The sequence below is a fragment of the Bos mutus genome, chromosome X (genome assembly GCF_027580195.1).
Source record: "Bos mutus isolate GX-2022 chromosome X, NWIPB_WYAK_1.1, whole genome shotgun sequence".
Lineage (NCBI taxonomy): Eukaryota > Metazoa > Chordata > Mammalia > Artiodactyla > Bovidae > Bos > Bos mutus.
This window is the reverse complement of record NC_091646.1, coordinates 50,078,762-50,367,119: the sequence shown is the minus strand read 5'-3', so window position 1 is coordinate 50,367,119 and position 288,358 is coordinate 50,078,762. Positions and strand designations below refer to the sequence as shown.

The 288,358-nt window shown below is 40.3% G+C and overlaps 4 protein-coding genes and 3 non-coding genes across 16 annotated transcripts; 3 read left to right on the top strand and 4 right to left on the bottom strand.

Annotated features, from left to right (window-relative positions):
• Positions 1–49,333: 49,333 nt before the first annotated feature.
• SYTL4 (synaptotagmin like 4) lies at positions 49,334–148,234 on the bottom strand. Of its 8 annotated transcripts, XM_070366432.1 has the most exons (20): positions 147,685–148,234; positions 146,997–147,192; positions 146,323–146,429; positions 118,093–118,288; positions 84,796–84,967; positions 84,339–84,554; positions 84,093–84,202; positions 83,753–83,855; positions 74,114–74,215; positions 73,564–73,639; positions 72,832–72,922; positions 72,616–72,719; positions 68,193–68,285; positions 66,379–66,557; positions 65,983–66,085; positions 65,304–65,465; positions 56,438–56,546; positions 54,472–54,571; positions 53,246–53,454; positions 49,334–50,988 (listed from the first exon to the last, which is right to left on the bottom strand). In XM_070366432.1, exons 5-20 carry the CDS (start codon positions 84,903–84,905, stop codon positions 50,840–50,842), a joined length of 2,016 nt encoding a protein of 671 aa, XP_070222533.1. In that variant the 5' UTR covers positions 84,906–84,967; positions 118,093–118,288; positions 146,323–146,429; positions 146,997–147,192; positions 147,685–148,234; the 3' UTR covers positions 49,334–50,839. The 8 variants fall into 8 exon arrangements, with proteins under 8 accessions (XP_070222533.1, XP_070222534.1, XP_070222535.1 ...); XM_070366433.1 differs by lacking the exon at positions 146,997–147,192; XM_070366434.1 differs by lacking the exons at positions 146,323–146,429; positions 146,997–147,192 and adding an exon at positions 88,908–89,005.
• An 81-nt stretch (positions 148,235–148,315) lies between these two features.
• Positions 148,316–182,662, top strand: CSTF2 (cleavage stimulation factor subunit 2). Its single transcript, XM_005901010.3, has 14 exons — positions 148,316–148,488; positions 149,618–149,696; positions 150,233–150,402; positions 151,085–151,221; positions 151,988–152,107; positions 152,201–152,338; positions 156,423–156,546; positions 164,934–164,996; positions 168,518–168,659; positions 169,439–169,614; positions 169,898–170,175; positions 176,846–176,956; positions 177,679–177,803; positions 179,856–182,662. The coding sequence occupies exons 1-13, from the start codon at positions 148,431–148,433 to the stop codon at positions 177,799–177,801; spliced, it is 1,719 nt and encodes a 572-aa protein (XP_005901072.1). The 5' UTR covers positions 148,316–148,430; the 3' UTR covers positions 177,802–177,803; positions 179,856–182,662.
• Positions 182,663–182,923: 261 nt separating this feature from the next.
• On the bottom strand, positions 182,924–219,156 carry NOX1 (NADPH oxidase 1). Of its 3 annotated transcripts, XM_005901012.2 has the most exons (13): positions 219,094–219,156; positions 215,594–215,689; positions 207,698–207,808; positions 207,148–207,232; positions 206,665–206,810; positions 206,380–206,561; positions 206,159–206,291; positions 189,805–189,894; positions 188,537–188,772; positions 188,157–188,319; positions 187,588–187,734; positions 187,275–187,399; positions 182,924–183,310 (listed from the first exon to the last, which is right to left on the bottom strand). In XM_005901012.2, the coding sequence occupies exons 1-13, from the start codon at positions 219,136–219,138 to the stop codon at positions 183,184–183,186; spliced, it is 1,686 nt and encodes a 561-aa protein (XP_005901074.1). In that variant the 5' UTR covers positions 219,139–219,156; the 3' UTR covers positions 182,924–183,183. The 3 variants fall into 3 exon arrangements, with proteins under 3 accessions (XP_005901074.1, XP_005901076.1, XP_005901075.1); XM_005901014.2 differs by lacking the exon at positions 187,588–187,734 and having other exon boundaries at positions 219,094–219,138; XM_005901013.2 differs by lacking the exon at positions 207,698–207,808 and having other exon boundaries at positions 219,094–219,138.
• TRNAE-UUC (transfer RNA glutamic acid (anticodon UUC)) lies at positions 215,842–215,914 on the bottom strand. Its single transcript has one exon. It is a non-coding gene; the product is annotated as a tRNA-Glu (tRNA).
• A 4,846-nt stretch (positions 219,157–224,002) lies between the features above and the next one.
• TRNAW-CCA (transfer RNA tryptophan (anticodon CCA)) lies at positions 224,003–224,074 on the top strand. Its single transcript has one exon. It is a non-coding gene; the product is annotated as a tRNA-Trp (tRNA).
• A 15,404-nt stretch (positions 224,075–239,478) lies between these two features.
• Positions 239,479–239,551, top strand: TRNAE-UUC (transfer RNA glutamic acid (anticodon UUC)). The gene has a single exon. It is a non-coding gene; the product is annotated as a tRNA-Glu (tRNA).
• A 33,095-nt stretch (positions 239,552–272,646) lies between these two features.
• Positions 272,647–287,915, bottom strand: XKRX (XK related X-linked). The gene is made up of 3 exons (XM_005901015.2): positions 286,008–287,915; positions 281,352–281,620; positions 272,647–275,262 (listed from the first exon to the last, which is right to left on the bottom strand). Exons 1-3 carry the CDS (start codon positions 286,340–286,342, stop codon positions 274,517–274,519), a joined length of 1,350 nt encoding a protein of 449 aa, XP_005901077.1. The 5' UTR covers positions 286,343–287,915; the 3' UTR covers positions 272,647–274,516.
• Positions 287,916–288,358: the final 443 nt, after the last annotated feature.

Sequence of the window (288,358 nt, the reverse complement as noted above, 5' to 3'; positions counted from 1 at the left end):
TTAGGGATAGTACAGGGAGGGAGGAGGGAGGAGGGTCCAGGATGGGGAACACGTGTATACCTGTGGCGAATTCATGTTGATATATGGCAAAACTAATACAATATTGTAAAGTTAAAAAACAAAATAAAATTAAAAAAAAAAGAAATGGCTTACTTCCAATATATGGACTCAGAGAGACACAATGTGCTATCAGCACCCTGTCTGAAACCTTTAGAACCATTCTCATAGTTTTCGCTGAAACAGAGAAGTCACTGGTCATCAGTAAATGCCACATTGTTTCCCAAAGAACAAACAACAGAGAATACCCCAGATGTCACGTTTCCAGGGCCATGCTTTCTCTGGCACACATGTAGATGTGTATAGTCATAAGTGTACACATTATTTCCCCCGCCCCCTTCTCTCCCTATGGTAAGTCAGCCAGAAGCAACCATGCAGTGAGGCAGCCTCCTCTTCCTCCCCAGCTTTTATCTGGAAGATGGGGTGCAAAGCCTGGGTCCATGCCAACAGGAAGGATGAAGGGTTGGGGTAGCGGGGGCAGGCATTCTAGCAAGTGGAGAGGAGAGGAAGCAGGCACGGGGAGCTCACACAAAAAAAGCATTACTTCAACCCCCTAAAGAGCCCCATCTGGGAATCAGCATAAACACAGCTCTCCATGTTAATGTGGATCCATCCAGGGGCAGCTGATTGCCCCAAGAAAAGTAATCTTCCACCCTCAGGGTTCTCTTGAGCTGAGCTAACTAGTCTGTGTTCTCCAGCACAAGTCACATTTCCCCAACTGAGCTGGGACAGGGATTTTGTTGTCACATCCACGTCAACCTTCATCTTGTATACCTCTCTTTTTAGGGTAAGCAAATGGGTTGACACAGAGAGAGAGTCTTCTGGCCCTCGCCCAACAAAATCCTTTCATATTCTTAGGCCTCCAGGCTGTCTTCTCAAAGACATTCATTCTGAGAGCAAGCATTTCTCTCATTAATCATGTGCTTTCACCTTGAGGTGTCTTGGATGAGCACATGCAAGTACCCAGACTAAGCCCCGCAGAGAGTTGGCCTTTCCAAAGCTTTCTGACATGCTCAAGAAAGACACCTGAGACCCTCAGCATGAATGTTTCCTCCCAGAGGGCATGGGAATAGGAACAATCCCTGAGCATCACTGTGATCCTTTGGTACTTCCAGAAGATGACCAAGGTATATCAGTCCTTGCAATGTGTTTGTGTCTGTTCACTCTATATTCTATAAGGTAATGAATTAGTGACTACTAAAACATTGCTACCAGGGGAAATAAAAGGTTAAGTTCCTGTGAGCCTCTGATCACAACATTTTCATCAACCAATATATAAACTTGTTTTATACCTGTTTCTGTCTAAAGTTACAATTTAATCCAATTAGAAGCCCAGAATTTACTAAAACAATTTACATTAACAAAATGATAAAGCCTTCCAACAAAAGACTCTAGAATCTGTCCATGTCTAAATCAATGGACATTCCCATTAGTGTCTCCAGAAGTTCCTTCACTGTTGAGGCCTTAGTAACCTTTACCTACACCCCCTGGCATTTTTGGACCATCCATGACAGCTATAAGTTTCCCACAGGCCACTGATGCAAGAAACTACCCTTCTAGACCTTGTACTACAAACAACTAGAGAGGCAACTGTAGGTCACATACTGGGCCATCCTCAAAATAGAGGTCCTCAGAGACCCTGAGCCTGCTACACTCCATACCCAGTTGCCCAGCATGCCTTGTGTCATGGAACCAGCAACCCAAAACCTCAGCATGGTTACTGAGGCCTTCCTGATACAAGAGAGTTTTCTGGCATATACTTCTTGCAAGAGGGCATGGTCTACTGTCCTTAGTCCCTTGCCAGATGAGATAGTGGAGAAGTCATCCCTCTCTCAGACGTCTTGGCTACCTGAGGAGCCCCTTTAATCAACTGAGTGGACAATATTGGGTGTTTGTACACTACATATGTTCTTGTCTCCATCATCCCCTGGAGGGATGGAAAACAGTCATACAAATTATGGTGACAATACCCATGATAAAGAATGGGACCAATGGGTCAGCACAATTGGCCAAACTTCATTTTATTACTGGATGCCCTGGATAACAAATGGGCCCATCTGCACATTTTTATAAACTCTTGGGCCACTGCCTAAGAGTGTCCCCTTTGAGGTAAAGAACTCTGGGAATCACTTGCCTTGCACACACCTAAAATATAAGTCGAGATGTGATGAACTGAATCCTATTATCTCAAAATGGGTATCTTGAAACCCTAACCTGCAATGTGACTGTATTTGGAGATATGGCCTTTAAAGAGTAATTAAGAATAAATGAGGTCTTTTTATTTTATTTAGTATAAGTTTATTTATTTTAATTGAAGGCTAATTACTTTACAATATTGTATTGGTTTTGCCATACATCGACATGAATCCACCACGGGTGTACATGTGTTCCCCATCCTGAACCTTCCGCCCACCCTCCCTCCCCAGCCGATCCCTCTGGGTCATCCCAGTGCACCAGCCTCGAGCATCCTGTATCATGCATCGAACCTGGACTGGTGATTCGTTTCACATATGATAACATGCATGTTTCAATGCCATTCTCCCAAATCATCCCACCCTCGCCCTCTCCCACAGAGTCCAAAAGACTGTCCTATACATCTGTGTCTCTTTTGCTGTCTTGAACAGCGTGGAGATTCCTTAAAAAACTGGAAATAGAACTGCCATACGACCCAGCAATCCCGCTGCTAGGCATACACACCGAGGAAACCAGAATTGAAAGAGACATGTGTACCCCAATAGTCATCGCAGCACTGTTTATAATAGCGAGGACATGGAAGCAACCTAGATGTCCATTAGCAGATGAATGGATAAGAAAGCTGTGGTACATATACACAATGGAGTATTACTTAGCCATTAAATGTCTTTTTAAATGAGGTCTTATTAAAGATTAAATCTTTAATAAAGATTAAATAAGATTAAATGAGTAATTAAGATTAAAAGCATGGAGCTGTAATCCAACAGCAGAGTATCCTTATAAGAAGAGGAGACACCACAGAGCTTTCACTCCCTCCCCACACTAAACAAAGAAAACACCATGTGAGCACAGTAAGAAGACAGTCGTCTGCCAAGGACAAAGGTATAAATTCTTTTAGCAAATTTTAGATTTCCAACTGGATTAAAGTGTGGGCCATTCAAATTCTTTCCTCCCTCTGTATTCAAGTTTTCAGATTTCTTTCTCTCTCATCCATTTTGCTTCTTTGTCACTGGATGTACTTTGTGTGTGTGAATGGGGAGGTGTCTTCTCTACTCTGCTCATATTTATGCATTTCTTCTTCAGAAAGCCTCAGCTCAGGTTCATTAGGACTAGGGACCTCCCCTATGACAATGGTTGCTTAATAAGTTTTAAGGACTCTGGTTTAAGTTGGGTTTGATTTCATCTCATCACTGTGTCACAAAAGTGCCATGGTCATTTTGCCCTATAACTAGGATGATTAGGATTTTTACTGCAAAAGAGACAAAGGTAACAGAGTGGCACAGCAGAACATCGCTGGGCCCTCAAGCCAGACAGGGCTGGACTGAAACCATATTCTGCTATGTTGCTGCCACATTGGTTGCATGGAAATCCTTCATTTTGTCTTTTCTTTCTGTACAAAGTTGTTCAGAATCTTTTTTTGAGCAGTGCAAGTTTACAGCTTTGGATTTTGTCTCCATTTAATCATGAGTGGTCCAGACCTTCTGGGTGGTTATGGGGAAAGGTTCAGAGACCCAGTGACTCACCTCTTGGGTAGCCCAGGAAAGGAGGACATTTCTGCAGGGCAATGTAGGACACATGAGGGTAGCATTCTGGAACAGACTAAATCAGAAGGGTCGGTGGCAAGAGGGTTTTGCAGTATTAAGTGGGTGAGGTAGCCCCTGATTCCTGAGCAAGATGTGATTAGGTTCTTTGAATGACTCTGCTGGCAGAAAAGGAAACACTATTAAGGGGGAATATGCAGGAATGCATCAGGTGCATTCAATAAGGAGGGTTTCTGAGAGGACCCTATCTGGTGGAGCAGAGTGAGGAAAGAAACTTGGAATTAGGCCATTCAAGATCCTCTCAATTTTACCACATGTTAACTCAGCACAAGCTATTAATTTTAGCCCTCACTCCACAACTGACTGCTCCCTGCACAAGCACACACACTCACACACACATGAATGGTACATATGGCTGAGGAGAACTCAGTCCCTGGACATGGATGGGTGGATCCTTGGTCATGAGTTCCCCACCCTCTGTGATTTGAGTGCTGTTAGCTACCACAGTAACATAGGCACTGAAACAAGGGGACTCCATCTCAACCGGATGTCCCCTTCTCTACCACCAATTCCTCTAGGGACTGGCCAGCAGGCAGGGTGCATGGGCAGAGGTTTAAAAGCTCAGGCCAATGTCTACCCGAGCCGTCTTCTTCTAAAATGTATATTCATTCACTGCCCTCCCAGTACCTGGCAGCCTGGCAACCCCTGCTTGTCAATTAAAGAAGTCCAGAATGATTTCAGGAACATCAGAGGAGAGGTTAGATGTCAAAGTTGAATGTCCAGTTGGGATTGTTGTCATCACCCTTGAAGAGCTGGAATCTGGTGAGCAATATGGGCACAGGGACTTGCCACTCATCTGGACACGGTAGCTCTGAACTGGAAAACACTGGAGACTGCTGGAGAGCTAGTGGAAGAAAGAGGAGGGGGTGAGTGAGCTAACCATGAGATGGGGCTGGGAGCCTGTTATTCTGCAAATAGCCGCCTCTCACATGAGACCATTGTGCGCAAGGGAGACAGGGAAGGTGGGACTCGATCAGGGAACCTGAACGTCAGAGCAGTGAAAAGAGCAGCTGCCCAGCAGCTTGACTCCAGAAGCACACTGCGAACCAATCCCTTGGCTTCTAAGAGCGCTAGGTCTGAGGTGCTTCTGGCTGCTTGCGAGGGAGCAGGAAGCCTAGCACACAACTGGTTCTGCCCATCCTGATGGCATTGCCTGTTTAGCAAATCCTGCAGATGCCAGGAGCCATTCAAAATGATGTCCAATCCTGCCTCCTCCTGTGGCTTGGGCACCACCCAGCCCTCTGCTCATTCTGGCCCCTATAGTCATTCCTGGGTCAGCTCCAGAGGAGCTGGAGCACTGGGCTATGGGTTGGTGGTGTGGAGCACCCCTCCCTGCACCTACCCTCTGTAAAAACACAAAATCTTCTTTTCTCTTGAAAGAGCTTATGCCCAAGAGTTCGCTTTGTGTAGTGAAAGGATAATTTGACTGCCCAGCTTGAATTCTGAAAGATTTGGACACCTTTGACGGATCGGGAGATAGATGACTGGGGATCACTTCCAGACCCTTGGGCTTCCAGTGAACTGGAGTGCCTCCCCTCTCCTTGGGAAGGGATGGAAGAGGTTCAGCCAATGCGTTTTTTGATAGGACTCTTGAGCCTCATTAGGACAGAAATTGGGCTCCAGTAGTACCCCACTCCCATTGCAAAAGGAGGCAAAGATGAAGTGAAGGTTCTTGGCTGACATCATAGAAGGGGAAAAGAAGGTAAAGGTCAGTGTATCAGATCTTCAGGGCAATTAACTCCTGGAGAGCAGGCCACTCTAATGCTCTAGCATTCTGGCCCCAACATGTAGAGAAAAAAACAAAACCTCACATTTTTATTGTTGTTGTTGTTCTTTGGTCACCAAGTGGTGTCACACTCTTTTGCAGTCCCATGGACTGTAATCTTCCTGGCTTCTCTGTCAATGGGATTTCCCAAGCAGACTACTGGAGTGGCTTCTCATTTCCTTCTCTGGGATCTTTCTGACTCTGGGATCAAACCGGAGTCTCTTGTGTCTCCTGCACTGGCAGGTGGATTCTTTACCATGGGAGTAAATGATTTCTTTACCATGAGAGTACTCTTAATGGATTAAAATCTGCTTGTTTGGAATATATTGGATTGGCCAAAAAGATTTTTCAGGTTTTTCTGTAAGATGGTAAGGATAATCTGAACGAACTCTGACCAACCCAATATTTAAACCAATTGGTGTGTAAAAACTGAGTTTGGTACTGCCTGACTTTTCAGCTAATGGGTTACAGCCTGCTGTGAATAAGTAAAGTGAGGCCATCTATGGTTCCTTTATATTGTGGTGTCTGTGTGGGAAAATGAATGTGTGAGCCTCTTCAAGTGTGAGTGTGTTAATAGGAATATAAATTTGTGACTAAGGAAATATTTGTGCATGTTCATATGTATGAGTGAACAAGTGACCATATCAATGGATATTACCATGTTGGGGTGTGTGTGTGTATGTAAATTTAAGCTTGATTATTTGTCTGATATTTTGGGGAGGGCATGTTGCACAGGTTTCAGGATCTTAGTTCCCTGACCAGATATTGAACATGGGGCCACAGCAGGGAGAATGTCGAGTCCTAACCACTGGACTGTCAGGAAATTCCCCTTCTAATATTTTAAATGCACATCTGACTCTTAAACAACAGGAGTTTAAACAGGTCTACTATTAAACAGATTTGTTCAATAGCAAATACTGCAGTACTACATGACAGATTATTTGAATCCATGTATGCAAAACCCAGATTGACAGAAACATCATATTGTGAGAGCAGATTATATGTCAAACATATTCAAATACACATGAATGGACAGCACGTCCAACCTCTGCATCACTCCACACTCAACTATATTAGTATATTTGAATGAATTTGTGTGAGTGAATGTGAGAATGTCTCAGTGAGTGTGATCACATTCCTACCTCTGAGCATATTAATGTGTATGTGAGTGTCTATGAGTGTATGGATGTTGGTATGATTTAATTTGTTGTCACATTCAGGTGAATGTGTGAGCAGTAATTATGAGTGAATGGGTGTTGGAGCATGTTTGTGCAAGTTAATGTGACCTTGGACATGTATATAATCACATTTATTTGTGTGAGTGATCATGGGAGCCTATTTAAACATATGAGTTTGTATGTTGAAATGAATGGAAGTTTTCATATGGATGAGTGAATGTGTGACCATGGTCATGAATGTTAGCATATTCACATGTGTGAGAGTGAATGTGCATGTTTGTGAGCATGTGAAATTGATGTATATTTCTGTGAGTTATTGTCCAAGTGTGTGTGTGTATACTAGAACATCTTTTCATGTATAAATGTGTGAACTTCATGGTAAATGTGAGCATATTCATCTGTAAGAATATGATTATGATGCTGTTTGTGAGTGTCTCGTACCTGGGGAATTGTATATGATGGGATTATATGAGAATGTGTGTGAGTGAACGTGTGAGCTTGTTTGAGGAAATGTATATGTAAGGACATTTTCATGAGTGAGTGTGTAACTGTTCATTAGTATAAGCTTGATAATGTGTGATTTCATTTTTGTAAAGATGATATGAGTATGTGCTTGTGAGTTTATATAAGTGCCGGTGTGTGTGAAAGTATGAGCTTAGTGATGCCTGTGAGAAAATTTGTGTTCACATATATACGTGAAAATGTTGCTGTTTGTGAGCATATTAATATGCACATAAAGGGGCATCTGAGTATATTGTTGTCAGCATATCTGAATTTGTAAGCATGTTCATGTGTTAGTGGCATGTGAGCATTTTGTGTGAGGGAATGTGTACGATTGTATATGAGTGTCTATGAAGGTGTTAGCTGCTCAGTCATTTCAGACACTTTGTGACCCCATGGACTCTTGCCTGCCAGGATCTACTGTTCATGGATTTCTCTGGATTAGAATACTGAAGTGGGTAGTCATTCCCTTCTCCAGGGGATATTCCCAAGCCAGAAACCAAAGCCAGGTCTCCTGAATTGATTCTCCTGAAAGATTCTTTGTCATCTGAGTGACAAGAGAAGCCTGACTGTGTCTATACACATGAATAGATTGGTGAATATGTTTTAAGTCTGTGAATATGCTTCAATATTAGAGAATTTGGGTCTGTTGTGCATGTATGTGAACATTTCTTATATCTCAGTGAATCTGTGAATGTGTTCCTGTAAAGAATATTCTGTGAATTTGAGTGACTAGTGACCACACAAGTATATGCAAACATGTTAATGTTTGTGTTTCTTACAGTTTTGTTTACCTGTGATTGATATCTAGTCTCATAGCATTGTAGTCAGAAAAGATGTTTGATACAATTTCAATATATTAAATTTTATAAGGCTTGATTTGTGACCCAAGATGTGGTCTATCCTGGAGAATGATAGACCAGGAGAATGTTCCGTGTGCACTTGAGAAGAAAGTGTATTCTTCTGCATTTTGATGGAATGCCTGGAACATAAAAGTTAGGTCCATCTTCTCTAATGTGTCACTGAAGGCTTGTGTTTCCTTATTAATTTTCTGTTTTGATGATCTGTCCATTGGTGTAAGTGGGGTGTTAAAATCCCCTACTATTATTGTGTTACTGTCACTTTCCCCTTTTATGTCTGTTAGTGTTTGCATATGTATTGAGGAGCTTCTGTGTTGGGTGCATAAATATTTACAATTTATTATGTCTTCTTCACGGTTTTGAAAGGTTGCTGCTACTATGAGCCATGAACAACGCCAGGATTCTTGGCCTCCTGAGGAGAGGAATTCAATCCAGGGCCAGTGACGAGGCTTGATTGCTCAGAGCTTTTGTGTAATAAAGTTTTATTAAAGTATAAAAGAGATAGAGAAAGCTTTTGACATAGACATCAGAAGGGGGCAGAAAGAGTGCCACCTTGCTAGTTTTTAGCAAGGAGGTACATACCTATTAGCAAGCTGCTAATTAGAGAAAATAAATGCCTCAAAATTGAGAGAGTGGCTCCAGGCCTCTCAGCCACAACATTCATTTTGAGATAGCTTTGGCATAAGGTGAGTCATCCTGGGCCATAAAACAATTGACACGAATCTTGAAGAAAGACAGATTTCAAGCAAATACATAGTTTTATAAACATAGCTTAAGAGAATATTTCCATGAGTAAAACCTGCTGGTTTGTTGAGCCATTATTGGTTCTAAGTCTTAGGCAGAACTGACTTGAAGAAAGGTAGATTCTAAGGTAAATACAGAGTTCATTAACATAGCTTACAGAAAATATATCCATAAGAAAAATGCATTGGTTAGCTCAAGGTCTGAGAAAAGTTAAGTTTAGGTGGAACCCGGTGTCGTCATGGCAACACAGAATTTTAAAAGAAACCTCCTTTTAATTTTGTATAGAGAAGGGGAAAAAATGTCTGAAATTTGTTGTTTGTTTCCTCCTGCTGCTTGAGAGAGAAAAAAAAAAGTCTGACATTTGCAGTCTATTTCCTCCACTTGGGGACCCCTAGCCTTCCTGCCTGTTACCTTCTCAGGTTGATGCCTTGATCATTAGGGAATGTCCTTTATCTCTTGTAATATTTTATATTTTAAGGTCTATTCTGTCTGATATGAGAATTGCCACTCTGGTTTTCTTTTGATTTATATTTGCATTGGAATAGCTTTTTCCACTCTCTCACTTTCAGTCTGTATGTGTCTTTAGGTCTGAAGTGCATCTCTCGTAGACAGCATATATATGGGTCTTGTTTCTGTATTCCTCAGCCAGTCTTTGTCTTTTGGTTGGAGCACATAATCCATTTATATTTAAAATAATTATTGATATATATGTTCCTACTGGCATTTTCTTAATTGTTTTCCATTTATTTTTGCAGATATTTCCCTTCTCTTGTGTTTCATGCCTATAGAAGTCCCTTTAACATTTGTTGTAAAATTGGTTTGGTAGTGCTAAATTCTCTTAACTTCTGCTTTTCTGTAAAGCTTTGTATTTCTCCATCAATTTTGAATAACATCCTTGCTGGGTAGACTAATATTGGTTGTAGATTTTTTTCCTTTCAGTATTTCAAATATATCCTGCCATTCCCTCCTGGCCTGCAGAGTTTCTGCTGAAAGATCACCTGTTAATCATATGGGTTTTCACTTGTGTGTTACTTGTTGCTTTTCCCTTGCTGCTTTTAATATTCTTTCTTTGTGTTTAATCTTTGTTTAGTTTGATTAGTATGTGTCTCGGTGTATTTCTCTTTTGATTTATCTTGAATGAGAGCATTGGCTTTCTTCCGAATTAACTATTTCCTATCCCAACCTGGGAAAGTATTCGACTATAATCTCTTTAAAAATTTTCTCAGACCCTTTCTTTTTCTCTTCTTTGTGTATTAAGTCCCTTCACTCAGGTCCAACTCTGTGCAACCCCATGGACTGTAGCACACCAGGCTCCTCTGTCCATGAGATTCTCCAGGCCAGAATACTGGAGTGAGTTGCCATTCCCTTCTCCAGGGGATCTTCCTGACCCAGGGATTGAACTAGTGTCCCTTATGTCTCCAGCATTGACAGCTGGGTTCTTTACCACTAGAGGAACCTTGGAAGCCATTCCTCTTTGGGACCCCTATAATTCTAATATCACTGCATTTAATATTGTCCAAAAGGACTCTGAGACTATCCTCTATTCTTTCCATTCTTTTTCCTTTATTCTGATCTTCAGCAGTTATTTCAACCATGCATCTCCCAGCCTACTTAACCATTTTCTGCCTCAGTTATTGTTATTGTTTCCTTCTGGAGTATTTTTAATTTCAGCAGTTGTGTTGTTCATCTCTGTTCATTTTTATTTCTTCTAGGTCTTTGTTCAGTTCAGTTCAGTTTAGTTGCTCACTCGTGTCTGACACTTTACAACTCCATGTACTGCAACATGCCAGACTTCCCTGTCCATCACCAACTCCGGGAACTTGCTCAAACTCATGTCCATTGAGTCAGTGATGCCATCCAACCATCTCATCCTCTGTTGTCCTCTGATCCTCCTGCCCTCAATCTTTCCCAGTATCAGGGTCTTTTCCAATGAGTCCGTTCTTCACATCAGATGGCTAAAGTACTGGAGCTTCAGCATCAGTCCTTCCAATGAATATTCAGAACTGATTTCCTTTAGGATGGACTGGTTGGATCTCCTTGCAGTCCAAGGGACTCTCAAGAGTCTTCTCCAACACCACAGTTCAAAAGCATCAATCCTTTGGTGTTCAGCTTTCTTTATGGTCCAACTCTCACATCTATACATGACTACTGGAAAAGCCATAGCTTTGACTAGATGGACCTTTGCTGGCAAAGTAATGTCTCTGCTTTTTAATATGCTGCCTAGGTTGGTCATAGCTTTTCTTCCAAGCAGCAAGCATCTTTTAGTTTCAGGGCTGCAGTCACCATCTGCAGTGACTTTGGAGCCCCAGAAAATAAAGTCTGTCACTGTTTGCACTGTTTCCCCATCGTTTGCCATGAAGTGCTGGAACCAGATGCCATGATCTTCATTTTTTCAATGTTGAGTTTTAAGCCAGATTTTTAACTCTCCTCTTTCACTTTCATCAAGAGGCTCTTTAGTTCCTCTTTCCTTTCTGCCATAGAGTGGTGTCATCTGCATATCTGAGGTTACTGATATTTCTCCCAGCAATCTTGATTCCAGCTTGTCCTTCATCTAGCCCAGAATTTCATATGATGTACTCTGCATAGAAGTTAAATAAGCAGGGTGACAATATACAGCCTTGTTGTTCTCCTTTCCCAATTTGGAACCAGTTCATTGTTCCATGTCCAGTTCTAACTGTTGCTTCCTGACCTGCATACAGGCTTCTCAGGAGGCAGGTCAGGTGGTCTGGTTTTCCCATCTCTTTAAGAATTTTACACAGTTTGTTGTGATCCACAAAGTCAAAGGCTTTGGCACAGTCAATGAAACAGAAGTAGATGTTTTTCAGGAACTCTCTTGCTTTTTCTATGATCCAACATTTGTTGGCAATTTGATCTCTGGTTTCTCTGCCTTTTCTAAATCTAGCTTGAACATCTTGAATTTCTCGGTTCACATACTATTGAAGAATCTGGAGAATTCTTGAGCTTGGATAATTTTGAGCATTACTTTGCTAGTGTGTAAGATGAATGCAATTGTGCAGTGGTTTGAACATTCTTTGGCATTGCCTTTTTTGGGGATTGGAATGAAAACTGACCTTTTCCAGTCCTATGGCCACTGCTGAGTTTTCCAAATTTGCTGGCATATTGAGTGCAGCACTTTTACAGCATCATCTTTCAGGATTTGAAATAGCTCAGCTGGACTGTTTACAGTAGCTAAGATATGGAAGCAACCTAGATGCCCATTGGCAGACGAATGGATAAGAAAGTCGTGGTATGTATACAAAATGGAATATTACTCAGCTATTAAAAAGAATGCATTTGAGTCAGTTCTAATGAGGTGGATGAAACTGGAGCCTATTATACAGAGTGAAGTAAGTCAGAAAGAAAAAAAAAAAAACAAAAAACCAGTACAGTATATTAACGCATATATATGGAATTTAGAAAGCTGGTAATGACGACCCTATATGTGAGACAGCAAAAGAGACACAGATGTAAAGAACAGAATTTTGTTTTTTTTTTTAATATAAATTTATTTATTTTAATTGGAGGCTAATTACTTTACAATATTGTATTGGTTTTGCCATACATCAACATGAATCCGCCACGGGTGTACATGTGTTCCCCATCCTGAACCCCCACCCCCCACCTCCCTCCCCGTACCATCCCTCTGGGTCATTCCAGTGCACCAGCCCCAAGCATCCTGTATCATGCATCGAACCTGGACTGGTGATTCATTTCATATATGATATTTTACATGTTTCAATGCCATTCTCCCAAATCATCCCACCCTCTCCCTCTCCCACAGAGTCCAAAAGACTGAAGAACAGAATTTTGGACTCTGTGGGAGAAGGCGAGGGTGTGACGATTTGAGAGAATAGCACTGAAATGTGCATACTACCATATGTGAAATAGATGACCAGTCCAAGTTTGATCCATGAAACAGCACTCAAAGCTGGTGCACTGGGACAACTGAGAGAGATGGGATGGGGAGGGAAGTGGGAGGGGGGTTCAGGATAGAAGGACACATGTACACCCATGGCTGATTCATGTCAACGTATGGCAAAAACCACCACAACACTGTAAAGTAATGAGCCTCCAATTAAAATAAATTAATTAATTAAAAAAAGAAATAGTTCAGCTGGAATTCCATCACCTCCACTAGCTTTCTTCGTAGTGATGCTTACTAAGGCCCACTTGACTTCACATTCCAGGATATCTGGCTCTAGGTGAGTGATCACACCATCGTGGTTATCTGGGTCATGAAGAGCTTTTTTGTACAGTTCTTCTGTGTGTTCTTGCCACCTCTTCTTAATATTGAGAGGGTAACAGGAGGAAGGCCAGGGGTCTCCAAACAGAGGAAATAGCCTGCAAGTGTCAGACATTTTTATCTCTCTTAAGGGGCAGGAGGAAACAAACTAGTGATATTTTTTCCTTCTCTATACAAATTTAAAAGGAGGTTTCTCTTAAAATACTGCGTTGCCATAATGACACCTGATCTCACCTGAAGTTAACTATTCTCAAACCTAGAGATAACCAATGCCTTTTTCTTATGGAAATGTTTGTCTTAAGCTATGCTAATGTACTATGCATTTACCCCCAAACTCTGTCTTCAAGTTGGTTCCACCTCTTGGCTCAGAACCTACTTGACAAACCAGTATGTTATACTCAGATATTGTTCCCCTAATCTATGTAAATGAAACTATTTGTATGGTGATCTGCACTTCTTCAAGATTCAAGTTAATCATTTTATGGCCCAGGATAAACCATTTGGTGCCAAGATTATCCCAAAATGCATCTTATGGGTGAGGGGCCTGGTGCCATTCTGAGTTTTAAGACATTCCTTTCTTTCATTAACAGACTGCTAGTGACTATATAACATCCAGCTGAAGACTAGCAGGGGGGTACTATTCTGCCCCCTTCTGATGCCTATGTCAGAAGCTTTCTCTGTCTCCTTTATACTTTTTAATAAAACTTTATTACACAAAAGCTCTGAGCGATCAAGCCTCGTCTCTGGCTCCGGATTGAACTCTTCTCCTCTGGGGGCCAAGAATCCCGGTGTCTTTGCATGATTCAACAACAACCTTTCAATATCTTCTGTTTCTGTTAGATCCATACCATTTCTGTCCTTTATTGTGCCCATCTTTGCATGAAATGTTTCCTTGGTATCTCTAAATTTCTTGACGAGATCTCAAGTCTTTCACATTCTATTGGTTTCCTCTATTTCTTTGCAATAGAGGAAGGCTTTCTTATCTCTCCTTGCTATTCTTTGGAATTCTGCATTCAGATGGGTATACCTTTCCTTTTCTCCTTTGCTTTTCACTTCTCTTCTTTTCTCCGCTATTTGTAAGGGCTCCTCAGACAACCATTTTGCCTTTTTGCATTTCTTTTTCTTGGGGCGGCTCTTGATCACTGTACAATGTCACGAACCTCCATCCATAGTTCTTCAGGCACTCTGTCTATTAGATCTAATCCCTTGTATCTATTTGTCACTTCTACTGTTAAATGTGTTGATTCTTGCATTTTCTCCATTCTGTTTTCAAGCTTTTCAGATCATCTTTACTATCATTACTCTGAATTATTTTTCAGGTAGTTTGCTTATTTCCTATTTGGTCTTGATATTTTCTACCTTGGTTCTTCATTTTCACAATATTGCTCTGCCTTTTTTTTTCTTTTTCTTTCTTTCTTTTCTTTTTTTTTTGTAACTTACTGTGTTTGACGCCTCCTTTTCCCAGACTATAGGGTCATGTTCCTTCTTCCTTTTGGTTTATGCCCTCATTGCATAAGTTTGGTTGAGTGGTTTCTGTAGGCTTTGTGATTGGAGTAACTTATTCCTACATTCTGGTGGGAAGAGGTGAATCTTTTTTTCTTTCTTGATGGGCAGGGTTATGTGAGGTGGTATATTTTAGGGTGTTTGTGACAATCCTGTCTGCTGATGACTGAGTTTTGTTTTTGTCTTTCTCTTTACTTTGATGAGGCATCCTGCACTGGGTGCTGCCACCAGTTGGGTGATGCCAGGTCCTATACACAGGTGGAGGCATTCATGGGAGTTCTCACAAATTAATACACCCTGATGATAGAAGTTCTCTGGCAGTCTAGGGTCCTGGACTCAGTGCTCCCACTCTAAAATCTCAGGTCTGATCTCTGGCCAGGGAACTGAGATTCCACAAGTAATTTGTTATGGCATTAAAGGGGGTTAAAATAAACACGCAAAACAAAAAGCTAAACATAACAAGAAACAAAAGGTGAACCCAGACAAATGGTAAATACAAAATCAAATAAAAAATCAAATAGACTAATAACAAAAACAATGGTACACAGCACACACACACATACACACAAACTGAACCACAGATGGACAAAGAAAACAAAGTACAAAAGAGTGACCTGGCCAGCAAAGTAAACCAAAGGTGATACTGACCAATTAAAAACAAAAATAACTTAAACACAAACTGGAAAACAAAACTGAAACAGAATGCCAACTGGGGAATAAAGCAAAAACCAAAACAAACAAACATGCTGAAAAAAAAAAAAAGGAAGAAAAGAAAACAAAAAATAGAAAAGCAGTTTTGTGTGTGTGTGTGTGTGTGTTAGTTGCTCAGTCATGTCCAACTCTTTGCAATCCCATGGACTGTAGCCCACCAGTCTCCTCTGTCCATAGAATTCTCCAGGCAAGAATATTGGAGGCTGTTGCCATTTCTTTCTCCATGGTATCTTCCTGATCCAGGGATTGAACCCAGGTCTCCTGCATTGCAGGTAGATTCTTTACCATCTGAGCCACCAGGAAACCCCAAGCAGTTATATAAAAGTATATAAAATTATATATTATATATATATTAATAAATTATATATTATATATGTTTAAATTATAATTACATATATTAATTATATATATATTAAATATATATATATATATATATAAAGAGTAGAGACTGAGCTATCAAGACAAACATTGGACTAAGATCTGGTCCAAACACATAATTCTCTTAACTTAGTGAAATTGTTTTCCCAGATTTCTCACACGATAGTCACTTCTTTTCAGAGTTCCTCTTACACCTGACATCTTAATATGATCCCCTTCTTTCTCTCCTGCCCACAAATGTACAACCACAGGAAATTCCTCTATGAACTAGTACTCAAGAAAAATTTTCAAAAGATGACTTCAAATCCAGAAGCAATAAGGGAAAACCATGGGAATACTTGATTTCATTAAAAATTGCATGAGAAAACATCCCAAAAGCAAATTAAACAGAAATTTACAAATTTGGAAAAACACAACTAATGTCACTGGCAAAGTTCATCTATTTGTAGTAGAAACGTTTATTGTTGTTCAGTCCCTCAGTCATGTCCAAATATTTGTGACCCCATAGACTGTAGCATGCCAAGCTTCCCTATCCTTCACTAGCTCCTGGAGGCTCTTCAAACTCACGTCCATTAGTTGGTGATGACATCCAACCATCTCATACTGTGTTGTCTCCTCCTCCTGCCTTCAATCTTTCCCAGCATTGGGGTCTTTTCCAATGAGTCAGCACTATGTATCAGGTGGCCAAAGTATTGGAGCTTCAGCTTCAGCATCAGTCCTTCCAATGAATAGTCAGGGTTGATTTCCTTCAGGACTGATTGGTTTGTTGTCCTTACTGTCCAAGGGACTCTTAAAAGTTGCCAGCACTACCATTTGAAAGCATCGATTCTTTGGCTCTCAGCCTTCTGTATGGTCCAACTTTCACATCCATATGTGACTAATGGAAAAAGCATAGCTTGGACCATATGGACCTTTGTCAACAAAATGATGGCTCTGTTTTTTAATACACTGTTTAGGTTTGTCATAGCTTTTCTTCCAAGGAGCAAGCTACTTTTAATTTCATTGCTGCAGTCACCATCTGCAGTGATTTTGGAGCCCAAGAAAATAAAGCCTGTCACTGTTACCATTATCCCCATCTGTTTGCCATGCAGTAATAGGACAGGGAAGTCTGGCATGCTGTAGTCCATGGGGTCTCAGAGTTGCACATGACTGAATGACTCAAATTAACTAAACACAGCTCAGATATAGAAGCACAGAGAGTTCAGGCATCTTGCCTAGGATGACACAGATCACAAGTGGAAGCACAGAGAGGTTAGGAGGTGGCCTAAGATCACACAGCTCAGAAGTAGAAGCATAGAGAGGTTAGGCAACTTGCCTAAGATCACAGACCTCCAAAATGGAAGCACAGAGAGGTCAACTTGCCTAAAATCACATAGCTCAGAAGTGTAAGCATAGAGAGGTTATACAACTTGTGTAAGATCACAGAGCTCAGAACTGGAAGTACAGAGAGGTTAGGCAACTTGCCTAAGATCACACAGTTCAGACATGGAAGCTCAGAGTTTTTACACAACTTGCCTAAGATAAAACAACAAAGATGTGGAAGTTCAGAGAGGTCAGGCGGCTTGCCTAAGATCACACAGCTCAGAAGTGGAAGCACAGAGAGGATAGGCAACTTGCCTAAGATCACACATCTGATATATGGAAGTACAGGGATGTTATGCAACTTGCCTAAGATTACACAACTCAGATATGGAAGTACAGAGAGGTTCATCAACTTACAATCACAGAATTCAGAAGTGGAAGCAAAGAGATATCAGGCAACTTGCCTAAGATCACACAGCTTAGATGTGGAAGCACAGAGAGTTTAGGTAACTTGCCTAACATCATGTAGTACAGAAGTCAAAACACAGAGAGGTAAGGCAACTTACCTAAGTTCACACAGCTCAAAGATGGAAGCACAGAGATGTCAGGCAGTTTACCTAAGATCACACAGCTCATATATGGAAGCACAGAAATGTTATGAAACTTGCCTAAGATTACACAGCTCATAAATGGAAGCACAGACAGATTACACAACCTGCCTAAGATCTCACAGCTCAGATATGAAAGCACAGAAAGGTCATGAACCTTTGATAAGATACACAGATCAGAAGCAGAAGCACAGAGAGGTCAGGCCACTTGTCTAACATTACACAGATCAGAAGTGGAAGCACAGAGATGTTGCAAAATTTGCCTAAGATCACACAGATCACATATGGAATCAGAGAGGGTATGCAACTTGCCTAAGGTTACACAACTGATATATGGAAGCACAGACAGGTTATGAAACTTCCCTAAGTTCACACAACTCACATGTGGAAGCACGGAGAGGTTTGGCAACTTGCTTAAGATCACACAGCTCAGATGTGGAAGAACAGAGAGGTTAGGTAACATGCCTAAGATCACACAGCTCAGATATGGAAGCACAGAGAGGTCAGGCAACTTGCTTAAAATCACACAGCTCAAATATGGAGGCAAAGAGAGGTCAGGCAGCTTACCTAAGATCACACAGCTCACAGGTGGAAGCACAGAGAGGTCAGGCAACTTGACAAAATCACACAGTTCACTAGTGGAAGCACAGAGAGATTGGGAAACTTGTGAAATGTCACACAGCTCAGATATGAAAGTACAGGGAGTTCAGGCAACTTGCTTAGTTCCCACAGCACTGAAGTGTAAGCACAGAGAAGTTAGGAAACTTGCCTAAAATCACACAGCTCAGAGGTGGAAGCACTGAGAGGTCAGGCTACTTGCCTAAGATCAAACAGCTCAGAAGTTAAAGCAAGGAGATGTCAGGCAACTTGCCTACGGTCACACAGCTCAGAATTTGAAGCACAGAGAGATTACCCAACTTGCCTAAGAACACAGAGCACAGAAGTGGAAACAGAAAATTTAGACAACTTGCTTAAGATCACACAGCTCAGAGGTGGAAGCACTGAGAGGTCAGGCAACTTGCCTAAGATCACACAGCTCATTAGTGCAAGCACAGAGAAGTCAGTAAACTTACCAAAGATCACACCTCAGAAGTGGAAGCACAGAGTGGTTAGGCAAGTTACCTAAGATCACACAGCTCAGATATGGAAACAAAGACATCAGGCAACTTGCCTAAGATCAAAGAGCTTCTGTGGAAGCACAGAGAGTTTAGATAACTTGCCTAAAATTACACAGTTCACAAGAGGAAGCACAGAGATGTTAGGCAGCTTACATAATCACACAGCTCAGAAGTGGAAGCACAGAGGTCAGACATCCTGCCTAAGATCACACAGCTCACATACGGAAGCACAGAGAGTGTTGGCAACTTGCCTAAAATCACACAGCTCAAATATGGAAGCATGGGGAGGTCAGGCAGCTTGCCTAAGATCAGACATCTCAGATATGGAAGCACTGAGAGGTTAGGCAACTTGCCTAAGATCTCACAGCTCAGATTTGGAGGCACAGAGAGGTCAGACTTCTTGACTAAGATCACACAGTTCCTAAGTGGAAACACAGAGAGGTTAGGCAACTTGCTAAAGTTACACAGCTCATGTATGAAAGCACAGAGAGGTCAGGCAACTTGCCTAGATCCCATAGTGCAGAAGTGGAAGAAGAGAGAGAGGTCAGATAGCTTGCCTAAGATCAAACAGCCCAGAAATGGAAGGACATAGAGGTCAGGGCAACTTGCTTAGATCACACAGCTCTTATGGAAGCAAAGACAGGTCAGGGAACTTGCCTAATATTACACAGTCAGAAAGATAAGCACGGAGATGTTAGGGGACTTGACTAATGTCACAGAGCTTGGATATGGAAGAACAGAGAGGTCAGGCAATTTACCAAATATCACACAGCTCAAAAGTGAAAGCACAGAGATTTCAAGCAACTTGCCTAAGATCACACAGCTTGAAGTGGAAGCATAGAGAGACTGGCAACTTGCCTAAGATCTCACAGCTCAGAAGTTTAGGCACAGAGCAGATATGTGACATTCCTAAGATGGGTGCAATCTCAGAAATGACAGAATGATCTCTGTTCATTTCCATGGCAATCCACTTGATATCACAGTAATCCAAGTCTATGCCCCATCCACTAATGCTGAAGAAGCTGAGGTTGAACAGTTAATGATGACCTAAAGACCTTCTAGAACTAACAGCAAAAAAAAACAAAAAAACAAACGTGTTTTTTCCATCACAGCAGACTGGAATGCAAAAGGAGGAAGTCAAGAGATACCTGGTGTAACAGGCAACTTTGGCCATGGAGTACAAAGTGAAGCAGGGCAAAGCCTGACAAAGTTTTGTCAAGAGAATGCACTGGTCATAGCAAACACCCTCTTCGAGGCCCCCAAGACCTGACTCTACACACAGACATCACCAGATGGTCAGTACTGAAATCAGATTGATTATATTCTTTGTAGCTGAAGATGGAAGCTCTATACAGTCACCAAAAAAAAAAAAAAAAAGCCCAGGATGTGACTGTTGCTCAGATCATGAACTGCTTATTGCCAAATTCAGACTAAAGTTGAGAAAGCAGGGGAAACCACTAAAGCATTTAAGTATGACCTAAATCAAATCCCTTACGATCATACACTGGAAGTGACCAATAGATTCCAAGCATTAGATCTGATAGAGTACCTAAAGAACTATGGACAGAGGTTTGTGACATTGTACAGCAGATGGTCATCAAGACATCCCCCAAAAAATGAAATGCAAAAAGGCAAAATGGTTGTCTGAGGAGGCCTTACAAATAGATAAGAAATGAACAGAAGCTAAAGGCAAAGAGAAAAGGAAAGATATACCCATCTGAATGCAGTGATCCAAAGAATACCAAGGAGAGCCAAGAAAGCCTTCCTCAGTGATCAATGCAAAGAAATACAGGAAACCAATAGAGTGGGAAAGACTAGAGATCTCTTCAATAAAATTAGAGATACCAAGGGAATATTTCACGCAAAGATGGGCAAAATTAAGGACAGAAACGGTATGAACCTAACAGAAACAGAAGATATTAAGAAGAGATGGCAAGAATACACAGAAGAATGATAAAAAAAAGATTTTAATGACCCAGATAACCACGATGGTGTGATCACTCACCTAGAGCCAGACATCCTGGAATGTGGAGTCAAGTGGGCCTTAGGAAGCATTACTATGATCAAAGCTAGTGGAGGTAATGGAATTCCAGTTGAGCTATTTCAAATCCTAAAAACGATGCTGTCAAAGTGCTCCACTCGATATGCCACCAAATTTGGAAAACTCAGCAGTGGCCACAGGACTGGAAAAGGTCACTGTTCATTCCAATCCCAAATAAAGGCAATCCTAAAGAATGTTCAGACTACCACACAATTGCACTCATCTCACATGCTAGCAAACTAGTACTCAAAATTCTCCAAACTAGGCTTCAACAGTACGTGAACCAAGAACTTTCAGATGTTCAAGCTGGATTTAGAAAGGGCAGAGGAACCAGATATCAAATTGTCAACATGTTGGATCACTGAAAAAGCAAGAGTGTTCGAGAAAAACATCTACTTCTGCTTTATTGACCATGCCAAATCCTTTGACTTTGTGGATCACAACAAACTTTGGAAAATTCTTAAAGAGATGGGAATACCAGACCACCTTATCTGCCTCCTGAGAAATCTGTGTGCCGGTCAAGAAGCAACAGTTAGAACTGGACATGGAAAAACAGACTGGTTCCAGATTAGGAAAGGAGAACAACAAGGCTGTATATTGTCACCCTGCTTATTTAACTTCTATGAAGATTACATCAAACAAAATACCAGGCTGGATGAAGCACAAGCTGGAATCAAGATTCCTGGGAGAAATATCAGTAACCTCAGATATGCAGATGACACCATCCTTATGGCAGAAGAGAAGCAGAACTAAAGAGCCTCTTGATGAACGTGAAAGAGGAGAGTGAAAAAGTTAGCTTACAGCTCAACTTTCAGAAAACTTAGATCATGGCATCCAGTCTCATCACTTCATGGCAAATAGATGGGGAAACAGTGGCTGACTTTATTTATTTTTTTTTGGTCTCCAGAATCACTGCCAATGGTGGCTGCAGCCATGAAATTAAAAGACCCTTGCTCCTTGGAAGAAAAGTTATAACCAACCTAGACAGCACATGAAAAAGCAGAGACATTACTCTGCCATCAACAGTCTATCTAGTCAAAGCTATGGTTTTTCCCATAGTTATATATGGATGTGAGAGGTGGACCATAAAGACAGCTGAGCACCAAAGAATTGATGCTTTTAAACTGTGGTGTTGGAGAAGACTCTTGAGAGTGTCTTGGACTGCAAGGAGATCCAACCAGTCAATCCTATAGGAAATCAGTCCTGAATATCATTTGGAAGGACTGATGCTAAAGCCGAAGTTTCAATACTTTGGCCACCTGATGCAAAGTACTGACTCATTGGAAAAGACCCTGATGCTGGGAAAGCTTGAAGGCAGAACGAGAAGGGTACAACAGAGGATGAGATGATTGTATGGCATCACTAACTCGATGGACATGAGTTTGAGCAAGTTCCCGGAGTTTTTGATGGACAGGGAAGTCTGGCATGCTGCAGTCCTTGGGGTCTCAAAGAGTCACACATGACTGAATGACTCAAATGAACTGAACACATCTCAGAAACAGAAGCACAGAGAGTTCAGGCAACTTGCCTAGGGTGACACAGATCAGAAATGGAAACACAGAGAGGTTTGGCAGTAGCCTAAGATCACATGGCTCAGAGTAGAAGCACAGAGAGTTTAGGCAACTTGCCTAAGATCACAGAGTTCAGAAACCTAAGCACAGAGTGGTCAGGCAACTTGCCTAAGATCACACAGCTCAGAAGTGGAAACACAGAGAGGTCAGGCACATTTACTACAGACACACAGCTCAGATATGGAAGCACAGTGAGGTCAGGCAACTTGCCATGATCACACAGCTCAGAAGTGTAAGCATAGAGAGGTTATACAACTTCTGTAAGATCACAGAGCACAGAAGTAGAAGCACAGACAGTTTATGCAACTTGCCTAAGAGCACACTGGTCACATATGGAAGCACAGAGAGGTTAGCCAACTTGCCTAAGATCACACAGTTCTGAAGTGGAAGCACAGAGAGGTCAGGCAACTTGCCTAAGAACACATAACACACGTGGAAGCACAGAGAGGTTAGGCACCTTGCCTAAGAGCACACAGCTCACATATGGAACCACAGTGTTTATGCAACTTGCCTAAGATCACACAGCTCAGAGGTGGAGTCACAGAGAGGTCAGGCAACTTGCCTAAGATCACAGAGCTCTTCAGTGGAAGCACAGTGAGGTCAGGCATCTTGCCGAAGATCTCACAGCTGTAGTGGAAGCTCAGAGGGGTCATGCACGTTGACTAAGCTCAAACAGCTCACAGGTGGAAACAGAGAGGTCAGACAGCATGCCTAAGATCACACAACTCAGATGTGGAAGCACAGAGTGTTTATGAGACTTGCCTAAGATTACATAGCCCATAAGTAGAAGCACAGAGAGGTCCAGCAACTAGCCTAGGATCAAACATCACAGATGTGGAAGCACAGAGAGGTCAGGCAACTAGACTAAGATCACACAGTTCAGAAGAGGAAGCACAGAGTGGTCAGGCAATTCCCTAAGATCAAACAGCTCTAGTGGAAACACTGATAGGTCAAGTAACGTGCCTAACATCGAACAGATCCAAAGTGAAAGCACAGAGAGGTCAGGCAATTTGCCTGAGATCACACAACTCAGATATGGAAGCTAAGAGAATTTAGCCAAGTTGCCTAAGAAAACACAGCTCTAGTGGAAGTAAAGAGAGGTTAGGCACCTTTCCTAAGAGCACACAGCTCATTTATGGAAGCACAGAGATGTTAGGCAAATCTGAAGGTCACACAGTTCAAGTGGAAGTACAGAGTGGTCAGGCGCCTTCACTAAGGTCATGCAGTTAATAGGTGGAAACACAGAGATGTTAGGCAATTTGCCTAAGATCACACAGCTCAGAAGTGGAAGCAAAGAAAGGTCAGTCAACTTACCTAAGATTAGACAGCTCAAAAGTGGAAATACAGAGAAGTCAGGCACCTTTACTAAGGTCACACAGCTCATATATGGAAGCACAGAGAGGTCAGGCAACTTGCCAAAATCACACAGCTCAGAAGTGTAAGCATAAAGAGGTTACCCAACTTGGATAAGATCACAGAGCTCAGAAGTGGAAGCACAGAGAGTTTACACAACTTGCTTAAGAGCACAACACTCACATATGGAAGTATAGAGAGGTCAGTCAACTTGCCTAAGATCACACAGCTCAACAGTGGAAGCACAGAGAGGTTAGGCATCTTGTCTAAGAACAAACAGCTCATATGGGAAGCTCAGAGATGCCAGGCAACTGCACTAACATGACACAGCTCTGAAGTGGAAGCACAGAGATGTCAGGTACCTTGCCTAGGATCACACAGCTTAGAAGTGGAAGCATAGAGATGTTCAGTAACTTGCCCAAGATTACACAGCTCAGAAGAGAAAGCACAGAGAGGTCAGGCAACTTGCCCAAGATCACAAAGTTAAGGAGTAGAAGCACAGAGAGGTCAGGCAACATGCTTAAGATCACACAGCTCTTTAGTGGAAGTACAGAGAATTTACAGAACTTGCCTAAGAGCACACAACTCACATAAGGAAGCACAGAGAAGTCAGACAATGTACTTAAGATAACAAAGTTCAGAAGTGGAAGTACAGAGAGGTCATGCTCCTTGACTAAGATCACAGCTATGAGCTAGAAACAAAGAGAGGTCTGGCAACTTACCTAAAATATAGCTTGCAAGTGGAGGGACAGAGGTCAGGCAACTTGCCTAAAATATCACAGCTCAGAAGTGAAACCACAGAGAGGTCTGACAATCTGGCTAAGATCATACATAGCAGAAATGGATACACAGTGATGTCCCACAACTTGCTTAAGATCACAGAGCAAAGAAGTGGCACCTGAGAAAGGTCAGGCAGCTTGCCTAAGATCATATAGATCAGATGTGGAAGCACAGAGAAGTTAGCAAGCTTGCTTAAGATCACACATCTCACATCTGGAAGCAGAGAAAGGTTAGGAAACTTGCCAAGGATCTCACAGTTAAGATATGGGAGCACTGAGAGGTCAGACATCTTGCCTAACTTCACAAAGCTAACAAGTGGAAGCTCATAGAGGTCAGGCAACTTGGCTAAGATTCCACAACACAGAAGTGGAAGAAGAGAGAGGATAGGCAACTGCCAAAGATCACATACCTCATAAGTAGAACATCACAAAGCTCAGACTCGGAAGCACAGAGATTCAGGACACCTCCTTGACATCATAGAGCTCAGACATGGATACATAGAGACATCAGGCAACGTGACTAAGAACACAGAACTAAGATCACCCAGCTCACAAGTAAAAGCCAAGAGAGGTCAGGCACCTTGACTAAGAGCCACAGTTCACATATGGAAGCACAGAGATATTAGGCAACTTGCCTAAGATCACACAGCTCACATTAAAGCACAGAGAAATCGGGCACCTTGAATAAGATCACACAGCTCAGATGTGTAAAAACAGAGATGTCAGGCACCTTGACTAAGATCACATAGCTCAAGAAGCAGAATCATAGAGAGTTCGTGCAACTTTCATTAGAAGACACAGTTCCAAAGTGGAAGCACAGAGAGGTCAGGCAACTTGCCTAAGATCACACAGTTCACAAGGAAAAGAACAGAGATGTCAGGCAACTTGACCAAGATCTCACAGGTCAATAGCGGAATCACAGAAAGATCAGGCAACTTGCCTAAGATGAAACAGCTCAGAATGGAAACAGAGAGGTCAGGCATCTTGCTTAAGATCACACAGCTCATATGTGGAAGCACAGAGAGGTTAATCACATTGCCTACCAGCACACAACTCATCAGTGGAAGCACAGAGAAGTCAGCAAATTTTCCTAGGATCATGTAGCTCAGAGCTGGAAGCACAGAAAGGATAGGCAATTTGCTTAAGATCACATAGCTCTTAAGTGGAAACAGAAAGATGTTATGCACTTTGCTTAAGAGCACACAGCTCATACATAGAAGCACAGAGAGGTTAGGCAACTTTCCATAGATCACACAACACAAAAATGGAAGCACAAAGAGGTCAGGCAACTTGCTTAAGATCACACAGCTCAGAAGTGGAAGCACAGAGATGTTAGGTACTTTGCCTAAGAGCACACAGTTCATACATAGAAGCACAGAAAGGTTTGGCAATTTGCCTGATATCACACAGCTCGAAAATGGAGGCAGAAAGAGGACAAGCAACATGCTTAATATCACACAGCTTAGAAATGGAAGCACAAAGACATCAGGCAACTTTCCTAAGATAATATAGCTCAGAAATGGAAGCACAGAAGGTCAGGCAACTTTCCTAAGATCACACAGCTCAGTGGTAGAAGCACAGAGAAGTGAGGAAACTTGCCTAATATCACAGAGCTCAGAAGTGGAAGCACATAGAAGTCAGGCAACCTGTGTATAAGATCACACAGCTCTGAAGTGGAAGCACAGAGAGTTGAGGCAACTTGCCTAAGAACACACAGCTCAGAAATGGAAGCACAGTAAAGTTAGGCAACTTACCTAACATAACACAGCTCAGAAGTGGAAGAACAGAGAGGTCAAGCAACCTGTCTAAGATCACTCTGCTCAGAAATGGAATCACAGAAAGGTTAGGCACCTTGCCTAAGAACACAGAGCTCACATATGGAACAACACAGAAGTTAGGCAACTTTCCTAAGATGATCCAGCTCAAGTGGAAGCACAGTGAGGGCAGGCAATTTGACTGAAATCACACAGTTCACAGGTGGAAGCACAGAGAGGTTAGGGACCTTACCTAAGAGCACACAGCTCATATACTGAAGCACAGAGAAGTTAGGCAACTTGCCTAAGATCACACAGCTCACAAGTGGAAGCACTGAGAGGTCAGGCAACTTGCCTAACATCATACAGCTCAGAAGAGAAAGCAGAGAGAGGTCAGGAAACTTGGTTAAGATCACACAGCTCATAAGTAGAAGCACAGAGTGGTTAGAAAACCTTCCTAAGATCACATGGCTCACATGGAAGCACAGAGAATCAGGCAACTTTGCTAAGATCACAAAGTTCAGAGGTGGAAGAACAGACAGGTCAGCCAACTTGGCTATGATCACCCAGAGAAGTAGAAGCACAGAGAGGATAGGCAATTTGGCTAAGATCACACAGCTCAAAAGTGAATGTACCGAGAGGTTAAAACCTTGCCTAAGAGCACACAGCTCATATATGGAAGCACAGAGAGGTCAGACAATTTATCTAAGGTCACACAGCTCATGAGTCAAAATACACAGAGGTCAGGCAACTTGCCTAAGGTCACACAGCTCAGAAATGGAAGCACAGAGAGGTTAATCACCTTGCCTACCAGCACACAGCTCAAATGTGGAAGCACAGAGTGGTTAGGCAACTTGCCTAAGATCATACCACTCAGATATGAAAGTACAGAGAGGTCAGACAACTTGTCTATGATCCCACAGCTGAGAGTGGAAGCACAGAGAGGTGAGGAAACTTGACTAAGATCAGAGGTCACAGGTATAAACACAGAGAGGTCAGGCAACTTGCCTGAGATCAAACATCTCAGAAGTAGAAGCACAGAGTAGATAGTCGCTTTGCCTACCAGCATACAGCTGTTAAGAGGAAGAACAGAGGCATCGGGAAAGGTTCCTAAGATGATGTAGAACAGAGCTGGAAACACAGAGAGGTCAAGCAATTAGCCTAAGAACACACAGCTCTTAAGTGGAAACACAGAGTGGTTAGGCATTTTCCCTAATAGCACACGGCTCAGAAGTGGAAACAAGGAGCTGTAAAGCAACTTGACTATGATCACACAGCTCAAAAAGAGAAGCAAAAAGATGACAGGCAACTTGCTTAAGATCACACAGCTCAGAAGTAGAAGCACATAGAAGTAGGGTAACTTGACCAAGATCACACAGCTCGTAAGTAGAGGCACAGACAGATCGGGGAAATTGCCTAAAATCACACAATTCACATACGGAAGCACAGAGATGTTAGGCAACCATCCTATGATCACAGAGCTCAGATATAGAAGCATAGAGTGGTCAGGCAACTTGCCTAAGATAAGACAGATCAGAAGGGGAAGCAGAGAGAGGTCATGCAACCTATCTAAGATCACACAGCTCAAATGTGGAAACACAGAGGTCAGACTACTTATTTAAGGTCACACAGCTCAGAAGTGGAAGCCCAGAGAGGTCAGGTCACTTGCCTAAAATCAAAGAGCACTTTACTGGCAGTACAGAGAGGCCAGGCAACTTGCGTAAGATCACATGTCTCGAAAGTGGAGGCACATAGAGGTTAGTCACCTTGCCTACCAGCACACAGCTCCTAAATGGGAGCACAGAGGGGTCAATAAACTTTCCTAAGATCATGGAGCTCAGAGCTGGAATCACAGAGAGGTCAGGCAATTTGTCTAAGATCACACAGTTCTTAAGTAGAAGCACAGAGAATTTAGTCACTTTGCCTAAGAGCACACAGCTCATAAATAGAAGAACAAAGAGGTCAGGAAACTTACTTAAGATCACAAACCTCAGAAGTGGAAGCACAGAGAAGTTAGGTAACTTGCATAACATCATCCAGCTCAAAAGTGGAAGCACAAAGAGGGCAGGAAACTTGCTTAAGATCACAAACCTCAGAAGTGGAAGAACAGAGAAGTTAGGTAACTTGCGTAACATCACACAGGTCAAAAGTGGAAGCACAGAGAGGTTGGGAAACCTGCCTGGGATCACACAGCTCAAAAGTGGAAGCAAAGAGAGGTTAAACAATTTCCCTAAGATATGCCACTCATAACTGGAAGAACAGAGAGGTCAGGCAAATTGTATAAAATCACACGGTTCAAATATTGGAAGAACAGAGATGTTAGGCAACTTTCCTAAGATCACAGAGGTCAGTTATGGAAGCAGAGTGGTCAGGCAACTTGCCTAGTTAACACAGCTCTGAAGAGGAAGCAGGGAGAGGTCAAGCAATCTGCCTAAAATCACCCAGCTCAGATGTGGATGCACAAAGAGGTCAGACTACTTATGAAATGACACAGACATCAGAAGTGGAAGCACAGAGAGGTCAGGCAACTTGCCTAAAATCACACAGCTCTTTGTTGGAAGCACAGAGAGGTCAGGAAACTTGGCTAAGATCACACATCTCAGAAGTGGAGGCACAGAAAGTTAGTCACCTTGCCTACTTAGGAGCACACGGCTCCTAAGTCAAAGCACAGAGAGGTTAGGAAATTTTCCTAAGATCATGTAGCTCAAGCTAGAAGCATAGAAGTCAGGGAGTGTGGCCTAAGATCTCAGAGGTCTTAAGGGGAAGCAGACAGAGGTTAGAAACTTTACTGAAGTGCACACAGCTCATACACAGAAGCACAGACAGGATAGGCAACTTGTCTAAGAGCACACAGCTCAAAAATGTAAGGACAAAGAAGACAGGCAACTTTATAAGGATCACAAAGTTCAGAAGAGGAAGCACAGACAAGTTATACAACTTCCCTAAGATATGACAGTTCATAAGTAGAACCACAGAGAGGTAGGGAAATTGTTTAAAGTCACACAGGTCAAATATGGAAGCCCAGAGAGTTTAGGTAATTTTCCTAAGATCACAGAGCTCAGTTACAGAAGCACAGTGGTCAGGCAACATACCTCAGAAGACACAGATCAGAAGAGGAAGCAGTGAGAGGTCATGCAACATACCTAAGACCACAGATCTCAGATATGGAAGCACAGAGACATCAGACCACTTATTTAAGATCACACAGCTCATAATTGGAAGCACAGAGAGGTCTGGCAACCTGCCTGGCCTCACACAGCTCAGAAGTGGAAACAGGGAGAGGTCAGGCAATCTCCCTAAAATCACCCAGCTCAGATGTGGATGCACAAAGAGGTCAGAATACTTATGAAATGACACAGACATCAGAAGTGGAAGCACAGAGAGGTCAGGCAACTTGCTGAAGATCACACAGCTCTTTGTTGGAAGCACAGAGAGGTCAGGAAACTTGGCTAAGATCACACAGCTCATAAGTAGAAGCACAGAGTGGTTAGGAAACCTGCCTAAGATCACATGGCTCACATGGAAGCACAGAGAGTCAGGCAACTTTACTAAGATCACAAAGTTCAGAGGTGGAAGAACAGACAGGTCAGCCAACTTGGCTATGATCACCCAGAGAAGTAGTAGAAAGACAGAGAGGATAGGCAACTTGGCTAAGATCATACAGCTCAGATATGGAAGTACAGAGAGGTCAGGCAACTTGTCTATGATCCCACAGCTCAGAGTGGAAGCACAGAGAGGTCAGGAAATTTGACTAAGATCAGAGGTCACAGGTATAAACACAGAGAGGTCAGGCAAGTTGCCTAGGATAAAACAGCACTCTTCTAGATGCACAGAGAGGCCAGTCAACTTGCCTAAGATCACACATCTCAGAAGTGGAAGCACAGAGTAGATAGTCACCTTGCCTAGCAGCATACAGCTGTTAAGAGGAAGAACAGAGACATCGGAAAAGGTTCCTAAGATGATGTAGAACAGAGCTGGAAGCACAGAGAGGTCAAGCAATTAGCCTAAGAACACAAAGCTCTTAAGTGGAAGCACAGAGTGGTTAGGCATTTTCCCTAAGAGCACACAGCTCAGAAGTGGAAACACAGAGCCGTTAGGCTACTGGACTATGATCACACAGCTCAAAAAGAGAAGCAAAGAGATGACAGGCAACTTACTTAAGATCACACAGCTCAGAAGTGGAAGCACATAGAAGTAGGCAACTTGACTAAGATCACACAGCTCAAAAGTGAAAGCACAGACAGATCAGGGAAATTGCCTAAAATCACACAATTCACATATGGAAGCACAGAGATGTTAGGCAACTTTCCTAAGGTCACAGAGCTCAGTTATGGAAGCAGAGTGGTCAGGCAACTTGCATAGTTAACACAACTCAGAGGAGGAGGAAGGGAGAGCTCAGGTAACCTCCCTAAGATCACACAACTCAGATGCAGAAGCACAGAGAGGTCAGACCAATTATTTAATGTCACATAGATCAGAAGTGGAAGCACAGAGAGGTCAGGCAACTTGCCTAAGTTCAAACAGCTCTTTGGTGGAAGCTCAGAGAGGTCAGGAACCTTGCTTTAAGATCACACATCTCAGAAGTTGAAGTACAGAGTGGTTAGTCAGGTTGCCTACCAGCCAAGCTCCTAAGTCGAAGCACAGAGAGGTCAGGAAATGTTCCTAAGATCATGTAGCACAGAGCTTGAAGCACACAGAGGTTCAGGCAATTTGCCTAAGATCACACAGCTCTTAAGTGGAAGCACAGAGAGCTTAGGCACTTTGCCTAATAATGCACAGCTCAGAGGTTGAAGCACAGAGACGTTAGGCAACTTGCCTAACATCACACAGCTCAAAAATGGAAGCACAAAGAGATCACGTAACTCGCTTAAGATCATACACCTCAGAAGTGGAAGCACAGAGAAGTTAGGCAACTTGCCTAAGATCGCACAGCTCATAAGTGGAAGCACAGAGAGGATTGGCAACCTGCCCAGGAACACACAACTCAAAATGGAAACAAAGTTTAGACAACTTCCCTAAGATCTCTCAGCTCATAACTGGAAGCACAGACAGGTCAGGCAATTTGTATAAAATTACAAGCTCAAATATGGAAGCATAGAGAGGTCTAGAAACCTGACTGGGAACATATGACTCAAAAGTGGAAGCAAAGAGAGGTTAGACAACTTTCCTAAGATCTCATAGTTAATAACAGGAAGCACAGACAATTGCATAAAATCACAAGCCTAAATATGGAAGCACAGAGAGTTTGGCAACTTACCTAAGATCACAGAGCTCAGATATGGAAGCACAGACTGGTTAGAAAACTTGCCTAATAACACAGATTAGAAGAGGAAGCAGAGGAGGCCAGGTAACCTACCTAAATTCACACAGCTCAGATGTGGAAGCACAGAGATCAGACCACTTATTTAAGGTCACACAGCTCATAAGTGGAAGCACAGAGAGGTCTGCCAACCTGCCTGGGGTCACACAGCTCAGAAGTGGAAATGCAGAGAGGTTAGGCAACTTTCTAAGATCACACACTTTATACATGGAAGCACAGACAGGTCAGGCAAATTGCCTAAAATCACACAACTCACATATGGAAGCACAGAGGGGTCAGACCACTTATTTAAGGTCACAGAGTTCAGAAGTGGAAGCACAGAGAAGGGAGACAACTTGGCTAAGATTACATAACTCAGAAATGGAAGAACACAGAGGTTAGGCAACCTGCTTAAGATTAAACAGCTTGGAAGTGGAAGCAGAGAGAGGTTAGTCACCTCTTCTACCATTACACAGCTCATAAGTGGAAACACAGGGAGGTAAGGAAATTTCCCTAAGATCATGCAACTCAGAGCAGGAAACACAGAGAGGTCAGGCAGTGTGCCTAAGATCACACAGCTCTTAAGTGGAAGTACAGAGAGGTTAGGCACATTGCCTAAGAGCATAGAATATGTACATATCACAGAGAGGTTAGGCAACTTGCTTAAGTTCACACAGCTCAAAACTGGAAGCACAAGAGGTCAGGAAACTTGCTTAAGATCACACAGCTCAGAAGTGGAAGTACAGAGAATTTAGGCACTTGACTAAGATCACACTGTTCATAAGTGGAAGCACAGAAATCTGGCAATCTGTGTGGGATCACACAGCTCACATATGGCAGAACAGAGTGGTTAAGCAACTTCCCTAAGATCACACAGCTCAAAACTGGAAGCACAGAGAGGTCAGGCAAATTGACTAAAGTCAGACAGCTCACATGTGGAAGCACAGAGAGATTAGGCAACTTTCCTAAGTACACAGGAGCTGAGAAATGGAAGCAGAGAGTGGTCAGACAACTGACCAAGTTAACACAACTCAGAAGAGGAAGCAGGGAGAGGTCAGGTAACCTCCCTAAGATGACACAGCTCTGATGTGGAAGCACAGAGAGGTCAGACCACTTATTTAAGGTCACAGAGTTCAGAATTGGAAGCACAGAGAGATCAGGCAATTTGCCTAAGATCAAAGAGCGCTTTTGTGGAAGCATAGAGAGGCCAAGCAACTTGCCTAAGATCACACATCTCAAAAGTGGAGGCACAGAGAGGTTAATCACCTGCCCTACCAGCACACAGCTCCTAAATGGAAGCACAGTGAGGTCAGGAAACTTTGCTAGGATCATGTAGCTCAGAGCTGGAATCACAGAGAGTTCAGGCAATAAGCCTAAGATTACACAGTTCTTAAGTGGAAACACAAAGAGTTTAAGCACTTTGCCTAAGAGCACACAGCTCATACATATCCAAGAGAGGTTAGGCAACTTGTCTAAGATCACACAGCTCAAAAATGGAAGCACAGAGGGCCCAGGCAAATTGCTTCAGACCACACAGATCAGAAATGGAAGCACAGAGAGGTTAGGCACCTTGCCTAAGTCACAAGGCTCATAAGTTCAAGCACAGGGAGGTCAGTCAAATTGTTTAGAATCACACAGCTCACATATGGAAGCACAGAGAGGTTAGGCAACTTTCCTAAGAGCACTCAGTTCTAGAGTAGAAGCACAGAGACGTCAGGCACTTTGCCTAAGAGCACACAGCTCAAACATACAAACACAGACTGGTTAGTCAACTTGCTGAAGATCATATGGCTCAGAAATGGAAGCACAAAGAGGTCAGGCAACTTGCTTCAGTTCACACAGCTCAGAAGTGGAAGCTCAGAAAGGTAGGCAACTTGCCTAAGATCACACAGCTCAGAAGTAGAAGCACAGCATGGTCAGGCAAATTGCCTAAAGTCACAGAGCTCACATATAGAAGCACAGAGAGGTTAGGCAACTTTCCTAAGATCACAGAGCTAACATATGTAAGCAGAGAGTGGTCATGCAAATTGCCTAAGACAACACAGCTCAGAAGAGGAAGCAGGGAGAGGTCAGACAACTTATTTAAGGTCACAGAGCTGAGAAGTAGAAGCAAAGAGAGGTCAGGCAAGTTGCCGAAGATCCCATGGCTGTTTGGTGGAGCACCTAGAGGTCAGGCAACTTGCCTAAGTTTTCACAGCTCTGTTAGTCACCTTGCCGACCAGGATAGAGCTCATAAATGGAAGCACAGAGAGGTCATGAAATTTTCCTAAATCATGTAGTTCAGCACTAGAAGCCAAGATTGGTCAGAAATTTCTCTAAGATCACACAGCTCTTAAGCAGAATCACAGAGAGGTTAGGCACATTGCCTAAGAGCACACAGCCATACATAGAAGCACAGAGAGATTAGGCAACTTGCTTAAAAACACACAGCTCATAAATGGAAGCACAAAGAGGTCAGTCAACTTGCTTAAGATCACACAGTTCAGAAGTGGAAACACAGAGATATTAGGCAATTTCTCTAAGATCACGCAGTTCATAAGTGGAAGCACAGAGAGGTCTAGCAACCTGTCTGGGATCATAGGGCTCATAAGTGGAAGCACACAGAGCTTAGACACCTTCCCTTCGATCACAAAGCTCATAAGGAGAAGCACAGACAGGTCAGGCAAATTGCTTGAAATCACACAATTCACATATGGAAGCACAGAGAGGTTATGCAACTTTTGTAAGATCACAGAGCTCAGATATGGTAGCGCAGAGTGTCAGGCAACTTGCGAAGTTAACACAGCTTAGAAGAGTTAGTTGGGAGAAGTCAGGCAACCTTTATAAGATCACACAGCTCAGATATGGAAGAACAGAGAGTTCAGACCACTTATTTAATGGCACAGACATCAGATGTGGAAGCACAGAGAGGTCAGGGAATTTGCCTAAGATCACACAGCTCTTTGTTGGGAGCACAAAAATGTTAGGCACTTTGCCTAATAGCACACAGCTCAGAGTGGAAGCACAGAGAGGTTTGGCAACTTGCCTAAGATCACACATTTCAAAAATGGAAGCACAAAGAGGTAGGCAACTTGCTTAAGATCACACAGCTCAGAATTGGATGCAAAGAGAAGTCAAGCAATTTGCCTAAGACCACAGAGCACATTAAGTGGAAGCATTGAGTGTTCTGGCCACCTGCTTGGGATCACAGAGCTCAGATGTGGAAGCACAGAGAGATTAGGCAGCTTTCCTATGACCACAGAGATCATATATGGAAGCAGAGTGTGGTGAGCAACTTGCCTAATATAGTATAGCTCATAAGTGGATGCACAGACAGGTCATGCAAATTGCCTAAAATCACGCAACTCACATGTGAAAGCATGGAGAGGTTACACAACATTCCTAAGGTCGCAGAGCTCATATATGGAAGCAGAGAGTGGTCATGCATATTGCCAACTTAACACAGTTCAGAAGAGTTAGCAGGGAGAGGTCAGGCAACCTCCCTAAGATCACATAGCTCAGATGAGGAAGCAGAGAGAGGTCAGACCACTTATTTAATGTCATAGACATCAGAAGTGGAAGTAAAGGGAGGTCAGGAAACTTGCCTTACATCACACAGCACTTTGGTGGAAGCACAGAGAGGTCGGGAAACTTGCCTTACATCACACAGCTCGTAAGTAGAAGCACAGAGAGGTTAGGCACTTTGCCTAATAGCACACGGCTCAAAAATGGAAACACAGAGAGGTTAGGTAACTTTCCTAAGATCACACAGCTCATAAATGGAAGCACAAAGAGGTCAGGAAACTTGCTTAAGATCAGACAGCTCAGACGTGGAAGCACAGAGGAGTTAGGCAACTTGCCTAAGAACACACAGCTCATAAGTGGAAGAACTGAGAGGCCTGGCAACCTGCCTGGGATCACATAGCACAAAAGTGGAAGCAAAGAGAGGTTAGATAATTCCATAAGATCTCACAGCTCATAAATGAAAGCACAGAGAAGTTAGGCAACTGTCCTAAGATCACAGAGCTCTGATATGGAACCATAAAGTCGTCAGTCAACTTGCCTAAGATAACACATCAGAAGTGGAAGCACGGAGAGGCCAGGCAACCTACCTAATCAAACAGCTCACATGGGAAAGCACAGAGAGGTCAGGAAACTTGCCTAAGATCACACAGCTTAGAAATGGAAGCACAGAGAGATCAGGAAACTTGCCTAAGTGCACAAAGCTCATACACAGAAGCACATAAAAGGTCATACAATTTGTTTAAAATTACACAGCTCACATACAGAAGCACAGAAATTAGGTAACTGACCTAAGATGGGTGCAGTCTCAAAAATGACAAAATGAACTCTGTATCCAAGGCAAGCCATTCAATATCACAATAATCAAAGTCTATGCCCCAACCACTATTGCAGAAGAAGCTGAAGGTGAACAGATCTATGATGCCTGCAAGAACTTCTAGAACTAACACCAAAAAAAGATGTCAGTTTCATCACAGCAGACTGGAATGCAAAAGGAGGAAGTCAAGAGCTACCTGGGGTAATAGGCAAGTTTGACCTTGGAGTACAAAATGAAGCAGGGCAAAGGTTAACAGAGTTTTGACAAGAGAATGCACCTGTCTTCCAGCACAAAGGAAAGACTGTACACTTGGACATCACCAGGTGGTCAATACTGAAATCAGGTTGATCATATTCTTTGCAGCTGAAGCTGTAGAAGCTCTATACAGTCAGCAAAAACAAGACCAGGAACTACCTGTATCTCAGATCATGAACTCCTTATTGCAAAATTCAAACTTAATTTGAAGGAAGTAGGGAAAACCACTAGACTGTTCATGTATGACCTAAATCATATCCCTTATGATTATACAGTGGAAGTGACAAATAGATTCAAAGAATTAGACCTGATAGACACACTGCCTGAAGAACTATGGACGGAGGTTCATGACACTGTACAGGAGACTGTGATCAAAACCATCTCCAAGAAAAAGAAATGCAAAAAGGCAAAATGGTTGTCTCAGGAGGCCTTACAAATAGCTGAGAAAAGAAGAGAAGTGAAAGGCAAAGGAGTTAAGGAAAGATATACCCAACTGAATGTAGAGTTCCAAAGAATAGCAAGGAGAGATAAGAAAGCCTTCCTCAGTGGTCAATGCAAAGAAATAGAGGAAAACAACAGAATGAGCAAGACTAGATATCACTTCAAGAAAATCAGAGATATCAAGGGAACATTTCATGCAAAGATGGGCAAAATTAAGGACAGAAATGGTATGGACTTAGCAGAAGAAGAAGTTATTAAGAAGAGGTGGGAAGAATACACAGAAATGTACAAAAAAGATCTTAATGACCCACATAACCACGATGGTGTGATCACCCACCTAGAGCCAGACATCCTGGAATGTGAAATCAAGTGGGCCTTATGAAGCATCACTACAATGCCAGTGGAGGTGATAGAATTCCAGGTGGGCTATTTCAAATCCTAAAATATGATGCTGTTAGGTGCTGCACTCAATATGCCAGCAAATTTGGAAAACTCAGCAGTGGCCACAGGACTGGAAAAGGTCAGTTTTCATTCCAATCTCAAAGAAAGACAATGCCAAAGAATGTTCAAACTACTGCACAATTGCACGCATGTCACACACTAGCAAAGAAATACTCAAAATTCTCCAAGCTATGCTTCAACAGCATGTTAACTGAGAACTTCCAGATGTTCAAGCTGGTTTTAGAAAAGGCAGAGGAACCAGAGATCAAATTGCAACATCTGTTGGATCGCAGAAAAAGCAAGAGAGTTCCAGAAAAACACTTACTTATGCATTATTGACTCACCAAAGCCTTTGACTGTGTGGATCACGACAAACTATGGAACATTCTTAAAGAGATGGCAATACCAGAGCACATTACCTGCCTCCTGATAAATATGTATGCAGGTCAAGAAGCAAAAGTCAGAACCAGAAAAAAACAAAGGACTGGTTCCAAACTGGGAGAGGAGTACATCAAGGCTCTACATTGTCAACCTGCTTACTTAACTCCATGCAGAGTACATCATGTGAAATGTCAGCCTGGATGAAGCATGAGTTGCAATCAAGATTGATGGGAGGAATATCAATAACCTCAGATATGCAGATAATACCACTCTTACGGCAGAAAGTGAAGTGGAACTAAAGAGCCTCTCGATGAAAGTGAAAGAGAAGAGTGAAAAAGCTGGCTTAAAACTCAACATTCAAAAAACTATGATCATGGCATCCAATTCCATCACTTCATGGCAAATAGATGGGGAAACAATGGAAACAGTGACAGACTTTATTTTCTTGGACTCAAAGTCACTGCAGATGGTGACTGCATCCACGAAGTTCAAAGATGCTAGCTCCTGGGAAGAAAAGCTATGACCAACCTAGATAGCATATTAAAAAGCAGAGACATTACTTTGCTAACAAAGGTCCGTCTAGTCAAAGCTATGGTTTTTCCCATAGTCATGTATGGATGTGAGAATTGGACCATAAAGACAGCTGAGTGCCAAAGAATTCATGCTTTTGAACTGTGGTGTTGGAGAAGACTCTTGAGAGTCCCTTGGACTGCAAGCAGATCCAACCAGTCCATCCTAAAGGAAATCAGTCCTGAATATACTTTGGAAGGACTAATGCTGAAGCTGAAGCTCCAATTCTTTGGCCCCCTGATGAAGAACTGACTCATTGGAAAAGACCCCGATGCTGGGAAAGATTGAAGGCAGGAGGAGAAGGGGACGACAGAGGATGAGATTGTTGGATGGCATCACCAACTTGATGGACATGAATTCGAGCAAGCTCCAGGAGTTGGAGATGCACAGGGGAGCCTGGTGTGCTGCCAGGGTCACAAAGAGCAACTGATCTGAATTTAACAAAGCTCAGACATGGAAGCACAGAGAAGTTAGGCAATGTGCCTAAGAGCACACATCTCAGATATGGAAGCACAGCGGGTTGTGGCAATTTGCCAAAGATCACACAGCTCAGAAGTGGAAGCACAGCCAGTTAGACAACATGCTTAAGATCACAGAGCTCAGGAGTGAAAGTACAGAGTGTTTATACATCTTGCCTAAGATCACAGAGCTCAGAAGTGGAAGCACATAGAAGTCAGGCAACCTGTGTACAGGATCACACAGCTCTGAAGTGGAAGCACAGAGAGTTGAGGCAACTTGCCCAAGAACACACAGCTCAGAAATGGAAGCACAGTGAAGTTAGGCAACTTGCCTAACATAACACAGCTCAGAAGTGGAAGAACAGAGAGGTCAAGCAACCTAAGATCACTCTGCTCAGAAATGGAATCACAGAAAGGTTAGGCACCTTGCCTAAGAACACAGAGCTCATATATGGAACAACACAGAGGTTAGGCAACTTTCCTAAGATGATCCAGCTCAAGTGGAAGCACAGTGAGGGCAGGCAATTTGACTGAAAACACACAGTTCACAGGTGGAAGCACAGAGAGGTTAGGGACCTTACCTAAGAGACACAGCTCATATATTGAAGCACAGAGAAGTTAGGCAACTTGCCTAAGATCACACAGCTCACAAGTGGAAGCACCAAGAGGTCAGGCAACTTGCCTAACCTAATCATACAGCTCAGAAGAGAAAACAGAGAGAGGTCAGGAAACTTGGCTAAGATCACACAGCTCATAAGTAGAAGCACAGAGTGGTTAGGAAACCTGCCTAAGAACACATGACTCACATGGAAGCACAGAGAGTCAGGCAACTTTACTAAGATCACAAAGTTCAGAGGTGGAAGAACAGACAGGTCAGCCAACTTGGCTATGATCACCCAGAGAAGAAGGCGAAGCACAGGGAGGTTAGGCAACTTGGCTAAGATCACACAGCTCAAAAGTGAATGTACAGAGAGGTTAAAACCTTGCCTAAGAGTATACAGCTCATATATGGAAGCACAGAAAGGTCAGACAATTTATCTAAGGTCACACAGCTCATAAGTCAAAATACACAGAGGTCAGGCAACTTGCCTAAGATCACACAGCTCAGAAATGGAAGCACAGAGAGGTTAGTCATCTTGCCTACCAGCACACAGCTCAGATGTGGAAGCACAGAGAGGTCAGGAAACTTGCCTAAGATCACACAGCTCTTAAATGGAAACACAGCAAGGTCAGGCATCATGACTAAGAGAATACAGCGCAATGTTGGAAACAGAGAGAAGTCAGGCAACTTGCCTAAGATGAAACAGCTCAGAAGTAGAAGCACAAAGGGGATAGGCAACTTGCTTAAGATCACATTGCTCAGAAATGGATGCACAGAGTGGTAAGGCTACTTACCTATGATCACACAGATAAGATTGAAGCATACAGAGTTTAGGCAACTTGCCTAAGATCACAGGGCTCAGAAGTGGAAACACAGAGAGGTCAGGCAATTTGCCTAATATCACACAGCTGAAAAGTGGAAGCACAGAGAGGTCAGGGAACTTGCTTAAGATCACAAAGCTAAGAAGTGGAAGCGTAGTGAGGTAAGGCAACTTGCCTAAGATCACAGAGCTCAGACTTGGAAGCACAGAGATGTCAGGCAACCTCCCTGACATCACACAGCTCAGAACTGGAAGCACAGAGAGGTCAGGGAACCTGCACAGGATCACACAGCTCAGATGTGGAAGCACAGAGATGTTCAGGAACTTGCCTAAGAACACACAGCTTACATGTGGAAGCACACAGAGGTCAGGCAACTTGACTAAGATTACACAACTCAGAAGTAGAAGCACAGAGAGATCAGGAACTTCACTAAGATCACAGTGCTCGAAAGTGGAAATACAGAGAGGTAGCAACTAATCTAAGATCACACATCTCCAAGTTGAAAGCAGAGAGGTCAGGCAATGTGCCTAAGATAAGAGACTCAGAAGTGGAAGCACAGAAAGATCAGGCACTTTGCCTAAGATCACACAGCTCAGAAGTGGAAGCACAGAGATTTTACACAACTTGCCTAAGGTCACACAGCTTGCCTAAGGTCACACAGCTTAGATATGTAAGCACAGAGGTTAGACAAATTGCCTAAGATCACACAGCTCAGATGTGGATCATATAGCACACAGACGCCAGAAAACTTCCCAAACATCACACAGCTCATAAAGAAAGCACTAGAGGTCAGGCTACTTGCTTAGGATCACACAGCTCCAAAGTGGTAGCACAGAGAGTTCAGGTAACTTGCCTAAGATCACTCAGCTCAGAGATGGAAGAACAGAGAGGACAGGCAACTTGCCTAAGATGACACAAGTCAGAAGTGTAAGCACAGAGAGGTCAAGAAGCTTGCCTAAGATCACACAGCTCAAAAGTGGATACACAGAGAGGTTAGGCAACTTGCCTAAGAACATAAAACTCACCAGGAAGCAGAGAGATTAGGCAGCTTGCCTAAGAGCTCACAGCTCGTTAATGGAAGCACAGAGAGGTTAGGCAACTTGCCTAAAATCACACAGCTCAGATGTGGAAGCACAGACCTGTCAAGCAACTTACCTAACATCACAAAGCTCCTAAGTGGAAGCACAGAGAGGTCAAGGAACTTGCCTATGATCACACAGCTCAGTAGAAGGACAGAGAAGTTAGGCAACATGCCTAAGATCACACAACTCAGACATCGAAGTACAGAGAGATTAGGCAAGTTGCCTAAGAACACACAGCACAAGTGGAAGCATGGAGATTTCTGTCACCTTTCCTAAAAGGACACAGCTTATATATGGTAGTACAGAGATGTTAGGTAACTTGTGTAAGATTGGATATCTCAGATATGGAAGGGCAGACAGGTTAGGCAACTTGCCTAAGACCACACAGCTCAAATTTGGAAACACAGAGAGTTTATGCAACTTGCCTAAGATCACACAGCTCCCATATGGAAGCACAGAGAAGCTGGGCAACATGCCTAAGAACACACAGCTCATGTGGAAACACAGAGAGGTTAGGCATCTTGCCTAAGTGCACACAACTCACATACGGAAGCACAGAGATGTTAAGTAACTTGCCTAAAATCACACAGGTCAAAAGGAAGCACAGAAAGGTCAGGCACCTTGACTAAGTTCATACAGCTCAAAGGTGGAAACAGAGAGATCATGTAAATTGCCTAAGATCACACAGCTCTTAAGGGGAAGCACAGAGAGTTCAGGCAACTTGACTAAGATAAGACAGTTCAGAAGAGGAAGCACCTAGAGGTCAGGCACCTTGCCTAAGATCACACAGCTCAGAAGTGGAAGCACAGTAAGAACAGGCAACTTGCCTACAATTGCACAACTCAGAAGTGGAAGCACAAAGCGGTTAGGCAACTTGCTTAAGATGAGACCGTTCAAAATTAGAAGAACAGAGTGGTCAGGCAAATTACATATGATAACACAGGTAAGATACTGAAGCATAGAGAGGTAGGCAACTTGCCTAAGATCACAGGGCTCAACTAATACAATTATGTAAAGTTTAAAAATAAAATTAAAAAAAAAGACTCAATGCAGCCAAATAAATAAATAAATATTTTAAAAATGAAGAATAAATAAATAAATCCTAAAAAAAAAAAAAAAAAGATCACAGGGCTCAGAAGTCGAAACACAGAGAGGGCAGGATACTTGCCTAAGATCACATAGCTCAGAAATGGAAGCAAAGGGAGGTCAGGCAACTTGCCCAAGATCACACAGCTCATAAGTGGAAGCACAGAAAAGGTCACACAAATTGTCTAAGATCACACAGCTAAGATATGGAAGCACAAAAAGGTTAGGCAACTTGACTAAGATCACACCACTCACATATGGAAGCACAGAGAACTTAGGTAACTGGCCTAAGATGGGTGCAATCTCAAAATGACAGAATGAACTCTGTTCATTTCCAAGGGAAACCATTTAGTATCACAGTAATCCAAGTCTATGCCCCAACCACTAATACTGAAGAAGCTGGAGTGAATGGTTCTATGATGCCTACAAGACCTTCTAGAACTAACATCAAAAAAAAAAAAGAAGTTGTTTTCATCTAAGATGATTGAAATGCAAAAGGAGGAAGTCAAGAGATATCTGGAGTAACAGGCAAGTTTGGCCTTGGAGTACAAAATGCAGCAGGGCAAAGGCTAACAGTTTTGCCAAGAGAACACACCTGTCATCACAAACACCCTCTTCCAACACACAAGGAAAGACTACACATGGACATCACCAGGTGGTCAACACTTAAATCAGATTGATCATATTCTTTGCAGTCGAAGATGGAGAAGCACTATACAGTCAGCAAAAACAAGATAAGGAACGGACTGTGGCTCAGATCACAAACTCCTTATTGCAAAATTCAGACTTAATATAAAGTAGGGGAAGTGACTAGACCATTCAGGTATGACCTAAATCAAATCCCTTATGATTATATAGTGGAAGTGACAAAGAGATTCAAGGGATTAGATCTGATAGACAGAGTGCCTGAAGAACAAAGGACAGAGGTTTGTGACATTGTACAGGAGGTGGTGATCAAAACCATCCCCAAGAAAAAGAAATCCAAAAGGCAAAATGGTCATCTGAGGAGGTCTTACAAATAGCTGAGAAAAGAAGAGAAGTGAAAGGCAAAGGAGAAAAGGAAAGATATACCCAATTGAATGCAGAGTTCCAAAGAATAGCAAGGAGAGATAAGAAAGCCTTCCTCAGTGATCAATGCAAAGAAATAGAGAAAGACAATAGAATGGAAATGACTAGAGATTTCGTCAAGAAAATTAGAGATACCGAGGGAACTTTCCTGTAAAGATGGGCACAATAAAGAACAGACCTAACAGAAGCAGAAGATATTAAGAAGAGGAGACAAGAATACACAGAAGAACTATACAAAAAGATCTTAATGACCCAGATAACGACGATGGTGTGATCACTCACCTAGAGCCAGACATCCTGGAATGGGAAGTCAAGTGGACCTTAGGAAGCATCACTATGAACAACGCCAGTGGAGGTGATGGAATTCAAGCTGAGCTACTTCAAATCCTGAAATTGATGCTGTTGAAGTATTGTACTCAACACGGCAGCAAATTTGGAAAACTCAGTAGTGGCCACAGGACTGGAAAAGGTCAGTTTTCATTCCAAACCCAAAGAAAGGCAATGTCAAAGAATGCTCAAACTACCGCACAATTGCACTCATCTCACACGCTAGCAAAGTAATGCTCAAAATTCTCCAAGCTAGGCTTCAGCAATACATGAACTGAGAACTTCCAGATGTTCAAGCTGGATTTATAAAAGGCAGAGGAACCAGAGATCAAATTGCCAACATCTGCTGGATCATAGAAAAAACAAGAAAGTTCCAGAAAAACACCTATTTCTGTGTTAATGAGTATACCAAAGACTTTGACTGTGTGGATCACAACAAACTGTGGAACATTCTTAAAGAGATGGGGATACAAGAGCATCTTACCTCCCACCCAAGAAATATGTATGCAGGTCAAGAAGCAACAATTAGAACTGGACATGGAAGAACAGACTGAAATGAAATTGGGAGAGGAGTACGACAAGGCTGTATATTGTCACCCTGCTTATTTAACATCTATGCAGAGTACATCATGTGAAATGCAAGGCTGGATGAAGCACAAGCTGGAATCAGGATTACTGGGAGAAATATCAATAACCTCAGATATGCAGATGACACCACCCTTATGGCAGAAAGTGAAGAATAACTAAAGAGCCTCTTGATGAATGTGAGAGAGGAGAGTGAAAAAGCTGGCTTAAAACTCAACATTCACAAAACTAAGATCATGGCATCTGGGTCCCATCACTCCATGGCAAATAGATGGGGAACCAATGGAAACCATGACAGACTTTATTTTCTTGGGCTCCAAAATCACTGCAGATGGTGCATGCACCCATGAAATTAAAACATGCTCGCTCTCTGGAAGAAAAACTATGACAAAGCTAGATGGCTTATTAAAAAGGAGAGACATTGCTGACAAAGTTCCATCTAGTCAAAGCTATGGTTTTTCCAGTAGTCATGTTTGGATGTGAGAGTTGGATCATGAGCACTGAAGAATTGATGCTTTTGAACTGTGGTGTTGGAGAATACTCTTGAGACTCCCTTGGACTGCAAGGAGATCTAACCAGTCCATCCTAAAGGAAATCAGTTCTGAATATGCATTGGAAGGACTGATGTTGAAGCTGAAGGTCCAATACTTAGGCCACCTGATGCAAAGAACTGACTCACTGGAAAAGACCCTGATGCTGGAAAGTTTGAAGGCAGGAGGAGAAAGGGATGACAGAGGATGAGATGGCTGGATGGCATCACTGACTCGATGGACATGAGTTTGAGCAAGCTCCAGGAGTTGATGATGGATAGGGAAGCCTGGTGTGCTGCAGCCTACAGGGTCTCAAAGACTGGAACAGGACTGAGTGACTGAACTGAACTGAACACAGCTCAGATATGGAGCACAAGAGGTCCCTCAACTTGCCTATGATTACACAGCTTATAAGTAGAAGCACAGAGAGGTCAGGCAACTTGCCTTGGAACACACAGCTCAGAAATGGAAGCAGACTGGAAATAGAACTGCCTTATGATCCAGCAATCCCACTGCTGGACATACACACTGAGGAAACCAGAAGGGAAAGAAACACATGTACCCCAATGTTCATCGCAGCACTATTAATAATAGCTAGGACATGGAAGCAACCTAGATGTCCATCAGCAGATGAATGGATAAGAAAGCTGTGGTACATATACACAATGGAGTATTACTCAGCCATTAAAAAGAATACATTTGAATCAGTTCTAATGAGGTGGATGAAACTGGAGCCTAGTATATAGAGTGAAGTAAGCCAGAAAGAAAAACACCAATACAGTATACTAACACATATATATGGAATTTAGAAAGATGGTAACAATAACCCTGTGTACGAGACAGCAAAAGAGACACTGATGTATAGAACAGTCTTATGGACTCTGTGGGAGAGGGAGAGGGTGGAAAGATTTGGGAGAATGGCATTGAAACATGTATAATATCATGTATGAAACAAGTCACCAGTCCAGGTTCGATGCACGATACTGGATGCTTGGGGCTGGTGCACTGGGACGATCCAGAGGGATGGTATGGGGAGGGAGGAGGGAGGAGGGTTCAGGATGGGGAACACATGTATACCTGTGGCGGATTCATTTCGATATTTGGCAAAACTAATACAATATTGTAAAGTTTAAAAATAAAATAAAATTAAAATGGTGAAAAAAAAAAAAAGAAAGAAATGGAAGCAGAGAGGTCAGGCAACTTTCCGAACATCACACAGCTCAGAAGTGGAAGCACAGAGAGGTCAGGCAACTTGCCTAAGTACAGAGCTTTGAAGTGGAAGCACAGAGAAGTTAAGCATCTTGCCTAAGATTACACAGCTCAGAAGTGCAAGCACAGAGATGTAAGGCTACTTGCTAAGACCAAACAGCTCAAAAGTTAGAAGCACAGAGAGGTCAGGCAACTTGCCTAAGATCACACAGCTCACCTATGGCATCACAGAGAGGTTACACAACTTACCTAAGATCATACTGCTGAGATATGGAAGCACAGAGTGGTCAAGCAAATTGTCTAAGATAACACAGCTCAGAAGTGGAAGCACAAAGAGGTTAGGCAACTCCCCTAAAATCACACAGCTCAGAAGTTAAGCACAGAGAAGTCAGGGAACTTGCCTAAGATGACACAGCTCAGATGTAGAAGCCCAGAGAGGTCAGGCAACATGCCTAAGATCACACAGCTCTTAAGTGGAAACACAGATGGGTTAAGCAGCTTGCATAAAACCACACAGCTGAGATATGGAAGCAGAGATTTAGGTAACTTGCCTAAGGTCACACAGCTTAGATATGGAAGCACAGAGAGGTTAGTCAACTTGCCTAAGATCACACAGCTTTTAAGTGGAAGCCCAGGTAGGTTATGCAACTTGCCAAAGATCACATAGCTCAGATGTGGAAGCACAGAGAGGTCAGGAAACTTGCCAAACATCACTGAGCTCACAAGTGGCAGAATCAGGATTTAAACCAAAATGGCCTAGCTCCAGAGCCATTGTTCCTAAACAGGGTGCTATACTGTTTCTGTTTCTCTTTCTACTTTTCATTTAAAGACAGCTGAAAACTCTAAGCAAGGAGAAGTTTTCATCTTTTGTAATTCCACTCAGATGGAAAACTCAGAGTTTGCCCAGGAGGAAAGAGGGAAAAGAAAAGCTCTCGACCCAAGAAAACTCACTGTCTCAAGCAGAATGATGGAATGGAAATTGAATGTCCATGACCTATGGCTGCAGTGGTGAGTCATAGAGCATCTATTCCACTGAGCCGGTTAGTGAAAATCATTTTAAAAATGAAAAATTAAAAGGCAGTTTCTGGGTAGAATTGGACAAATAGCAAATGATCAAACTTGGAGCACAAAGGTCCCTTTTCCCTCCCGGGAAATACAGGAGCTCTGAAAGGCAGGAAGCAAGTTATGGGCAGAAGGCAAAATATAGTGAGTCAATGTGGGAAATCTCCGGTCAGACAGGGTCTGTGGCTCCAAAGGCAAAGATTGTACATCAGGTAAAATTAATGCCTTCTTTGTCTTTATCACTCATGCTCCATGTGGCAAGCCAGGGCACGCCAGAGGGTCAAAGGCCTGAGTGAAAACCCAAGGAGGCCTATGGCCTCTCAAGCAGAGTTCCCACCTGGGCCTGATTCTCTATATAAATGCTCCTCTAGCTTAAAAAAATTCAGGAGCTTTTGTTTTGTTTCACTTTATTGCATATTCAAAACAAATTAATTTTGCTTTTTTTCAGTCAAATTTTACTGTTACTTCCTTTGGATTATTAGTCAGGAAATTCTAACTCCTTAAAATAGGGGAAGGAGACACAGTGGAGTCAGATTGCCAGCCAGACCCAAAGGGGTTACTAGACCCAACCCTCTAGGGCCTACACACACACACACACACACACACACACACACACACACACACGACATTCCGTCAGTCTGCTGACTAGGTAACATCAAAACATTCTAACTGTTCTGCCCTGTGAGCAAAACTCCTTTGAGATATTTCAGAAGAGCCATCCCTTCCTTCAAATCTTGGCCCCTGACATGCATATCATCTTCACAGGAGGCAGCATGTTCCAGCAGAGTCAGACCTTGATTCACATCCCCACCCTACTGCCTGAGAGTTGGTGGATTTTCCTCACCTGTGCAAAGGAAAGTTTTCCTTTCCTTTGCACAGCCTCAGTAGGGAGGCCAGAGGTCCCCAAGTGGCAGGAGGAAATAAAACTAGAAGTGGCAGAGATTTTTTTCTTTTCTCTTTTTTTTTTGATTTATTTATTAATGTGTTGTAATGGTGACACCTGGTTCTGCTTGAACTTAACTTCATCTCAAACCTTGAGCTAACCAATGCATTTTCTCATGGAAATGTCTTTCTTAAGCTATGTTAATGAACTATGTATTTGCTTGGAAATCTAGTCAAGCTATGGTTTTTCTAGAAATCATGTATGGATGTGAGAGTTGAACCATAAAGAAGGCTGAGCACCAATGAATTGATGCTTTTGAACTGTGGTGTTGGAGAAGACTCTTGAGACTCCCTTGGACTGCAAGGAGATCCAACCAGTCCATTCTAAAGGAGATCAGTCCTGGGTGTTCTTTGGAAGGACTGATTCTAAAGCTGAAACTCCAGTACTTTGGCCACCTCATGCGAGGAGTTGACTCATTGGAAAAGACTCTGATGCTGGGAGGGATTGGGGGCAGGAGGAGAAGGGAACAACAGAGGATGAGATGGCTGGATGGCATCACCAACTTGATAGACAGGAGTTTGAGCAAGCTCTGGGAGTTGGTGATGGACAGGGAAGCCTGGTGTGCTGCAATCCATGGGGTTGCAAAGAGTCAGACACTACTGAGTAACTGAACTGAACTGCCTTTCTTCAAGATTCCTGTCAACTGTTTTATGGTCATGGATGATTCACCTCATGTCAATGCTATCTCAAAATGCACGTTGTGGGTGAGGGGCCTGGTGCAACTCTCTCAGTTTTGCAGCTTGCTAATAGGTATGTAATTCCTTGTTAAAAACTAGCAAGGGGGCACTCTTTCTGTCCCCTTCTGATGTCTATGTCAGAAGCTTTCTCTATCTCTTTTACACTTTAATAAAACTTTATTACACAAAAATCTCTGAGCAATCAAGCCTCATCACTGGCCCCGGATCGAATTCCTCTCCTCCAGAGGCCAAAAATCATAGCGTGGTTCACAGCTCATAGCAGCAACCTTTCAATAAGGACTTGGAGAAATTAGGGAAATAACATACGCCTAGCAGAAAGCTTTGTACCCAAGAGGCTTTCAATATATTTTCATTCCCTTTTGTACAAGAGATCAAGAATCACTTGGGCTTTACCCGGAAACCCAGAGCTTTATTTTTGAGATGGGTCACTAGGCATCTGGGTTATTTATCTCTCAAAACTAAATAGTGGAAGTAGGAGTGATAGAAAAGGCCCCTCCTTCTAGAGAAAGTAAAAGATCCAGAAAGAAACAGCAGAGGATGTCTTTCCTCCCCTGTGTACTTTTCTCTCCTCCCTGAAGCTGCAGAGATGGGGTGGGGGTGGCTACAAAACTAAAGGAGGGGTTCCTTTGATACTTTAGAGAAAGACAAGCATTGGCACTTCTAAGGTGGGTTCTCATTCTCTCCCTATATACCAAACACAGATCAATGCATCAGACCTCAGAGGAGGTATCGGGCAGTAATGTGGGGAGAGGGAAATTTTCTTTGAGTCAGCAAATGATGCTTAGGGAAGGGCATTTGTCACTTTGGTTCTTATCCTTCAAACCATGTGAAAAGCAACAACAAAGTCAGGACATCAGAGACAAAAGTGTCTAGAGAACTAGGGAATGCAAACACTTGACAAGGAAGAAAGTTTTATTGAAGCACACAGACATTTCAGGGGGGATGGAGAACAAAGGAGCAAGTGACAGTCCAGGATCCCAAGTTACGCTTTCCAGTACAATACTAATCCACACCAAATACTATTTTGTTCACTTCACACATACAACAGAAACCACAGTATCCACCCTCAATCCCACAGCCTCATAGGACAGGCAGCTGGCATCTGACTCTACTGAAAGGAACTTCTTCTCCGGTATAGATTCCCTTTACAGATGACTTTGGGAAGGTACAATTGTGAGAATTAAAAGGTCAGTTTGGGACAGTGGGTTTCAGAAAATAAACCTTAGGTCAATAGACCCTTCTTAGGAAGGTTTCAGCCCACCACACCCAGGTTACATCTAGGTCAACTTTGGGAAACAAGAGAAAAAAATAGGAACTGAAACCACTTCAAGAAAGAGGTCAGAAAAGCTGTGTTCTCTGAACACACTCTCTTGGACACTAACAGCGCCCAGCACAGAGAAAACACTGGACTGGTTTAGACCATAGCTGGCTATTCAGGCTGATATAACAGTTCAGTTCAGTGCTCAGTCATATCCAACTCTTAGCGACTTCATGGACTGCAGCCTACTAGGCTCCTCTGTCCATGGGATTTTCCAGGCAAGAGTACTGGAGTGGGGTGCCATTGCCTTCTCCATAGGAGCTTTCTAACGACTGCTATATCAGTTTAAAATGCAAAGAATCAGCACGGGCTGAGAGATGCTCCATTGCTGGTCCTTTGGGACCACTGAGAAGCCTGTACTGTGCATGCCTGTGACCTAGTCCAAAGGCCATTATCTAATTAAAGTGCTCTTCTAAAGCAACTCTGTTATAAGGGTCCTGCAGAGGTCTAGGGAAGGTGTTCAGAACTGGAAGCAACTTAGACATCTTCTCAGCATTTCCAGGAAAACTATTAGACCCAAGCAAGGCAGAAACTGCTCCAAACAAGAGTTAAAAGCCAAGTTTCAGAAATGTGTCAAGGTAGAAATGGAGTGAAAAGCATAAAGCGGTGAAGAAAGAAGGGACCCAGTCACCTCTCTCCAATCTTCTTCTGTCTTTAGTAAACCACCCCTGCTTCCCAGAGCCTTGGCCTCAGACCAGGCACACCCTGAAACACAGACCAGTACAAGTGCCAAAGGCAGCCAGGGCTTCCTGTGGAAGGAGGAACCAGGATAGCAAGACAGGCGATTAAAAAGTTGTTTTAAAAGATAAATTAATTAAATCTCATAAAGATGTAAGAATCATGGATTCTGAAAATATATAGTAGTTAATGCACAAATAAAAATATTTTGAAGAGACCCTTATTCTTAAGCCTGCTTTAAAAAGGGGAAGTCTACATCACTCTAGCATAATGAGATCTGTAGAAATACACATTTATATACACACACATACATCACACACACACACAAATTATAAATCTTCGCCCTTGGTTTCTTCGCTTCCTCTGACTTGCCCTGGACAGGGATGAACCTGCAGAGCAGGACAGGTCTCACAAGCCCAGCTTCTGCTTGGCCATTGAGGAACGGAGTTGCAGAGTCCCTTCGGCCCAAGACCCTGGGTACTGTCGCATCTTCTGCCACAGGCTCACTTCTTCCCCAGTCGAGTCCATCCAGTCCACCACTTCCCCGTTACTGATCCCTGAGGAAAAACACCAGAGGAGGCTGAACAGAGATCCCACTCCTCAGCCCACCAGGGAAGATGGGTTATGCATTAAGGGCAGTATCCCATAAAAGACAGTGTGATATGAAGATGGGCTAATGGGGACAGTGTTCTGGGAACATCTCCCTGTTGACTCTGCACTGCCATATTTCTCTGCTCCTGAGATTCCATCAAGAGACTTAAAGTTGATAAAAGAGGGCTCCAAATGGCACACGGTAGCTCAAGACTTCTTATTCTAAGGCTATTACAGCTAGGGCCATTCTGTTACTGCCAAGTTGACTTATGATGGAAAGGGAGAGGAGGGGAATGCAGGGAAGGGAGGAAGAAAGGAAGAAAGAGGGAGAGAGGAAGGAAGGAGGGAGGAAAGGAGACAGAGAGGGTGAGGGAGGAAGGAAGGAAGAGAGCTGAACACTTTTATTTTCTAGCTGTAGACTCCAGGCTTAAAGTTTGGATCATATGGGGCTTCATTTCTATTCTCTTGTACATTCATTCATTCAGGAAACATTTATCAAGTGGCTACTGTGTACTAAGTACTCTTCCAGGCTCTGGAGGTACAGTGTGAATAATACAGAAAAAGTTCTGCCTGCAGGCAGCTTATGTTTGAATAGATAACCTGCAATTAAAATAAATAAATTTATATTAAAATGATAATAAAAAAAAAAACTAAAAAAAAGAAAATACAGAAGTAAACCAACAAGAATGAGATAAGCATCATAAAGCGAATAAACAGAGTGATTTGTAGTGCCTAGATCAGGGTCTCCCTTAGATGAAGTGGTCTTTGGGCCCCTCTGAGAAGGAGATATTTGAGTTAGGAGCTGAAGGATAGAAAGGAAGCAGCCCTTCCAGACAGAGGGAACACTAATTGCAGAGGTTATAAAGTGGGGAGAAACTTGGTATATTTGGAGAACAGAAAGCTAGTCACCATGTTTAGAGCACAGCGAGCAAGCAGTGTTACAGGACAGATAAGAAATGAACAGAGGGTCCAGATCACACAGGGGCCTCTTGGCATGGTGAGAACTTTGGGTTGTTTTCTAAGTACAGTAGGAGCTCCTGAAGGGTTTTAAGCAGGGGACTGACATGAACCGGCTTACATTTGTAAGAACGTCATTCTACATGCTTTGTGTTAAATACTTTGTATGAATTAACAATATACAAGTAATATTCACAGTCACAGGAATGCAGACTGTAGCGACAGAAAAAAGTGTTCAAGACTAAGCCTTGAGAACCACCAATATTCCAAGTTTGGCTAGAGAATGAGGATGCCCCAGAGAAAAGTGTGGTGTCAACAGAAGCTAAGTTATTTCAAGAAAAAGGGAGTGATTAGCTATGTTAAATAGCATGAAAATTCTAGAATGATGAAAACAAAATTTTGACACAAGCAGTTTCTCAGTGGAGTGGTGGGACAGAAGTGGGATCACAATGGACTGAAGACTAAAGAAGACATGAGGACATGGGGATGACTCTTTTTCAGGGATTAGAGGGGGGACGTGGGCTCAGGAGAAGGTTTGTTTCTGTTTATTAAGACTAGAAATACCAGAGCATATTGACATTCACCTCCAATAGGGAGGTAGAGAGAATAAAACTGATCAGACAGGAGACACAGGAGATTCCAGAAGAAAGGTCACTGAGAAGGTGAGGGTGTTGTGATCTAGAACACTTGGACAGAGCTTGGCCTTTGCTAGGAAGGACCCCTTCTTTTATATAACAGGATGGAAGGTGGAAATCAGAGGTACAGATATAGGGACATTTGGGGATGTTTTTGGTGGGAAGCTGATGGCATTTCTGGGCATTCAGGGTACCGTTTATCTGTACACCTGACAGTGTATGAGCTTGGCCTCCCTCCAGCCCTGCACATAGTAGGCACTCAGTAAATCCTGTCTGAATGTTCACTGAAAGGAAAGAAGACAACTCTTGACATACAGGAGCTATGCAGGGAGGAGCTATGCAGTGAAGGTGGCTCAGTCGTGTCTGACTCTTTGTGACCCCGTGGACTGTAGCCCACCAGGCTCCTCTGTCCATGGGGATTCTCCAGGCATGAACACTGGAGTGGGTTGCCATGTTCTCCTCCAGGGGATCTTCCAAACCCAGGAACTGAACTTGTGTCTCCTGCATTATGGGCAGATTCTTTACTATCTGAGCCACCAGGGAAGCCCATGCAGGGAGAGGGATGGGTCTATTCAGAGTGAAATATCTAAGAGGCCCTAAAGACAGTGAGGGTGAGGGAAGAAGCTCTCACCTGTGCCGACACTCAGCCTGACCCCACCCAGGAAGTCATTGCTGGCCAGGGGCTCCCGGTCCCACACAGTCAGTTCCAGGCACATGTGTTGGAGATCTTCCAGCCTCACACCATTGTAGACAAATGTATGGTTATAGTGGGGATTCAGAGTCTTCTTCACCACAGGAGTTTTACGCTTACTGGCCTTGTTCCTCAGGGGAAGGAGGTATCTGGCAGACAGTGTGGAGGAGTCAACAACCTACTCAAAGCTGGCAACATCTCTCTAAATTCCCCTTTCCTCTCCCACCGGCCTAGCCCAGGAAAGTGAGTCAAAACTGGGATCCAAGAACACATACTCCCTACTTTGAATCTGAGGAAGCACAGTTCCTACCACCTCCACTAGATCATTCACCTGATTCAATGCCTTTAACCTGGAGAGAAAATTAACACAATGTTATTAGGGAGCTGTTGTCTATACTCCACCAAAAATGCGTTTTGAATATCTGGCTCCACCTCTATTGGGCAAAGTCCTCTTTAGTAAAAAGCAACAGTAATAAGCAATTCTTGTTGTTCAGTTGCCAAGTCATGTCCGACTCTGCGACCCTGTGGACTGCAGCACGCCAGGCTTCCCTGTCCTTCCCCATCTCCTGGAGTTCGCTCAAATTCATCTGCACTGAATCGGTGATGCTATCTAACCATCTCATCCTCTATCACCCTCTTCTTCTCCTGCCTTCAATCTTTCCCAGCATCAAGGTCTTTTCCAATGAGCTGGCTGTTCACATCAGGTAGCCAAAATGTTGGCATTGTAATAAGCATAGGCATTGCCAAACATGATTTCATATTTGCTAGAGAACTGAAGTCAATGGGGGTGAACTGTAACTTGGGGAAAGCTGGCATTGCTTAAATACTGTGGGGAACAAAGTCCTGAGTTCCCATCTTGACAGTCAAGGAATGCAGATTTTTATTCAGGATTAAGAACACAAATCTATAACAAAGGAAAAGTTGGATCTAACTGTCCACCACTCTCCTTTTTGGAAATCAGCACTGCAGCCCAGTCCAAACTGAGCTCCAACCAGTGCCAACAGAGTAGTGGAGGTTGGGCCATAACCTAATTTCAAGAACAAAGTTGGCTGCTGGAGGTGGCAGGACACACAGGGATAATATCCACAGAGAAAGGTTTAGCTAGATTCCTCTCTGAGCTCTCATGTCCTGAAACCGGTTAATTTGGTGCTGGTCCACGGACTCACCCCTTTACAAAGCTGTCTGAAGTCCCTCCTAATTTGGCAGCTGTCAGGTTCTTGGCTTCTTTGATCCACACCTGGAGCTCTCCCCCTTCCCCACCTTTACCTGGAAGGGATATCAGCCAAAGCAAATGAGTTCTTATACCTTCACGTTTCTCTCAAGCTTTATCTACATAGCACTTTCTTTCCTGGTTCCTGAAGACAGCTAGCTCCATGATAAGCGGACCACACCTGCCTTGTATTTGCAGTACCCAGCACAGTGCCTGACAGTGAGCAACAGGCACTCAAGTCATAATAAAAATAGCAATAAAGGCTTACTGAAAACTGGCTATGTGCCATATTCTACATTAAGCATTTATTCCTCAAAACAATTATATGAGATATAGACTATCACTGTCCTCATTTTACACGAGAAGATTGAGGCATAGAGAAATAAAGTTGCCTGATATTTGTTGAATGATGGAAAAAAGAAAACTCCTCCACTTCTGTTCTGGATCCCATCCCCATGGCATCAAGACTCATCAGGCATCATCAATTTCAACCCCCAGCTCGCATTTTAATATCTCATTCTCTACTAGTTCCATTCCTTTCAGTCTAAATAGATGCTAATCTCACTTCTGCTTTTAAAAAATTCTTTTGAAAGAATATTTCCCTTCACCCTATCTCCTTTTCAAGCTCTCCTCCATTGTTCTCTTTTCTTTCACCATCAATTTTCCTAGAAAATAGAGTCCACATGCATCGCTTCTACTTCTTTGCCTCATTCACTCAGCCTAGTTTCTAGTGAAATCTGGCTTCTACTTCCACTGAGATCCACTGAAAATGTAATCTAATGCCGAGGAGTTGTGTCTTCTCATTGGGCCTGACAGGCCAGTAGGTATTTCAATACTGTTGACAACCCTTGCTCCCTTCTTCAAGCTCTCTTCCAGCATGGCTCTCTTCTGATAAGCCTCTACCTCACTGGCTTCTCTTCCCCCTCTTCATACTTTAAATTGTTCCTCATGGTTCTCTCCTTGCCTCTCTTCTCTAGTCATCCTGCACACCCTCCTTGGAAATCTCATTGACTTCCCCAAATCCTATAGATTAGACCTTGCTGCAAGTAACTTTTTAAGAAATTTTTCTTTAAATTTCTTGATTTTCTTGCATTGCCAAAGCATCAAGTTCAACTTCTTACCATTACGTCCATGGCCCTTTATAGCCAGGCTCCAACCCCATCAACAATTCCATCTCCACTCCCACATCTATATACCAGAACTCCAGCCCCACTTAACTAAGAAGTTAACTGCCTCACAGTCACACATCACCGCACATTTACCATGCTTTTTTCAACCCTTTGCTCCTGCTATCTCCTCTTCTTAGAAAGTGCTCTTCTCACCCCATTCTCTTCCTTTTCTGCCTGGTAAAGTCTTAAGTCAAATATCATCATTACTTCCTCTTTAAAACTCTCCCAAATACAACCAGACAGAATTCATCACTCCTGTATCTGTGTTCTTTGAGCAGATGACTGTCATTCTTTCTAAAATAAGCTGTGCAAAGGAGGGCAAAAATCATGTCTTATTCACCTACATATCCACAGTCACTAGTACAGTGCTTGGTGTGTTGAGTTACTCTTCCTCAGCCTTCAACTTCCTGTCCCTTATACTTATACACCGCCCTTTCCAACCACCTTCTCTCAGTCCTGAAGTTTCTGTTCTGTTCTGACCTCTTAGTAGGCTTCTAGAGCTGGACCAAGACCAAGTTAGTTTAATGGCATCAAAAAAAGATAAAACAAAAAAATAATTTCAACTTGAAGGCATTCCCTTCTGGTTGAAAAAAAGAAATGGCTTACTTACTACAGAAATCTTCCTTAGAAGACGATCCAGTGTGAATCATAATCTGGTCTCTCCAATAGTGCTAGCCACTAGCCAGCACCAACCCTGCACAGATCAGGTGCAGAAAACTAAGAGTTAAATCCAAGGCCCCAAAGAAAACTTACTCTTTTTCCGGTCACTTCCAACGGGGAGTTTGGAGGCTGGGATATACTTCAATGAAACCACCAACTCGCCTTTGTGTGCTGGCAAGCTAGTCGAGGACTCAGCACTGATCTGAAACACAGGGAAACCCAACAGGTCAGGCTGGGCTATTCAGACTGTTGAGACCTCTCACGGAGGCAATTCTAAAATTATCCTCAAGAAGAGCTTCACAACATAAAATTATCCTCCTCCTTATGAATACCATCCTGGATCCCTAGGCCATGGAAGCCACAGGATTCTAAGCAGTTTCTTCAGAAGGAGCTGCACAAGAACTAACAAAGAGTCTTCTGTGATGCTGACTGTTTTGCTACTATGGGGATACTGTTACTAGATTCCAAATACCCCTGAAGGTCTTCAAGCAAGGCTGCCATACAAAATGACGTGGGACCGACACCATGATGGAGAATCTTATTACCAACATTGTTAGTGATAGCCCCAAAGTGGAAACAATCTAAATGTCAATCAATATAGGAAAGGTTAAATGAGTGATTTTAATGCCCTTGTATGGCATATGGCATGTGATCCTCAAAAAGGATGCCATGAATCTCTACACGCTAACAGGGAAAGATTCCAAGATGTACTGTTAAGTCAACAAAGCAAGATGCAGAAAAAGTATCGCACTTATATTAAAACATATTTTTATTTGTATATGTGAATATATATATATATATGTTAATAATTATTATCATTATCACTCATACAGTACTTACTATATCTGCCAGGTATTGTTATAGTATTTTAAGTATATCATCTTGTTTAATCCTCAAGATACTCCCTATGACATGAGTACAATTACCCCCACTTTACAGATTATGGAACAGAGGAACAGAGATGTTAAGTAACTTGCCCAGGGTCACATAGTAATTGGCAGAGCCAGGATTCAAACTCAGACAGACTGGCTCTCAAATCCATGCTTTTAAGCACTATGTTACACTGCATAGAAAAACCCAGAAAGATACAGACAAACTTAACACTTGTATCTTCTATTTTTTTTTAATTTTATTTTATTTTTAAACTTTACAATATTGTATTAGTTTTGCCAAATATCGAAATGAATCTGCCACAGGTATACCCGCGTTCCCCATCCTGAACCCTCCTCCTCCTCCCTCCCTACCCTCCCTCTGGGTCATCCCAGTGCACCAGCCCCAAGCATCCAGTACCGTGCATCGAACCTGGACTGGCGACTCGTTTCATACATGATATTATACATGTTTCAATGCTATTTTCCCAAATCTCCCCACCCTCTCCCTCTCCCACAGAGTCCATAAGACTGATCTATACATCGGTGTCTCTTTTGCTGTCTCATACACAGGGTTATTGTTACCATCTTTCTAAATTCCATATATATGCGTTAGTATACTGTATTGGTGTTTTTCTTTCTGGCTTACCTCACTCTGTATAATAGGTTCCAGTTTCATCCATCTCATTAGAACTGATTCAAATGTATTCTTTTTAATGGCTGAGTAATACTCCATTGTGTACATGTACCACTGCTTTCTTATTCATTCATCTGCTGATGGACATCTAGGTTGCTTCCATGTCCTGGCTATTATAAATAGTGCTGCGATGAACATTGGGGTACACGTGTCTCTTTCCCCTCTGGTTTCCTCAGTGTGTATGCCCAGCAGTGGGGTTGCTGGATCATAAGGCAGTTCTATTTCCAGTCTTTTAAGGAATCTCCACACTGTTCTCCATAGTGGCTGTACTAGTTTGCATTCCCACCAACAGTGTAAGAGAGTTCCCTTTTCTCCACACCTTCTCCAGCATTTATTGCTTGTAGACTTTTGGATCGCAGCCATTCTGACTGGCGTGAAATGGTACCTCATAGTGGTTTTGATTTGCATTTCTCTGATAATGAGTGATGTTAAGCATCTTTTCATGTGTTTGTTAGCCATCTGTATGTCTTCTTTGGAGAAATGTCTATTTAGTTCTTTGGCCCACTTTTTGATTAGGTCATTTATTTTTCTGGAGTTGAGCTGTAGGAGTTGCTTGTATATTTTTTGAGATTAGTTGTTTGTCAGTTGCTTCATTTGCTATTATTTTCTCCCATTCTGAAGGCTGCCTTTTCACCTTGCTAATAGTTTCCTTTGTTGTGCAGAAGCTTTTAAGTTTAATTAGGTCCCATTTGTTTATTTTTGCTTTTATTTCCAATATTCTGGGAGGTGGGTCATAGAGGATCCTGCTGTGATGTATGTCGGAGAGTGTTTTGCCTATGTTCTCTTCTAGGAGTTTTATAGTTTCTGGTCTTACGTTTAGATCTTTAATCCATTTTGAGTTTATTTTTGTGTATGGTGTTAGAAAGTGGTCTAGTTTCATTCTTTTACAAGTGGTTGACCAGAGTTCCCAGCACCACTTGTTAAAGAGATTGTCTTTAATCCATTGTATATTCTTGCCTCCTTTGTCAAAGATAAGGTGTCCATATGTGCGTGGATTTATCTCTGGGCTTTCTATTTTGTTCCATTGATCAATATTTCTGTCTTTGTGCCAGTACCATACTGTCTTGATAACTGTGGCTTTGTAATAGAGCCTGAAGTCAGGTAGGTTGATTCCTCCAGTTCCATTCTTCTTTCTCAAGATCGCTTTGGCTATTCGAGGTTTTTTGTATTTCCATACAAATTGTGAAATTATTTGTTCTAGCTCTGTGAAGAATACCGTTGGTAGCTTGATAGGGATTGCATTGAATCTATAAATTGCTTTGGGTAGTATACTCATTTTCACCATATTGATTCTTCCAATCCATGAACATGGTATATTTCTCCATCTATTAGTGTCCTCTTTGATTTCTTTCACCAGTGTTTTATAGTTTTCTATGTATAGGTCTTTAGTTTCTTTAGGTAGATATATTCCTAAGTATTTTATTCTTTCCGTTGCAATGGTGAATGGAATTGTTTCCTTAATTTCTCTTTCAGTTTTCTCATTATTAGTGTATAGGAATGCAAGGGATTTCTGTGTGTTGATTTTATATCCTGCAACTTTACTATAATCATTGATTAGTTCTAGTAATTTTCTGGTGGAGTCTTTAGGGTTTTCTATGTAAAGGATCATGTCATCTGCAAACAGTGAGAGTTTTACTTCTTCTTTTCCAATTTGGATTCCTTTTATCACTTGTATCTTCTAAAGAGGGGAGTAGAATGGGGAAAGGAAAAACGGCTTTCACTTTTTACTCTCTATGTATCTATAGTGTTTTTTTAATGAGAAAGGCAAGTATCACTTGTATGATTTTCAAAGATCAGAAGTCTTTTTTTAAAAGAGAGCTTGCAGATATTTGAGGGCTCGGTGAAACTTTGTTACTAAGATTTGAATATGCCACAATTTTAACTTTATGTTAGTTTTGGTTAATGACTCTCTCTACCACTAGAATCTAAACGCCAGGAGACAGGAATCAAGTGTTTTTATCATTGTTCATCCTAGCATGCCTGACACTTAGCAATGTACCTAGCATATATAGGTGCTCTACAAATATTTCCTGGATGAATGCAAGAGGGAATGAGTGGGTGTCAGGTAGTATGAGCAGTAAGTGGCCATGAGGAGCAGGATGGTTTCATTCTGCTGGCTGTCTTGGCATGGCTGTGCTCCTTATGCCTTGGAATCCAGAGCATGAGCTGGTGCAGATCAGAGGTGCTCATTCACTGCCTGTGTTCACAGGGGCTCCTCTAACATAGGGCCTCAGCTCTGAGTATAGCAATACAAGGAAGGCATAATCCCCATCAGTCTGGAAAATTGTACCATATACCAAGAATGCACAGCAGTGTAATGGATGAAAGAGACACAGAAGGATAGGGAGGTGGATGCCAGGAAGAGAAAACTGAATGGGAGCAAACGGATCACTAGGGCAAGAAAAAAAAGTAAAATCAGAGACAAAAAATGGAGAATGTTTTCAGTTAAAATAAATATGCAATACTGGAGTGGTCTTTTTGTTATTTATAAAATATCTATACTATTTGTTAGTCTCTAGATTGTGAGCTTCAGTGGACTCTAAAAAATTAGGGTTTAACCTTAGCTGGAAATTGGCATAATTGGCATATTTGTTTCAAAAGCACATTTTCATTCTGGCTCAAAATAATTTCAAAGAGCAAACAGTTCCATTTCAGTGCAGGTTTTTCTTTTGATGGAAGGCATTCTTTGCTGGCAGTAGTTCATGACAGTTTACAATGACATTTCCATTATAATTGTATCAACTGTAGGCCCTTGAGAGAATGACTTATATGCCAAATGCTTAAGAAATTCTAAATTTCTAATAATATGCTATAGTTTTATTATAATGGCTTTCCAATTTTTATTAGTACTTAAAGGGAGATTTTTAATAGTGTTACTATATTTTTGGAGGGCAGTAGCTTCAAAATATCGAATGTTCATTTCCTTTGACTCAGCAATTCCACCACCAGAAATTTCTCCTACAGTTACACTCACAAAAGACGGACTAGATATAGTATACCATAGTTTTAACAGAGAAAAATAGAGGCAAAAAATTAAATGCCCATCAGTGAGGGAACTGTAAATATAATACAGGTACACGAAGAATGTGTTATGTGTCCTTAGTCACTCAGATGTATCCCACTCTATACAACCCCATGGACTGTAGCCCACCAGGCTCATCTGTTCCTGGGATTCTCCAGGCAAGAATACTGGAATAGGTAGCCATCCCCTTCTCCGCGGGATCTTCTGGACCCAGGGATTGAAACCAGGTATCCTGCACGGCAGGTACATTCTTTACCATCTGAGTCACCAGGGAAGCCCACACGAAGAATACTATCCAGCAATTAAAATGAGATAAACCTGTAGTGATGGCATAGAAAAATGTCCATGATAAATGACAAAGTGTTAAACAAAAAAAATCAAGATATATATACACACAATGAGAAGAGCTCATTTGTGTAAAAAGGAAAATTTTAAATCCATATTTATATATCTGTGCTGCTTAATACAAAATTTCTATAAAGATATTCAAGTAGTTGATAATAGTTCTAACCTACTTTTCTTTTTATATACTTCTATATTGTTTTATGCAATATCAAAAACAACAGAATGATCTCTGTTTGTTTCCAAGGCAAACCATTCAATATCACAGGAATCCAAGTCTATGCCCCAACCGGTAACACTGAAGAAGCTGGAGTTGAACAGTTCTGTGAAGACCTACAAGACCTTCTAGAACTAACACCCAAAAGAGATGCCCCTTTACATTATAGGGGACTGGAATGCAAAAGCAGGACGTCAAGAAACACCTGGAGTAACAGGCAAATTTGGCCTTGGAATACAGAATGAAGCAGGGCAAAGGCTAATAGAGTTTGGCCAAGAGAACGCACTGGTCATAGCAAACACCCTCTTTCAACAACACAAAAGAAGACTCTACACATGGACACCACCAGATGGTCAACACAGAAATCAGACTGATTATATTCTTTGCAGCCAAAGATGCAGAAGCTCTATACAGTCAGCAAAAACATGACAGGGAGCTGACTGTGGCTCAGATCATGAACTCCTTATTGCCAAATTCAGACTGAAATTGAAGAAAGTGGAGAAAACCACTAGACCATTCAGGTATGACCTAAATCAAATCCCTTATGACTATACAGTAGAAGTGAGAAAAACATTTAAGGGATTAGATCTGATAGACAGAGTGCCTGATGAACTATGGATGGAGGTTCATGACACTGTAGAGGAGACAGGAATCAAGACCATCCCCAAGAAAAAGAAATGCAAAACAGCAAAATAGCTGTCTGAGGAGGCCATACAAATAGCTGTGAAAAGAAGAGAAGCGAAAAGCAAAGGAGAAAAGGAAAGATATACCCATTTGAATGCAGAGTTCCAAATAGCAAGGAGAGATAAGAAAGACTTCCTCAGCTATCAATGCAAAGAAATAGAGGAAAACAATAGAATAGGAAAGACTAGAGATCTCTTCAAGAAAATTAGAGATACCAAGAGAACATTTCATGCAAAGATGGGCTCAATAAAGGACAGAAATGGTATGGACCTAACTGAAGCAGAAGATATTAAGAAGAGGTGGCAAGAATACACAGAAGAACTGTACAAAAAAGATCTTCACGACCCAGATAATCACGATGGTGTGATCACTCACCTAGAGCTAGACATCTTGGAATGTGAAGTCAAGTGGGCCTTACGAAGCATCACTATGAAGAAAGCTAGTGGAGGTGATGGAATTCCAGTTGAGCTCTTTTAAATCCTGAAAGATGATGCTGTGAAAGTGCTGCACTCAATATGCCAGCAAATTTGGAAAACTCAGCAGTGGCCACAGGACTGGAAAAGGTCAGTTTTCATTCCTATCCCAAAGAAAGGCAATGCCAAAGAATGCTCAGACTACCCCACAGTTGCACTCATCACACACGCTAGTAAAGTGATGCTTAAAATTCTCCAAGCCAGGCTTCAGCAATAACTGAACTGTGAACTTCCAGATGTTCCAGCTGGTTTTAGAAAAGGCAGAAGAACCAGAGATCAAACTGCCAACATCCGTCGGATCATCAAAAAAGCAAGAGAGTTCCAGAAAAACATCTATTTCTGCTTTATTAACTATGCCAAAGCCTTTGACTGTATGGATCACAATAAACTCTGGAAAATTCTGAAAGAGATGGGAATACCAGACCACCTGACCTGCCTCTTGAGAAATCTGTATGCAGGTCAGGAAGCAACAGTTAGAACTGGACATGGAACAGACTGGTTCCAAATAGGAAAAGGAGTACATCAAGGCTGCATATTGTCACCCTACTTAGTTTAACTTATATGCAGAGAACATCATAAGAAATGCTGGGCTGGAAGAAGCAAAACCTGGAATCAAGATTGCCGGGAGAAATATCAATAACCTCAGATATGCAGATGATACCACCCTTATGGCAGAAAGTGAAGAACTAAAGAGCCTCTTGATGAAAGTGAAAGAGGAGAGTGAAAAAAGTTGGCCTAAAAGCTCAACATTCAGAAAACGAAGATCATGGCATCCGGTCCCATCACTTCATGGGAAATAGATGGGGAAACAGTGGAAACAGTGGCTGACTTTATTTTTCTGGGCTCCAAAATCACTGCAGATGGTGATTGCAGCCATGAAATTAAATGACGGTTACTCCTTGGAAGGAAAGTTATGACCATCCTAGATAGCATATTCAAAAGCAGAGACATTACTTTGCCAACAAAGGTCCGTCTAGTCAAGGCTATGGTTTTTCCAGTGGTCATGTATGGATGTGAGAGTTGGACTATAAAAAAAGCTGAGCACCAAAGAATTGATGCTTTTGAACTGTGGTGTTGGAGAAGACTTTTGAGAGTCCCTTGGACTGCAAGGAGATCCAACCAGTCCATCCTAAAGGAGATCAGTCCTGGGTGTTCATTGAAAGGACTGATGTTGAAGTTGAAACTCCAATACTTAGGACACCTGATGCGAAGAGCTGACTCATTGGAAAAGACCCTGATGCTGGGAAAGATTGAGGGCAGGAGGAGAAGGGGACGACAGAGGATGAGATGGTTGGATGGCATCACTGACTCAATGGACATGGGTTTGGGTGAACTCCGGGAGTTGGTGATGGACAGGGAGACCTGGCGTGCTGCGGTTCATGGGGTCACAAAGAGTCGGACACGGCTGAGCAACTGAACTGAACTGATATTGTTTTAATTTTGAACCATGTACACATAAATCCTTTTATTCTTAATGTTCTTGATAAGCAATATATGTAGACATGGTAAAAATTTCAAATGTTATAAAAAGGCATATAGAGAAAACTAAATCACCCTCCCACTTCAGTTTCTCTTTTTAGAAGCAGTCACTACTACTACTTCTATGTCTATCTTTCCCAAGTTATTCTATCTACCATGAACTATTTTTAGCATTGAAAATGCTAATGCTTGGGGCTGGTGCACTGGGACGACCCAGAGGGATGGTACGGGGAGGGAGGAGGGAGGAAGGTTCAGGATGGGGAACATGTGTATACCTGTGGCAGATTCATGTTGATATATGGCAAAACCAATACAATATTGTAAAGTTAAAAAAAACAAAATAAAATTTAAAAAAGAAATTAAAAAAAATAAAAAAGTTTTACAGAAGAATCTTGCCACTGAAAAGTTCTGATAATCAAGAAGTCCTAACTCTGTTTTAGCAATTTCATCTTAACCTGAATGACAGTAACCTACTGAACATCTTTTATGTGCCAGGCACTGATTGGTACTCTGTATACGATCCAGCAGAAGAGAATATTATCATCATTTCCACTTTATAGATGAAGAAACTAAGGCCCACAGAATTTAGGTGACTTACCTAAGTTAGTTTTTAAGTTAGGTAATTTACTTAGCTGTCAAATCACAGTGTCTGGACTCAAATCCAGGTCCACACTCAGATCCCAGGTAATATTACACACTGTGCTACACTCTCCCCTGGGATTCCATCTCCAAAGTAATACTTCCCCTGGCTTGTATGACAAAGAGCACGGGAAGTGGAGCTCCATGAATTGGTTTACTTCCCATTTCTGTAGTGAAAAGGGCAGTTTGGAAAACCAGCACAGATTAGGATACATCCAAAAGGTTAGCTTGGAGAAAAGGCACAAGTCAGAATGTTAGGATACACCCAGACTCTAGAAGATGAGGAAGCAAAGCTTGACACACATATATATGAAAGACTTCAAAGGGGAACCACGGCTTCATCGTTCACCTGGCTTGTAACAGAAGAGATTACTGACACTTGCCATCCAAGAGCATCTGAAATTACTGTTAAACTAGGAAACCCCAGCAGGGGGCGTGAGAACTCCACAAACTACAATCAAAACTGTTCTACAGAAGTCACTGCAGATAATTCTACCTCAGATGCAAACTCTATAAGGAGTTGTTAAAGCAGACTACCTTTCCATGTAAAGGGAGACAATGATCCACTTTCTTATCAAGCTTCCAGGAATCCATCTGGACCTCTGCCTCTCCAAGAAAAGTGTTTCTGCCAAAACGACCATGATGCCACACCGAGAATTGCAAAGTCCTCTGGGCCAAGAGAGATTCTGGGATTTCATACTGTGAAAGGAAAGGAGACACCCAAGATGATTAGTTCACAGTAATTTCTCAGAAAAATATTATTCCAAAATCTGAACAAGCATACTCAAAGTCCATAGTCCTGATCAAATCACTGTAGTCCCTAAGCACTTTGAGCTTCATCCCTCAAAGCCTTTACTTATCCCACTTCACAAAAACCTACCATACTCCAGGGGAGGACCTGGGATATAAATTTTTCCTTCAGTGGGTGAGAGAACACTGGAATATGCAAAAGAACTGCCAGGGAGACTCCTGATTACAAATGACCCCTTAAAATGAGATTTGCGACCACGAGGCCCTCCAACTTCACCAGAATCCAAGAAAATCAAACCAGCTTTGTTTGCTGAGAAGTCAGGATGTGAACAGATGCCCACAGTGTATCCTCAAACACAGACATGGCCGCTGAAAACCATGTTGACCAGCCATATAGTAGAGGAATTGCTACAGCTCAGCACACAAGACAGAACAAGTTCTATCCTCTCAGACTCTAGATACTTACTCTGAGGATCTCATCATATAACGGATTAATAGTGTCCTGCTTGATGCTGGTTTTTCTTTTTCCTTGGCGGGATTTGTCTGGCAGAAGATAAGCCTTCACATATCTAGAAGCCAAGGAGAATACTGAGTCATTGGCTGTCTTTTTGGAAACCTGCTTCTCACTTCCCTGTCTTCCATACACATATGCCATTATGAAGTGAAAATATCACATCAAGCCCTCTGCTACACACCATTCTTGGATTTTCCTAATCCTGGCCCCTTTCCCACATCTCCCCTAACCACTCTCAATCACACCTCCCTGTCTGCCCAGGAAGTGAGAGCTTTGGTTCAAGGGTGCCCAGAGAGATGTTGGGGTCTGATCATCTCCAAGCACTGTGCAGGGTACAGAAGCACTCACGGATTTGAGCGCTTCTTGGCTTCATCAGCATAGGCCAACTGTTGGCACTCCTTCACGTGAATGACCAGAGCCTGTGTTTGCTGCTCGTACTTCAGAGAAAAGGCAATCTTTCCAGTCACAAAGATGTTCCCGAAATCACCGGCTTCACTATAGATGCTCATCATGCTGCCAATCGTACTCTGAAGATAAAGCACCCACATAACAGGTGGTAACTAGACTTATCATGGTGAGCATTTTTAAATTTACAGAAATCTATGTTGTATGACAGGAACTAACATAGTGTTATAGGTCAATTATACTTCAAACATAAACAAAACTCATAGAAAAAGATAGCAGATTTGTTGTTATAAGAGGCAAGGGGTCAGGGGAGGGGGAATTATATGAAAGTGGTCAAAAGGTGCAAACTCCCAGTTTTAAGATAAATAAGTGCTAGGGATATAATACACAACATGATACACACACACACACACACACACAGAGTATAATTAACACTGCTCTGTGTTATATATATTAAAGTGGTTAAGAGACAAATACTAAGAGTTCTCATCACAAGGAAAAAACTCTATTTCTTTAATTTTGTATCTATATAAGATGATGGATGTTCCCAAACTTATTGTGGTAACCATTTCAAAATGTATGTTAGTCAAATCAATATGCAATACACCTTACACAGTGCTGTATGTCAGTTATATCTCAATAAAACTGGAAGAAATAAACAAACAAGATAAAACACCCATAAACATCTGGTGAAGGCACACTCTCCCTGCCACATTGTTCACATTTTCACTCATGAGAAAGTCAGTCACTAAACAAAACAAAAGCCCCTGCAACTAACCAGTACGGCCAATGGTCTTGTACCCAGAATATAAGAGAGAGCTAACAGCACACTCACAACTGCTTACAACTGCTGAGGTTTACCAATCAGCTCACCTAGGTTCTGAGCTGCTCTTCTTATTCTCTTTTTATATATTTTTATTGTTAATTTTCAACTGCCCCAGAAGGTGAGCAAGGAGTAGAGGCAGCGTACAGCTGAGTCTGATTTTGGTGTATACTATGTATGTTATGATGTTGATTAGAAGGGATCAGTTATCAATTAAAACAAGGAGCGTTAATTATCTGTGGGTCTCTTTTATCCACCTTATCCCTCTCAAGGTCTACAGAGAAAAGTGACTGTGTCAGATTTGGAGGGAAAACCCCACCTGAGGTGAAAAGCTACGTTCCTCTCAGCTAATAATCAACTCTGCAAGCCTACCGTTCTCTTCCTGTGTGTGAGTATGATCATCTATTCACCCTGCTTTCTGGCTCTGTTTCCCCTAAACATCAATCTTCATACTTAATGACAGAACTAGGCCCCAATTCTTAAATGTCCCTTTAACTTTATGATTCTGATTGGTATAGTTTTCCCTTAACCATATCCTGATGCTAGGTAACCCTGCTAAGACCCTTCTCATGGCATTCACCACCCTTGAATGTGAGACTTGGGGTGTGCTCTGATGAGAACACCTGAACTTTCTCACTTTGTGGCCTGGGTACCTTTTTAGGGTAGAAGTTATGGGTTACTGTTCACAAAGCTGTGATGAACATCTCTAGCCCTAACTACCTGAAATAAGAATTTCCAGGGCAGAGACTGAGAAAGTCACCTAACTGCACTAAGCAATTATGGTCTAACTTGAGAAAAGGAACAAACAAATGCATCTCACTTACCTAGAAAGAATAACCAGAACTTCCCCACATCCTGACTCTGCTCTAGGGAAGTAGTTCCATCTTACCTGGTACCCCAACACGTCCACAGCCACAGAACTAACGGAACTTACCATGGAGGAACCACTTCTCATGCTGCTTCTGGCTAGCTTCTGACGATGCAACTTCACCAGGTGGTCAATGTCTTCTTCTTCTTCCTCCTCTTCCTGGAATGATAAATATACATTCAGAGTTAATAGAAATAAGAAAAAGTTCAAAAATGAATATCTTTCCTTTAGTAGGGGCCATAATTGTTGCTAAGCTCTGAGGTGTCATGTGCACACATACATGCTTATCTCTATCTTTGGGTTTCCCTATTTCAGGCTCCCAAACTACATCCCAACCATCCTTCTCAAATCACAAAATAGTAAGAATATCTCTTTTTAATTTGACTGCCCCAACCCAGCCATCTCTTTACATTTTATTAAGTGTGGCATAAATCCCTTGGAGGAGATTGCCATTACCCCCACCATTGAGCCACCGAATAGATGACCCACAAACTGGAGAACAATTATATCAAAGAGTGTCCAGGAGTCTCCGGTGGATGCGTGGGTCAACAGTGGCCTGCTGCGGGGTCAGGGCACTAAATACAACAGACCTGGGAGCTGCAGAGCACGCTGGCATAAGTCCTTTTGAAGGAGGTCACCATTACTGCCATTACCCCTATCACAGTTCAGGCCAAACTACAGGGAGGGAATACAGCCCCACTCATCAGCAGAAAACTGGATTAAAGATTTACTGAGCATGCTCCGCCCCCATCAGAGCAAGACCCAGATTCCCCCACAGCTACTCCCTCCAATTAGGAAGTTACCACAAGCTTCTTATCCTCATCCATCAGAGGGCAGACAGAATGAAAACCACAATCACAGAAAACTAACCAAACTGATCACATGGATCACAGCTGTGTGTAACTCAATGAAACTATGAGCCATGCAGTGTAGGGCCACCCAAGATGAACAGGTCAGGGTGGAGAGTTCTGACAAAATGTTGTCCACTGGAGAAGGGAATGGCAAACCACTTGAGTATTCATGAACAGTATGAAAAGGCAAAAAGATATGACACTGAAAGATTAACTCCTCAGGTTAGTAGGTGCCCAATATACTACTAGAGAAGAGTAGAGAAATAGCTCCAGAAAGAATGAAGAGGCTGAGCCAAAGAGAAAACAATGCCCAGTTGTGGATGTGACTGGTGATGGAAGTAAAGTTCGATGTTGTAAAGAACAATATTGCATAGGAACCTGGAATGTTAGATCCATGCATCAAGGTAAATTGGAAGTAGTCTAATAGGAGATAGGAGTGAACATCGACATTTTAGGAATCAGGGAACTAAAGGGACTGGAATGGGTGAATTTAATTCAGTTGACCATTATATCTACTACTGTGGGCAAGGATCCCTTAGAAGAAATGGAGTAGCCCTCACAGTCAACAAAAGAGTCTGAAATGCAGTACTTGGGAGCAATCTCAAGACAACAAAATGATCCATGTTACAAAGGCAAACCATTCAATATCACAGTAATCCAAGTCTATGCCCCAACCACTAATGCCAAAGAAGCTGAAGTTGAATGGTTCTATGAAGACCTACAAGACCTTCCAGTACTAAGACCAAAAGAAGATGTCCTTTTCTTCATAGTGGACTGAAATGCCAAAGTAGGAAGTCAAGAGATACCTAGAGTAACAGGCAACTTTGGCCTTGGAGTACAGAATGAAGCAGGGCAAGGCTAACAGAGTTTTTCCAAGAGAATGCAGTGGTCATAGTCAACACCTTCTTCCAACAACACAAGAGATGATGCTACACATGGACATCACCGGATGGTCGATACTAAAATCAGATTCATTATATTCTTTGCAGCCAAAGATGAAGAAGCTCTATAGAGTCAGCAAAATCAAGACTGGGAACTGACTGTGGCTCAGATTATGAACTCTTTATTGCAAAATTCAAACTTAAGTTTAAGAAAGTAGGGAAAACCACTGGACCATTCAGGTTTGACCTAATACAAATCCTTTATGATTATACAGTGGAAGTGACAAATAGATTCAAGGAATTAGACCTGATAGACACACTGCCTGAAAAACTATGGACAGAGGTTCATGACACTGTACAGGAGACTGCGATCAAAACCATCCCCAAGAAAAAGAAATGCAAAAAGGCAAAATGGATGTCTCAGGAGACCTTACAAATAGCTGAGAAAAGACAAGAAGTGAAACGTAAAGGAGTTAAGGAAAGATACCCAACTGAATGTAGAGTTCCAAAGAATAACAAGGAGAGATAAGAAAGTCTTCCTCCATGATCAATGCAAAGAAATAGAGGAAAACAAAAGAATGAGCAAGACTAGAGATCTCTCCAAGAAAATCAGAGATATCAAGGGAACATTTCATGCAAAGATGGGCAAAATTAAGGACAGAAATGGTATGGATCTAGCAAAATAAGAAGATATTAAGAAGAGGTGGCAAGAATACACAGAACTATACAAAAAAGACCTAATGATCCACATAACCACGATGGTGTGATCACCCACTTAGAGCCAGACATCCTGAAATGTGAAGTCAAGTGACCTTTAGGAAGCATCACTACGAACAAAGCTAGTGGAGGTGATGGAATTCCAGGTGAGGTATTTCAAATCCTAAAAGATGATGCTGTGAAAGTGCTGCACTCAATATGCCAGCAAATTTGAAAAACTCAGCAGTGGCCACAGGACTGGAAAAGGTCAGTTTTCATTCCAATGCCAAAGAAAGGCAATGCCAAAGAATGTTCCAACTACTGCACACTTGCACACATGTCACACACTAGCAAAGTAATGCTCAAAATTCTCCAAGCCAGGCTTCAACAGTACGTGAACCAAGAACTTCCAGATGTTCAAGCTGGATTTAGAAAAGGCAGAGGAACCAGAGATCAAATTGCCAACATCTGCTGGATCACTTAAAAAGTAATGGAATTACAGAAAAACATCTACATCTGCTTCATTTACTACGCTAAAGCCTTTGACTGTGTGGATCACAACAAACTGTGGAACATTCTGAAAGAGATGGGAATACCAGACCACCTGACTTGCCTCCTGAGAAACCTGTATGCATGTCAAGAAGCAACAGAACAAGACATGGAACAACAGACTGGTTCCAAATTGGGAAAGGAGTACATCAAGGCTGTATATTGTCACCCTGCTTATTTAACTTACATGCAGAAAGTTATTGTCACCCTGCTTATTTAACATCATGCAAAATGCCAGACTGGATGAAGCACCAGCTGGAATCAAGATTCCTAGGAAAGTATCAATAACCTCAGATATGCAGATGATACCACCCTTATGGCAGAAAGTGAAGAAGAACTAAAGAGCCTCTTGATGAAAGTGAAATAGAGTGAAACAGCTAGCTTAAAATTCAACATTCAAAAAACTAAGATTGTGGCAACTGGTCCCATCACTTCATGGCAAATAGATGGGGAAACAATGGAAACAGTGACAGATTTATATTCTGGGGATCCAAAATCACTGCAGATAGTGACTACAGCCATGAATTAAAAGACACTTGCTCCTTGGAAGAAAAGCTATGACCAACCTAGACAGCATAATAAAAAGCAGAGACATAACTTTGCTGACAAAGGTCCGTCTAGTCAAAGCTATCATTTTTCCAGTAGTCATGTGTGGATGTGAGAGTTGGACCATAAAGAAAGCTGAGCTCCAAAGAATTTATGCTTTTGAACTGGGGTGTTAGAGAAGACGCTTGAGAGTCTCTTTGACTGTAAGGAGTTCAAACCAGTCCCTCCTAAAGGAAATCAGTCCTGAATATTCATTGGAAGGACTGATGCTGAAGCTGAAACTCCAATACGTTGGTCACCTGGCGAAGAACTGACTTATTTGAGAAGACCCTGATGCTTGGGAAAGATCAAAGGCAAGAGGAGAAACTGACTCAATGGACATGAGTTTGAGCAAGCTCCAGGAGTTGGTGATGGACATGGAAGCCTGGCATGCAAAGAGTTGTACATGACTGAACGACTGAACTGACTGACTGAAGTATTTACTTGAGCCTCCAACCATATATCAAGCAATGTTTAGAAAACAAAAGAGATAGTGAAATATAATCTCTTTCTTTAAGCAATTTAGCAACCAGATTTACTTTAGAATTGAGAGAGAAATCAAAATTCATGTTACCTTTTCCTAAGGAACTAAACAGGTAAATTGAGAGTATCAGGTAGTAAAGTCAACTTTGCTTGTGTGCATGCTAAGTTGCTTTAGTCGTGTCTGACTCTTTGTAACCCTATGGTCAGTAGCCCACCAGGCTCCTCCCAGAATCCTCCATGGGATTCTCCAGGCAAGAGTACTGCAGTGGGTTGCCATGCCCTCCTCCAGGGGATCTTCCCGACCTAGGGATTGAACCCATATCTCTTACATCTCCTGCATTAGCAGGCAGGTTCTTTACCACTAGTGCCACCTGGGAGGCCCAAAGTCAACTTTATATATATAATTTTTCATATGGTTACCAAGTGAAATACAAGGGTATTTACCATATCCACACTGAGGCCTGGGACAGATTTGCTCCTGTCTCCCAGGGCGCCACTTTCATGCCCCACATCTTCCGGACGAAGATCGATCACAGACTTAGTATATTCTGAGTGGAAAATCAAAAACCAAAGCAAAAGAAACATACTCTTCTCCATACTAATAACCCACCAAGTATTCTGAACATCAATCTCAAAAGGCCATGAAGGGAAACCAGCTACCTGAAGGCCTGAGGATTTTTCTGGTGTTCTTCTTGAATATCATTTCACCTTCGTCCACAGATACCACATTTTGACCCCTAAGCTGAGCTTCCTAGGAACAGATAAGGGCAAAATAATGGAAAAAGACAGTTGGGTAGGTAGAAGAGTTGATTAGGGAAGAAGACTCAGATATTCACCAAATTATGACAAACTTAAAGATTAATTTAATCTTAGGGCTTTAACTTAATCCTAAGAAGTTGCACAAAATCTATTTTTTTTTGTTTGTGGTTTACACTAACTTCTTAAACTTTTATTTTGTATTGGGATATAGCTGATTAACAATGTTGTGATAGTTTCAGGTGAACAATAAAGGGACTCGGCCATAAATATACATGTCTCCATTCTACCCCCAAATTCCCGTCCCATCCACGCTGCCACATAACATTGAGGAGAGTTACACATGTTATACAGTAGGCCCTTGTTGGTTATCCATTTTAAATACAGCAGTGTATATATGTCCATCCCAAATTCCCCAATTATCCCTTCTCCTCATCTTTCCTCCTGGCAACCATAAGTTCATTCTCTAAAACCTATTTTCTCATGTTTCAACCAAAACCTTAGAAAATGCTACCACAGATATTTGAACTAAAATTTGTTTGCTTCAATTCTTAATTTAAATTCTTCCTGAGAAAGGAAGGAGAGAGACACAAAGACAGAAAGACAGAGATCAACCAACCAGTAACTAAAGCTTACCTTTTCTACTTGAGGTTTGGGAGCAGACATCTTCTTCCATTCTGGAAAAAGGCCAGATTTATCCAGTGAGTCTCTCCTGGGGGCAGATACAGAAACTGTAATAAAATCACCTCCTCCTCCCTTCCCCATCTATCCAGGGACCCAAGCTCTGTGGAAGGAAAGCCACTGGCTTAAGGTCAGTAACCAAATGCAGAAGGTAAACTTCACATCTGATTCACCTTGAAGGAATGCAGACAATCAGATAAGTAGCTTTGTACAAATACAAACACTCACACCCCCATGCCTAAGGGATAGCAGCATCCATTGCTGCTGGTCCAGGGGTCCAAGAACACTCTCCAAGATGCAGCAGCCTGTGGAAGTTAGTGTGTTCCAGAAGGCTGTGCTCAAAGAAGTGCTAGTGGGAGACTTGCAGCAACAGAGAAATTACTTCATTCGCCTTACCAAGTACAGAAGTCAGGAACACTGAAGGCAGGGGAACCCCACACCCTGGCTCTAGAGAACAAAACGGGAGCTCGGTTGAGCAGAACGGCCGGGACTGGGGACATCTCACCTGGACATGGTATCCGAGTCAGCTGTATAGCTATCCAGGCTCTCACTCTCGGCTTCCAGTACACTCCTTCCACTTTTCAGCTTGGGCACTTCAAATGACATGCTACAATAAAAACCAAGAGCCAACACATAAAGAAAGTGGGCTCTCCTGCTGGGTGTTGGGCTTCCTTCCAACTCCTTCACAGTGGTAGCCTAAGTGATCTTTCTAAGAGCTAAGTACACTTTTAAAACTGCTCAGAGGTTCTCTATTGCCCTTGGGATTGAGTTCAAACTCCTTAGCATGGCAAGAAAATCCTTATGAGTTGACCCCCTGCTCATCTCTACAGACTCATTTTTCACCTCTCCTTATACTTTACATTATGGAATGATGAAGCTCTCTTGGTTCCCTGAATATGACAAAGCTGCTTTTCTTCCCTCTTCTCTCTGCCCGGGATGGTCACAGTGGCCATTTTTCTTGTTTACTTGAAACTCCTGGCTAAATCTACTCATTCTTCCAGTCTCTCCTTACATGTCAATTCCTCCACATCTCTGACCATGCCCCAACCCCAAGTATGGATTAGTAGCCTTTCTATGTGCTCCTAAAGCAACCTGATGTCTTTTATACAAATTATTTAATTTGTTTGATAATTTGCTTGATAAACAAACGACTTGTTTAGTGTCTTTCTCCTCCATTAGACTAAGTTGCAGGATATCAGTGATCACATATTTTGTTCACTGCTAAGTTCCCAATGCCTAGCAGAGAAACCAGCATAGACTGGGCACTCAATTATTTGTTGACTGAATTCTTGACTAAATGCCTTCAGTGGGGCTTAAAGTATGTTCATAAATAAGCAGTATGCTTTGAAGATATTATTAAGAAGACCAGAATTTCTTTTCAGTTTAATGAAGGATGACCCTGGGCATTCAAAACAACAGTCCTCATCTCTAAAGGGAAGGACACAATTCCTGGATCCCTTACCTCAAGGAATGCTTATAATAATAATCTCCTAACTGAACTCCCTACTTCTGCCCTTGTCCCCATACAATCTATCCTCAACACAGCAGCTAAAATGAGCTTTAAAAATATAAACCCAGGGAATTCTCTGGTGGTTCTGTGGTTAGGACTCCACACTTCCAAGTTCAATCCCTGGTTGCGGAACTAAGATCCTGCAAGCCTGGCAATGTGGAATAAATACACACACATATATATACACTATATTAATATATATATCCAATACAGAATTGCCACACAAACTCAGCAATTCCACTCATAGGTATCTACCCAAGAGAACTGGGAGCACGTGTCCACACAAAAAAATTGTATATAAATGTTCACAGAAGCATTATTCACAATAGCTAACAGGTGGAAACAGTCCAAATGCCTATCAACAGATGAACCGATAAAGGAAATGTGGTACAACCATAAAACGAAATATTATTGACAACAAAAAGGAATGAAGTTTTACACATGCTACAACATAGATGAACCTTGAAAATATTATGCTAAAGTGAAATGCCAGACACAAATGGCCACATTCTGTATGATTCCATCTATAGGAAGTGTCCAGAATAGGCAAATCCACAGAAACAGAAAGCAGAATAGTTGCTGCAGAAATGGGGAGTGACTGCTTAACGGGCACAGGGTTTCTTTTTGGAGTGATGAAAATGTTCTGAAATCAGGCAGTGGTGATGGCTGCACAATATTCTGAAAGTACTAAAAGATACTGAATTGTATACTTCAAAACTGTTAAAATGATTAACCTTATGTGAATTTTACCCCAATTAAAAAAAATAATATCACATCATTCAGAGCCCTCCTTCTAACTCGGAATAAAGACAGAGTCCTTACAAGTGTCAAAATCTTACATTATCTGCTTTTCACCCAGCCTCTGTCTTTATCCCCTACCCTCTCCCCTTGTTTGTCAGTTCCAGATGACTCATACTGCCAAACACAAACCCACTTTAAGGTTGTTATACCTGCTGCTTTCTCTGCCTAGAAAGTATCTCTTTCCCCCAGATGCTCTCAGGGTTTGTGTCCTCTTTGCTTGTCTCCTCTCAAATGTCATCTTATTATTATTTATTGTTATTATCAATTATGTATAATAATTATTAATTATTATTAAGCCTTTCCCTGCACTGGCCTAGATAAAACTGCCTGCATACATACACGCTTTCCTGGTACTCCCTTTTAGACTCCTTCATTTTTCTCCACAGCACTTGTCAACATCTGACATATATTTACTTGATTATTCACTTACTGTCTGTGTCCCCCACTACCAAATCTACACTCCTCAAGCAAGGAACTTTGTTGTCGTCACCAGTATATACTATTGCCTAAAACAGTGCTTGGAAAATAGTAGGCATTCATAGACAAACAAATGAAGGAATTAATAAGAAAAGAACACAGAATGAAATAGCCAAAATCTATAACGTCTTAGGCAGGAGAGAATAAACTTTCCAAGTTATCATAACATGATATTTGAGATATCTCTATGAAAACAAACAGCAGGGGTTGAAATCCTAGGGCATGCCAGAGGTGAAACAGTGTCATTTCTTGAGAGATATATTAGCTTTATAGTCAAAAACACGCAGGGAGCTTGATTTCATTTTCACTTTAGAATCATTCTTTTTCTCTCTTTGCTCCAAAGAACAAAGAACCCAAAGCAGAACCATTCCTCTAGAGAGATAGCTTAATAGTGGTCCATGGAGAGTGTTTTCTGCTTGTATTTTTTCCTAAAGATTAATATGTACTGATCCAAAGCTGATACAAACCGCTCTAGGGCAAAAAAGCAATTATTTGACATCTGTGCAGTAGAAAAATAAACTTAGAGATGGGAGTCCTGGGCTCTAACTATCTAATGATCTGAGGTAAATCACTTACCCTGCTTTCTTTTCTGCAAAAATAAGGGAGTTGAATTAGATTATTTGTGAGGCTCCATAATTTTATGAAAAATATCATTTATGGCCACTTAATCCGTTTTCATGTTTAGGATAAATGAAAGTCTTCTGGGTTCAATGAGACAAGAAGTCATAGATAGCCAGAAGCAGTGGGCTTCAGAAATTACATTATGACCAGTGATGTCAGATGTGTTCAATCAAGTTCAGAAAATAAAAGCCATTCTTATCCACAAAAGAAGGGGAGGGGCTCATCACCTAAAACAGATGAGTCACCCAACCAAGGCTGTGTGGATAAAATCATAGTACATACATACAATGACACACCATATGAGAACAAAAAGAATGAGGCAGACCCCTGCCAATGTTATATTTTTCTGTCATTTTTTTTCCATTTGCACCTTGGGCTATAACTAACATTAATAAAGTGCACGTGTTTAAGTGTTTGATTTGATGAGTTTTTTTATTTATTTTAATTGGAGGCTAATTACTTTACAATACTATGTTTTTTGCCATACATCGACATGAATCAGCTATATGTATACATTTGTGAAACCATCACCACAATTAAGCTACTGAACATGTCTATCACTCCCCAAAGTTTCCTCATGCTCCTTCATAGTCCATCTTTCCCTCCTCAGACCTGTCTTCAAGTAAGTGCTGATCTGCTGTCATTAACATTTAGCTTGATTTTTCTAGAATTTTATATAAACAGAGTCATACAGTAGGTCCTCTTTTTTTGTTTGACTTCTTTCACTCAGCATGATTATTTCAAGATTCATCCATGTTGCTGCATGTATCAGTAATCCATTCCTTTCCATTGCTGAGTAGTAGTCCACTGTATAAACAAAGCAAAGTTTATCCTTTCACCTGCTGATAGACACTGGAGTTATCTCTAGGTTTTGGCAATCACAAAGCCGCTATGAACATTCATGCACAAGTCTTTGTATGGACGTATTTTTGTGTTTCTCTTGAGTAAATATCTAGAAATTTAAAGGCTGATTCACAAGGTAGGTGCACGTTTAACTGGTTAAGACACTACTAAACTCTTTTTCAAAGTGGCTTCACCATTGGACGTTCCTACCAGCACTGTATGAGAATGCCAGTTGCTCTACATCCTCATCAAAAATTGGTATGGTTGGGGATCAGGTCAAGATGGCAGAGGAGTAGGACATAGAATTCACCTCTCCAACAAATATATAAAAAATACATGTGAAACAATTCTCACAGAATATCTACTGAATATTTTCACTGAATATCCTCACTGAATACCTACTGAAAGACCTCAGACTTCCAAAGGGCAAAAAAAATGTCCATATAACTGGACAGGACAAAGGGAAAAAGGAAGAGAGAAAGGAATCAGGACTGGGACCTGTGCCCCTGAGAGGGATCTGGGAGGGAACTGTGAAAGAGAAAAGGGTTCCACCCATAGGAAAGTTCCTTCACTGGCGAGAGATCAGCCAGGACAGAGGGGCAGCTTTAGAGCCTCAGAGCAGAGTGTAGTAACAGGTCTGCAGAGGGCAAAGCAGACAGGGACCTGCATAGACAGTGCCAATGGCATTCCCCAGCCTGAGACACTGGTCTGTTGGGGCGGGTGGGGGCTAGGTGCTGAGTATCAGGTTATAGAGGCCAGAGCTGGGGAGAAGACTGGGGTTGCCTACATAAAGACAGCCTGAGGGGGCTAGTGTGCGGTGCGCCACATAACGGTAGTACAAGAAGAAGCCTGGGCCCACCAGAGAGCCAAGGTGCCATTAGAGGGGGGTGAGCTAGGAGAGGGGTGGGCTCGCCATAGAAGCTTCTTTCCCCAACCATGTACTCTCATATTGGCAAGGCACTGCCTACAAAAGCTCCAGGCGTGGGTGCGAGCCACCACTGCCATCTCAAACCCCAGAAGAGGGCACAGTCTGCTGCTACCACTGAGGGCCCCACAACCGGGTGCCAACTGCTGTACCTGCCTTCCTGGGAGCGCACTTGCACTCTCCCTGTTAAGGGGATAACAGCCAACACACACTGAGGAAAGAGACAGCAAGCATCCAAACCAAAAACAGCCCTCATGCCAAAAAAATATTAAACACACTACGCTATGCAGGAACACTCCTGCAGATAAACAGCCCTTCTAGAATAAAGTAGATATTTGTTTCTCCTAAACTCACAAAGAGAAACATAAGCAAAATAAAGAAGCAGAGGAACCACTCCCAGTTAAAAGACCAAGAGAACTCCCCTGAAGGAACAAACAACGAAATAGATCTCTTCAGTCTAATAGAAACCAAGTTCAAAAATGGGGTGATGAAAATACTGAAGGAATTAAGAAAGCGTAGTAAGCATAGTGTTAGTCACTTAGTCGTGTCCAACTCTTTGCCACCCCATGGACTGTAGGCACTTGACTCCTGTTCATAGAATTCTCCAGGCGAGCATACTGGAGTGGGTTGCCATGCCCTTCTACAGGGGATCTTCCTGACCCAGAGATCAAACCCGGGTCTCCTGCACTGCAGGCAGATTCTTTACCATCTGAGCTCCCAGGGAAGCCCAAAGAAAGGAATTAAGAAAGATGAGTATCAAAGAATTGATGCTTTCGAATCATTTCTATGTCGAATCATTGACATAGAAAGATGCCAATGTTATATTTTCAGGAGAAGACCCCTGAGGGTCCCTTGGACAGCAAGGAGATCAAACCAGTCAATCCTAAAGGAAATCAACCCTGACTATTTATTGGAAGAACTGATGATGAAGTTCCAACACTTTGTCCACCTGGTGTGAAGAGCTGACTCACTGGAAAAGACCCTAATGCTGGGAAAGATTGAAGGCAGGAAGAGGAAGGGACAGCAGAGGATGAGATGGTTAGACAGCATCACTAACTCAATGGACATGAATTTGAGCAAACTCCGGGAGATAATGAAGGACAGAGGAGCCTGGCATGCTGCAGTCCATGGGGTCACAAAAAGTCAGACACAACTTAGCAACTGAACAACAACAATGTATACAGTATGATCCTTTTGTAAAAAGAAATTAAAATTTTAAGAATCCAACTCATATTTGTACATTGAGACAGTATGGCAGTCTATACACCAGAATTATTAATGACAATAAGAACTATCTGGGGCAGAAAAAGTAAACTTACTGGGGACTCATTTGATATATTTCTATATTGCTTTTCATCAATCATATAAAACATGATAAAATCTCATTTCTCTTCGGATGAGGGAAAGTTAGGGGGAAAAAACACAAATAAAAAGTCAAAACTTCGCCAGCAGCAACCAAATGAGGAAAGGAATAAAGCCTCAAGATATGAAGTTTGAAAAGTGAAGGCTAATAAAACAGAAGAAAGATCTAGCTTGGCAAAACATCTTCCAATGTGTACAGATCAAGTGAATGAGTAGGGAATCCTGGGGTAAGATAAAGAAAACAAAAATCCTCAAGATTTATACACCAGATATCAATGGGCACCCCAACCAAGGCAGACAAGCCTTCTGTGGGATGTCATCTCTCAGGGCACTGGTATGAACTAGAGGATGCATATAGAGCTAGATTGAGTGAGACCAGACACTTAAGACTGAGTGAGCCAGACAGGGAAGCCTGGTATGCTGCAGTCCATGGGGTTGCAAAGAGTAGGACATGACTGAGAGACTGAAAAACAACAAGACACGAGAATTTCAGGAGACTGAAACCCAGTATCCCCAAGTTATCTTTTGCCCCTCCCTTCAGTTTAGTTCAGTTGCTTAGTCGTGTCCAACTCTTTACGACCCCATGGACTGCAACATTCCAGGATTCCCTAACACCAACTCCTAGAACTTGTGCAAATTCATGTCCATCGAGTCAGTGATGCCATCCAGCCATCTCATCCTCTGTTGTCCCCTTCTCCTCCTGCCTTTAATCTTTCCCAGCATCAGGGGCTTTTCAAATGAGTCAGTTCTTCGCATCAGGTGACCAATGTATTGGAGTTTCAGCTTCAGCATCAGTCCTCCCAATGAATATTCAGGACTGATCTCCTTTAGGATGGACTGTTTGGATCTCCTTGCAGTCCAAGAGACTCTCAAGATTCTTCTCCAACACCATAGTTCAAAAGCATCAATTCTTCGCTGCTCAGCTTTCTTTATAGTCCAACTCTCACATCCATACATGACTACTGGAAAAACCATAGCTTTGACTAGACAGACCTTTGTTGGCAAAGTTATGTCTCTGCTTTTTAAATGCTGTCTATCTTGGTCATAGCTTTTCTTCCAAGGAGCAAGCATATTTTAATTTCATGGCTACAGTCACCATCTGCAGTGATTTTGGAGCCCCCCCAAAATAGTCTCTCACTGTTTACATTGTTTCCCCATCTATTTGCCATGAAGTAATGGGACCAGATGCCCTGATCTTAGTTTTCTGAATGCTGAGTTGTAATCCAGCTTTTAAATTCTCCTCTTTCACTTTTATTAAGAGGCTCTTTAGTTCTTCTATTTCTGCCATAAGGGTGGTGTCATCTGCATATCTGAGGTTACTGATATTTCTCTTGGCAATCTTGATTCCAGCTTGTGCTTCATCCAGTCCAGCATTTCACATGACGCACTCTGCGTATAAGTTAAATAAGCAGGGTGACAATATACAGCCTTGACATAATCCTTTACTGATTTGGAATCAGTCTGTTGCTCCATGTCCAATTCTTTTTTTTTTTTTTTTCCATGTCCAATTCTAACTGTTGCCTCTTAACCTGCATACAGATTTTTCAGGAGGCAAGTAAGGTGCTCTGGTATTCCCACCTCTTTAGGAATTTTCCACAGTTTGTTGTGATTCACACAGTCAAAGGCTTTGGAGTAGCCAATAAAGCCAAAGTAGATAATTTTCTGGAACTCTCTTGCTTTTTCCATGATCCAACAGATGTTGGCAATTTCAAATCTGGTTCCTCTGCCTTTTCTAAATCCAGCTTGAACGTCTGGAAGTTCTTGGTTCACGTACTGTTGAAGCCTAGCTTGGAGAATTTTGAGCATTACTTTGCTAGTACAATTGTGCAGTACTTTGAACATTCTTTGGCATTGCCTTTCTTTGGCATTGGAATGAAAACTGACCTTTTCCACTCCTATGGCCACTGCTGAGCTTTCCAAATTTGCTGGCATCATCTTTTAGGATTTGAAATAGTTCAACTGGAATTCCAACACCTCCACTAGCTTTGTTCGTAGTGATGCTTCCTAAGGCCCACTTGACTTCACATTCCAGGATGTCTGGCTCTAGGTGAGTGATCACACCATTGTGGTTATCTGGGTCATGAAGAACTTTTTTGTATAGTTCTTCTGTGTATTCTTGCCACCTCTTCCTAGTATCTTCTGCTTCTGTTAGGTCCATACCATTTCTGTCATTTATTGTGTCCATCTTTGCATGAAATGGTCCCTTGGTATCTCTATCCCTTTGTAACCCCTCCCTTGGGTTATAGAAAAGAAGTATATAAACAGCAATTCCTTTTTTCCCTAAGTATTTTATTTCATTATTTTTAATTTATTTTTAAAGTATAGTGGCTCAGACAGTAAAGAATCTGCCTGCAATGCAGAAGACTCAGATTCAATCCCTGGATCAGGAAGATCCCCTAGAGAAGGAAATGGCTACCCACTCCAGTATTCTTGCCTGGAGAATTCTATGGACAGAGGAGCCTGGCAGGCTACAGTCCATGGGGTCACAGAGTCAGACACGACTGAGGGACTAACATGTCCACATAAAAACTCATTACAAATGTTCATAATAGCATTGGTCCAAAAAGTGGAAAGAACCCAAACATCTATCAACAGATGAATGGATAAACAAATGGGGGTATTTACATATAATGGAATATTATTTGGCAATAAAAAGAAATGAAGTACTGATACATGCTTCAACATGGATGAACCTTGAAAACATTATGTTAAGTGAGACAAAACAGTCACAAAGGACCACATATTTTATGATTCTATTTAAATAAAATGTCCAACACAGAAATTAAAAGTAGATCAGAGACTGTTTAGGGATGGGGAATGATATGGAGGTGGGTGGGGGGCAGTGATAGCTAAAGGGTACAAGGGTTTGTTTTTAAGGTAATAAAAAGTTATAAAATCAATCGAGGTGGTGGTTGCACAATTCTGTAAAATCTACGTCATTGTACACTAGTAATGGGTGAATTACATGGTCCGAATTATAGCTTGATAAGGCTGTTACCAGAAAGATACTACACAAAAATGACTAACTGCTCGGTGGTTTTCATAATATTTTTTCTTAAGTTTAGAGGGATATTAATGATTAATATCCTTTACAGTAAAGAAACATTCATCTGAAGATTAGTGATTCCTGTGTTTATTCTGTTAAATTCAAGTATAATGAACCAAAGCTTTTAATTTAATATATTATGATCCAATATTATAAAAGTTTTTTTGATTTATCCATCCACCCATCCCTTTATCTATACATATGCAAAAAACATATCTGAAATAACTTCATATAATATGAATACTGGGGTAGTAAGGTTTTGGGTGATTTGTTGTTTTCTTTATTGTTTTCTATACTGGTTAAATGTTTAATAATGAGTTTGTGTTATTTGTATTTTGTCTTCAAATTGTTCTTATAAAAAAAAAAGTAAATATACCAAAATGTTAATGTTTATATGTAGGTTACAGGATTAGGAATTTTTTTTCTTCCTTGTTTACTCTTTTCTGTACTTTCCAAATTTTCCAACAATGAATATCTATTATTTTATAAATAGAAGTTAAAAAATAAAACAATTAGAGGCATGTATAGTCTTTTCTTTAAATGATTGCTTGGTTCTTACCTGGGCTCCTTCTGTTGCTCCTGAATGATCTTTCTTCCTGGCCAGATATCACCCAATTGTGACTGATGAAGGAGAGACTGTTCCACTGTCTCTCTTTTATTCACTTCAAGACAAACAAAAGCATGGCATATGGGTGATGATGGGGGGGATGTGGGGGAAGGGGAACACAGCATGCTTACAGAAAGGATGGCAACATAGTCTTTATGTTGCCCACAAATGGGTTGAGCCCACGGAATGAAGGAAGACACACCACCTGTAAGAATACACTTAGATTCCACACCAGAGGGTCTATGACTGAAGTCAAGCACCTCAAGGAACCATATCCCAACATGTCTGGTACCTGCAGGTTTGCGGCGCAGGGACATCCTGATTATCTCACTGCCGGTGTGGTAAGCAAAGCGATTCACTTTCTGGTCATAAAACCAGTCTCCAGTTGCTTTCTTCAGCTCTCTGGGAAGGAATAAAAGAAAACAAGAAATGGATTTTTTAAAAATGGCCCTTGACATTCAACTAATAAAGGACAAAGGGAGAAATGCTAACCACAACTGGGGCCCTCTTTCTTCTCTCAACTCTAAGTAACACTCACATTTCCTTGGCGCACACCTTGCACCTCCAGGTACCATTGCTTTCCTGAACGCGGCAGTCCCGACACACCAGATGATTACAACTCCAACAAGTGTTGGTCTTGGGAGTCAAACGGCCCAGGGTCTCCTGGCACCGGGCGCAGGTCCGATTGCTATAGCGCTGGCTGCCCCTTTTGGCCCCTTTCCTTTTTATCTCCAGTAAATCATTCTTCAGTCGCCTGCCAATACCCAAAAGAGAAGCACAAGTGATTTGGAGGCTGCATGGGCTGGATAGAGATGGGTTGAGAGGTGGAGACAGTGACTATTCAGTTCTGTGAAAGCAACAGAGCCCAACCTGACCCAGTGAGGAGTTGTAAACCTCATACACAAGTTCCTCTGAAAGTTAGATAAGAAGTATAAGGAAAAGTCCAGTTATCATTGGTTAAAGGCCTGGGAACATGATTTTTCTGGGACTCTTACCTAATCCTTTTCTCATCTGCTTTTCGGAGTTCCTCATCTCTTTGTAGAACACTGAGGATCAAATCCCTTTCCACCTCAGACAGAAAAGAGAGATCAAGTATCTCCGACATGACTTGTCCTAGTTTTTCCTTCTACTCTTCTTTCTTCAAATCTACCAGGCCACCAGATTTGCCTGAAATAAGATAAAAACTAATTTTGCACAGATAACTATTTCCCCCTTGAGCAGGCTCAACAGACAACACAGCCCATGTGACCAACGCGCCATTCCCACTTCCAGGCAACTCCTACCCTGAAAATGAAGAGACTAAGTTTTCAAGAAGAAAAATTTATTCATGACTCTGGCAAACAGTTGGGTCTTTCAACATAAGCATCTTAGTCTGGAAAGAGGACACAACAGCTGAGTCAAATTCTCCTTCTACCAAGTGGATCCTCAATTATCTAATTTTCAATACTTTTAATGTTCTCAAGTCACAAATCTATTAAGTCAAATAATCAGATAGCTGATCTCTGTAGTGGAGAAAAGCACACAGGGACCTCTGCCAGTTGAAGCCTATTTCCTTCCAAACCTTTCCTGACCGTCCTGGATTCAGTCAGCTTTCTGCTACACTTCAAAATGCCCATCACCTACTCTATCTCCCAAAGTTCTTATTGCTAACACTACCTCAAGAATATCTTCACCTATTTCACCCACATTTGTTGAGAACCCACTCTGACAGGCGTTGTGCAAAGTGCTACAGATACAAAGATGAGTGAGGCACAGTTCCTGTGCTGAAGAAGATCACAAAGGAGAAAGGTACACACAAACACAGTACAGTGTACTAAGCACTCTTGCTAAGTCGCTTCAGTCGTGTCCGACTCTGTGCGACCCCATAGATGGCAGCCCACCAGGCTCCCCATCCCTGGGATCCTCCAGGTAAGAACACTGGAGTGGGTTGCCATTTCTTTCTCCAATGCATGAAAGTGAAAAGTCAAAGTGAAGTTGCTCAGTCGTGTCTGACTCTTAGAGGGATAATAAATTGTTGTGGGAACTTAGAGAAGGGAGTAATTTGTTCTATCTTGCCTAGAGAGGGAAGAGACAGAACTACATACATGTGGAAGGTTTTATAGAACAGGTGGATTTTGCCTTATAGAACAGAGTATATGTTTGTTTGTTGGGGAGAATGGTAGGAAATATAGCTGGAAACCTGATTATGTAATTCTCAAATACTCTTAAAAACTAAGAATTTGTAAATTGATGACACAGCGAATAAAAATCCATCAAACACCTTTGTTGCTGCTTTGTTTTTGATATTGGGAAGTCACATACTCAAATTTGTTTTACAAAGATCACTCTAGCTATAGTATGAAAGGCTGGTTCAAAAGACAAATTGAAGTACTATAACACATCGTTGTTCAGTTGCTCAATCAAGTCTGACTCTTTGCGACCCTATGGACTGCAGCACGCCAAACTTCCCTATCCTTCACCAACTTCAGGAGTTTGCTCTAACTCATGTCCATCGAGTCAGTGATTCCATCCAAACATCTCTTCCTCTGTCATCTCCTTCTCCTGCCTTCAATCTTTCCCAGCATCAGGGTCTTTTACAATGAGTCAGTTCTTTGCATCAGGTGGCCAAATTATTCAAGCTTCAGATTCAATAACACATTATAAAATGTGCATACTCCAAAAGCAAGCAATACCACATCTAAGAATCTAGCTAATAGAAATATTCACATAAATGTGTATGCAAGGTGTATGTACAAGAAGGTTATTGTAATATTATTTGTAAGAGCAAAAGCAAGTTCTTTAACAAAGAAATCATTAAACAAAATAATATTTCCATATGATGGCATACTACGCATCCATTTTTAAAATGTGGTAGATCTGTATGAAAATAGATCTTGAGTGAAAAATAAGAGTCATTTTAGGACTATACTTGAATGATCTGTTTGCTAAAGTATCTATCTATACATTTGTATATGCAAAGAAAAAAGTCTAGAACAAAACCCATTATCATTGGTTCCTCCTGAGAAGCAGAACTGAGGGGGGCAACTTTTACTTTTTATTTTATACAGCTCTGATTTTTTTTACACATAAGTTTTACTTTTAAATTTCAAGAAAGAAAACATTCAAAGAAGACAGATTACTGGACAAAAAGACAACCTAAGTTTATTTAACTATGCTTTTAACCAACTGGGCAAAGTCACTGTATCTCTGTCATCCTCTGGTTTTTCAACTACAAAATGAACAACTTCTCAAAGGTGTCAAGAAAATTGAATAATGTGCGCTAAAAATCCCATCAGTGTTTTGAACACACATTTGGAATACATGTACTCACTGAATCTGCTGCAGGGTAGACCTAAACCAGAACAGAAAGACAAGAGAACACAAATAGGTTTGAGAGGTAGAATTGACAAAATGGAGTGACTGACTGAATGGAAAGAATGAAGGTGAAGGCAAAGATGCCTAGTGGGCATGTCAAAGTTAAACACCTGGCTAGTAAGAGTTGTAACAGTGACAGGGGCTATAAGAGAAGAAACAGGTATAGAAGTAAGGCAAGAAGTTTTGTTGTAGTCATACTGAGAGTCAAAAATGAGGATCATACTTACCTTCTCTGTTCTCCCTTGAAATTACATAAGTGCTTTCACTTTTTAAAACTAATTACCAACAAGACAATAATAGAGAGTACAAACAAAGTAATGGCAACCCACTCCAGGATTCTTTCCTGGAGAATCCCACAGACAGAGGAGCCTGGTGGGCTACACTCCATGGGGTCGCAAAGAGTCAGACACGACTGAGCACACAGAGCACAAACAACATACCAAAGCTACACAGGTTCTGGAAATATCAACACTTTCTTGATTTCATTATTTCTTGGTCTTTATTGAACTATAAAATGCTAAGCCTCTTTTATAGGCCCTTTCTTAGGAAGTCTTGAAGAAATATTCTTAATTTTCACCCTCAAGGAGAATATATACTCTCCATGAGAAGAAGGACTTTTTCAACATCATTCTATGTATCTGGCCCAGCACCTAACACTGTATTTGGCACAAAGTGCTGTTTATGCCACCACCACTGTTGATCAGCATCACTGTCATCATCAACGCCAATAGTTCCATTCATTGAGAATTTATTACACACCAGGCAACAAGTACTTGACATACATTAATTTAATGCTTACAACAACCCCAAGAATGAGGTACTATTATTATCCACATTTTATAGATGAGGACTCAGGAGAGGTTAGGTTAGCTGGCCCAAGAATAAACAGAGGGTAATTCAAGGTTGCTAGGATTCAAGCCCAGGCAATTGCATTCAAGAGCTAGTGCTCCACTGGCTCTATCCAGGCAGGCCCATGGCCAAAACAATTATAAAATATTGAACACAGCAATCAAAAGCACTGTGGAAATGAATTCCCATATGTGTGATTATGGTTGAAGAACTGGCCCAAAAAATCAGCGGCTCCTGGATAAACTAGGTATCACCAATTGACTGGCAATTAAAGACCAAGGATGGCACAGACACACTGGAAATGAAAGCAAAACCAAATTTATTAGAAAACTGATATTTAGGGAGAGGCAGCAGAGTTCTGTGATGAGACAAGCACACTGGCACAATAATGAGACCAACTAGTAGTAAAAGCCAAGGAAGTAAGAGTGTCATTGAGGAATCAAAGATAGCATGACAACAAAATGGAACTGCTAATACTGTACATCTTCCCTTTATTTTTCACTCATGGAGTTGACCAACCAGGACTGACTCTCTGAAATCTTAAATTCAAGAATCCCTATTTTTCAATTACAGCTTAATCCCACTATACCTATCTACAACCTTACCAAGACCACAGTCTCTTGAGCCTTCCCTCTACTTTCTCTTGGTCTACTTGCCTCCCATTGATCTATCTTCCTTCCCTATCCATCCTGGACTCCAGATAGTGCTACATTTGAACCACTCTCACCAATATCTTCCATATCCATGCACCTTCATCCCAATGCAGCAACTGTCCATCAAAATCCCAAACCTGTACCAAGGCTATATAGTCTGCCTTGTCTGCTCCTATACCCAGGCCCTAAATAATTGCTGGTCTACAACCTCAGCTGTACCCTCGCTGTCATCTATAAGTCTTTTTACTTGCCTTTAGTTCGGTTGGTGGCTTCCTTGGTGGCTCAGATGGTAAAGAATCTGTCTGCAATGTGGGAGACCCAGGTTCGATCTCTAAGTCAGGAAGATCCCCTGGAGAAGGAAACGACAACCAATCCAGTATTCCTGCATTGACAGGTAGGTTCTTTACCACTGAGCCACTTAGGAAACCCCCCACTCTAGTATTCTTGACTGGGAAATCTTATGGACAGAGGAGCCTGGTAGACTTTTAGAATCCATCAGCATGACAAAGGTAATAAAAAGTAATTAAACTAATTATTAACAAGATAATAGAGCATATAAACATCACAGCAAAGCTACACAGGTTCTGGAAGTATCAACATTTTCTTGACTTCACTATTTCTTGGTCTTTACTGAATTATAAGATGCTAAGCCTCTTTCACAGGCCCTTTCTTAGGTAGTCTTGAGGAAATACTCTTAATTCTCATCCCCAAGGAGAATATATAAGCCATGACCTCCATCAGCTTCTTGCCTCCTCTGCCCTATCACTTGCCAATCTGACTACTTTCAGTAAAGCTACATTCCATCCTCAACCTCACCTTAGATGATAGGTTGCTATTTTCAATGTTAACCCTGTTACTAGCCAGCTCACTTGAGATGTGATCTTGTAGAGTCAGTAATGGGGAAATAGAATAAGGAAAAAAAAAGTTAAAGGCAAGGAGAAAAACCATAGAAAAATGAAATAAATAGAAAACTAAACATAAGATGGTAAAAAAAAAAAAGCTCCAATATATCAACTAACATTTTTAAATGCATAAGTAAAATTCATACTTTAAGATACAGAGGTTAACAGACTACATCAGAGAAGGCAATGGCACCCCACTCCAGTACTCTTGCCTGGAAAATCCCATGGATGGAGGAGCCTGGTGGGTTGCAGTCCATGGGGTCGCTAAGAGCCGGACATGACTGAATGACTTCCCTTTCACTTTTCACTTTCATGCATTGGAGAAGGAAATGGCAACCCACTCCAGTGTTCTTGCCTGGAGAATCCCAGGGACAGGGAGCTTGATGGGCTGCTGTCTATGGGGTCGCACAGAGTCGGACACAACTGAAGTGACTTAGCAGCAGCAGCAGCAGCAACAGACTACATGAAATTTAAAAATCCAGGTATGTGCCATTTCACAAGGGACACATCTAAAACATAAAGATCACGAAAGACTGAAAGTAAAAAGATGGAAAAAAGATATACCAGGTAAATGAAAACCAAAATAAAGCTGAGACAGTCATATTAATAGCTAAAAAATAAAATTTAAAAATAATAAAATCATTATAAAAGATAAGACTACTACATAGAGTTAAAAAAATCAAGTATGTTTTATTAACATGCACTCAGAAAATCCCTCCAAATATATAACAGAAGATTATGTACAACTAGAGAAAGAAACTGAAAAATTACCATCAAAATGAGAGATCATATAAAATAAGCCAAAAGGATACAACACAGGGAATATAGCCAATATTTTATAATAACTATAAAAGAAGTCTGGGCTTCCCTGGTGGCTCAGATGATAAAGATTCTGCCTGCAATACAGGAGACTTGAGTTCAATCCTTTGGTCAGGAAGATCCCCTTGAGAAGGGAATGGCTACCCACTCCAGTATTCTTCCTTAGAGAATTCCATGGACAGGGGAGCCTGGCGGGCTACAGTCTGTGGGACTGCAAAGAGTCGGACATGACTAAGTGACTAACTCTATCACTGTCACTTCTAAATGGAGTCTAACCTTTAATAACTGTAATCACTATATTGTATACCTTACATATAACTATATGTAACATATAATAACGGAGAAGGCAATGGCACCCTACTCCAGTACTTTTGCCTGGAAAATCCCGTGGATGGAGGAGCCTGGTGGCCTGCAGTCCTTGGGGTCACTAGAGTCGGACACGACTGAGCGACTTCACTTTCACTTTTCACTTTCATGCATTGGAGAGGAAATGGCAACCCACTCCAGTGTTCTTGCCTGGAGAATCCCAGGGACGGGGAAGCCTGGTGGGCTGCCGTCTCTGGGGTTGCACAGAGTCGGACACGACTGAAGAGACTTAGCAGTAACATATAATAAAGTATATTAACTATTATTATTGTTGTTTAGTCACTGAGATGTGTCCAACTCTGTGCAACCCCCTGGACTGCAGCATGCCAGGCTTCTCTCTCCTCCACTGTCTCCCGGAGTTTGTTCAAATTCATGTCCATTGAGTCGATGATGCTATCTAACCATCTAACCCTCTGTCGTCCCCTTCTCCTTTTGTCTTCAGTCTTTCCCAGCATCAGGATCTTTTCCAATGAGTTGGCTCTTTACGTCAGGTAGCCAAAGTACTGAAGCTTCAGCTTCAGCATCAGTCCTTCCAATGAATATTTAGGGTTCATTTCCTTTAACATTAACTATACTTCAATTTAAAAAGAAAATATGATGCAATCTATGTAAATTAGCACTATACTGATAGGTGTAGTCAAGATATAAAATAGAATTTTTTTTAAAAAAAGAGGGGAAATAACATACTTCTTTCAATTATTAATAGTATAAGCAGATAAAAAATTACTAAATATAAGACAAGTTGAACAAAATAGGTCTAATTTAATGAACATATGTAGAATTCTATATCCAGCTGGAACATTTACTGCCCGCCCCACCAAATGATCATGTACTAAGTTATAATGCAAGTCTCAGTAGATTTCAAAGAAACCCATTCTCATACAGACCATGGTCTCTGACCTCAAGAAAATTAAATATGAAGTCAACAACAAAAAATAATCTTTAATCCTGATACTTTTTGGAAATTTAAAGATACTTCTTAATAATTCATATGCCAAAGAAGAAATCATAATTTCATAACTGTACTAAACCTATCATTAACATCTTAAAGAAGAAACCTGCTCCCTGCCTCACCACCACCACCATGCCCATACCATAGGGCATGTTTCCTAGAAATTCATAAACGAAAACAAGGTATTTGCAAAGACTTAAGTGATATATTTTTATGGCAAATAGCACATTACATTTTGAAAAATAGAATTCAAAAAAATACTGAGGCACAAATAAGAAAGCCAGACAGATTTGCATCACAGAAAACCTGTGATCTTTCATTTTCTCCCAATTGACAAACACAGTACTAGGATTTAATGGAGAGACCAAAGCCCAAGAAAACTTTAGTCCTTCACTGAAATTCAATTACAGGTATACTGGCGGCTATAGTCCACAGAGCCAAAAAGAGTCAAACACAACTGAGCAACTATCACTATCCAGTCAAAAGTGTAAGGATTATCCACTGAAAAGAACCCCAGCTCAGATAACATGAGTGTCCAAACCCAAGCTCTGATGGACAGTTTGTTCCACGTTAGTTGTGGGGTATCAAGACTCAGATGAAACATCTTATGGGTTTCCTGCCCACAAGAAGATATTTTAGGAAAGATGGTGCATTGAGTTATAAAGTTACAAATACTTATTACTCAAAATTCAGGAAAATATTGTAATGCAAATACCTACAAATCAAGTTGCTGCTATTGTTTAGTCATTAACTCATGTCTGACTTTTTTGCAACCCCATGGACTGTAGCCTGCCAGGCTCCTCGGTCCATGGGATTTTCCAGGCAAGAATACTGGAGTGGATTGCCATTTCTTTCTCTGGGGGATCTTCCAAATTCAGGGATTGAACCCATGTCTCCTTCACTGGCAGGCAGATTCTTTACCACTGAGCTACCAGGAAGCAAGAGGGAATTGAAAAATCTACCATCAAAATGGGAAGTTAACTACAATATTGTAAAGTAATTAGCCTCCAATTAAAATAAATAAATTAGTTTTTTAAAATCAGAGGTTAATATACATCTCTCAATTACTGATAGCACAGCAGATAAAAACTTAGTGTGTGTAAACAACTTAAACAACACAATAATCTTGGTATAATGAACATATGTAGAATTATTTATCTAAAGAGATATATCTATTTTATACCCTATTCCTGTAGATTAAGAGAACATTAACACCAACACTAACAGAGCTAGTTTTCAAGAAGGGGTGGGGGAGCTCTCTTAATTGTCTTAAATTCTGCTGCTGCTGCTGATGCTGCTAAGTCACTTCAGTGGTGTCTGACTCTGTGCGACCCCATAGATGGCAGCCCACCAGCCTCCCCTGTCCCTGGGATTCTCCAGGCAAGAACATTGGAGTGGGTTGCCATTTCCTTCTCCAATGCATGAAAGCGAAAAGTGAAAGTGAAGTCGCACAGTCGTGTCTGACTTTTCGTGATCCCATGGACTGCAGCCTACCAGGCTCCTCCATCCATGGGATTTTCCAGGCAAGAGTACTGGAGTGAGGTGCCATTGCCTTCTCCACTTAAATTCTGAAGACCAGCTAAATAGAGCAAAGATTTTTATCAGTTATATGATCTTGGGCAATGACCAAAATATTAAAAAAAAGACCATCAAAGACATAGAATTCCTTGTAAGAACAGTGCTTGATTTAAAATCTTTGTGGTATTCCCAAAACAGAAACTAATGTGAATTAGAAAAATATCAAATAATGTCCGTGTAGTGGCCAGCAAATAAAACAGATTTTTTTGTGTTTAATTTGTTGGGCACATCGGTACCCCTCCCTCTCTCAAACATGCAATGCACATGGCACATGTAAATGGGAAGATGGTAATACTTATGCTCAAACTAGAAACTTCTACCAAATATGGCCTTCTTGAAGGTAGGTACTGTATCTGGACTTAGTACCCCCAAGAGCTTACTTGGCACAGTGTCTGATACACAATATGAGATCAATAAACTTTGCTGAATGTCTTCACCCAGAAATCTATTTGTATTTATATGTTTAAATTTAAACTCACAGAAACTGAAGAGTGGCACTAGAGCTGAGAGCAAAGTGTTTTTATATTCCTGAGGCAGTCTGGTATCAGGCCAAAAACATGGCCTTTGGACCCCAACTGCCTGAGTATGAATCCCAACTTCATTAATGACTATCTGTGTGACCTTGGGCAAGCTACCAAACCTCTCAGTGCTTCAATTTCTTCATTGGTCAAAGGAAGAAAACTGTGCATGTGTCCTAAGTTGCTTCAGTCATTTCTGACTCTGTGTGAACCTATGGACTGTAGCCCTCCAGACTCCTCTGTCCATGGGATTCTCTAGGCAAGAATACTGGAGTGGGTTGCCATGCCCTCCTCCAGGGGGTCTTCCCAACCCAGGGATCGAATTCATGTCTCTTATGTCTCCTGCACTGGCAGGGGCGTTCTTTACCACTAGCACCACATGGGAATTCCCAAATTCTTCACTGGTAAAAGGAAGAAAACGGTACCTACTGTCTTGGGTTTATTATAAAGATTCATGAGTTTTTAAAATATGCAGCAGTGTTCTTGCCTGGAGAATCCCAGGGACAGGGGAGCCTGGTGGGCTGCCGTCTATGGGGTTGCACAGAGTCGGACACGACTGAAGCAACTTAGCAGCAGCAGCAGCAAAGTGATGTGAACAGAGAGAGTGCTAAACTCTAAGGTTTAGCTATTTTTATTTTTGTCAGTTTTTATATGTGTATTTGTTCTTTAAGATGTAACTGGGTCTTACAAAGTGACATTGATTTTCTATTAAAGAATACAGATGAATTGTGAGTTAAACTGCATTTAAGTTTAAAGTTTCAGGCCTTTTATTCAGTGAGAAACTATGCTGACAACTTTAGAGATGACAGAGAATTCCAGAAAAACTGACCCACGCTTAACGGTAAAAAGACTGAACCAGTATTAAATTATTCCTCTAAACCTATGGGTAGTAATTATGTGATGGTTTTGCTTATAAATCCTATTCCATCATCAGTCATGTCCCACTTAAGTGATAGGACAAAAGCATTTTGCTGTTTGGGCCAAGGGCAATGGACAATTTTGGTAAAGTTTATAGCTCACTGAAAATGAAAAAGTGAACCAGTGTCTTTCAAAGGACATTAGTTTAACCAAGAAACCCTTAATGAAACTGCTATCATTAAGCAAATGATAGTATGTTTTAGACAGAAACTGATGAGTGATATGGAGAGACTTGCATTGCTGCGTGTCATTCTGTATACTTTTGAATAGATATTTAAAACTGATCTAGCTATGTCAAGAAACATGATGATGTATGCATTTTTTGAAAAATTAGAACTGAAATGGAGCTACAAATTACAATTGCTCATGAAAATTGGGGATTATAAAATGTCGGTGGCCTTCTATTTCTGGCCAAGAATGGATTTTTACCCTGCCTGGACCCCCTCCACCTCCCCAAATGAATAAAATATATAAAACAATGGTAATTTTGAAGACACTGAGTATCAGGAAATGGAGGACTGTTATCCCTGGGAGACAGGAAGCAAACAGGGTGAGCCCTCTGACTTTCCAGGCTCATTGTCTTGAGAGAGTTTCCAGGCCATAGTGCAGGGAGGACAAATACAGGCAGGGCCCGGTGAACTCCCTGAGTTGTGGTGACAGAGAGTCTGGCTGGAGTTCATAGGACAGAGTACCTGAGAGAGTCACAGAGAGAGAAGTGCAGAGGGTCTACAGAGGGTCTCCCTCACATATTCAGCAAAGGACGGGTAAATAATGTGGCATGCCTGTGAGGAAATTACACTAGGCCAGAGAAAGAACCCTAGCTGAAAGGATTCAAAAGAACAGTGCCTGTCACTCAAACATGACCAGAAATAGTGCCTGTTCCACCAAACTGGAAAACCACATGATTCACAGGGTACTGGGCAGAATACTCAGAAGGATCTTGCCTATATAATGGGAAATAATTAGTCCTAGATTGTGCACTGCCTAACAAATCTAAACAGAAGAGCCTGAAAGGATTAATCTATTTCAAGTAACTCAAGTGCATCCAAGAACAGAGCTCAAGCATATTTGTACTAATATAAAAATATCAGCACCCAACAAGGTAAAATTTATATCTAGTATCCAATAAAAAATAAATAGGCATGCAAAAAAGCAAGAAAATACAGTTCATGATGAGAGGAAAAATTAATCAAAAGCTGACCAAGAATGGACACAAATGTTAGAATTAGCAAAGTCATTAAGAGAGTTATTGTAACTGTATTCCATATTTTAAAAAGCTAAATAAAGACATGAAAGGTGTTTTTAAAAAGACTCAAATCAAACCTAGAGATAAAAAACAATGTCTTCATGTTGATGTATGGCAAAACCCACCTCAATATTGTAAAGTAATTAGCCTCCAATTAAAATAAATTAATTTAAAAAAAACAATGTCTGAGATGAAAAATACACAGAATTGGATTAATAGCAGATTACACATTGTAATAGAAAAGATTATTGAAGTTGACAGCAATAGCAACTATTCAAATGAAACAGAAAAAACACAGAAAAAAACAGAGCATTGAGCAGTGGAACAACTTTCAGCTGTCTAATATGCATGTCATTGGAGTCACCAAAGGAAATGGGAGCACTGAAAAAATATTTGAGAAAATACTGGTCCAAGTTTTTTCTAAATTTGATGAACAGTATAAATTCACAGATCCAAGAAGCTCAATGAATTTCACAAGCAGCAGAAAGAAAACTGCACCATATGGGACAGCATAGTCAAATTTTTTAAAACTAGAGATAATGAGAAATTCTTAAAAGCAGCTAGCAGGTGGGAGGCAGGAGAGAAACAACATACCATACTCAGAAGAATAAACATAATGATGAAAGTAAATTTACCACTGGAAACAATGCAAACGAGAAGACAGTGGAACATCTCTAAAATACTGAAAGGAAAATATCTGCCAACCTAGAATTCTAAACCCAGTGAAATGTCATTCAGAAACAGGTGAAATAAAGACTTTTTTTTAATGTAAAAATTGAAAGAATTAATCACAATCAGATCTGCAACTATAAAAAATGTTAAAGAAAGTCCTTCAGGCAGAAGAAAAATAACACCAGATAGAAATAATAGAAATATGGATCTATAAAAAGTAATGAAGAACACATGCTATAGTAAATATGTGGGTATGTGTGTGTCTTAGTCACTCAGTCATGTCTGACTCTTTGCGATCCCATGGACTATAGCCCACCAGGCTTCTCTGCCCATGGAATTTTCCAGGCGAGAATACTGGAGTGGGTTGCCATTTCCTACTCCAAAATATGCAGGTAAAAAATATTATTTTCTTATTTAAGTTTCCTTTAAAATATAATTGACTCCTTAAAGCAAAACAATTTATAAAACATATTGTGAAGTTCAAGACACATACAGAACCAAATTAAAAGAGTTACACAATCTGTTTTCAAGACTTATAAATCTACAGTAATCAAGGGAGTGTTTTAGTAGAATACAGGTAGACACTGGAAGAGAACAGAGCCTAGAAATAAATCCTTATGTTTATAGTCCCTTAATTTCTGATAAAGATGTAAGGGAGGAGCTTCCTTGGTAATCCAGTGGTTAAGAATTTGCCTACCAATGCAGGGGACATGGGTTCAATCCCTAGTCCAGGAAGATCCCACATGCCGTGGAGCAACTAGGCCCATGTGCTACAACTACTGAGCCAAAGCACCACAACTACTAAAGCCCACCCGCCGAGAGCTTGCGCACCACAACAAGAGCAGCTACCACAATGAGAAGCCTGCACACAGCAACGAAGAGTAGCCTCACTCACCGCAACTAGAGAAAGCCTGCATGCAATGATGAAGACCCAGCACAGTCAAAAATTATTTTTTTTTAAAGATGCATGGGAATTCAGTGGAGAAGTGACAGTCTTTCCAACAAATGGTGCTGAGAAAACTGGGTAGACATATGCAAAAAATGCAGAGATTTCTTAGATATAATAGCAAAAACATGATCCAGAACTTGCTAAAACATAAACTAAAAACTCTGCTCTTTGAAAAATGCTAATAAGAAAATTTTTTAAAAACTATATATACGGGAAGAAAATATTTCTAAACAGTATATCTGATAATGACTTGTATCCAGAACATGTAAGGTACTCTCAAAACTCTACACTCTACAATGTGGTATCACCTCATACCAGTCAGAACAGCCATAATCATTAAAAAACCTACAAACAATAAATGCTGGAGAGGCTGTGGAGAAAAAGGTACCCTCTTGCACTGTTGTGATATAACCACTATGGAGAACAGTATGGAGGTTCCTTAAAAAATGAAAATTAACATCACCATATGACCCAGCAATCCCACTACTGGGAATACATCCTGAGAAAACCATAATTCAAAAAGAAACATGTGCCCCAGTGTTCATGGAAGCACTATTTACAATAGCCAGGACATGAAAGCAGCCTAGATGTCCAACAACAGATGAATGGATAAAGAGAAGTGGTATGTATATACAATAGAATATTACTCAGCTATGAAAAGGAATGAAATTTGTCATTTGTAGTGATATGGATGAACTTATCATCTGCCATATAGAGTGCAGTTAGTCAGAAAGGGTAAAGCAAATATCATATATTAATACATATATATGGAATCTAGAAAATAGTACTGATGAACCTATTTGCAGGGCAGGAATAGAGATGCAGATGTAGAGAACAGACATGGTGTGGGGTAAGGAGAGGGTGGGACAAATTGAGAGAGTAGCACTGACATATATATATACTGCTGCTGCTGCTGCGAAGTCACTTCAGTCATGTCCAACTCTGTGTGACCCCATAGATGGCAGCCCACCAGACTCCCTCATCCCTGGGATTCTCCAGGCAAGAACACTGGAGTGGGTTGCCATTTCCTTCTCCAGTGCATGAAAGTGAAAAGTGAAAGTGAAGTCGCTCAGTCGTGTCCGACTCTTAGCAACCCCATGGACTGCAGCCTACCAGGCTCCTCTGTCCATGGGATTTTCCAGGCAAGAGTACTGGAGTGGGGTGCCATTGCCTACCCTGTGTAAAATAGATAGCTAGTGTGAGGCTTCTGTATAGCACAGGGAGCTTAGCTCAGTGCTCTGTGAGGACCTAGAGGGATGGGAGGCTCCAGTGGGAGGCTATATATGTATACTTATAGCTGATTCATGCTGTTGTACAGCAGAAACTAACACAACATTGTAAAGCAATTATGCTCCAATTAAAAAAAAAAAGTACTTCTTGCTAATCACCCCCACCAAAAAAAAGAAACACAGGATTGGGACACAAGAGCCAAGAAAAATCAATGCTTTATGTGTGTTGATGTTTATCTTTACTTAAATAAAGATTTTTGAGACAAAAAAAACTCTAAACTTTTTAAACGAACCAAAAATTTAGGCAAATGTATCACCAAAGACATATAAATAGCAAATAAGCATCTGAAAAGATGTTCAACATCATTAATTCTTAGTGAGATGCAAACTAAAATCACAACGAAATACCACTACTCACTTATTAGAATGACTAAAACTAAAAACTTAACAAATGTTGGCCAAGATTTGAAGCAACTGGAACTCTCACACACTGCAGTGGGAATGTATTAATAAAATGATACAACCATGCTGGAAAACATTTTAGTAGTTTCTCAAAAAGTTAAACATGTATCTCCCATATGGCCCAGACTTTCCACATCTAGGTATTAACCCAAGAAAAGCAAGAGCATATGTCCATGCAAAGACTTGCATGTGAATAATAATAACAGCATTATTCATAATAGCCAAAAACTGGAAACAACCCAAATGCCCATGAAAAGGTGAATGGATTTTTCTTACTTGAGGTATATCCATATAATGGAACATTGCTCAATAACAGAACAGACTGACCTACTGACAGCAATATGGACGAATATCGAACTAATTATGTTGACTGAAAAAAATCAGACAAAAAAGAACACACAGTAGTACATTATTTCATTTACATAAAACTGGTAGAAAATGAAAAATAATGTATAGTGACAGAAAACAGATCAGTGGTTGTGAGAAAACAGGGATATAATACAGAGATGAACAGGAAGGAAGGATTGGTGTGGTTTGTTTAGTCACTAAGCGGTATCCAACTCTTATGACCCCATGAACTGTAGCCCACCAGGTTCCTCCAAGGAAGGATTACAAAATAGCAAAAGCAAAACTTCTGAAGGTAATAGATATGATTACTTTCTTGATTTTGGTAATTGTTTCATGGATATACAGAGATGTCAAATTCTGTTAAACTGTATACTTTAAATATGCACAGCTTATTGTATGTAAATGATGACTTAAAAACGTATTTTTTAAAGTTTTAAGGTTAAATGTAACTAAACATTTTGTAACCAGCAGCTTTATACTCTCAAAATACCTCTAAGGCAGTAGGAGACTTTAAATACATTCAAACAGTAAAATATTTTTTTATCAAAGGGGCTTTTATAAAGAATACAGAGTAGATTTGAAATTTTTTCTATTATTATCTAATTATTACCTAAGAGATGTATTTCATTTTCTAACCCTTCCAAATGAAGATATTCCATGAGTATTGAACCGTATGTTAAAAAGACGAAAAGACAGCATGCTGAGAGCTAAGAAGATGGAACAACAACAAAACGTCTGTATAACTGCTTCCTGAAATTAATATTTATACTGTTATTTAGTAAGTGCATCCAACAATGCACTTTATTTTGTATTTTTTTATTTTATTTTTTAACTTTACAATATTGTATTGGTTTTGCCATATATCAACATGAATCCGCCACAGATATACACGTGTTCCCCATCCTGAACCCTCCTCCCTCCCCCCTCCCCATACCATCCCTCTGAGTCGTCCCAGTGCACCAGCCCCAAGCAACCAGTATCCTTCATCGAACCTGGACTGGCGACTCGTTTCATATATGATATTATTCATGTTTCAATGCCATTCTCCCAAATCATCTCACCCTCTCCCTCTCGTTTTGTGAGGTATCCTTTCTCAGCTACAACAGTCATTAAACTCAAGTATAAGGGCTTCCCTGGTGGCTCAGTGGTAAAGAATCTGCTTGCCAATGCAGGAGACACAGGTTTGACACCTGATCCCATGCTGTGCAGCAACTAAGCCCACATGCTGCAGCTACTGAAGATTGGGCGACCTAGAGCCTGTGCTCTGCAACAAGAGAAGCTACCTCAATGAGAAGCCATGGATTGCAACAAACAGTAGCCCCATTTGATGCAACCAGAGAAAAAGCCTGTGTGGCAACAAACACCCAGCACAATGAAAAATAATTTTTTTAAAAAAATCAAGTATTAAGATAAACAACTTAGAATCAGACCCTCAGGTAGCCATATACCATAAACCAAAATTTTGTTCAAATGAAGCACCACAGTGTCACTGCTCTCAAAGTGAGAGAGCAACGGTTGTTACAGTATTAATAAATATTAAAATTAATCTTAAAGAGGGTTTATTTCATCTCATACCCTTCTTTATTTTTGTAAATGCCTTATAAAATATTGGGACAGTGAGAAATATATAGTTTGTAAATAAATTTTTGTGTATTTTTTGTTGTTGTGTAGTTGCTAAGTCATGTCCAACTCTTGTGACCCCATGGACTGTAGCCCACCAGGCTCCTCTGTCCTTTGGATTTCCCAGGCAGGAATACTGGAGTGGGTTGCCATTTCTTTTTCCAGGGAATCTTCTCCACCCAGGGATTGAACTTGGGTCTCCTCCTTGGCAGGCAGATTCTTTACCACTGAGACACTGGGGAAGCCCTTGAGTATATTAGAGGTGATCAAAAATTTTGCTGGTAAGGGAGAGTGATCAAAAAGTTGGGAAACAATTTGCTTAGAGGAGGGTGAAGAGAAACAATTCTTACTAATTGCCATGTATTATCATGATTCTGCTTACATATAGTTATATGTTAATTAGGAAAGAATAAATCATTCTGATGACTGTAATGCAGTTGCCCAGATGCAAGAAGGGCAGCTTAATGAATGAAGATGCTGCTGCCACAAGGTACATTCCACAGTGGACTCTATTAGCTAATTGTGATGAAGGCAGTTACCGTATCTGAAGCAGACCAATCCATCACAGTCAGGATTAATACCTATTATGTGTGCAGGTTTCCAAAACATGAGTGAAGCATACCTAGCAAAATCCAGCCCACTTTGGAGGAAAAGAACTAATTATTTTAAAATCTAAAGGCAAAAGAGAGAGGATTTAAGAGCATGGAGAAATGAAACCAAAACATGTTATGTGGTGAGTCTGCCAAACTCACCCTTGCCCCCCAAAAATGTCTCCATGTAGAAAAGAAAGTTCCCAGGGATGCAGGCCTTCCCTAAATCCCCTTGTTTGGATCCAGCCATCTATACACAAAAGCACCAACTGAGAACATCCTCTTGGTTGGTAACAGCTGAGTGACATGCAACATTGCTTATAGTCAACAAAAGTTTTACATTAGGATACTGTGTTGGTTATTTTATCAATCGTCCCTTTCAATTTTAAGGTGATGTCTGTCCAAGAAAAGAAATCTAAATGTTTATTAAAATGTCTCTGTCTTCTATATCTAGTCAAGGTTGCTCAGACAAATTTAAGGTAGATTCAAACTGCAAAGGTGCTAAGTCTGGTTTCTCAGATCTTTCCAATTTTTATTGGATACAGACTCCCACTCTCATCCCCTGAAGTCCCTTCTGGCTCCTAGATTAAATGATGTAAATGTATCTGGCCCCAAAGATTATTCTGTGAGATCTCCCTCTCCTGTACTGGTAGTTATCTCTGAATGTCTGTGTAGCTTCAGGCCTTTGAAATTCTACTTCTTTCCCTGACGTGGAGCTCTGTATTCTGCACTGTTTACAGAACTGCTGACTATTTAGGAAGGCCAACTATGTGCTAAGTGCCGTGCTCACAAAACAATGCAAAGTATCTGCCCACAAAGAACACACAGTCTATCGAAGGAAATACTTAAGAGAGACAGTCATAAAAGAACATGGTAATCAAAGAAATATACACACAGGGTATTATGAGAATGCCAAGTTGGGGCATCTATTCCAGCTTGCAGAAAGGGAACTAGAATGAAACAGCAGTAGCACATGAAATGGTTGTAAATGGTTGTTAACTAGATGGTTAACCAGGTAGAGGGCACAGCATTTACAAAAGCAAAAGCATAAGCATAGAGGCACAAAGCAATGTGGTACAGGCAAGAAGTGCACTGATATTGTATAGCAAATTGTAAGGAAGGATGTGGAAGAGGCAAATGGGGAGCAAAGGAGGAGCTTGATATGCTATGCTCAGAGACATGGATAATTAGCCTTGGACAATGGAAATGACTGAAGACTTTTCAGGAAGGCAAGGACTCTTTGGATCACTCTGACAGTTTTGCAGAATATAGATTTGAGGAGGATCTAGTATAAATCCAGGGGAAGATGATGAGAGCCCAAAGTAGAGGGCAGTGATAGAAGAGATGGAAAGGGGCCATACTGAAGATTTAACACTGAGATAAAATCTGCCAGACCTGTGAATGTTCTATAACACAGAACAGCCTCTTCTACTAGGACTTGGAGTTCTGATTTGCTAGGTTTCTAATTAAGAGCAGTATGGCACAGAAAAGTGCCTACAAGGACTGGATCTAGAGCGTTCAAATCATAAGTTCACTACTTTTTAGCTGTGTGACCTTGGGCCAGTTCTTCAACCTCCCTGAATCTGTTTCCCCATCTGCAAAAAGTGATTAATAATAAGAGCCACTTAAAGCTGTGAGGATTCAAGTATATTCACGAGTAAAGAGCACAACATAGTGCCTGGTGTAGAATAAGCATTCAATTGTGGTAGCTGTTTAATTTTATTATTATTAATCATATGCTTTAGAAAATATATGAGCAAATTGCAGTTTTGACATCTTACTATGAAATTTGAGAAATCAAATCAGCATTCTTGCCCAGATAGAAAGTCACCATACGTCTCTGCAGGGAAGTAGCTGACAAGCATAAATATTAAGCAAATGTTAGTAATTAGAAGTGATCAGTTTAAAAGATATTTATACACTGTCCAAGACTGCATTTAAAATGACTCATAAAGATACATAGTGAAGTGAGTGAAGTCGCTTAGTCGTGTCCGACTCTTTGCGACGCCATGGACTGTAGCATACCAGGCTCCTTCATCCATGGAATTTTCCAGGCAAGAGTTCTGGAGTGGGTTGCCATTTCCTTCTCCAGAAGATCTTCCCGACCCAGAGAATGAACCTGGGTCTCCCGCATTGCAGGCAGATGCTTTACCATCTGAGCCACCAGAGAATATAAAGATATATAGAACAAGATAGCAGAAATTTAAAAACCAGTATCAAAAAGAAGAAAAGCAAGAGCGGAGACAAAACAGTAAAAATCAAGGCTTCAAAACAAAAGGGCAACTGAGGCTTCCCAGTGGTCAGCTAGGGTCTCCAGACCCCCACAAGCCCACAAATGGAGCAAATCTACACAAATCTACAGTAATCTTGCCTGAAAAATTCCATGGACAGAGGAGTCTGGTGGGCTATAGTCCAAAGGGTCACAAAGAGTCAGACATGACTAAGCACACACGAAAAAGAATAGAATGCTTTAAAACCCAGGTCATTTATATGCATAAAACACTTTTAAGTCTAGTGAGAGTCGATGTGTCATTTTTTCAATAAGCCTTATCACCATCACCGTGTGAAACTCCATTATCTTTCCTTAGTCAACCAGCTTTGATAAACCAGCATGCCCCTCAGGGAAGTCCTTCTTCTCATGCCTGGGTCACAGATGGTGGGGATTTCTAAACTGAACTCTAGCTAGCATCTAATTCTTTCTTGCAGGACACATCACCTAAAAATCACCCACACAGTCCCCTTAAATGAGGAATCATGATGGTTCATGACTAATCCAACCCATGTTCACACGTAGCTGTGATTTCCTGCATTTGGTTTCTTTTTTAATTTTAGGGATGCTGTGATCTAGCTATGGCCACAGAAACTTTAAACACAATGAAATAACCTGTAGTTGAACTTGAATTGAACTATATATGTGGCAGATAATTTTAAGGTGTTATTTAAGGCCTACAAGACATAAAATAAATGCTAATTTCCTTCAAATATAACTTTAATAAATGTATATATGAGTATATGTAAGTGGAAGAGTAGGTATAAATTGGAGAATATAAAATAAACATACAATATTAACGTACAGGCTCTCTTTGCCTCCTAAACTGCTTAATCATAATTACACATTACATCAAATCCCTAGAACAAGATTAGTACATGTATTATCAACATCTGGTCAATAGATAGAAGCAATATCCTAGTATTTAAAAAATACTATAAAAACTACTAAAAATAGTTTTCATGTATAGTTCACTATGTATCTTTATGAGTCACTTTAAATGCAGTCTGGGACAGTGTATAAATATCTTTTAAACTGATCACTTCTAATTACTAACATTTGCTTAATATTTATGCTTATCAGCTACTTCCCTGCAGAGACGTATGGTGACTTTCTATCTGGGCAAGAATGCTGATTTGATTTCTCAAATTTCATAGTAAGATGTCAAAACTGCAATTTGCTCATATATTTTCTAAAGCATATGGTTATAGTAAAAAATACTATAAAAACTACTAAAAAAAAGTATAAAAAATTAAAACTGCTAAATATTCAAATTTCATGTGCATATATTTGTTTTATCTTCAATTGTGACACAGCATATAAAGTACCTTAAAAGTTCCAAGGGGGGAAGATAAATTAATTTTCATTATTCAGTTAATGTAATTTACAATAAAGCAAGGCACTATGTCTAGATGGACTTTCCTAGCCCCAAATACATAAACATTTGACCTTGGTATTACTATTATTTCTAAACAGAACTACACAATCAGTAATCAGCATATCAATGAGGTGCCCTTTCACTTTATACAAATGAATAATCTCCCTCACTAGATAATTAACTATATGAGAGAGGGGGCTTTGTTTTGTTCATCTCTGTGCCACTCAGTGCCAAGAGTGCTGTCTGGTACATAATATGCACACAATAAATGCTTGTTGAATGACTGAGCTGGCATTAAAAATACCATAGATCACATTTAGCCACACCCAAAAGTTTATCACCCAGGACTTCTCTACATTTGACATCATTAAGTCAACTACCCCACTGTAGCTACAGTCGCCTGTCCTTCTGGCCTGTTCATTCAATGACCTCTCCCAGCCTTACACCAGTTCTCAGACCTCATGGCGGGGAGGTAGTCCTCACAGACCTTTCACTTCCGCTCTGTCAGCTCCTTCCTGTCTTCACTTCTTTTCCTAGACAGTTTGGATTCTATTGTTTCAACTGCACTCTTGTCATCATCCTCAATAACCCATTTCATTGCAAGTATCTAATAAAAACGTAACCCTGGAGGAGCCAACTGTTGTGCTTTATGCTGCACTGGGACTACTGAGATCTGCTGGAGAAAAAAAAAATCACAATATGGTGGATTATGATCAATATGAATTCTTGGTTGCCAAGCTCACTTCAACACTGCCTGACACTCCAGCTATGCTTCTGTGGTCCTAGCTTGCTCTCCTGTTCATCACAGTATTTCAAACTTTCCACAAGCACCTCAGTACTCCATCCCAAACTCTGCTCCACTTCAACCCCTTGCTCTAAGAGGATTACCTTTCCTCTTCCATCATAGAGAAATATGAACACCCTCAGACAAGCTCCTGCCACCGAATCTACAAACTTATTGTTATCTATATCTATTCACTTTTTTTTTCCTTCAAAACTGTAATGTCCTTCCTCTTGTTTAAGGGTAATCTCTCCACTCCTTTCTGGGATCCTCTCCCATCTGGCATAAGGACTTTATTTGGTAAGGACTTTGCTCTATCAATTATCTCTTTCCATCAGCCTTTAAAGACATCTAAGTCCTCCTAAATTTAAAAAAAAGAAAAGAAAAAACTTCTCTGGATTTCAATTTTTCCCCTACTACCACCCTTTCTTTGCTCTTCAGAGGCAAATTTGTCTAAAGAATTGTTCATATCCACTGCCTCCACTTCCTCATATCCCCAAATATTTCCCAACCCATCAAAGTCTAGCATTCCACACCCCACTCCCCTGAAATTGCTCTAAGGTCACCAACAACCTCCTAAATCCAATGGATAGTAGTCAGTTTTTATTATCGTAGACATCTCTGAATCTTTAGCAACATTGACTATTTTTTAATGAAGCCATTCCATCTTGAAAAACTTATCCTCCTGATATTCAAGTAGATGCACAAATATATATCCTAAGAATGTTCAGTGTTTAAACCAGCAAAAAAATTATACAATTTAAACATCAATACAAAACTGATTAAATAAACTATGGCACATACATATTATGGAATGCAATGTCACTGTTAAAAAGAAAGAGGTAAGGGACTTCCCTGATGGCCCAGTGGTTAAGATTCCATGCTTCTACTGCAGAGGACAAGGGTTCCATCCCTGGTCAAGGAACTAAGAACCCACATGACACACAGTGCAGCCAAGAAAAGAGAGAGAGATAGTTTTACATACACTAACACTGAAAGCATGCCACAAATGTTAAGTAAAAAATACATTCCAGAACATATGTATGATAATTCCATTTGTATTTTGTAACATGTAACTACAGACAGGATGGATGAATAGATGAATGGAAGGAAGGAGGGAAATGTTTCATATGGGCAGGGAAAATGTCTGAAAGGGGATACAAATTTAATATTGTTACCTGTGGGAAATAGGATATGGAGAGGAGAATGGATTACTTATACGTTATCTTTTATTGGGTCAAGTAATAAAAATGTAGTCAGATCCCTAAGCACACCAACATTTCCAAAGCAGGTAAGAAAGAAGTTTAAAGCAGATCAAAAGGGAATGGCCAGAGAAACTGGGTAAAGTATATTTTAGTGTACCAGAGATAAGGTAGGAGAGAGAGAAAGGTAGCTAAAGGTTTTAAACATGGAAAGAAAGAGCTACTAAAACTAAGAAGAGGGAGGTGTACAATAAATAAAGAGCATGAATTCTTGAAGAAGGTCGAATGACCAATAGATGTAAAAGAGAAAAAAGTTTCACTCTTACTTACTGCTAATAAAGATTTTTTTATGTTTGCCTATCAATTAAGCAAAATTTTAAAGACAATATTCAATTTTAAAAGGGAAGATGTAAGAAGTACTCTCACACTTCGTTAGCAAATGCAAAACAGTTTTGATCTAATAAGGACCTACTGTATAGTATAGCATAGGGAACTCTACTCAATACTCTGTAATGACCTCAATGGGAAAAGAACCTTAAAAGAAGTAGATATGTGTATAACTGAGTCACTTTGCTGTACAATAGAAACTAACACAGTAATTTCACTCTACTCCAATAAAAATTAAAATAAATAAATTTAAATTTGATTTATAAAAAACCAAACTTCATACAACTTATCACAATTGCAATTAAATCATTGATTATAAAATATGTTCCTTTTTAAAACATATACTCCCTGATTGAAATGAGTTCTACTCCCAAAAAAGGGCATCATCTACCTTTTTATACACTCCATCTCAAGCACCTAGTCTAGAAACTGGCACCCTGTTGACTCTCAGTAAATAAACCCACGCATGCATGCATGCTCAGTTGCTGCAGTCGTGTCTGACTCTTTTCGACCCTATGGACTATAGCCCACCAGGCTCCTCTGTCCATGGGATTCTCCAGGCAAGAATACTGTAGTGGGTTGCTGTGCCCTCCTCCAGAGGGTCTTTCTGACCCAGGGTTCAAACCCGAGTATCCTGCATCTCCTGCACTGCAGGCAGATTCTTTACCACTGAACCACCAGGGAAGCCCAAATAAACCTATATTTTCTGAAAAGTGACAAGCAATAGTTTAAAGACTCTGATACTAAAGTTATTAGAAAAAATATTTATTTATTTATTTGGCTGTTCTGGGTCTTAGTTGTGGCATGTGGGATCCAGTTTCTTGATCAGGGATCGAACTTGGACCCCCTTGCATTGGGAATGAGGAGTCTTAGCCACTGGACCACCAGAGAAGTCCCACTAAAGCTATTCTTATGCCTGAGTTGACAGAGATACAAACAAGAAACAATGCAGAAGTCAAGGAAATTTTCCATCTCTTATGAATTGTTAAACATCAAGTTAAGTTTAGATAGACACAGATATGAAAGCCACAGTGGTCCGTCACTTCAACTATTCTGGCAGCACTGTCCAATTTCCTTCTCTCTTATATTTCTGAAACAGCCATCCAGAAATGTCCCCCAAACTAGTCTCCACTTTGTTCCTATACCTGGGCTGATGAGGGCTTCTGGAGAGAATGGATACAGAGTTCTGTGACTTCAAGTTATCCAAGCCTCTCTGGGCTCACTATGATGTGGCAATCTGGATGATTTGCTGGTAAGGGGCTCCTCTATTCATCCTTCTCAAATGCTGTTCCAACCCATCACCACTCTCATCAGTTGGGATCACCTCCAAAATCCTGTCCTTCCACAGCTCCTTCCTTCTTCACAGCTCCAACAATTCTGCTCTCATTCCCTCCTGCCTCAATGGAAGCTCTCTTTCTCGAAGACCCATCTTTTCACCTCTTTCATGCCGAAGCCCCCACCCTCCTTCATCCTCCAAATCAATCAACCTGGCATCAATCAAGCTCTGAAACGGATTCATCTCTCTCCTATATTTAAAAAGAAACAAAATTAACATTTTCTTCTCCCCTGTGCTCCACTGACTATGGGAAACACTCTCCCTCCCATCAGAGCCAAGCCTCTTCAAAACGTATATCATATTCCCTATCAGTCCCTCTAAATGCTACTCCCAACCCTCTACAATCTGCCTCTCTCCTCCTGCTGCATTGATATCATCACTGACATCCTAATTGCCAAATCTAATGAACATGTTTTTTAAATGTTTTATAGTATGCTTTATCTAATTACAAGAGGGGTACACATCACGAACAAAGTTACAACTATGGCAGACTAAAGAGAAAAAAAACTCGCATTGTGTAATAGACAATGGGTAAATATCCCTAAAAAATAGTGTTCTTATAAATAAATGAAATATATAATCCAAAAGAGAAATGTGGGAAGGCTATTGAGAGGAAGTCTCAGGAAAAATACAAGTAGCTAACACACATGAAGATACTCAGCCTTACTAGTGACCAGATAAATGAAAGTTAAATCAGTTAGATACTATTTCTCATTGTCAGATTGGCAAAAATTAAAAAGACTGTCCATCCTCAGCAAGGAAATGAGGAAAAGCACTCTCAATGGAGAGTGTAAATTTCTTGGACGCCACTTTTCTGATGCCTATTCACATTTTTTAAATGTGTATGTCCTTTGACCCAACAACTATCTTACTAGAAAGCTGTCCAGCAGAAATACCTGTGTGTTTACCTAGCTCTACATACATCATTGAGCACTGTGCAAAGATGCTTATTGCAGCATGTGGTGGCTTGGACTAGGGGGATAGGCAGAGGAGATGGAGACGTGGCAGAATATAATAACACGATGGACAGGATTTGCTGATGAATTGGGTATGGGGCGGGGAGAGAGAATGAGAAGAATCAAGGGTGACTGTAGGTTTTTGGTTTGAATGGATGATGGTGTCATTTTACTGAGACAGGGGAGGGTTGAGGGAAGGAACTAGGGATTTGAGAAGACTCGAGTCCTGTTTCGGAAACAGACTCAGAGACATAGAGAACAGACTGGTGGCTGCCAAGCAGGAGGAGGTTGGGGAAGGGATGAATTGGGAGTTTGGAAGTAGTGATGCAAACTAGTATATGCTGCTGCTGCTGCTAAGTCGCTTCAGTCGTGTCTGACCCTGTGCGACCCCATAGATGGCAGCCCACCAGGCTCCCCTGTCCCTGGGATTCTCCAGGCAAGAACACTGGAGTGGGTTGCCATTTCCTTCTCCAATGCATGAAAGTGAAAAAATAAAGTCAAGTCACGCAGTCGTGTCCGACTCCTAGTGACCCCATGGACTGCAGCCCACCAGGCCCCTCCGTCCATGGGATTTTCCAGGCAAGAGTACTGGAGTGGGCTGCCATTGCCTTCTCCGAAACCAGTATATAGAGGATAGATAAACAACAAGGACCTACTATGTAGCAGAGAACTATATTCAATTATCCTATGATAAACCATAGCGGAAAGAATGTTTAAAAAAATAATGCATAGGGAATTCCCTGGTGGTCCAGTGGTTAGGACTGCACACTTTCAATGTCAAGGGCATGGGTTCAATCTGTGGTCTGTGAACTAAGATCCCATAAGCTGTGTGGCAGGGCCAAAAATAATGTGTGTGTGTGCGCCTATATATATAACTGTATAAATATATATATATATATGTATGTATACATAGCTATATATATGTATACCCAATCACTTTGTTGTACAGCAGAAATTAACACAACGTTGTAAAACAGCTATATGTCAATAAAAAAAATTTTTTAAGGAGTATTGTTTTGGCCATGTTAAGTTTGAGATGCCTATTTGATAGCCAAGTAGGAATGCTTAATAGCTCATTAGATCTATGAGGCTGCAGCTTAGAAGAAAGGCTTGGGACAGAGACATAAATTTTGGAGTGACAGAGGGTATTTAAAACCATTGGGCTGGATGAATGTTTCTAGAAAGATTCTGGATAGAGAAAAGTCCATGGACTGAGCCCTGGGTCACTACACTATATCGAGAAGTTGAGGAGAAAAATTGAGCAGAAGAGGTTGGGCAGAAGTTTTTTGTACAAACCAGTTTCAGAGAAGTTATCATTCATTAAATGGTGGAGAATCACATATTTACCAGCGTATCAAGAGTCCAACTCCTTCCAGCCTGTCTTTGGAAAGATTCTAGCCTTATTTTTTTTTTTTTTCTGAATGTTTTGAAACATTTAAATAGAACAGTACTTTTTTCCTTTCCTGTTACATAGTGGTTCCCTCACATGGTATAATTCTCCTAGTATAAAACTTGTCAAGTACCACACAAGCAGTAATCAGCAATGGGTTTTTCATAAAGTTAATAATCCAATAAACACATCATGCCTAAAAGGCTAAGAGTGACTTGAAGCCAGAACCTTAATTTGTTAGGCCATCTTTTATTCTTGTGAGCTGTTCACTTCCCTATCACACAGCAACTTTCTCCAGCTTCTTACTGAGCTCACTGGATAAAGGCCTTAAGACATCTGACAAGCCATACCCCTCTTCCTAGTGCGGACCACAAGAAGCACAGCATCTTAACATTTCCACCTTAAATTTTAGAAGTTTCCATCCAGAGACTCATGCCATAAAAAAAAAAAAAAAAAGAGAGAGAGAGAGAGAGGAAGTACTTCCAAGGAGGTCAAAGTTGTCATCAGGCATGCAATCACAAAACAGAATTGTATGAGAACTGGGCCTGGGGCAGACTGAGGACACTTAAGTTTCTGGCCCCGGAGAACATAAAAGAGTGCCAATTCCTACAATGGTGATGTCATATATTAATTTATTTAACAAATATTAGCAAGCACCTACAATGTGCCAGGCTCTGTTACGGATGCTGGGGTCCACTGGTTAATGAAACAGACAGCAATCTCTGCCCACATAGAACTTACACTATGGAGGGAGAAGAAAAGAAAAATGAATAAGAAAGAAAACAAGAAAAGAAAAAGAATAACAAGAAAGAAAAATGAATAAAATACACAAAATATTACATTAGAGTAATAAGGTAGGGAAGGGGCATATATCAACAGAATGTTCAAGGAAGGACTTAAAACTTTAAAACTTATTTAAATAAGTTTAATTAGGGTGGTTAGGGATGACCTCACTAAGGTGACATTTAAGTACAAAGTCCTAGCTGTAGATTCAAGTGCCTCAAAAAAGCGTCTTCTGTACTTCAGTCCCATCATCACCTGACCTAAGGCCCTTGAAGGACCCTTGAAGGGATGGTATCCCCAGGTCCTTGTACAAATATTTGTTAATCTCTTGTGCTCAAGACAAAGGGAGCTCCAAGATCTAGACCTTGTCTTAGATTACAACCTTCGAGATGGAAAACCAACTGTGGTCAGCACGTACTCAGTCACTTAGTCATGTTTTGACCCTATGGACTGTACCCTGCCAGGCTCCTCTGTCCATGGGATTTTCCAGGCAAGAAAACTGTCGTGGGTTGTTATTTCCTTTTCCAGGAAAATCAACTGAGAGAAGTTTTAAGAGATTTTCCTGAGGTGTAAACAAAGAGTTTTAGAACACAGAATAACTGGAAATTCTGCTTAGGGGAAGGAACTGTGTGTTCAGTAAGGTTGTCCCAAAGGAGGTGACTTTAGAGCTAAATCTTGATGAATAGGAATTAATGGCAGGGAAGTGGGTACAGGTGACAAAGTTATCGCTTCAGGGAAAAAAAAGAGAGAGAAAAGAGAGAGAGAGAAAAAAAAAAAAAAAGAGTACTTTAAGCAAAGACCCAGAGATGGGATCAGGAGAGAAATTTTCTCATGGACTGTTCTTCCCTAAGGTAGTCCATCCATTCCATGATAAAACAAGCCCACACTAAGCCTCAGACATTCTGGCCTGGCTGTTGGGAAATCCTTACCACTTTCCACACCCTACCTAGTGGAAAAGGAAAAAATTGAGCCAGGCACACATCCCTAGAATCAAGGGTCACCTTCTCTAACTTTAGGACAATTCCCTCTGAGCAGATAGCCCTGGAGGTTCACTCACCTGGGTACATGGGGCTGGGTTGGGGGGATGTGCTTATAGTGGCAATGTGGCAAGCATTCCCACAGTGGAAGTGAAGTGGGTGAGCCATCAGTGAGGTAAGTGCTCCAAAGTCTCTGCAGTCCCTCTGAGGTGGAATCAAGGACCAAAACTTAGGCTTCAACTTGGAAGGGAAATTTTTCATCACTTAGCCCTCATCTGTGAGCTATTTAGTGTTCCTAACCTCATGCGAAGAGCTGACTCATTGGAAAAGACTCTGATGCTGGGAGGGATTGGGGGCAGGAGCAGAAGGGGACGATGGAGGATGAGATGGCTGCATGCATCACTGACCCGATGGACGTGAGTCTGAGTGAACTCCGGGAGTTGGTGATGGACAGGGAGGCCTGGCGTGCTGCAATTCATGCGGTCGCAAAGAGTCGGACACGACTGAGTGACTGAACTGAACTGAACTGAAAAATCTAAGACAGCAGAGTTGGTATGATAGGGGAGAAGAATACAGCTCAGCTGCAGTCAGATGACCCAGCTCTGGCCCTAATCAGTTGGGTGATCTGAGACAAGGTACTTAAACTCTCAGAGTCCCCCTTTCATTATGTTGTTGTTGAGTCACTAAGTCATATCTGACTCTTTTGCCATTCCACAGAATATTAGGCTGCCAGGCTCCTCTGTCAGTGGGATTTCCCAGGCAAGAATAGTGGAGTGGGTTGCCATTTCCTTCTCCCTGGAATCTTCCCGACCCAGGGATCGAACCCATGTCTCCTGCAATGGCAGGCAGATTCTTTACTGCTGAGCCACCAGAGAAGCCTGAGCTTTCAGGCTTATAATTGTGGTACCTCACACATACAGTTAACATTACGATTATGTGAGGTAATTATATAAAGAACTTCTCACAGTGCCTGGCTCAATGGATTCTAACAACCCTGATTAGTAGCAGCTTTAAGGGGAAAAGCTCAGAAAGCATCAATCAGAAATGTCACATACACTCACAGACCTCCCTGTGAGTGTATCCCTGAACAGGCCTCCAAACTCCATTTCACTGCTCTGACTTAGTGAGAGGCACCTGAAATTGTGCTATCAGAAATGTTCATCCCCTGCCAGGAAAAGTCTCACAAGCCAAGTTGGTGGTCTTTTAATATTAGAATTCCCAACAGATGAAAAAAAAAAAAACAAAAACACCCAACAACTACAGCCAAAAACTTCATTAGGGCCTCAGCTCTTTGCATTAACCATTGTTCTCTCCACAGACCATCGGGTAAACACATAAGACCATTAACACCTTAAAATTAGTGGACTTATGAGGGGTGGGGAGCTGAAAGCAGAAAAGAAGCCAAGAGGTACAATATGTACTGAAGACTAATTTCTGCAACAAATGTACAAGGTCTAGGATCAACCCTGCCCAAAGCAGTATTCTGGAACGCTAGGTCCTCTGGTCTTGGAGAAGCAGGCAGGATACTTCAGGAAGAAAAGTTTGGTTAATTAGAAACATGACCTGTTCCAGTCACCAAAATTCTAACCCAATGATTTTAGCACCCAAAAGTCCAACCATCTTATTCAACGTTAAGGGTTGGAGGGACATCTTTTCTACCCCTTTACAAACCATCACAGATGGAAATGTTCTATGTCCCTTCTGAAGGCTCTGAGGACCCTCCTTCAGAAGCGTACCTCGCTGACCGCTGTAAGTTGTCCTTTAGTGGCTAAGTCGTGTCAGACTCTTGTGCGACCCCATGGATTGTAGCCCATCAGGCTCCTCTGTCCATGGGATTTCTCAGACAAGAATACTGGAGTGGGTTGCCATTCCCTTCTCCGGGGGATCTTCCCGACCCAGGGATCCTGCATTGGCAGGCAGATTCTTTACTGCTGAGCCACCAGGGAAGCCTAAGGGTGGCAAGATAAAGAGGTTCAGCTCCAGAGCACACAGCCAGGTCCTCAGCCCCAAGCGCAGAGGGTGCCCACTGAAGCAGGACTAGGGGCCAACCAGCCTCCAGCCTTTACCTGCGGTGGATCCGCGGAGACCAGGGAAGTGGACGCCGTGAGGGCCGAGGTCCGGAAGCAATGCGGAGCCCAGACACCGCAGAAAAGGTGACTCGACGCCTGGGAGGGCGTAGTTCCCGCTAGGAGATCAGCCCCTCCCCTGCCAACTAGGGCCAGCTCCCGGGAGGGGCCCCGGTTCCCAAGGGCGGGAAAAGCCGTCCACACTGGAGGAAGCAGAGCCCCGACGGAACAGCCCTCGGCTGCGACGAAAGGGCCGGGGAAAGGGCTTGGAGACTAAGGCACTGGGACAACCCAGAGGGATGGTATGGGGAGGGAGGAGGGAGGAGGGTTCAGGATGGGGAACACATGTATACCTGTGGTGGATTCATTTTGATATTGGCAAAACTAATACAATTATGTAAAGTTTAAAAATAAAATAAAATTAATTAAAAAAAAAAAAAGGTAAAACAAAGTGGTGGGGAGGGACCGCCCAAGCTGACGGGAGTCAAAGCGTGGGGGTGCGGTCCGCCCAGGCCGACGGGGCCAAGGGACAGAGGGTAAGCTCCGGACAAAGCGAGACTGGGAGACCGGGAGGGGGGAGGGAAGAGAGCAGGTCCCCTAGATGGGGGTGGGGGCGCTTAGGCAGTGAAAAGCGGCTGGGGGCCCAGGAGGCGTCCCAGACCGAGTGCAGAGGGACGGCTGTGGGCCATGGACCTACCTGTCACCTGCAACAGGTGCCACGAGAGGGTGAGACGTCCCAGTGCCGGATTCAGGGAAGAGTCTACCGCTCCGGGAAAACCGCAGCCCCGCTCCAGGCAGCCAGCCCTTCTCACCCTCCCAGGAGGCGGAAAAAGCTGCAACTTTCCCTGGAGCGGGGAGGAGCTGGACTCTTAAAGGGGCCGCACAGCACTCCGGGCTCCATGAAAGGGGGCCACGCCACCCGCCACCCGAAGGGGAGCTCTGAGGACCAAATCCTTAAGGCACTGGAGGGATGCGGTCCCAGGTTAGCAAAGGGAGCTTGACGACTGACATAGGAGTCTGACTAGACCTGGGTTTCATAGGTGGTCCCTCTCTCAGATGATACATCATGTCTCTCTTCCCTTCAGCTGAGCCACAAATTGTTGTGTACTTCTAAGAAGCGAAGACTCTCGACCATATAATTTGGGAAGAAAAAATACGATGCTATTCTGATCCTTTGACTTTGTTTTTTTATGGCAAATAAAAGTGTCTGTCCGAAACAGAAACGTTTTGGGGAAAGGACATAGACTAAATTCACACACAGACACAACTGGTTAAAATATTCAGCTCACTAGTAATCTAAATGGAGTAAATTAGAACCATAATGAAACTCTTCAGCAACAGTTTTTGTTTGTTTGTTTGTATAACACTTAATGAAGACAAAGTGGCCACACAACAAGCTCTTTCATAATTGCTAGGAGGAGTGTGTTTTGGCTTAAAACCCTTTTAGAAAGCATGTGAGCAGTATATATCAATAGACATTAAAATGTTTATATTTACCCAATAATTATAGATTCCTCTCCCCAGTCTCCCTACTCCCCCTCATTCTTCTCATCAGCTATTAACCAGGCTCAAGTCCCTTCCATCTGTCATCAGCAATTAAACATGCTCAAGTCTCTGTCACCTTGAAAAAAAATCCTCCCTACACACTAGGTACCTCTCTAGCTCCTCTTTATGGGCAATTTCTATCCCCTTCTTACTCAGCAATTTGGCTTCCTTCCCCTCAACACTCCACTGAAACTGCTCAACAAGATACTCAACCAATGAACTCTGTGTCAGAAAAGCTATATTAAATAAATAAATGCAGTGTTTTCCCTGCTTATCTTGCTTGACCTCCCCCCTACATTTAACACTGTTAACCATTTCCTCCTCCTTGAAAGTCTTCCTGTGGCATCTATGATGCCGCACTCTTGCTTTGCCTCCAAACCCTTTGCCCTCTCCTCGGTCTCTTTTGCAGATTCCACTTCTGCTATCTAGCCTCTGAAAGCTGGACATTCTCAGGACTAGGCTACCTATACTCTTTCCCTGTATGATCTTTCACTCATTTGGCATGAATTACCATCTATATGACCACGTCTGTAATTTTATACCTCTATCCAGACTTCTTCACTAAGCTCTGCTTTCTTGACATTTCCACTTGGATGTCTCAAACTCAACACATCTGAAGCTGAACCCACCATCTTTTCTCTTAAATTTGCTCCTCCTCCTTATCTCAGTAGCTGACAACATGTCACCCTAGGCAGAAACTTTGCACCAAGCATAGTACCTGGCAAACAGTAAGTCCTCACTAATATTTGCATATAATGAATGAATGAATGTTTCCTAAGGAAACAGAAACGTACACAAAATTTTTGTAGAATGATGTAAATCCCAGTATTACTTAGAATAATAAAATACTAGAAAAAATCCTTATGATTCACAGTGATAAGAGAACAGACCCTCTATGATTTCAATACCTTTAGACCATGAATCTCTGCATCTTGTTCTATGTCCCTGGATATATTCCAGTGTCTCCTGGTTTATATAGTCTGTGAGAACTCGAATAGAATTTGTTTTCTAATGTTATGTGAAAATTGTTTAAAACTTAATTATGTTGAAAAAAATTCTTATGGTTCAAAGGTTAAGTAACTTATAGTATAGTCACAGAATATTATATAAACAATAAAAATTATATTTACACATAATTCCTAATGACAGGAAAATGTTTATACTCTAGGATTAATTGAAAGTATGTGCTGTACTTACTTGCTCAGTGATGTCCGACTCTTTGCAACCCTATGGACTGTAGCCTGCTAGGCTCCTCTGTCTGTAGGATTCTCCAGGTAAAAATACTGGAGTGGGTTGCCATGCCCTCCTCTGGGGATCTTCCCAGCCCAGGAATCGAACCCAGGTCTCCTGCATTGCAAGCAGATTCTTTACCGTCTGAGCCACCAAGGAAGCCCTGAAAGTATAATACAACTTTAATATAAGATATGATCACAAGAATTAGTGGAAACGAGTGGAAAAGGCTAAAAAGAAATGCGGAAAATAGTAACAGTGGCTGTCTCTAGGTGGTATAACAAAATGAAGTTTTTGCTTTCCTCCTTTTTTTGTATTTTCAACTTTTTTTTTCTTATTTCTATTGACGTATAGTTGATTTACATTGTTGTTAATTCCTGTTATACAGCAAAGTGATTCAATTATACATATATATATATACACATTCTTTTTAAAATATTCTTTTACACTATATTTTTTCTGTGACTGTGGTTTTCAGTCTGTCTGCCCTCTGATGGAGAAGAATAAGAGGCTTATGGAAGCTTCCTGATGGGAGGAAATGACTGAGGGGGAAACTGGGTCTTGTTCTGATGGGCGGGGCCATGCTCAGTAAATCTTTAATCCAATAAGATTAAAAATCTTTAATCCACAGCCTTGTCTAACTCAATGAAACTATGAGCCATGCCATGTAGGGCCACCCAAGATGGACGGGTCATGGTGGAGAGTTCTGACAAAACATGGTGCACTGGAGAAGGGAATGGCAAACCACTTCCGTATTCTTGCCTTGAGAACCCCATGAACAGTATAAAAAGGCAAAAAGATAGGACACTGAAAGATGAATTCCCCAGGTCTGTAGTTGCCCAATATGCTACTAGAGATCAGTGAAGAAATAACTCCAGAAAGAATGAAGAGACAGAGCCAAAGCAAAAACAAAACCCAGTTGTGGATGTAACTGGTGATGCAAGTAAAGTCCAATGCTACAAAAAGCAATACTGCATAGGAACCTGGAATGTTAGGCCCATGAATCAAGGCAAATTTGAAGCGGTCAAATAGAAGATGGCAAGAGTGAACATCCACATTTTAGCAATCAACAAACTAAAATGGACCAAAACGGGTGAATTTAACTCAGATGGCCGTTATATCTACTACTGTGGGCAAGAATCCCTTAGAAAAAATGGAGTAGCCATCACAGTCAACAAATGAGTCCGAAATGCAGTACTTGGATGTAATCTCAAAAATGACAGGATGATCTCTGTTAGTTTCCAAGGCAAACCACTCAATATCACAGTAATCCAAGTCTATGCCCCTACCAGTAATGCTGAAGAAGCTTAAATTGAACAGTTCGATGAAGACCTACAAGACCTTCTAGAACTAACACCCCAAAAAGATGTCCTGTTAATTATAGGGGACTAGAACACAAAAGTAGGAAGTCAAGAAATACCTGGAGTAAGAGGCAAATTTGGCCTTGGAGTACAAAATGAAGCAGAGCAAAGGCTAATAGAGTTTTTCCAAGAGAACACACTGGTCATAGCAAACACCCTCTTCCAGCAACACAAGAGAAAACTCTACACATGGACATCACCAGATGGTCAATTCCAAAATCAGATTGATTATATTCTTTGCAGCCAAAGATGGAGAAGCTCTATACAGTCAGCAAAAACAAGACCGGAACTGACTGTGGCTCAGATCATGAACTCTTAATTGCCAAATTTAGACTTAAACTGAAGAAAGTAGGGAAAACCACTAGACCATTCAAGTGAGACCTAAATAAAATCCCTTTATGATTATACAGTGGAAGTGACAAATAGATTCAAGGGATTAAATCTGATAGAGTGCCTGAAGAACTATGGACGTAGATTCATGACATTGTACAGTAAACAGGTATCAAGACCATCCCCCCAAAAAAAGAAATGCAAAAAGGCACAATGGTTGTCTGAGGAGGCCTTACAAATAGATATGTGAAAGGCAAAGGAGAAAAGGAAAGATATACCCATTTGAATGCAGAGTTCCAAAGAATAGCAAGGAAAGAAAAGAAAGCCTTTCTCAGTGATCAATGCAAAGAAATAGAGGAAAACAATAGAATGGGAAAGACCAGAGATCTCTTCAAGAAAATTAGAGATACCAAGGGAACTTTTCATGCAAAGATGGGTGGGTACAATAAAGGACAGAAATGGTATGGACCTAACAGAAGCAGAAGATATTAAGAAGAGGTGGCAAGAATACACAGAAGGACTATACAAAAAAGATATTTATGACCCAAATAATCATGATGGTGTGACCATTCACCTAGAGCCAGACATCCTGGAATGTGAAGTGGGCCTTAGGAAGAAGCACTACCAACAAAGCTAGTGGAGGTGATGGAATTTCAGTTGAGCTAATTCAAATCCTAAAAGATGAGGCTGTGAAAGTGCTGCACTCAATATGCCAGCAAATTGGGAAAACTCAGCAGTGACCAAAGGAGTGGAAAAAGTCAGTTTTCATTCCAATCCCAAAGAAAGTCAATACCAAAGAATGCTCAAACTACCACATAATTGTACTCATCTCACACACTAGCAAAGTAATGTTCAAAATTCTCCAAGCTAGGCTTCAACAGTATATGCACCATTAATTTCCAGATGTTCAAGCTGGTTTTAGAAAAGGCCAGAGATCAAATTACCAACATCTTCTGGATCATCAAAATAGCAAGAGAGTTCCAGAAAAACATCTACTTCTGCTTTATTGACTATGCCAAAGCCTTTGACTGTGTGGATCACAACAAACTGTGGAAAATTCTTAAAAGAGATGGGAATACCAGACCACCTGACCTGCCTCCTGAGAAATCTGTATTCAGGTCAAGAAGCAACAGTTAGAATTGGACATGGAATAACAGACTGGTTCCAAATTGGGAAAGGAGTACGTCAAGGCTATATATAGTCACCATACTTATTTAACTTATATGCAGAGCACATCATGGCAGAAAGGAAGAAGAACTAAAGAGTCTCTTGATGAACATGAAAGAGGAGAGTGAAAAAGTTGGCTTAAAACTCAACATTCAGAAAACTAAGATCATGGCATCTGGTCCCATCACTTGATGGCAAATAGATGGGGAAACAGTACAAACTGTGACAGACTTTATTTTTGGGGGCTCCAAAATCATTGCAGATGTTGACTGCAGCCATGAAATTAAAAGATACTTGCTCCTTGGAAGAAAAGTTATGGGCAACCTAGACAGCATATTAAAAAGGAGAGCCATCACTTTGCCAACAAAGGTCTGTCTAGTCAAAGCTAGGGTTTTTCCAGTGGTCATGTATGGATGGGAGAGTTGGACCATAAAAAAAGCTGAGCCCTGAAGAATTGATGCGTTTGAACTGTGGTGTTGGAGAAGACTCTTGAGAGTCCCTTGGACGGCAAGGAGATCCAACTAGTCCATCCTAAAGGAAACCAATCATGAACATTCAATGGAAGGAGTGATGCTGAAGCTGAAACTCCAATACTTTGGCCACCTGATGTGAAGAACTGACTCCTTGGAAAAGACCCTGATGCTGGGAAAGATTGAATGCAGGAGCAGAAGGGGACAACAGAGGATGAGATGGTTGGATGGTATCACTGACTCAATGGACATGAGTTTGAGTAAACTCCGGGACCTGGTGATGGCCAGGGAGGCCTGGAAGGCTGCAGTCCACAGGATCATAAAGAGTAGGACTCGACTGTGTGACTGAACTGAACTATATTTTTTAAATTTTAATTTTCAACTTTCTTATAATGAGCAAATATGGCACTGATGATATAAAATTTTTGGAACAACTTTAAAAGGGAAAAAAATTTATTTTAATTCTAACAGACAAAATGGCAAAATTCAGCTTCCAGGCTCTCCCTTATTTTTCTTCCATACTTTAGTCCTTTAGTACCCTGCCTACAGCCTGAAGTGTGAAGAAGCCACTTCAAAAAGGAAATCCTTTTGTTCTGTCTGGCTTTGCCAACTCAGCTCACAAAGCCTGCTGCTCAGCCCTGGGCTATGAATGTGTTCAACTCCCTATGCTGGCCTGTGGGGAACTCAGACCAAGCACTTCTCTGCTTCTTCTTTGCAGGTGGTCTTTGGCAGAGCTGGAAATACCTTTATCCAGTAGAGAATTCAGAAAATATTTAGTCCAATCCCCTTGTTCCTCAGTAATAGTATTTTGTGTTCTTACTTCTTTCTGTATATGCACTTTCTTACTCTCCAAGGTCTACCTTATTAAGGAGAATGTTAGGATCTGACTCCTTTACTCTAAGACAGTCTCACGAACCAGCTACAAATACACAGGGACAAACATAAACGATGAACCAAAACAGTTAGTCAATGGCCTATTTACACAGATTCCATGCCTTACAAACTGCTGTCTATTTCTGTTTGAGCCTCCTTGTTTGCCCCAAGGATACTGTGCTTAAATCTTATACCAAATATTGTGAGGGGTCCAATGCAAGCAAACCCAGACACTCACAGTTCAGTTCAGTTCAGTCACTCAGTCATGTCCGACTCTTTGCGACTCCATGGACTACAGCATACCAGGCCTCCTTGTCCATCATCAACTCCCGGAGTTTATTCAAACTCATGTCCATTGAGTCAGCGATGCCTTCCAGCCATCTCATCCTCTGTCATCCCCTTCTCCTCCTGCCTTCAATCTTTCCCAGTGTCAAGGTCTTTTCTAAGGAGTCAGTTCTTCACATCAGGTGGCCAAAGTATTGGAGTTTCAGCTTCAGCATCGGTCCTTCCATTGAATACTCAGGACTGATTTCCTTTAGAATGGACTGGTTGGATTCTCCTTGCTGTCCAAGGGACTCTCAAAAGACTTCTCCAGAACCACAGTTCAAAAATAGCCAGACTGGTTTCCCAATTGGCTACAGCATTTTACATTCCCATCAGCAATGTATGACAGTCCTAAATTGTCTACATCCTTGGTAACAGTGGTTATTATTGGGTTTTTTTTTTTTTTTTTGATTAGACATTCCAGTGGATGTGAAGTGGGTTTATTATTGTAGTTTTGATTTGCACTTCCCTAATAACTAAAAGGGAGAAGGCAATGGCACCCCACTCCAGTACTCTTGCCGGGAAAATCCCATGGACAGAGGAGCCTGGTAGGCTGCAGTCCATGGGGTCGCTAAGAGTCAGACACGACTGATCGACTTCACTTTCACTTTTCACTTTCATGCACTGGAGAAGGAAATGGCAACCCACTCCAGTGATCTTGCCTGGAGAATCCCAGGGACGGTGGGGCCTGGTGGGCTGCCGTCTATGGGGTCACACAGAGTCGGACACGACTGAAGCGACTTAGCAGCAGCAGCAGCAATAACTAAAGATGTTGAGCACATTTTCATGTATTTACTAGCCATTGGTATATCTTCTTTGAAGAAATGCCTATTTAAATCCTTTGTCCATTTCTAAATTAGATTATTTGTCTTTTATTATTAGTTGTAAGGGCTCTCTATATATACTACTTATACTCTTGAAAAGAGAGGATGGGTTGAGGGAAGGGAAAAGGGAGAAGGACATTCTTAGAAGAAGTGGCATGGAGTTGAATGCAGATGTTAACAGCAGGTTTTGCTGTTTGATTCAAGAGGAGGGTTGATATCAGGGTTAAATGTTCTGAATTTTATTGAGAATGGGTCCTTTGTGATTATGGCCAAAATAAATAAATGCAGGACTGGTTTATTCTTTGAGGGTTGGTAACTTTTAAGAACTATTCAAAGATTTATTCTGAGTGGTCATTCATTCTCATAAAAGCATTTCTGAAGGAAGGAAATCCATTATTTACCAGGCTATGAAAGCAAAAGATAGGGGTGCCTTGTTACAAAATGTAATGACCTATGTGTTTTATTTTCCTTTGCCACTCTAGCAATGTTTGATGCTATTGCCCGCTTCTTACTTATTTAAGTCTCTTCTCCTATGAAAGTGACAAAGTGTTAGTCACTCAGTCATGTCCAACTCTTTGCAACCCCATGGACTGTAGCCCATCAGGCTCCTATGTCCATGGGATCCTCCAAGCAAGAATACTGGAATAGGATGCCATGCCCTCCTCCAGGGGATCTTCCCAACTCGGGGATCAATCCCAGGTCTCCTGCATTGTAGGCTGATTCTTCACTGCCTGAGCCAGGGAAGCTCTCCTCCTCTCCTATCATTTCTGGAATATCATAGCTTCCTGGTTCTCCTCTCTCTGTTTTTCTTACTCTTCTCAGACCACACTTTGTCTGCCCACACTTTAACATTCAAGGCTTAACCATCACATTTACTCAGGAGAAATCTGTGGGCACTAACATTTACTGCTGCTGCTGCTGCTGCTAGCGACCCCTGGACTGCAGCCTACCAGGCTCCTCCATCCATGGGATTTTCCAGGCAAGAGTACTGGAGTGGGTTGCCATTGCCTTCTCTGCTAACATTTACTAGTACTTATTAAATACATTGGTTTTGGGAGCTGGAAATGCAGCAGTAAACAAACAAAGATCTTGCACACACGGAGCTTACATTCTAAGTCAAAGAACAATAAATAGTAGCACAGTAGCAAACACACATCACACTTACTATTATTCCAATTACTATTCTATTAATCTAAGACACACACATACACATTTAGTCCTCACAAAAAAATCCTGTGATATAGATACCATTACTACTCTCATTTTACAAATAAAAAAACTGAGGCACAGAGAGGTCAAATGGTTTAAGTTGGGATTTGAAAAATGGCTCCAGAGTCTATGTTCTTAACTAGTATTTTATATTGCTTCTCAATTATAAATAATCACATCAAATAAGTACTAAGAGGTAGCTAAACTGGTATTTCAATTATCATTACTCACCAGTCACCTCCCTTACATCCAGGAGAACTCTAGAAATTAATTCGAGGAAGGGAAAGAGAATGTTTAAGAGGATTCATGGGAGTAGAAGGCACTATGGTTCCCCTGTTAAGTATGTTAGTCACTCAGTCATGTTCTTTGCGACTCCATGGACTGTAGCCCACCAAATTCCTCTGTCCATGGGATTCTCCAGGCAAGAATAATGGACTGGGTTGCCATTCTCTTCCCAGGGGATCTTCCCAACCCAGGGATGGAACCCACATCTCCCACATTGCAGGCAGATTCTTTACTACCTGAGCCAGGGAAGCTCTGTTGAAAGCAAGCAAAAAGGTCTCAGGTAAACCTTTCAAGAGGTGAGACTGGTATCTTAATCTCAGGTTGAAGGCTTGCTGCACTACAGAAATGTTTAGGCCTGCCTATGTAGCCACTAAAGCAGGAAGGGTTCGTGGGAGAACTTAACATATGTCCTGTGGTGTTTGAATAAGGGAAGCTTGTGCTTGACTTTTACCTGAAGAAAACTGAAGGCAGAAAACTGGTTGAAGTTGTTCACAACAGCAGGACAAAGAGAGAGGTCTAGACTTCCAAGGGACCATGTTTTCTATGGGCCAGGTAGTTTCTTTAGAATGTATCTGGCAACTCCAGCAGAAAAATGAGGATCCCATGAGGAGAAAGTTGTGTGAGCAAGAGCCATAGGGGAAGACAGTCAGTGTATATTGTTCCCATCAGGAATGGCACGGGGAGGAGGTCCACTAGGGGAATGGGAAGTGAAGGAGTCTCTGAAGAAACCACAAAAATACATTGCAAGAAAAGGCAGTGCTGGGGCACTGATAGCCAGATTACACCAGATCCACTCAAAGATCCACTCAATTAAGCCTCACTGTCCCTTTAAGCAGAGAAGGCAATGGCACCCCACTCCAGCACTCTTGCCTTGAAAATCCCATGGACGGAGGAGCCTGGTGGGCTGCAGTCCATGGGGTCGCTGAGAGTTGGACATGACTGAGCGACTTCACTTTCACTTTTCACTTTCATGCATTGGAGAAAGAAATGGCAACACACTCCAGTGTTCTTGCCTGGAGAATCCTAGGGACAGGGGAGCCTGGTGGGCTGCCGTCTATAGGGTCGCACAGAGTCGGACACGACTGAAGCGACTTAGCAGCAGTAGCAGTCCCTTTAAGACTCTCTCTTCCTACCTACTGGGACTGTCAACACTAGAGGAATGTGAAGCAGCAGAGCAAGTAGGGCAGGAAGGAGCCAGGAGAGTGAAAGAACAGACTAAGTCACTTTTCTTCATTGAAGATCTGGGGGATCTCCAGTCAACTGCACTGGAGGTAGGGGGATGAAGAAGCTTTAAATTGAATGTGAGAAAAATTTTTAATTTTGAGTGGTTGAACTCTGTAATGCCTATTGATTATACTATTGTAAATATCTGAGAGTAACCTAAAAGCTAACGGGTCACATATGTAACATAATGTGCAATTGTAATGTGTTACCAAATGAAAGCAGGGTAAAGGAATAGAGAGTGATGAGGTGATATTTTACGTAAGTTAGTGAAGGAACACTTCTCAGAGGATGTGATACAAATAAAGTGAAGAACCAGGCCCTAGGAATATCCTTAGCCCTCATCCCTTTTCAGTATACACATTCTCCTTGGACTATTTCATCCATTTCCATGGCTTGTTTCTCCTGATGACTCTTAATCTTGAATCTTTACCCTAAATTCTCTCCTGATCTTCAGGCTCATATATTTAATGTCTACTAGATATCCCCACCTCAGTGATCACAACTATTTCAAATTCAACTTCTCCCAAATTAAACTTCATCTGCCTTCCAAATCTCTTCTATCCCCAATGTTGTCCATCGTAGTGAATAGCATACAAATAGCACAAACCAGAAATTGTCCCCATACCTAACTCATCCCCAGATCCTATTGTTCTCATCACATAAACAAATCTTGAAATCCTTCTCACTGCCACTACCCTAACTCAAGTCATAATCATCTCTCACTTGGACTACAATAATAACCTCCTGACTGGTCACCCTACTTCCAATCTATCTTCTACTCTGCAGCTAAAATAATCTTCCTTAAAGTCAAACAAGATAACGGAGAAACTCAATGGCTCTTGATAGTTCTCAGAGTTGTCTTTCATGTGGCTTAGAGGGACTTTCATGATCTGCTTCCTATCTTTTTTTTTAATTTTCAATCAGCTTTATTTTTATATTCTCCAAGTTTTTGTTAAAGGGTAGGCTCTCTTAGCTATTTTTTAAATGTTATTTATATTTTTAGTTGGTGGAAAATAGTTTTACAGTTTTATGCGTTGGTTTCTGCCAAAAAACAACATGAACCAATCAAAATTATATAAATATATATATATAAAAATATATACATTTTACCATATATATATAAATATATATATTTATATATATAATATATTTATTTATATTATATATAATATAATATAAATAAATATATTTATTTATTTATAAATAAAATATATTTATATATATATATATATGGTGTGTGTGTGCTCAATCGTGTCCGACTCTTTGCAACTCTATGGACTGTAGCCTGCCAGGCTCCTCTCTCCATCTGATTCTCTAGGCAAGAATACTGGAGTGGGTTGCCATTTCCTTCTCCACGGGATCTTCAGTACCCAGGGATTGAACTGGGATCTCTTGCAACTCCTGCCTTCACAGGTGGATTCTTTTACCACCGAGCCATGTATATATCCCTTCCCTCCTGCCTCCTAGTTCTTACATGCCATCTCTTCCACACTCCTTGTTCTTGAATGCTCCTCTCCCAATCAACCTAAATGATCTGCACTTCCAACCAAACCCCAAATTCTCTTACGTCTCTTCCATCCTCCCTTTATCTTTGCCAGGCTAATCCTTTCTCATCCTTCAGCTCACATATGATCTCTTCTGGAAAGCCTTTCCTGTACCCCACTAATATGGGTGCCTGACCTCTGGGCTCCCACTGCCCCACAGCACCTTCTATATATCTCAGTCACAGCACTCACTCCATGGCATTCTCATTGTTCAAGTGGTGGACCTTCCCATTAAAACGTGAGCCCCTTGAGAGCAGAACCTATGTCTTATTAATCTCTGTATCAGTAAGACCTGAAATATAACACAGGTTCTCTTTCAAAGTTCAGAGTGTTCCTCGCCTGAATTCTTCTTTTCTTCATTCTTCCTTGCCCTTTAAATTACCAATCCCTCCTAAAGATTTCATTAGCTTATCCTACAGGATGTTTGTGTGCTAAACAGCTAGCAGATTCATTTCTCCTAGGTTCTCAAAGTTGCACCTTGTCCCACAGGACATTTGGCAATATCTGGGGGTACTTTTGGCCAGCACAACTAGGGGAAGGAATGAGGTGCCACTGGCATCTAATAGGTAGAGGCCAGGGATGCTTCTAAACAACCTGTAGTATACACTGGAGTGGGTTGCCATTCCCTTCTCCAAGGGATCTTTCTAACCCAGGGATCAAACCCAGGTCTTCTGCATTGCAGGCAGATTCTTTACTGTCTGAGCCAGCAGGAAAGCCCCCAGTATACAGCACAGCCCACCACCCCCACCCCCACCCCCGCAACAACAAAGTAGTATCCAGGTGAAAACATCAATAGTATGGAGGCTAAGAAACCCCACCCAAGGGCAAGCAAAGCCCACATCTCTGGTGGAATTTCTAGCCTTGTTTTTCTTATGCTGAATTACAGAGCTGCCTATGAAATCCAGTCCTGTCTTCTGGGGTCTAAGATAACAATGAGGAGGAAAAAGGAGTCATAAAGATGAGGTCCTTGTGGTCCTGGGTTTTCCTGGATGAGCAAAACCACATTTCAGTGTGTGTTAAAACTCATATTTGGGAAAATACTTTCTCTACAGGGAGATGTACCATTCTACACATGGCCCAAAGCGCTTTAACTAGATTCAGAGAACTCTTTAGAGCTACTGTTTTTGGCTTTACATGCATATCTCTTTTAATCCTCACAATAGCCCTATAAATTAGGCAATGTTACTATCTCCGCTTTACAGATGAAGAAACTGTGGCTCAGAAAAGTTACTGCTAAGTCGCTTCAGTTGTGTCCAACTCTGTGCGACCCCATAGACGGCAGCCCACCAGGCTACCCCATCCCTGGGACTCTCCAGGCAAGAACACTGGAGTGGGTTGCCATTTCCTTCTCCACTGCATGAAAGTGAAAAGTGAAAGTGATGTCACTCAGTTGTGTCTGACTCTTCACGACACCATGGACTGCAGCCCACCAGGCTTCTCCGTCCATGGGATTTTCCAGGCAAGAGTACTGGAGTGGGGTGCCATTGCCGTCTCAACAGAGAAGTTAAGTAACACATTAATGATAAAGGAAGGAATAAGTACTTAAATTCAACACCTTTCTATTACACCATGCTAGGATGATTCAGTACTGAAAGCATAGAAAAATCAAGTTCTCAACACAGAAAATATCTTCTAATTCTTCCAACAGTTTGTTTGCTTCTATCAAACTCAAAAAAGAAAAAGTAGTTTGGTATCCACTCTTCAGTCCAGTTAACCCTTTGCTTGATTCTTCACACTTGAGTAGGACCTATCTTCCTTTGGTACATTTCCATTAGGGGCACTGTAGTCCAAAAGGATCAGGCCTGGGCTGAGAATCAAAAAGATATAAACTCAATTCGATTAATCATGTGTGCTTAAAAAAGTGATTCTCATGTACATCACTGTTCCTTGGTTTCTCACCTTCAAAATGATAAAGTTTGATTATGATAACAATAGGATATGAGAGATGTGATATATCCCACATAAAGGCTTTTCTAATATGCAACTTTAGTGTCATTTCTCAGGCTCAGGTCCAGTCCCTAGCCAAAGGTCCCTAGGATTCCATCTGCTTTTCCTTCTTTGCAAAAGTGCTGCTGCCATTTCTATTCCCTTGAGGTTCTCATCAGTATTCCCATTCTACCATTCTGTAGAGTGGGAAACCATCTCAATACTCTAGATGACAACCACAGGAGTTCATTTTATGTAATTTGTTATATCATCACAAAACTAACCCTTCCCTTACAGGAAGTGACTATTACACGGGCAAGAATCAGAGGAAAGCATGGATTGTACAGCTTTTCTGTTGTTAATAAGAACACTATTGAAGACTGTTCTAGCATCATATATAATGCTTCATAAGAATGGTAGTCACTGTAATAAGATTGTGCCAGCCTTATAATGCCTCAGTTAATTAAGCATCCACATGCCTCCACGCAAAGGACAGTTTTTGCTGATGCAGTAGCCTATAGTCTAATCATTTCATACCACAACCTGCATTACTGATCTCTCCCCCATTCTGCTTATATCAATTCTCATGCCACAGGCTTAATCTTCAAGGATCTGGAGGTCACATCTCCATCTGTCTTGCTGCTGCCATTCCTTTTTGATAAGGAAATTCAAAATTTCTCTCTTTAGACTTACAGGGAAGGGTTGTCTGCACATCTCTTCACTTAGGTTTAATCTCTGCTTTTTCTCTTTAAATTCTCTTTGTGGTTCTTCTTGCACTCCTGATTGACAATCTTGAGGCTGTTTCCAGTGTGTAGCCAAAGGTATGTGAGGATGAAACCCGACAAAAATAGATTAAAATTACATGTGCAACTAGTAACTGGGAAGCTTCACCAAATTTGCTGTGTCCTAGCACCAATTTTGAGTAAACAAACAAGTTTACTGAGAGTCTACCCTTTCCTACCTTTCTATTTGAAGTTCAGTAAACTGACAATTAGGGGCTTCCCAGGTGGTACAGTGGTAAAGAATCTGCCTGCCAATGCAGGAGACACAAGAGACGTGGGTTTGATCCCTGAGTCAGGAATATCCCCTGGAGAAGGGAATGGCAAGCCACTCCAGTATTCTTGCCTGGGAAATCCCATGCACAGAGGAGCCTGGTGAGCCACAGTCCATGGGGTCACAGAGAGCACACATGCAAACTGATAACTATCTCATCTCTGGATGAACTGAAAAGTTGCAACAGGATTTAGAAAAGAAAGATACTTAGCTAGAGGACTTAAAGTGGTCTTTCTTAAAGAAGAAGATTAGTTCCTTCTGAGCTCTAAATCCTATGACTGGCCTGTGTCAAAGTTTTCAGATGGTATCTCTTTCTGTAGGTCTTCAAAATAATCACAAAAGGAGTTTTTTTAGAGTAAAACTAGGGCCATGAAGAAAAACAGAACAGGAAAGAAAGAACAAGGATGATGTCAAAACTCCATCCTTCCATTGCTTCTGAGGAAGAAATTGGTAGAAAGTTGATGCTTCTGTTTCTCTGAAGCAGTGACGAATAGACAATCAGATAGGACACCCCCCCAAGGGGGGAAAAAAAAAAACTGCACATTGGCATCAGCTAGCTCAGACTAGCCTCCACTCTGTATACACCTGATAGCTTATGGTGAACGACGTTGGATTCATGATCTCCGAAGAAGATATAGCTTCAGGACCAGGGACCAGGCTTGATCATTCCAGAGCTTTGGTGTAGAAGAGTTTTATTAAAGTACAAAAAGGGACAGAGAAAGCTTCTGACAAGAGACATCAGAAAGGGGATGGAGAGTGCCCTACTCACTAGTCTTATCAAGGCCTTATATACTTTTATCAGACCCACTCCCCCAACATACATCTTAAATTAACAAGATTCAGTTCAGTTCAGTTCAGTCACTCAGTCGTGTCCGACTCTTTGCGACCCCATGAATCGCAGCACGCCAGGCCTCCCTGTCCATCACCAACTCCCAGAGTTCACTCAAACTCACGTCCATCGAGTCAGTGATGCCATCCAGCCATCTCATCCTCTGTCGTCCCCTTCTCCTCCTGCCCCCAGTCCCTTCCAGCATCAGAGTCTTTTCCAATGAGACAACTCTTCATGTGAGGTAGCCAAAGTACTGGAGTTTCAGCTTTAACATCATTCCTTCCAAAGAACACCCAGGACTGATCTCCTTTAGAATGGATTGGTTGGATCTCCTTGTAGTCCAAGGGACTCTCAAGAGTCTTCTCCAACACCACAGTTCAAAAGCATCATTTCTTCTGCACTCAGCTTTCTTCACAGTCCAACTCTCACATCCATACATGACCACTGGAAAAACCATAGCCTTGACTAGACGAACCTTTGTTGGAAGAGTAATGTCTCTGCTTTTCAATATGCTATCTAGGTTGGTCATAACTTTCCTTCCAAGGAGTAAGCATCTTTTAATTTCATGGCTGCAGTCACCATCTGCAGTGATTTTGGAGCCCCAAAAAATAAAGTCTGATACTGTTTCCACTGTTTCCCCATCTATTTCCCATGAAGTGATGGGACCAGATGCCATGATCTTAGTTTTCTGAATGTTGAGCTTTAGGCCAACTTTTTCACTCTCCTCTTTCACTTTCATCAACAAGCTTTTTAGTTCCTCTTCACTTTCTGCCATAAGGGTGGTGTCATCTGCATATCTGAGGTTATTGATATTTCTCCCGGCAATCTTGATTCCAGCCTGTGCTTCTTCCAGCCCTGTTTTTCTCATGATGTATTCTTCACATAAGTTAAATAAGCAGGGTGACAATATACAGCCTTCATGTACTCCTTTTCCTATTTGGAACCAGTCTGTTGTTCCATGTCCAGTTCTAACTGTTGCTTCCTGACCTGCATACAGATTTCTCAAGAGGCAGGTCAGGTGGTCTGGTATTCCCATCTCTTTCAGAATTTTCCAGAGTTTATTGTGATCCACTCAATCAAAGGCTTTAGCATAGTCAATAAAGCAGAAATAGATATTTTTCTGGAACTCTCTTGCTTTTTTGATGATCCAGCTGATGTTGGCAATTTGATCTCTGGTTCTTCTGCCTTTTCTAAAACCAGCTTGAACATCTGGAAGTTCACAGTTCAGTTATTGCTGAAGCCTGGCTTGGAGAATTTTAAGCATCACTTTACTAGCGTGTGTGATGAGTGCAACTGTGGGGTAGTCTGAGCATTCTTTGGCATTGCCTTTCTTTGGCATTGGAATGAAAACTGACCTTTTCCAGCCCTGTGGCCACTGCTGAGTTTTCCAAATTTGCTGGCATATTGAGTACAGCACTTTCACAGCATCATCTTTCAGGATTAGAACTAACAATAGAAAGGTCTTACTAGACCTTACAACATACCTCTTAAGATAACAAGATTAATTGGAAGGTTCTTGTTAAGGAGAAACATGTCCTTGAGCAAAATACATTGTTATACTAAGACAAAGCAATGTAGAAAAAAATGTTTGTCCTTTTCTCCTTCTTGACAGCCCCAGACCCCTTTCTCCTCCTCAGGGACCGTGGACTTCTTATCAATCTGCCTAAGAAGTATCTCTCATCCCCCCTCTTTTCTTTTATATCCAATGAATATTTTCTTCATATCCAATGAGTATTCAGGACTGATTTCCTTTAGGATGGACTGGTTGGATCTCCTTGTAGTCCAAGGGACTCTCAAGAGTCTTCTCCAACACCACAGTTTAAACGCATCAATTCTTCATCATTCAGCTCTCTTTGTGAGTCCAACTCTTACATCCATACATGACTACTGGAAAAACCATAGCTTTGACTAGACAGACCTTTGTTGGCAAAGTAATGTTTCTGCTTCTTAATATTCTGTCTAGCTTTGTCATAGCTTTTCTTACAAGGAGCAAGTGTCTTTTAATTTCATGGATGCAGTCAACCATCTGCAGTGATTTTAGAGCCCAAGAAAATAAAGTCTGTCACTGTTTCCACTGTTTCCCCATCTATTTCCCATGAAGTGATGGGACCAGATGCCATGATCTTGTTATAAATATACAGAAAGTTATAAACTTTATATAACTATCTCTGTTATAAGTTTATATAAAGGCCTGGCAAGTTCCCCATAACTCAGAATCCAAACGTGCAATAGCCTATAATGCCTAAGAATCCTCTCAATAGTCTTAAAGTCATAGTTAGAGGATGATTTAGCATAGGCTTAATTCTAGAAAGCATCCTTCAAATCAATGACTGAAAAATAATTGGCTCGTTCAGGGATTTTGGACAATAAAATATAAGGATTGGGCACCACAGGGTGTAAAGGAACCACAGCCAAAGCTCAGAGCCTTGTTAGTTAGCAAATGTCTTCCCCAGAAGAGAGCCTATCTGCAAGGCTGTTTAAAAAAAAAAAACTAATTTTCCATTTAAAAAATTACAAAGCATACAAAGAAATAGGGGAAAATGCCACATTCAAAGGGAAAAAATAAAGTGGCAGAAACTGTCCCTGAAAAAGCACAGGCACAGAAGTACCAGACAAAGACTAAAACAACTATCCTAAGTATGCTCAAAGAACTAAGAGAAAATACAAAGAACCAAAGGAATCAGGAAAGGGATATATTTTTTTAAATGAGAATATCAATAAAGAGGTTAAAAATTATAAAAAGAAACAAAAAAAGAAATTCTAGAGTTGAAAATACAGGAGCTCAACAAAAATATCCACTAAAGGGTCTCAACAGTAGACTGAAACAGGAAGAAAGAATCAGTGACACTGAAGATATCATGTGAAATTGTCAAGTCTGAGAGGCAAAAATGAATGAAGAAAAGTCAACAGAGATTAAAAGACTTATGGGACACCAAGTAACATATGCATTATGACAGTCCCAGAGACTGAAAGCAAAAAGGAGTAGAGAGGTTATTTGAAGAAATAATGGCTGACAAAGACAGAATTATTGATCAATGGAATAAAATAGAAAGCCCAGAGATAAATCCACGCACATATGGACACCTTATCTTCGACAAAGGAGGCAAGAATATACAATGGATTAAAGACAATCTCTTTAACAAGTGGTGCTGGGAAATCTGGTCAACCACTTGTAAAAGAATGAAACTGGACCACTTTCTAACACCATACACAAAAATAAACTCAAAATGGATTAAAGATCTAAACGTAAGACCAGAAACTATAAAACTCCTAGAGGAGAACATAGGCAAAACACTCTCCGACATACATCACAGCAGGATCCTCTATGACCCACCTCCCAGAATATTGGAAATAAAAGCAAAATAAACAAATGGGACCTAATTAACCTTAAAAGCTTCTGCACATCAAAGGAAACTATTAGCAAGGTGAAAAGACAGCCTTCAGAATGGGAGAAAATAATAGCAAATGAAGCAACCGACAAACAACTAATCTCAAAAATATACAAGCAACTCCTACAGCTCAACTCCAGAAAATAAACGACCCAATCAAAAAATGGGCCAAAGAACTAAATAGACATTTCTCCAAAAAGACATACAGATGGCTAACAAACACATGAAAAGATGCTCAACATCACTCATTATCAGAGAAATGCAAATCAAAACCACTATGAGGTACCATTTCACACCAGTCAGAATGGCTGCGATCCAAAAGTCTACAAATAATAAATGCTGGAGAGGGTGTGGAGAAAAGGAACTCTCTTACACTGTTGGTGGGAATGCAAACTAGTACAGCCACTATGGAGAACAGTGTGGAGATTCCTTAAAAACTGGAAATAGAACTGCCTTATGATCCAGCAACCCCACTGCTGGGCATACACACTGAGGAAACCAGAAGGAAAGAGACACGTGTACCCCAATGTTCATCGAGCACTGTTTATAATAGCCAAGACATGGAAGCAACCTAGATGTCCATCAGCAGATGAATGGATAAGAAAGCTGTGGTACATATACACAATGGAGTATTACTCAGCCATTAAAAAGAATACATTTGAATCAGTTCTAATGAGGTGGATGAAACTGGAGCCTATTATACAGAGTGAAGTAAGCCAGAAGGAAAAAATATAAATACAGTATACTAACGCATATATGGAATTTAGAAAGACGGTAACAATAATCCGTGTAATGAGACAGCAAAAGAGACACTGATGTATAGAACAGTCTTATGGACTCTGTGGGAGAGGGAGAGGGTGGGAAGATTTGGGAGAATGGCAATGAAACATGTAAAATATCATGTAGGAAACGAGTTGCCAGTCCAGGTTCGATGCATGATGCTGGATGCTTGGGGCTGGTGCACTGGGACGGCCCAGAGGGATGGTATGGGGAGGGAGGAGGGAGGAGGGTTCGGGATGGGGAACACATGTATACCTGTGGCGGATTCATTTTGATATTTGGCAAAAACTAATACAATTATGTAAATTTTAAAAATAAAATAAAATTGGAAGAATAAAAAAAAAAAAAAAAGAAATAATGGCTGAAACCTTCCCAAATTTGAGGGAAAATATGGATTCACAAGTCCAAGAATCTCAATGAACTCTAAGTAAGATTAACTGAAGAGGCTTACACCAGGATACATTATAATCAAACTGCCAACAGCTAAACTGAGAATCCTGAAAGGAGCAAGAAAAAGTGATTCATGTGTAAGTGATCCTCAATAAGATGATCGGCAAATGTCTAAGTGAAAACCTCAGAGTCCAGAAGTGGCATAACATATTTATAGGGCTGAAAGAGTAAATGTTAACTGAGACTTCTATATTATATCTGACTAAACTGTCCTTCAAAAATGAGGGGGGAATTAAAACATTCTCAGATAAACAATGTTCAATATCAAAAAGGAAATTTTAGCCACAGAAAGTAGACAAGAAAATTAAATAAAAGGCATCCAAATTGGAAAGGAAGAAGTAAAATTATCTGTTTGCAGATCACGTGATCTTGTATGTAGAACATTCTAAATATTCCTCCCCCCAAAAAAGCTCATTAGAACTAATAAAAGAATTCAGTAAATTTGCAAGGTACAAAATAACATACAAAAACCAGTTGCATTTATATACACCAATAATGAACAATCTGTAAAGGAAATTAAGAAAATAGTTCCATTTATAATAGTATCAAAAAGAGTAAGTATAGGCAACAAAACCAAAAATAAATAAGTGGGACTACATCTAACCAAAAGGCTTCTGTACAGCAAAGGAAAGCATCAACAAAAGAAAAAGGCAACCTACCACATGGGAAATATGTCTGATAACATTTTAATATTTAATTAATTAATATTTAATATTTGCAGATAATATGTCTGATAAGGGGTTAGTATCCAAAATATATAAAGAGCTCATGACACTCAAAGGGGAAAAAAGCAAACAATCTGATTTAAAAATGGGCAGAGGATCTGAATAGACTCTTTTCCAAAGAAGACAAACACATGGTCAATAGATACATGAAAAGGTGCTCAACACCACTAGTCTTCTGGGAAACGCAAATAAAACCACAATGAAATACCACCTCAGATCTGTCAGAATGGCTATTTTCAAAAAGGCAAGAGATAACAAGTATTGGTGAGGGAGTGAAGAAAAGGGAATTGTTGTGCACTGTTGGTGGAAATGTAAATTGGTATGGCCACTATGGAAAACAGTATACAGGGTCTTCAAAAAATTAAACATAGAACTACTACATGATCTAGCAATTCCAATTCTGGGTATTTATCTGAAGGAAACAGAAACACTAAGTTGAAAATAATTATGTGAACCCACTGTGGACTGCAGCATTATTTACAATACCCAGGATACGGAAACAGCCTAAGTGCCCATGTACGGATGACTAGAAAGAAAATGTAATACACATATACAATGGAATATTTCTGTTGTTTAGTCACTAAGGTGTACCCAACTCTTTGTGACCCCATGGACTATAGCCTGCCAGGCTCCTCTGTCCATGGGATTTTCCAGGCGAGAATACTGGAGTGGGTTGCCATTTCCTTCTCCAGGGGATCTTCCCAACCCAGGGATCAAACCCACATCTCCTGCAATGGCAGGTGAATTCTTTTACCTTTGAGCCACCATTCAGTCACAAAAAGAAGGAAATACTACCATTTGTGACTACATGGTCTGACCTTGAGGGCACTATGTTAAGTTAATTAAGTCAGAGAAATACCATGTAAGGTCTCTTATATGTGAAGTCTTATTTAAAAAAAAAAAATCCTCACAGTTATACTAGACTGGTGGTTGCCAGGGGCCAGGATTGGTGAGTGGGTGAAAAGGGTGAAGGTGGTCAAAAGATACAAATTTCCAGGTATAAAATAAATAAGACCTGGGATGTAATGTACAGCATGGTGAATATACTTAGCAATACTTCGTTGTGTACTTGAAAGTTGCTAAGAGAGTAGATCTTAAAAGTTCCAGAAGAAGAAGACAAAAAGAAAGGCCATGAGAAAATACTTGAGGAGATAATAGCTGAAAATTTCCCTTAAAGGGAGAAGGAAATAGCCACCCAAGACCAAGAAACCCAGAGAGTCCCAAACAGATTAAACCCAAGGCAAAACACCCCAAGACACATATTAATCAAATTAAAAAGATAAAACACAAAGAACAAATATTAAAAGCAGCAAGGGAAAAACAACAAATAACATACAAGGGGATTCCCATAAGGATAACAGCTGATCTTTCAATAGAAACTCTTCAGGCCAGAAGGGAATGGCGAGACATACTTAAAGTGATGCAAGAGAAAAACCTACAACCCAGATTATTGTACTCAGCAAGGATCTCATTCAAATATGAAGGAGAAATCAAAAGCTTTACAGTCAAGCAAAAGCTGAGAGAATTCAGCACCACCAAACCAACTCTTCAACAAATGTAAAGGATCTTCTCTAGGAAAGAAACACAGAAAAGGTGTATAAACTCGAACCCAAAACAACAAAGTAAATGGCAATGGGATCATACTTATCAATAATTACCTTAAATGTAAATGGGTTGAATGCCCCAACCAAAAGACAAAGACTGGCTGAATGGATACAAAAACAAGACCTGTATATGTACTATCTGTAAGAGACCCACCTAAAAACAAGGGACATACACAGACTGAAAGTGAAGGGATGGAAAAAGATATTTCATGCAAATGGAGACCAAAAGAAAGCAGGAGTAGCAATACTCATATCAGATAAAATAGACTTTAAAACAAAGGCTGTGAAAAGAGACAAAGAAGGACACTACATAATGATCAGAGGATCAATCCAAGAAGAAGATATAACAATTATAAATATATATGTACCCAACATAGGAGCACTGCAATATGTAAAGCAAATGCTGACAAGTATGAAGGGGGAAATTAACAGCAACACAGAGACTTTAATACTCCACTCACACCTATGGATAGATCAACTAAACAGAAAATTAGAAAGGAAACACAAACTGTAAATGATACAATGGACCAGTTAGACCTAATTGATATCTATAGGACATTTCACCCCAAAACAAGGAATTTCACCTTTTTCTCAAGTGCACACAGAACATTCTCCAGGACAGATCACATCCTGGGCCATATATCTAGACTTGGTAAATTAAAATAATTGAAATCATTCCAAGCATCTTTTCTGTCAGCTACAGGAAAAAAAAAAAAAACTATTAAAAATTCCAACATATGGAGGCTAAACAACATGCTTCTGAATAACCAACAAATCACAGAAGAAATGAAAAAAGAAATCAAAATATGCATAGAAACGAATGAAAATGGAAACACAACAACCCAAAACCTATGGGACTCAGTAAAAGCAGTGCTAAGGGGAAGGTTCATAGCAATACAAGCTTACCTCAAGAAATAAAAAAAAGTCAAATAAATAACCTAACTCTACATCTAAAGCAACTAGAAAAGGAAGAAATGAAGAACCCAAGGGTTTGTAGAAGGAAAGAAATCATAAAAATTAGGGCAGAAATAAATGCAAGAGAAACAAAAGAGAACATAGCAAAAATCAACAAAGCCAAAAGCTGATTCTTTGAGAAGATAAATAGACAAACCATTAGCCAGATTCATCACAAAATAAAGGGAGAAGAATCAAATCAACAAAATTAGAAGTGAAAATGGATAAATCACAACAGACAACACAGAAATACAAAGTATCATAAGAGACTACTATTAGCAACTGTATGCCAATAAAATGGACAACTTGGAAGAAATGGACACATTCTTACAAAATTGAACCAGGAAGAAATAGAAAATCTTAACAGACCCATCACAAGCACAGAAATAGAAACTGTAATCAGAAATCCTCCAGCAAACAAAAGCCCAGGACCAGATAGCTTCACAGCTGAATTCTACCAAAAATTGAGAGAAAAGCTAACACCTATCCTACTCAAACTCTTCCAGAAAATTGCAGAGGAAGGTAAACTGCCAAACTCATTCTATGAGGCCACCATCACCCTAATACCAAAACCAGAAAAGATGCCACAAAAAAAGAAAACTACAGGCCAATATCACTGATGAACATAGATGCAAAAATCCTTAACAAAATCCTAGCAAAAAGAATCCAACAACATATTAAAAAGATCATACATCACGACCATGTGGGCTTTATCCCAGGGATGCAAGGACTCTTTAATATCCACAAATCAATGTAATACACTACATTAACAAATTGAAAGATAAAAACCATATGATTATCTCAATAGACACAGAGAAAGCCCTTGACAAAATTCAACATCCATTTATGATAAAAAAAAAAAAAAACCCTCCAGAAGGCAGGAATAGAAGGAACATGGCTCAACATAATAAAAGTTATATATGTTAAACCCACAGCTAACATTATCCTCAATGATGAAAAATTGAAAGCATTTCCCCTAAAGTCAGGAACAAGACAAGGGCACCCAGTCTCACCACTACTATTTAACATAGTTTTGGAAGTTTTAGCCACAGCAGTCAGAGAAGAAAAAGAAATAAAAGGAATCAAGGTTGGAAAAGAAGAAGTAAAACTCTCACTGTTTGCAGATGACATGATCCTCCAAATAGAAAACCCTAAAGACTCCACCAGAAAATTACTAGAGCTAATCAGTGAATATAGTAAAGTTTCAGGATATAAAATTAGCACACAGAAATCCCTTGCATTCCTATACACTAACAATGAGAAAACAGAAAGAGAAATTAAGGAAACAATTCCATTCACCATTGCAACGAAAAGAATAAAATACTTAGGAATAAATCTACCTAAAGAAACGAAAGACCTAGATATAGAAAACTATGAAACACTGATGAAAGAAATAAAAGATGACACAAATAGATGGACAAATATACCATGTTCATGGATCAGAAGAATCAATATAGTGAAAAATGAGTATACTACCCAAAGCAATCTATAGATTCAATGCAATCCCTATCGAGCTACCAATGGTATTTTTCACAGAACTAGAACAAATAATTTCACAGTTTGTATGGAAATACAAAAAACCTCAAATAGCCAAAGCAATCTTGAGAAAGAAGAATGCAACTGGAGGAATCAACCTGCCTGACTTCAGGCTCTACTACAAAGCTACAGTCATCAAGACAGTATGGTACTGGCACAAAGACAGAAATATAGATCAATGGAACAAAATAGAAAGCCCAGAGATAAATCCACGCACCTATGGACACCTTATCTTTGACAAAGGAGGAAAGAATATACAATGGAGAAAAGAAAATCTCTTTAACGAGTGGTTCTGGGAAAACTGGTCAAGCACTTGTAAAAGAATGAAACTAGAACACTTTCTAACACCATACACAAAAATAAACTCAAATGGATTAAAGATCTAAACATAAGACCAGAAACTATAAAAGTCCTAGAGGAAAACATAGGCAAAACACTCTCTGACATAAATCACAGCAGGATCCTCTATGACCCACCTCCCAGAGTAATGGAAATAAAAGCAAAAATAAAACAAATGGGACCTAATTAAACTTAAAAGCTTTTGCACAACGAAGGAAACTATAAGCAAGGTGAAAAGGCAGCCTTCAGAATGGGAGAAAATAATAGCAAACAAAGCAACTGACAAAGAATTAATCTCAAAAATATACAAGCAGCTCCTGCAGCTCAATTCCAGAAAAATAAATGACCCAATCAAAAAATGGGCCAAAGGACTAAACAGACATTTCTCCAAAGAAGACATACAGATGGTTAACAAACACATGAAAAGATGCTCAACATCACTCATTATCAGAGAAATGCAAATTACACAATGAGGTACCATCTCACACTGGTCAGAATGGCTGCTATTCAAAAGTCTACAAACAATAAACGCTGGAGAGGGTGTGGAGAAAAGGGAACCCTCTTACACTGTTGGTGGGAATGCAAACTAATATAGCCACTATGGGGAACAGTGTGGAGATTCCTTAAAAAACTAGAAGTAGAACTGCCATACAACCCAGCAATCCCACTGCTGGGCATACACACTGAGGAAACTAGAATTGAAAGAGACACGAGTACCCCAATGTTCATCACAGCACTGTATACAATAGCTAGGAATGGAAGCAACCTAGATGTCCATCAGCAGATGAATGGATAAGAAACCAGTGGTACATATACACAATGGAATATTACTCAGACATTAAAAAGAATACATTTGAATCAGTTCTAACGAGGTGGATGAAACTGGAGCCTAATATACAGAGTGAAGTAAGTTGGAAATGAAAAACACCAGTACAGTATACTAACGCAATATATGGAATTTAGAAAGATGGTAATGATGACCCTATATGCAAGACAGGAAAAGAGACACAGATGTAAAAAACAGTCTTTTGGACTCTGTGGGAGAAGGTGAGGGTGGGATGATTTGAGAGAATAGCATTGAAACATGTATATTATCATATGTGAAATAGATTGCCAGTCCAGGTTCAATGAATAAGACAGGGTGCTCAGTACTGGTGCACTGGGATGACCCTGAGGGATGGGATGGGGAGGCAGGTGGGAGAGGGGTTCAGCATGGGGAACAGATGTACACCCATGGCTGATTCATGTCAATGTATGGCAAAAACCACTACAATATTGTAAAGTAATTAGTTTCCAATTAAAATAAATAAATAAAAAAATAAAAGTTCTCATCAGAAGTGTGATTATGTGGGGTGATGGATGTTAACTAGACTTATTGTGGTGATCATTTTGCAATATATACAAATAGGGAATCATTGTGATGTATATGTAAAAATACAATGCTATATATCAAATATATATACACATGCATATGTATAAAAAGTAAAATACTCAGGGATAAACTTAACCAAAAGGTGAAAGTCTTTTATGCTGAAAATTATAAAAGGTTACTGAAAGAAATTAAGGAATACACAAATAAATAGAAATCCATTCATGTCTAGGAATTGGAAAATTCAATATTGTTATGATGCCACCAAAAGCAATCCCTATTAAAATCCCAATGACATTTTGGCAGAAATTTTTAAAAATATCCATCCTAAAACTCCTATAGTATCTCAAGGGATTTTGAATAGTTACAAAAATCTTGAAGAAAAAAAAGTTGGAGACCTCATACTTCCCGATTTTGAAACTTACTACAAAGTTACAATAAACAAAACAGTGTGTTACTAGCAAATACAGACATATAGATCAATGGAATAGAATTGGGAGTCCAGAAATAAATCTTCACATATATGGTCAATGGTCACACGATTTTCAACAAGGGTGTCAGGGCCATTCAGTGGGCTAAGGGCAGTCTTGAACAAATGGCACTGGGAATACTGGATATCCACAGGCTAAAAGATGAAGTTGGATCTTTACCTTAAACCAGATACAAAAATTAATTTGAACTGGACCAAAGACTTAAATGTAAGAGATAAATCTATAAAACTCTAAGAAAAAACATAGAAGAAAGGGTTCATGACACTCGATTTGGCAAAGTTTTCTTGGAAAAGATACCAAATGCACAGGCAACAAATAAAAAAAAGATAAGTTGATCTCTATCAAAATGTAAAACTGATGTGCATCAAAGGACACTATCAACACAGTAAAAAGGCACCCCACAGCATGGGGAAAATATTTGCAAGCCATATACCTGATAAGGGATTAGGATCCAAAATATATTTTTTAAAACCCCTACAACTCAACAACAACAAAAAACCAAACAACCAGATTAAAAAATGGGGAAAGGAATTAAATAGACATTTCTCCAAACATATACAAACAGCCAAAAAGCTCATTAATCCTTATGTGTGAGATAACAGAAAACATATATATTTGGTTACATTCTTGGTTTCTAGCACGGAACTCCTAAAACCCTTTCCTAAGAGCACTAGGAGCATCTCTTATTCTAATATTTGGTTTTTCACCCCAGTGGTAAGAGCACTAGGAGTATCTTTTGTTCTAATGAGGCAACCCTGGGTGAGCTCCTAGATGGAAGCTGGTTATCAGAATGACCAAGCTAGGATCAGAAACTTGGACTTTTTGGCTCCACTTTCTCCCTATCCTGCAGAGAAGGGAGAGAGACTGGAAATAGAGCAATAATTGATCATACCTATGTGATTAAGCCTCCATAAAAATCCCCAAAGTAGGAGTTCAAAGAGTTTCCCAGTGGGAGAACACATCCAAGTACCAGAAGGGTGATGCACCCCAGCTCTTCAGAGACAGAAGCTCTTGTACTCAGGACCCTCACAGAGCTCATCCTATGTATCTTTTTATATGGATGTTCAACTGTATCCTTTGTCATATCCTTTAATAAACCAGTAAATGTAAGTAACTGTTCTCTGGAGTTCTATAAGCCACTCTAGTTAATAAGTTGAAACCAAGGAGGGAGTCACTGGAACCTCTCATTTATATAGCCAGTTAGTCAGAAGTACAGGTGATAACCTGAACTTACAACTGGCATCTTAAGTGGAGGTGGAAGGCAGTCTTGTGGGACTGAGCCTTTAACCTATGAATTTGATGCTATCTCCAAGCAGATAGTGTCAGAATTGAGTTAAATTGTAGGACACCCACCTGGTATCACAGAGAATTGCTTCATGTGGGGAAAAACACGGAAGTATTAAAAGTGAAGTGTTCTATGTTAAAGTAAAAGAGACACACAGGAGAGGAGAATGGTAGGTTTTTCCAATATAATAGGGAAATGCAAATTAAAACCACAATGGAATATCACTTCATACTCATTAGGGTGGACTGTATTTAAAAAAAACAAACAATGTTGCTGAGGATGAAATAGGAACCCTTGTGTACTCCTGGCAGGAATGTAAAATGATAGGATGTAAAATGACAGAATGTAAAAATAGGATGGTTCCTCAAAAAGTTAAACATAGGGGCTTCCCTGGTGGCTCAGTGGTAAAGAATCTGCCCTCCAATGCAGTAGATATGGGTTCGATCCCTGACACAGGAAGATCCCATATGCATTGGAGCAGCTAAGCCTGTGTGCCAAAACTATTGAGCCTCTGCCCTAGAGCCCCTGAGTGTTACTTGTTCAGTCATATCCGACTCTTTGCGATCCCATGGACTGTAGCCTGCCAAGCTCTTCTGTCCATGGAATTTTCCAGGCAAGGATACTGGAGTGGTTTGCCATTCCCTTCTCCAGGGGATCTTCCTGACCTAGGGATCGAACCCAGTCTCCTGCATTGCAAGCAGATTCTTTACTGTCCAAGCCACATGGACTGTAGCCCACCAAGCTCCTCTGTCCATGGGATTCTCCAGGCAAGAATACTGGAGTGGGTTGCCATGCCCTTTTCCAGGGGATCTTCCTGATCCAGGGATCGAACCCATGACTCTTATGCTTGTTGCACTGGCAGGCAGGTTCTTTACCACTAGTGCCACATGGAAAGCCCCGCCCTAGAGCCCATACTCCGCGAGAGAAGCCACTGCAATGAGAAGCCCACACACCACAACTAGAGAGTAGCCCCTGCTCCCCACAACTAGAAAAAAGGCCACACTGCAACGAAGGCCCAGCACAGCCAAAAATAAATAAATAAAATTATTTTTAAAAATTAAACATAGAACTACCACACAATTCAGCAATTCACCTTCTGCGTATATATCCAAAAGAACTGAGAGCAGGGACTCAGACAGATATTTGCACACCCATGTTGATAGCAGCATTACTCACAATAGTCAAAAGGTAGAAGCAACTCAGGTGTTCAACAACGCAAGAAGGAATAAACAAAACATGGTATATACACACAATGGACTATTATTTAGCCTTAAAAAGGAAGGAAATTCTGATACATGCTACAACATAAATGAACCTTGAAGACATTATGCTGTTAAACAAACCATAACCAAATAAAAACAGTGTTATAATTTCACTTATGTGAGGTATGTCTTCAAATTCATAGAGACAGAATGGTGGTTAACAGGGGCTGGGGAGAGGGGGAGTTAGTGTTTGCTGGGTACAGAGTTTCGGTTTGTGAAAATATGAAAGTTCTGGAGATGGACAGTGATGATGGTTGCACAAAGTGACTATTCTTAATGCCACTGAATTATACACTTAAAATGGTTAAAATTATAAATTTTGTTATGCATATTTTATCACAATAAGAAAAAAGACAGCACACTAAAACTGTCTCCCAGGTTTTGTGAGAATCAAGTGAGATCTATGTAAAGAAGCTCTGTAATCTATTGGATTGGCCCCAAAGTTTGGGTTTTTCTGTAACAGCTTGTGGAAAAACTCAAACTTTTGGGCCAACCCAACATATGGCCCTTCACAAATAGTAACTCTTTTTAATCATCACCCTGTTTATCCCAACCTGATACCATTATCCACATGCTCAATCAAGCCCTGCTCACCTAGCAGCATACTGTTGGAGTTTAAGTGCTATCCAGTGATGTCCACCTTCATTTAACTAGGCCCTGGATTCCATGTGCCAAGGCAATGGTCTCCCAGATTTCTGGTTCTGAAACAGAACAAGACCCCAAATTGGCAAAAGTTTTAGACAAGCCTGGTGGTTTCTATAGAAAAGAACTCAAAAGACTTCCTCCTTTTAATCAGTTTTCCCCAATGCTTAGTTTGGAAGCAGTCCTCAATCAGCAACAAGAGATCAGCATGCCACTGCCAAGAACAAATGAAATCTTCCAATTCAGCTGACTGCCCAACTCCCTGGTCTGCTACCAAGCAAAAGATCTCATAAGGCAGCCTTTGGACAGGTGAAGAATCCCAAACCTCCTTTGAAGGAACAGGATTCTGGGAAAGGAATATAGAAAATATATTCATTGAGCATGAATTAAGAAAAGTAGTTAGATAAGAAATAAAAAATGAAAATGTTAAAACCAAAAGACTGAATAGCCAGCTTTGATGGATTAGACAATTATCTGTAGAGTAGCCTCAGAGCTGAACCCTCAAGCATTCTCAGAAAGTATAAACACTGGTGCAGAATCAGTGTGATAATGCAGTAGTGCAAAACCTAGGAATGATGTTTCTTTCTGGAAAGCAAGGCAATTGGTACCCATAGCCAGATACTGACCAGGATCTGTGTCAACATTCAGGTGCTCTCTGAGGGTCCCGAGTTACCTTATGTCTTCAGGCCTCCTAGAGGATTTTCTTAACTTAGGTAATGCTACAAGGGCTATTTTGAATCTTTTTCCATGAAAAGACGTCTATCCAGAAGTTGCTACCTTTCAGAGGAGGATGTAATTCCATGACTCTCTGAGATGTTATACCTATAACAGCAACAGACAACACCTTCTGTCTTCATTTTGCTACAAACTGGAGGCAAAACAAATGTGCCTCTCTGGGAGTGAAGCAATATAAGGGAAAAGACAATCATGGACAATAGCAATGAAACGTAGGGTCATAGGTATCTAGCCTGTATCTGAACCCCCCAAAAAAAAAAAAAAAGAAGCGTAGGAAATATCCCTTGTACACATCTCTTCTTTTTTAACCAACAGGAGTGGTTGATGAATTGACAGAACCAACAGTCCATTCTCCACAAATGGCTGAAGGCAGAACAAGCCTTGGTGCCTCAACCTGTTCTTTAGTGGTTCATTATTATGAGCCATTGATCCACCATCACTGGGCCCTATGCTCTAAGTTCTTTCCCAAAAATGATTTCAAGTTACGCCATTAAAATTCTGAGTTATATTTGAAAGTAGTACATACAGCACATAAACATTTATCCTCTGGAGCCAAAGCAACCCGAGTTAAAATCATACCTTAGCTGCTTGCTGTGTACCAGGGATCAAAGATACTTCCAGTTTCGATGTTTTCTGATACCCTGCCTGCCAATATCCTCCGTCGCCCCGCCCCCTCACCACCAAGCACGGGGAGCCCACAGGCTACAAGAAAGCAGGCGAATTTGTTCTGCTTTTACTTCCCCATATCCTCAGCTATATTGACGCCTTGAGACTGAGCAACCCTCATTCTCTAGGATGCCTCGACTCTCTTTCTTTCTCTCAGTCCGAACGTTCACAGCTTTTGCAAAAGAATAAAACTCACGCCGCTGGGGCGGGGCCATGCGTTTCCCTTCCCTAACAGGGAGGAACTAAAGTTAAAGTGCCAGGGTTGTTTATCAAATGACTTCCCTGTTACTATGGTAAAGCCGCCGCCGCAATCATTTTTGTGGTCGACATTCACTTGCGTTAGCCTAAGGAAAAAATGAATAATAAGAAATTCTATATACTAAAAGCCTTCAAATTAGCCGAGCTTTAGCTCAGAACCATTATTCTCAAGCGGGGTACGGGGAGAGGGGGCCGGGGGCGACGGCAAGTGCTCTAGTGGAAGTAATACGTACCGACTGTGACGGAATGACGCCGAGGGAGGGACCTTGCGTCCATCCGGCCCAAGCGTCTCCGTCTCAGGCGCTTCCGGCTCACCGGCCGTAGGGAAGTGTGGTCCGCGCTGGGCTGAAGCACTGTACTGAAGTGTTCTTCGGCGCACCGGAAGCCGCAGGAAAAGAGCGATGGCGGGTTTGACTGTGAGAGACCCTGCGGTGGATCGTTCTCTACGTTCCGTGTTCGGTGAGAGAAATTATGTGGAACTGTCCATCGGGGAGGGACAGAAAAAGACAGGGAGCGGCGGGGAATCCCCTCCCTGCGCCTCGGGAATCGCCATGGGAGCCATAGGTCGGGCTTACAGCTCGATCCTGTGGGGCCCCCAGCCTGAGAGACTCGTGATCAAAGTGATGCACCCCTTCCCCCAAGGTCTCTCAGCAAAAACTACCGTGTTGCAAAAAACTACCGTTCAGCTTCTATGCGTTTCTCTTTTCATGAGCTTCAGTTATTAGCCAGAAGCGAGGGATCATGGCAATGTCCTGTGGTACTTCTCACCCTCTAGCCTAGAATACAGGTTGTGTGCTGAGGGTATAGAGCCTTGTGTTCACTTCCCGCCCTCTCATAAGGGCTTTCATCCTCTGCTTTTTACCGGTTACATTTTAGTTCGTGTTTATTAGTAGTGGCTACTTGGCGTCTTAAGATGGATTGTAAATGAATGAATGAATGAATGAACGAACGATTAAAACCTAGTTGAAGAAATTTTTAAGAGGGTCAAGTCTATTCTGAGTAATCTTCAGTCGAAAAAAGTTTTTTTTTTTTTTTTTTTAAGTACGCGTGGTGATTTTAAAGCATCTTTCGGAAGAAACGTGAGGAAACAGTTCCCAATATTTTTTGTTATAGTTGTTTTACAACAGAATAATTTTTAAACATCCTCTAGTACACTCATGGTCATTCTCCTTTGAGTGCATGTATATGTAAAAATAAAGACATATGCGCCAGCTTTAAAAATTATAATATTGACATTTTTAGTAGTTAATGGTAAAACTTAAACAACTTCAGATAAATACCAATGCCTAAGTATTTATTTTCACCGTAGTTAAGGGAAATCTAACACTTGTCAGTCTAGTCTGAAAACTGATACTTAAAGAATGCCTACTTCTTTTGTGTCCAGTCTCAGTGGTTTTATTTCTCTTGTAATTAAAGTCAGCAGCCAAAATTAAAATCTTATCTAAGGGACTACCAGGAAACTGGGATTGAAGGAACATTGTATTTGAACCAGTTGTTACATTGTCAGTGATATATTCAGATTCTTTGTCACTAAAGATCTAGGTTACAAAAATCAGAATTTTGATATGTTATCTATTTTCTTCCTTAGTGGGGAACATTCCTTATGAGGCTACTGAAGAACAGTTAAAGGACATCTTTTCTGAGGTTGGACCTGTTGTTAGTTTCAGGTGAGATCCCCTTTTACTACTTGGTGGAAGTTTCTTAAGAATCACCACAGGTTTGGCCCTTAGTAATAATGGTAAGGTGAATTTCCACATCCATTCTTCTTCTTTGTTAGTTTGTAACAGCTTCATTGAGATTCATATACCATAGGATTCACATTCATTTTTACTAAAATACATTGTTTTCACTTAAAAAGATGTGTAAAAAATGTTTCAATGGGACAGAGCAATGGAGTTATCTGTCTTAGGTACACCAAATTACAAGGCAGTGGTAGTGGGAGGGGCTTCCCAGGTGGCTCAGTGCTAAAGAATCCACCTGCCAATGCAGGAGACTTGGGTTCAATCCCTGGGTTGGAAAGATCCCCTGGAGAAGAGAATAGCAACTCACTCCAGTATTCTTGTCTGGAAAATCGCATGGTGGGTTACAGTCCATGGGATCACAAAAGAGTTGGACACAACTTAGCGACTAAAACAACAGTAATGGTAGTAGGAACCCTGTGTGTATGTAACATTTGCACCTGATGCTTGCTTCTGCTCTCCAGGCTGGTTTATGATAGGGAGACAGGAAAGCCAAAAGGTTATGGCTTCTGTGAATACCAAGACCAGGAGACAGCACTTAGTGCCATGCGAAACCTAAATGGGCGTGAATTTAGTGGGAGAGCGCTTCGAGTGGACAATGCTGCCAGCGAAAAGAACAAAGAAGAGCTGAAGAGTGAGTATACTTCCAAGCTGTATATAACATGAGTTAGTAAAGATGTAACAATGAAGATTTCTCACTCACTGATATGTTTTAGTATCTGTTGAAATGGTTATCAGCCTTTTTACTTGACCCACCTAGTGCTTAGGGAAGTGTGTGTGTGTCTTTGAGAAATAAGGTAAAATTGGCTTAAGCCCTTCCATCTCCAAGGAGTTGATTTCCAGTTGAAGATGAATTTCAGGCTTACCAAGCCATAAGTCATGTTAACTGTCATTAGTGTTTGCCACTCCTGTAATTATGTTACCAGATCTGTAACTGGTGGGGATACCAAGGCATTCTCATGGCTTTTTTCACAAGGTAATAGATCCAGAAATTCCATTTTGAAATTGGAATTTTTTCTGTTTGAACCTTTTGCTTCTGAAATGACTTGTGAAAGGAAATGGATATGCCTAGTCCCTAATTTAGGTTAACACTGTTCACCTGTATGATCTTGGTCTCAACTTTCATCAGAGAACAGAAAATACACTCTGTGACTTTACTTCACAGAAATAAAATATTTGCAAATCACTGATTTCTAGGCTCCAGAAAATTTAAAGTTATCAACAGGTTCTTACAGCAGCCTTGGAAAGTAGATAGCTGAAATGATTTAGCTCTTTATTTTACCTCCTTAACATTTTTGTATCTTCTTCCCAATCAGGCCTTGGAACTGGTGCCCCTGTCATTGAGTCACCTTATGGAGAGACCATCAGTCCTGAGGATGCCCCTGAGTCCATTAGCAAAGCAGTTGCCAGCCTTCCACCAGAGCAGATGTTTGAGCTGATGAAACAGATGAAGGTGGGAGGAGGGATTAGATTATGATTAAATCATATTTTATTATATCAACTCTTCAAGGAGTCATTGATAAGTTAATGGAAATGATATCCTGAGCTCAAATAGTAGATGTGCCTGTTAACCAACATTTCTTACACCTTCAATATTCCACATGTACACAGTGTATTATATATTTCATACAAAGAGTTTTCTATTTTTTGTGCACAGACACACCTACACAATCTGGCTGGGTTTTTGTGGCCCATAGATATCATATGTAAATGTTAAAATGTGGCTTTTTTCCCTAAATGGTGGTATTATGGTATTTGAAATACCTCCTCCTATTCTGGCCTGCCATGCCCAAGATTTTCTGTGGTATGTAAAAATTGATAATTGCTTCTTTTTTAAAAAGTAATTAATTATCTGTGGCTATGCTGGGTCTTCATTGCTGCATGGGCTTTTTCTAGTTGCAACAAGTGGGGCTAATCTAGTTGCAGTGTGCCAGCTTCTGATGTTGCAGAGCATGGGCTTTAGAGCATGCGGGCTCAGGACTCATGGCACATAGGCTTAGTTGCCCTGCAGCATGTAGAATCTTCCTGGACCAGGGATGGAACCAATGTTTCCTGCATTGGCAGGTGGATTCTTAATCAGGAGGTCCCCAGGAGAGTCCCAGTAATAGCTTTAAAAGCCTCTTGCATATTACATTTCTCAGATGAGAATAGCTCTAAATCACTGTCAATTTCTGAGTAATAAGTATTGAACCTAATGATGAATCTGTTTATCTTCACAGCTCTGTGTCCAGAATAGTCCTCAAGAAGCACGGAACATGCTGCTTCAGAACCCTCAACTGGCTTATGCTTTGCTACAAGCACAGGTAGTCATGAGAATTGTGGATCCAGAAATTGCCTTGGTAAGTGCTTCTGGTTCTTTTATGGAAATGCTAAGGTAAACCATGAGTAGGAAAGAAACAGACAGCACATAGATTTGTCTTCTCACTTTTTAGAAAATTTTGCATCGCCAGACAAATATCCCTACGCTGATTGCAGGCAACCCTCAGACAGTCCACAGTGCCGGACCTGGCTCAGGATCCAGTGTGTCAATGAACCAGCAGAATCCTCAGACACCTCAGGCCCAGACTTTGGTAAGACTTTATCCCTTAACATTTTTTTAAATCTGCCTTGAGAATGTCATTTTCATTTTAGAAGGGTATATTGAAAGAGGAATGTTCAGCAGCCAGAGATGATAATTTCAATTTCCAAGCATAAAAACAGTTAACAAGGTTGCATAGTACATGACATCTAAATTAAGACATATTTGGTGCCAAGTTTGTAAAACAAAGATCCTTGCTTTATGCCCTTTGTTATAAGCTAATTTTGTGTATATGCATGCATGGCACTGTGGTTGGCACTTTGTTCTTCCATAGATACTATCTCATTTAATACTTAGAGCATTGTATGATGTTGGCACTCTTATCTCCATTCTTACCGATGAAAAAAGTGAAGCTAATTTTCCAAGTGTGACACAAAACCTTGGAGCCATGATAATCAATATATTTGAAAACTGAAAAATCCTGTATGGAGAAAAAGAAATAAATACCGGAGACAAACGACAAATTGGAAAAAAGAATTTGCCACACACATGATGCACTGCAGGCTGACTACTTAAGTTAGTCATGTTCTAGAATATTTATCACCACTTTATAATAGTGAAAAATTGGAAACATCCTAAATGTATAACAATGGAAGAATGGAGAAAAGTGTATTTATTTAATGAAATACTCTGTAACAGTTCAATAAAATACATTGTGTCACCATGAATAACTTTCAGAATGTAGTTTCATGTAGCAGTTAGGGTGAACTAGGATACATGCTATCAACACAGACAACTCAAAAATGTAATGCCCTACAGAAGTGAAAATAAGTAAATGGGCAATGGCACCCCACTCCAGTACTCTTGCCTGGAAACTCCCATGGACGGAGGAGCCTGGTAGGCTGCAGTCCATGGGGTCGCTAAGAGTTGGGCACGACTGAGCAACTTCACGTTCACTTTTTACTTTCATGCACTGGAGAAGGAAATGACAACCCACTCCAGTGTTCTTGCCTGGAGAATCCCAGGGACAGAGGAGCCTAGTGGGCTGCCGTCTGTGGGGTCGCACAGAGTCGGACACAACTGAAGCGACTTAGCAGCAGCAGCAGCAGCATTTCCAAAATATGGGATGTATGTGTCTGTACATATCCCAAAAGCATGTTGAATGAGTTGCAAAGAACATGTTCAGTATGTAATTGATTACCTAAAACTTCAAAACATCCATCAGAATTGTTCACTGGTTGTCTTAAGAAGGAGATGCAGGATGCAACTGGGAAAGACCTATGGGAGATTTCAATTGTATATATATATATGTATATATATATGTATATAAATGTATACACATATATGTATATGTGTATGTGTATATATATGTATGTGTGTGTGTATATATATATATATATATATATAAAATATGTTTCCTTGGGCTGGATGAAGCAGAAGCTAGAATTAAGATTGCAAGGAGAAATATCAATAACCTCAGATACGCAGATGACACCATCCTTAAGGTAGAAAGCAAAGAGGAACTAAAGAACCTCTTGATGAAAGTGAAAGAGAAGAGTGTAAAAGCTGGCTTAAAACTCATTGTTCAAAAAACTAAAATCATGGCATCCAGGTCCCATCACTTCACGGCAAATAAATGGGGGAAGAAATGGAAACAGTGATGGATTTTATTTTCTTGGGCCGCAGAATCACTGCAGATGGTGACTGCAGCCATGAAATTAAAAGACACTTGTGCCTTGGAAGGAAAGCTGTGACAAACCTAGAGAGCATTTTGAAAAGCAGAGATGTTAGTTTCCTAACAAAGGTCCTTGTAGCCAAAGCTATGGTTTTTCCAGTAGTCATGTATGGATGTGAGAGTCGGACACTAAAGAAAGCAGAGGGCCAAAGAAATGATGCTTTTGAACTGTGGTGTTGGAGAAAACTCTTGAGAATCCCCTGGACAGCAAGGACATCAAACCAGTCAATCCTAAAGGAAATCACTCCTGAATGTCCATTGGAAGGACTGATGCTGAAGCTAAGGCTCCAATATTTTGACTACCTGATGTGAAGAACTGACTCATTGGAAAAGACCCTGATGCTGGGAAAGATTGAAGGCGGGAGGAAAAGAGGATGACAGAGGATGAGATGGTGAGATGGCATCACCGATTCAATGGACATGAGTTTGAGCAAGCTCCAGGAGCTGGTGATGGGCAGGGAAGCCTGGCATGCTGCAGTCTATGGAGTCGCAAAGAGTCAGACATGACTGAGCAACTGAACTGAACCAACTGAATATGTTTCCTAAGATGTATGGTTATTTTATTCTCTCTATAACATATATCTGGAATTTTTCACAATAAACAACAACAACAAAAAAGACCTCAAATAAATTAATAAGAAACTTGCCAGTAACCCAGTAGAAAACTATGCAATGGACATGAACTGTTCATAAGCATAGAAATGCAGATATATATTAAATGTGTGAAAACTGTTCAACTTCAAAACAAGATAAATGTGAATGAAGTACAGTAAGCTGCCATTTTTCACCTGTTAGATTGGCAGAGGTAAACAACTTGAATTACTCATACAAAGGTTTATGGTAAGGGTCAGCAAACATCTTCTAAATGGCCAGATAGTAAATTTGGGGGCAGCTTTGCAGGCCATGGGATCTGTCTTGATTACCCAACTCTGCCATTAGAGTATGAAATGAACCATAGGCAATACGCAAACAAATGTGCATGATTGTGTTCTGGTAAAACTTTATTTATGAAACCAAGCAGTGAGCCAAATTTGGCTCCATGGGTCATAGTTTACCAACCCATGCTCTGATTCAGTAAATGCGGAAATAAATTAAGATCCAGAGAGGTTAACTGCTCCAAAAATAACAATCTAAGTGGCAAATCCAGGGTCTGAACCTGGTTCTATCTGTCCTCATAGCCTGTTTTCTCTTAACCACCTCACTATACAGTTTTCTTTTTTCTGTTCTAGAGTTTCGTGTGTGTTCTCTGAGACCATCTGATTTTTAAAATACTTGTATACCTTAGTTTTATTCTGTATTTATTGAGCTCTTTCTATTCCAAGGGACTCCTCAGTTCTCTTGGAAATACACAGATGAAAACATAACATTCCCTTTCCCTCTAGGAGCTTTAATGTAGCATTAAACTGTTTTGTTGTTTACATTCCCCTCAAACCAGAATTGTATCTAAGAAAAGTGATGAGAAAAGAATGGTCAAAAAATTTTTTTCACCTTAAAAATATAGACTGCCAACAGTTCCATTTTTAAAAGGAAAAAGTCTTAAATTCTTTCCTCTTGGTTTCAAGGCACTTTTTTTTTTAAAAAACTCTTACTGCCAGGCCCTGGTCTTGAAGTCAGCAATAGGTGTTATATATGGCCTTGGAAGAAAAGTTATGACAAACTTAGACAGCATATTAAAAAGCAGAGACATTATTTTGCCAACAAAGGTCCATCTAGTCAAAGTTATGGTTTTCCCAGTAATCATGTATGGATGTTAGAATTGGACCCTAAAGAAAGCTGAGTGCCAAAAAATTGATGCTTTTGAACTGTGGTGTTGGAAAAGACTCTTGAGAGTCCTTTGGGCTGCAAGAAGATCAAACCAGTCAATCCTAAAGGAAATCAATCCTGAATATTCATTGGAAGGACTGATACTAAAGCTCCAATACTTTAGCCACCTAATGGCGAAGAGCTGACTCATTAGAAAAGACCCTGATGCTAGGAAAGATTGGAGGCGGGAGAAGGGGATGACAGAGGATGAGATGGTTGGATGGCATCACCAACTCAATGGACATGAGTTTGAGCACACTCTGGGAAATGATGAAGGACAGGGAGGCCTGGTGTGCTGTAGTCCATGGGGTCACAAAGAGTTGGACACAACTGAGCCACTGAACAAAATGGCCTCACTGCACAGACAAGACTTGTGTATCTCTACTTTTAGAATATGGTCTCTCTTAGTCGTGTTCTGTATAACCAGGCTCATTGTATGTATTGCAACTTCTGTTCAAAGTGTTATAAATCTAATGTTGCATTAGACATGCTGTAGGAAAAGGGTATTTGGTAGAATATTTGGTGGTATCCATCTGAAGACTTTGCATGTTGAGTCTCCACAGAGGCCTATACATACTCTGGTTTTTCTCTTGGTCAGAGTGGAATGCATGTCAATGGTGCGCCTCCTCTGATGCAAGCTTCCCTGCAGGCTGGAGTTGCAGCACCAGGTCAGATACCAGCCACTGTAACAGGACCTGGCCCTGGTTCCTTAGCTCCTGCAGGTATGTTTTCATTTAGAGTCTTTGACATTTTGGTGTTTTGCTAGAGTTTCGTTATAGCAAATGGCATAGTATATAGCAAAATTATGATGTGGCAATGAGATCTTGATACTAATGTATAGCTAGGCAGTATATATCCTAGGTGGAAGAAATAGTTGATTTATTGTATACAAATTTACATGTCTGATTATGAGAGCAAGGCAAAGAATGATAAAATTCCAAGTTAATGAGGAGAAAAATAGAATGAATGGAAACTAGACCAAATCAACAAATACAGAGAAAAGGAAACGACATTGTGAAGTTATAATAATAAACACAGAGTTAAGGTGGAAGGAATAAAGTCTCATGTAGTCATTCTGCTAAATGTGAATGGACTGAATTCTCCCACTAAGAGCCAGAGACTGTTAGGTTAGGTTAAAAAGTACATGGGGTGGGTGGGGGGTGGGAAACAAAAACAAAATGCCTGGTCATGTTTGTTGTTACCATTATGTTTAACAAACATAACACTGTATTTCATGAACTAGAGTGCTGCTAAGTCGCTTCAGTCGTGTCCAACTCTGTGTGACCCCATAGTGAGACAACAACAAAAGGAAGAAAAGAATTTTAAAAACTAATATGTTCACTAAAATTGTGTATGTAGGAATTAATATTACACTTACAGCTTTTCATCATTCAGCAACCATAACTTAAAATGTTATGGGTGGAATAGTGACTCCTCATATGAAACACCTGTGTGAACATATGACCTGTATTTCAGAGAAGGCAATGGCACCCCACTCCACTACTCTTGCCTGGAAAGTACCATGGATGGAGGAGCCTTGTAGGCTGCAGTCCATGCGGTCGCTATGAGTCGGACACGACTGAGCGACTTCACTTTCACTTTTCACTTTCATGCATTGGAGAAGGAAATGGCAACCCACTCCAGTGTTCTTGCCTGGAGAATCCCAGGGACGGGGGAGCCTGGTGGGCTGCTGTCCACAGAGTTGGACACGACTGAAACGACTTAGCAGCAGCAGCAGCAGCAGCAGCATGCAACAAACTTGTTTGTTATTTTATCTAATCTGGGTTAGATTAACTGCAACACAACTAATAGGTGATAATTTAGATTTAAATTTTTCTGCTTTATAAAGAAACCAGTCTAAAGATCTAAGTTGACAGGGAATGGGAGAAGGGATTTTTATTTATTTATTTATTTATTTTAATTGGAGACTAAATACTTTACAGTATTATAGTGGTTTTTGCCATACATTGACATGAATCAGCCACAGGCGCACATGTCTTCCCCATCCAGAACCCCCTTCCCACCTCCTTCCCCATCCCATCCCCCAGGGTCATCCCAGTGCACCAGCCCTGAGCACCCTGTCTCATGCGTCAAACCTGGACTGGCAATCCGCTTCACGTATGCTAATATACACGTTTCAATGCTACCCTCTCAAATCATCCCACCCTTGCCTTCTCCCACAGAGTCCAAAAGACTCTTCTTTACATCTGTATCTCTTTTGCTATCTTGCATATAGGGTCATCGTTACCATCTTTCTAAATTCCATATATATGCATTAGTATACTGTATTGGTGTTTTTCTTTCTGACCTACTTCACTCTGTATAATAGGCTCCAGTTTCATCCACCTCATTAGGACTGATTCAAATGCATTCTTTTTGATGGCCGAGTAATATTCCATTGTGTATATGTACCACTGCTTTCTTATCCATTCATCTGCCAATGGACATCTAGGTTGCTTCCATGTCCTGGCTATTATAAACAGTGCTGTGATGAACATTGGGGTACACGTGTCTCTTTCAATTCTGCTTTCCTCGGTGTGTATGTCCAGCAGTGGGATTGCTGGGTCGTTTGGCAGTTTTATTTCCAGTTTTTTCAAGAATCTCCATACTGTTCTCCATAGTGGCTATACTAGTTTGCATTCCCACCAACAGTATAAGAGGGTTCCCTTTTCTCCACACCCTCTCCAGCATTTATTGTTTGTAGACTTTTGGATAGCAGCCATTCTGACTGGCATGAGATGGTAGCTCACTGTGGTTTTGATTTGCAGTTCTCTGGTAATGAGTGATGTTGAGCATCTTTTCATGTGTTTGTTAACCATCTGTATGTCTTCTTTGGAGAAATATCTGTTTAGTTTGACCCATTTTTTGATTGGGTCGTTTATTTTTCTGGAATTGAGCAGCAGGAGCTGCTTGTATAATTTTGAGATTAATTCTTTGTCAGTTGCTTCATTTGCTATTATTTTCTACCATTCTGAAGGCTGTTTTTTCACCTTGCTTATAGTTTCCTTCATTGTGCAAAAGCTTTTAAGTTCAATTAGGTCCCATTTGTTTTATTTTTGCTTTTATTTCCATTACTCTGGGAGGTGGGTCATAGAGGATCCTGCTGTGATTTATGTTCGAGAGTGTTTTGCCTATGTTTTCCTCTAGGAGTTTTATAGTTTCTGGTCTTACATTTAGATCTTTAATCCATTTTGAGTTTATTTTTGTGTATGGTGTTAGAAAGTGTTCTAGTTTCATTCTTTTACAAGTGCTTGACCAGTTTTCCCAGCATCACTCGTTAAAGAGATTTTCTTTTCTCCATTGTATATTTTTTCCTCCTTTGTCAAAGATAAGGTGTCCATAGGTGTGTGGATTTATCTCTGGGCTTTCTAGTTTGTTCCATTGATCTATATTTCTGTCTTTGTGCCAGTACTATACTGTCTTGATGACTGTAGCTTTGTAGTAGAGCCTGAAGTCAGGCAGGTTGATGCCTCCAGTTGCATTCTTCTTTCTCAAGATTGCTTTGGCTATTTGAGGTTTTTTGTATTTCCATACAAATTGTGAAATTATTTGTTCTAGATCTGTGAAAAATACCGTTGGTAGCTTGATAGGGATTACACTGAATCTATAGATTGCTTTGGGTAGTATACTCACTTTTGCTGTATTGATTCTTCCAGTCCATGAACATGGTATATTTCTCCATCTATTTGTGTCGTCTTTGATTTCTTTCATCAGTGTTTTATAGTTTTCTATAAATAGGCCTTTGTTTCTTTAGGTAGATTTATTCCTAAGTATTTTATTCTTTTCATTGCAATGGTGAATGTGATTGTTTCCTTAATTTCTCTTTCTGTTTTCTCATTGTTAGTGTATAGGAATGCAAGGGATTTCTGTGTATTAATTTTATATCCTGCAACTTTACTATATTCATTGATTAGCTCTAGTAATTTTCTAGTGGAGTCTTTAGGGTTTTCTGTGTAGAGGATCATGTCATCTGCAAACAGTGAGAGTTTTACTTCTTCTTGTCCAATCTGGATTCTTTTTATTTCTTTTTCTTCTCTGATGAAGAAAAGCTAGAACTTCCAAAACTATGTTAAATAGTAGTAGTGAGAGTGGGCACCCTTGTCTTGTTCCTGACTTTAGGGGAAAAGCTTTCAGTTTTTCATCATTTTTCATCAACAGGATAGTGTTTGCTGTTAGTTTATCATATATGGCTTTTATTATGTTTAGGTATGTTCCTGGAATAAGGGATTTTTAAATAAATTTCAGCAAACAGTTTTCCCTTATCCTATAGAGTTACCGTTGAACTTAAATTACCTTTCACTGAAAGAAAGAGATTCCATGTTTTATATATTTTCTTGTGTTATAGGTTCCTAACTTATCCTAAAATATCACAAGTTGGATGTAACGTGGTCCTACTACACATGGCAAGTGTGCAACTTGTGACATGCAACTCATTACATGAGTTGAGAAACACCTAAGCTGGTCTATACCCTGTTCAGTGAGCCTAGTGCACATCATGCATTTGTATGTCACAGCAGTGTCAAGTTTCTATAAAAATGTCTGCTATCCATTTCTGTACTTAACATTGTCATGAACTGTTAACATACAGTATATAAATCATTGTCATCTGTAGACAAAACGTAAGTAAGGATGTTGAAAAATAAAATAATGGAACCAGTAAGCTTGATTTAACATAGAGAGCCTTACATATTTTGACTAGAAAATATACTCATCCCATTAAAAAGTGACTACTTAGCCATAAAAAATAAAAACAAGTTTTAATATGTAGAGATTTTACATGCTGCATTCTTTGCTTATAAGCCAATACTGCTACTGCTAAGTCACTTCAGTCGTGTCTGACTCTGTGTGACCCCATAGACGGCAGCCCACAGGGCTCCCCCGTCCCTGGGATTCTCCAGGCAAGAACACTGGAGTGGGTTGCCATTTCCTTCTCCATTGCATGAAAGTAAAAAGTGAAAGTGAAGTCGATCAGTCATGTCTGACCCTCAGCGACCCCATGGACTGCAGCCTACCAGGCTCCTCCATCCATGGGATTTTCCAGGCAAGAGTACTGGAGTGGGGTGCCATTGCCTTCTCCGTATAAGCCAATAAAGATAGGAATAAATAATTAAAAAGCAACTGTAAAAAACCTTTTAAAGTTAAGGAGCATATTCTTGGTAGTCCTTGAATTAAAGAGGAAATAAAAAGAAATTTATAAATTATCAAAAATACAACAAAAAGTAATACACTCCATTAAAAAGTGTGTGGGGAAATAGTGAAAGCAGTATTTAAAGGAAAGTGAATATCCTTAACACCTGATTAAAGAATAAAGGAACTTTGCTAGTTCTAGCGTATTAGACAGAGAAGGCAATGGCACCCCACTCCAGTACTCTTGCCTGGAAAATCCCATGGATGGAGGAGCCTGGTAGGCTGCAGTCCGTGGGGTCACTAAGGGTCGGACATGACTGAGTGACTTCACTTTCACTTTTCACTTTCATGCATTGGAGAAGGAAATGGCAACCCACTCCAGTGTTCTTGCCTGGAGAATCCCAGGGATGGGGGAGCCTGGTGGGCTGCCATCTATGCGGTTGCACAGAGTCGGACACGACTGGAGCAACTTAGCAGCAGCAGCAGCAGTAGAGTATTAGAAACACAAAGTAAGTGTAAAAGGAATTTAAGTAATTGAATTTTCATGTTTTTTTTTTAATGAGTTTGTAGCATTTATAGTTCTAAAGTTATTAAAACTTCACTACAAGTTTTAGGATACCCTGTACGAAGCTCTTTGGCAGTTGCTGAGAAGGGGAAACAAACTAGTAGAAAAGTAAGCAAAAAAAATGAGTAGGTACTTCATAGAAGAGCAAAGCCAGATGGCAACAAAAACATTCATTTCTTTTCAGGGGATTGCAAATTAAATAACAAGATTTCACTATACTTGAGCCTAGCAGACAAGCAAAAGTTTTCAGAGATGACACTTGGTGGAGGGAGTGATACTATACATTGCTAGTGGAAATGTACAGTTTTTCATCCTTTTAATAGTCTCACATTAAAAATTCATGTACACTTTAACCCACCAATTCCACTTCTGGGAAGCTAGTCCGTACAAATAAAGGTGCCGTTATGGGATAGTGTAATGAGAAATTAGGCCCATGATGGCTTCTGCTACTGCTTACCTCAGATCCTAAATCTTTGTATCGTTTTGGTGAGTGGTCTGAATAAATCATAGCACGTTATAGCTAAAAGAGAACTTTGAAATCATTTAGACCTCAGATGTTAATGTGCATTAGCTTCACCTGAAGGGCTTATTAAAACACAGATTACTGGTCTCCACACCCAGACTTTAATTCAGCAGGTCTGAGGTAGGGCTCTGAGCTTTGCAGTTCTGACACATTCCTGGTGATGCTGATGCTGCTCATCTGGGGACCATGTTCTGAGAAGATACTCATTCCCTGTACAGATGAGCAAGCCTGGAGGCTATATTAATTTTTATCAAATCAGTTGTCTAAAATGACAATTACTTAGTAACATTATTACGGCTAGCACAGATTCAGGTTCTCAATTTATGGCTCTTTGATGCCTGACATGTTAAATGGGATAAGAGAATGTGACATGTACTTGGATATTTTAGATAAGTGTTAAAGAACTGCAAATAGTTCAGCCTGTCTTTTCTTCCCTTTTGCAGCAAATATTACTGTTTTGAGGAAAAGAAAATTACTGCTGTGTGGGAAGGACCAGACAAGTACTTATGGTATATGTTTAGTCTTTGTATAGCAATCATACCCCTGCTGGTTAGAGTAGACCTGTCATTCTCAACACTATTAGACCCAGTGACTCCTTTTTGTAACAGATATCTTACACTTATGCTTTCAGTTCAGTTCAGTCACTCAGTTGCGTCCGACTCTTTGTGACCCCATGAATCGCAGCACACCAGGCCTCCCTATCCATCACCAACTCCCAGAGTTCACTCAGACTCATGTCTATCAAGTCGGTGATGCCATCGAGCCATCTCATCCTCTGTCGTCCCCTTCTCCTTCTGCCCCCAATCTCTCCAAGCATCAGAGTCTTTTCCAATGAGTCAACTCTTCGCATGAGGTGGCCAAAGTACTGGAGTTTCAGCTTTAGCATCATTCCTTCCAAAGTAATCCCAGGGCTGATCTCCTTCAGAATGGACTGGTTGGATCTCCTTGCAGTCCAAGGGACTCTCAAGAGTCTTCTTCAACACCACAGTTCAAAAGCATCAATTCTTCGGTGCTCAGCCTTCTTCACAGTCCAACTCTCACATCCATACATGACCGCTGGAAAAACCATAGCCTTGACTAGACAGACCTTTGTTGGCAAAGTAATGTCTCTACTTTTCAGTATGCTATCTAGGTTGGTCATAACTTTCCTTCCAAGAAGCAAGCATCTTTTAATTTCATGGCTGCAGTCACCATCTGCAGTGATTTTGGAGCCCAAAAAATAAAGTCTGACACTGTTTCCACTGTTTCCCCATCTATTTCCCATGAAGTGATGGGACCGGATGCCATGATCTTAGTTTTCTGAATGTTGAGCTTTAAGCCAACTTTTTCACTCTCCTCTTTCACTTTCATCAAGAGGCTTTTTAGTTCCTCTTCACTTTCTGCCATAAGGGTGGTGTCATCTGCATATCTGAGGTTACTGATATTTTTCCCAGCAATCTTGATTCTAGCCTGTGCTTCTTCCAGCCCAGCGTTTCTCATGATGTACTCTACATATAAGTTAAATAAGCAGGGTGACAATATACAGCCTTCATGTACTCCTTTTCCTCTTTGGAACCAGTCTGTTGTTCCATGTCCAGTTCTAACTGTTGCTTCCTGACCTGCATACAGATTTCTCAAGAGGCAGGTCAAAGCCATCTCTTTCAGAATTCTCCACAGTTTATTGTGATCCACACAGTCAAAGGCTCTGGCATAGTCAATAAAGCAAAAATAGATGTTTTTCTGGAACTCTTTTGCTTTTTGGATGATCCAGCGGATGTTGGCAATTTAATCTCTGGTTCCTCTGCCTTTTCTAAAACCAGCTTGAACATCAGGAGGTTCATGGTTCACATATTGCTGAAGCCTGACTTGGAGAATTTTGAGCATTACTTTACTAGCTCTTATCTTTTTCTTATCTGATGCTTTACTATCCTAAAATGAAATGTACAGATGACATAACATACTTAACATGGTTTCCAGGAAAATTTGGTATAGTTACCCTAACTATAATATAAGGGGGAAGTAAAAGGAAATTAACTTATAATAAAAAATAGTATAAATATGCAAGTATTTAAGGACAAGTTCACTGGAAAACAAAAAATAACAGATGCTTGCACCTATACTGTAAAAGACAGATCCAGGTATGTTTTGGCAATTCAGATACCACAAGGACCATTGACATTGATGATGTGATTTTCTGAATGGTGAAAATGAAAATTCTTGGTAAAGTTATTAACAAGAGACAGTACCCATAATACTTCAGTAATTGCATTTTTGGAAAATTCAGTGTGTGTATGTGTTGGTGTAGAAACAGGGCAAAGAAGCTCTTTGCTTACAAATAAATAAGACAAGTTCTAAGTTCAGACGGTTGTAAAAAGATTTTCATTTATGTGAATATTCAGCAAGACATGTGAAAGTTTTGCAAGATAGAGTAATTCTCAGTTTGATAGAACTGTCTCACAGTTTGCAGAACATCTATTAATAGTATACCTATTGGCTTCTCATAAAATGCCCGCTGTGCCCCCACAAATCTTTGTCACCACTGAAGCAGTATACTCACAGATTTAAAATACAAAGTACCCTGGGAATAGTACTACGTCTTGTGGGAGGAAGTATGTGCCATTATGCTGTATTACAGAACCCCCTGCCAAGGTTTTGGTAATGAGGGAGATTAAGAATCTTAATCTTAACTCGCTTAATCTTACTTAATCTCACATAACTCACTTTTCTGTCACTGAAGTTTAAGTACACTAACAAACTCCATCTTTTTTATAAATCCATTGTTTAGTGGTAATTAATGATCCTCCTTTGTAGGTTTCTGTTTGTGGGGCAGAAAGAGGAAATTTGTTAACTCAGCCACTGTCCGAATTTTTACCCTACTGTCTTTATGTTTTTCTTTCGTGCCCTTTATCTTCTAGGAGGAATGCAGGCCCAGGTTGGAATGCCAGGAAGTGGACCAGTGTCCATGGAGCGGGGACAAGGTAAATAAATACTAATATCCAATTAATGTGGACTAGACTTGGAAATGTTCTACATCTGCACTGATATGTCAGCCAGAAACCACACGTGGCTATTCAAATATGAAATTAATTAAATTGAATTAAATGGAAATTAGGTAAAATGTAAAACTCAGTTCCTCATGTACACTAGCTGCATTCTAAGTGCTCAGGAGCTGCATATGGCTAGGATACCATACTGGATATTGCAGATATAGAACGTTCCCATCATTGCAGAAAATTCTGTTGGACAGCACTGTCCAGTGATTTAGAGCCCAACTCTACAAGAATTAATGCAAAGCAAATGAATCCTTTGTTTCTATTTAACTTATATCACATTTTCCTGGTAGTTTAATGCTTTTTTTAATGTTTTTATTTTTTATTGAAGTATAGTTAATTTACAATGTTGTGTTAGTTTCTGGGAAGTTTAATGCTTCTACTCACATGTTCTCTCTCCCTCTATGGAGATCTGAGTAAGGAATTTTAGTAATGAGCATGTAACGTGTGGCTAGATATGTGGAAGACTAAATTTAAACCCCAGAGAAAACTGGGGGCGGAGTGGGAATCAAAGGTCTGTGATGCCTGCTCGGTAAGTGTATGTTATACTGTGGTAGTAACACTGGATACCACCACAGTGACAGCCACTCCAAAATCACCACGTTATTTTCTCTCTGTTACTGAAGTTTGAAGAAGAAGAATGCAGTGATGTGTTTGAAACCAATATCGGGAAGAGAAAAAAAAAAAATACAGAAGGAACTAACAGTAAAACTGAGTGCATCCTATAGGCCACACACTTTAGTTTTCATAAATGGCCTTGCGAGTTAGGTGGGGGTGGCAGCACTTCAGTTTTCAGGTGAAGAGCCGGAAGCTCAGAGTTCTAAGTTACTGTTTCAAGGGGACAAGGTAAGTAAATACTGGTATCTGAATAATGTAGACTGGGCTTGGTGCACTCGTCTTTTCTTCCAGCTAATAAGTTGCAGAACTAAGATTCCAAAGTCTCTGACTCTAAAATCTCTCCTCTTTCTGTCAGTCCACACTGCTTCTATTAACTTCCAAAAATGCTTTTTAATGTATTCTGTTCTAATTCTTGGGCTTCCCTGATGGCTCAGATGGTAAAGAATCTGCCTACAATGCGAGAGAGAGAGCTGGGTTCAATTCCTGGGTCAGAAAGATCCCCTGGAGGAGGAAATGACAACCCACTCCAGTATTCTTGCCTGGGAAATCCCATGGACTGAAGAGCCTGACAGGCTGCAGTCCATGGGGTCGCAAAGAGTTGGACACAACTGAGTGACTAAGCACATATTCCTGTTCATTGTGTCCTTGTGATTAGAAAGAACTGCTTTGGATAAGTATAGGGAAGCTTAAATTAATTATTAGCCTGTGGTCTATAAGTAAGACCCATTTTTTAATTATTTTTTAATTTTTTTTTTTTTTTTAGCTATGCCCCATGGTTTGGGGGACCTTAATTCCCCAACCAGGGATTGAACCAAGGCCACCTCAGTAAAAGCACTGAGTCCTAACCACTGGACTGCCAGGAAATTTCCCCAAACCTTTTTTTTTTTTTTTTTTAAGCAAAATACTAAGATAAAAGTCTATGCACTGTACTCCTTGTCTGTGGTTTATATACTGATATGGGTGGCTGAAGTGACAATGCATAACCTTGTCAGGCTGTTGACAGTGGAACAAGCTTTCATCCAAATACCTCATCTGAGCAGCCCAGGCTTTTGTGCTGTTGTGCCCTACCCAGCTCGGCCACTATCACTAGTATGTGTCACAAAGTATTTCTGCTTTGAATACTTAGAAAGAAGGAATTAGAGTTTCAGTCATACCTTTGCCTCTCCCCCAGCCATGAATAAACCAAAATTTGTTTAATACATACTTCCATAAGACATCTTCCCTCTTGATGTAGTTATCTTCACCTTTCTGGTCAAAAGTTAACAAAGGGAAATGAGTTGAGTTTTGAAGGTATATCAAGGATGTATTCATGAAGAGATAAAATGAGACTTTCCTTCCTAGTTTTCCTTTAGTACCCAGCAGAAGCAGCAAGAATCTTCCATTTGTACCCGGTTTGTCATTCTTTTCCTGCAATCCATACTTCTTTTAAACATTTGTAAAGGTGAAAAGAGACAGTGAGATGTTTGAGACTTCTTGCCTTCTGCTGCCTTACATTGGTGCCCTTGTCATCTTATTAGTCTTTAATGATGTTGTGGTGTTTGTTTATCAAAAACTTACAGTGGCTGAGTACTTCTTGAGGAGTGATATTCTCTTTCTTTATCTAAAGTTCATTCACTGTATTTCCCCATTTGATAGCAGAAATTTTTGTGCCTTAAGGTATGACAGAAGTAATACTGTCCCACTTTTGTTATGGGCTTTTCCAGAATAAATCTTGCTTTCCAGATTCACTGCAATTTCTTCCATTTTTTGCTTATGAAAATATGTTTGCCTTCTTTGCCTAACTAGAGATTCAGTAGCATCTGTTTTATATTTTGTTTCTTTTTTTCATAGTATCATAAGATTTAAGGGGAATCCTAGTAGCAGAGGTGAAAATTACAAGTGGCTAGTTATTCCTGCCCAGATAAAATCAGTGGCCCACAGGTTTTACCTTAGGAAGCAATCTCATCAAAGCAGGACAGTTTCAGATCATATAATTTAGGAAGATTTTGTAGCCCAAGGCAAGCTAATGACCTCTTAGCTTTTTAACTGATACTATGTATAAATCTCCAGTGTCTGTATGCTTCTGCATGTGTGTGTGCAAGCTATTTTAAGTGTCTGCTCTTTCTCCTTTTGAACTTACTGCTCACTTAGGAACTGTACAGCACTCGCCCGTGGGACCCACCGGGCCTGCATCAATTGAGCGAGTTCAAGGTACCCATTGTATCTGCGGGTTTCCTTTTGCTTGTGATGTTCAGGGTGGGACATTGAGAGGATAAGGACTGCTCGACAGTAATCCTCACATTCGGAACCCTAAAGGGTAGCGTTTGGGGTTGTTATTTTTTTTTTTTTCCTCTTGGGGCCACAGGCCTAAGATTGATGTCTTCACACAGGGCAGAGAACATGGAGGATATGGGCATCTGTCTGAGGCTGTACTCCCTCCCTACTGGTGTCAGGAGGCTTGGATGGAATAGCAGTCTGTAAGGAGACAGCCGGTTCTCACAGAGCCATGGCAGTGTTCACATATGCCAAGACCCTAACTCTTTTGTGGTTCTGGTCCTTGAACTAAGATTGATTCTAAGCAAAACCAAGGGCCCAAGTTTCTTCTTCAGATTGCAGTGCTAGGCCTTGGCAAGTTGCTCCCCAGTTTGTTCTTTATATAATTCCATCCATACCTCTGACCTGGCACAGATTCTACCTATACCCTGCTTCTGTTCTTGAGCTGCAAGAGGACTCTGCTGTGGTGAGATTTCATCCACTCTACAGTGTCTGAACTACGTTGTCAGTGGTAGAGTCATTCCTTGTTGCCATATGTGTCCTTCACAGCAGTAACTCCCCGTTTGTTTCCCTGTCAGTGCCAATGCAAGACCCCAGAGCAGCTATGCAGCGTGGGCCCTTGCCTGCCAACGTCCCAACGCCTCGAGGTCTATTGGGAGATGCTCCAAATGACCCACGTGGAGGCACTTTACTTTCTGTAACTGGAGAGGTAGAACCTAGGTAAGCCCTGACACAGAAGAAAAAGATGGGAGGAATTAGAATTTTCCCTTGCTTTGAGAACAAAGTCTTTTTATACCATTTGTGCCTGTTTGCCTGTTTCAAAAGATAAATATTCATGACCACTGTCCAAAACGAAGCACTTGCTGGGCAGAATTTGTAGTTGAAGTATGTCATTTTGAACTAACCATTGCTACTTCATCCTCAGGAATTAGAAATTCTAGCAGACATATCGGACTGGGGAAAAACTACTAATAATAGCAATAATAATAATAATGGATATTAATGGGGTTTATGCCTCTGAATCTGCTTTGAATACTTTATTGAGATTATTTCATTAAATCTTCACAACAACCCTGTTGTTGATACTAATCCTGAGGTTGATACTAATATCAGTCCCATGTTACAGATGAAGAAACCAAGGCATCAAGAAGTTAAGCAAATGTGCTGAAGATCACACAACTAATATGTGATAAAGCCCAGATTTGAATCTATACAGTAACCCATGTTCTTAAGCACCATACTGTATATTCATTATATATAATGGATATCCATTAATTCCTCCTTAATATGTGTTCCCTGACCAAATATGAAATTCTGAAATACATGGGTTTACATCTCTATAGTTTGTCTTTGACCTGTTTTGTGTTATTCTCTTAGAATTTGAAAACTGATGTTTGTATCAGTTCTTTATCTAATTTTTACTTACTGATCTTCTAGTTGACACTTTTCATGTTGTTTTGTTCTCTTTTAAAATATAACATTTTTTTCTCCATCTCTAGAGGTTACCTGGGACCACCTCATCAGGGTCCGCCCATGCACCATGTCCCTGGCCATGACAGCCGTGGCCCACCCCCACATGAGATGAGGGGAGGGCCATTAACTGAGCCCAGACCTCTAATGGCAGAGCCAAGAGGACCCATGATAGATCAGAGGGGTCCACCCTTGGATGGCAGAGGTGAGGGGAAACCACGTCACAAAGCTGACTGGTAGTTGTGGACTCATGATGAATGCTCTGTCTTAGGCTCCAATCTGGGATATAGAATGCTGGGGCAGTAGAGTTGGCAAACATTTTTCAAGTTTATCTGCAAATTTGAGAAATTGAGAAGGAGAAAGCAATCTCATATAGCTGGGGGACATGTGACTGGAGAAAATAGATTTCTGTCTTTCTTTGATTATTGGTTCTTCTTGCAGTAAATGTGGGTAGCTACCGAATAGTTTTCTTTCAACTTTTTTTATAGGTGGAAGAGATCCCAGAGGCATAGATGCACGAGCCATGGAGGCTAGAGGATTAGATGCTAGAGGATTAGAAGCCCGTGCAATGGAGGCCCGTGCAATGGAGGCCCGTGCTATGGAGGCCCGCGCTATGGAGGCTCGTGCAATGGAAGTCAGAGGAATGGAGGCCAGAAGCATGGATACAAGGGGCCCAGTGCCAGGCCCAAGAGGCCCTATGCCTAGTGGAATCCAAGGTCCCAGTCCAATTAACATGGGGGCCGTTGGACCCCAGGGATCCAGACAGGTATGTGTAGTACTCTCGCTTCCATGTGAAGTCTTAATCTATTCAGGAATTGGTTATTGAGGCTGATTATTACTGCTTTCTGGTTTCTGAGCTTGTTGGGGAAGATTAGGATCTCCCTTCATTTTGTTTCTCTGTTCCTTAGGTTGCGGTGGTTTTCTCACTGCCAGGAGTATAGTCCATAAGTGTAACCTTGTCCCACAATTTCAAATTCCATTCAGAACAGAGCCCCTGATTTTAAGGGACAGCGTGTACATTAGTAGAATCTAGGCATGGATAATTTGAAAAGCCTCCCCCAAATGATTCTAATGTATAGCCCTAAGAACTACTGCATTCAAGCATATGAAGAGCTATTAGTTAGTGGTCATTTAGCTAATCTTAGGTTTGCAGAAATCTGTTTTACTTTACTTTCATCACATAGCCTAAAGTGAACAGTGGAGTATGAACGGCAGTTTACTAATGCTCACCTTAAAAGCTGTGCAACTGAATTTTCTCTTCTTTCTCTTTATTTGGCTTTCTCCAGCTATGTGTTATGATGGGCTATGATTATATATATGTAGTCATCTCCATCCTTTTTACCCTGCAGGTAGTATGCATGTATCTTCTCCGTGAGTTTGTTTGCTTATTTTGTTTTGTTTTTTTTCTGCTAATACTTTTGTTTGCCTCTAGCTCTTCCACCTTCATATTTCTTCAGTGTGACTTCCTCCTTCCTCTATGTACTTGTGTTTCTCTTTGCTCTCCCATATGTTTCTGTGCCTTATTCCCTCTCAGGCATGCATGTGTACATGTGTATGAGAGAATTGTATGGTCCGAGTGGAATGGGACATGTCAGACATCCAGTTCTCTCATTTTATAGGTTTGGAAACTAAGACCCAAGAATTCAGGTGACTTATCCAAATTCACAAAACTAAAAAGTGGTAGAGCAAGGAATATAACCTATGTTGTTTCCTACTGTACTACTACGTCTCTGTTACCTGCACATTGTATATTGTGTATATGTGTATCTGTCCCTCCTCTTTAATATGAAATGTGAATATGTTATTTTCTGGTATGTGTAGGAAAAAACTTGGTTACTGTTTTTCTAATTGTACTTTTTTAAAAAATATGTTTTGGGGCTTGATTTTTATTGTGCCCTCGGTGGTCAGTAAGCTTCATACTTAAAATGGGTTTTTAATGCTTTCATTCAGTCGTTCAACAAATATTTGTTGAGCACTTACTGTATATCAGACAGAGCTATAGGTAGTGGGGATAGAGCAAGGTGAGCAAAATAAAGTCCTGCTCCTGTAGAGCTTGCATTCCAGTGGAGAGATAAATAACAAATAACTGCATGATGTCCTTATATAATTCTATTGAGAAGTCTTTTGAGAAGGATGTCAAAAATAATGGTTGGAAGACCGTTTGTCAATAATTCCTTGGTCCTTTATCTTCTAGTACTCGGACTTGTTACTCTGCAATGTTAAATTTGTCATAGTTTTCATTAGTAGATTTTGTAAAGCCAATAAGATTTGAGGTAGAGAAAAAATTTTGTCTTCAAACTTTTAAAAATTATTCAATGTGTTTTCTTATAAACAAATAATATAAAATACATTCACTCATGTATAAAAGATAGACAGTAAGAACCTCCCTTCCTCCCTATACCTGTCTCCCTGTGACCCCCATCTCTTGTAGATAACCACATTTTATTATAGTGTATCTTTCTAGCAAATCAGAATACATACTATTTTTGCAAATATGAATATATATGTATTCTTATTTTTTCCTCCTTTCACTGTTCTGCACCTTGTTTTTTAACCTAATAATATATCCTTAATACATAATTTTAAATCAAATTTTGAAATTAACTTCTGTCCACCTAGTTGAAACTTGTTGATAAAGGCTTCTTATTACTAGGGTAATTATATAACTTATTGTCTATACAGAGACACATTTGAGGGTGCTGTCAGTAATTACTGTGAGTCAAAAACATAAACTGGGACTGTCTTAGTAAACCTAGATTCATGCTTACCTGTATTATTACTTGTCTGCCTAGAACAGGTTCTTCTAGAAACTTTAAATGGCCATTATTAAATGGCTAGATCACATTACAGTACCTCAAATTAGTATTGACTGAAGCCTCAAAAATGTTATTCTCATAGATATTTCAGGTCCATAACAGATCATTAAGGTTCAGACTGGTCTCTGGATTCAGTATTGATAAAGAACTGAAAGTGATAGTATGTTAGCAATCTGTACAAAGTTGTTCTAATGCTTCATGTCTCTAGTGTTTTGGGAACTGAGTTAATGCATGCAAATGAATATTCCAGATAATAGAATTATTCAACCGAGTTTTTAAACTATTTTAATGAAAAATCATTTATAAAATATACTATGCTTTCTTCTTTTCTTAAACAAGATGCAAAAAATGATTTTGATCATATTTGATTACTCAAGGTCATCATTAAATGTACCCACTCATTTTTATATATGCTATAATAGAAATCATAGTTATTTTCTGCTTTGCTTTCTGGTGTCCTTCACTGTCAGACTGTCACCTGGTTCTTCACAGTGCTATTATATCTGCTCCTAATGGTTTATCCATATTTCTTTTATGCTTTTATTTTTTTGCTGCTTTTCATCTGCTGGGGAAGCAGGTAACATGTTTATTAACAATTTGTGTTTAATAAGAGCAGAGATCAAATTGCCAACATCCATTGGATTATAGAAAAAGCAAGGGAATTGAAAAAAAAAATGTACTTTTGCTACATTGACTATGCTAAAGCCTTTGACTCTGTGGATGACAACATACTGGAAAATTCTTAGACGTGGGAATACCAGACCACCTTACCTGTCCCCTGAGAAACCTGTATGCAGAACAAGAAACAATAGTTGGAATCAGACATGGAACAACAAACTCATTCCAAATTGGGAAAGGAGTATGTCAAAGCTGTTTATTGTCACCCTGCTTATCTAACTTATATGCAGGGTTCAGTTCAGTTCAGTTCAGTCACTCAGTCGTGTCCGACTCTTTGCGACCCCATGAATCGCAGCAGGCCAGGCCTTCTGTGCATCACCAACTCCCGGAGTTCACTCAGACTCACATCCATCGAGTCGGTGATGCCATCCAGCCATCTCATCCTCTGTCATCCCCTTATACTCCTGCCCCCAATCCCTCCCAGCATCAGAGTCTTTTCCAATGAGTCAACTCTTCACATGAGGTGGCCAAAGTATTGGAGCTTCAGCTTCAGCATCAGTCCTTCCAGTGAACACCCGGGACTGATCTCTTTAGGATGGACTGGTTAGATCTCCTTGCAGTCCAAGGGACTCTCAAGAGTCTTCTCCAACACCACACTTCAAAAGCATCAATCCTTTGGTGCTCAGCTTTCTTCACAGTCCAACTCTCACATCCATACATGACCCCTGGAAAAACCATAGCCTTACTAGACGGACCTTTGTTGGCAAAGTAATGTCTCTGCTTTTCAGTATGCTATCTAGGTTGGTCATAACTTTCCTTCCAAGGAGTAAGCGTCTTTTAATTTCATGGATGCAGTCACCATCTGCAGTGATTTTGGAGCCCCAAAAAATAAAGTCTGACACTGTTTCCACTGTTTCCCCATCTATCTGCCATGAAGTGATGGGACCAGATGCCATGATCTTAGTTTTCTGAATGTTGAGCTTTAAGCCAACTTTTTCACTCTCCTCTTTCACTTTCATCAAGAGGCTTTTTAGTTCCTCTTCACCTTCTGCCATAAGGGTGGTGTCATCTGCATATCTCAGATTATTGATATTTCTCCCAGCAATCTTGATTCCAGCCTGTGCTTCTTCCAGCCCAGCGTTTCTCATGATGTACTCTGCATATAAGTTAAATAAGCAGGGTGACAATATACAGCCTTGACGTACTCCTTTTCCTATTTGGAACCAGTCTGTTGTTCCATGTCCAGTTCTAACCATTGCTTCCTGATCTGCATACAGATTTCTCAAGAGGCAGGTCAGGTGGTCTGGCATTCCCATCTCTTTCAGAATTTTCCACAGTTTATAGTGATCCACACACTCAAAGGCTTTGACATAGTAAATAAAGCAGAAATAGATGTTTTTCCTGAACTCTCTTGCTTTTTGGATGATCCAGCAGATGCTGGCAATTTGATCTCTGGTTCCTTTGCCTTTTCTAAAACCAGCTTGAACATCTGGAAGTTCATGGTTCACATACTGCTGAAGCCTGGCTTGGAGAATTTTGAGCATTACCTTACTAGCGTGTGAGATGAGTGCAATTGTGTGGTAGTTTGAGCATTCTTTGGCATCGCCTTTCTTTGGGATTGGAATGAAAACTGACCTTTTCCAGTCCTGTGGCCACTGCTGAGTTTTCCAAATTTGCTGTCATATTGAGTGCAGCACTTTCACAGCATCATCTTTCAGGATTTGAAATAGCTCAACTGGAATTCCATCACCTCCACTAGCTTTGTTTGTAGTGATGCTTTCTAAGGCCCACTTGACTTCACATTCCAGGATGTCTGGCTCTAGGTGAGTGATCACACCATTGTGATTATCTGGGTCATGAAGCTCTTTTTTGTACAGTTCTTCTGTGTATTCGTGCCACTTCTTCTTAATATCTTCTGTTTCTGTTAGGTCCATACCATTTCTGTCCTTTATTGAGCCCATCTTTGCATGAAATGTTCCCTTGGTATCTCTAATTTTATTGAAGAGATCTCTAGTCTTTCCCATTCTGTTGTTTTCCTCTGTTTCTTTGCATTGATTGCTGAGGAAGGCTTTCCTATCTCTCCTTGCTATTCTTTGGAACTCTGCATCCATTGCCTTCTCCATTCAGATGCTTGTATCTTTCCTTTTCTTCTTTGCTTTTTGCTCCTCTTCTTTTCACAGCTATTTGTAAGGCCTCCTCAGACAACCATTTATGCAGGGTATATCATGCGAAATGCCAGGCTTGATGAAGCACAAGCTGGAATCAAGATTGCCAGGAGAAATATCAGTAACCTCAGATATGCAGCTGATACCACTCTAATGGCAGAAAGTGAAAAGGAACTAAAGAGCCTCCTGATGAGGTTGAAAGAGGAGAGTAAGAAAGCTGGCTTAAAACTCAACATTAAAAAAACTAAGATCATGGCATCCACTGCCATCACTTCATGGCAAATAAATGGGGAAACAGTGGAAACAGTGTCAGACTTTATTTTCTTGTCTCCAAAATCACTGCAGATGGTGACTGCAGCCATGAAATTAAAAGACGCTTGCTCCTTGGAAGAAAAGCTATGACAGACCTAGACAGCATATTAAAAAGCAGAGACATCACTTTGCCAGCAAAGGTCCGTATAGTCAAATCTATGATTTTTTCTGGTAGTCATGTATGGACATGAGAGTTGGGCCATAAAACATGCTGGGCAGTGAAGAATTGATGCTTTCGAGTTGTGCTCAAGAAGACTGTTGAGAGTCCCTTGGACAGCAGAGATCAAACCGGTTAGTCCTCAAGGAAATCAACCCTGAATATTCATTAGAAGGACTTATGCTGAAGCTGAAGTTCCAATTCTTTGGCCACCTGATTGCAAACAGCCAATTCATTGGAAAAAACCCTGATGACAGGAAAGATTGAGGACAAGAGGAGAAGGGGCGGCAGAGGATGAGATGGTTAGGTACAATCACTGACTCAATGGACATGAATTTGAGCAAACTCCAGGAGATAGTGAAGGACAGGGATGCTGGCATGCTGCAGGTCATGGGTTCACAGAGTCACAAAGAGACGACTTAGCAACTGGTCAACAACCACTACCTAAGCTCTGGGTGAATGCTTTGAGTGTGAACATAATTCCAGCGTAGGGACCTTTTAACAAGTATTCTAGGCGCTCTGAGGCCTTTTCTTTGGGTTATGGTTGTTTTCCAAAAGATTGAACCCATTGAAGATCTTAAATACCAGTAAGAATGATAAAACTGCACTTGGTTAACTCAGGTCAGTCATGTTTTTTAGTCTGTATTTAGCAGAAAGCATCTGCTGCGTATTCTCTGAGGGAAGTTATAAAAAAACAAATGTGGGGCTAATAGTAGTCTTTTCCCCAGAGACCTTCCCGTCTCCTTTCTGCCTCTGCCATTATGATTGTTTCTGCCTTACTTATGGGATAGGGCCCTTTGGGACGAACTGTGTTTGATTGAATTAGAGGTAGGCAGTATCCCTGTGAATGTAGCTCCCCATTCTACAATATGTCATCTTTCATTTCTGTTTCCACTGAGTGATAGTTTCTCGGATGCTGTCAGTTTTCCCTGTGCTTATGTGGCTGAATTTTGATTGATTTAATAGTATCCAGTTGTGCTTTGTGGAGAAGGAAATGGCAACCCTCTCCAGTATTCTTGCCTGGAGAATCCCAGGGACAGAGGAGCCTGGTGGGCTGCTGTCTATGGGGTCGCACAGAGTCAGATACAACTGAAGCGACTTAGCAGTAGCAACAGCAGTTATGCTTTGTGGTATTTGTTGATGCTGCTGGTGCTGTCATAAGCAAATATATCAACTTACTAGTTGATCTCTGGCTAAACCCTGCCTTCTGCGGTTGCTAACAGTAGGAACTGTTCTTCAGAGTCATTTATTTGCTTTTTTTATTCGTCTCCACAATATGATCCTATTTTTTCACGTTGCTAATATTACTGGGTTCTGGTAACCTAAATGAGAAGTATCGAAAATCTCTCCTTGTCTCTGTGCACATAGGTCCCAGTCATGCAGGGAGCAGGCATGCAGGGAGCAAGCATTCAGGGTGGAGGCCAGCCTGGTGGCTTTAGTCCTGGACAGAACCAAGTCACTCCACAGGACCATGAGAAGGTAAGTAATGTTGTCCAGCTGCCTCCATTTGCACAAATCTTTTTGGAGTCCTCTTTTCATAGTCACCATGTGGAGGTCCCGGGTCTTCAGAGTCCCTTTGGAAATGATGCTTATACTCAGAATTCTTTATGATCTTGTTACCCGAAAATCTGTGGGCCAGATCCTAAAATTCTTAAATGGCTATATGTCAGTGGTAGCTTGTCTTACTTTTCAGACTCATCTGCCAATAGATATTTTCTGTGCAGGCCTGATTGACCTGGAAATCCAAATCCCTTTGTTCCTCCCTTTTATACCTTATCCCTAAAGATGATAGCAGATTCCCCACAAGCATATCTTTCTGTTTCTATATTTGACCATTGTAGGGAGCTCAAAACTTGTGAAAAGGAGCAACTTTCAAAGCTCCTTTCAAAGGATTTAATTCTTTCAAAGGATTAAAAACTGTAGATTTCCCAGGAGTTACCAATACCATCTTCATCTGTAAGAATTTGGGGTTCATGAAGGTGTCTGCTTTGAATCTTCTAATCTTAGCCATTGTACCTGTGCTTTTCATTTTGCCTCTTCTCACCAGCTGGTTTTGGTTTTTTCTTTGGTTTGGTTTCATTTTAAAAAATTTTTTTGGTTTAATGTATGTGAATTATCCTTCTGCCTTGGACAGAAGCTGGTGGTAGTTTTTTAGCCACCATCGTTAGAACTCATTATGTTTTTTTTTTTCCTCTGCACAGGCTGCCTTGATTATGCAGGTACTTCAACTAACTGCAGACCAGATCGCCATGCTGCCTCCTGAGCAGAGGCAGAGTATCCTGATCTTAAAAGAACAAATACAGAAATCTACTGGAGCTCCTTAAAGGTGAGCAGACTTACTGTGCCTGAGTCAGACAAGGTCCTTGTGCATTTGGGGTATGTACTTTTCAAGCTTAACCAGCAAGAGTCTCTTGATCTCAAGACTACCCGAGGCCTGTACCCCTCTTGACTAGACCCTTCACTCTTCAGTAACTCAGTCCGTGTCATGGTAGGGGAAGGTGATAGGCATTTGTTCAGTTGTTGAATTGATTGTAATCTCATTTAACCTTTTTTCCCTAAAATGGGCAACAGTGACATATGATCAATTTAACCAAATTAATCAAATACAGAAATGTAGAAAGTTCAGGGTAAAAGCTCTGGTTTCTCAGTCTCATTCCAAAGACATAACTGCTAAATATAGTTTGGTATGTATTCTTCCAGAATCAGTTATTATTTTATTCCCAACTATCCCATCAAAATGAAAACACAAACCATTTCAATGAAATATGCAAACATTTTAGTTTCAAGTATTTATTTTACATAGAATATTTTGAGATTAAACTGTTACAGCACATAATTTAAGGTAGTGAATGTCCACCATCACCATCAGGCCCTGTACATTTTAGAGGTTGCTGTACACTACTGCCCTTAGTTTTCTTGCTCTTCAGTCAGCTAGAAAGGAACATAATCATGTGACCTAACCTGATTACATGTATAGGGTTTTTAAAAAAGTTTTTCCCCAACATCTTGTATTTCATAAACTATTTTGCTTTTTTTTAATTTAAATTTATTTATTTTAATTAGAGGCTAATTACTTTTTTGCATTGTCCCAATATCAATTGGAAATTCACATTTTGAATTTCTGCTTTTTATTCCCTCTTTGTAATAATTTCTGTCCATATATTATTTAACAGTGGTCTCATTTATACTAACTAGCAGTCTTTACTAAACATATTGTATTTTAATCCATATTTGTAATATTGTTAAAACTTTTAAACTGTAAATATGCATTATATCTGTATCTAGACATTAAATTGACTGAACTTTAATGGGAAGCTGTCATAGATGGATGGCACCAGACTTAACAGTGCAACTAGAACTTTTAGTCCAGATACCCAAGTCATTCTATTTTCTTTAGTGAAAGTGTAGACTGCCTATTATAGTTAGAGGAATAGATTTTTAAAAAACTATTTTTTTAAAAAAACGTATCCCCTAGAATGTGAGAAAATTATGTTTTGGGATAGTCGAGGTGAAAAACGTTTCTGAAATTTCTCTCCTTGCACATATACCACAGAGCAGGGTTTTTTGTTTGTTTTATCTTTTATTTTGAAATAATTAGAAATTCACAGGAAGTTGGGAAAATAGTACAGAGAGCCTCATGCACCTTTCCTTTAGCTTCCCACAATGATAAAATTTTGGGAATCTATTGTACACAATACCTTTTTGGTTTATAGTGCAAAAGGAAGAAATGTACATTGGTACATTACTCTTAACTAGACTACAGACCTTATTCACCTTTTATCTCTTTTAAACCTCCACTAATATGTACATGTGGTGCATGTAGTTCTTTGCAATTTTCCACTGGGAAGGTTTTAATGTGTATTTGCTGGTATTGGTGCATACTGTAGCCAAGAGATTGGCTCTCCCTCCATCCTCTACCTTACTGGTTGTGATCCAGCTCTGCTATCACTGACAGGCTTATGTACCATTACCATTAGGTCAGTGGTTCTCAGCCAGAGGTGGTTTTGCCCCCTACATGATACTGGGAAATGTCTGGAGACATTTTTGGTTATCACAGCTTTAGCGGGTATGGTATGCTACTGGCTTTCAGTGGGTAGGGACCAGAGATACTGCTAAACCTCCTGTAATGCTCAGGACACCACCTGATAACAAAGAGTTATCTGGCCCCAGATGTCAGTAGTGCTGAGGTTGAGAAACTCCACTGTAAGAGATGATTATTTTGGGGAAGCAGGAGGCAGACACCTTAGGAATCTGTTCCTGGTGATTTGTTCTTATGCATAGCCTCCTTCCCCTACCTTTAAATTCTTTTCTTCCTGATGTTTGGGGAAGAGAACTTTGTCTCCACTTGTAATGGCTTTCTCCCAACTTTTCCTTACAGGTTTTCAAAAATACCTGGCAACAGATATGGAAATTAATCCTATAACTTTGTTGAAATGTTGCAAAAAGATGACTTCTGCATCCTAACCCTTGAATGACTCAAATTGGTGCCAGGTGGACTCCTATCACCTTCTCTCAGAACAAAATCAGATCATTCTGTTGTCTTAGTTTGTATATTTTCTGTGACTTGAAATAAACTTTGAACACAATTTTAGTATACTGCAAATTGATATGCATAACCTTTTTGCTTTTAAAAGGCTGAACTCCAAGGGTGAAACCTCACACATGTTTTCTACCCTTATTGCAATATTGTACTTTAATGTTGCATAGTTGTTTTTCCTTTTAAGTTAACCATTTATTCTTCTTAATGATATTTGAGAATTTCTCAGAAACAGGGTTTTCTGGAACTTAGTTTTTGCTTAGTTTGCTTCCAACAGGAATAATAATATTTGCCCTTTGAGAACTTGCTAGAGCTTCTGAGTCTACTCAGACAATAGCATGTGCTTAGAGCTGTAAAATGGTCAGAAGGCCAGCAAAGCAAAGAGCCTACATAGCAGAGCAGTGTATTTAGTCTAGAAAAATCCAAATATCAAAATGTATTTTTTGGTCAGTACCAGGAAGGGGACGACAGAGGATGAGATGGTTGGATGGCATCACCAACTCGGTGGACATGAGTTTGAGTAAACTCCGGGAGTTGGCGATGGACAGGAAGGCCTGGCATGCTGCAGTCCATAGGGTCACAAAGTTGGACAAGACTGAATGACTGAACTGAAATGAACTAAAGTCTATTCACATACATAGTTCAGAGTTAAGACAAGGACGATATATGATCACTGGTTTTAATGTGTCAGCAACACAAGAGACTGTTGACATTTTCTTGTTCTAAAACTCTTCAGTCTGGGTAGTTAACTTTAAAAGTTTAGAAAGCCACTAATTTTTCCTATGTTCAAGATGAAATAAACACTGAACAGAAGTCAAACAATACATTTCATCTTGCCTTCTAAATAATTACTAATCTGCAGCCCTACCCAGTAACCAGATTTATTCTGGGAAATTAAAACATAGAAATTCTAAAATTTTTACATTTATATTTTTCTCATTTATTTCAAAAGGACCAAATGTATAAGCAGTCAGATTGCCCATTAGGCCTGACCCTGCCTTCTTCCTCTCAGATGGGTGTGAACACAATCAGTGCCACTGGCTATAACCTACAGCTCTTCCGGCCTAGTATTCTCTCTCATAGTGGCATTAAGGAGAAACATGATTTATCTCCATCAGGCCAACCTCAAGAGGTTAAGAGGTGCCTTAATAATTAGTAAAGTTCCACTGGAACTACTCCTGAGTCTGTTTATATTCTCAGAGTCCTAGCCTCTGCGTTAGGATTATGGTCAAGTGAATTAAAAACCTGCCATAGGTGTAGAGAATGTAATAGCATATTGCTTACATGTCAAGCAAAAGAATGCAAAGATAATCAAAATTATGAGGGACATTAAAATTGAGAGATTTTCTACTCATATATAAGCATTGACTACAACAAAAGTTTACTGAGAAAGATACTCGATAATTGCAACCTAGGAAGAAAAACTTGATCAAAACAGCTGAGAAGCTTTCTAGGTAGCCTGCTCATCCCCAATTTGGGCTTAGATGTTGATTGTATGTAGGATTTATTATTATCATTACCTTTTATGCTAGCTTCCATGAACATTCTAGGCCTTGATATGTTGATTTTAGCAGCAGCCATGTCTTGAAGTGTCAATATATTGAGACATCAAGACCGAGAATACAGTCTTTCTCCTTAGGAACACATTATAATAAGTTTTAAGGAACACTAAGATTCCAAATCAGACTCATTGGAGATCAAATTATAATTTGGTCAGCAGTTGTCTAATAGAAACCAAACCATCAAGGCTGCAGCGTGCATGTTCCTGAAGCCTTATTAAATTTAAATTAGCTGAAATCTGGGAAATTGGTAACAGCAGGGGTATCCCAATCTATTCTTTCGGAAACGTCCATTAGTATTTTTTCTTGATGTCCAGTTAATACATGAAACACAACCATGAGTTCATGACCTTCCTTTATTTTGTTCAGACTAGTGACTGAAAAAAATCAGTTTTTCTAATCCTTCAAGTCATGTAGATTTCTGGAGAATTAGAAATAATCATTCATTTTTGGTCACAATGGTAGAGAGAGAGGTGCACTAATGTTAATTCAGTAGAAACATTCTTGTAAATCTTATGATTTGAATTGTCTTTGAGCACAACAAAATGTGTATTATTTTTCCTCTTTTAAGGGCCCCAGTCTTCTTTCCTTCTACTGATTCACTGTGACTACTGACACCCCAGAGCCAGGTGGATGGAAGAAATAAAAGAACATTTTGATAGGCGAAAGAAAAGGCATTTTGCTTATGTTACTGAACGATTCCTTAATAGGTACGTAGGAGCCAAGGAAACGTTGTCAAAATTTTAAATTATCTTTTTAAGACAAGACATTAATAACTCCCCTTGATTAAAATGGTAATAAAGAGTCCTTGTTGACTAAATAATCATCCTAAGATGGAGTTCAAGTTTTCACAATTATTTCCAACAGAACAAGGCAAGCTAATGACAATATAGCTGTCTTTCAATTATGATACAATTTCAGTTATGATTAGCATACTTTCAAGATTATCTTTCCTAAATGGAGAGCCTAGATAACGTAACAAAAGATTTATTCATTAAACAGAGAAAAATCCTTCATTTTTTGATAAGCAAATATGAGTAAAGCATAAGTTGCCATTCACACTGGATAAGATCATGTTTAACAGAATGTACATACTGTTATATAGGGATTGAGTTCTTGGTAATTTTATGTTTGTTGTTTTACTATTTATGTTTATTATATTTTGTCATTAATTCTTTAATAAATTTTTATTTGAAAAAAAATCACCTTACTTAGAAATTTTCTTGGTGGGTAGGAGGACTAGGAGAATGACCCAGAGTCCAAGATATGGTTAACACTTGGAGTCAACAAAATCACCCAAGGTTAAATTATGTAACTGTCAACTGCATCTGCTATCAGGCCTTGCTGCAGTCAGGGCATTCCAGAAGGATTTACAATGATTTCCAAAGAAAGAATCCATGGGCTTTGCAATTATGATAACTACTAAAGTTCTTAGGTCCATGAAGCTCAGTGATGACTAAGTTGAATCCAATCAAGAAAGACTGCCAGGGACTCGAGCCTTGAAAGAAACATGTTACTGTCTGTAAGTGGTTGCCTCAACCTGACCAAACCAAGTAAATTGTTGAAGATGAAGAGACTTAAATGCAGATTACTATCCTTATTCCTATAACTCAGAAATTTTCTTTGTTGAAGTAGAATTGAACCTTCCTAGGATCCAGGCTGGAGTACTGGTGACAGCATTTGCTCAGGCTCTTTACCAAGGTCTGGGGACCACATAGGAAGACTCCCACCGCCAACCTGCAAGAAGAGAATGGTAGCCAGAGCTAGAAGGCAGCAAAGGCTGCTGATGGTTTGTGGGAATGTTTTCCACCTCTGCTATGCCTCTCCTCCCACCAACCTTACATAAAAACTCAGTTATTGATGGTCTCACGTTCTTCATGTTCATCTCACCTTTTCTGTTTGCAATCCCCAATATGCTCCCAGCCCTTAACCCTCTCAGTACTTAGCCTTGCCTATTCTACTGAGCACACCCATAGGATATGGAGAGCAGTGCCCTATGAACTACTGGACTCAAAAGCCAGGCTGTCTAGGTTCTAATCCCTGTACTGACATTTGTCCCAGCTGTATGACTTTAGGCAAGTTTCTTAATCTCTCTTTCACCATTCCCCCCGACCCTGTAAAATGGGGATAAAAATAGTATCCAGCTCATAGTCTTGTTTGGAGGTTTAAACAAAAACAACATGTGTAAAGCAATTTAAAAAATGCCTGGCACATAGCAAGTGCTTATGTTAGCTGCTATTAAAGCCATCTAGTGTTTTCTCACATTGAAGAGGTGGTGATTCTTCTTGCCAAAGATACTCTTTCTAACTAGGCTCTGGGCCTCACTCTCTCCTTCCTTCCCTCATATCTTCCTCTCCTCTCTTTTATTTGAAATGTAATTCCCATGACATAACATTCACCCTTTTAGAGTGTGCAGCTGGTGCTTTTTAGTATAACCACCAAGTTGTGCAAAATCTGAGAACATTTTCATCTCAAAAAACCCATACACATTAGCAGTCATTTGCCATTTTCTGCCAACTGCCCCCACCCCTGCCCTAGATAATCAAATCTACTTCCTGTCTCTAGATTTGCCTAATCTGGAATCAAATGATATGTGGCCTTTTGTGTTGGATTTCTTGCACTTACCGTACTGTTTTCAAGGTTCACCCATGTTGTAGCATATAACAGTACTGCATTCCTTTTTACAACTGAATAATATTCCCTTGTGTGAATATATCACATTTTGTTTATCCATTCATCTGTTGATGGACACTTTTGTTTCCACACTTTTTGGCTATTTTACATACATTCATACACAAATTTGTGTGTGGACATATGTTTTCATTTCTTTTGGGTATATACTTAGGAGTCAAAATGCTGAGTCATGTAGTGATGGAATTTAACATTGAGGAAATGCCAGAGTTTCCCCAAAGTAGTGCACTGTTTCACATTCCCATAAACAATGTGGGAGAAACCCCTTTTGCATGTTTATTTTGCATGTTTATTTTATTCCTATCTACTGGCTCCTGATCTGTCTATAAATATGGTTAGATCATCCTTAAACTAAGCATTCGCTGGACCCTGCCATTCCTCCAACACTGTTGACAACACTCCTCTAATAACATCCTCTCTTCCTGTGACACTGCTTCTCCACACTCTCCTACTTCTTCCCTGGCTCATCTTTCTCCTTTCCCACATAATGTAAGCATTCCTTAATGCAGCTTCAACTATGGTCAACCTGACACAATAATTAACATAATCTCTTGTTTATATGCTGCTTTCCAGTTTACAGGGCATTTTTAATATATTGTCTTGCCTATTATTCATGACAATCCTGCAAGTGAGTAGAGCAGGCACTTACTAATATAAACCCCATTTACCGATGAGGAATCTGAAGTTCAGAATTTTCTTTCTAGCTCAAGTTTCCAGAACTGGAAAGGTCAGGAATTTATCTAATACAATCAGTTTAATCTCCTTCCCATCTGAATGGCTGATTTTATGACTGATTTTCATGTTCCAGCATGTCTCAAAACCCCTCAGAAAACTGAGGTCAGGTCATCAGTTATTTAGTTTTGTGCTCAGTCATGTCAGACTCTGCAACCCCATGGACTGTAGCCCGCCAGACTTCTCTGTCCATGGGATTCTCCAGGCAAGAATACTGGAGTGGGTTGCCAAGCCCTCCTCTAGGAGATCTTCCTGACCAGGGATTGAACCCATATCTCCTGCAGCTCCTGCCTTGCAGGTGGTTTCTTTACTACTGAGCCACTGGAGAAGCCCATACATAGTGGTGTATATCTGTTAATCCCATACTCCCAATTTATTCCTCCCCCTCCCCTTTCCCCTTTGGTAACCATAAGTTTGTTTTCTGTCTTTGAGTCTATTTCTGTTTTATAAATAAGTTCATTTGTACCATATTTTTTAGATTCCACATATAAGTGATATTATATCTTTGTCTGACTTACTTTGCTTAGTATGGTAATCTCTAGGTCCCTCCATGTTGCTGCAGATGGCATTATCTGAGTAGTATTCCATTGTGTGTGAGTATGTGTATCACACCCTCTTTATCCATTCATCTATCAATATTTAGGTTGCTTTCATGTCTTGACTATTGTAAACAGTGCTGTTATGAACATTGTGATGGCATGTATATTTGCAAATTAGACTTTTCTCTGGATATAAGCCACAGAGTGGGATTGCTGAATCATATGGTAAACTCTAGTTTTAAAGAGACCTCCATACTGCTTTCCATAGTGGCTTTAATTTATATTCCCACTACTACTGTCAGAGGATTTCCTTTTCTTCATACCCTCTCCAGCATTTGCTACTTGTAGACATTTTGATGATGGCCATTCTGACTGGTCAGAGAAGGCGATGGCACCCCACTCCAGTACTCTTGCCTGGAAGATCCCATGGATGGAGGAGCCTGGTAGGCTGCAGTCCATGGGGTCGCGAAGAGTAAGACACAACTGAGCGACTTCACTTTCACTTTTCACTTTCATGCATTGGAGAAGGAAATAGCAACCCACTCTAGCGTTCTTGCCTGGAGAATCCCAGGGATGGCGGAGCCTGGTGGGCTGCCATCTATGGGGTCACACAGAGTCGGACACGACTGAAGCGACAGCAGCAGCAGCAGCAGCAGCATTCTGACTGGTGTGAAGTGATACTTCATTTTTAGTTTTGATTTGCATTTCTCTAACAATTAGCAATGCTGAGAATCTTTTCATGTGCCTGTTGGTCACCTGTATGCCTTCTCTGCAGAAATGGCTATTTAGGTCTTCTGCCCATTTTTTAATAGAGTTGTTTTTTTGATATTGAGTTGTATAAGCTGTCTGTATATTTTGAAAAGTAAACCCTTGTCAGTTGCACTGCTTGGAAATATTTTCTTCCGGATATTTATCTTTTTATTTTGTTTATGGTTTCCTTTGCTGTGCAAAAGCTTTGAAGCTTGATATGATCCTATTTTTTTTATTTTTGCTTTTATTTCTTTTGCCTTGGGAGCCTGATCTAAGAAAATATTACCATGATTTATGTCCAAGAATGTTTTACCTAGGTTCTCTTCTAGGCGTTTTATGGTGTCATGTTTTACATTTAAGTCTTTAAGCCATTTTGAATTTATTTTTGTGTATAGTATGAGGGAGCATTCTAACTTCATTGATTTACCTGAGGCTGTCCAGCTTTCCCAACACTATTTGCTGAAAAGAATGTCTTTTTTCCATTGTATATTCTTGCTTCCTTTGTCAAAAATTAACTGGCCCTAAGTGTGTGGGTTTATTTCCGGGCTCTCTGTTCTGTCCCATTGATCTATATGTTTGTGCCAATACCAAGATGTTTTGATTACTGTAGCTTTGTAGTATTATCTAAAGTCTGGGAGAGTTATGCCTCCAGCTTTGTTATTTTTCTTCAGAATTGCTTTGGCCCAAAACAATGCATTTGAATGGTTCTAGTTCTCTCTTTTATTTGGTAATACAGCCAGAACTGAGTTTCTTTGCCTCACTGTTCGAATGCAGGTGGGGACAACAAATGTCTTCTCATCAATTACAAGATCAAGACCCCTATTTGGCTGAAATCTCAGATGAAATTTCCTCACTTTTAAGCAAGAATCTAAGATTGGTACAAATAGTTTTGGCCCCAGAAATCTTTTCCCAAGCGTGTTCAACATGCTGTAATACTTTTCCTAAACCTAATTCTGCAAAATCAACCAACTAGGGGAGAATACACTTACTTGGGGTGAGTGGTAGCTATTGTAGAGAACTCATTGTCCCACATAGGTCTCCCAAAGAAGGTTTTCTGTTTCAGACCTGTCAGGATGTCATTGGCCTTATCAAAGTTTAGTGCTGCATGACCAGCCTGGAGTTGGAGAAATAGAAAGTTAGAAAAAGCAGGTCCTGATAGCTACCCTTCCTTCAGCCACTTTTAAACTTGGGTGTGAAGCTGAAAGCAGGTAGGAAATCATAAGATATGATTTTTTCTGCTCAGCATGCATTATGTTTTATCTGACCTTCATCTTAGGGAATTAGTGTGTTGTTTGAACTCACAAAGTTGCTGTCCCATCCGGTGAGGAAGAGACGGTAGTTTAGAAAACCCACTTTGCCTAATTCCTCCATCTCCTGTTCCAGGGAAGCCAATAGGTCATTGAACCAAGCAAAAGCACCCATCTCCCTGCAGATCCAGTAGAAATAGATCTGAAATCAGCAAAAGAGAATATAGCCTTATTAAGTGCCTCTTACAATGTGCACTATGGTGACATGATTATGCACATATATACTATATTTGTTGATCAAGTCTAAGAGTGACCTGGAAAAAATCACTTCTACAGAGCTGCTGACCTCAAGTGGCATTAATGTCCAGAGTCCTGACAACTTCCCTTATGGAAAGAGCTCAAACATCAGCTTCAGTTCAAGTTGCTTTTAACTCCAGTTGGAGATGAAGACCCGGTTCTTATGGCAAGTCTGCAGAAGCAGATGCCTTGGCTGGGAGAAGTGATCACTTACTCTCGTAACTCCAGGGAGAGGTTACTCTCTTACTAATTGTAAAATGCTTAGCCCATGAAAACTGTGGACCTGTCAGGCTCAGACCAGATGAAAAATGGTACTCAGGAGTGTACCTTTTGTGTTTTGAGGTTGTGATCTGTATGCTGAAATTTGTACCAGATGGATTTCAAGATAGAAGCAAAGGGGGTAACCCCAATTCCTGCTCCAACCAACACAGCCACTTCATACTGGAAAACATCCTCACTGACAGTGCCAAAAGGCCCGTCCACCTGGATCCTGGCAGAAGGCAAAAGACAATGGGCAAAAGTGAAGTCTCACCTCTACCTGCAACCTCAAACGTCCTCCCAGAGGCATAACTGCTCCACGGCTCATTGTTGCTTGTTTACTTTAATCATATACCATTTTTACCAGACTTAAGGTTCAGTGAGGAATTACTTTCTCTTTTCTGCCTGCTGCGTTCTGGTCTGGGTCTCTATTGCTCTTAAGGACCTACCTGGGAACTGGCGAATACTGTTGTTCAAAAGTCCTTATGAGATTTTCTGTCCAGTCCCCCACTGCTCGGATATGAATGGAGAAGAAGTCTTCCTCTGGAGCAGAGGTCAGGGTAAAGGGATGCCGCTCCAGGCTAGAGATTGAGGGGCAATTAACAAAAATATACTGTCCCACTTCCATACTGAAGCCATGCTTGTGCATCTGCAATTCCAAAACTTTGGATGGGTGCATGACAACCTATGAACGAAGCACAGAGGCCAAAAGAGGCAAATTCAAATGGTGACGGGGCAAGCAGATAAAGTAAATGAGTAAAGCTGGAGGGCTGGTGATGACAGTAAATTGCAAACAGAACTCCTTTCTGAACAGGGTAGCAATTACCAATTCCAGACAATGGTTGCACTATGGAGCAGAGATTTAGCATTATCAAGTTGCTTGATTCTTCAAGAGAGGCTATAAATGCCAGTTTTAAATTGAAGCATAGTTGATTTACAATATTGTGTTAGTTTCAGGTATACAGCAAAGTGATTCAGTTATTTTTCAGATTAAATTCCATTCTATCTTGTTACAAAATATTGAATACAGTTCCCTGTGCTATAACTGGATAAGCTGGAAAACCAACAAGAAATGACATTTTTTTGATGTGAAAGCCTCCATCCAGGTTTCTAAATGTTAGCGACCAATTCGACTTTCTAAACAATTGGTGTAAGGGCCAAACAAAATACGTCTGTGGGCTAGATTCTTGTTGTTGTTGTTCTAGTTCATTTGCTCAATCATGTCTGACATTTTGCAACCCCATGGACATGCCAGGATTCCCTGTCCTTCACCATCTCATGTCCAAACTCATGTCCATTGAGTCGGTGATGCTATCCAACCATCTCATCCTTTGTCATCCCCTTCTCCTCCTGCCCTCAATCTTTTCCCAGCATCAGGGTCTTTTCCAATGAGTTGGCTCTCCATATCAGGTGGCCAAAGTGTTGGAGAAGGGAATGGCTACCCACTCTAGTATTCTTGCCTGGTGAATCCCATGGACAGAGGAGTCTGACAGGCTACAGAGATATGGTGTAGACTGCCTGTTAGCAACTTCTGACATAGACCCATGCTGATGATTTCTGCCAAACCTCTCCAGTTCTGTCCAACACCAGAGGAACTCAAATATATTGCCCTCAAGTTCTTTTTTATTCCTGTGAAGGTGACAACATGGCAATTTATTTCTATAATCAGGAAGAACAGAACTCTTAGCACAACAAGAAGAAAGTGCATATTCTTTACCTTGGTAATCACAACCTGCTGAGAGCGGTAAAATCTGAGGATCCTTTCAAAGATGTACAGAATGCCTGGTGCAAGGATCCATTTCCAAGACTACACACAGAGACAATAAAAAGCGAGGTTACACACTAATCTCTTATCTAGGATTTATTTCTGTAGCAGTTCCTTCATTCAATAAATAAATATTTTTGAGTGACGTGTATCATTATTAAGCCACTAATTTCACCCAAACTTGAAGACGGAAATGAAAAGGAGTAATCTACAACAGTTTTATTCATCTTTTACTCATAAAGCAGATCATTTCCTGAAATTTTACAGGTCTCACCAGGAAACGAGAAAAGCAGAGAAATAAACTACATGGTAATAATATATATTTTTAAATTATATTTAAAGTTTAATTTTAAGAATCTAAGGCTGGGACTTCCTTGGCGGCCCAATGGTTGGGACTTCGCCTTCCAATCCAGGAGGCATGGTTTCAATCCCTGGTCAAGGAGCTAAGATCCTGCATGGCTCTCAGTCAAAAAACCAAAACATGAAACAGAAGAAATGCTGTAAAGACTTTAAAAAAAAAAAAAAAGAACTGAAGACTCTCTTCCAGGACAACTTGTCCAATCTGAAAAGCCAACGAAGAAGGTTGATGTGAAATAGAAGCAGATGATTAAAAACAAGGCAAACAAGAAAGTGTGTGGCTCACACTATTGATAACAGCAATATATAAAGCTTGGTATTTATTCATCACCTCTTTTCTCAGGTGCTCAAAACATCTAACATAGCAATACACTTTTTATCTTGTCTACTTAAAAAAAAAAAAAAGCCTTTCTATCCCTTAGATCTTCTCAAAGGCAGAAGGTTGCTTCCATACCCACAGGGGCTTCTAAAAATTGTTTCCCAGCAATGCTAAGTCATGTTCTTATTTGCACAATTGCTCAATCATAATACATTGGAACTCTGTGGAAAGAGATTTCTTATGCTGTCTCAGGCAAGATACTTCCCTGGGTATCTCTGGGGAAAAAAGGGGCAGAGACAGGGCCAGTAAACCTGAGAAGGGGCATATTAAAATTTGATACTACCTCTTATTTGGAAAAAAAATCCCCAGATGATTCAGAAGACATGAAAAAATATATTTAAGAAGTGGCTAGTCACCAATGGGGGGGGAATGATAGCTTTGAAAGTAATCAGAGAAAATGAATATTAAAGCAAAATAGCATATTAGCCTCTCAAATTGGAAAACAGCTTTAAACAGTGATGCCCACCATTAACTGGGATGCACAGAAATGGATGTGCACCATTCACATGTGTACTTGGGAAGTACAAATAAGTAGCATCTTCCCAAAGAGAAATTTGGCAACACATCTAACAGCCTTGAAAGCATTCATTCTCTTTGATGCAGGAATTTTACTCCTAGGAAATGGAGCATAAAGGAATAATTAAGGCATGCACAAAGTACATGAGTATAGTCATGACTATTTATTAAGGGAAAAAATGATAAAAATGGCATACTATATAGATTTTTTTTTAAGAGACCAAACTGTCTTTTCTTAATTTTATTTATTTTTGTATTGAGATATAATTGACATATAACATATTAGCTTTATGTGTACAACATAATGATTTAATATTTGTAAATATTGCAAAATGATCACCACATCTAGTTAACCTTCTGCACCATGCATGGTTACAAAAATTTTTTTTTCCTGTGATGAGAAAGCCTAAGATTCACTTTCTTGGTACCTTTCAAATATCCTGTACAGTATTATTAATTATAGTCACCATGTACATTAAGTCCTCAGAACTTACTTCATAACTGGAAGTTTGTACCTTTTCACTACTTACACCCATTTAGCCTACTCCCCAACCCCTGCCTCTGATAACCACCAGTCTGTTCTCTGTATCTATGAGCTTCTTTTTTCCTTTTTTTTAAAAGTAGAGTCCCGAGAAAAACTATTAAAAATTCCAATATATGGAGGCTGAACAACACGCTGCTGGATAACCAACAAATCACAGAAGAAATCAAAAAGAAATCAAAATATGTATAGAAACAAATGAAAACACAACAACCCAAAACCTATGGGACACTGTAAAAGCAGTGCTAAGGGGAAGTTTCATAGCAATACAGGCATACCTCAAGAAACAAGAAAAAAAATCAAATAAATAACCCAACTCTACACCTAAAGCAACTAGAAAAGGAAGAAATTAAGAACCCCAGGGTTAGTAGAAGGAAAGAAATCTTAAAAAATTAGGGCAGAAATAAATGCAAAAGAAACAGGCCATAGCAAAAATCAACAAAGCCAAAAGCTGGTTCTTTCAGAAGATAAATAAAATTGACAAACCATTAGCCAGACTCACCAAGAAACAAATGGAGAAAAATCACATAAAAATTAGAAATGAAAATGGAGAGATCACAACAGACAACATAGAAATACAAAGGATCATAAGAGACTACTATCAGAAACTATATGCAAATAAAATGGACAACTTGGAAGAAACAGACAAATTCTTAGAAAAGTAGAACTTTCCAAAACTGAACCAGGAAGAAATAGAAAATCTTAACAGACCCATCACAAGCACAGAAATTGAAACTGTAATCAGAAATCTTCCAGCAAACAAAAGCCCAGGACCAGATAGCTTTACAGCTGAATTATACCAAAAATTGAGAGAAAAGCTAACACCTATCCTACTCAAACTCTTCCAGAAAATTGCAGAGGAAGGTAAACTGCCAAACTCATTCTATGAGGCCACCATCACCCTAATACCAAAACCAGACAAAGATGCCACAAAAAAAGAAAACTACAGGCCAATATCACTGATGAACATAGATGCAAAAATCCTTAACAAACTCCTAGCAAACAGAATCCAACAACATATTAAAAGATCATACATCATGACCAAGTGGGCTTTATCCCAGGGAAGCAAGGATTATTCAATATCCACAAATCAACCAACATAATACAACACATTAACAAATTGAAAGATAAAAACCATATGATTATCTCAATAGATGCAGAGAAAGTCTTTGACAAAATTCAACATCAATTTATGACAAAAAAAAAAAAAAAAAACCAGAAAGCAGGAATAGAAGGAACATACCTCAACATAATAAAAGCTATATATGACAAACCCACAGCTAACATTATCCTCAGTGATGAAAAATCGAAAGCATTTCCCCTAAGGTCAGGAACAAGACAAGGGTGCCCACTCTCACCACTACTATTCAGCATAGTTTTGGAAGTTTTGGCCACAGCAATCAAAGCAGAAAAAGAAATAAATCCATATTGGAAAAGAAGAAGTAAAACTCTCACTGTTTGCAGATAACATGATCCTCTACACAGAAAACCCTAAAGACTCCACCAGAAAATTACTAGAGCTAATCAATGAATATAGTAAAGTTGCAGGATATAAAATCAACACACAGAAATCCCTTGCATTCCTATACACTAATAATGAGAAAACAGAAAGAGAAATTAAGGAAACAATCACATTCACCATTGCAACGAAAAGAATGAAATACTTAGGAATGTATCTACCTAAAGAAACAAAGGCCTATATATAGAAAACTATAAAACACTGGTGAAAGAAATCAAAGAGGACACAAATAGATGGAGAAATATACCGTGTTCATGGATCAGAAGACTCAATATAATGAAAATGAGTATACTACCCAAAGCAATCTATAGATTCAATGCAATCCCTATCAAGCTACCAATGATATTTTTCACAGAACTAGAAAAAATAATTTCACAGTTTGTATGGAAACACAAAAAACCTCGAATAGCCAAAGCAATCTTGAGAAAGAAGAATGGAACTGGAGGAATCAACATGCCTGACTTCAGGCTCTACTACAAAGCCAGTCATCAAGACAGTATGGTACTGGCAGAAAGACAGAAATATAGATCAATGGAACAAAGTAGAAAGCCCAGAGATAAATCCACGCACCTATGGACACCTTATATTTGGCAAAGGAGGCAAGAATATACAATGGAGAAAAGGCAATCTCTTTAACAAGTGGTGCTGGGAAAACTGGTCAACCACTTGTCCCACTGCTGGGCATACACACTGAGGAAAACAGTAGGGAAAGAGACACATGTACCCCAATGTTCATCGCAGCACTGTTTATAATAGCCAGGACATGGAAGCAACCTAGATGTCCATCAGCAGATGAATGGATAAGAAAGCTGGGGTACATATACACAATGGAGTATTACTCAGCCATTAAAAAGAATAAATTTGAATCAGTTCTAATGAGGTGGATGAAACTGGAGCCTATTATACAGAGTGAAGTAAGCCAGAAAGAAAAGCACCAATACAGTATACTAATGCATATATATGGAATTTAGAAAGATGGTAACAATAACCCTGTGTACGAGACAGCAAAAGAGACACTGATGTATAGAACAGTCTTATGGACTCTGTGGGAGAGGGAGAGGGTGGGAAGATTTGGGAGAATGACATTGAAACATGTAAAATATCATGTAAGAAACGAGTTGCCAGTCCAGGTTCGATGCACGATACTGGATGCTTGGGGCTAGTGCACTGGGACGACCCAGAGGGATGGTATGGGGAGGGAGGAAGGAGGAGGGTTCAGGATGGGGAACACATGTATACCTGTGGCGGATTAATTTTGATATTTGGCAAAACTAATACAATTATGTAAAGTTTAAAAATAAAATAAAATTAAAAAAATAAAAGAAATTTTTAACCTAGAGATAAATAAAAAGAATTCTGAGACTGAAAAAAAAAAATGAAACTAGAACACTTTCTAACACCATACAAAAAATAAACTCAAATGGATTAAAGCTCTAAATGTAAGACCAGAAACTATAAAACTCCTAGAGGAAAACATAGGCAAAACACTCTCTGACATACATCACAGCAGGATCCTCTATGACCCACCTCCCAGAATATTGGAAATAAAAGCAAAAATAAACAAATGGGACCTAATTAAAATTAAAAGCTTTTGCACAACAAAGGAAACTATAAGCAAGGTGAAAAGACAGCCTTCAGAATGGGAGAAAATAATAGCAAATAAAGCAAATGACAAAGAATTAATCTCAAAAATATACAAGCAATTCCTACAGCTCAATTCCAGAAAAATAAACAACCCAATCAAAAAATGGGTCAAAGAAATAAACAGACATTTCTCCAAAGAAGACATACAGATGGCTAACAAACACATGAAAAGATGTTCAACATCTCTCATTATCAGAGAAATGCAAATCAAAACCACAATGAGGTACCATTTCATGCCAGTCAGAATGACTGCTATCCAAAAGTCTACAAACAATAAATGCTGGAGAGGGTGTGGAGAAAATGGAATCCTCTTACACTGTTGGTGGGAATGCAAACTAGTATAGCCACTATGGAGAACAGTGTGGAGAGTCCTTAAAAAACTGGAAATAGAACTGCCTTATGACCCAGCAATCCCACTGCTGGGCATACACACCAAGGAAACCAGAATTGAAAGAGACACGTGTACCCCAATGTTCATTGCAGCACTGTTTATGATAGCCAGGACATGGAAGCAACCTAGATGTCCATCAGCAGGCGAATGGATAAGAAAGCAGTGGTACATATACACAATGGAGTATTACTCAACCATTAAAAAGAATACATTTGAATCAGTTCTAATGAGGTGGATGAAACTGGAGCCTATCATACAGAGTGAAGTAAGCCAGAAAGAAAAACACCAATACAATATACTGACACATATATATGGAATTTAGAAAGATGGTAATGATAACCCTGTATGCAAGGCAACAAAAGAGACACAGATGTATAGAGTAGTCTTTTGGACTCTGTGGGAGAGGGCAAGGATGGGATGATTTGGGAGAATGACACTGAAACATGTATATTATCATGTGTGAAACGAATCACCAGTCCAGGTTCGATGCATGATACAGGGTGCTCGGGGCTGGTGCACTGGGATGACTCAGAGGGATGGTACAGGGAGGGAGGTGGGAGGGGGATTCAGGATGGGAATACATGTACACCTGTGGTGGATTCATGTCAATGTATGGCAAAACCAATACAATATTGTAAAGTAATTAGCCTCCAATTAAAATAAATTTATATTAAAATTTTTTAAAATAAGATATTATAGCTAATAAAAAAAAGAAGATGATTACTGGGTTTCCCTGATGGCTCAGTGGTAAAGCATTTGCCTGCCAACGCAGAAGACAGGGGTTCGATCCCTGATCCGGGAGGATCCCACGTGGTGAAAAGCAACGAAGTCCATGTCTCACAACCACTGAGCCTGTGCTCTAGAGCCCGTGGTCTGAACCAAGAGAGGCCACCGAAATAAAGCCCATGCACTGCGACTACAGATAGGATTCCCCACTTGCCACAACTAGAGACAAGCCCAAGCAACGACAAAGACCCAGCACAGCCAAAAATAAATAAAGTTACCAAAAAAAAAAAAGTTGGAGGAGGGAAGATCTCCCTTTTTCTTTAAAATAAAAGCAGGGAAGGTATCAATCACATCAAGAAAGAGCTCTTGGGACTTCCCTGTGAGCCAGTGGCTACTACTGAGCCTATGCCTGGGGACCACAGCTACTGAAACTCATGTGCCCTAGAGCCTGTGTTCCACAAGAGAAGGAACCACAATGGGAAGTGTGCACACCATGACTAGAGGGTAGCCCTCGCTCACTGTGACTAGAGAAAAGCCTGAGCCACAATGAAGATCAAGAATGGTCAAAAGTAAATAAATAAATTTTTTAAAAAAGAAAGAAAATGATAACTATAAAAGTCAGGCTACGTGTTCATTTCAGGGGAATGAGAGGGCTTAGATTGGAGAGGAAAACCTGGAGAGAGTTGTGGGGAGAGGAGTGCTTGCAAAGTTCTCTTTAGTAACTTGGGATGTAGTTACAAAGTTATTTGCCATAAGATGACTCATTAAGCTATACATTTATTTTGTGTGGTTTTCTGTACCTGTGTTCACTTCACAACAAACTTAGTCCACATATGAGATCATACAGCATTTGTCTTTTTCTGTCTGACTTATTTTTACTTAGCACAATTAAAAATAAGTAATACCCTCAAGGTCATTAAAATTGACTAGGTGGGGGGAAAATGACAAAATAGTATACCATATGGCATTTTAAAAACAAATGCATGATACAGGATGCTCGGGACTGATGCACTGGGATGACCCAGAGGGATGGTATGCAGAGGGAGGTAGGAGGGGGGGTTCAGGATGGGGAACATGTGTACACCCATGGTGGATTCATGTTGATGTATGGCAAAACCAATACAATATTGTAAAGTAATTAGCCTACGAGACTCAAAAGAGACACTGATGTATAGAACAGTCTAATGGACTCTGTGGGAGAGGGAGAGGGTGGGAAGATTTGGGAGAATGACATTGAAACATGTAAAATATCATGTAAGAAACGAGTTGCCAGTCCAGGTTCGATACACGATACTGGATGCTTGGGGCTAGTGCACTGGGACGACCCAGAGGGATGGTATGGGAGGGAGGAGGAGGAGGGTTCAGGATGGGGAACACATGTACACCTGTGGCGGATTCATTTTGATATTTGGCAAAACTAATACAATTATGTAAAGTTTAAAAATAAAATAAAATTAAAAAAAGAAAAATAAATAAAATAAATAAATTAAATAAAAAAACAAACGCTGTGGGGAATTCCCTGTTGGTCCTGTGGTAAGGACTCCACGCTTCCGCTGCAGCCGGCATAGGTTCAACCCCTGGTTGGAGAACTAAGATTCTGCATGCAGTGCAGTGCAACAACAAAAAAGTTTCAGAAGACTATTTGACAGTATAGGAAAGGATCCATGATATAGATTAAAGAAAAAAAATTATTACTTCTAGGTGGTAAAGAAATTTTTATTTTCTTCTAAATATTTTTCTGTATTTTCCAAATTTTCTACAATAAGCATGTGTTAATATTATTGTTATAATTTTTAAATGGGGAGACTATGAGAGAGTATTTTTGTGTGCGTTCATGAAAGAAACAAACCAATACATTCAAACAGATGGTAAAACTGATATTCTCTCCCTTGCAGTGTTACATGCCTAATCAAAGCAACTCCCAAGTTCTAAGTATACAACCAAATAGGCCAAATATACCTTTATCTCAGGTAATGGGAAAAGAATAGAAGCTGATGCTCAAGATAAGACAGGTAACTAACTACCTTAGCTAGTAAGGGACTAGTCAAGCCTTATAGCTTTCTGTCATTAAGGACCTCTTGTCTACTGGTCAAATAATATGAAAGGTGTCTGGTCATAGCCTACAAGTTCCACTGACTTTAGAAATGAAATGTGCTATTAAGATATGCGAGGTATGTCCTTTTAAAATTATTTTTAAAGTAGGTAATACACGGACATGTCATACAACTCAAAATTACAAAAGAGTATACAATAAAAAGTAAATCTCCCTTCCAGCCCTGTCCTCAGCTCCTCAAGAAAATCAATATTATTATTTTGTGAATCCTTTTGGAGAATATATATTTAAGTGAAAGTATTTCATTAAGTACAAGTGGTAGCAGACCATACACACTGCATTGCCTTTTTTATTTAACATTTTCCAGTAGTCATGTATGCATGTGAGAGTTGGACTATAAAGAAGGCTGAGCGCTGAAGAATTGATGCTTTTGAACTGTGGTGTTGGAGAAGACTCTTGAGAGTCCCTTGGACTGCAAGGAGATCAAACCAGTCAATCCTAAAGGAAATCAATCCTGAATATTTATTGGAAGGACTGATGCTGAAGCTGAAACTCCAATACTTTGGCCACCTGATGCAAAGAGCCTACTCATTGGAAAAGACCTGATGTTAGGAAAGATTGAAGGCAGGAGGGGAAGGGGATGGCAGAGGATGAGATGGTTGGATGGCATCACTGACTCAATGGACATGAGTTTGAGCAAGCTCTGGGAGATGGTGATGGACAGTGAAGCCTGGCGTGCTGCAGTCCATGGGGTCACAAACAGTCAGACATGACTGAGCAACTGAACAACAACATCTTAGAGACTGCTCCATATTCATATCTATAATGCTACCTTTTTCTTTTCAATGTCTACAGAGTATGCCATTGTAGGAAAGTCCTATAATTTAAATAGTATACTGATTGGCACTTATTTTCAATCTTTTGCTCTATCAAGCAATGCTACAATGAATAATCTAATGCATGTAATTTAACACATATGCAAGCATATTTTAGAATAAACTCCTGGAAGTAGAATTTTAAAGCTTGGTAAATACTGTCAAATTACACTTAAAAGCAGCTTTATAGATTTACATGCTCACCAGCAATGCTTGAGAGCATTACCAGTACAGCATGTGAGCAAAATCTTTGATCTTTGCTAATCTGTTAGGTTTATTTCTGTGATCACTTTGTTCATATCCTCTACATCTTTCTTTTAATCAGGTTGGGCTATTATTGATTTCTATATTTGTATATTAGGAAATTAATTCATGGTCTGTGAATTGTAAATACTTTTCCTACTTGGTAATTTGTTACCTGTCTATTTATGATGGGGGTTTTGCAAAGAGAGAGGGAAACAATAAATAAATTTTAAGAAAATATATAATATCTTTCCTTTTCTGGCTTTGACCTTTTAAAAATGTTATTTAGAGTATTTTTACTAACACTCTAGTATTAGAAAAAATTCCCATGAGGACTTAGGGTACTTCTATGATGTCTTTCTTTTTTCAGAATTTAAATCCTTGATCAATGTATCTTGGACCATATTTTACTGTAAAGTGGAATACAGAGACAGCTTTTTTTTTTTTTTTTCCATCCTATCCTAAAGAAAATTATTGAATAATGCATCTTTTCTTCCAACTGATTTGAAATGTCAACTTTAGGGGATTCTTAAAAAAACATTTTTCCCTTTCTATAGAGGACTGAGCTATTGCTCTTAATTCTGTATGTGATTTAAAGATTTTAATTATCCTCAGAGCACTTTAAGACACCACAAGTCAAATATTCCTTTCCATTTCTTCCTCAATCTAACATTTTATGAACAAGCAAAGGTAAAACATAATTATCTATGGTAATTAACTTGAGGCACGCCTTAAGATTCCTGGAACCCAGTTTATTGATCATGCATGATTTAATAGTAATTTCCAAGCATGTTCTTACAACAGCAAAGAAAGCCAACTTCAAGAATGTTTTAAAAATTGAATTGAGGAGGCTTCCAGTGTGTCCTCTGCCAGGGACCTTTGGCAAAATAGGACACTAAGCTCCCTGAGCTTCAGGTTCCCCATCCAAGGACTGAGGAGAAGATCTTCCTTCAGAGGGTCCTTTTTGGCATTTTATGAAATCATGAGGCAGCAGACTGTGACCAAGATGGTGGACTAGGAAGACCCTTAGCTCACCTCCTCCTACAGACACACCAACATTATAAATATTTACAGAACAACTCTCTTTGAGAATGATCTAAAGACCAGCAGAAAAAGATTTTCCACAACTAAAAATATAAAGAAATAACCAAAACGAGATGAGTAGGAGGGGTAGGGTCATGTTATAGTCACTTACCCAGGTGAATAACCCACAAACAGGAGAATGATTACAACCGCAGAGGCTCTCCTCAAGGAGAAAGAAGTCTGAGCCCCACACTGGGCTCTCTGGCCTAGGGTCTTGTACCAGGAAGATGAACCCCTAGATTTTTTTTAGCTTTGAAGGCCAATGGGGCTTACTTTTGGAAGGCTACTGTTCTTGTAGAGCCTCTCAGAGAGGCAAGAGGTCATTGGAGCCCAACCTCTGGGATATAGACACTGGTGGCAGCCATTTGAGGAAGGTTGTTCTTCCACAAGGACACTGATGCTGGCAAGGGCCATTTTGGAGTCCTACAGCTAGGCTATTAGTGCTGGGAGCTTACCCACCCACCAGTGGGCTGGCATTGATGTCCCCCCAGCAGCACAGGTAGTCACACTTGGACATGGACCCACCCAACAGCAGGCTAGCACCAACTCTGGGACCCCCAGACTGTGAAGGCAGCCACATAGGAGACTCAGACCCCCGGTAGGTTGGCAGCCACCCCAAGAGGCAGGGTCTGGCAGTCAACTGGGCCAGAGGCCAATCACGTTTACCAGTATGCCCACAGGCCCACAGTAGTCAGCCTCATCACAACAGAAGAGACCATGCAACTCACAAAGGGGGCTCCCATACAGCATACAGTTCTGATGATCAGAGAGGAGTGTGCTACTGGGCCTCAAAGGATGTCTCCTATGTAAGGCTACTTCTTCAAGGTCAGGAAATGTAATTGACCTACCTAATACACAGAAATAAATAAAGAGAATTAGCCAAAATGAGGAGACAGAGGAATATGTCCCAGACAAATGAACAAGAAAAAACCTCAGAAAAACTACGCAAAATAGAGATAAGTAATCTACCTGATGAAGAGTTAAAGGTAATGATCATAAAGATGCTCAACAAACTCAGGAAAATAAAAACCGAACACTGAGAAGTTTTAGCAAAGAGTTAGAAAAGAGAAAGAGGAACCAAACAGAACTGAAATAAGGTAACTGAAATAAAAAATACACCAGAAGGAATTAACAGTAAATTAGATGATGCAGAAGAACAGATCAGCACACTGGAAGACAGAGTAATAGAAATCACTGGAGCTAAACAGAAAAAACAATTTTTAAAAATAAGGAAAGCTTGAGAGACTTCTGGGACCTTGTCAAGAAGGCTAACATTTGTATTATAGGGGTCTCAGAGAAGAAGAGAGAAAAGGGGGCAGATAGCTTATTTGAAGAAATAATAGATGAAAACTTTCTTAACCTGGGGAAGGAAGAAGACATCCAGGTCCAGGAGGCACAGAGAGTCTCAAACAAGATGAACTCAAAGATGTCCACAGCAAGGCACATTATAATTAATGTGGCAAAATTAAAGATAAGGAGAGAATCGGAAAAGGAGCAAGGGAAAAGGAACTAATTATGTACAAGGGAGCTTCCATAAGACTACCAGCTAACTTTTCAGCAGAAACTTTACAGGCCAGAAGAAAGAGGCACTATATATTCAAAGGGATGAAAGGAAAAAATCTACAACCAAGAATACCTGACAAAGCTATCATTCAGATTTGAAAAAGAGAGTTTTACAGTCATGCAAAAGCTTAAAGAGCTCAGCATCAGTAAAGATCAGAGTAGAAACAAATGTAATAGAGACTAAAGGAAAAAAATCAATGAAACTAAAGGCTGGTTCTTTGAACAGATAAACAAAATGGATACATTTTTAACCATACTCCTCAAGAAAAAGAATGGTCCCAAGTAAATGAAATCAGAAATGAAAGAAGAAAAGTTACAACTGACACCATACAAATATAAAGGATCATAAGAGATTACTACAAAAAATTATTATAGGTTAATAAAATGGACAAAGTAGAAGAAATGGATAAATTTCTAGAAACATACAATCTCCCAGGAATGAATCAGGAAGAAATAGAAAATATGAGCAGATTGATTACCAGCAATGAAATTAAATCAATAGTAAAAAAAAAAAAAAAAAATTACTCCAAACAAACAAAAGTCTAGGACCAGATGGATTCATAGGTGAATTCTACTAAACACCTGAAGAGATACCACCTACCCTTCTCAAATTATTCCAAAAAATCACAGAAGAAGGAACAATTCTGAATGCATTCTGTAAGGCCTGTACCACCTTAATACCAAAACCAGACACTACAAAAGAAAATTACAGGTCAATATCACTGGTGAACATACATGTGAAAATTCTCAATAAAATATTAGCAAACAGAATTCAATAATACATTAAAAGGATTATACATCATGATCAAGTTGGACTCATCCCAGGGATACAAGAATGGTTTAATATTGCAAATCAACCAATGTGATACATCACATTAACAAGTTGAAAAATAAAAATTATATGATCATATCAATAGATGCCTAAAAACTTTTGATAAAATTCAACATCCATTTATGATTAAAAAAAAAACCTCTTAATTAAAAAAGTGGGCATACAAGAAACATACCTCAACAAAATAAATGCCATATATGACAAAGCCACAGCCAACATTATATACACTAGTGAAAACATGAAAGTATTTTCTCTAAGATGGGGATCAAGATGAGAATGCCCACTCTTGCCACTGTTATTCAACATAGTATTGGAAGCATTAACCATAGAAGACAAGAAAAATACATAAATGGAATCCAAATTAGAAAGAAAGAAGTAAAACTGTCACTGTTTGAAGGTAACAAAATAATATATATAGAAAATTCTAAGGCCACCACCAGGAAACTATTAGAACTAATAAATGAATTGAGTAAAGTTTCAGGATACAAAATTAATATATCAATAATATATATTAACAAGTTAAGAGCTACCTCCTATGGGCCCAGCCTGTGGCTGGCATGTCTGGGACACATGTCCTGGTGCTGCAGCCAGGCTGGAATTTTCAGTTTTGTTCTTACTTTTGAAGTTCTTTTTTTCCTTTCCTAGTGACACTCCTTAGGATGCACTGTAATAGCCAAAGAAAGCACTGTGGCTCTTAGAAAGGTCACAGGCAATGTAACTGGGGACCTGGGAAACTTTGGGTCTGGACCACTCAGCAGAATGAGTTAGTTAGGGGAAATCCACTGCAGTCTTACTTTCCTGTCTTATTAGGTCAAAGTGGATGAAACTGCTGATGTTGAGCAATTATCCCACAAAAATTGCAGTTTCATCCAGTTCAACCTAAATAGATCTTATTCTAAAAGTACTAACAAATGTAGGCTTCCCTGGTGGCTCAGTGGTAAAGAATCTGCCTGTCAATGCAAGAGACGAGTTTGATCCCTGGGTTGGGAAAATCCCTTGAAGAAGGAAATGGTAACCCACTCCAGAATTCTTGCCTGGGAAATCCCATGGACAGAGGAGCCTGGTGGTCTACAGTCCATGAGGTTGCAAAGAGTCGGACACAATTTAGTGAATAAACAACAACATGTTAACTAACATGTTAATTATGTGTTCTGTTAACACAACAGAACTGCTGTGTTTCCATACATTAAAAATGAACTATCAGAGACAGAAATGAAGAAAGCAATCCTACTTACAATGGTATCAAAAAGAATAAAACACTAGGAATAAACCTAACCAAAGAGGTAAAAAAAAAAAAAAATCTATACTTGGAAAACTATAAGATATTGATGAAAGAAATTGAAGAGGATACAATACATGGGGTGATATACTGTGCTCATGGATTGGAAGAATTATTATTGCTAAAATGACCATACTGCCCAAGGCAATCTACAGATGCAGTGCAATCCCTTCCAAAGTACTAATGGCATTTTTTGCAGAACTAGAACAAATAATTCTAAAATATGTGTGGAAACACAAAAGATCCTAGATAACCAAAACAGTCTTGAGAAAGAAGAGCAAAGCTTGAGCTCCTGTGTTTCAAACTATACTACAAACCTACAGTAATCAAAACAGTATGATACTGGCACATAAACACATATAGGTCAATGGAGCAGAATAGAGAGCCCAGAAATAAATCCACAGTTAAATGATCAATTAATCTATGACAGAGGCAGCAAGATTATGGGGAAATATTATGGGGAAAAGATACCCTCTCCAATAAATGGTGTTGGGAAAACTGAACAGCTACATGCAAAAGAATCAAATTGGACTACTCTCTTACACTATAAACAAAAATAAACTCAAATGATGATGAATTAAAGACTTTAATGTAAAACTTGAAACCATAAAATTCATAGAAGAAAGTACACAGCACGCTCTTTGACATCAGTCTTAGTCATTCAATAGTTTTTTAATATGTCTCCTCAGTCAAGAGAAACAAAGGCAAAAATAAACAAATAGGACTATATCAAATAAAAAACTCACACAGTGAAAGAAACTATCAACAAAATGAAAGGATAGCCTATAGAATAGGAGAAGATACTTGCAAATGATATATCCAACAAAGGGTTAATATCCAATCTATGCAAAGAATTCATATAATTCAACATCAAACAAACAACCCAATTTAAAAATGGGCAGAGAACCTGAATAGACATTTTTTTTTAAAAAGACATACAGATGGCTAACAGACACATGAAAGAATACAAAATGTCACTAAATTATCAGGGAAATGCAAATCAAAACCATAATGAAATATTACCTCACACTTGTCACAATGTCCATTATTTAAAAGACAACAAATAACAAGTGTTGGTAAGAATGTGGAAGAAAGAGAATCCTTACACACTGTTGGAGGGAGTATAAATTGGTGCAGCCATTAGTAAAACAGTATGGCAGTTCCTCAAAAAATTAAAAATAGAACTATCATAGGAGCTAGCAACTCCACTTCTGGGTACACTTGACCCTTGAACAACATGAGTTTGAACTGCACATGTCCATTTATATGCAGATTTTTCAATAAATACATACTACAGTACTACAAGATCTGTGGTTGGTTGAGTCTACTAAAGCCAAACTGTGGATGCAAAAGGCCAAATGTAAAGTTATACACAGATTTTTTACTTCTCAAGGATTGTCACTCCTAACTCCTCTGTTGTTCAAGGGTCAATTGTATCTTTCCAAAGTAACCAAAAAACACTAACTGGAAAAGATCTACTGCATCATTATTTAAAATAACCAAGATATGGAAGCAACCTAAGTGTCCATTGATAGATGAATAGATAAAGAAGATGTGATTTTATATGTGCATATATAATGGATGTCATATATATATTATATATATATAATACATATTATTACTCGACCATAAAAAAAAGAGTGAAATCTTGCCATCTGCAACAACATGGATGGACCTGAGGGTATTATGCAAAGTTAAATAAGTCAGAGAAAGACAAATACCACATGATTTCACTTACATATGGGATCTAAAAAGCAAAACAAATGAACAAACAAAACAGAAACAGAATCATTGATACAGAGAAGAGATTGGTGATGCCAGAAGGGGTATGGGGTGGAATGCATAACACAGGTGAGGAGATTAAAAGGTACAAACTTTCTGTTATAAAATAAGTCACAGAGATGTAATGTACAGCATGTGGAATATAGTCAATAATATTTTAATAACTCTCTATGGTGACAGATGGCATCTGATTACAGTGATCATTTTTGTAATATATTAAAATACCAAATCACTCTGTTGTACACTTGAAACTAATATATACTGTAAGTCAATTATACTTCAATTTAAAAAAAAAGTTGAACTCAAAAACAAAGTAGTAAGGGAGAGCTGGAAGGTGAGGGAAATTGGGAGATTCTGGTCAAAAATTACAAGCATTCAGCCATAAGATGAATAACCTACAGCATATGTCCTCCATAGGAGTCAGCACCAGGCTGAACTAAAAATGATTATAAGAAGAGTGATAATAACAACAATGACAATAACATCTCCTAGCAAGAGTCTATTATCCTTGTCCTGGTCGTACCTCAGCAGGGAGCCCTTCAAATTGGGGAGGCTTGCAGTAGGAGGCAGGATCATCCCACTTGTCAAAAAACTCTGCACACTTGTGAGGATGATTCTCAAACATGCTCTCTTCTGTTTGACCCCAGACAATTCCACTGAGGCAGAAAAAATGGACAATATGTGGCAAAGAATTATACAAGATCAGGAATTGGGGCATGAAAAATGGGAGTTTGAGGACCTTACCCAAGACCATGAATTCCTAAGCCAATGAAGTAGATGATAAAAATGTGGTGTGTATACCAGAAGACCTCAAAATAACTCCTCCGGATAAATTCCATAGCTGAAGTCACCATGAGAACCAGAGCCACTGTGATGATCACTCCAGTGAGACCAGCGATGCTGGTGAATATCACATACACCACTGTCTATGAAAGGAGAAATTTCAGCCAGACACAATGTCCACCAAGGACACCATGACCTTCCTGCTCATGTTCAGATCCCAGATGCTTTTCCCTTGAATCAGCTCACTGTGTTTGGGGACTGGATGGGATTTAGCCATGAATAATTCTCCTGATGAGGTAGGTTGGAGAGAATGGAAGCAAGGGATCCATCTGTGGCCTGTCTGCTTCTGCTATATCGTTCAAGGTTAAACAGGTGTGCAATGATGTGAATAGCTAAATGGAAAGATGGAAAGGAATGTGAAAGTTGTCTCAGAAACATCATGGCAGGCATGCCTCACTAGAAAGGGAAAATCCTACATGTGGTACCAAGCAGAATGGTGAGTCCACATAAAGTGCCTAATAATGATTACAGAGAGAATTAAGAATTTTTTTTTTAATATTCACTCCCAAAGGAATAGAATGTAAATTCCATGAAAGCAGGTCTAAAATGGTGCCTGGCAAATAGTGCCAGGTGTTCAACAAATATATTTTGAATGTTTATACACATGGATGAATGAAACAAGATTCTGAATGTCTGGAAGCCTGCAGGTTCATCCATTCCCCCAGTTACCTGTGTGTAGGCAGATCATATATCCCACCAGTTTGTGGAAGGCGAGGTTGTGATCCAGTTGCTTTCTCAGGGTACTCCTATAAAACTACAAATGTGAAATGATCATGGTCAGGTGTCTCCAGGAAGCTTTATGAAGTTCACTATATGGGCTTCCCTGGTGGCTCAGATGGTAAAGAATCTGCCTGTAATGCAGGAGACATAGGTTCAATCCCTGGGTTGGGAAGGTACCCTGGAGAAAGAAATGGCTACCCACTCCAGTATTCTTGCCTGGGGAATTCCAAGGACAGCGGAGCCTGGCAGCCTACAGTCCGTGGTATCACAAAGAGTTGGACACACCAGAGCAACTAACACTTTCACTTCAATATATAACCAACATGTCTTACATAAAGAATGCCAATACCCACCCACTGTTGCTCACCCCCTAGCCTCACCCCCCAAAGGAGATCTCTGGCTTCCATTCCTAGGGGCCTGGTGTTGAGCTGTCCTACTGAGATGTACAGAGTCTTTTGTCTTTAATGTGAAAAATGACCTACAAGTGGTTAGGACTCACTGAGCAGGTGCCTCTCAGGAAAGACAGCAAATTTCGACACACGGGAAGAAGGATCAGCATGCTGTTAAAATTCAAGCAGCGAGCAGAGGCTCGGGCCCAGGCCAGCGCTGACTAAAACAGAGGAGAGAAGAAACCATCAGCTGCTTCATCTCTTCATCTAACAGGTGAGCACGGGCCTGGTCCACTTGTCTGAGACCCGGACAATGAGTCCAAACTCTCTGTTTACAAATGACAGAAAATTTGCTGAACTTAATATTGAATTGAGAAATCTCTTGACAGTGGTTTGGAAATGTTTGACTATACATTTATCAATATGAAAGAGAACAGGATTTAATGATTTGACAAATAAATTCTATGAATGTAACACTTTGCATTCAGGATTTTTGCTTAATACAGTCGATTATGAATTTAGTTCATCATTTGTAAAACAATCTTGAATATATATATTGCATTTTAAATATAGCTTAATTATTTGAGTTATAATTATAGTGACTATTTTTCTCTTTTCTATACTTTCTAATGTTGCAGTTATAAGTATGTAATAATCATGTAATAAAAAAATAAAAAATTAACTGTTTATATTTAAGATCCTTTAAATAATTGAAAAAAACAAAACAAAGAAACTCCTCAGAGTAAAAATTTAAACTTAGGTAGAGATTTGAGAAGGGAGAACTTCTAAGAACAGAATTTCAAAATTATTTCCTTGGGTGGTCAGGTAGCATACATCAGTTCATTTCAGTTCAGTTCATTTCAGTCACTCAGTCATGTCCAACTCTTTGTGACCCCATGAACCGCAGCACGCCAGACCTCCCTGCTGCTGCTAAGTCACTTCAGACATGTCCGACTCTGTGAGACCCCATAGATGGCAGCCCTGTCCATCACCAACTCCCGGAGTCCACCCAAACCCATGTCCATTGAGTTGGTGATGCCATCCAACCATCTGATTCTCTGTCGTCCCCTTCTCCTCCTGCCCTCAATCTTCCCCAACATGAGGGTCTTTTCAGGTGAGTCAGTTCTTCACATCAGGTGGCCAAAGTATTGGAGTTTCAGCTTTAACAACAGTGCTTCCAATGAACACCCAAGACCAATTACCCCTAGGATGAACTGGTTGGATCTCCTTGCAGTCCAAGGGACTCTCAAGAGTCTTTTCCAACACCACAGTTCAAAAGCATCAATTCTTTGGCGCTCAGCCCTCTTTATAGTCCAACTCTCACATCCATACATGACCACTGGAAAAACCATAGCCTTGACTAGATGGACCTTTGTTGGCAAAGTCATGTCTCTGCTTTTCAATATGCTATCTAGGTTGGTCATAACTTTCCTTCCAAGGAGTAAGCATCTTTTAATTTCATGGCTGCAATCACCATCTGCAGTGATTTTGGAGCCCAGAAAAATAAAGTCAGCCACTGTTCCCACTGTTTCCCCATCTATTTGCCATGAAGTGATGGGACCAGATGCCATGATCTTTGTTTTCTGAATGTTGAGCTTTAAGCCAGCTTTTTCACTCTCCACTTTCACTTTCATCAAGAGGCTCTTTAGTTCCTCTTCACTTTCTGCCATAAGGGTGGTGTCATCTGCATATCTGAGGTTATTGATATTTCTCCTGGCTATCTTGAGTCCAGCTTGTGCTTCTTGCAGCCCAGAGTTTCTCATGAAATAAGCAGTTAAATATACAGCCTTGATGTACTCCTTTTTCTATTTGGAACCAGTCTGTTGTTCCATGTCCAGTTCTAACTGTTGCTTCCTGACCTGCATACAGGTTTCTGAAGAGGCAGGTCAGGTGGTCTGGTATTCCCATCTCTTGAAGAATTTTCCACAGTTTATTGTGATCCACACAGTCAAAGGCTTTGGCATAGTCAATAAAGCAGAAATAGATGTTTTTCCTGAACTCTCTTGCTTTTTTGATGATCCAGTGGATGTTGGCAATTTGATCTCTGGTTCCTCTGCCTTTCCTTAAACCAGCTTGGACACCTGGAAATTCATCATTCACGTATTGCTAAAGCCTGGCTTGGAGAATTTTGAGCATTATTTTGCTAGCATGTGAGAAGAGTGCAATTGTGCGGTAGTTTGAGCATTCTTTGGCATTGCCTTTCTTTGGGATTGGAATGAAAACTGACCTTTTCCAGTCCTGTGGCCACTGCTGAATTTTCTAAATTTGCTGGTATATTGAGTGCAGCACTTTCACAGCATCATCTTTCAGGATTTGAAATAGCTCAACTGGAATTCCATCACCTCCACTAGCTTTGTTTGGTGTGATGCTTCCTAAGGCCCACTTGACTTCACATTCCAGGATGTCTGGCTCTAGGTGAGTGATCACACCATTGTGATTATCTGCATCATGAAGAATCTTTCTGTACAGTTCTTCCGTGTATTCTTGCCATCTCTTCTTAATATCTTCTGCTTTGGTTAGGTCCCTACCATTTCTGTCCTTTATTGAGCCCATCTTTGTGTGAAATGTTCCCTTGGTATCTCTGATTTTCTTGAAGAGATCTCTAGTCTTTCCCATTCTATTGTTTTCCTCTATTTATTTGCACTGATCACTGAGGAAGGCTTTCTTATCTCTCCTTGCTATTCTTTGGAACTCTGCATTCAAATGGGTATATCTTTCCTTTTCTCCTTTGCTTTTCACTTCTCTTCTATTCACAGCTATTTGTAAGGCCTCCATAGACAGCCATTTTGCTTTTTTTGCATTTCTTTTTCTTGGGGATGATCTTGCTCCCTGTCTCCTGTACAATATCACGAACCTCCATCCATAGTTCATCAGGTACTCATCTATCAGAATCTATTTCTCACTTCTACTGTATAATCATAAGGGATTTGATTTAGGTCATACTTGAATAGTCTAGTGGTTTTCACCACTTTCTTCAATTTAAGTCAGAATTTGGCAATAAGGAGTTCATGATCTGAGCCACAGTCAGCTCCTGGTCTTGTTTTGCTGACTGTATAAAGCTTCTACATCTTTGGCTGCAAAGAATATAATCAATCTGATTTTGGTGTCGACCATCTGGTGATGTCCATGCATAGAGTCTTCTCTTGTGTTGTTGGAAGAGGGTGTTTGCTATGACCAGTGCATTCTCTTGGCAGAACTCTATTAGCCTTTGCTCTGCTTCATTCTGTACTCCAAGGCCAAATTTGCCTGTTACTCCAGGTGTTTCTTGACTTCCTACTTTTGCATTCAAGTCCCCTATAATAAAAAGGACATCCTTTTGTGTGTTAGTTCTAAAAGGTCTTGTAGGTCTTCATAGAACCATTCAACTTCAGCTTCTTCAGCATTACTGGTTGGGGCATAGACTTTGATTACCATGATATTTAATGGTTTGCCTTGGAAATGAACAGAGATCATTCTGTCGTTTTTGAGATTGCCTCCAAGTACTGCATTTTGGACTCTTTTGTTGACTGTGATGGCTACTCAATTTCTTATAAGGGATTCCTGCCCGCAGTAGTAGATATAATGGTCATCTGAGTTAAATTCACCCACTCCAGTCCATTTTAGTTCGCTGATTCCTATAATGTCGATGTTCATTCTTGCCATCTCCTGTTTGACCACTTCCAATTTGCCTTGATTCATGGACCTAACATTCCAGGTTCCTATGCAATATTGCTCTTTACAGCATCAGACCTTTCTTCTATCACCAGTCATATCCACAACTGGGTGTTGTTTTTGCTTTGGCTCCATCTCTTCATTCTTTCTGGAGTTATTTCTCCACTGATCTCCAGTAGCATATTGGGCATCTACCAACCTGGGGAGTTCATCTTTCAGTGTCCCATCCTTTTGCCTTTTCATACTGTTCATGGGGTTCTCAAGGCAAGAATACTGAAGTGGTTTGCCATTCCTTTCTCCAGTGGACCACATCTGATCTAATAGTAGAAGCTGCCAGAAAAGGAGACAAGGAATCAGTGCTTCAAAGTATTGAGCCAAGAAACAGGCTTGATTAGGTATAGACTGGATAGAATATGTTCAACTCTGTGGTAGCTAATTTCGATTTCTCTCCTCAACTATACAAGTGGTCTCTGAGTCAGTTCCATGTACTTGGGACTGCATACAATGTAGTATGACAATTTCACAGCAGCAACAAAGGTGGTGGCAGCAGCCCGACAATTTTTGTTGTACTTCATCTGACTTGCCAGCCTTACATTTGTGCCTGTCAATGACTTGCTAAAAGGAAGAAGATGAGGCAGAGTTAACAATTTCTTTGCCTTTTTCTTGGAGAAGGAAATGGCAACCCAGTCCAGTATTCTTGCCTGGAGAATCCCAAGGACAGAGAAGCCTGGCAGGCTACAGTCCATGGAGTGTCAAAGAGTTAGACATGACTTAGAGACTAAATAACAACAACTAAAGAAGTAGATAGATACATCACTCTATCACAAATTTGTTTTATTGTATATTTTGATTATATTTTAATATAATTGGTTTCTATTATAATCCCATGTATTTTATTGACTATGTTTAAAAATATTATTATGAAAGGGAGTTGGTAGGTAGGCTTCACTAGACAAAGTAATCCATGGTATTGAAAAAGAACCCCCCCCTAGTTATGCAATTGGTTTTTACAATAAACAATTTGTCACTGACTTTGGATCAGGAAGATCCCCTGGAGTAGGTAATGGCAACACACTCCAGTATTTTTGCCTGGAAAATTCCATGGACAGAGGGGCCTGGTGGGCTATAGTCCATGGGGTCACAAGTGTCAGACATGACTGAGCAACTAAATCATCACCACCACCCACCTTTTTGTAATAATCTTTTTGGCACAAAGACTATTTTTCCACACAACCTAAACCCAGACAACGTGACACTGGCTTAATAAGCCAGGTCAAGATCTGCCTACATCCATAAGGGCTTACAATGTCTGGCAGTACAGTAAACACGAGCTGCCCTACTGTTTTCCATTTCTGACTCTTCCACATGACCTGTGTTTTCTCCTTCTGCTGAGTCACATCCCAACTGTTTTTGGTAGAGATAGCCTGTTCTGTTTCTGAGTAAATTTCCTCTGCTCATCTCAGAGATCCTGCATTTCCACGTTAGTTCCCACTGCTTGCTTATTTGAATCACAGAGGTTCCTTAAAGCTGAAATTGACAAGTAAATTAAAAAATATAGGACTACAATTTCACAGCTTCATATTCTGTTGAGGATATCTGTATGGGATGAATTTTTTTCAGAGCAAATCTTTTTTTCCCCATAGCAGCACATTGAAATACACCAATTTATGTTCACTTTTCAACACTAACAATAACTGATGTTTTAATTCAATTGCAGCTGTCATTAACGCCTCATTGACTATGGATTTAAACTCATTCCTCTGAATAAAATAACTCTGTATTTTCCTAAAGGAAGCATAAATTTAAGACATACCCTTGGGAGTGATTAAATAAATTATGGTGCCTCAATGCCATGAACTGTTATTCTCTTAAAAGAATGAGCGTTATCTATATGCAATGGTGTAAGGCTGGTAAATGCTTCACAACCAGTTTTCAGGGGAAGGGAGATTCTTGATTTCCAGTGTTTGTCAATTTACCTGTTGTAAATACTCCCACCATGGCAGACTTCAAGATACCAAGCTTATGTCATTAAACAACACTGGATATAGGGTTGGGAAGAGATGCACAACTGGCAACTGCATACTGGCATGAGCTAGTTCCAGCACATCACTGGTTATGTACTTACATGGAGAGATATCTGAGATACACTAAGTGTAAGAAGAAATTTCCAGCCAATATCTACAATGTGATCCTTTATTTTTCTTTGGTTAATTTTTTTAAAGTGTTCTATTGAATGTGTTTATCAAAACTCATAGAAGCATACACCAAAAAGAACAAGTTTTACTGTTTATATGGAATAAGTGAATAAAAATATTACCTATCTCAAAAACAAAACCTATACGTCTGATGCATTTGTGAGTATACGTCAGTTTGTCTTTAGAGACACACAAGTCGAACCATTAACAAAGGTTATCTCCACAGAATGTGATGGGAGAGTGATTTTCGCATTTTATTCTAACACTTCTATATCATTTGATCTCCTTGAAAGCAGCATCATTTCTAGTTAATTTTTTATAGAAAGGATTTTACAAAATGAAATGTCCACAGGATATCAGCATGATTCATTTTTCTGCTGCTGACTTTTTGATCATAAAGCAATTCTGTTAATAGTTAGTCACATTTATTACATCATTCTCTTAGTAAAAAACTATTTTTTAAACAAATTAACACTTTCTTTGGAGCTATAGTTTCCAAAGAAGGATCAAGGACCAACATTTAAAATGGAAAACAGCAGGGTGAAATAAGTCTGAACAAAACATTCAAATGAGTTGTGATCTCAACACGAATCGTTCGATTATGAAGAGACAAGAAGGATTTTTCAAAAGGACAAGCTGTCTTTAAACATGTACACTGGGTGAGTCTTCCTGGAAAACTAAAGAAAGTGACTTCTTCATCAAGATGAAAGTGACTTCTTCAAATCCTTACATGTTACTGAATAACTGACAAAAGTTAGCAGTCAATTTGTTTCTTTAACCAGGCAGTGGCCAGATTGACGAGCCTGTGAGAGAACCATTCTCATCTCCAAGCTTCTTCTTGTTCACTTCCATGCCAACGTGCCATACCCACCTCACCCTTCCTCTCCTGTCCTTATAATCTGCTCCTTCCCCAGGCTTCTCCATCCTGTTACTCTGACTTGACCCCATCATTCTACAGGCCTTGAATTTGGCAACACCACCCACTCCACAAAACTCACCACACCAAGTATCCCTCTTGTTTGATAAGTATTTTTCTGTGAGATCAGTCCACAGCAATGGTTTTCAAGTTGTTCATTCATTTGTTTTCAGCCAAACTCTTTCTTAAAATCATAAGCAGGAACCCACAAGACAGATAAATGCTGCTTTGGTTGATGTAGGGACACTGTCCTGTTAGCTTTCCCCTCACACTCTGCAGGGACACCTGGCTTTCTATGGAAACCGGTTCGAAAATTACTCAATATTTCTTTAATGTGTGTTTTCATTATTGGAGCCATGGAGTGTGCCTAGGATAAGGCTGTCAGATTAGCAAACAAAAATATAGGATGCTCAGCTAAATTTGAACTTTAAAAAATGAATCATTTTCTGATATGCCCCTGTCTCATGCAATATTTGGAATAAATGATACCCCCCAAAAAATACTTGTTGGGACTTCCCTGGTGATCCAGTGGTTGAGAGTCCACTTTGCAATGAGTGGGGTGCACCAGTTCAATCCCTGATGAGGGAACTGGGATCCCACCTGCCATGCAGCAACTAAACCCACCCGCCACAGCTACTGAGCCCAGGTGCAACTAGAGAGTCCGTGCACTGCAGAGCCACAAGGAGAGATCTCTCATGCCGCAACTAATGCCTGACACAGCCAAATAAATAAATACTAACTAAAAAAAAAAAAAAGATTTGGTGCTTCCCTGGTGGTCTAGTGGTTAAGAATTCGCCTTGCAATGCAAGGGGCACCTGTTCAATCCCTGGTCCGGGAAGATCCCACGTGTGGTGGAGCAACTAAGTGGCCACATCTATTTAGCATGTGCTCTAGAGCCTGGGAGCTACAACTACTGAAGCCCAGATGCCCTAGAGCCCGTGCTCCACAACAAGAGAAGCCGCCATAGTGAGAAGCCTGGGCACTGCAAAGAAGAGTAGCCCTGGCTCAACACAACTAGAGAAAAGGCCCGCATAGCAGTGAAAACGCAGCACAGCCAAAAATAAATAAGTAAAATAAATAAAAAAGATTCGTTATTTTTCTGGAATTCAAATTTACCTGGGTAGCCTGAAGTTTTTTCTGGTGACCCTAACTCTACGGGAAATGAGGGCATTGGGTCACAAAGGAGCAGAGTCATAGACAAGAAAAAACAGAGAGATTCCCCACATCACAACTGTGATACTCACCCCCAGTATTTGTCTTGTGTAGTAGTACTTGGTGGCCTTCTCAAATGACAGGAAGGCATGCACGAACAGGAAAACATTCAGCCCCAACCAAGCAACCTAGAGGAAGAAAAATGAAGCAAGGAATAAAGTGAAATTTAGGGAAGGAGTAGATAAGGGGTAAAGAATAGTTTCACCATTTGGCTATTTTGTGTTTGTATGTTTTCTTTTTTTGGCAGAGGGGGTGCACTGCAAGGCATGTGGAATCTTAGTTCCCTGACCAGGGATCTAACCTGTACCCTCTGCAGTGAAAGTGCAGATTCCTAGCCACTGGACCATCAGGGAAATCCTATATCTGTTTTCATTTTAAATGAGTAAACTTAATCTCAGAGTGAGTCAGGACTTTAAGACATGCACTAATGATGCTAATCACCAAGGTCAGCCAATCAAGGCTCATAGGCCAAATCTAGCTCACCACCTGTTTTGTACAGCCTACAGGCTAAAGAATGGGTTTTATATTTTTTCCCATTTTTAAATGGTTGGAAAAATCAAAAGAAGAATATATTTCATGACATGCGAAAATTATATGAAATTCAAATTCCAGTATCTATAAATACAATGGTATTGGAACTTAGCCACACCTACTTATTTCTGTATTGTTTATAACTGCTTTTGTGATTCAAAGTAAGTCTTGAGAAATTGTGACAGAGAACATATGGCCCACAAAGCCTAAAATTGTACAATCTAGCCTTTTACAGAAAACATTTGCCAACTCCTGGACCAGATCATTCAAACTATTGCACCTAAAAGATGGCAATAAGTGAATAAATGGATTTCTAAAGAAAGAATAAATTCAACATCTGTAACAATACCCATCTGAAGGGAATAAACCATTCCAGATGGGCCTGCCTCTTTAATTATACCCTGACGTACACTTCCCTGTTTTTAGATTGTTATTCTTTTCTTCAAATTAACCTATCATTGCTGTGGACTCATTTGAGCGCTTAAGACTTTGTCTGTCCCAAGATCTGTCTCCATTGGCAAAGAGAGAAATTTGGAACCTACTCCCCATTGCTTTGGAAAACAAAGTCTGTAATTGATCAGGACTCTAGGGGCACTGGAATACATACCTCTAATATATATCTATGGCCCTAGGATGGTCCAGAGTCATCTCAGCCCTATGGGTAGAGGGCCTTTAGTCTAGAATATGACCCATTCAGATTCCCTAGATCTGGACCAGTCACATACCTGTAGCATCATAACATAGTGATTTGAAGCATGATTTTGGAGTCAAACTCCCTGGGCTCAAATTCTAGTTCCATCACTTTCTAGTTCTGTAATCTTAGATCTGTGATTTAACTTTTCTGAACTTCAATTTCTTCACTTACAAAATGAGGATAATAACAATATCTACACCACAGCAATGCTTTGAATGTTACATGAAATAATACATGTGAAGTGATTAATACAATGCTTGGTGCATTGTATAAGCTCAATAAATTCTGGCTGTGTCATCACCAGACTGGCTTTTCCACTCAATTTATTTCTGCATTCTTTGCCCACACACCCTTTCCAGAGTTGTGTGTCTTCCAGAGATCTTTGACCTTAATGGAAAAAGAGAGGTGAAAGCCACAGATAATTCAGGGGTTTAGAAGACAAGGTAGAGAACCTTATTTAGGGAGACCAAAAATATTTCAGAATCTGACAGGGACACAGAGGCAAAGAACACTGTGTCAGCTAAATAATCAACTGCAAGAAAGATGAATTATGAAATACAGTGACATCTGTAAGGAATTCCATTCCCTTCCCCACATAGACTATAATTTCCTCCACTATAAATGGAAAAGAAAGTCAAGTAGAAGACCTGGCAGGAAGGAGGAGCAAAAGTATTTTGGGGGTAATTTATTTTTCATTAAAAAAAATAGCAAAGAAGTACATGTCAGAGATAAGAAGAAGTCTGAGCCCTCTGGAAAGATTGGTGCAAGGTGGAAAGATATTTAAATCATCACCTAAGAGAGGGATTATAAAAAGAGGATTTTAGAGCTAGAAACACTCATATTTATATGTAATCTAGTTTTCATTAATCCTCCCCCAGCTACAACACAGGTGACCTGAAGTCTAGAGAAGATAAGTAATTTGATCTTGGTCATTCAGTTAATAGCAGAAATGAAGCTAGAGTTCAGTTAGAGAGTGTGTTAGGAGAAGGGGACTGTATACATGTAGTGTGGTAAAGGAGTTGTGGCTTGAACACTGGGGAGCTGGAATTGAGTGATGGCTCTGCAACCAACCTGTGTGACATCTGGGTCTTATTTTCCCTTGTAAAATCAAAGAGTTGGTTTCTTTCTGCACTACCTAAAGCCATAGCCACTAACCACATGTGGCAACTAAGAACATGAAATATGTCTAGTTTTAATTGAGATGTGCTATAAGTATAAAATGCACATTGGATTTCAAAAACAGTAAAAATAAAATAATATAAATTATCTCATTAATATTTTCATATTGATTACATGTTTAAAGGATAACATTTTAAATACACTGGGTTAAACAAGATATTTTACTGGACATTCATTTCACCATTTTCTCCTTACCTTTTTCAACATAGGTATTCAATTCAGTTCTGTCGCTCAGTCGTGTCTGACTCTTTGCGACCCCATGAACCACAGCACGCCAGGCCTCCCTGTCCATCACCAACTCCCGGAGTTTATACAAACCCATGTCCATTGAATCGGTGATGCCATCCAACCATTTCATCCTCTGTCATCCCCTTCTCCTCCTGCCTTCAATCTTTCCCAGCACCAGGGTCTTTTCAAATGAGTCAGCTCTTCACATCAGGTGGCCAAAATACTGGAGTTTCAGCTTCAACATCAGTCCTTCTAATGAACACCCAGGATGGATTTCCCCTAGGATGGACTGGTTGGATCTCCTTGCAGTCCAAGGGACTCTCAAGAGTCTTCTCCAACACCACAGTTCAAAAGCATCAATTCTTCTGCACTCAGCCCTCTTTATAGTCCAACTCTCACATCCAAACATAGGTATTAGACAATTTTGAAATTACATATGTGACTTCACATTATATTTCTAGTGGACAGTGCTACGCCATAATCTCTAAGATCACTTCTACCTCAAACATTCAATGATTTTATGATTTCTTGGTGTGAGCAGGATAGAAAGAATGGAGAGAAATGAGTGCTCCATAGCAATAGTTAGAAGTAAAATGGAAAAGAAAAAGAGAAAAAAAAGAAAACAGATTGACATTCCAAATACTTGTGGTTTATATTCTTGTCTCTTTATCAATCAATTTCTGGAGTTGGACTGGTTTCTAAAATACTGAAATACGTCATACACAGAAAAGTATATTAAGCATATATATGCAATCCTAGGATTGGACCTTTCAGTGATGACTGACCTTGAAAGGCTCAATATTGTCATGGAATTTTTCCCTTTACAGTAACTACACATATTAACAAACGTAACATCTTCTTACTCTAAGAGTAATTAACAGAAAGTGAAAAATCATTTACCAGAAACAAAACTGAAAACCAGTGATTAACCACCCAGTTTCCCATTGTCAAAAGGTGGTTTGGAGCCTCTGTAGGCAGCAAGGAAGATTCAGCAACTTGGATTCTGAAGAGGTTCTTCAGGGTTAGCACCTCTGTTCAGCTCAGAGTCTGTGAAACTTTAATATTGCAGATTACAGAAAGATGCACATCTACCCACAAAGCTTTCAGAAATGAATAAATGCACTCTACCTTCCTCCTCTGGTCATAACTATGTTATCAGCCTTGGTAAACCAGCCCTACCTATAAGTACCACAGGGGTTTTCCCTGGTGGGGTTTTATCCCTTCAGGAAATAAGTCTTCTTAGGTGAGGATATTCTCTCCCATTAACTTACCAACATGACCTAATGTGAGGCATTGTCTTCCTTGATAAGACATTCGCTAAGGTTTCTCAGAAGGAAGAATTTAGGCTGAAGCTATAAACAGATGACCTCTGGAAAAACAGGGCAGAACACAAGCATGTTAAGGAAGCTGCCTTGAGCTGGGTTTTCAGAAGAGTTGTTGCCTCTGCTGGCTGCAATTTGGACCTCAGCTTGGCTAGCTCAGAAACTTAGTTTACCAATTCTCCTGGAAGATGACCTGGTTCTGGAGAGCTCTTGACTGGTTGGAAGGACAAGTGAAAAGAATGGCCACATAGAATAAAAGAAAATTTAGTAGGTATAAATGTACACCTCAGCTCAGAGGAAAATAGAGGCAAAGTATTTGTCTCAAAATATTTGGGAATTTTTATGTTAGATAGATAGATAAAGCTGAAAGCCACTGTTGAGTTAAGACTGTATAATAAAATCAGTACAACACTTTTCAGTTGAATGATTTGTCAAATCAGATTTTAGGTTACTTATAAAAATATTTTAAGAAGATAGTACACCCATATGTACAAATGTGTCTGACAATTTGTTATGTAAGGGGGTATTATGAAAATGAAGGAAATGGCAACTCACTCCAGTGTTCTTGCCTGGAGAATCCCAGGGATGGGGGAGCCTGGTGGGCTGCCGTCTATGGGGTCGCACAGAGTCGGACACGACTGAAGCGACTTAGCAGCAGCAGCAGCAGGAGTAACATTTAACATCTAGTTTATAAAGTTTGAATTTTTCTCCATGAATGCAACTAATTTTCATAAGTAAATGCTGGGTTTTATGAGCTTCCCTGGTGGCTGAGGGGTAAAGAATGCACATCCAGTGCAGGAGATGTGGAGACCAGGTTTGACACTTGGGTCAGGAAGATCCCTTGGAGAAGGAAATGGCAACCCACTCCAATATTCTTGCCTGGAAAATCCCATGGACAGAGGAGGCTGTTGGGCTACAGTCCATGGTGTCAGAAAGAGTTGGACATGATTGAGTTACTAAACAAAAACAGCAAAGTATTTAAAACGAGGGAGATGATTGTCTTCTAGTATGATGGATTAGCTAGAGTTGTGTGTTCAGTTCTGGGCATTGCTATTTATCCTTTTCTAAAATGATGAAATATATGCAGAAGAATGTGTAAAACATATATATGTAATTTTAAAATAATTTTAAGCAGTGAATATCTATGTATCCACTACCCAGGTTTAAAAAATTGAATATTCATTTCCAGTATCTTAGAGTCCTCTGTGCGTCCCTCCGTGATCACAGTCTCCCTTCTTCCCCAGATGTAACTACTATCCTGAAATTTGGAGAAATCATTGCCGTTTTTCATTATAGTTTTACTAACTAAATGCATTCCTAAACAACATATTGTTTAGATTTTCTCTGTTTTTGAACTTTTAAATAAATGGAATCTAGCAGTTTGTATGTATGTATATATGCTCCTGTGATTTGCTTCTTTCACTCAACATTATTTCTGAGATTCATACATGTTGGCACATGTAGTTCCCATGGTATGTAGTATCTCAGTTCCCTGAACAGGGATTGAACTCAGGCCACATCACTGAAAGCCTGGAATCCTAACCACTAGGTCACCAGGGAACTCCCAGTTGAACATCTTTTAATTCAATTGTTGGCCATTTGAGTTTTCTTCTTTAAGAAATTGCTACTTTTTGACCTTTCTTTTCTTTTATTTACTTTCTTTCCTTCCTTCCTTCCTTTCTTTTTTCTCTGTGTAAATTCCCAAGTCTTTGTCGTGTGGTTACAGAGGATGTGGTCACTCATTTCAGGAGTTTTGATGTGATGGGAAAGACACTGTATTCCCCGAGCTCTTCAGTGTTTCTGTAGGATTCACCGTGCTTGGCTCCGCATCCTTGTTTGCCACCTTACACCACGTGACTGTTGTGGAAATCAAAAGGTTCAACCTGTCTTGGGCCCTTCTTGGAAAGGTGATACATGAACTTGTTTCTTCCCTTTTGCTTCTCTTTCTTTTTTCTTGATGTTTCATCTTTTTTCCACCTCATTAAGATTCTATCTTTATATCTTTAGTTGTATTAATAGAAGATCTTTTCTGCTAGTCTTTTGTTTTTCTCATCAATAGGTTCCCTGTAAATAATTGTAATTTTCGTGTGCCCACAGGAGGAGGTGAGCTCACAGTATTTCTACTCTGCCATCTTGGCCACTTTGCCCTCTGGCCTGTATTTCTGTTGGTTTCTTTTTCAATGGCTTAAAGATTCTTAGAGTTCTGTTTATAATTGGATATCAATCCTTAATTGGTCATGCTTATAGCATGTGTTTTCACTCTCCTAATAGCGTTTTCTGATAAGTAGAAATTCTTAATTTTGATATAGTCTGATTCACCATCTTTTCCTTTATGATATATACATTTTATGTATCCTTTTAGAAATCCTTCACTTACTCAGAGATCATTAAGGTATTCTTTTATATTTTCGCTTTTCACATTTATGCTTTGAATCCATCTGGAGTTGGTTTTTTGTGTGTGTGTATGGTGTGAAGTAGGGGTCCAATTAATTATTTTTCTATATGAAAAACTAATTGTTCCAGCACCATTTTTGAAAAGTACACTTTCTTCACTGATCTAAAATATCAGTTCTATTATACATTAAATGTCTATATACAGGTGGATTTGTTCTTGAACTCTCTATTTAGTTTTCCCCACACCATAGCCTTAATTTTTATGACTTTATAATAAGTCTTGACATTTGATAGGGTAAGATTCCCCATCTTGTTTTTCAAGAGTGATTTGGTATTCTTGGTCGTTTACACTTTCATGTCAATTTTAGATTCAACTTCTTTCTTGCACCTTTTTGCTACATTTATTGCTACTTTACATTTTTCTAAGAATGTAAATTATATCTTTTACTTGAAACTGTGGTTATTATATAAAAGTGCAACATATTGACTTTTGTGTCCAACAATGTTGCTAAATGCACTTGTTAATTCTAATAATATCCCTGCATTTAGTCTTTCACATTTTCTATAAACAGTCATATTTTTTGGTACAGTAACAATTTTACTTCTTCCTTTCTGATTTTTAAATCTTTTACAGTTGACCCTTGAACAACATGGGTTTGAACTGTATGAGTCCACTTAAACGTGGCTTTCTTAAATAGTAAATATTACAATATTACTTGATCCCCAGTTGGTTGAATCTGCAGATGCAGAACCACAGATATGGAAGTACCACAGACCCTAAACAGAGGGCTGACTATATGCAGATTTTCAACTAGGCGGAGGGTCGGTATTCCTAACTCCCATGTTGTTCAAAAGTCCACTGTATTTTTTTTCCTGGCTTATCTTACTAGAACTTCTAACACAATGTTGAACAAAAGTAGTAATATCAATTCCTTTGTCTAATCCCCAGTCTCAAAGGGGATTCTTTCAACATTTAACCCTTAAGTATGATGTTTGGTGTAGCTTTTTATAGATACCTGGCTATATATTCTTACTTTACTTCACTTTAGACACAAAAGTGAATATTTATTTAAAATTAAAAAAGGAAGTTACAGCACATTTTAGCAACTTTTTTGAGATATAATTTACATACCATAAAATTTCCCCATTGTAAGGGTACAGCTCAATGCATATAGCACATTTTATATTTTAAAAAGCTGTAAAATTTCTTCAATACCACAAAGCTCATAAAATAATATAACACTTTCTTAACTGTCTAACACACCTGCAACCTAGTGTCACAATGCTGTGTGAAATTAGCACAGTTAGTGCTAGGAGTATTCCTGGAAACCATTCCTACACTAAGACAATCAGTTGACTTAACACAAAAGTATCAGTAAACCACATAAAGTAAATGAAAAGTGAAAGTGAAGTCGCTCAGTCGTGTCCGACTCCTAGCGACCCCATGGGCTGCAGCCTACCAGGCTCCTCCGTCCATGGGATTTTCCAGGCAAGAGTACTGGAGTGGGGTGCCATTGCCTTCTCCGAAATTCTTCTAAGTTCAAACTAAATACATTACCAATGCAACTTCCCCTTTGCTGTATTTAAGAATTCACATGGCCACTCCAGCATTGCCTGACAGGAGGGGAATTGTGACAGAGGAGAAGGAGGAATGGAAAGAGACACTCATTTTAGTGATTTGTGATGAAGATATTTTAACTTTCGCAAATTTTACAAATACACTTGACCCTGTCTAAGACCACAGCTTAAAAGAATAATTAAAGCCTGTCCATGAGAGGGTGACCAGGATGCTGTAATGATTTGAAACTACCCTATATTAGGAACTTTTTTAAAATTTGGAGAGTTTGGCCTGGAAGAGAGGTTTGTCAGGGACATGAGCTTATCTGTGGTTTCTTGTTTTTGGAGGCTTAGTTTGTTTTGTAGCTGGATACAAGGAGGCAAGCTAGGACTGGAGCCTCTAAAATGATACACTTTTGTTCAATATAAAACAGAATTTCCTATCACAGGTGTTCAAAGAAGTAAAGAGAGAGTAAATTTCCTGTTGCTTGAGATGCTCAAGGAAAAATTAATGACCCTCTTGCCATTATAGGGCTTCCCTGGTGGCTCAGAGGTTAAAGTGTCTGCCTCCAATACAGGAGACCCAGGTTCGATCCCTGGGTTGGGAAGATCCCCTGGAGAAGGAAATGGTAACCCACTCCAGTATTGCTGCCTGGAGAATCCCATGGACGGAGAAGCCTGGTAGGCTACAGTCCACGGGGTTGCAAAGACTCGGAAATGACTGAGCGACTTCACTTTCACTTTGCCATTATAGGAGGAATTTCAGCAACAGATGGATAGTTAATTAAATGTCTTTGAAGTACCCTCTAATCTTGAGATCTTGTGATTCAATGGAGAATGACATAATTTAGATGATAATTTATGTACAACCCAAGGGATTATATAGGCCATGCCGGAGGACCCCCATTCCCAATGTGCTAGGAAGTCAATTGATAAGTTGGTGAGCACAGAATCTGAACAAATCTTAATGGAATATTATTAAGCTACAGCAGCAGGATCAGTTGGGCCCTCTGAAAATAAGATTATATCAGCTAATCCAACTAAAACATTCATGACCCAAAACTGAAGTCTCTCTTCCTTAGGCAATGCTGAACATACTAAAAACTTTTTTAGCATCAAATTCCCTTTCTTGTAAATTCTCTAAGAATATTTTTCCTTCTTTTGGTTCTACATATTACAATGTTTTCCCTCCCTCTTTGTTTCACTAGATTATCTTAATGTTTGCATTTCCCAGGCTTATAGACTGACATTACTAAGTGTGACATTGGCTTCTTCCTGGAGACCTCTAGGGAGTATTCAAATGTCATCAGTAACTTATCCATAGTTATGGTATTGATGTAAATAGGCTTCAGTCTTTTTGAAGGATTTCCTGTAGACAGTTGATTCCACCCATCGTAGGTGGATTTTGTAAACTGCCAACACAGAGCCCTTCTCTGACTTGCTGGCTCTCTTTTCTGATCACTTGTCTCTGTTATTGTTTGTCCTAAACTTACTTTCACAGTTATAACTCTTGTATACAATTCCCAGGAATTAATATGTAATGGTCAGTGCTGAATTACTTAACAGTTTAAACATGTACTTGGGACATCCAGAAAAATGTTTTTAAGAATTCTTCTAAGAATTTGATTGTTGGTGTTTCAAAAAGAAAAAAAATTAAGTAGTCATGATGGGGAAAATTGGTACTTTGTTATATTTATTTTAGTGTTTATAAAGGTTTTTAATTCGAATCCATAGAGAATGGTATTGGAATCCTTCTCTTTTATAGCTTAGAGTCTAACAGTATTAATCTGGCCTTGACTGAAGTGTGCAAAAATGAAACATCCCATAGTGATAAAAGGGGTTGATGCATGTGGAATCATTTGAAATCAATTATTTTCACTATGTTAGATCAGAACCAGACTTCACAAAGTGAACATAAAGATAGCATGGTACAGGACTTCCCTGCTGTGGTTAAGAATCTGCCTTCCAGTGCAGGGAACACAGGTTCCATTCCTGGCCCAGGAAGATCCCATATGCCTTGGGGCAACTAAGCCCTAGAGCCACAACTGTTGAGTCCACACAAACTAGAGCCTGTGCTCTGCAACAAGAGAAACCACTGAAATGAGAAGCCCATATACCACAACTAGAAAAAGCCCACATACAGCAACAAAGACGCAGAGCAACCAAAAATAAATAAATACATAAATATTATTTTTAAAAAGATAGCATGTTGTGATGGAACTGGATTTAACTCCCCACTCCACAGTCACAACCAATGCTGCCCTGGAAAGTCTAACTTTTCTAGGACTCAGTTTATTCATCTATAACTTAGTGCTCTGGTTCCTCAGGAAGCAACTGTCCAAGCGGTAACCTACATTGACAGGCAGAAGGTGGGGTGGTGGTAGAAAGAGACAGTGAAGCAGTATGGTATAATGGTTGGAAACACGGATTCCAGAGCCAGTCTACCTGGGTTTGAAGACTGCCTCATTTTACTTTCCCATAAAATGGCTTGTTGTAAGATTCTGAGTTAAAATATATAAAGCATTTAGAACAATGCACTCCATAGTTGCTTACTACTCTGATGATGATGATCCATAAGAAAATATAAGCAGATGCCCTGAACCCAATGGTACTTCCTTTTACTTTTGAAAAGGGGAACAGAAATTATAGTTTAAAGGCCATAATTATATGAACTTTGTAAGATTATAGAAGGTTTGCCACTCCCTTATGTCTGTTAACTTTATTCTCTGTTTCTCCAGGGTAGTTAGCAGATAAACCTTAAAATTAAATGACGTTATGCTTGATTTCAATGTCAGCAAACAAGTAGGGGAGGTGAAGAGACCATGTATCATTCTGCAGCTAGGTTTAGGAAGACAACAACAAAAGAAGAGAAAACAGGTGTGTTCCTGTGGCTACAAGGAAGAAGGAACATAGGGAGCTGACCTAGGCCTGGGAAGGGGTCTGACGACTCGATTATGGCAAGGCTCTTGTGTTTTCTTGTCCTCTCTATTTCCCTCAGAGGACTGTGGTAGGCACCAAGTGACCTTATAACATTGCTTTTTAAGCTGGTAAGTGTTACAGAGACATCTCTTTAATAGCAGTGTGTACTTTCATTTTTACAACTGTTGCATTGGAAAGCTGAACTCAGAAGTGTGAATTATTTATAGACAAACAGGCATATTAAAAATATTAAGAGTTTATTTGAGCAAAAAATGATTTGGATAGAGCAGCACAAAGCCAGAAGTGGTTAGGAGCACTCCACCAACAGGAACTAAGGGAATGACGTATATAGAAAAGGTATGGAAGCAAAGAAAGGATATTATTTGGCCACAGCTTAAAGCCTCATTGTCTATTTGTGATTGGTTATCCTTAAGTTTCTATTTCTTAACACTGAAGCATGTACAGGTATAGGTTTTGATTTGCTCACCTAAGTCACGAAAGCATTAGAGCCACCTCGGTCTAATGGCCTGCTTGTTTAATTAATTTAACAGTATGTAACACGTTCAACTCATTGAACTCAGTTCAATGGTTAAATGCCATTGAAACAATATTTCAGTCTTGCCTTTTCTTTAAAACTGATTACACAAGTTCTGCTTCTTCCAGGAAGTCTTCTCTGAATACCTTAACATTCACATCACACTGTGTTCTAATTTTCATAGCAGAAGTTCCTTTTATCTTCTTACCTCTCCTGTGGCCTGTGAAACCTTCCTTATTTAATCTTTTCTCAATAAATCCTGCCACACCCAAATGACTCCCTAAGGCAGAGTTCAATAAACATTGTCAAGTGATGGTATGGTAGGTGGTATCATGTTCCCCCCAAGACATTCACATTCTAATCACTGGAACCTGTTAATATGCCATTTTACATGGAAAAGAGGAGTTAAGTTTGCAGATGGAATTAAGGTTGCTAATCAGTTGATCTTAAAATAGGAAGATTAGTCTGGATTAGCTTCAGTTCAGTTCAGTTCAGTTCAGTCACTCAATCCTGTCCAATTCTTTGTGACCCCATGAAGTGCAGCATGCCAGGCTTCCCTGTCCATTACCAACTTCAAGAGTTTACCCAAACCCACGTCCACTGAGTCAGTGATGCCATCCAACCATCTGATCCTCTGTCGTCCTATTCTCCTGCCTTCAATCTTTCCCAACATCAGGATCTTTTCAAATGAGTTAGCTCTTCGCATCAGGTGGCCAAAATACTGGAGTTTCAGCTTTAACATCAATCCTTCCAATGAATACCCAGGACCAATTTCCCCTAGGTTGGATCTCCTTGCAGTCCAAGGGACTCTCAAGAGTCTTCTCCAACACCACAGTTCAAAAGCATCAATTCTTTGGCGCTCAGCCCTCTTTATAGTCCAACTCTCACATCCATACATGACCACTGGAAAAACCATAGCCTTGACTAGACAGACCTTTGTTGGCAAAGTCTGTCTCTGCTTTTGAATATGCTGTCTAGGTTGCTCATAACTTTCCTTCCAAGGAATAAGCGTCTTTTAATTTCATGGCTGCAATCACCATCTGCAGTGATTTTGGAGCCCAAAAAAAATAAAGTCAGCCACTGTTTCTACTGTTTCCCCATCTATTTGCCATGAAGTGATGGGACCAGATGCCATGATCTTCGTTTTCTGAATGTTGAGCTTTTAGACCAACTTTTTTCACTCTCCCTTTTCACTTGCATCAAGAGGCTCTTTAGTTCTTCCTCACTTTCTGCTATAAGGGTGATGTCATCTGCATATCTGAGGTTATTGATATTTCTCCCAGCAATCTTGATTCCAGTTTGTGCTTCTTCCAGCCCAGCATTTCTCATGATGTACTCTGCATAGAAGTTAAACAAGCAGGGTGACAATATACAGCCTTGATGTACTCCTTTTCCTATTTGGAACCAGTCTGTTGTTCCATGTCCAGTTCTAACTGTTGCTTCCTGACCTGCATACAAATTTCTCAAGAGGCAGGTCAGGTGGTCTGGTATTCCCATCTCTTGAAGAATTTTCCAGAGTTTATTGTGATCCACACAGTCAAAGGCTTTGGCAGAGTCAATGAAGCAGAAGTATATGTTTTTCTGGAACTCTCTTGCTTTTTTGATGATCCAGTGGATGTTGGCAATTTGATCTCTGGTTCCTCTGCCTTTTCTAAAACCAGCTTGAACATCTGGAAGTTCACGGTTCACATATTGCTGAAGCCTGGCTTGGAGAATTTTGAGCATTACTTTACTAGCGTGTGAGATAAGTGTAGTTGTGTGGTAGTCTGAGCATTCTTTGGCATTGCCTTTCTTTGGGATTGGAATGAAAACTGACCTTTTCCAGTCCTGTGGCCACTGCTGAGTTTTCCAAATTTGCTGACATATTGAGTGCAGCTCTTTCACAGCATCATCTTTTAGGATTTGAAATAACTCAACTGGAATTCCATCACCTCCATTAGCTTTGTTCATAGTGATACTTCCTAAGGCCCACTTGACTTCACATTCCAGGATGTTTGGCTATAGGTGAGTGGTCACACCATTGTGATTATCTGGGTTATGAAGATCTTTTTTGTACAGTTCTTCTGTGTATTCTTGCCACCTCTTCTTAATATCTTCTGCTTCTGTTAGGTCCATATCATTTCTGTCCTTTATTGAACCCATCTTTGCATGAAACATTCCCTTGGTATCTCTAATTTTCTTGAAGAGATCTCTAGTCTTTCCCATTCTATTGTTTTCCTCTGTTTCTTTGCATTGATTGCTGAGGAAGGCTTTCTTATCTCTCCTTGCTATTCTTTGGAACTCTGCATTCAAATGGGTATATCTTTCCTTTTCTCCTTTGCTTTTTGCTTCTCCTCTTTTCACAGCCATTTGTAAGGCCTCCCCAGACAGCCATTTTGCTTTTTTGCATTTTTTTTTCTTGGGGATGGTCTTGCTCCCTGTCTCCTGTATAATGTCATGAACCTCCGCCCATAGTTCATCAGGAACTCTATCAGATCTAGTCTGATTAGTTTAAAGGCCTTAATTGAAAAGACCCTGATGCTGGGAAAGATTGAAGGCAGGAGGAGAAGGGGAGGACAGAGGATGAGATGGTTGGGTGGCATCACCAACTCAATGGACATGAGTTTGAGTAAGCTCTGGGAGTTGGTGATGGACAGGGAGGCCTGGGGTGCTGCAGTTCATGTGGTCGCAAAGAGTCAGACACAACTGAGCGACTGAACTGAACTGAGTCTGGATTATGCAGATGGTCATAATGTAATCACAAGGATCCTTAAAAGTGGAAGAGGGAGGCAGAAGAAGAGGTCAGAGTGATGTGATATGAGAACACAGCTCTATACTCCTGGCTTTGTAGGTGAAGGAAAAAGGCCAGGAGCCAAGAAATATCGGCAGTCTCTAGAAGCTGGTAAAAGGCAAGGAAATGGGTTCTTTCCTAGTGTTACAGCAGGCAGCTAGTTAGGTATGATCAGAGAAATGGGGGCAGGGGCAGGTGGCAGGAAATCACACATCTTGTAAATAGTGAGGATCCACAGGCAGACAGAGGAAAGCAGGAATTTTCAGACTGACAGGAAACCACACGTTTTGGGTGATTAGAGTTCCAGTAGCAGACAGCGAAAAGTGGAGAAAAGCAGGAGTCTCCTGAGTCTGAATGGAACATTTTTACTCCTTATGCTCTCATTACAGTAAGATTAGCCTTGCAGATAAGATGTATTTCTGATCTAAGCTAAACGAGGACAAAAATCCCTCCTCCCCTCAGGGAAATGGAGCTGGGATGAAAAGCCAGGACAAAGACCCCCAAACTCCTCCTTCCCCAGTGAATATTCCACCCCTTCAGTTGTAATCCTCTCATTTCCCCACTTGTCAAAGAAACCCAAGGCAGCAGGTCCTCACCTGTCTGACTGCTCTCCCTCTTAAGAGCCTATCCTTCCTTAAATAAACTTTCACTTTATTCTCTTAACCTCTACTGCTTGTCTCTGAATTCTTTCATGATGAACAAAGAACCTTAAATTCACCAGGCACACTAGAACCTACAGAAAGGAATCCAGTCCTGCCAAAACCTTGATTTTAGCCTATGGGACCTATTGCAGATTTCTAACATCTGAAACTGTAAGATAATAAATTTGTGTTGTTTTTAGCCACCAAGTTTTTAGTACTATGTTACAGTAACAACAGGAAGCTAATACAGATGGCAAGAAATGCTATTCTTGTGACTGTATTCACTGGTTCTGAACTTCCTACTCTGCCTGAGGCAGAAAATAAAGCCTAAGTTTTCAGAACTAAAGGTTGATAGTCCATAGTCTCAAGAATTAACATGTGCTGTGGGGCAGATGAGCTAGAACTGTTTTGTTTGCAAGTAAAGCAAGATGTTAATGATTGGTCTTTTTAATATATGTCAACTAAAAATAGATGCACAGCTTGAGAGTTGTGAATTGCTTTATTTGGGCCAAAATAAGAACTGCAGCCCAGTAGTCAAAATATGTATGATTTTATTTATTTTTGGCTGTGCTGGGTTTTTGCTTCCGTGTGGGCTTTTCTCTAGGTTCAGCGATCAGGGGCTACTCTCTAGTCGTGGTGTTCGGGCTTCTCTTTGTGGTGGCTTCTACTGTGGAACCCAGGCTCTAGGGCTCTCAGACTTTGGTAGTTGTGGCACATAGTCTCAGTAGTTGCGGTTCCCAGGCTGCAGAGCACAGCTCAATTGTGCTTGTGGTGCACAGGTTTAGTTGCTCCAAGGCATGTGGGATCTTCCTGGATTAGGGAACGAACCCTCATCTATTGCATTGGCAAGTGGATTCTTAACCACTAAGCCACCATGGAAGCCCAGTGATTTGGTCTTTTTAACAAGGAAATGCAACTGCTTTTTAAAAAACCATTCTAGGTATAAGGAAATGCTCTCAGAACAGGATGCAAATTTTGGCTCTCCCTTCCAAAGAGTACAAGATGAGATTATCTAAAATTTGAAGACTGAGACTTTCTTGCTGTCAAGAAAATGGTTTTTCATTGTTAAGGACATAGACTCTGGTTTGAAGTTCTTTACCATGGGTCATCAAAGTCTCTTGGTAAAGAAAACAGAACTGGGCTTTGGATGGAAAGGAAGTATCTGGAAACCTAGGGAAGATCTGGAGTGGGGAAGACAAGGAAAAGAATTGCTGGATAGGTTAGGGAAGAAAAAGCAGGAGAAAAGGGTGGCACAGGGAGGGGTGGCACAGGTGCTCAGAAGTTCAATCCTAGAGCGGTGTCCTCAAGTCTATAACTGCTCGAGTAAACTGAGAGACATGCCTTGCTAAAGGGCATCGGTCCTCCAGTCTGCGCATGGGCAAGAACATGACTCTGTCCTGCCAAGTGCTTTACTGTCATCTGATCAACCTATTGGAGGGAGCAATACTTGAACTTAAAAAAGATTTGTGTCTGTGTCCCTAGGGGCTCAGATGGTAAAGAATCTGCCTGCAGTACAGGAGATACAGGTTTAACCCCTGGATCAAGAAGATCCCCTGGAGAAGGGAATGACTATCCACTCCAGTATGCCTGCCTGGAAAATCCCATGAAGAGAGGAGCCTGGAGGGCTACATTCCAGGGCGTTGCAAAGAGTCGGACACTGAGCCTCTAACACTTTCACTTCATTGACAAAATAAACATGACATTAAAATTCACCATCTTAACCAGTTTAAAGTGCACAACTCAGTGGCATTTAGTACATTCACAATGTTGTGCAAATCGTCACCAGTATCTAGTTCTGGAGAATTTTTGTCACCATGAAAGGAAACCTTGTGCCAAGTAAGCAGTCAGTCTCCATTCTTGCCTTCCCTTAGTCCTTAGTGATTGCTTTCTGCTCTCTGGTATCTTCTTTCTGACTCTATGGAGTTGTCTGTTCTGGACATTTCATATAAATGAAACATTACAGTATGTGTTTCAGGGAAGAGCCAATTCTCACTCTATATTGGAACTGTTTCTTTGACTTGCTTTTCATTGCTTTTGTTATTATGCACATGCATGCTAATGGTCGTGTCTGACTCTTTGCAACCCTATGGGCTGTCCACCAGGCTCCTCTGTCCCTGGGATTCTCCAGGCAAGAGTACTGGAATGGGTTGCCATGCCCTCCTCCAGGGGATCTTCCAGATCCAGGGATTAAACCTGCATCTCTTACGTTTCCTGCATTGGCAGGCAGGTTCTTTACCACTAGCACAACCTGGGAAGCTTGTACATAATAGCTTGCCTCAGAGAATCCTGCCCCTCTGCCTGTTAAAGTGCCTTTGTTCAGTGCACACAGAGATAATCTGACCCTGCCCACCTGTGAATGACTGCAAGAAAGAAGACATTAACACATCCGTTCCCCAAGGCTTGCCATTCTAGAAGTTATTTGCAGGATTAATGGCCTTTTAACTTTATTTCCTCACCTCCTTTCATCTCTGTTCTATAAAAGAACTTGGCATCCAGACCCTGACAAGTGGTTATTTTTAGACTTTAGTCTACCATCTTCTTCGTCAGCCAGCTTTCCAAATAAAGTTGTTATTCTTTACCTCGACAGGCTTCCTGAATAGCACAGTGGTAAAGAATCTGGCTGCCAATGCAGGAGATGCAAGAGACACGGGTTCAATCCCTGGGTGGGGAAGATCCCCTGCAGAAGAAAACAGCAAGCCACTCCAGTATTCTTGCTTGGAAAATCCCATGGACAGAAGACCCCAGGTGGGCATGGGGTTGCAAAGAGTCAGACACAACTGTTGCAGGAAGGGGGACCCCTTCCAGGGTCCAAAAGTGGGCTCTTGTCTAACACTCGGAAATGAATTGTGTGTCAGACACGTGTGCTGACAAAGCAAGAGATTTTATTGGGAAGGGGTGCCCAGGCAGAGAGCAGTAGGGTAAGGGAACCCAGCAGAACTGCTCTGCCATGTGCAGTCTTGGGTTTTATGATGATGGGATTAGTTTCCAGGTTGTCCCTGACCAATCACTCTGACTCAGAGTCCTTCCTGGTGGTGCATGCGTTGCTTACGTAAAATGGACACCAGCGAGAAAGATTCTGGGAGGTGGTTGGACACGCGGTGTCTCCTTTTGACCTTTCCCAAACTCTTCTCGTTGGTGGTGGCTTATTAGTTCCTTACCAGGACCTCCTGTCATAAAACAACTCATGAAAATGGTTACTATGGTGCCTGCTCAGGGTTGGTGGTTTCAGTCAGTGTGCTTCCCCTAACACAACCGAGCGTGCATGTCTTTCCTAAATACCTCATCTCCTTGGTTAATTGGCCTGGTGTATGGTGAGCTGAGCTGGCTTGAACATATGTAACGTATGTGACTTTTGTGACTGGCTTCTTTCACTTAGCATAAGGTTCCAAAGATCGTCCATATTGTAGCATATATCAGGACTTCATTCCCTTTCCTTAATGAATAATATTCTGTTGTATGAATATACCACATTTTGTTCATCCATTCATCCACTGATGGACATTTGGGTTACTTCTACCTTTTAGCTATTGTGAATAGTGCTGCTATGAACATTTATGTACAAATTTTTGTCTGAACACCTGTTTTCAATTCTTTTGGGTACGTACTTAGTAGTAAAATTGCTGGGTCATGTGGTAATTCTATATTGAACATATTGAGGAACTGCTAAACAGCTTTCCACAGTGGCTGGACCATCTCACTTACAATAAAACTTTGCTAGGGAATGTAACGTACAGTATGATAATTATAATTAATAATACTGTATTGCATATTTGAAAGTTGTTAAAAGAGTATATCTTAAAAGTCCTCACCACAAGAAAACAAAAATTCTAACTATATATGGTAACCAGTGTTAACAAGACTTATTGTGGTGATCATTTGGCAATATATACAAATGTTAAATCATTGTGTTATGCATCTGAAAATAATATGTTATATGTCAATTATACCTCATTAAAAAAAAAAAAAAAGATTTTGCTCTGTCGTTAACCACCTATCCTATGCAGATATCTCCTCACAATACCCACAAACACCCCTTGTTCGGGAACTACTCTTTCACAAGTCTCTCATGCTCCTACAAATATTGCTATGCCAAAAATGCAAGGTCCTGACCTGCTCTTTACCGAGGCCATTTCTGAGTCTTATGGCAGTGAGCAGCCTTGAGAGATGAGTTAATATCTCCCCACAGACAAAGAGTGGCCTTGATTCTGCCTGCTATAAATCAATAAATCCCCCAAGCTAAGTGTTCCTTGGCCACAAAGCAAACCCATGTCATGTATAGCATCAGCCTGGCCCTCCCTTACCCTGCTTATGTCTCCCCTATGGGTCCTGAGAGGCGTGGGGAACTCACAAAAACCAGCATAAAGTTCATGCTGCTTGCTGTGTCATGAATAATAAATTCCTCTATCTCTGACCAGAAGTCTCTTGTCTTCACCAGCATCCACGAAACAGTCTCACTTGTTAGCTTGTAAGGTAAAATCCCTGCCCTTTCAGTTCTTAAAACTTATAAGCCTTGGACATCTATTTAGGTAGTAGAGGTAAGTTTCTGCATCTGCTCTGGGAGAAAATACAAGCTGATCAAGCTTAAGCCCCAGGGCTGGGACAGAGCACTTTGGTATTTTAAAATGTCTTTCATGAACTATTATTATTTAACCATAGAAGTCTTGCATATTTTTCTGTATATTGATTCCTAATTGTTTCATATTTATTATTGCCTGATATTTTGAATATTTTAAATTTCATCTTTAATCTGTTTGTCATCTATATAGGATTCAATTGGTATATTTATTTTTACCCAAGAGCCTAGCTCAATTCTTTTTAATTCTAATAACTAAACTGGACTTTCTTTTAGACTTTACAATTTAAAAATTAATGAAGTTCGGGCATCTTGTAAGAAAAATCATTATTAATTAATGCAAGTTGAACAATATTTTTCAAAATATAAGGTCTACTGAGGGAAATGTAAAGAAAGAAGTCCTAGGTGATAAAAAGGTTGTGATCAACCAAACTATGCTATCAGATCTTGATGACTTGCATGCATCAAAAAATGGAATTTGATATTTATTGGATATCTCTTCTACACAAGGTGTAAGGAAATCAAAGATGAATAAGACATAGTCCCTTTCTTCAAGGAGCTCACAGTGTAGCAAGAAGGATGGAAGGAATGTCTTTAATGTTTTATTTATGCAGAAGCCACCAACTTCACAATCTACCGTCATTATCCCTCCAGGCTACAGTGTTTTTTTTTTTCCTTTGTTATTGCTTCTTTTCTCACTCCTCTGATGCAAAGAACAGAAACCAATTCAATGCATGGCAAGAAAAAAAGAGGCCCTATTTTCAGGTGTTATCTTCTCTGTTCTTTTTGTGGATTACTTTTCCTCTCATCTCTATATCTATTCTGTTCCCTCAGCAATATTTCTGAGAACAGAATTTGATTGGCCCAGCCTTTCTTATGCTACAGGCCAGGTGTGATAGCTGGCCATTCTATTAGATGAGATTACTTATCCTTGGGTTATATGATCATCTGATCAATTAATGTGATTATTAGTGCAGGATAACGGTCACTGAGGCAGAAGGACAAGTGGCACAGTGGTAAAGAATCCGCCTGCCAATGCAGGAGACACAGGAGACGAGGGTTCAAGCCCTGGGTTGGGAAGATCCCCTGGAGGAGGGCATGACAATCTGCTCCAGTATTCTTACCTGGGGAATTCTATGGACAGAAGGGCCTGGTGGGCTACAGTCCATGGGGTCACAAAGAGTCGGACATGACTGAGAGAATAAAATACAACAACACGGTGTAGGTAGAGCAGGCAATCATTTACATCTCTAGTAGGGCAAATTTATCTCTTGAGGAGCCCATTTCTGTTTTTATAAATGAGCATGAGAATAAGCTACCCTATAAAATACTTTGTGCTGTGGTTTGAAGGTTTAAATAATTTCAGATAACTAATTTCAATTCTACCAAAATAAAGAAATTATAGAAAAATTATTGGGTGAAATATTGGTCAAATATTATCAGGATCCTTTAAGCTTCAGTAAACACCAAATAATGTATTGTCATACACTGGGAAACTTCACTCAGATTTCTGTTGCTTCTCTTGCTATGGAATTGCAACTCCTTTGTACATAAATGTGAAATAGACACTAATATGACAGGTTCATGGTTCTACTTCTAAAATAAGAAAATGCTGCCTTTAATGAGACCAAAGCAGACGACAGGTACAGGAGAAAGTAAATCAGGTTGACAGTCTCCTATGTTGTATAATTTTTTTTTCAGAAATTCAAAATGATATTTCTCTTCCCTATCCTACTAAAATAGCTTTTTTATTAGTCTGTCATAGGACAAGAATTCTTACAATTGGAATTATTCCTTTGGGGAAAACTATGTTCTCGGAGGCTGTGACTAAATTCCACTGTTATCTTGTGTTGAAGAAGGGGTGGGGGATGGGCCCTCTGCTCTAGGGAGAGAGGGGAAAGTTACTAATCAGCCCACTATCACCTGTAACTTGTATTTTCACAGAAGGTAGGGTCCACTGAGAAAGGGACCTATTACAGGTCCCTGGGGCATCTGGCAGTAAGGAGTAGTTAGAATGGAGCACTGCAGCAGAGGACTCCGGAAAACAAGGGTGCATTGGCTGTTCAGAGGTGGGCTGAAGCCAAAGTGAATGCGTGAAGTCCCACTTAATCCACCTATAATACCCTCTCCACGCCTACTGAATCAGAATTTTCATTCTGACAGGATCACCAGGTGATTCATGTGCACATTAAATTTGAGAAGCAGTGCTCTACAGAGTCTGCAACCCACAAGGGCTCAAATATTTAAGCAGGTTTGGGAACAGATTAAATGAAAAAAAAAAAAATCAGGGCACTGATCTCGCAAGACGGTTTAATTAGATTCCTTTCTTGTCCTTTAAGAAATGGTTTAGAAACTGAAAGACTTCCCTGGTGGCTCAGATGGTAAAGCGTCTGCCTACAACACGGGAAACCCGGGTTCAATCCCTGGGTTGGGAAGATCTCCTGGAGAAGGAAATGGCAACCCACTCTAGTACTCTTGCCTGGAAAATCCCATGGACGGAGGAGCCTATTAGGCTACAGTCCATGGGGTTGCAAAGAGTCGGACACGACTGAGAGACTTCACTTTCACTTTAGAAACTGAACCTCCCTCTGCTCTTGCTTGACTCTTGCCAGATCATAAACGATACACACTCCCTTTTTTTATAACAGGAAAAGCCTGAGTTTAGGTGAATAAACATCAAAGATTCTGGCTTGGAGTCATCTTTTGATCATTAAGGAAATAGGAAAACAAACAATTTTAAAAAAACCCAAGGGACTTTGTTTAGATATCATTTTATCTCAGTGCCTGTCAGAGGTCATACAGCTGAGAGCTGGGAGATACCTGACAGGTCAGATCTCAAAGTGGACTGTTCTTTTTAAAAGACAAACAAATAAAATAAAGAACAAAATATAGCCATTTCTCTGACTTAAGGCTGTTAAATCTAGAAATCTCAGTTGGAAGGTAACTTAGTTCCTTAGCCTTTTCTGAGCAAACTGATTCAATGAAAAGGGATCCCCTACTTTTCCCAAGGTGGCACTAGTGGTGAAGAACCCACCTGCCAATGCAGGAGACTTAAGAGACACTGGTTCAATCCCTGGGTTGGGAAGAGTCCCTGGAGGAGGGAATGGCAACCCACTCCAGTATTCTTGCCTGGAGAATCCCATGGACAGAGGAGCCTGGAGGGCTACAGTCCATGGGGTGACAAATTGTAGGACACGACTGAAGTGACTTAGTATGCATGCACGCCACGTGCTATACAGCAGCATGCACTAGAAGTGAAAAGAACTAGCCAGGCTGGAGACAGAGCATGTGGTAGACAATCTTTGAGGAAAAACTGAAAGTGTGCCTCTGCCTTGGAACTGCCCTCTCTCCACTCTGATTTTTTGCTGCCCTCAGGTGGCTTTCTGGTAGTACAAATGGAAGGAAAAAAAGGTAACTTTGGGGGAGAGGAGGAATATTATTTTGCTGTTTTATAATTGGATAATAAGTTAGTTCATTTCAAGGAGGAAATTAATATCTTGGTGTAAGTTCCATTTTCCCAGGGAAAACTTGATTCTACTGAGCTTTCCAGAGACTAAATCAGAGAATCAACAAAGTGAGCATTTGCTCATTCAAATGTTCACTCAACAAACATTTATTAAATATTTACTTTCTAATAGCCATTGTGTTAAGAGCTGATGATACAACAGTAAATAAGATGGACAAACTCCCTGTCCTTATGGAACTTATATTCTGATGGGAAAGACAAATTAAAAATAAAAAGAGGACTTCCCTGGTGGTCCATTGGTTAAGAATCTGCCTGCCAATGCAGGGGGCATGGGTTTTATCCCTGGTCCAGGAAGATTTCACATGCCATGGGGCAACTAAGCCTGTGTACCACAACTACAGAAGCCCTCATGCCTAGAGTCAGTGTTCTGCAATAAAAGAAGCCACTGCAGTGAGAAGCCTGCACATCGAATCTAAAGAGTAGCCCCCACTCACCGCAACTAGAGAAAGCCCATGTGCAGCAAGGAAGACCTCAGTTCACTCACTCAGTCAGGTCCAACTCTTTGCGACCCCATGGATTGCAGCACGCCAGACTTCCCTGTCCATCACCAACTCCCAGAGCTTGCTCAAACTTGGTGATGCCATCAAGTCAGTGATGCCATTCAACCATCTCATCCTCTGTCGTCCCCTTCTCCTCCTGCCTTCAATCTTTCCCAGCATCAGGGTCTTTTCCAATGAGTCAGTTCTTCACATCAGGTGACCAAACAAGTGCAGTCAAAAATTTTTTTTTAAAGTAAAAATAAATATACCAGGTAAAGATGAGTGCTATGAAAAAAGTTGAAGCAGGGAAAGGAGTAGACAATGATGTGTGTGGTAGAGGGGTTTTTTTAGCTAGGATGATCAAGGTAGACCTCTTTGAGGAGGTGACATTATGAGATGACACTTGTGTGCTGAGAAGGGAACAGTTGTGCTTCTTTGGGGTTCTAGAGGGAGAACTAGTACATATAAAGGACCTGAAGTAGAAATGAGCTTGGTGTGCTAGAGGAACAAAAAGAAGGCCAGTGTTATGGGTTGAATTGGGTCTCCTCAAAAATTCAATGCAGGGGAATTCCCTGATGGTCCAGTGGTTAGGACTCAGCACTTTCACTGCTGAAGGTCCAGGTTCAATCCTTGATCAGGGAACCAAGATCCCACAAGCCTCAAGGATTGGTATATATATATATATATATGCAGATGCCCCAGTACGTCAGAAAGCAAATTTATTTGGACGTAATTTGTTAAGAGGACATCATACTGGAGTAGGGTGAACTTCCAGTCCAATATGACTAATGTCATTATAAAAGGGAATTTGAACGCAGACATGCACACAGGGAGAACACATGTGAAAATGAAAACAGAGATTAGAGTGATGGTTCTATAAGCCAAGGAACACCCAAGATTGCCAGCGAACCACCAGAAGCTAGGGGACAGGCATGGAACAGATTCTTCTTCACAGCTCTGAGAAGGAAAAAACCCTGCTGACATCTTGAACTAGAACTTCTATCCTCCAGAAGCATGAGACAAACTTCTGTTGAAACCACTCAGTGTGTGGTGTTTTGCTATGGCAGTCCTAGCAAATGAATGCAGCCCTGAAGAGGACTGAGAGAAGAGGGTAAGCAATGAGTTCAGTTTTTATGCTCAGTAATGTCCATCTCTTGGTGACCCCATGGACTATAGCTTGCCAGGCTCCTCTGGCCATGGGATTTCCCAGGCAAGAATACTGAAGTGGGTTGCCATTTCCTCCTCCAGGGAATCTTCCTGACCCAAAGATTGAACCCATGTCTCTTGCATCTCCTTCATCGCCAGGGAAATTCTTTACCACTAGTGTCACCTGGGAAACCCCTTGTGTTAGTAGCTCAGTCATGCTCAACTCTTTGTGACCCCATGGACTGTAGTCCACTAGGCTCCTCTGTCCATGGGATTCTCCAGGCAAGAATACTGGAGTGGGTAGCCATTCCCTTCTCCAGAGGATCTTCCCTAACCAGAGATCAAACTTGGGTCTCCCACATTGCAGGCAGATTCTTTACCATATGAGCCACCAGGTAAGCCCCTAGAAAGGCAGGTAAAAGTCAGATTATCTAGGGACATGCAGGCCTTTGCAAATGTGATGGCAATGGACTTAAACCCATTGTTTTTGGTAGACTTAGGAAGCCTCTGAAGATTAGAGGTAAGTGAGGGTTATAGGATTTACCTCTTCCACAACCTCCCTTACTGCTGCTGCTGCTGCTAAGTCGCTTCAGTCGTGTCCGACTCTGTGCAACCCCATAGATGGCAGCCCACCAGGCTCCCCCGTCCCTGGGATTCTCCAGGCAAGAACACTGGAGTGGGTTGCCATTTCCTTCTCCAATGCATGACAGTGAAAAGTGAAAGTGAAGTCGCTCAGTCGTGTTCGACTCCTAACGACCCCATGAACTGCAGCCTACCAGGCTCCTCCGTCCACGGGATTTTCCAGGCAAGAGTACTGGAGTGGGGTGCCATTGCCTTCTCCGACCTCCCTTACTAGGTAGAACATTACAATGAAGGCAAGCATCAGACTAAATTCTATGACACATACAGTTAGTAGCAATCAGGGGTTCAAACAGTCACATAGGCTCTTCTTGTCTTTAGAAACTCCAGCAAGTTGCTTGCATGAAACATTTACCTGAAACAGGTGGCCTAATTATATGGTGACAGGATCAGCCTATCTTCTGGATGGAACAGGAAAATCTTTCATTCAGTGGTATACATTAGTTATCTACTGCTGTGCTACAAATTACTGCACATTTTAGTATTTATTTCAAACATTTATTATCTCCCATAGTTTCTATGTGTCAGGAATCTGGAAACAGCTTCATTGGCTGGTCCTGGCTGAGAGTCTCTCATGAGGTTGCAGTCAAGATGTTGGCTAGGGCTGCAGTCATCTAAAGGCGTGAATGGGCCTGGGGATCTGCTTTCAAGGTGGTTCACTTGTATGCCTAGCAAGTTCATGTTAGTGGTTGACAGATCTCTGTTCCTCACCACATGGCCCTCTCCGTTTCTCATAATGTGTAAGTTCAGAGCAGTGATCCAAGATAAGGTAAGACAGAAGCTGCAATGTCTTTTCTAACCTAGCCTGGGAAGTCACACTTGGACATTTCCATAATATTCTGCTGGTTACATTACAGTAGTTATATTATTCCCTATTCAGTGTGGGAAGGCAGTAACCATACAAGGAAAGAATCACTGGGAACTGTCTGGCAGGCTGGTGATCATGCAGTGGGATATAAGACCACACAGAGTCTGAGGTGTAGAATGCTACTCCAAAGAGTGCTGAGCTGTTAGAATGGCTTGTAAGATTTTTATATTGTATTTATGCAAGGATGCAAGCACCTGGACAATATTTCCAGCGACTCCACATATTTTGAACACAATTCATTTCACCAATGAAATGTATTTTTTACAAATCTCATGCTGATAAGTGGAGTCTGTGGTGCAAGGTTTCTTAACCTTTGATCCTGTGGATAGAATCCAGGGGGATCTGGGACTTTGATGGGGAAAATGTCTTTATTTTATCAATTTCTAATTGAATGTAGTCAAAAACCACAGTCTTATTAGCAGTACCTGTGATTTTTTCACCAATATGTACCAAACATTTTCATATCACATTATGGCTATTGCCGATATCTCAAAAGATTAAATGCATCGCTATTTCAAAATTATGGTGATTATTAACCATGCCACTAAATCTTGTTATTTTCTAGGTTAATAAAGAAGTATACATAATAATATGTCAAACTTCTTATAATTGTATTTCAACCAGTTGGTTTTAATTGTAATTGTATGTGTTTCATCTTGTTGTGCATTAAAAACACGACTCTGAAATGGCTTCACCAGTTGGCCAAAATGGCCCATGGCACAAAGAAAGTGTAAGAACTGCTTTAGCACAGGTTCAGATAGGAAACTGTGTACATGGAATGGGGGTGTGTGTGTGACTATCTTTAGGGTAAGGTCACCTGAGTAGGATCTTTAAAATGCAAACTAACTACTCCTGAGTGTATATTCCTTTTAAATCTTTTTGTTTTTTTTGACTGCATTTGGTCTTCACTGTGGTGCATGGGCTTCTCTAGCTGCGGCCATCAGGCTTCTTTTGTTAAAGAGCTTGGGCTCAGTAACAGCCACACGAAGGCTTAGGCATTCCCTTCCCTCACCGCCCTGCATGTGAAGTCCCCCTGAGTATATATTCCTGATCAGGATAACTCAAATGTTAACTAACCACCCCCAGAGTGTGGATTAAAACTAATTTACAATGACTTGAATAAATTGTTTATCAATATGAATAAACATTGCCTGTTTTTTCTCTACTTCAAAATACATACTAAACCCACTGCTTCTTCCTACTGCCACTGCCCCCACTGTAGCCCAATATTTCAGAAGATTACTTTTTAGACCAATACACCATTTCATTAAATCATTGATTCTATGAATTCAAGATGTCCATACATTGTAAGACCCTAATTTCTCTTATGCACCAAGGAGAAAAATTGCTTGCAATTAAAATATGATGTGCCATTAACAGTAAAATTAATCCCAATTTCAGAGGTGATAAAAAGTGGGACAAGTATGCATCTTAGATTAAAGAAGGTATAATACATAGCTGATACTTAAGTGTTAAGTCAATTAGAGGCATTGCACACATATAATATAACATGTCAAAGAGACTGGATTTTATTTTAAATGTGATTTTATTTAAATAAAATCTGGATTTTATTTTAAATGTTGCTCACTGCTTAATTAAATGTTAATTAAGGATATAAAGAGTAATAGAATGAGGATAGCTCAGTGAGGAAATTCAGTGGAGAAAATGAGGCTGAAGAATTCAGCCAGAAGGTAAGAGAAAGAACGACATGGTGAGACCAAGTTTCGTTGAACAAGGCCCGCACTTTATTTTTCAAAGTAGTTTTTATACCTTAAGTTATGCATAGAGGATAATGGGGGAAGGGGTAGAGTCTTGCAGCAAACCAGGCTTTCTTCCTGCAAACTTATCATATGCAAAAGCTTAGGTGATTTGCATCATCTTCTGGCCCGGAGGCCTGTTAACATTTTAAGACCTTTTCTTCAGAAAACTTATTTTTCTCTAAAGGTGGTTGGTCAGGAGCCACCCTCCAAAAAAGCATTAGATAAAGTTGCATTCCTACAGAGCAAAGGTGTGGTGGGCTATAACGAAAAAAAGAATTAACTCAAGGGTCCCAGGTTACAAACATTAAAGCTACTACTTACACCAATTATATTAATCAATACACTGCCAGGGACACAGCAGGTAAGGGATATGGAAACTTAGCAGCAAACAATGGCCCAACAAGTGAAAAACCATTCACCAATACAATTTCTAATCAATCTTTTAACTACTCAAAAGAATCTGTGTTTAGATAGAACATCTCCTGCCTCTCACAGTTGGGAGGCTCTGAACAATCACATGTGGCCGGAAAAACCTATTCAGGCAGGCTAGAGGATTTCCAAAGGAGTTTGTAGGTTAAACACTGTCACACCCAGGAATTATTAACTGGAACTGTAAGCTAACTCTTTTTCAGAGAGGTAGTGGGAGAGAGCCCCCCGTAAAGTCAGAGGTTTAGGTGAAAGCACAAGCAGAAAGGAGGCAGACTCTGGTTTTGGGGGTATATGCTCGAGAATTTCCAGGGGACTCCTGAAGCTCGATCCCGCTTTTGAGGAAGAGGACGTATGCCGAGCCTCCTTCCTCATGACCTTTGTCATGGCGGAGTTCATATGGGTGCTTTAAAATATGAAGTAGATATGTGTATCAGTTTGTTCACACCACCTTAACAAAATAGCACAGACCAGATTGCTTCTCTGGTGGCTCAGCAGGTAAAGAATCTGCCTGTAATGTGGGAGACCTGGGTTCAATCCCTGGTTCGGGAAGAACCCCTGGAGGAGGGCATGGCAACCCACTCCAGTATTGCCTGGAGAATCTCATGGACAGAGGAGCCTGGCAGGCTACAGTCCATAGGGTCGCAAAGAGTCAAACACTACTGAAGCAACTAAGCACAGCACAGATTGTTTAAACACAGAAATTTATTTTCTCACAGTCCCAGAGACTGGAAGTCTAAGACCAAGGCAACCATCAAGTTGGTTCCTGATGGAACCTCTCTTCCTGGCTTGTAGACAGCTACCTTCTCGGTGTGTCCTCACATGGCCTCTCCTTTGTGTTAATGGAGAGAGGGAAAGAGAGAGGGAGACAGGGACACCAACCCTAACAGATTAAGGCCCCATCCTTACAAACTCAACCATTATTACCTATTTATGTGCCTTATCTCCAATACAGTCACATTAGGGGTTAGGGCTTCAACATATGGATTTTGGAGACACACAATTCAGTCCATAAGACTGATTTTTCAGAATATATTAGGGACATAATTTGAAGTACAGAAAAAAATTATGAATAACGACGTGCAGAGAACAAGACAGTGGGGGAGTAGGTGGACATGGAGTACATCTCTCTTCATGGATACATCAGGAATACACCTTCAGACACAGAAGTGCATACAGAACACCAGTTGAGAGCAGACAGGAGTACCTGACCAGCAGAAAAGAATATACAGACCCATGCAAAACTCAGTAGGATGAAGGAACTAGGGGGGAAAACGGGAGTGTTAGTAGGACTGGACCTGCCCTTGGCGGGTAGGGGAACAGAAGCAGGGGTATGATACCCACATTGGGGCAATTGTATGAGTCAGAGGAGAAACATTTAAGGCTGAGAGTGAAACAGCTGATCTGTGGCAGCCTAAATGGAGTGAGAATCAGATAGTCCTTGCAGCAGCCATACATACCCCAGACAGGGACGTAGATCCCCTGGAAGGTGCAACAGCTGGGAGCTGGAGTTTAGGGATTGTGCAACAATCCCATGGCGAGGGCTGATGTTGACTGTGGAGAAACTGATGGAGGAGATGTGAGGGAGGAGGCTGTGGTGGGAAACACCTGTGGAGGAAAGCCAGGCAGCCATGGAAGGCGATACTGCTGAGTCACGTGTAGCGGGTGGAGCCATCACCAGAGCCTCTCTACCCACACACATGCCAGCATCGGCAGCTGAACAATAGAGAGGCTGGCCCATCAAACACCTGATGCACTGTACTACAGAGTAGGACCCCAGCCAGGGGGTTCCCTCTATGTGCCTGACATTCCGAACAACAGAGACGGACCCCACTTAGAGGCAAGGGAGCCGTCTAAGTGCCTGAAGGGGCAGAGCTATGGAGAAAGACTGGCCAAAAAGGCCTTCTGATCACCAGTTACAAGAGGCTTGAAAAAAGACTCTTATAGGTCCATAACTACTGCGACAGAGGCAGTCTGTGCCCCTGCACATTTGGCACCACCAGGGTCCCTGCAAGCCAAGCAGCTGTGCCACCTTCACACTCAACTCTCACTGGGACAGAGCTGCCACAGGCAAAAAAAGTCGTGTGTCTATGTACTCAGGTCCCTTCGGTAGTGTCTGACTCTTTGTGGCCCTGTGGACTGTGGCCTGCCAGGCTTCTATGTCAGGGAGGGGAGCTCTCCAGGCAAGAATACTGGAGCGTATTCACCAGCACTGGTTGCCATACCCTTCTAGAGCACTATTTCTTGCTGCCCTAGCCACCAACTCCCCTGACTACCTGATGCTGCCAGAACCCCTGCAACCCAAGAAGCTGCACCACCTCGACACCTGGCCCTCACAAGGTCAACCCCAAGTCCTCCAGGGCAGCCTCAGGAGCAAACCCCAGTGGATGACCCACATGTAGAGGTGGAAATAAAACCACAAATGTAACACAGGGCTAGTGTGACTAAGGCAGAAGACCCAAAACCTTCCCAACAGCTGTACAAGCTGTAGATTAAATCCGCACGATCAACTAGGCAGACTCTATGTCTATGGAATATATAAAAGGTCATTGAGAGCTCCCACAAAAGAAAATGCACTAGTTCTGATAGCTGTGGACAACGGAGGCAAGAACACAGAGGAGTAGAATTTAGAATCTGAGCTGCCCCCACAAGAGATCTAGAGATCAGCACAGTGTTGGAGGGCATCCTAGGGAGGTGAGGTGGACTGTGACTCCCAGTGAGGGAAAGGACCCTGACATAGTGACTGAAGAAAAACATTTTTGACTTGTTCTGTAGATTCTTTAGGATTTTTTTCTTTTTCTTTTTTTTTTCCTCCCCCTCCTCGCCCCGCTCTGTTGTAGTTGTCGATTTTATTGGCACTATGAAATCTAATTAAGCATTTGAGCCTTCTTTTTCTTTTTTTTCTCAGTCACACTTTTTATTGTTGTTATAAACCTCTGCCTCTATGTTGGGCTTTTGCAGTTCTGGGGAGTTTCCCATTTTTTTCTTTTCTCTTTTGTAAATTTAATTTTTAAACCTATTATTATTTTTTCTACATTTATTCCTTTGTTTGCTTTTCCTACTGTTCTTTCCCCCTTGCAGTTAATCTTTAATGTATATAAATCTTCTTTATCTACCTCTATTTAACTTTGCATATCTATTCTTTCTTTCTTTCCTTTCCTCTCAAATATTTGCTAGTTTTATTTTCATTGCTTTATTCCCCACTTGGCACCTTGCTTTAGTTTTGTTTACCAGTTTGTACTTTAGTTAGTTTTTTTCTGGTAGATATAATTTTTGGTTTCCTTTGTTTGCCAGGTCAATCTATTGTACTTTGCTTTTGCTGGACTGTTTTGATTTCGCTTATCAGTGTACATGTATATGTGTATATTCAGTTACACTTTTTACTGTTGCTATAAACCTCTGCATCTACATTGGGCTTTTGCAGTTCTATGTTTTTTTCTTTTTTTCTTTCTTTTTCCATTTTTTCCTTTTTTCTTTTTGTAATTTTAATTTTTTAAAAGCTATTATACTTTTCTACATTTATTTCTTTGTTTGCCTTTCCTACTGTTCTTTTCTGCTTGCAGTTAATCTATAATGTATATAAATCTTCTTCATCTACCTCTATTTAACTTTGTATATCTATTCTTTCTTTCTTTCCTTTCCTCCCAACATATTTGTTACTTTTGTTTTCATTGCTTTATTCCCCACTTGGCACCTTACTTTAGTTTTGTTTTCCAGTTTGTGATTTAGTTACTTTTGTTCTTAACTGGTAAATATAATTTTTTATTTCTGTTGTTCCCTGGGTTGTACTGTTATTTTATTGCCCTGTTTTGACTTTGCTCATGGGTGTATATGTGTATACTACATTATTTTAATTATTATTTGACTGATTTTGTAACTGCCATTTGGGGTTCATCTTTGGTTTCCCGTTTTTGGATATTTGCTTTACTCTCACTTAATGCCATAACAAACGACTTGTGGAAACTTCATACCTGACCAGAGATCAGGCCCTGAGGCTTTGGAGTGGAAGCGCTGACTCTAAGACCCTTGACTACCAGAGAACTAACCCTGCTGCTATTCCTGCTGCTGCTAAGTCGCTTCAGTCGTGTCTGACTGTGCAATCCCATAGACGGTAGCCCACCAGGCTCCCCCATCCCTGGGATTCTCCAGGCAAGAACACTGGAGTGGGTTGCCATTTCCTTCTCCAATGCATGAAAGTGAAAAGTGAAAGTGAAGTCGCTCAGTCGTGTCCGACTCTTAGCGACCCCATGGACTGCAGCCTACCAGGCTCCTCTGTCCATGGGATTTTCCAGGCAAGAGTACTGGAGTGGGTTGCCATTGCCTTCTCCGAGAGAACTAACCCTAGGGAGTATCAAATAGTGAGAACTCGCACAAAGGAAACCACCTCAATACAAGAACTGGCATCATCCAACCACCAGTAGCACCCTGTGCAGGACACCTCATCTAAGCAACAAACAAAACAAAAATACAAACCCAATTATCAGTAGATAGGATTACCACCTCACTCAGCCTTGCCCATCAGAGGAAAAACAAACAAATAAAAACTCAATACAAACCTCACCCTATGCAAAGCTTACACAAATCTTTGGACCAACTTTACGGGGGCAGAAACCAAAATGAAGAAAGAATGCAACCTTGAAGCCTGGGAAAAGGAGATCTCAAACACAATAAGATTTTAAAAAAATAATGAAAAGCCAGAGAAATACTACACAAATGAAGGAACAAACTAGAAACACAGAAGTCCAAATAAATGAAGAGGAAATAAATAGGCAAACTCCTTGAAAAAGAATTCAGAATAATGATGATAAAGATGATCAAAAACCTTGAAAACAAAGTGGAGAAAAAGCAAGAATCAATTAACAAAGACCTAGAAGAATTAAAGAATAAACATATGGAGAAAAACAACAAAATTACTGAAATTAAAAATACTCAAGGAGCAATCAATAGCAGAGTATCTGAAGCAGAGGAATAAATCAGTGAGCTGGAAGATAAAATGGTGTAAATAATTCTGAAGAGCAGAATGTAGTAAAAAGAATGAAAAGAACTGAGGATTTTCTCAGGGACCTCTGGGACAATACCAAACGCACCAGCATTTGAATTATAGGAGTCCCAGAAGACGAAGAGAAAAAGAAAAGGTATGAGAAAATTTGTGAAGAGATTGTAGTTGAAAATTTCCCCAACATGGAAAAGAAAATAGTCAGTCAAGTCCAAGAGGCACAGAGAGTCCCATACAGGATAAACCCAAAGAGAAACACGCCAAGACACATACTAATCAAACTAACAAACACTAAACACAAAGAGAGAATATTAAAAGCAGCAAGGGGAAAGCAACAAATAACAAACAAGGGAAACCCTATATGCTTAACAGCTGATCTTTCAGCAGAAACTGCAGGCCAGAAGGGGATGGCAGGATATATTTAAAGTACTAAAAGGGAAAAATCTACAACCAAGATTACTGTACCCATCAAGGATCTCATTCAAAATTGATGGAGAAATAAAAAAGCTTTTCAGACAAGCAAAAGTTAAGAGAATTCAGTACCACCAAAGCAGCTTTACAACAAATGTTAAAGAGACTTATACACTCAAAAAATACAAGAGAAGAAAAAGGATCTACAAAATCAACCCCAAACAATTAAGAAAATGGCAATAGGAACATATATATCAATAATTACTTTAAATCTAAATGGATTAATCAAAAGACACAGACTGGGTGAATGGATACAAAAACAAGACCCATATGTATGCTGTCTACAAGAAATCCACTTCAGACATCAAGACACATATAGACTGAAAGTGAGAGGATGGAAAAATATATTCCATGCAAATGGGAAGCAATCGAAAGCTGAAGTAGCAATCCTCATATCAGACAAAGTAGACCTTAAAATAAAGAAGATTACAAGAGATCAGAAAGGACACTACATAATGATCAAGGGATCAATCCAAGAGGAAGACATACCAGTTGTAAATATCTAGGCACCCAACATAGGAGCACCTCAATACATAAGACAAATACTAACAGATGTAAAAGGAGAAATTGACAGTAATACAATAATAGTAGGAGACTTTAACACCCCACTCACACCAATGGACAGATCATCAAAACAGAAAATTAATAAGGAAACACAAGTCTTAAATGATACATTAGATAAGATGGACCTCATTGATATCTTCAGGACATTCCATCCAAATGCAGAATACACCTTCTCAAGTGCACATGGAACATTCTCCAGGATAGACCACATCTTGGGTCACAAATCAAACCTCAGTAAATTTAAGAAAATTGAAATTGTGTCAAGGATCTACTCTGACCACAACAATATGAGACTAGATACCAATTACAAGAAAAAAAACTGTAAGAAACACAAACACATGGAGATTAAGCAACATGTTTCTGAACAATCAACAGGTTACTGAAGAAATCAAAAGGGAAAGCAACAAATTTCTAGAAACAAATGACAATGAAAACACGACAACTGAAAACCTATGGGATGCAGCAAAAGCAGTTCTAAGAGGGAAGTTTATACCAATACAATCCTACCTCAAGAAAGAAGAAAAACATTGAATAGACAGCCTAACTTTACACCTAAAACAACTGGAAAAAGAAGAACAAAGAAACCCCAAAATTAGTAGAAGGAAAAAAATCATAAAGATCTGAGCAGAAATAAATGAAAAAGAAATGAAAGAAACAGTGTTAAATATTAATAAAACTAAAAGTTGTTTCTTTGAGAAGATAAATGAAATTGACAAATCTTTAGCCAGACTCATCAAGAGAAAAAGAGAGAAGAATCAAATCAACAAAATTAGAAATGAAAAAGGAGTGGTTACAACAGACAATGAAGAAATACAAAGGATTATAAGAGACTATTATGAACAACTATATGGCAATAAAATAGATAACCTGGAAGAAATGGAGAGATTCTTAGAAAAGTTCAATCTTCCAAGGCTGAACCAGGAAGAAATAGAAATTATGAACAACCCAATTACAAGTGCTGAAATTGAAGCTGTGATCAAACATCTCCCAAAAAACAAAAGCCCAGGACGAGATGGCTTCACAGGAGAATTCTATAAAACATTTAGAGAAGAGCTAATGCCTATCCTTCTAAAACTCTTTCAAAAAATTACAGAGGAAGGAACACTACCAAACCTATTCTACAAGGCCACCATCACCCTAATACCAAAACCAGACAAAGACAACACAAAAAAAGAAAACTACAGGCCAATATCACTGATGAAGATAGATGCAAAAATCCTCAACAAAATTTTAGCAAAAGGAATACAGCAACACATCAAAAAGCTCATACACCATTATCAAGTTGGGTTTATTCCAGGGATGCAAGGATTCTTCAATATACCCAAATCAATCTATGTGATACACCATATTAACAAACTGAAAGATAAAAACTATATGATCATCTCAATAGATGCAGAAAAAGCCTTTAGCAAAATTCAGCACCCATTTATGATTAAAACTCTTCAAAAAATTGGCATAGAAGGAATCTACCTCAACATAGTAAAGGCCATATACAATAAGCCTAGAGCACACATTATTCTCAATGGTAAAAAACTGAAGGCATTCCCCCTAAGATTAGGAACAAGCAAAGGGTGTCCACTTTCACCACTATTATTCAACATAGTCCTGGAAGTCCTATCTACAGCAATCAGAGAAGAAAACGAAATAAAGTGAATTCCGATCAGAAAAGTAGAAGTAAATCTCTCACTGTTTGCAGATGACATGATATTGTACACAGAAAACCCTAAAGATAGTATCAGAAAATTACTAGAGCTAATCAGTGAGTTTAGCAAAGTTTCCGGATATAAAATCAATATACAGAAATCACTTGCATTTCTATATACTAAAAATGAAAAATCAGAAAGAGAAATTAAGGAATCAATCCCATTCACCATTGCAACAAAAAGAATTAAATATCTAGGAATAAACTTACCTGAGGAAACAAAAGAAATGTACACAGAAAATTATAAGACACTGATGAAAGAAATCAAAGATGACATAAACAGATGAAGAGCTATTCCATGTTCCTGGGTAGGAAGAATCAATATTGCGAAAATGACTATACTACCAAATGCAATCTACAGATTCAATGTGATCCCTATCAAATTACCAATGGCATTTTTTACAGTTCAGTTCAGTTCAGTTGCCCAGTTGCGTCCGACTCTTTGCAACCTCATGAACCGCAGCACACCAGGCCTCCCTGTCTATCACCAACTCCCGGAGTTTACCCAAACTCATGTCCATTGAGTCAGTGATGCCATCTAATCCTGTCATCCTCAGTTGTCCCCTTCTCCTCCTGCCTTCAATTTTTCCCCACATCAGGGTCTTTTCAAATGAGTCAGCTCTTCACATCAGGTGGCCAAAGTATTGGAGTTTCAGCTTCAGCATCAGTCCTTCCAATGAACACCCAGGACCGATTTCCCCTGGGATGGACTTGTTGGATCTCCTTGCAGTCCAAGGGACTCTCAAGAGTCTTCTCCAACACCACAGTTCAAAACCATCAATTCTTCAATGCTCAGCTTTCTTTATAGTCCAAGTCTCACATCCATACATGACCACTGGAAAAACCATAGCCTTGACTAGACAGACCTTTGCTGACAAAGTAATGTCTCTGCTTTTTAATATGCTGTCTAGGTTGGTCATAACTTTCCTTCCAAGGAGTAAGCATCTTTTAATTTCATGGCTGCAGTCACCATCTGCAGTGATTTTGGAGCCCAAAAAAATAAAGTCAGCCACTGTTTCCCCATCTATTTGCCATGAAGTAATGGGACCAGATGCCATTCCTCACAGAACTAGAACAAAAAATTTCACAGTTCATATGGAAACACAAAAGAACCCGAATAGACAAAGCGGTCTTGAGAGAGAAGAATGGAGCTGGAGGAATCAACCTTCCTGACTTCAGATTATACTACAAAGCTACAGTCATCAAACAGTATGGTACTTGCACAAAAACAGAAATATAGACCAATGGAACAAGATAGAAAGCCCAGAATTAAACCCATGAACCTATGAATACTTTATTCTTGACAAAGGAGGCAAGAATATAAAATGGGGCAAAGACAGCCTCTTCAGTAAATGGTGCTGGGAAAACTGGACAGCTATGTGTAAAAGAATGAAATTATAACACTTCCTAACACCACACACAAAGATAAACTCAAAATGGATTCAAGACCTAAATATAAGACCAGAAACTATAAAATTCTTGGAGGAAGACATAGGTAGAACACTTGATGACATAAATCAAAGCAAGACCCTCTATGATCCACCTCCTAGAGTAATGGGAATAAAAACAAAAGTAAACAAGTGGGACCTGATTAATCTTAATAGCTTTTGCACAGCAAAGGAAACTATAAGCAAGGTGAAAAGACAACCCTCAGAATGGGAGAAAATAACAGCAAATGAAGCAACTGAGAAAGGGTTAATTTCCAAAATAGACAAGCAGCTCATACAACTCAATGCCAGAAAAACAAACAACCCAATCAAAAAGTGGGGAAAAGGCCTAAACAGACATTTCTCTAAAGAAGACATATAGATGCTAACAAACACAGGAAAAGATACTCAACATTGCTCATTATTAGAGAAATGCAAATCAAAACTACAATGAGATATCACCTCACACTGGTCAGAATGGCCATCATCAAAAAGTCTTGTGGAGAAAAGGGAATGCTCTTATACTGTCTGTGGGAACATAAATTGATACAGCCACTATGGAAGATGGTATGGAGATTCCTTTAAAAACTAGGAATAAAACCACCATATGACACAGCAATCCCACTCCTAGGCATATACCCTGAGGAAACCAAAATTGAAAAAGACATATGTATCCCATTGTTCATTTCAGCACTATTTACACTAGCTAGAACATGGAAGCAACCTAGATGTCTACTGACAGATGAATGGATAAGGAAGTAGTGGTACATATACATGATGGAATATTACTCAGCCATAAAAAGGAACACATTTGAGTCAGTTCTGATGAGGTGGATGAACCTGGAACCTATTACACAGAGTGAAGTAGATCAGAAAGACAAATATCATATTCTAACGCACATATACGGAATCTAGAAAAGTGGTACTGAAGAATTTATTTACAGGGCAACGGTGAAGAAACAGACATAGAGAATAGACCTATAGACATGGGGAGAGGGGGGAGGGAAAGAATAACATGGAAACTTACATTACCATATGTAAAATAGATAACCAACAGGAATTTGCTGTATGTCTCAGGAAACTCAAACAGGGGCTCTGTATCAACCTAGAGAGGTAGGATTGGGAGGAAGATGGGAGGGAGGTTCAAAAGGGAGGGGATATAATGTATCCCAATGGCTGATTCATGTTGAGGTTTGACATAAAACAATAAAATTCTGTAAAGCAATTATCGTTCATTTAAAAAAAAAAGATGTTCATTGCAGCATTAGCTATAGTGGTCTAAAAAAAAGAGAGAGAAAGAAACAATCTAAATGCTCAATAACAGAGAATAATCAAATCAATTGTAGTATATCTACACAGTTATTTAAAATAATGTAACAGGAAAATGTGTATGCTTAGAAGTTAATGGAGGAAAAAAGCACAAGATATTAGAATAATTAAAACAATGTATAATTTGGCAGGTGAAAAGCCTGAAAGGAAATATATCAAAATATTAAATGTGGCAATTAATAAGTGGTGAGCTTCTTTGTGATTTTTTAAAAAGTTTTCTACATTTTTATAATGGGCAAGCATTACTTTTATTTATTTTTATTTTTTATCAAAGCTATACATTATCATAGTTTACTGAGTTTTAAAGTTCTACAAGTTTTGTTATTAAAAACAGTATCCTTTGCCGTTCCCTATAATTTCCCACTCACCAGAGGCAAGAGCTTTCAACACTTTTTGCTGATTCTTTTTATATTTACCTTGGTTCTCTAAATAACATTATTTTATTCCTATTTCTTGTATTTTAAGTTTTTGACATTGTTTATTGGCGTTGCCTATACTAACCCTGCTCTCTCAAATCACTCAAAGGCCCTTCTTATCCCTATATTCTTCTAATATAGGCATATGATAATTTTGGTTAGACCACTATTCAATATTTACAGTATGGTGAACAAGAAAATATTATTCACAGCCTTGAAGTGTTACAAATACTTTTCCTTACTTGCATAACTTCTTGTTTTTACTGGTACTCATAATTATTTTGCTTTTTCTTCAAATAATTTTCTATGTACTTAGCAGGAAATTCAATTTTACATTTTTGATCAGTTAACTGCAACTCTTCAACATGTGGTTAGTTGTATCAAGTATCTTGAAGATATCTCTCCTGAAGTCTTCTGACCTATATGAGCTAGTTGACCTCTATTCCTTCTTAGTGTGCAGTTGTCATCCTGGAACCTACCTTTACCCTCCTCTGGAGCTTCCCTTTTGCCTCTTTCTTAGGCTGGATCCTCTCTCCACTAACCCATTTCCTTCTTCTTTCTTGGTTTCTTCTTCTTCTTTCTGGTGGCTCAGATGGTAAAACGTCTGCCTGCAACACGGGAGACCCGGGTTCAACCCTGGGTCAGGAAGGTCCTCTGGAGAAGGAAATGGCAACCCACTCCAGTACTCTTGCCTGGAAAATTTCATGGACTGAGGAGCCTGGTAGGCTACAGTCCATGGGGTCGCAAAGAGTCGGACACGACTGAGCGACTTCACTCACTTCTTGGTTTAAAGAGATTTCAAACATGGAACTATATCCTGTAATAAACAAAATGTAAAAGAATATTAAAAAGAATATATACACACACACACACACACATGTGTGTGTGTGTATAACTGAATCACTTTGCTCCACATCAGAGACTGGCACAGCATTGTCAGTCAATTATATTTCAATAAAAAATGTGTTAAATAAAGAGCTTCAAGAGGTTTAAAGAGATTTCTTTCTTGGTTTCAAGAGATACATGGGGTAAATATTTTAAATTAATTTTTAAGTATAGTAGCTTTACAATGTTGTGTTAGTATGAGGAGTAAGTTTTTGAGACCTTATTTGTATGAAAACGTATTTGTCCTATCCTCACACTTGATCAACACCTTGGCTGGGTACAGAACTCTAGGTTGAAAATAATTGTTCTTCAGAAGGCATTTTTGCTAATCTCCTAGTTTCTAATGTTGATATTGAAAAATTCAAAGCCATGTGATTCCTGTTCCATTATATGTGACCTGTTTTAACTTGTAGAGCTTGTAAAGTCTTCTTTTTAACCCAATGTTGAGACTGGTTCCAAATAGGAAAAGGAGTACGTCAAGGCTGTATATTGTCACCCTGCTTATTTAACTTATATGCAGAGTACATCATGAGAAACGCTGGGCTGGAGGAAGCACAAGCTGGAATCAAGATTTCTGGGAGAAATATAAATAAACTCAGATATGCAGATGAAACCACCCTTACGGCAGAAAGTGAAGAGGAACTAAAAAGCCTCTTGATGAAGGTGAAAGAGGAGAGTGAAAAAGTTGGCTTAAAGCTCAACATTCAGAAAACTAAGATCATGACATCCAGTCCCATCACTTCATGGCAAATAGATGGGGAAACAGGGAAACAGCGGCTGACTTTATTTTTCTGGGCTCCAAAATCATTGCAGATGGTGTTTGCAGCCATGAAATTAAAAGACGCTTGCTCCTTGGAAGGAAAGTTATGACCAACCTAGACAGCATATTAAAAAGCAGAGATATTACTTTGCCAACAAAGGTCTATCTAGTCAAGGCCATGGTTTTTCCAGTGGTCATGTATGGATGTGAGAGTTGGACTATAAAGAAAGCTGAGTGCAGAAGAATTGATGCTTTTGAACTGTGGTGTTGGAGAAGACTCTTGAGAGTCCCTTGGACTGCAAGGAGATCCAACCAGTCCATCCTAAAGGAGATCTGTCCTGGGTGTTCATTGGAAGGACTGATGCTGAAGCTGAAACTCCAATACTTTGGCCACCTGATGTGAAGAGCTGACTCATTTGAAAAGACCTTGATTTTGGGAAAGACTGAGGGCAGGAGAAGGTGACAACAGAGGATGAGATGGTTGGATGGCATCACCAACTCGATGGACATGGGTTTGAGTGGACTCCGGGAATTGGTGATGGACAGGGAGGCCTGGTGTGCTGCAGTTCATGGGGTTGCAAAGAGTCAGACACGACTGAACAACTGAACTGAACTAACTGAACTGAAAAGTTTTATGAAGCTGTGTCTCTGTGTGGGTCCAGTTTCATCCATCAAGGATATTTCAACCTGAAAACTCATGACCTTCACTTTGGGGGAAATTTCTTGACTATATTAAATATTTTATTTCCATCATTTTCTCTTCCATTTAGAATGCCTCCTATTCAGCTATTTATCTGCTGGACAAGTCCTCTAATTTTCAAATATTCTTTCTCCTATTTCAATCTTTGTTGTTCTGCTTTCCTTTCTGGGAGTTTCCTTCAACTTTACCTTCAACATGGTAATGGAATTTTTCCTGCTGTTATATTTTTGTTTCCAGAGAGCTCTTTGTTATTCTGATTTTTCCTTTTAACATTCATCTTGTTTATGGGTTCTCTTAACTCTAGGGATACTAACAATAGTTTTTGGTTTTTTTATAAAAAGTCTTTTCTTCTCCTTTGTAGCAAACACCTGGTATGCATTGCTTCACATCCTCTCAGCTGACAGTTTACCCCAGCCATCGCTATGGCAATTAGTTTTTTTCACAGGAGTAATCTGACAGTGCCTCACTTTAGCTGCACCAAGTATTGCTTTACACCCTAGGGCTCTTCTGACCTACAGTTATGTTTGGGGAAATAAGCTCTCCACTGCAGCCTAAACAACCTAGAAGTGCAGGGTAGTTGACATCCTTGACCAATGAGGAATTGGAGCCAGTGGGTTAATGCTCTCCTTTTTCATACCTCAGGAGGATAATTCTGAGGTAGGTTAAACATAGCTCCTCAGAAGGCACTGGAAAGATAGAACCCCAGTTGCCAACAGCAGTCACTACTTGATAATACATCCTTTTTTTCTTTCTCTGTTTTACTATCCCAAGTCTCCATTCTTGTTTCCTGGGATTGCATCCCAAGATAGATCACCTGCAGATAAGTCTACCTCAAGCTCTGCTTCAGGGTAGAGGAAACAGAAAAACTTTACATACCATTTTTGCTATGTTGGACATTATCTGTCATATTAGAGACCTATTAGATCAGGTGTGTACTGATCTTTGGACATCTGATTATAATTAACAACAGGAAACTCAAAAGCTAATTGAAATTCAAAGCCTGTAGTTGGTGTTAATTGTGACACTCACTGTAAGATAATGTAGTCAGGCCATTCCATTGGGGAACACTTGACTTCAATATATTTAGGTCTTTATTTTGGGGCTCTTCTGATTCTCCAGAGAAGAGTCTTTCAGTCTCCTATCTGGAAGACACATACCTGGCCACCAGCTTTCTGGAAACTGAGTGGAGAAGAGGACTAAAGTATCAATATTCAGTATGTAAATACTCACTTAAGAAAGAAGTTAGTCACTCAGTCATGTCTGACTCTTTGTGACCCCTTGGACTGTAGCCCGCCAGGCTCCTCTGTCCATGGGATTTTTCAGGCAAGACGACTAGAGTGGGTAGCCATTCCCTTCTCCAAGGGAATCTTCCTGACCCAGGGATTGAACCCAAGTCTCCTGCATTGCAAGTGGATTCTTTACTGTTTGAGCCACCAGGGAAGCCCAAACATTCACTTGATCTCTATGCTGATGGTTGGGTACCTTTGTCCTCAATTGTATCCTCCCCCCAGCTGGAGGTTCTCTGTTTTATCTTTCCATAAAAGAAATCTGCAATCTTTTGCTAGGAAAAAGGACAGTTGCTATACGCATGAAATGAAGGAAAGATTCTGGCGTTTGCTTCTTAGACTTTCAACCAATGCCCCTATTTTTAGCCTTATCTTCATTCCCACTTTCAAAGGAGCTGTCAATTCCTGAGTCCTTTTTGGGGGTGGGCAGTGAAAATTGTTTTTTTCTCACTATTGTTATAAGGTTCAGCCTTGTCAGATCTGCTAAGTAAATTACCCACTTCACCATTTGGTTTCCAGCTTTCAAAAGACCATCTATGCTGTCTTCTTTCTTGTTTTTTTTTTTTTGTTTTTTTGGTTCTTGTGGGTTATGCCTTTTTAAAAAAATCCTTTCACTATCATTTTTACATATTAAAAACACATATTCTGGATACTAATCCTTTTGTTACTATTTTGCAAGTCTTGGAGGTTTTCTTTCACTGTCATTTAAGTGGATCTTGGTGAAGGAGCAAAACCAAATTCATATGTTCAATCTGCCAGCTTCAAGTAAAACCATGCTTTGCTTTTACAATTTAAAATACATATTTTCACATACAAGTGAAAATTTTCAGAGTGTAAAAGTCTAATGGAAAACATCTGTTTGGCCCCAGAGTCTTTACAGAACCCTTTGGGTCACACCTTTTTGACTACCACTGAAACATCAGTTCCACTGTGGAGAACTTTAATGAGCTGCAGTACCCAGCATGTATCATGGATAGAAGGAACTGATAGAATACTGTGAAAATTGCCATTATATTGGAAAGTGCTTTCAGTACCTCTCTCAGCTTGCTAAGTCAGGGTCCCTGCAGAGGCTAAATAGACAATGTTTGCATGACATGATTTCAGGAAAAGGTCTCACTCTCAAGTTTGTATACTCCCTTCATTCTGCCATTGCCACCCTCCTTGGTCCCTGAAATCCTTTTAGCCAAAAGACACAGTCTTTCTTTTCACAATCAAAGAGCAAACTCTCCAGGAGAGGAATGTGATGACATATGGTCACAAGAGGCTATTGATGGGTGCAGAGACCACCAGGGTTCTGAGTATTTGAGGTCAGAGAGAAGGCACCTTGAAGAAGGGCTGGGAGCACAAGAATAAGGGGAGGTCTAGATAAAGGAATCTTGGAACATTGGAAGTGAACATTTTCTACTTCACAGTGCTGCCAAAGTTGTTAGGGGTGGAGCCTCAGCCTGTTACAGCTTAGAAAACACTTTCTTCACACTTATGAAAAGTCAATATTTCAATTCTTATGCCTGCTGACCTGCAATAAGATGGCAGGAGTCCAGGGAGACGTGGAGAAGCAGCGAATGGAAGTGAAGACAAGTGCCACAGATGGAAGAAATATCAACCACAATAACAATGATGCATTTGTCTTTTGGATGCCTCCAGTGGGGTTATTTCAAAGTTGACAATAGCAAACAGAAAACAAGTATTTCAGGGAAGTTTAAAGATGCACATCTAATGTACCATTCGGCCTTGTGCTTACTGGTCTATGCCCTTCAGTCACAGGGCCATAGGCAAAATCACATGGTTGGTATAGACAGCAGACAATGTAGACTCATTTGCAATCAGGCTGTCAGGGCTGTTTAATGTGTTTTGGAATGTACTTCAACCTCAGGCAGCTTGTGACGTGGCTCATAACAAGACAAAGCTTGCCTCATTACTTTGGTCCTCATTACTGTTAGGCAACCCATTTGTTTTTAGCACAGGCTATGTAATAGGGAAAATAATGGGATGCAAGCTCTGGTATGTATCTGTGGGATGAATGGTGATGAAGGTGAAGTCTCTCCTGTGCCATGAAGGGCAGAGTTACCAATTTGACCTGCACTGGCTATATGGAGAGATACAAAGAGGTCTGACCTCTCACACATTGGTGATAGGAATAGAAAATGGCATAGCCCCTATAGAGAGAAAGTTGCCTCAATCTAGTAAAATCAGATGTGCATACATAAATCAATCACACTTTCCAGAAACTATTCCAAAGGCATACTGGGAAAAAAATAGCAAAAATGGCATATGTCCAATGTATTCATTGTGATATTATCTGTAATAGCAAAAGACTGAAAGAAACCCAGTACATCCATGAAATGGAATAATATACAGTTACTTTGGCTACCTGATACAAAAATTCAGCTCATCTGAAAAGACCCTGATTCTGGGAAAGACTAAAGGCAAGAGGAAAAGGGTGTAACAGAGGATGAGATGGTTGGATGGCATCACTGACTCAATGGACATGATTTTGAGCAAATTCCAGGAGATAGTGAAGGACAGAGAAGCCTGGCGTGCTGCAGTCCATGGGGTTCCAAAGAGTCAGCCATGACTTAGCAACTGAACAACAGTTACAAAAAGGGATAAAGAGAATTTTCATGTATTGACATAGAATGATCTCCAGGATATACTAAGAGGTAAAAAAGTAAGACAGAGAAGTTTCTATAGTTTGCCATTTTTCTGTACAAAAAGGGTAGAAATCATATTTGCTTATATTTTTCAAAAAGAAATATCAATAGTATAAACCAAGCTCTTTAAAAAACTGGGAGAAGGAAAGAAGAGTGCAGTGATAGGAATGGAAGCTAAACTTCTCTGAATGTACTTTGTTATCTAGTTTTGATGTTGGAAGGCTTACTAAAAGTAAAATTAAATCTGAAGTAAAATAAAAAAGCAAACCTTAAAAACTGAAAACAAACTGAAACAATTGAACCTCACTGTATATTAAGTTGATAGCATAATCACACAAAGAAAAGAATCATGTCAAATGACTTTAAAAAACAGTATTTTGGCTGTGTATCCCTAGAAATATATGGTCTAAGAATAAAATGATCCACAAAGATGGGAATTTGGCTCCCAGTGCAGGGGACATGTGTTTGATCCTTGGTCTGGGAACCAAGATCCCACAAGCCTTGCAGAGTGTCCCAAAAAAGAATCCCACAAAGAAATCTTAAAACTGCTTTCAGTAGTTTTATTTTTAATCTAATATTGGCATGTTATTTTTAAATTACTATCGGCTTTTTTACAAGAAAGCAAGTAAGTATGATGTATTTAGAAACCAAGATTATTGGGGTAAGAGAAAAAAAGATATAAGTACAAAATAAAGAAATTAGGTAAAACCCTATATTATTAAATTTGAATTAGAAATATTATAAACTCATATTTTTTATGTTTTCAAAATATTTTCCTTAGCTCTATCCAGTGACAAGCCTAGAAGGAATGACAACTCAGTAGCAACAAATGTCCGGGTCTGAGTCAGTAAATGTATAAGATGAGCCTGAGACATCTTGTAGCAAAAAGCAAGGAAACTATCAAAGATTACTGGGATTGTGTCAAAAGAAAAATAAGCCATTTTTAAGGAGATTCCACTGGCCAATGATGAGACAATTTGTGCATTAAAAGTAATGAATGGATATCTGCTTTTTAATTTATTTTTAATTGGAAGATAATTGCTTTACAATATTGTGTTCATTTCTGCCATATATCAACATGAATCAGCCATAGGTATATGTATGTCCCCTCCCTCTTGAACCTCCTTCCCACACCCCCATCCCATCCCAACCCTCTAGGTTGTCACAGAGCACTAGGTTTGAGCTCCCTGTATTATATAATGAGTTTCCATTTAGCTCAAGCATATTAAGAGCTTGGAAGTGGAATTGCCATCCTTACAAAAGTTTTTTTAAACAATGGAGGGCACCAAAAATGGTGGAGTAGGTAATTCCAGGGTTTGGTCCATCCACAAAAGCAACTAATAAGCTATTAAACTTTCAGAACCAACTTTCTGGAATCTCTGGAATCTAGTAAAAAAAAAAAAAAAAAAACCCTCATACCAACCATGGGAAAGCTTAATGAAAAAGATGCTACATCACGAGAGGACAGTGGAATTTTTAAAAAATTGTATTTATTTATTTTTGGCAGTGCTGGGTCTTTGGTGCTGCTCAGGCTTTTCTCTAGTTGCAGAGAGTGGGGGCTGCGCTCTAGGTGCAGTGCACGTGGCTTCTCTTGTTGCGGAGCATGGGCTCTAGGGCGTGGGGGCTTCAGTAGCTGCAGTTCCCAGGTTCTAGAGCACCGGCTCAACAGTTGTGGTGTACGGGATTAGTTGCTCTGCAGCATGTGGGATCCTCCCAGATCTGGGAACAAACCTGTGTCTCCTGCATTGGCAGGTGGCTTCTATATCACTGAGCCACCAGGGAAGCCCCAGGACAGCAGAATTTTAAATTGTGTGTTTGCCATTTCTCACTCCAGATTGGCAGCAGCTGTGGCGATAACAGCCTGTACTCCTGGTGCAAGTTGCTGTGCCAGAGGAAACGATGATACAGACCTTATGCTCCAAGAATTGTGAATATGTATTTTGACCTGTCAGATCTGCTGCTTCCTTATTACTTGCTTCCAAAAACTAGAGTATGGGGGGAAATATTACAGCAGAGGAACCTGGCAAACTACCTCAGCCAGGTGATCAAGTTTAACATCATTAGTTATGCCATATTGTTAGCATGTATCTTTGATATGATGATGACAAGCTTTATCTCTGTGATCTTCCTCCCAAGAACATGTAACTCCAGTTTAATCATAAGAAAAAAATATATAAATTCTACAAATTACATGAACACTACTTCTCAGAACTGTCTTGGTCATCAAAAATAAGGATAGTCTGGGAAACTGTCACAGACCAAAGGAGGCTTAAAGAGACATGACAGTTAAATGTCCTATTGTATCCTGGGTGGGATCGTGGGAGAAAAGGGGCTCTAGGGGAGAACTAGGAAAATCTGATTAAACGATGGAGTTTAGTTAATAAGTGTATCAATAATGGTTTCATAGTTGTGACAGATGTACCATAGTAATGTAAGATATTAAGAACAGGAAAGGATATATATATATATATATATATATATATGATTCATATGTATGAATCACTTATTATAAGTGATAAGCGTATGATTCACTTTGTTGTACAGCAGAAACTAACACAACATTGTATAGCAATCATACTTCAATTAAAAAAAAAGAAACTGGTTCACGAATGCAAATGTAGGAACTGGTATACTGTTAAAACACAACAAAATAAAAGCTACATTTTTCTTTTAAAGGGAAAAAAGAATAGGGGAAAGTATATGAGGGATACATGAGAACTCTCTGTATTATCTTTGCAACTTGTCTGTAAATCTAATACTACTCTAAAATAAAAAGTTTATTACACAAAGAACAATGACTGCATTGGATTGAAGCACATCAAACATATAAAAATACATAAATTCATAATGATGCTAAAAGCAAAAAAAAAAATAACTTTGTTGAACACCATTGGAGATTGGTAAGGCAACAACTTATTACTCAAAAAACCAATAAAGAGAAAATGAATGAATCATTTATCCTGCCTTTCCTTGTATAAATGATGTCTCAGAGTAAGTACAGAGCTGATGAGAGACAATTGTTATTTATGGAATTCCAGCTAATAAATGCAGAAAAAATGTTAGCATTAGAAAATCACCATTTTACAATTCCATAATAATCTAGGCAATGATTATTAGATAAAAGGTTGATGGAAATTTTACAATAGGGGAGATAAGCTGGCATCATCTAAACTCACTGATCGATTTAGCATCAATCAAAAGGAGATATGCAGACATGATGAACCTCAAAAGGTGCTGCAGTAGGAAGCACCTGGCACCATCTATCAGGTGTCCTTGCCAAAATATTGATGCTGAATCTAATCAATAATCTCTAGACCTAATGGTTCATAGGAAATATAGGTGACAGGACAGCAAGTTAAACAATATTGTAAGAAAGCAATTGCCCAAATCCAGAGTGCATGATAGTCTACAGAAAAAAAATGAGCCAGTTTCTTCAACAAATTAGTGACTTCAAAAAGGGAGTATGGACTATTACAGGATAAAAGAGACTTGAGACCCATTACCCAAGTGCAATGCACAAATTTTGTTTGGATCCGGATTTGAACAAACAACACTACAATGACATCTTGAAAGCATTTGAGAAAATTTGAATACAGACTGAAATTAAGGAATTATTGTTAATTTCATTGGATGTGATGATGGCATAGTGCTTATGTGTATCTCTTAATGCCTTTAACAATTATAAATTGCACACCAAAGTAATTATTGTAAAATTTCCTTTAAAATCCTCCAGTCAGATGAAGATAAACAATGACTGGAAGCTGATGAAATAAGAATGGCAAAATGATAACTGTTGAAGCTGGGTGGTGGTACATGAGAGTATATTATATTCCTTCTTTTATGTATGTTTGAACACTTTTATAATAAAAAGGATTTTTTAAAGAAATATAGATTAGGGGTATGAGCCCTACATCCCATTCTGATTTACCCTTAGTTGTGTAATTCTGGTCAAGTCACTTCATTACAGTACCTGAACTCTTTCCTTAATGACTTAGAAATATAACCGAGGAGGGAGGAGGGTTCAGGATGGGGAACACATGTATACCTGTGGTGGACTCATGTTGATATATGGCAAAACTAATACAATATTGTAAAGTTAAAAAAATAAAATTAAAAAAATTAAAAAGGAAAAAAAAGAAATATAACTGATAAAATGATGATGATAAATTTTATTGTGCCTAATGTGTGCCTAGAATTATATCAAGTGGTAAAAAGGAACAAAGAACTGTATATATCCTATTCTCCAGGCATCAGGGCTGGGGTGTGAGAGCTAGAGGAGAGGAAATATGGCTTTTCATTTTGATATTTGGCAAAACTAATACAATATTGTAAAGTTTAAAAATAAAATAAAATTAAAAAAATAAAACAGAAAACTAAAAAAAAAGAAAGAAAAAAATAAATGTAAACTATTATATAGAATAGTTAGAATATATAGAAGTTCCTTATATAATAGTTTCTTCTTCTTATATAGAAGAAAACTATCATTTGTAATTCCATCATGCAGAAATAAACACAGTAAGATCTTGGTATATATTTATACACCTTCCAGACATTTTACTATCTACATACACTTGCCTTTTTTTAAAAATAAAATTTGAACTATTCTGTATGCGTCTTCTTGTGTCCTATTTTTGTTTGTTTTGTTTTCTGTCTCTGAGTGTACCATTATACCCTTGGAGTAATCAGTGGACACTATAGTATATGGAAACAAAAATATGTAACCATGATCTAGTTTCTTTTTTCCCTTACACCTCTTTGATTAATTACAATAAGCCCTTTAATGAATATGTACCACATATGGTCATCTCCAGCTTAAATTCTTGAAGCTGGTCTCTCGATATGTAGTTTTACTGTCTTGCAATTCATCCTTCACACAACTCCAAAGTGATCTTCCTGAAATAGCCCTAACTACATCACTCCTCTGCTCAGAAACTCTCAATGCAAGAGGTTGTGTGATTCCATATGTATGACATTCTCAAAAAGACAAACGTATAGGGAAAGAGCACAGGTCAGTGGTTGCCAGGGTTTAGGGGTGTGGGGAGGGTGTGACTATAAGGGAGTAGTATAAGGAAATTCTTTTCTTTATTGATTTTTGGTTGCACTGGGTCTTGTTGCTGTGTGCAGGCCTTCTCTAGTTGCGGCGAGCAGGAGCTGTTCTTCATTGTGGTGCACAGACAGTGCAGTGGCTTCTCTTGTTGGGGAGCACAGGCTCTAGGGTGCATAGGTTCAGTAGTTGTGGCACATGGGCTTAGTTGCTCTGCAGCGTGTGGAATCTTCCTGGACCATGGATCAAACCCATGTCCCCTGCATTGGCAGGTGGATTCCTATCCACTGTGCCACCAGGGAAGCCCAGGAAATTCTTTTGGGTATTGAAATTGTTCTTTGTCCTAATTGCAGTGAGCCAAGCCATGGGGAAAGAGCACATTGAAGGGTCAAGTGAGGCAGGCAGAGATGGGTAAACCAGAGAAGCAGAGTCAAATGGGTCCAGAGAGCAAGAAGGGACTAATATCCAAAGCCAAGAATATGAGCACATGGAGGACAGAAAATTATATACAGCAGGCTAAGCCATAGGCTAGTTTGGGTAAATATTAGAGATAAGCTTTCTTCATTCCCTTCTGTAAATGCATCTGCCCCCTTTAAAGAGCCAAAGCTGAGTATAAAGTATCACGTGACTTCAGTCCTACCCAGTCTAGACCATCAGACCGAACATCTATGGGGAGCCAGTGTATTAGAATGGGAGAGGTGTGAGCTTTGGAACAAAAAAGACCAGGATTCAAATTCTGCCTCTTTCCCTCAGCACAATAGTTGTGTGACCTTAGGCAAATCCCTCTCAACTTTAGTTTCTTCATCTGAAAAAATGGAGATAGATAGCATCTACCTCAGAGGACTGTTGTGATGAAATAAAATTATGTAAATGATCCAACACGAAGCTTGGTGTCTAACAAGCACTAAACAGATAGGAGCCCACTTCCTTCATAGGCATCTATCATACTTGGCCTTATATTTCTAGTGAGTTGTATGCATTACATCTCTCCCTCTCCAACCAGATACTAAACTTGTTGGGGACAGACACTGCGTGAATCATTTTTAGCATATATTTACTTTTTAAAGTAATATATTTTTCAGACTACAAACACCACATAAAATTATACAAAAGTAAAATATTGCAAACAACACAAAAGAAATCCCCAATCATCTTCCCCGCTTCCCCATCCAGAGAACTGCCGTAAAGAGTGTGGAACATTTTCCTCCAGCTCCTCCCACCACCATATTGTTGTTTTAGTGTTTTTGTTTGTTTGTTTTTTGTTTTTGTTTTTTTACAAAAAATGGGATCATTGTTGAAGTATGAGTCTCAAAGTGTTCAGGAAAAGTTTTATACAAAGAGTGTGAGCATGTGCAAAGTTTAATTTTAACTCATGAAGGAGGAAACCAGCAGGATGGTAAAGTTAACTCAAAAGAGGATGTGAGAACTGGTATTTATATACAGTCAGTTAAAAAACAAAGGATTGCTAAAATAACATTGCTAAGTTAGAATCAAATTTGATTAATGCCCAAGAGGGCAATAAGAACCAAAATCGTGACGTCTTCTTTAGGTGGACAGAAAATATCATTGCATCAGTTTTACAGAATTGTAAAATGACTAAATCCTCATTAGTTGTGCTAAATTATACTTCTCTAGACCTAAAGAGTCAGATGACACCTAAATAGGTGTGTTGGAAAATGCTTTCAATGTGACATTAAAGCATCAAGTAATCATCTCTTCCCTTTGTATTAATTTCCTATGCTGCTTTAATAAATTACCATAAACTAGGTTTTTTAAAAAAAATATTTTCCTACAGTTATGACAGTCAGAAATCCAAAACCAGCTTCATGGGCCAAAATCAAAGTGTCAGCAGGGCCTGGCTCCTTCTGGAGGCCTTATGGGACAATCTATTTCCTTGTTTTCATCCTAGAGCTTCATTTCTCAGTTTGTAGCCCCTTCCTCCATCTTTTTTTAAATTGTTGTCAACATATTTTCTTTTTTAATTAATTACTATGTTCTTGGCTGCACCACCATGGGGTCTTAGTTCCCCAACCAGGGATTGAATCCGTGGCCCTTGCATTGGCCAGGTGGCACTAGTAGTAAAGAACACACCTGCCAATGCAGAAGACAGAAGAGACTCGGGTTTGATCCCTGGGTCAGGAAGATTTCCTAGCGGAAGAAATAGCAACTCACTCCAGTATTCCTGTCTGGAGAATACCATAGACAGAGGAGCCTGGCGGGCTACAGTCCATGGGGTCATAAAGAGTCAGACATGACTTAGCACCCTTGCAGTGGAAGCATAGGGTCTTAACCACTGGACCACTAAGGAAGTCCCCTCTTTCTCCAACTTAAACCCAACATTATAAAATCTTCAAATATCTCTGCCTCCATCTTCACATCGTGTTCTCTAGCATACCCAGATAATCCAGGATAAGTTCCTATTTCAAGGCCAACTGATTAGCAATTCTCCCTTAATTCTCCCTGGCCATATAAGATGGCATATTCACAAGTTGTGAGGATTAGGACAAGGAGATCTTTATGGCAGAGCAGGAGGGGGTGGGCATCATTCTTCCTATCACACCCTTGTTTCCAAGTTTGAGTAATTCTTCATAACCTTATCCTATACATTTTGTTCTCCAACTTGCTTTTTTTCACCTGTCTTTTCACTCAGCACCTGCTGTATACACCTACATGATTCTTCTTAATGACTTGATAGTATTTCAATTATGGAGTTGCAAGAATTTAATCTTTTCCTTATAGATGGAAATTTAAGTTAATAATTTTTCATGGAGACAAACAGTGCCTCAATGAATATCCTTATACATCTTTCTCTGCACAATTGTGGCTATATTTCCATGGGGAAAAATTTCTAGAGGTTAAAATTCTGAGACAAAAAGTATGCCATGTAATTTTGACAAATACTGACAAGTGACCTTCTGAAAATTTGTGCCAATAGTTTACTCTCATACCAGTAATATGAAGGTGCCTATTTATCTCCAACATCACTTATACTCAATATTTCGGATTCACTTGTCTTTCAGCATCTATGTAGCTCTTTGAGATATCTACATAGACTCTGCAGGCACAAAATACGAGTTTAAAAGTTGATGAACAGAACTGAAAATTAGTTATTGTATTTACTTAATATACTCATGGCTGAATTTATCTTTGTTACATTCTCCTTGCTAGGCTTCTTTTTTTAATTGAGGTATAGTTGATTTACAATGTTGTGTTAGGTTCACATTTATAGCGTGATTCAGTTACACACATGGACACACATATATAGATATATTCTTTTTCAAATTCTTTTCCAATATAGGTTATTATAAGATATTGAGTATAGTTTCCTGTGCTATACAGTAGGACCTTGTTGTTCATCTATTTTATATATAGTAGTATCTATATGTTAATCCCATCCTCGTAACTGATTCCTCCCATTAGAACAATGCAAACCCACGTGTACAACTCAGAGGGCTTGTCCTAACAATGACACATTGGTAAGAGAGCTAATATGTGTGTGTCTTGAATATTATAAAGTGCTATTCAGATGTTATTTCCATATATGAAAATGTGTTTTTGCAGGTAGCTTTCATATCTTACACAGACTGGCCTCGCTATTTCCCAGATTCACATGGCATGTGTTTTGTTGCCAAGGCCCACAACATACTTTCACTGTGCACTGCAGAGTTTCTAAGGCCTGAAGTGTATGACTGATGGTGCCAGTCTTTCAGGAGGAAAGGCATAAAATTGTGGGCCTATGCGTCCTCTGAAGACAGTAATTGTGTGGCTGAATCAAACTGACCCCATTTTGTCAGCTCTTAGGGTCAGAGTCCTACTCCCTCCCTTCTCTGCATGACTTAACTTTAGCCTACTCACTAGGAATGCACCCAAGCCAGTTGAGTTCCCTATTAACTTTTAGCTTTGCCTTCATCTGATATGAAAACTGGAAGAATACTTTCTGCTGATCTGGATGATTAATGATAATGAGACTCCTTGGATGGGGGAGGAAAGAACCCTGGTTCCCATAGGTGCAAATGTGTGTCTCCCTTGGTAGCCAGATTCTGTTTTTAGCTTTGATCCCTTTTCAACTCCCCCATACCCCTTTCGGGGGCATAGAGTGCAGCTGTGAATATCCCTGGGTCATTGTCCACCAGATCCTGCCTATGCCCACAATAAACTTCATAATTGCACTTTATGGAGTTGCCTGCTTCATTTTTCGGTCTTAAAGTTCCTTCTCAGTTCAAAGGATATAACTCAATATCCCTGCCTCCCAACAGTAATAAAGCCCAAAAGCAAAAACTTCAGAGAAGGAGGATCTCCACTCTTGGGAAATATTTTGGAGGGTCCAGAGTCAACTGATTTTGTGCTAAAAGATTTGTCAAAGACAGAGCCTCATGGATTTATATGGACTGTTTGGGGGAGTACCCAACCCTATAGCCATCCAGCTCACCCTGTCCCAGGAATTAGTAATCAGTTCTATAAAGCTAAAGACTATGGCCTTGTAAGGTGCAGGCATGAGGAGGGCTAGCTGAAAGAGCACTCAAGGTTGACCTAGACTCTCAGAGCTATGACAGCTCCTGGAGGGGTGTTATTCTGTAGTGTCCCCATCCTCTAGCATGTTCTGTGGGTCAGCTTCTCAACAGCAGTAAGGGCAGTATCAGCCAGAGAAAAGTATAAGAGAATGGGCTTCAGCACTCCCCTGCTCTGATTGGTTATTTCTGGAGGAAGTGGTCATACAATCCTGACTGGAATTGCTCCCTCCAGTTTTACTTCCACAACCAGGATCTGGAAGGTGTGTGTCTAAGAACGTAAGGAGTCAAAATCCTGAAACTAGAAAGGAAATGATTCTCTTCACCATCCTTCCCCTCCCCGTCCAACCCCACTTCCCAACCGTCTCAGTCTCCAGCCTACAGGTGCATGTGAACACATCCTCAGTTTTCCTCGTAGGCTTTTCAGGACTTGACCCTTCTCTAGAGTGAATTGAGTGGTACCCCTTGATAAGTATTTGTGAAAAAGCATGCTTGATATAAACCCAGCCACAGCCCACAAACTATTCTTGAAACCACTAACACATTAAAATAATTTCACAAAGGACCTAAGAGGACTTAGCCAAGTTTACATCATGATCAAGAGTATAAGGTCTGGGGCCTGAGTGCCCAAGACTGAATCCTGGTTCTGACACTATCTGTGACCTCAGGGAGCTCACTTCACTTTTCTATGCCTTAGAATCTTCATCTGTAAAATGCAGAATCACAGTACGTACCCTCAAAAGAGTTGTTTTGAGGATTGAATGAAATAATGCATATAAAGCACCATGCCAGACATATAATAAGTGCTCATAAATATTAGCTAGCATTTAATTCTCCTACAGTGCCTCATGGTTCTATGCCCATAGTCTTTAAAATTGACAACTATTATTTATTAATAATTCATTTTCTTAATATGTTCATTTGTCCATACTTAGCCTACTGAATTTTCAATGACATAAGAATAGTTGTTGCTACAATGGTCTAGCATTCCCCCCCGCACTTTGTAATTCTGTACTCCTTTTCCAAGGTCCATTTGCTGGCCCCATCTCTGCCTCCTCTCCCACTCAGACTTGCCCCTACAAAAGTACCCTGTGTTGAACCTCCCTCCCACCTCCCACCCCTTCCTACCCCTCTATGTTGTTACAGAGCCCAATATTATAAAGCAATTATCCTTCAATTAAAAATAAAATTTAAAAGTACCCTGTGTTGCTTTAAGGTTTCAGAAGGTAAAAAGAGAGTAATCAAAGAAGTATTTGCAGATGGAAAGGAGCACACTCCTCTGCTCTATTCTTATATTCCACAATGCATCTCCTGTGCATCTATAAGATTGCTATGGGACAGAAAGGCCACCACCTATAGGAGGTTCTGAAGGTTCATTTGTGTAATGTATCACTGGTGTCTCTTCTCTGTGGAAAACATAGCAGCTGGTTTTTCAAGTGGAACTTGCTCCACAATCTTCACCCTAAACTCTGCATTCCTGGCATATTAAGTCGCTGAGGATGGAAAGGATACATGCAGGAAAATATGTCTAGTCTGGCGTGAGCCACATTTTTCTGCCCTCTGTATCTCCACTTCAGCTCCAATTGGCTTGCCTGGGTCAACTGTGTGTTTCTATGTTCTCATAGCACCTGATCCTTAAGTAGCTGACTCACATGGCTTTTCTGGACTAAATTATAGCTCCACACTCCTCTTGCTCTTAAATAATGGAAGGCACATTAACCACTAGGGAGAAATTATTGCTTGAATTCCAAAGAGGCAGTGTGTTCTTCTGGAGATTTGGTAGGTTATTTCTTTCAAAATTACCTTGAATAACAATCAGAGGACAGTGGTGTGTGCTTTTTATGACAACCACCTACATCTCCATCATGAAAGATGAGGATGAGGAATGGAGAGTTATGTTGAAAGAGGAAATCTCCACTTCTCAAAAGCAAGTCACTTTACTCTTCCCCAAAATAAGTATCCAATCCTTTCAGCCCCAAACAGTGGTTGAAGATGGCAAAACCACACAAGACATGTCAGGAAATAGGACAATTTTGGCTCGCACCCTGCTGCTTAGCAGAGGGAGTTCTTCCAACATTAGATAAGAGGAAGAGAAATGGCAAAAGATAAATTCTTACCAAGATCCCAAGAGTAAGACTGGATGAGAATGAGGACTCTTAGATTAGATTGTTCACAATTCCTCACAGCATTGTGGTGGGCACAACTGATTCATGCTATTAGGAGTTAACCTTACTTTCTTGGTCTGTGAGGGGCAACCATTAGTTAGGTAAATGCTAGGATACTCAGTCCCAATTGTCAGTGGCCATAGAAGCTTCATATCCTTGGTGACTTTAGAGGCATCCAGCTGACTTTCTCTTCAAAATACCCAACTCATATGAATGAAAGTTACTCAGTCATGTCCAACTCTTTGTGACCCCATGGATTATACAGTCCATGGAATTCTCCAGGCCAGAATACTGGAGTGGGTAGCTGTTCCCTTCTCCAGGGGATCTTACTAACCCAGGGAATGAACCTAGGTCTCTTGCATAGCAGGAGGATTCTTTACCAGCTAAGCCACCAGTGAAACCCAAGAAAACTGGAGAGGGTAGCCTATCCCTTCTCCAGTGGATCTTCCCAATCCAACTCATATGAGATATAAACACTAAGACACATAAGGAAAGGAGATCTGCATTCCTCCACTGGGGGTGTAGAAATGAGCAGATGGTTGATAAGCATATGCTCCTTATTAGAAAATAAAATCTTGTGGGCAGAAAGCAGTACTGATGCTTTAACGTGATCTGGTTTTCCTCCTCTGCCTTCACTCCACCTAGGGGTGTTAGCCACTCTCCCAACCCCAAACAACATAAAGGTGATGTCCTAGGTATTATTACCTCTCTTGTTCTCTGAAAAAAATGAATCAACAAAATACTGAGGAAAGTAGGAGACACAAAGCAATTTTCATTTCTTCCACACATTAGAAATATTTTCAATTACAGTTCAGCTTCTCTGAGATCTACATCAGTGTTGGTCAAAGAGCACAACAAAGCCAGGTTGGAGGGAATCCTTGATAAAGAGGCAAGAAGAGCTTTGACTCAACCACTCCACTCAGCACACTGGAGGCTCATGCAGGTCCCTGAGATAGAGAGTCATGCTGCTTTATGCCTTGAATGAATCCTACTCTGAACTCCCTCCTCACAGTGTGTCTTTGAAGGGCTTCTGGAAAAAAAAAAGATCCCTGATGAATGATCACTAGTAAAGTCCTAATGGAAAGCTAACTCATTTGTGGGACAGCTCTTTCAATAGTGGGGGTTAGTTTACCTCTTAATCACTGTTTCTCATTGGAATTGAAAGACTCCAGCCCCGTTCACAGTTACAGGTTCCACATTAGTCAAACTGTTTCCTGGGCAGTACCCATAGCTGGTAAACAGTCACATCCTCTGTTCAGTCAGGATATATTCTGGTGGGATTCTGAGTCATTCAGTTCAGTCCACAGAAAGCTCAGTAATGCTCAAGGGAATGAGCAGAGCTTAAAGGTCACAGAGAGCCTTAGGTGCGTGGATGTAAGTTATCTCACAGGGCAGCCAGACAGCTGACCAGGGTGGATGGAATATGAATGACATCTCTGACTCTCCCAGATATGTAGTAGTTACCTTGGTGTTCAAACATAGCAGTCAGTCTGAGGAGGAGCTAAGATGGCGGAGGAATAGGACGGGGAGACCACTTTCTCTCCCACAAATTCATCAAAAGAACATTTAAACGCCGGGTAAATTCCACAAAACAACTTCTGAATGCCGGCAGAGGACATCAGGTACCCAGAAAAGCAGCCCATTGTCTTCGAAAGGAGGTAGGACAAAATATAAAAGACAAACATAGCAGTCAATCTTAAGGAAATGAAATCTATTTGGGGGCTGCTCTTTCTTCTGATAGGCTTACCAGAAAACTCAAAAAAATATCCTGGTGGATATTCACCCAAGAGCCTCATCATCTCCTTCAGTTCTACAGTTGGTCTTGGCATCCCCCAACCCATCCCCAAATATCTGAAAGATAGAATCAGACAATGCTTTGCCTTGCTTCAGCATCAGCAGATGGCTCTGAGTTCTCAACCGTACCCCGAGGGTGTCGATGGGAGCATACACAGTGGAGGTAGTCCACCACATTGTGGGTGAAGAGTGAGCGCAACGGATGCAGGTACTGGAAGAACAGGAGCATGAAGCCAATGGAAATCAGATAAGCAATAATGAGCTGCAAGGCAATCAAGGAATGACAGTAATTCAGTAACACTTTCACTCCAAAGAACTTAAAAACCAAGACCATGATCACATTCTCTATCAGTCTCACACTATAGTGCAGGCCCATGTGTCCCCAGTTCTGACCTTTCTCAACAAGGTCCCTATCTGCTAACTTCAACTGCAAAGCTGACCAGCAAGAGAAGTTGATGCCAGCGTAGAGGACAGTAATGGAAATCAACACCACCAGGGTGCCCACTCGGCTGAAATTTTTCTCAATATTATTGGGCATCTGGGCACCACTCCTCCAGAACTTCACCCAAGGCTCAAAGAGGATGATCAGGAAGTTCAGCAGTAAGAAGGGCACAGCTTTCAACTTCAAGGTGGCTGAAAAGAGCACGAGAATCACGAGGCGGGAGGTGATCTCCAATGTCCGCCAAATGGTGATGCACAGGACTTCTAGTGGCCCAAGGCGAATCTTGTATTCATCATACTTGATCTGGATAGCCAACATGTTGCAGAGGGTAGCCCCATAGGTGACAGATATCAGGGAAAAGACTATGAGCACCACTGTAAGAAAGAAGAAAAGAAACAGAAAAAATAGGCAGTCAATGTTGATGAACTTTGTACTCTGACCCAGAGATCCAGAGAGACGATAGGCAAGATTTGAGGGCTTAAGAGAAAACCTATGAATGAACACAGCTGTGTAAACCAGGAACATTCACAGAAAAAAATGGAAACAAACTAATTATTTTTGTGTGATAGGGACTGTAGCAGTTTTTGTTTTTCTACATTTCTCTAGTTTCTAAATTTCCCATGAAATTAGAAATGAACATGTACTGTAATACTTTAATAATCATATAAACATACAAAATAAATGTTTTTAAAAAGTGAGTCTCAGAACAAGCATTGAAGGCTTCCCTGGTGACTCAGATTGTAAAGAATCTGCCTGCCATGCAGGAGACACAGGAGATGTGGGTTCGATCCCTGGGCTGGGAAGATCCCCTGGAGAAGGAAATGGCAACCCACTCCAGTATTCTTGCCTGGAGAATTCCATGGACAGAGGATCCTGGAGGGCTACAGCCCATGAGGTCATAGAAGAGTTGAACACAACTAACACTTTCAGAACTAGCACTGAGAGGTCACTAACACAAAAAGAGTACATATAAAGGGATAAGCAGCATCTACCTGATGAAACCTGAGAAAACAATGCTGGAGGCAGAGAGAACTCTATCTGAAAAAAATCCTGTCTTAGAAGACTCAGAGAGAATGCCTTTGGTTATAGAATTCCCTGCTTTGAGGAATATCTTCTTCAGGGAAGTAATCTTGTTTGTGTGCATTTCTAGAATATAAAATATATCCCGGAAATTCCAAGAGGGCAGAAAGGGCCATGTCTATTTTGTTCACTGCTGTGTCACCAGAACCTAGCACACTGCCTGGAGTATAGTAGGTGCTCGACAAATGTTTGTGGAATTAACAAAGAATTCTGAATTTAGAGAGGCAGAGTAAAATATCTACAATTAGAAGTCCTTGGTTCGGCAGTGCAGAAGCTTGTGCAAATCACTGAATATCTACGTGCCTCAGTCTCCTAGGTCACTGAGATATTCTAGAGTTGCTTGTATTAATCACCAGCAATGCCAGTTTATCACATCAGTGGTATGGTAAACTTTAGGAATCCCCAAATTTCTGGCAGAGTGGTTTAAAAAAAAAATTTCTTAGCCCATAACATCCATATCACTGAAGGATCAGTATGCTCCCTAACTTGCTCTCCTGAGTCTCAACTCCAGTGACCCTTTCTTTTTCTTCCTTCCTTTGAGGATACTGGTCACTAAGAAAGATCTAGCGCTGTCAAGGAGAATGAGAGGCCCAAGTGTACTCATCCAAAAGAAACACTGGAGCTTTCTGTTCTCATAAAAACACTGGATTCAGGTCATTACAGCCACTGAAATGTCAATTTAATCTGCAAGAGAAGTAAAGACCTCCCCATGGAAAGCCAAAAAGAAGCACAGCTTTGTTTCCAAGATCTTTTCCAGCTCTAAGTATAGGGTTGCAGTCTCAAGTACTGGAATGGGAGACTAAAGTGCCTACTCTTAGCTTTATTTTTATTATTTATAATTTTTTCTAGCTGTATTGGGATATAATTGCCATATAACATTGTATTAGTTTAAGGAGTACAAAATGATTATTTGTTAAACTCTTAGCTGTATAAACCACACTCAGTGCCATCCTCAAGAGCTGATGCTCCTTATGGAGTTTGGAACTTCAGGGCAGATGTATAGCTGGCCAAGTGTGGTGATGCTTTCCCTTAACTTAGAACTCGTTTGCTGATAGTAGTGTAATAAAAGGCAGAAAACTTGATGCTTCCAATTAATGTAAAAACACCTTCCATCTGTCTCCCTACAAATAGACACATGCCGTAAGAGGTCATAATGCTGCTAGTGAATTTGCTCATCTATGCTGATCCAGATGGCCTCCCAGAGCAAATGGTAAAAAAGAGGGGTAGCAAGGAGAAGATAGGAGGGTGGGTGAAAATGAGGAAAAGTGAAACCAAAAAGTAGTTTACAAAACCTTAAGAGAGAGGGTATCATCAGAAAGATTTTAATAGGGGAAATCACCAAAGAATTGAAAATAAGGCCTTGCAGAAAGCTTCCCCTACAACCTTTGTATAGTGATATAGTTGGGCTTCCCTGGTGGCTCAGATGGTAAAGAATCTGTCTGCAATGCAGGACACCCAGGTTTGATCCCTGGGTTGGGAATTTCCCCTGGAGGAGGAAATGTCAACCCTCTCCAGTATTCTTGCCTGGAGAATCACATGCACAGAGGAACCTGGAGGGCTACAGTCCATGGGGTTGCAAAGTGTCAAACACGACTGAGTGACTAATATTGTCACTTCATACTTAGAAATATAGGTTCTAAAGGTGGATGTCCTAGATGCCAATCCTTTTTGCCATCCATTAGTTATGGGACCTTGGGGAATTTGTTTAACTTCTCAGTGCCTCTGTTTTCTCATTTTGTAAGATGTGGATAATAACAAGTATCTTATAGCATTGTTGTGAAGATTTAAATGAAATGATTACATTAGAGAAATCCCTGGAACATAGTAAACTCTATCTGCTAGCCCCTATCATCATCATCACCATTCTCTATTTCCTAAAGTGCAAGAGATGCATTTAATTTACATAGGCACTACCCTGACACTTAGGAAATTAGTTGATTTAAAAACTGATAGAACACCTAGACATAGGCCTCACAAAAATGTGTAAGACCTATAACAAGAAAATGATACAATTTTACTGAAGTATATTTAAAAACATTTAATGAAGTGTACCTCAGTCAAATTGTATATAGTTGGCTCTCTGCATCCACAGATTCAACCAAACATGGATGGAAAATACTTGGGAAAAAATTCCAGTAAGTTCCAAAAAGCAGAACTTGAATTTGCCATTTACTGGCAACTATTTACATAGTATTTACATCATATCCATAACTATTTACATAGCATTTACATTGTATTAGGTATTATAAGTAACCTAGAGATGATGTAAAGTATATGGGAGGAAGTACACAGGTCATATGCAAATATTACACCATTTTATATAAGAGATTTGAGCATTTGCAGATTTTGGTATCCATGAGGGGTCCCTGAAACAAACCCCTGCAGATACCCAGGATTGACTGTAATTTTCTTGCTAGAGTTCTTACATATTTATGGCATAGAGTGTAGTGATGTTTCATGGAGGTATATTTATCTCCAAGCTCATCAAGTTGTACACATTAAATAGGTAGAGGTTTTTGTCATTTATACCTCAATAAAGTCATTTCTAAATATTAAATGAAATCAAAAGTTCAATTATCTTCTAACATGAAATTAACTGATCCTGCAAAACATGTAAACTCCCTCCAAAATAACCTAAATAATGGAGTGCAATCTCAATCACATTCTCAATAAAATGCTTTTTTTTTCATTGTTATTGTCTTGCTTTGTGTTCTGGTGGGGGAATTGACAAACTGAAAATTCATTCTGTTTGGAAGATCAGGCTAAACTGCTCTATCAGATATGAGCTGTGAAAGGCCTTTGTAAGAAAGGCACAAGACCTAAAAGCAATAAAGAATATGAATACATAAAAATTGAATACTTCAAAATGCCAGAAAATACTACAAGTATATTGTCCCTTACATATAGTGTGCTGCACATCTCTTACATGTATGACATATATATGCACATTTAAAATGTGTGTATGTGCACACATACAGAACATTATACAAATGTATACATACACACTTATCCACAGCTGGGAAAGGATTAATAGGCAGAATAAGTGAATAGTTCATCCAAATGAATAAGGAAAACACAAACATCACGCTAGAAAAATGAGTACTATATAGAGATAAGAACAGAACGTCCAAACATGAAATGATGTTCAGCTTCACTCATAAAGCAATTAAAATAATTATCTTATAATTATACAAGTGTTTAGCTTAAGATATGAAGAAACAGGCACATTCATACACTTGGGAAAACAAATTCACGCAACCTTTTGGCGGTACTGATGAAATTCTAAACATACATATCTTTTCTCCCAGCAATTCTACTGCTAAGAAGTTATTCTACAGAGTCTCATTCCAGTACACAGACACTTTAAATAAAGATGTTCAAAGGAGCATGGTCTGTAATCAGAGAAAAACTTTGCATGGAAAAATTATAAATAAACTTTAATCCTACCAACAGAAGATTAGGGAAATAAGAAATAAGAAAGAATGGTTCAATTCATATAAAAGAAATATATAGTAATATTTATATTATCATATATGTATCTATAATTATTATATATGTATATATAATTAACTATTGAAGAAACATGGTATACTTTTGAAAAAACATGTTGCTGAAAAGAATGTTTAATACAGCTCTTTTTGGGCAAACATATATGGGTCATGTGCTCAGGCGTGTCTGACTCTTTTTGACCCCATGGACTATAGCCTGCCAGGCTCCTTCTGTTCATGAGATTTCCCAGGCAAGAATACTGGAGTGGGTTGCCATTTCCTTCTCCAGGAGATCTTTCTGACCCAGGGATTGAACCCACGTTTCCTTCATTGCAGGTAGATTCTTTACCATCTGAGCCACAAGGGTAGCTACACACACATATATATATTGTATGTATGTTTATATTTACACAGTAAAAAGAAGTCTGGAAGGATATACATTAAATGGTAAACAGATTACCTTTGGGAAATGAGATTACCTCTCCTATTTTACATATATTCTGTACAGTTTTGAATCTTTACCATAATCATGTCTGATTTTTATAATTAAAAAAAAATGACCAAAAATAGTAATACATGATCATGGTGAAAAGGAATTCAAAACATATAAAAGGGTATAAAGTAAAAGCTAAAAGCCAGGTGACTGCTCATTTTCACTCCCTAGAGGTAAATCGTTTCTTGCATATCTTCATAGAAATAGTCTGTGCATATACAATTACCTGCAGGCCATTCGTTCTGTGCATGTATTACTTTTATAATGCATAATATTTTAATTAAGTGATTTAATTACCCTCAAAATTCTCAGGAGGAATCATTTCCAGAGATTTTTCTCCCCGACTACTGTCAATTCTAGGTATGCAAAAAGCTTCAAGACCAGCAGAACTTCATGAACAATTCTTAGCAGAGAAAAAAGAGGACATATTTCCTCCCTACACTTATTTGAAACATGGGGCTTTGTGAAGCAGGGTCAATACATAATAATAAGGAAATGGTCCAAAGCTATACCCACATCTGTACCAGCTCAGGCCCAAGTAGATGAAGCTAATCTTAGGCTGTTAAAAGTCATTAACAGTACTTTATCTCAACTTTTGAAACACTGACTCACACTTTATCCTCTGCTAGAGGCTTACTCATCCCAGGATCCCTCTTTTACAAATGAGAGATTAAGACAGTGACCTCTTTGGTAACTTCTTCTAAAGAACACAGAGAAGGTCAGAACTGGGGCCAGGCCTGACCCTCACCAATATTCAATCCATACCCTTTTTCTTTCTCCCCACTGGAGACGGAAGGAAGGAGTGATTCAATCAGTGATTCCCAAAAGTGGCTGATCAGAATCAATCAGGGTACTTTCAAAAAATGCAGATTCCTGTATTAACTGACTTAGGTCTGAGTATGGAATGTAAGTTGTAAAAGGAGCTTTCACCCAGTGATTATGTTTTCTCATGATCAGAATACTAGGGAAACTCTTATTAAAAGGCAGCCATCCCTATACCAACCAACCAAACACCCTCAATGCAATGTAAACACTGTGGGTAGGAAACATGTCCTACTGGCTGCTGGTATTACTCACTTCTGGGCCCAGAGACGGTTTATCTATGATGTTTTTAGTCTAAATACCTTACTCAGGTTTAAGAAATCTGGCAGGCCTGAGATATCTGGCTCTGCAAGTTGACTATTGGTGCTGTCCAACAGAAAGTTCTATAATACCAATACAGTAATCACGAGGTATACATAGCTGCTGAGTACTTGAAATGTGGCTCGTATGACTGAGGAAATACATTTTTTAATTTTAAATAGTCACAGGAAGCTGGTGGCCAGTATCTTGGACAGTTCAGGTCTAGATTTCTAAGACCCTTGATTTTAGTGGAACCCGCCCCTCACCTGACCCCACTCACCTCTACCAAGGGGGACCTCTGCAGAGATCAGAGTCACATAGAGCTGATAGGTCAGCTGGGGCACTGAGCCCAGGAAGGCTTGAATCTGTGACATACGTTTGTAGGCATTGCGGTGCATAGCCAGGGTCCGGATGGAGTGGCCCACCTCCCATTCTATCAGCACCTCCTCGCCATTTATTAGCATCTTCTTTCGGGTGAGGCTGACATAGGGCTCCTCCTGCCCCTCTTTCTTCCACAGTGTGAGGTACTTAATCATGGCTTCCAAACATCTGCAGAAGTAAAGCATCATGGGAACTTAACTAAAGCTGTCCTAGGAAAGAAATTGGTGGTGAGAGGGGATAAATAACTCAGGAAGGTTGTGCTACTTTTTGCCATTCTTTCACTCCTGTTCTTCTCAATTTTCATGAGTCAAACAGCTGGTCATGCCTTCTATAAATCACTTGAATCTAAATCTTTTGTGTTCATTTGGTCATCGACCAACCTAAGAATACCAATTCAGAAGTATTTGAGGACTTAGAAATTGCTTTGTCTCCTTAATAATAAGCCTATAACAGAAAAATGACTTGAATACAAAAACATTAATAATGTGTTGAGAGAAAATGATGAAGGTTCCAAAAGGCTCTGGTTTTCATAACACCTTAAGTTCCTGAGGAAAAATGTTGCTTATTAAAACCTTTCAGCTTCATAATCAGGTCTTTTAAGCTCTGCTTTTTCAAGACAAAGCCCACAGGTATAACTGTCTCAGCCAAAAAGTCTTGGAGGAGATCTGGGAAAAAACCTCTCAAATACACAGGGGTGCTTATAAATCAACTATACTCCAATAAAAAATTTAAATAATTTAAAATATACACAGGAAAGCCATTTAGCAACAAAGGTAATTAAAAAGACTTGGCAACTCAGAACCCAATGTACTATATACCTAGGGAACTTCAAAAGACCTCTTTAAAGCTTGTTCTGGGGGTCTCTTGACCTTTTAGGGAACAACAGGCTTTTAAACTTCATTCTTTCTCTATAAAAGAGGAAAATCTTCTTTGATTTGGAATTCCCGCCCCCCCCCCCCCAGCCACCACACACAGAGAAATGAATGGAAACTGTGGACTATTTTTTATGATAAGTTGGAACAGTTGTGTCGAAATTTAAGCTGTCTTTCCTGACAGGCTGCTGCTGCTGCTGCTGCTAAGTCGCTTCAATTGTGTCCGACTCTGTGCGACCCCATAGACGGCAGCCCACCAGCCTCCCCCGTCCCTGGGATTCTCCAGGCAAGAACACTGGAGTGGGTTGCCATTGCCTTCTCCGTTCCTGATAGGCTAAGGGCTATATTTATCTCACCCACTGCCCTTATCACATAGTGGGCATTTGATAAATATTTGCTGAGTAAATAAAAGAATAAGAAGGAAGCAAAGAATACAGAGTGAGAAGTGATGGAAGGAGATGATAATGGCAATGAAATTTAACAGATAAAGAGACCAAAGACAAGTTCAGAGATTTATATGCTCTCTAGACCTAATAGGAAAGAGCACTGGCTGGCTGCCATTCTCCACAGGATCTCTCTTTTCTTAAAAATGTTTATTTTATATTGGACTATAGTTGATTTAAAATGTTATGTTAGTTTCAGGTGTACAGCAAAGTGATTCAGTTCTACATATACATGTATCCTTTTTCAAATTCTTTTCTTATTTAGATTATTATGAAATATTGAACAGAGTTCCCTGTGCTCTACAGTAAGTCTTTGTTGGTTTTTGTTGGTTATTTTTAAAAAATATTTATTTAGTTATTAGGCTTCACCAGGTCTTATTTGTGGTATGTAGGAGCTACTTCCCCAACTGGGGATCCAAACTAGGCCTCCTGCATTGGGAGCAGAGAGTCTTAGCCACTGGACCACCAGACAAATCCCAGTTACCTATTTAAAAAATAGTAGTGTGTATGTCAATCCCAAACTCCCAGTTTATCTCTCCCCTTCACGTTTCACCTTTGGTAACCATAAATTTGTTTTCTAAGCCTATGATTCTGTTTCTGCTTTGTAAATAAGTTCATTTGTATCATTTATCCACAGGATGCCTTTGACATTGGTGCATGTGTGCCAGCTTGAAGCATGTAGCTTGAAACATCCGCACTGTAAGGAAAACTGAAATCCAGGAGAGAAAAAGATGGAAGGAAAAAACAGAGAAGAAAAAAAAAAGCAACTTTCTCCTCTGATTCAGGAAAAATGCATATGTGCACTTCCAACAAAAGATTTTAGATTTTAACCCAAGCCCATCAATGTTATTGCTGAATAAAATATTGGGGGGGGGGGCGGTTGCATGAAGAATCCTGTTCCTGCTTCTATTCTTAAGGCTATTTACTGGTTTACGTAAGCATGTTTGCCTTGCTTATAAATGGCACAACATGAGAATACGTTTTCACTTCCAGAGGTAGCTTTGCATTTCACATAAGAAAGCCAGGCCCTCCAAACACCTTCATGTGCCTAATATCACTAATCAAGTTCCTACCTACCTAAAAATGTAATTTTTGAAATTGAAAATAAGCCTTGAAAATAAGCATTATCAAGCATATGATCTATGAGCTTTTAATTATTTTTCCTGGCTGTAGGGTTAGCTGACTGAGATTATAAATGCTTTCCAATCATATCTAGTCAAAGTTAAATGATAAAAATGAAACAGAGTACTCAAAACTATGGATGGTCCAAATTAAAGATGGCTTGGGAGGCCGCAAAGCAAAGAGAGAAGTCAAAATGGGGAGCTGGGGAAGTACTTACTGAAATTTGCATCTTCAGGAGGGAGGGGACACATGTATGCCTATGGCTGAGTCATGTTGATGTATGGCAGAGACCATCACAATATTGTAAAGTAATTATCCTCCAATCGATATAATTTTTTTAAAAGAGCACTTGAACTTTTAATTCAATAGATTACATTTAAAAAGGGAGAGAAGAATGGTTTCCTTGCTCCTCTGACGACATCTCTAAATGACATCTTGATTCAAAGTTCAAGATGAGGTCTTCCTTTCACAGCTTAACTTCAAAGATTTAGAACTGGAAAGGACCTTTAGATTACCTAGTCCAGAGTTTGTATAGGCCAGCTGAGTCACATCTGAAGAACAGCTGTGTCTTGTTTGGTTCAGACAGTGTTTTTATTTAATTACCAAAATCACTTGTCAAAATATTAAGTCATTCTATTTCCCACAAAATCCTGTCTTGAGTGCTTCTCCTGAAAAGTTGGGGCCTTGGTGATACTGGGTCTGAATTCCCACAAGGAAACAACGAACTGGAGCTGTGGAGCAGTTGCCTCCTTTAGGCTTATCTTGCGGACTCCAGATTGCCATAGCACTCACTACTCTCCATCATTTCTTTAACAATGAAACTTCATTTTTATTTATCATCACACATGAAGCTACTGTTTTTCTCATACTTGTCTTCCCTTGCTCATTTATGATACTTGCCTGACCCCTGTTAAGTGTTTGAGTTTGAGACCCATGATCTAGCCCAAGCCATTTATTTTACAGATGAAGGAACTGAGGCTCAAGGCATCTTCAGGGATTTCACCAAGGCTGCATAACTAGTCAATGACAGAGGGGGCGAGGGGGGCCCACTAGATTCCAGGTCTCCTGAATTCCAGGCCACTGTTTCTATTGATGTCTCAAATTTTCACTGATGGAGCATAATCAATTCCTCCCCGTTTAAATATGTTGATAAAAATTTTTCTTTAAAGAGTTCCATCCTTAGCCAGTTTCAGACTGTTTATGTCTCTGATGATGAAACATCTCCCTAATTGCAATTACAACATCAACACTATGATCCATATTCCTCAGCTGACTGCAGGTTTCCGCCTCTCTTGCAATCAAGATAAACTTGGTCCATTCTTTCCTACTGACCTCATAAATTTTGCAACATCTCTCTATCTTGAAAATCCCGTAGCATCCAGATGAGACTTCTGATGCAGATGCCTGTCCCCCTTAGGATAAGGCACATTCTTATCCTTTCAAAGCAATCAGAATGGAAAGACTCTATATTATTATATTGTGCTACAGCATCCAGATAGACTTTCTTCCTTTGCCCCTTCTAACCGTGTACCTTTATTGCAGAAAGATACAAAGGGATAAACAGGGGACCAATAAACTGCCAGGAAAAACAAACTACAAAGGGTTGGGGTACCAGATGAGCACAAATGGCTTAAAATATTTCCCAGATGTCAAATAACTCCAGAAAATTTGAAAATAGCAGTCACAGCAGCCCAAGCAGCTCAAGTTAAAGAAACTGAATGTGAGATGGGACGGAGAGGATAAGGAACTTCCACCCAATGTAAAGAGCATCTAAAAGGCGGGGTCAAAATAACATACTCCAAAGCTATGGCCAGTGTTCACAAGGTGATCACATCAATTGGTCTCAAATTCAGATAGCAAACATTGTCAGATGAAGTCTTATTAATGGTACCAAACATGGTTTTGGAACACGGGTACATGCCACATGTTCATTGCGATGGCACTTAAGACTGCAGATAAGACTTTGTGGGTGGCAGGCAGGAAAGTCAAGAGTGGGAGGGAATAGAAGAATCGATTTAATTAGAGGCACAGTAGCAGTCTTTAAAAATATTAAATTCATCCTTCTCTGCACAATGAGTGGGGGTAGAGGAGGAGGGAAAAGATGGAAAAGTTGCTCACCTGATAACAGGTCCCATGAGGATTAGATGCATAAACAATGATAGTGGCTTGTCTTTGGCCAGGTCTCTGTGGACAAAAATGAGGGTCAACTGGACCATGATGGATGAAAACATAAAGAAAGAAAAGGTGTACGTCATCCAGTAGGTTTCACTATTCTTCCGGTAGATTCTAACCATATACAAGGCGGATGCTGCCTCCCCACAGTACAAAAAGGTGGAGAAGAGGATGCCAAATGGAAAGGTAAATCGGGGGTTGGCCCCACGGATGACATCTTCCTCAAGAGAGGATATCGGCTCCACGTTTGGCTCTTCGGGAATTTCAAAAACTTGGTCCATTGTTGAGGTTCCAACTGTTGTGGTCTGGTTTTCAGAGAACTACCGCCCCTCCCCCACCCCCCAAAGAACGTGCAACAGCTGCAGTCGAAGTATTGGTGAGGAAAGCTGTCAAGTCCAATTCCAGAACGGAGATCTACTAGTTAGAGCAGGAGATCCCTCTCTTCTAGTCTCAAATTAGACTTGTTGGAGTTTGAGATGAAGGATCCAGGAGTACCACTTTGAACTTGACTCTTGATTAGGCCGGGATTCCAATCGTCAACACACGTGCTGTGGAATTTGGACAAGGCAAAAGCAAACATCTTAGCGCCTAGTCAGGGGTCCAATTCCAGTCGTGTAAGGAGCCATGGGAACTGCTGTTTCGGTGGCGGTTCCGCCTTTCGCAGCCCTCTAGGCAGCGGGGCAGGCCGATTTCCTGGGGCACCCACACTCAGCAGCTGCTCTCGAGGAGCGCTGACCAGTGTGCTCTCTCAAATCGGCCGAGAACTGAGCCAGTCAGAAGTGGGGGTTGCAGCCTGAACGTCCCTTCGGGATTCAGTTCAGTGACCAGGTACCTAGCTATTGCTAAGCTGCGGCTGTTAGCTCGCCTGCTCGCGGGCGCTCTCTCCAGACCCACGCTTAGTCAAAGGTTCTCACGTCGGCTTCTCGGGATTCCCCAAGCTCCGCACCCAAGGCAGCCCGACCAGAGGCAGGAGCAGAGCCACAGCCCCGTCCCCAAGCGCAGTCACCGGGGAGCGAAGTGGCGTGCGCGTCCGCTACAGGATCCAGAGAAAACTGGAGGGGCTTCTTTTCCACCGAGAAACTTTGCTAGCGAAAAATACAACGTGCGGGGTGCCAACCCAGCCGGACAAATGTCACCAAACTCTTGGGCGCCGTCTGCTGCCTGGGTCCTGCCGGCCCGCAGTTCCAGCTGTGAGAGATTGGTGACTTCAGGAACTAAGGCACACAGAGGGCGGGGGTGAGCGGAATGGGAGAGACAGCTGGGACCAAAGAAAACCAGTCTGCGACTTCCAGGGCAGGCAGATGAAAGATGCTCGGTGCGTAGAGGCGCAACAAAAGGGAGCTTGGGCCAACCTTTAGAAGGATTTCTTATCACGACCCCCGAACCCTGGAGGGGGCTACAGCTTTCCTCTTGCCCCAGAGCAGCAGACGCCCACTTCTACCCCTCCCTCCCTAACTAGCTCGCTCCCACACTTGCTCAACCCACGCGGTTAAGCAGGTGTGTCTCTCTCGGCCTCAGGGTTGAATCTCCCTAGGTCCTATTGCCCTCCAGATTTTGTTACTGTTGGGTGGAGGACAGACCTGGGAGGCAATCAGGCCGTAGAGTTTCCTTTCCAAGAGAGACTATATATACCCGAAGGGAGAAAGAAAAAGATAGAGGGTGTCGAGACTCAAGGTCAACCCACCGACCCATATTATATGCCTTGATTTCTCCACTTGAAAAATGAGGCCAAGGTAGGAACTTTAGAACGAACTTTCAGGTCTTTGGTTGGAAGGTTCTGAAGAGGTACCAAATTCTAAATTGACTGGAGAGGAGCCAAGAGAGCTGTTAGTAAAACCTGAGAGGGGTGTCTTAAAGAGCTCTGAGAATTGCCTAGATTCTTAACAGTAATCCTCCCCCACCTAGCTGAACTTTTGTTTTTGTGCCTTCATTTGCATAATTCTAAACCCCAGGGGAAAAGAAAAAACATCTGCCTCTTGGTAATAATACAAATGTAGCAGAGCCTTGCCAATCTCCTTTTGCTGCAGGAAGTCAGTAAAAAGAATCTAGATGAGGAATGGCCAAGTCACAGCCACCATCAGGATGGCCTGGAGAAAGGCTGAGTCTGGCTGTGGTGGCACTTTCTCAACATTCCTGTGATTGCTGCCTCCCTCCCGGGCTGATCCAGGCACAGATGAGCTTCTACAAGGTTGTTGCCTTTTGAGACACATGTGGCAGTTGGGTTAGCAGACTGATCCTGCCTCCTTTCTGTTTCACAAGGTGGGTCAACAGTATCAGAGAACACGTCACACATAGGG

Coding starts and splice junctions, on each gene's coding strand:
- CSTF2 (XM_005901010.3), top strand. CDS start 148,431: ATGGCGGGTTTGACTGTGAGAGACCCTGCGGTGGATCGTTCTCTACGT. Junction 149,697..150,232: donor GGACCTGTTGTTAGTTTCAG/GTGAGATCCCCT, acceptor TCTGCTCTCCAG/GCTGGTTTATGATAGGGAGA. Junction 152,108..152,200: donor TGGATCCAGAAATTGCCTTG/GTAAGTGCTTCT, acceptor CTCACTTTTTAG/AAAATTTTGCATCGCCAGAC.
- XKRX (XM_005901015.2), bottom strand. CDS start 286,342: ATGGACCAAGTTTTTGAAATTCCCGAAGAGCCAAACGTGGAGCCGATA. Junction 281,621..286,007: donor CTCATGGGACCTGTTATCAG/GTGAGCAACTTT, acceptor TTACTTCTGCAG/ATGTTTGGAAGCCATGATTA. Junction 275,263..281,351: donor AGAGGTCCCCCTTGGTAGAG/GTGAGTGGGGTC, acceptor TCTTTCTTACAG/TGGTGCTCATAGTCTTTTCC.
- NOX1 (XM_005901012.2), bottom strand. CDS start 219,138: ATGGGAAACTGGGTGGTTAATCACTGGTTTTCAGTTTTGTTTCTG. Junction 188,320..188,536: donor CAGTATTCGCCAGTTCCCAG/GTAGGTCCTTAA, acceptor GCCTTCTGCCAG/GATCCAGGTGGACGGGCCTT. Junction 183,311..187,274: donor ATAGCTACCACTCACCCCAA/GTAAGTGTATTC, acceptor CTCTTCTTGCAG/GTTGGCGGTGGGAGTCTTCC.
- SYTL4 (XM_070366432.1), bottom strand. CDS start 84,905: ATGTCGGAGATACTTGATCTCTCTTTTCTGTCTGAGGTGGAAAGGGAT. Junction 84,555..84,795: donor GCAGATGAGAAAAGGATTAG/GTAAGAGTCCCA, acceptor GGGTATTGGCAG/GCGACTGAAGAATGATTTAC. Junction 72,923..73,563: donor CCAAACCTCAAGTAGAAAAG/GTAAGCTTTAGT, acceptor ATCTGTTCCTAG/GAAGCTCAGCTTAGGGGTCA.